We start from the raw sequence: 288,358 nt of genomic DNA, 5'->3' as shown, positions 1-288,358 counted from the left end.
CACTGTATGTATACTGTGTGTATACTGTGTGTATAGTGTATGTGTATACTGTATGTATACTGTGTGTATACTGTATGTATACTGTGTGTATAGTGTATGTGTATACTGTGTGTATAGTGTATGTGTATACTGTATGTATACTGTGTGTATAGTGTATGTGTATACTGTATGTATACTGTGTGTATAGTGTGTGTATACTGTGTGTATAGTGTATGTGTATACTGTATGTATACTGTGTGTATAGTGTATGTGTATAGTGTGTGTATACTGTGTGTATAGTGTGTGTATAGTGTGTGTATACTGTGTGTATAGTGTGTGTATACTGTGTGTATAGTGTATGTGTATACTGTATGTATACTGTGTGTATACTGTGTGTATACTGTATGTATACTGTGTGTATACTGTATGTATACTGTATGTATACTGTATGTATACTGTATGTATACTGTGTGTATACTGTATGTATACTGTGTGTATAGTGTATGTGTATACTGTATGTATACTGTGTGTATAGTGTGTGTATACTGTGTGTATAGTGTATACTGTGTGTATAGTGTATACTGTGTGTATAGTGTATGTGTATACTGTGTGTATACTGTGTGTATAGTGTATGTGTATACTGTATGTATACTGTGTGTATAGTGTATTGACTGCGGGTGACGTCAGACTCTCCTCCCTCCCTTCCGCATGCGTTACGTCCCTCGGGGCGGGACTTCCACAGGTGGGGGCGCAAATTACATGCCTTGCCCCGGGCGCTGACAACCCACGCTACGCCACTGCCCTAAGCACACAGCTAAAATAACGAAGGAGTGGCTTCACAACAACTCCGTGACTGTTCTTGAATGGCCCAGCCAGAGCCCTGACTTAAACCCAATTGAGCATCTCTGGAGAGACCTAAAAATGGCTGTCCACCAACGTTTACCATCCAACCTGACAGAACTGGAGAGGATCTGCAAGGAGGAATGGCAGAGGATCCCCAAATCCAGGTGTGAAAGACTTGTTGCATCTTTCCCAAAAAGACTCCTGGCTGTATTAGATCAAAAGGGGGCTTCTACTAAATACTGAGCAAAGGGTCTGAATACTTAGGACCATGTGATATTTCAGTTTTTCTTTTTTAATAAATCTGCAACAATGTCAACAATTCTGTGTTTTTCTGTCAGTATGGGGTGCTATGTGTACATTCATGAGGAAGAAGAATGAACTTAAATGATTTTAGCAAATGACTGCAATATAACAAAGAGTGAAAAATTTAAGGGGGTCTGAATACTTTCCGTACCCACTGTGTGTATATATATATATATATATATATATATATATATATACATACATACATACATACATACACACACACACAGCCGGGTCCATAATTATTGGGACAAGGACGCAATTCTAATCTTTTTGGCTCTGTACACTGCCACAATGGATTTGAAATGAAACAAACGAGATGTGCTTTAACTGCAGACTTTCGGCTTTAATATGAGGGTATTTACATAAAAATCAGGTGAACGGTGTAGGAATTACAACAGTTTGTATATGTGCCTCCCACTTTTTAAGGAACCAAAAGTAATGAGAAAGATTAACAGTCATAAATCAAACTTTCACTTTTTAATATTTGGTTGCAAATCCTCTGCAGTCAATTATAGCCTGAAGTCTGGAACGCATAGACATCACCAGACGCTGGGTTTCATCCCTGGTGATGCTCTGCCAGGCCTCTACTGCAACTGTCTTCAGTTCCTGCTTGTTCCTGCTTGTTCTTGGGGCATTTTCCCTTCAGTTTTGTCTTCAGCAAGTGAAGTGCATGCTCAATCGGATTCAGATCAGGTGATTGACTTGGCCATTGCATAACATTCCACTTCTTTCCCTTAAACTCTTTGGTTGCTTTCGCAGTATGCTTCAGGTCATTGTCCATCTGCACTGTGAAGCGGCGTCCAATGAGTTCTGAAGCATTTGGCTGAATATGAGCAGATAATATTGCCCGAAACACTTCAGAATTCATCCTGCTGCTTTTGTCAGCAGTCACATCATCAATAAATTCAAGAGAACCAGTTCCATTGGCAGCCATACATGCCCACGCCATGACACTACCACCACCATGCTTCACTGATGAGGTGGTATGCTTTGGATTATGAGCAGTTCCTTTCCTTCTCCATACTCTTCTCTTCCCATCACTCTGTTACAAGTTGATCTTGGTCTCATTTGTCCATAGGATGTTGTTCCAGAACTGTGAAGGCTTTTTTAGATGTTGTTTGGCAAACTCTAATCTGGCCTTCCTGTTTTTGAGGCTCACCAATGGTTTAAATCTTGTGGTAAACCCTCTATATTCACTCTGGTGAAGTCTTCTCTTGATTGTTGACTTTGACACACATACACCTACCTCCTGGAGAGTGTTCTTGATCTGGCCAACTAATGTGAAGGGTGTTTTCTTCACCAGGGAAAGAATTCTTCAATCATCCACCACAGTTGTTTTCCGTGGTCTTCCGGGTCTTTTGGTGTTGCTGAGCTCACCGGTGCGTTCTTTCTTTTTAAGGATGTTCCAAACAGTTGATTTGGCCACACCTAATGTTTTTGCTATCTCTCTGATGGGTTTGTTTTGTTTTTCAGACTAATGATGGCTTGATTCACTGATAGTGACAGCTCTTTGGATCTCATATTGAGAGTTGACAGCAACATATTCCAAATGCAAATAGCATATTTGAAATGAACTCTGGGCCTTTTATCTGCTCCTTGTAAATGGGATAATGAGGGAATAACACACACCTGGCCATGGAACAGCTGAGCAGCCAATTGTCCCATTACTTTTGGTCCCTTAAAAAGTGGGAGGCACATATACAAACTGTTGTAATTCCTACACCTTTCACCTGATTTGGATGTAAATACCCTCATATTACCCACTTTACCACCGGAGGATTTTGCTGTCTTCCGTCCAGACCACTTTTTGTGCTTCGGCACTGTGCGAATTTAACTGACAATTGTGCGGTCATGCAATGTGGTACCCAAACGAAATTTACGTCCTTTTTTTCCCACAAACAGAGCTTTCTTTTGGTGGTATTTGATCACCTCTGTGCTTTTTATTTTTTGCAATATTAATAAAAAAAGAGCGAAAATTTTGCAAAAAAATGACATTTTCAACTTTGTCTTTTAAAAAATATCCAATATACTCAATTTATGTCATTTTTTTTGGCCAAAATATATTTAGCTACATGTCTTTGACAAAAAAAAATTCAATGAGCGTATTTTTATTGGTTTGCGCAAAAGTTATAGCGTCTACAAACTATGGTGTAAATACTGAAATTTTACGCAGCTTTAATTTCTGACTGCCTATCTCAATTCATGAAGTGCTAAAATGGCAGGGCAGTACAAGACCCCCCCCAAATTACCACTTTTTGGAAAGTAGACATCCTAAGGAATGTTCTGAGAGGCATGTTGAGCTCATTGAATATTTAATTTTTTTGTCACAGGTGTTTGAAAAATGAATAAAAAAAAAAATTTTTTTTTTTTTAACACAAAGTTGTCACTAAAAGATAAATTTCTCACACATGCCATGGGTATATGTGTAATTACACCCCAAAATATATTCTGCTGCTTCTCCTGAGTACAGGGATACCACATATGTGAGACTTTTTGGGAGCCTAGCTGTGTACGGGACCCCAAAAATCAATCTCCATCTTTAGGTTTTCTAATGGCGTAAATTTTTGATTTTACTCCTCACTACCCAACACTGTGACAGGGAAGTGAAGGGGTTAAACTGGGGGAGATCAAGGGGTTAAACCTTTATAGAGGATAGATGGCGGGTGGCCTAAACCTATTCTGGCCTAGCGCAAGCGCAAATTAGGGTCACCAGTGACACTAAATACAGTGATCAGTAGTTATCTGATATACTGTATATATTAGTGCACTGTTTTATATGGAGTGAAGGGGTTAACTGGGGAAGATCAAGCGGTTAAAAGTTTATTAGGGAATAGGTGGCGGGTGCCCTAACCCTATATGGGCTTAGCGCAAGCGCAAATTAGGGTCACTAGTGACACTAAATACAGTGATCAGTATTTACCTATATACTGTATTTAGTGCACAGAGTAATAGGTAGTGAAGGGGTTAACTGGGGCTGATCAAGGGGTAAAAACTTTATTAGGGGATAGGTGGCGGGTACCCTAACCCTATTTGGGCCTAACGCAGGCGCAAACTACGCTCACAAGTGACACTTATACAGTGATCAGTAAAATATCTGTATACCACTGTATATAGTGTTCACTGTGAGGGGTTTGGGGGTGATCAGGGGGTGATCAGAGGTGATGAAGGGGTTAAATGTGCCTATGTGAGGTGTGTCAGTGTAGTGTTGGTGGAAACTCACGTTTTTGGTGTGTCTCTGTCTCTCTCCTGGAACCGAAAGGACTTCAGGAGGGACAGTGACATCACTTCCCCTGTCTGTGTTTACATTACACAGACAGGGGACAGATTGCCATTGGTGGGGACCGATCTACAGACACTGACCAAAAATCATTGGTCAGTATCTGGTGATTGATCGGTTCCCTACCGAATGCCATCGGTATCGGGACCCGCGGCGCGCGGGAGCGCGCTCTGGAGCCGCGATCGCGCATGACGTTAATACTACGTGGCTGAGCGGTATCGTGCCGCACTGCCGCAGTAGTATTACCGCGCGCGGTCCTAAAGTGGTAAAAGCCGAAAGCTACAGTTAAAGCACATCTTGTGTTGATGTCCCAATATTTATGGACCTGTGTGTGTGTGTGTATGTGTATATATATATATATATATATATATATATATATATATATATAATGTGTATGTATATGTATATACAGTGGGGATCGAAAGTTTGGGCACCCCAGGTAAAAATTTGTATTAATGTGCATAAAGAAGCCAAGGAAAGATGGAAAAATTTCCAAAAGGCATCAAATTACAGATTAGACATTCTTATAATATGTCGACAAAAGTTAGATTTTATTTCCATTATTTATACTTTCAAAATAACAGAAAACAAAAAAATGGCATCTGCAAAAGTTTGGGCACCCTGCAGAGTTAATATCTTGTACTGCCCCCTTTGGCAAGTATCACAGCTTGTAAATGCTTTTTGTAGCCAGCCAAGAGTCTTTCAATTCTTGTTTGAGGTATCTTTGCCCATTCTTCCTTACAAAAGTCTTCCAGTTCTTTGAGATTTCTGTGCTGTCTGTCACGCACTGCTCTTTTAAGGTCTATCCATAGATTTTCAATTATGTTGAGGTCAGGAGATTGTGAAGGCAATGGCAAAACCTTCGGTTTACGCCTCTTGATGTAATCCCCCGTGGATTTCTAGGTGTGTTTAGGATCATTATCCATTTGTAGAAGCCTTCCTCTCTTTAACTTCAGCTTTTTCATAGATGGCATCAAGTTACCATCCAAAATTTGCTGAAATTTTATTGAATCCATTTTTCCTTCTACTCGTGAGATGTTCCCTGTGCCACTGGCTGCAATACAACCCCAAAGCATGATTGATCCCCCCCACCCCCCCATGCTTTACAGTTGGGCAGAGGTTCTTTTCATTAAATTCTGTGCCCCTTCTTCTCCAAAAGTACCTTTGCTCATTCCGGCCAAAAATTTTAATCAATTTTAACCTCATCGGTCCACAGAACTTGTTTCCAAAATGCATCAGGCTTGTCTATATGTTCATTTGCAAAATTCAAACGCTGATTTTTGTGGTGATGACGTAGAAGAGGTTTTCTTCTGATGACTCTTCCATGAAGACCATATTTGTACAAGTATCTCTTTATAGTGGAATAGTGTACCACAACTACAGTGTCTGCCAGATCTTTCTGGTGGGATCATGCAGTCAAACGTGGGTTTTGAATTGTTTTTCTCACAATCCTGCGAGCTGTACTGTCTGATATTTTTCTTGGTCTTCCAGATCTTGCTTTAACTTCCACTGTTCCTGATGACTGCCATTTTTTAATTACATTCCGAACAGAGGATATTGACATCTGAAAACGCTTTGCTATCTTCTTATAGCCTTCTCCAGCGTCAACTATTTTCAGTTTCAGTTTTCTAGACAACTGCTTAGATTGTTGGTGCTGATTGTTGGGGCAAGGTCAGATGAGTCTGGGCATTTAAAACCTTTGAGATTGACATCACCTGGTCTTCCCAGATGATGATTGAGAACAATCCATGACACTGGCAGGTCTCAGCCTTGCAAAGGGGGCAGTGCTATAAATTCTGCAGGGTGCCCAAACTTTTGCAGACGCCATTTTTTTGTTTTCTGTAATTTTGAAAGTGTCAATGATGGAAATCTAACTTTTGTTGACATATTATAAGAATAGAGATTTAAATCCCACAGGGGTTAATATAGCGCTTGCTTCTAATTAGTCAGGGGTGAGCAATTCCTTGTTCACACACCTGAATAGTGAACAATCAAGTCAAAAAATAATTTCCTAAGAGTGATAGCAAAAAAAATATATATAAACATATGATAAAGTGCAAAGTGCTAGGTGAAGTTAAATTACATCAATAAATAAAATTAAAATAAAATAGTCAAAATATTAGAAAAGTCCCAATGTGAAATTCCTTTGTGATCTTGTGCAAAGTGTCCTAGTAAGGTTTCTCCAATATTCCAACTGCTGGTATAATCGGCATATCTTGTAACATAAGGGGTGCACACTCACCGGACTTGTTGGGTCTTGAGTACCATATAGTAACAAGACCTTACGAGCTTGTGGCTTCCCAAGCCTGTAGGTAACTGCTGGGCTCTGTGGTTCACTCTGATCCGTGATACTCCTGTGTTTGGAAACCGATCCACCAGGTCCAAATTAAGAGAGGGACAAAAAAGTGCTCCGATAGTGCAGTACCATTAAAAAGTGTTTTATTATAATTTGCTGATAGAATATGTTGTACAAAGTAAAAATCGAGTAAAAACAAGTAAAAACAAATAAACGCCAGCTATGGGTAAATGCCTGGGAATGGAGAGCGGCGACTGCAGGTTTGCGTCCCACCAGGCTACCCGGAAGCGTGCGGAGTGCGTTCCACCTATTAGAAGCAAGCGATATATTAACCCCTGTGGGATTTAAACCTCTATATACTCTAAACTATAGCAGCTGCTTATCAATATTTACCCACTTATTTATTAATATTTTTATACACATCACTAGATACACATTTTATTTATTTAGGCACTCCCTTAAATTAGGCTCTCCAGAGGCGCGAGGGTATACAGGCATACCCCGTTTTACGTACACTCACTTTACGTACACTCGCGAGTACGGACATGCCCCGAGAGTGTACGTAAAGTGCCTCGCAAGTACGGACGTTCCGACATTCCCGCACCGCGCAGCCGCAGTATACCCTGGAGGTGCGAGAGGCCAGGTTCCTGCCCAGAATACGCCCACAGACAGCTCGCCGCGCAGCCGCAGTATACCCTGGAGGTGCGAGAGGCCAGGTTCCTGCCCAGAATACGCCCACAGACAGCTCGCCGCGCAGCCGCAGTATACCCTGGTGTTGCGAGATATGCCCACAGACAGCTTGGAGTTGACCACCAGCCATCCGTGAGTTGCCTGCCAGGTTACATAAGCCGAGCCCATAGAAGCCTTTACCTCCATTACTTGTGCCAATGTTAAGAAGTTGGAAACAGCTGTGTGTATTTGTGGCTCTATGTTCTAAGCTGTGCTATGATAAGGTGACCACTTTTTGAAAATCAAATTCAGGGAGACCCTACTGACTGCACCCAGTTTTTTTTTGGGGGGGGGGGGGTGGGGTAGGTTTGAGCAGAGGGGCTTCTTTAATGGCAGCATGTGAAGTGCACCACGCCAACAGTTGGGTGTGGCCAAACTGGAAGGGGCTTAAATAGGTATAGTTTGATAACACCTAAGCCTACTTTGCTCTGGGATGGGAGTGCAGGCCAAGGTGTGCACTGTGGGTCCCTGTCACAAGCAAGGGCAAGGCAAGCTTACAATTTTTTTTTTTAATACTGTTCTGTATTATGTTTATTTTAGTTATCAATGCATTATTTATATCAGTTATGCCTCTAAATGACTATTGGAATGTAGTACATGCATTGAGAAGTGAAAAAAGGTATTGCTTCACTTTAAGTACATTTTCGTTTTACATACATGCTCCGGTCCCATTGCGTACTTAAAAGTGGGGTATGCCTGTATACTAATTTAGTATATATCTTTTACTTTATATCAGGGGTGGCGAACAAGTTCGACAAAAGGAGCCAACATTTTAAACTGTGAGAGTCAGAGAGCCACACCACGCAGTGACCTGCCAAAACAGACAAACACTCACACAAAAGCATATAACTTTATAACATGGCACAGGTGATGGAATAGGCATGGCACAAGTGATGGAATAGGCATGGCACAAGTGATGGAATAGGCATGGCAAAAGTGAGGGAATAGGCATGGCACAAGTGATGGTACAGGCATGGCACAGATGGTATAGGCATGGCACAGATGGTACAGGCATGGCACAGATGGTATGGCATGGCACAGGTGGTATGGCATGGCACAGATGGTATGGCATGGCACAGATGGTATGGCATGGCACAGGTGGTATGGCATGGCACAGATGGTACAGGCATAGCACAGATGGTATGGCATGGCACAGATGGTACAGGCATGGCACAGATGGTATGGCATGGCACAGATGGTACAGGCATGGCACAGATGGTATGGCATGGCACAGATGGTATGGCACAGATGGTATGGCATGGCACAGATGGTATAATAATGGCACAGGTGATGGAATAAGCATGAGGAGGAGGAGGACTCACTTACCGGGCTGCTGACTGACTGGTTCCAGATGACCTCACGCTGCGCCTGCGGCCTGGTCTGGATCCGGTCTCTGCAGTGCCGACTCCCGCCGAGTCTTGGTCTCCGTCCGCTCCGGTCCTCCTGGTGACTCGCGACGTCTTCTTCTCTCCGCTGCTGTGCACACTATGCTCGGGCGGGAAGGAAGGCGGAAGATGATGTCCTACTGTGATTGGTCCAGGCTGGAGTCTGGACCAATCACAGCCCGGACATCATAAAAGTGGGAGTGTCCCGCTGAAGAGCGCCAATCGTCGCCCCTGCTGGTTTTTGACTCCACCCCCCCATACCCAGGACACAGTACGGCGCCCGCCAATGGGCGAAAATTTTACATTTTTTTTTTTTTAAATCTAACACTGCGCTAGACGAGCCACAGTATACCAAAAGAGGCAAAGAGCCAAAGAGCCGCATTCAGTTCGGCCGGGAGCCGCATGCGGCTCGAGAGCCGCGTGTTCGCCACCCCTGCTTTATATTATAAGAATATCTAATCTGTAATTTGATGCCTTTTGGAGATTTTTCCATCTTTCCTTGGCTTCTTTATGCACATTAATACAAGTTTTTACCTGGGGTGCCCAAACCTTCGGTCCCCACTGTATATATATATATATATATATATATATATATATATATATATATATATATATATATATATATATGTGTATGTATGTATGTGTGTGTGTATATATATATATGCATATATGCATATATGTATGTGTGTATATATGTATGTATGTATATATGTACAGTGCATTGCGAAAGTATTCAGCCCCCTTGAACTTTTTGACCTTTTGCCACATTTCAGGCTTCAAACATGAAGATACAGTGCCTTGCAAAAGTATTTGGCCCCCTTGAACTTTGGGGCCATTTTTCGCCACATTTCAGGCTTCAAACATAAAGATATAAAACTGTAATTTTTTGTGAAGAATCAACAACAAGGGGGACAAAATCATGAAGTGGAACGAAATTTATTGGATATTTCAAACTTTTTAGGATGTTTAAAGCTTGGGAAATCTTTTTGTATCAAAATCCGGCTTTAACCGGTTGCCGACCGCCGCACGACTATATACTGCGGCGGTCAGCCCCGGCCAGGCAGAGTGACGTATCGATACGTCACTCGCCTGTCACTGACTTGCGAGCCTATTGCGGGCGCGCGCCCGCCGCGGCTCGTTCACAGACAAGTCAGTGCGTGTGACCGGCGGACTCGATGTCCGCCAGTCACACTACGATCGCTCCTGTGAAGGGAGAAAGACAGAGCGGCTTGTGTAAACAAGCTGCCTGTCAGTTCTTCCTGTGTAAAAGTGAAGATCTGACCGTTCTACTATGTAGAACTGTTGATCTTTGCTTTTACACCAATAGCAATGTCCCTGCACAGTTAGAATCACGCCCCTAGGACACACTTAACCCCTCCCTGTCCAATAAAGTTAACCCCTTCCCAGAGGCGTCACGAGCCGGGTGCGGGGGGGGGCGGGCTGCACCCGGGTGTCCGCCGGGTGGAGGGTGACACCGCTCTGCCTCTCTTGTCTCTTACTGTGCGGGCCGCCGGGCCGGCATCGCCGCTGCGCCGCCGCCGCATAGACGTACTGTGTCAGACAGACAGTGAGTGTGTCAGTGTCACTCAGTCTGCTGCCAGCCAGTGCCTAGGCTGGACTTCTTTGCTCCGCCTCCTCTGGGCCGGGCCGCGCGTCCTGAGCCTCCCCTCCCTCACTCCCTGCTCTCACGTTCAGGCAGAGCGGGCGGGGGCGGAGCCAGTCGCGGGGACTAGGGAGAGGAGGTGAGTAGTCATGTGCGGGCGGCCAGGCCGGGTGATGTGAAATGAACTTAGTGCAAATAATTGATCTGGTGGCACTGATGCAATTTGTCTGTCCCTTATTAATGCTGCTTTATGCACAGGCTGGCTAGCACAGTGACAGACTCAGTAACCGCAAATTCTTCTCTCTGCATGCAGGCTGCAGCCCTACTTTTGGCAATGGTCTCCACTCCCCAGAAGTCCAGCCTGGACTTGGCCCACCAAAGACAGATTTTCAGTGGGCTCTGCTGCTCTGCACACAGCTCTCTCCACTCCATCCAGCAATGTAGTCAAGTCCCATCCATGTAGTGGCTGCAGCCTGCAGTCCTTTCTCATCAAGAGCAGTTTCACTTTCACAGAGTACAGCTGCCAATGCAGCCAGTTGCACTGCAGTCCTCCTTCATCCCTGGTCTCCCCCAAAATGCTTGTTGCTCCTCCTCTGTTGGAGAAGCTTTCCAGTTCAGCACTGTCTCCACTGCAAAAAGAGAGAAACTGCAACAAGGGGGAAACAGAGCAGGCTAAATAAATATATATATATATATATATATATATATATATATATCTACAGTCTATAAAGTAGTCCAAACAAAAAACACATCAACCAGTCTGGCAGGCTCTCAGGGCTCTTTCACACGGTCCGCCTCCGTAGGCGGATCCGTGCTGCTCAGCGAGGATCGATCCGCCGATCCCCGCTGAGCCGGCGGATGACGGCTCCGTCTCCGCTTGCAGAGCGGAGAGGGAGGTGTCACAGCTCCCGCTGCTCTCTATGGGGGATCGGATGAGAGTGGACCGCCTCTCTGCAATCATCCAATCCGATCCCTGAACGGATGGAAAAATAGGGTTTCCATCCGTCCAGATTTCACGCACAGGATCGGATGCGGATGGCAGCAGGTGTCAGCGGAGGTGTCTCCGATGACATCCGCTGCCCCATAGAGATGCATGGAGGATGCATGATATTGTAATTTAAAGGTCATTTTAATTCTCCTAGTTATTAATGTCGCTATTGCCATTACATTTAGTGTTATATGGGAGCTATGATTTACGAGTTACATTAGTTAAATAAAAACACATTATTAAAAGGGGTTGGGGTGACACCATGAGTTACCGCACCGGGTGACACCAACCCTAGTGACGCCACTGCCCCTTCCCTGCCAGTGTAATTTTTGCAGTAACAGTGCATATGTATAGCACTGATTACTGCAGTAATGTCACTGGTACCCCCAAAAGTGTCAAAAATGTCAGTCAAGGGTCCGATCTGTCCGCCGCAATGTCGCAGTACCGAAAAAAAAATCGCAGATCGCAGCCATTACGCGTTAAAAAAAAAAACACCAAAAATGACAAAAATCTTTCCCTTTGTTAGTAAACGCGATAACTTTTGCGCAAACCAATCAAAATACGCTTTTTGCGATTTTTTTTTTACCAAACATAGGTAGCATAAAACAAATTGGCTGAAAAATGTTAAAAAATTTTGATTTTTACATTTTTTTTTGGGGAATTTCATATAAAAAAATGTGAAAAATATTGCTATTTTTGCAAAATTTACGCTCTTTTTTTGTTTATAGCGCGTGATCAAAAAATCGCACAGGTGATCAAATACCACCAAAATAAAGCTCTGTTTGTGGGAAAAAAAGGACGTCAAATTCGTTTAGGTACAGCGTCGCACGACCGCGCAATTGTCCGTTAAAGTCACGCAGTAAAAAATCGCAAAAAAACCCCTGGTCCTTTAGCAGCCAAATCCTCCGGGGCTTAAGTGGTTAAACTTCTCCACAACAGTATCTCGGACCTGCCTGGTGTGTTTCTTGTTCTTCATGATGCTCTCTGCGCTTTAAACGGACCTCTGAGACTATCACAGTGCAGGTGCATTTATACGGAGACTTGATTACCCACAGGTGGATTCTGTTTATCATCATTAGTCATTTAGGTCAACATTGGATCATTCAGAGATCCTCACTGAACTTCTGGAGAGAGTTTGCTGCACTGAAAGTAAAGGGGCTGAATAATTTTGCACGCCCAATTTTTTCAGTTTTTAATTTGTTAACAAAGTTTGAAATATCCAATAAATTTTGTTCCACTTCATTATTGTGTCCCACTTGTTGTTGATTCTTCACAAAAAATTACAACTTTATGTTTGAAGCCTGAAATGTGGCAAAAGGTCGCAAAGTTCAAGGGGGCCGAATACTTTCGTAAGGCACTGTATTTGATAGGACATTTTTTCATGACAGACTCCATGGCAGCATGCGTAATTGCAGAACAAAAGAAAAGGGTTTCATTGACACAGTCAACCGACAGGATTTGTAACCCAAAATCAACAGAAGATAAAGAAGCAGGCTCTACATAATAATGAGCCATAAATGTACTGATTGGGGACCACAAGACCGCCCTATCAATTAAATTGAGAACCACATGCTGTAAAGCCGGCCAGGATGTAGACACACTCCTGGTTGAGTGAGCGGTCACCATCCCCAAAGGAGGCAAGTCCTCGGCTTTGTGAGCCTGACGGATGGTCTAGACAATCTATGCCAAATCGTCCTGGATGAGGCACATTTTCCTTTGTCCTTTCCAGCAAAAAAAATGAACAGGCGTTCTGAAGCCTGAAGGAAGCTGTAGCTTGTAGATATAACTTCACAATATCTGAGAGATTCCTAGAACCAAATGAAGGCGCTGCTGATAGTCAAACTCAGCATTCCCTGTTTACTAGCCATGCACTTTAACCAACTAAGCCACAGCGCGACCTCTCCCACATCTAAAGGACGCATGTAATACTCAAAGGTTGGCAGAACAATTTCTTGGTTCCCATGAAAGACTGATGTACCCTTGGGAATTGAGTCAAGCATAGGTAACAGCACCGCTCGAACTGGAGGAACGTAAAGAAAAGTTCTGCATGATCAGTGAATCAATCTCTGAGGCTTTTTATGCCGACGTGATAGCCAGGAAAAAAGCAAACATGACAGAGAGGTCTTTAACAGACAGCCCTAGAACACTGCACTCCAAATGCCGAGAAGGAGTTGAGAACAAAAGAGAGACTCCATTTTGAAAACCTCAGTTTACACTGAGGTCTGAGCCTAGTTGCTCCCTTAAATAATTGATGGACAGGAAAAGATGCTTAGACCTGGAAACATCTGTGAAGGTTGATAAAGCTGACACTTGTACTCTGAGGGAGCAGACTGATAGAGCCAGGTCTAAATCCGACTGGAGGAAGCCCAGAATATTTAGAATCTCTAGATCACTACATGAACTGTCAGCAGCAGACATGCATTGCACAAACTTTGATTAAATTCTCCCGTAAACTTTGTTTGTGTTCACTCTCCTAGCATTCAAGACAGAGGAGATGACTCTGGAGGAGCAGCCAAGGACTTCCAATCTCAAGAACCAGACTGTCACACGTAATCGTGCTGGACATGGATGTAAAATTGACAGAAGGTCTGGCCTATGGAGAAGGGGCACTGGGTTCCGGTAGCTAAACAGTGCTAGCAAGTGGAACCATGGTCTAATTGGCCAATAAGGCATCACTGCCACACATCTACTACTTCTGTTCAGAGTCTTCGTAGTATTCGTATATAAACCTGAGGAAGACCAGGACTGGAAGAAATACACAGGACTGCATTTCCAATGATCTATCAGGGCATCTGCGTCTGAAAAGTCTCCACATGTAAAGACCATTCGTTGTCCAATTGGACTCTGGAAAGAAAGTCTGTTAGAATATTCTGTCCAGGGACATAAGCCTCTAAGATGTGGGCTCCATTCTTCAACATAATGGGCTCCACTTCCTGTAATAGAGCACAGGTTGTGAGTCCCCTTTGTCTTTTTTTGTAGGAGACCGCCATAGTGCTGACTAGCCTAAGAGCACTGTCGCTCCCTTCGTTATATGGTGGAAGGCCTGTAGGGTGCAGAAGGCTGCCCGTAGTTTCAGAATGTTCAACACAATCTTGACAGCCCCGTCTAACTTGAGCTATCTCCGACAGGAAGCAAGCCCCCCCCCCCCCATCCTGTATTGGTGGCATTGGACGTGATTGTGAACCAGGAAATGAGGCAATGAAATTGCAAATGAGCCAATTTCTCCATTGCAGCCAGCAGGGGACTCGCTCTCATGACTGAGGTTATGTAGATGACCTGAATCTGCTTCCTGGCTCCCACTGCTGGAGAAACCCCTTCTGGAAGGGCCACCTTCTCCGAAACGCCCACTTGACAATCGGATCCGTAGACACTATAGTATCGATCATTTTAGACACTGAAAGGTGAGCAGGTGGGAAGAAGAATGGGCCAGGGGTATTCTGTTCCAGAACATCGGGATCTAGAGACAAAGCAATGGTAATTTTGATTATATCGAACTGAGCCCCGAGGCACACGAGACTGAGTGGGCTCCAGGTGTCTCTTTTCCAGAATCAGCCGCCAGCTGCATTTGAAGAGCAGTCAAAAGACCTGAGCTCTGGGTTCCAGCAGCTGCCCTCTGTCTTGGGACAGTAGGAGAAGGACATCCAAATAACTATGCAGGGGTATGCTCCTTGCTTTTATAAAGAATATAACATCCAATAAGATCCTGAAAACACACAGGGTGATGTTGAAAACCCGAATGGTTGACATAAGAGCTGGAGATGGTCTTGACCTATGGTGAACCAAAGTAAGCATCTTTAGGTCTATTGAATTGAGCCAGTCACCTGGCTGGACCCCCCCCCCCCCCTATGAATCAGGGACAATGTCTCCATTTTTAACTTCTCCTTTTTGATGAAAATTGTTTTAGGTGCATGAGGTCTATAACCAGCCTCTGAAAGCTGTTCTTCTTTTTCATGACCGTGCGAGTACATGCCCTGAAATCTCTCACATTCTGGGACTGGCAAAGCAGCACTTTGCAACACCAGTGACCTTACGTAATACAAGAGTATATGCTTAATTTTACCTCTGAGTGAGGCAAAATCCGTGGAAACTAATCCAAAATGAGGAGGACTTCTGATGGACCATGCGTGTCCTGAAAAGACCGATTTGAAGTTCCAATAGTCTGAGGGTCAAAATCAGTAGCTTCATGGATACCCAAGGTCAAGCTTTTAGCATAAATTCTAAGAAGATATTTGGCCTCCTCACCAGCTCATCCTAAAATCCTGACCTGGTCTGTAAAAACGTGTAACCCTCGCATGCTCTGCACTTTGTCCTCTAGACTGTGTCATCTTCCCGCCTAGCAGGCAAGACCCGACTTGCCCACTGTGGCCCGGGTTATGGTGCTATCCAGCTTGCCAAAAAAAGAAGCTCCCTCAAATGGATCTTACACTAGACCTGTTAGAGGCAGGATCAGCAAGCCCAGGCCCCAGCCATAGCACTCACTTTGTCATAACTGACGGAAGCATAACCCATGCTACTATGCGGATGATGTCAATTAAGCCTCACCATGGAATCCAACAACAGCTCCTGCTCCTGAACTACTGAGTTTCTGAAAACACTCTTAAATACTGCGTCCACATTCTCCTTACACGTTTTCATCACTTGAGCCAAGGACGACTTTCAGGCCAATCACTGCATCCTCCAAGGAAGAGCGACATGTTTGCTTGCCTCATCAAGGCCTTCTCAGAAGAGAGGTATATCTCGTGACCTTGCTCCACTCATCCAAAATGATGTCCCTTATTTTGGTTAGAAATGGGAAATTAGAACGCTCTCTCTAGAGGTGCTTATAGAGCTTCATCTTGCTTTGCAGGAGACCCTATAGGTTCTACTCATGTAAATGCCCCCTTCATTGCCTTGACCAAAGGCGCCACAAGGGAAAAGTGACTCATCTTCCTCTGTCTCACTGTCTGAGGTCTTCATAGATGGATGGCTTGGTTGGGACGGTTCCAGTTTCTCCTGGCCATCTTTAGTGAGAGAACACGCCATAACTGCTGTTGGACTTTGTGTGTGGCTTGTACCCCACTCTTTAAGGGATTCTTGCACCTTGCGCCTCACCAGAGAGAGATTTAATTTGCTGGAAATCACCATCCCCTTTTCCAACGGCCTGGCTCACACAGAGACTTGCCCTCTGCATCCCCAGCAGGCTTCTTCTTTGGAGCGACTGACATGGTGGCGGATGGGGTGCCTAAAGGAAGATTTAGAGCTTCTGCTATAAAGGCTGGACCATTTTGACGGTGACCAATGATGACTAAATCTGGAAGAATGTTGATGTGGTGACTTAATGAGGTCTTTATCATCTCATGCCATGTAATGTCAATCTGACCTGGAAGGACTAAACCCCCCCCCCCCCAAAAAAAAAAGGTAGAAAGGAAAGGGCTGGCCAGGGAGGGGGGGGGGGGCATTGATACAGCCACCCTGCACAGGTGATTGAATCAATGCAGGATCTCACACAGGCAGCACACAAGGGTGTTAATGGAGAGCATATACCTGTGATGTTTTCACGCAGAATTTAGGGAAACTGCTGCAAGCTGACCACAAAGAAATCCCAGTATCAACAGTACTGACTGCTGATTGAATCTCTCCACTGTAATGATACCACCGCCACCCACAGCAAGCATGCGCTGAGTCCCTGGGCAGGAGTAACCCAGGGATGCCAGGCCAGAAGAGAGAGATACGGCCTGGAACGCAAATGCGCTCCAGCCCCCATAGGCTGGAAGACACTAGAACCATGGAAGAAAACAGACAAACACACAAAAACTGCTGCCATGGAATATGCAATATAAAAGTATACATCACCACACATGGCATCCCCCAGGACCCTGCCTGGATCCAGAAGATGCTGCTGCATGGGCCCAGGGCATTTATGGCCACCAGCTAATAGTTAGGCGCTTAGGCCGTACTGCCGCTTTGCCTGCCAATGGCCACGCTTAAGCTCTTCATGGCACCACATCCATCGCCCTTCTCCACCCCACTAATAGCTGGGGACTGCTGGAGACTCCACATTGTACCAAATCCATTGCCCTTCTCTGCCCTGCTAATAGCTGGGGACTGCTGGAGACTCCACGTGGCACCGAATCCATTGCCCTTCTCCACCCCGCTAATAGCTGGGGACTGCTGGAGACCCAACATTGCACAAAATCCATTGCCCTTCTCCATCCCGCTAATAGCTGGGGACTGCTGGAGACTTCACATTGCACTGAATTCATTGCCCTTCTCCACCCTGTCTGGGGACTGCTGGAGACTCCACACGTCTTCCAGGGCACAGCTTGCCAAACTACCAGGCCTCGATCATGGATACTTTATACAAGGTAAGACTTCCATCATTCTAGTCCTTAGGAGGAAGACAAAAAAGGAAAGCAGCTTCTAGCTCACAGCAAAGATTTATGGGAGTGGGATCCATTAGGGGAGGAGTGGGGAAAGGGTTAACCCATACATATACTGCCATGGAGTCTGTCAGGAAAGGAGGGTTTAGCTTTAAGCTGGCCATACATGAATTGAATTTCGGCTGGTTCCTGATGAATGGCATCCTAAAATTGAAGGTGCCGGGTAGTGTTGAGCGAACACGGACTGTATTATTCGTGTTCGTACCGAATAATTGGATTTTTTTTACCCGAACACGGACACGGACACTTTACTCTATGTTCGGGTAAAAATCCGTGTTCGGTCGTTTTATTTCCGGGTTTTGCATGCTTTGGCGCTCTTTTCATGGCGGGCTTTCAACAGCCAATCAACAATCGTTTAACTGGTGTGCCTTAAGCCATCCCAGCCATGCCTGCAAATGTCTTAGTAGCTGTGATTGGCCGTCTGAAGCATGTGACCAAGTCTTTATAAGTTCGAGGCAGCCGCCGCAGCAGCGTCATTCTGCTGCTTAGCTAAGGGACAGAGCACACATCAATGTGCTGGCTGCTGATTAGGGAAAGATAGGCAGGAAAAAACCATTTGTGTCCGGATAGAATTGAGGGACAGGTCGGAGTGTTTAGGCAGGGCGAGTTGTAGGCATTTTAGGGATAGAGTCTGCTGAATTATAGGGTCAGTGTCTTCTACAAACTACAATCGATATTGCTGTGTGGGGGGTGGGGTGAATCTGCACTCAATCCTGATCTACGATCTCTTCTCAATCCTGTTAGGGACAGAGTCTGCTGAATTTTAGGGAAACTGTGTTCTACAAACTACAATCGATATTGCTGTGTGGTGTGGGATTGGAGATAGGCAGGTGTCAGTGATCCACATCCATTTTTCTGTGTGTGAGCTGCAGTGAACACAATCTTTTTGGGCTGCAGTGAACACAATCTTTTTGGGCTGCAGTGAACACAATCTTTTTGGGCTGCAGTGAACACAATCTTTTTGGGGTGCAGTGAACAAAATCTTTTTGGGGTGCAGTGAACACAATCCTTTTTGGTGTGCAGTGAACACAATCTTTGTGGGGTGCAGTGAACAAAATCCTTTGTGGGGTGCAGTGAACACAATCTTTTTGGGGTGCAGTGAACAAAATCCTTTTTGGGGTGCAGTGAACAACATCCTTTTTGGGGTGCAGTGAACACAATCTTTTTGGGGTGCAGTGAACAAAATCCTTTGTGGGGTGCAGTGAACACAATCTTTTTGGGGTGCAGTGAACACAATCTTTTTGGGGTGGAGTGAACAACATCCTTTTTGGGGTGCAGTGAACAAAATCCTTTTTGGGGTGCAGTGAACAAAATCATTTTTGGGGTGCAGTGAACACAATCTTTTTGGGGTGCAGTGAACACAATCTTTGTGGGGTGCAGTGAACACAATCTTTTTGGGGTGCAGTGAACAACATCCTTTTTGGGGTGCAGTGAACACAATCTTTTTGGGGTGCAGTGAACACAATCTTTGTGGGGTACAGTGAACAGAATCTTTGTGGGGTGCAGTGAACACAATCTTTGGGGGGTACAGTGAACACAATCTTTTTGGGGTGCAGTGAACACAATCTTTGTGGGGTGCAGTGAACACAATCTTTTTGGGGTGGAGTGAACAAAATCATTTTTGGGGTGCAGTGAACAACATCCTTTTTGGGGTGCAGTGATCAAAATCCTTTTTGGGGTGCAGTGAACAAAATCCCTTTTGGGGTGCAGTGAACAAAATCCTTTGTGGGGTGCAGTGAACAGAATCTTTGTGGGGTGCAGTGAACACAATCTTTGGGGGGGTACAGTGAACACAATCTTTTTGGGGTGCAGTGAACACAATCTTTGTGGGGTACAGTGAACAGAATCTTTGTGGGGTGCAGTGAACACAATCTTTGGGGGGTACAGTGAACACAATCTTTTTGGGGTGCAGTGAACACAATCTTTGTGGGGTGCAGTGAACACAATCTTTTTGGGGTGGAGTGAACAAAATCATTTTTGGGGTGCAGTGAACAACATCCTTTTTGGGGTGCAGTGATCAAAATCCTTTTTGGGGTGCAGTGAACACAATCTTTTTGGGGTGCAGTGAACACAATCCTTTGTGGGGTGCAGTGAACAGAATCTTTGTGGGGTGCAGTGAACACAATCTTTGGGGGGGTACAGTGAACACAATCTTTTTGGGGTGCAGTGAACACAATCTTTGTGGGGTACAGTGAACAGAATCTTTGTGGGGTGCAGTGAACACAATCTTTGGGGGGTACAGTGAACACAATCTTTTTGGGGTGCAGTGAACACAATCTTTGGGGGGTACAGTGAACACAATCTTTTTGGGGTGCAGTGAACACAATCTTTGTGGGGTGCAGTGAACACAATCTTTGGGGGGGGTACAGTGAACACAATCTTTTTGGGGTGCAGTGAACAACATCCTTTTAGGGTGCAGTGAACACAATCTTTGTGGGGTGCAGTGAACAACATCCTTTTAGGGTGCAGTGAACACAATCTTTGTGGGGTACAGTGAACAGAATCTTTGTGGGGTGCAGTGAACACAATCTTTGGGGGGTACAGTGAACACAATCTTTGTGAGGTGCAGTGAACACAATCTTTGTGGGGTGCAGTGAACACAATCATTGTGGGGTGCAGTGAACTCAATCTTTGTGGGGTACAGTGAACACAATCTCATACTTCTGAAGATTTGAGGGTGCTGCCTGTTCCATACTCCCCCTACTCCTCATCTAGCCTTTTAGGGGTACAAACAATAGTAATTGGGGCCTAGTGTGGTTGTGTACGTGTGATATACATACACTTTTTTTGGATCATATTTTCTATTCCGCTATTTAATCAAAAACCTTTGGGGATCAGTTAAATTGGGGGATAGTCTGTGTTGGTACGTGTGAGAGAGATCCACCTTTCCAAGTTGTTGGGGTTCATCTCATACTTCTGAAGGTTTGAGGGTGCTGCCTGTTCCATACTCCCCCTACTCCTAGCCTTTTAGGGGTACAAACAATAGTAATTGGGGCCTAGTGTGGTTGTGTACGTGTGATATACATACACTTTTTTTGGATCATATTTTCTATTCCGCTATTTAATCAAAAACCTTTGGGGATCAGTTAAATTGGGGGATAGTCTGTGTTGGTACGTGTGAGAGAGATCCACCTTTCCAAGTTGTTGGGGTTCATCTCATACTTCTGAAGGTTTGAGGGTGCTGCCTGTTCCATACCCCCCCTACTCCTCATCTAGCCTTTTAGGGGTACAAACAATAGTAATTGGGGCCTAGTGTGGTTGTGTACGTGTGATATACATACACTTTTTTTGGATCATATTTTCTATTCCGCTATTTAATCAAAAACCTTTGGGGATCAGTTAAATTGGGGGATAGTCTGTGTTGGTACGTGTGAGAGAGATCCACCTTTCCAAGTTGTTGGGGTTCATCTCATACTTCTGAAGGTTTGAGGGTGCTGCCTGTTCCATACTCCCCCTACTCCTCATCTAGCCTTTTAGGGGTACAAACAATAGTAATTGGGGCCTAGTGTGGTTGTGTACGTGTGATATACATACACTTTTTTTGGATCATATTTTCTATTCCGCTATTTAATCAAAAACCTTTGGGGATCAGTTAAATTGGGGGATAGTCTGTGTTGGTACGTGTGAGAGAGATCCACCTTTCCAAGTTGTTGGGGTTCATCTCATACTTCTGAAGGTTTGAGGGTGCTGCCTGTTCCATACTCCCCCTACTCCTCATCTAGCCTTTTAGGGGTACAAACAATAGTAATTGGGGCCTAGTGTGGTTGTGTACGTGTGATATACATACACTTTTTTTGGATCATATTTTCTATTCCGCTATTTAATCAAAAACCTTTGGGGATCAGTTAAATTGGGGGATAGTCTGTGTTGGTACGTGTGAGAGAGATCCACCTTTCCAAGTTGTTGGGGTTCATCTCATACTTCTGAAGGTTTGAGGGTGCTGCCTGTTCCATACTCCCCCTACTCCTAGCCTTTTAGGGGTACAAACAATAGTAATTGGGGCCCAGTGTGGTTGTGTACGTGTGATATACATACACTTTTTTTGGATCATATTTTCTATTCCGCTATTTAATCAAAAACCTTTGGGGATCAGTTAAATTGGGGGATAGTCTGTGTTGGTACGTGTGAGAGAGATCCACCTTTCCAAGTTGTTGGGGTTCATCTCATACTTCTGAAGGTTTGAGGGTGCTGCCTGTTCCATACTCCCCCTACTCCTAGCCTTTTAGGGGTACAAACAATAGTAATTGGGGCCTAGTGTGGTTGTGTACGTGTGATATACATACACTTTTTTTGGATCATATTTTCTATTCCGCTATTTAATCAAAAACCTTTGGGGATCAGTTAAATTGGGGGATAGTCTGTGTTGGTACGTGTGAGAGAGATCCACCTTTCCAAGTTGTTGGGGTTCATCTCATACTTCTGAAGGTTTGAGGGTGCTGCCTGTTCCATACCCCCCCTACTCCTCATCTAGCCTTTTAGGGGTACAAACAATAGTAATTGGGGCCTAGTGTGGTTGTGTACGTGTGATATACATACACTTTTTTTGGATCATATTTTCTATTCCGCTATTTAATCAAAAGCCTTTGGGGATCAGTTAAATTGGGGGATAGTCTGTGTTGGTACGTGTGAGAGAGATCCACCTTTCCAAGTTGTTGGGGTTCATCTCATACTTCTGAAGGTTTGAGGGTGCTGCCTGTTCCATACTCCCCCTACTCCTCATCTAGCCTTTTAGGGGTACAAACAATAGTAATTGGGGCCCAGTGTGGTTGTGTACGTGTGATATACATACACTTTTTTTGGATCATATTTTCTATTCCGCTATTTAATCAAAAACCTTTGGGGATCAGTTAAATTGGGGGATAGTCTGTGTTGGTACGTGTGAGAGAGATCCACCTTTCCAAGTTGTTGGGGTTCATCTCATACATCTGAAGGTTTGAGGGTGCTGCCTGTTCCATACTCCCCCTACTCCTCATCTAGCCTTTTAGGGGTACAAACAATAGTAATTGGGGCCTAGTGTGGTTGTGTACGTGTGATATACATACACTTTTTTTGGATCATATTTTCTATTCCGCTATTTAATCAAAAACCTTTGGGGATCAGTTAAATTGGGGGATAGTCTGTGTTGGTACGTGTGAGAGAGATCCACCTTTCCAAGTTGTTGGGGTTCATCTCATACTTCTGAAGGTTTGAGGGTGCTGCCTGTTCCATACTCCCCCTACTCCTAGCCTTTTAGGGGTACAAACAATAGTAATTGGGGCCCAGTGTGGTTGTGTACGTGTGATATACATACACTTTTTTTGGATCATATTTTCTATTCCGCTATTTAATCAAAAACCTTTGGGGATCAGTTAAATTGGGGGATAGTCTGTGTTGGTACGTGTGAGAGAGATCCACCTTTCCAAGTTGTTGGGGTTCATCTCATACTTCTGAAGGTTTGAGGGTGCTGCCTGTTCCATACCCCCCCTACTCCTCATCTAGCCTTTTAGGGGTACAAACAATAGTAATTGGGGCCTAGTGTGGTTGTGTACGTGTGATATACATACACTTTTTTTGGATCATATTTTCTATTCCGCTATTTAATCAAAAACCTTTGGGGATCAGTTAAATTGGGGGATAGTCTGTGTTGGTACGTGTGAGAGAGATCCACCTTTCCAAGTTGTTGGGGTTCATCTCATACTTCTGAAGGTTTGAGGGTGCTGCCTGTTCCATACTCCCCCTACTCCTCATCTAGCCTTTTAGGGGTACAAACAATAGTAATTGGGGCCCAGTGTGGTTGTGTACGTGTGATATACATACACTTTTTTTGGATCATATTTTCTATTCCGCTATTTAATCAAAAACCTTTGGGGATCAGTTAAATTGGGGGATAGTCTGTGTTGGTACGTGTGAGAGAGATCCACCTTTCCAAGTTGTTGGGGTTCATCTCATACTTCTGAAGGTTTGAGGGTGCTGCCTGTTCCATACTCCCCCTACTCCTAGCCTTTTAGGGGTACAAACAATAGTAATTGGGGCCTAGTGTGGTTGTGTACGTGTGATATACATACCCTTTTTTTGGATCATATTTTCTATTCCGCTATTTAATCAAAAACCTTTGGGGATCAGTTAAATTGGGGGATAGTCTGTGTTGGTACGTGTGAGAGAGATCCACCTTTCCAAGTTGTTGGGGTTCATCTCATACTTCTGAAGGTTTGAGGGTGCTGCCTGTTCCATACCCCCCCTACTCCTCATCTAGCCTTTTAGGGGTACAAACAATAGTAATTGGGGCCTAGTGTGGTTGTGTACGTGTGATATACATACACTTTTTTTGGATCATATTTTCTATTCCGCTATTTAATCAAAAACCTTTGGGGATCAGTTAAATTGGGGGATAGTCTGTGTTGGTACGTGTGAGAGAGATCCAACTTTCCAAGTTGTTGGGGTTCATCTCATACTTCTGAAGGTTTGAGGGTGCTGCCTGTTCCATACTCCCCCTACTCCTCATCTAGCCTTTTAGGGGTACAAACAATAGTAATTGGGGCCCAGTGTGGTTGTGTACGTGTGATATACATACACTTTTTTTGGATCATATTTTCTATTCCGCTATTTAATCAAAAACCTTTGGGGATCAGTTAAATTGGGGGATAGTCTGTGTTGGTACGTGTGAGAGAGATCCACCTTTCCAAGTTGTTGGGGTTCATCTCATACTTCTGAAGGTTTGAGGGTGCTGCCTGTTCCATACTCCCCCTACTCCTAGCCTTTTAGGGGTACAAACAATAGTAATTGGGGCCTAGTGTGGTTGTGTACGTGTGATATACATACACTTTTTTTGGATCATATTTTCTATTCCGCTATTTAATCAAAAACCTTTGGGGATCAGTTAAATTGGGGGATAGTCTGTGTTGGTACGTGTGAGAGAGATCCACCTTTCCAAGTTGTTGGGGTTCATCTCATACTTCTGAAGGTTTGAGGGTGCTGCCTGTTCCATACCCCCCCTACTCCTCATCTAGCCTTTTAGGGGTACAAACAATAGTAATTGGGGCCTAGTGTGGTTGTGTACGTGTGATATACATACACTTTTTTTGGATCATATTTTCTATTCCGCTATTTAATCAAAAACCTTTGGGGATCAGTTAAATTGGGGGATAGTCTGTGTTGGTACGTGTGAGAGAGATCCACCTTTCCAAGTTGTTGGGGTTCATCTCATACTTCTGAAGGTTTGAGGGTGCTGCCTGTTCCATACTCCCCCTACTCCTCATCTAGCCTTTTAGGGGTACAAACAATAGTAATTGGGGCCTAGTGTGGTTGTGTACGTGTGATATACATACACTTTTTTTGGATCATATTTTCTATTCCGCTATTTAATCAAAAACCTTTGGGGATCAGTTAAATTGGGGGATAGTCTGTGTTGGTACGTGTGAGAGAGATCCACCTTTCCAAGTTGTTGGGGTTCATCTCATACTTCTGAAGGTTTGAGGGTGCTGCCTGTTCCATACTCCCCCTACTCCTCATCTAGCCTTTTAGGGGTACAAACAATAGTAATTGGGGCCTAGTGTGGTTGTGTACGTGTGATATACATACACTTTTTTTGGATCATATTTTCTATTCCGCTATTTAATCAAAAACCTTTGGGGATCAGTTAAATTGGGGGATAGTCTGTGTTGGTACGTGTGAGAGAGATCCACCTTTCCAAGTTGTTGGGGTTCATCTCATACTTCTGAAGGTTTGAGGGTGCTGCCTGTTCCATACTCCCCCTACTCCTCATCTAGCCTTTTAGGGGTACAAACAATAGTAATTGGGGCCTAGTGTGGTTGTGTACGTGTGATATACATACACTTTTTTTGGATCATATTTTCTATTCCGCTATTTAATCAAAAACCTTTGGGGATCAGTTAAATTGGGGGATAGTCTGTGTTGGTACGTGTGAGAGAGATCCACCTTTCCAAGTTGTTGGGGTTCATCTCATACTTCTGAAGGTTTGAGGGTGCTGCCTGTTCCATACCCCCCCTACTCCTCATCTAGCCTTTTAGGGGTACAAACAATAGTAATTGGGGCCTAGTGTGGTTGTGTACGTGTGATATACATACACTTTTTTTGGATCATATTTTCTATTCCGCTATTTAATCAAAAACCTTTGGGGATCAGTTAAATTGGGGGATAGTCTGTGTTGGTACGTGTGAGAGAGATCCACCTTTCCAAGTTTTTGGGGTTCATCTCATACTTCTGAAGATTTGAGGGTGCTGCCTGTTCCATACTCCTCCTCCTACTGCTCAACCATCCTTTTAGGGGTACAAACAATAGTAGTTGGGGCCTAGTGTGGTGGTGTACGTGCGAGATACATACACTTTCTTTTTGATCATATTTTCTATTCCGCTATTCAATTAAAACCTTTGGGGATCAATTCAATTGCGAGATAGTCTGTGTCGGTACGTGTGAGATCCACCTTTCCAAGTTGTTGGGGTTCATCTCATACTTCTGAAGATTTGAGGGTGCTGCCTGTTCCATACTCCTGCTCCTACTGCTCAACCATCCTTTTAGGGGTACAAACAATAGTAATTGGGGCCTAGTGTGGTTGTGTACGTGCGAGATACATACACTTTTTTTGATCATATTTCCTATTCCGCTATTCAATAAAAACCTTTGAGGATCAATTGAATTGCGGGATAGTCTGTGTCGGTACGTGTGAGATCCACCTTTCCAAGTTTTTGGGGTTCATCTCATACTTCTGAAGATTTGAGGGTGCTGCCTGTTCCATACTCCTCCTCCTACTCCTCATCCATCCTTTTAGGGGTACAAACAATAGTAATTTGGGCCTAGTGTGGTTGTGTACGTGCGAGATACATACACTTTTTTTGATCATATTTCCTATTCCGCTATTCAATAAAAACCTTTGAGGATCAATTGAATTGCGGGATAGTCTGTGTCGGTACGTGTGAGATCCACCTTTCCAAGTTTTTGGGGTTCATCTCATACTTCTGAAGATTTGAGGGTGCTGTCTGTTCCATACTCCTCCTACTCCTCATCCATCCTTTTAGGGGTAGAAACAATAGTAATTGGGGCCTAGTGTGGTTTTGTACGTGCGAGATACATACACTTTTTTGGATCATATTTCCTATTCCGCTATTCAATAAAAACCTTTCTAGGGCAAAATCTTAAATTACAGAAATATGAGGAGACCGTCAAATAAGGGCCGTGGCCTGGGTCGTGGTGCTGCTGGTAGAGCTCCTGTTGCAAGGAGAGGACGTGGTCGATCTGTGCCAGCTACACGCACAAGTGAAACACCTTCCTCAAGTGTGAGTAGGCGACAGAACCTGCATCAGTATTTGGTAGGGCATCAAACGCCCCTAGAAGTGATGAGGCCAGAACAAGTTGAGGCGATAGTAGATTGGTTTGCTGCTGACAGTGCCTCCAGTTCCTTCACATTGTCTCCCACCCAGTCTACTGCAGAAAGGTCAGAGTTGGCACCTGCAGCCAATGTCCAACCGTCTTTCACCTCACCCCCTTGCAAATCAGGCCAGCAGTCTGAGCCCCAAGCCATACAGCAGTCTCTTATTCTTTTTGAGGACTCTGTCAGCAGGGTTTCCCAGGGCCATCCACCTAGCCCTGCCCCAGAAGTGGAAGAGATTGAGTGCAGCGATGCCCAACCACTTATTTCTCAAGATGAGTACATGCAAGGATCATCGCAGCACGTCTCCGATGATGACGAAACGCAGGTGCCAACTGCTGCGGCGTTCAGCATTGTGGAGACCGACAAGGAGGGCAGGGGTGAAGACTGGGTGGAAGATGATGTGGAGGACGATGAGGTCCTCGACCCCACATGGAATGAACGTCATGCAGGTGACCTGAGTAGTTTGGAGGAAGAGGCGGTGGTCGCACAGAGCCACCAGCACAGCAGAAGAGGGAGCAGGGTGCAGAAGCGGAGCGGCCGTGCCCTAGACACTACGCCCGCTACTGCCCAACGCAGCAAGGGAACGAGCGCACCAAAGTCAGCTCAAAGGAGTTCTCTAGCGTGGAAGTTCTTTAGAAAATGTGCTGATGACAGGACACGAGTGGTTTGCACCCTGTGCAATCAGAGCTTGAAGCGAGGCATAAACCTTCTCAACCTGAGCACAACCTGCATGATCAGGCATCTAAGTGCAAAGCACGAGCTGCAGTGGAGTACACACCTTCAAAACCAAGAAACGTCTCTGGCTCATCCTGCTTCCTCTTCTGCTGCAGTCTCGGCCGCTCCAGCCACATCTGTAGTGATACCGGCACCTGCCACCCCGCAAACAGACGATCTGTCAGCAACACCACCACCTGGGTCACCAACAACCATCTCCACAATGTCCCGTGGAAGCGTTCAGCTTTCCATCTCCCAAACACTTGAGAGGAAGAGGAAGTACCCCCCTACCCACCCGCGATCCCTGGCCCTGAATGCCAGCATTTCAAAATTATTGGCCTTTGAAATGCTGTCATTCCGTCTGGTGGAGACGCACAGTTTTAAAAACCTTATGTCGGTGGCTGTCCCACAGTACGTCGTGCACAGCCGCCACTACTTTTCCAGGCAAGCCATCCCTTCCCTGCACAACCAAGTGGGGGAAAATATCAGGTGTGCACTGCGCAACGCCATCTGTGCCAAGGTCCACCTAACTACGGATACGTGGACCAGTAAGCACGGTCAGGGGCGTTATATCTCCCTAACGGCACACTGGGTAAATGCAGTGGCGGATGGGCCTGAGGCGGATAGCAATTTGGCGCATGTCCTTCCACCACCGAGGATTGCAGGGCGCTTCAGTTTGCCTCCTGTTCCTAACTCCTCCTACTCCGCTTCCTCATCCTCTACCGCCTCCTCATCCGGACAGCGTAACACCTTCACCACCAACTTCAGCACGGCCAGGGGTAAACGACAGCAGGCAGTTTTACAACTTGCCTGTTTGGGGGACAAACCACACACCGCGCAGGAGTTGTGGAGGAGCATGGAACAGCAGACAAATGAGTGGTTGCTGCCAGCGAGCCTCAAGCCCGGCCTGGTGGTGTGCGATAACGGGCGAAATCTCATAGCAGCTCTGGGCCTAGCCGGTTTGACGCACATCCCTTGCCTGGCGCATGTGCTGAATTTGGTGGTGCAGAGGTTCCTTAAAAACTACCCCGATATGTCAGAGCTGCTGCAGAAAGTGCGGGCCGTTTGTGCGCACTTTCGGCGTTCTCACCCTGCTGCTGCTCGCCTGGCAGCGCTGCAGCGTAACTTCGGCCTTCCCGCTCACCGCCTCATATGTGACGTGCCCACAAGGTGGAACTCCACCTTGCACATGCTGGAAAGACTGTGCGAGCAGCAGCAGGCCATAGTGGAGTTTCAGCTGCAGCACGCACGCGTGAGTCGCTCTGCGGAACAGCACCACTTCACCACCAATAACTGGGCCTCCATGCGAGACCTGTGTGCCTTGTTGCGCTGTTTTGAGTACTCCACCAACATGGCCAGTGGCAATGACGCCGTTCTCAGCTTAACTATCCCACTTCTATGCCTCCTTGAAAAAACAATTCGGGCGATGATGGAAGAGGATGTGGCACAGGATGAGGAGGAGGAGGAGGATGAAGAGGTAACATTTCCAAGGCTTTCAGGGCAGTCATTCGCAAGGGGCTCCGAGGGTGGGTTCCTGCACACGCAAACGCCAGGGACGCAATTGTCCAGCAGGGGCACAGTTCTGGAGGATGAGGAGGATGAGGAGGAGGAGGAGCTGGAGGAGGAGATGGAACCATGTTCACAGCAGGGTGGCACCCAGGCCAGCTCATGGCCATCACTGGTGCGTGGCTGGGGGGATACAGAGGACACGGACCATACACCTCCCACAGAGGACAGCCTTTCGTTGCCTCTGGGCAGCCTGGCACACATGAGCGATTACATGCTGCAGTGTCTCCACAACGACCGCCGAGTTGCCCACATTCTAACTTGTGCTGATTACTGGGTGGCCACGCTGCTGGATCCCCGTTACAAGGACAACGTACCGTCCTTAATTCACTCACTGGAGCGCGATCGCAAGATGCGCGAGTACAAGCGCACGCTGGTAGACGCCATGCTGCTGGCATTCCCATCTGACAGCGGGGCCACAGTGGAAGCACAAGGCAGAGGAGGAGGAGGAGGAGGTCGCCAACGCAACCAGGGCACCGCCAGCACCTCAGAAGGCAGGGTTAGCATGGCCGAAATGTGGAAAAGCTTTGTCAGCACGCCACAACAAACAGCAGCACCAGCAGCTCAGATGGAACGTCTTAGCAGGAGGCAGCATTTTACCAACATGGTGGAGCAGTATGTGTGCACACGCCTACATGTAGTGAATGACGGGTCTGCCCCCTTCAACTTCTGGGTCTCCAAATTGGGCACATGGCCTGAGCTTGCCCTTTACGCCTTGGAGGTGCTGGCGTGCCCTGCAGCCAGTGTATTATCTGAACGGGTATTTAGCACGGCTGGGGGCGTTATAACAGACAAGCGCAGCCGCCTGTCCAGAGACAATGTGGACAAGCTCACGTTCATTAAAATGAACCAGGCATGGATCCCACGGGACTTTTCCGTACCTTATGCAGAATAGCAATGGATACCGACCTTACCCACCCATTGTTCCATTTTTGCTCTTTCTCACTCTTTTGGGGTGTACCCTCATTTAAAATTTTTGAAAAGAAGCAGTGTTGGCTACCTCGTCCTCCTCCTCAGGGCCAGATTAATGTAGGGGCTATTGGAGCTGCAGCTCCAGGCCCCTACCTTTTATATAGGCCCCGGGTTGGCCATATTCACTGTTACCGCTCTTCTGTCACTTGTAAACACAGAAGTCTGGCTTCTATGCTCGCTTCCCCAGGCAGCACCCTCAGAACCTCCCCACACAGCGTGAAGGCCGGACAAGGAGGGACAGTTGGCGATGCATGGATGTGTTTATGGGCTTCAGAGACAGCATCCCATGTTGAATTAGGCATGCATGGCTGCACCCTTCCTCCTCTGGGTGCATGGCAAGGCACGGCCCTTAAGGCCCTTCAAAATCCTCAGCACCAAGCCCATGATGCTGTTAATCCGGCCCTGGTCCTCCTCCACCGCCGCTTCCACCTACACCGCCCATAGGTGTGCGCAGCCTATTGCATTAAGGTGTGCACCCCAAAGTTGAAATACACATGCATGTGTTTGCCAGCAGGGAGAGTAATGTATCGGGGCCATGTACCTGTAGGCAAGGAGAAATAGAGCAGAGCAGGTCCCAGGGAGATCTTTCCCATCTCCTCACTGGCAATGCTATGTGCCCTAGGTGATTAGGGTGTGCCCAGGCACACCCAGCACACCCTGTGCGCACGCCTATGTCACCGCCACATCCACCACCACCTCAACCTCCCTCCTACTCCATATGGGCCTCGTCCTTCAGAGATGAAGAAGAACATTGTTTTATTTTTCTGTTTTTTTTTGTTGTTTTAAGTTATTTCCCTATCCACATTTGTTTGCAGAGCACTTGCCATGCTCTTAATTACGTTTTGCTGCCATTTGCAGCACTCTAGCCCTTTCCTTTGGTGTTTTAGAGCCATTTTAGTGCCTTAAAGTTCGGGTCCCCATTGACTTCAATGGGGTTCGGTGTCCGGGAAAAGTTCGGTAAAAGTCCGGGACACGGACCCGGACTTTTTTTTAAAGTTCGGCCGAACCCGTCGAACACGGACATCTAGGTGTCCGCTCAACCCTAGTGCCGGGTGGAAAACTGCTGGCTAAACAGTGCCTGCATCCAATCAGATGGAACCACTTATCCAAGATTCACACAACATTCACCTAAGAGTCATACATTTTTACAAATGACTTTCTAATATCTTTGCAAACTGTATATTATCTAAGTGAATCCTTATCATTAAGCTGGCCATACACAAAGTGAAATTTGAGCCGTGGATGGCTCTGCTGGCCAAACAGCATCTGCGTCCAATAAAATGCAGCCACTGTTTAAGTATTCTGACAGCCACAGGTGCCAGCTGTCAGAATGCAATAGCCAGCAAGAAAGATTCATCCATCCACAGTATTCTGTTAACAGAAGCAACAGTGCTGCTTACCCACACTATTTACCGATGAAAGTGCTCCCAGGTGCCCGATCCACAGCCGTTTCACTTAATGCATATATAGAAAAATGATCCGCACACCAGTAGTAGCTCTTAAAAAATCTTCACCTTTATTCAAAAACCACAGTACACAACTGCTGGTAAGATCAGTTGACGCATTTCAGCCTATAAACGCATCAACTGATCTTATCAGCAGTTTTGTACTGTGGTTTTTGAATAAAGGTAAAGACTTTTTAAGAGCTACTACTGGTGTGCGGATCATTTTTCTATACATGCACACAGTATACTGTTGTACTGATTAGTGCCTGCGTAGTATTCTGCTCATTAAGCACTTGCCGACCGCAATACATATATATGCACGTTGTGTTTTCCAAGTGGTTTACCGGGATTATGGCTCAAGCTATCAGCCATAACCCCCATATCATTTTTTGCAGCTGGCAGCCAGCTTTCTCCTTAAACCGGTCCAAGCGACTTCTGAAGAAGCTTCAAGAGCTTCTGAAGAAGAGGAACTCATCAAAACGCGTCAGCCCATGGGGGTCTTCATTTTCTGTTGTATCTGCACATGTTGATACATTTGGATGGAACATGCTGAGATTTGTGATGCACTTTTAACTATTGCAATTTTGTGAATATAATACTTACCGTGTTTTTATACAAAAAATTATTTGTCTCAGGATAATGCACTAGGTCGGTGCGCCCTCTGTGTGTTTTGTATGGTTGTAGTATTATAGACTTCCCCAAGTCTTTGAGGGCAGCAAGACTGTGGTTATCTGCTTTCAAGCGTAATGAAGATCTAAGCATACCCTTCTGGAGGGGCCATTTTCCTAAGAGCAGGAGGCATTGTGTTTGGGACTTTGTTCAAAATCAGGGATAGTCCCTCGAAATCAGGGACAGTCCCTCGAAATCAGGGACAGTTGGGAGCTATGAAGTAGTCATCATACATGGGATTTAGCAGAATCAGTGTCACTTCAGCATTAAAGAGATTTGTACAAGCCATTGCAAGTGTCTGAAGACAGGTTTTCTGCTTTATCTGGAGATCCTTTTTTTTAAAAAACATTCCTGGAAAGCAAAGTGGCACAATATACAGATATGGTATGTGTTGATATTCTCAGGCTGGCTTTGTTCTTAGTTTCCTGGGCTGTGTCTCCAGATAGCAGCTGTGAAGTATACATTGTAAAGTTTCCTGCAACTGGGTTTTTCATTTATACAAAGGCTGATGCTTGTTTCCGCCTAATGCCCCTTTACTGACCTTCTCCTCAACCTGTGGAAACACTATTCTCTCCAGGGGAAGCACATTATTTACTAGCCTCTCATGCCCTAAAATGTCAGATTTCCTGAATTCAACTTCCTAACTAACTTGGTAAAATAAATGAATGAAATGTGTAATACCTGACCCATCCCTGAACACTCCAGGCTCTTGTTTGCCACCCAGCCAGCCACCCTACTGCTTAAAGGATGACTCCACTTTTATGGGGGAAAAATATGTATGCCCCCCCCAAAGAAACATAATTTCCTGTTTGTGTGATTGACTCACTGCACTAGTCTACACTAAGATACAAGTCAGACTTCAGGCATCCCCTGCAACAAAAATGTCATTTTGGTGAGGTATTCTCAATTGGAAATCACGTCTAAAGGGATGCAGAGCCTTCAATTTTCCTCATTAGAGCCCTGCAGGTGCAGCAGCTAGTTGATAATTATGAAACCACTCCCATTAGATTCACTTTCTACATGAACACAGACAAACAGAGAGGGATTTCTTAAGAATAACAAAAGGTAGGAATCTGCAAAAAAGGTTGTTCAAATTCTTGCGATGTACATAAATCACCCAAAGGGGAATGTTTTTTTTGTTTTTTTTTTTATGCTGGCCATAGATTTTTGGACGAGAATGTTCGTAGGAATATTCGTACGAAAATTCTTTAATAATTCGATGAATGGACAAATGTCGTTCGAAATGTATCTTTTGCGTGTAATATTTTTAAAATGAATGTAATTTCTGAGCAATAACCAAACACATTTTCTCATCACCACAGTCGAAAGTGGACATGGATTTGACCCCACTAACAATTAAAAAAATCAAACGAATTTTCTTAAAACGAAAATTTCCCAACGAAAACCTAAACATGTATGAACAGCATTACACTATAAAAAAAATGGCGTGAAATTTTTTGTACGAATAATTTTGATTTTTTGTACGAAACTCATAAATTTTTCTCATATTGGAACAGAACAAAAGATTTTTGTTTAATGTGTACCGTTTTCATATGAATTTCGTACAAGAAAAATCAGAAAAGAAAGAATTAGAAAGAAGTAATTAGAAACAATAAACAGCAAACAAAAAAGCCTCTGTCGTACGAAAAATTTTGTACGAATTGTCGGTTTCGATTCACTGTGAAAACAAAGAAGAAAATCGGAAGATCTTTCCCCCGATTTTCTTATAGTGTGTACCTTAGCAGGGGCATATTAGACCTCTGCAGAGAAACCACTGCTTCCACACACAGTGCAAATGTCCTGGTCACACTGCCAAAATGATGTTGAACTCTGATCTCATATATTTTCCGTAAGCTTATATAGCTTCCGCAAGCTTTATTTATTGACCTCTTGGCATTTTACTCTATGAACCATTATATAAGAATGTTCATACCTACCTACACTTATCAACCAGTCTACATGGCAAAATAAATGGGAATTGGTGGGCATAATTGAATTAAATCTTCTTTATGTAGGTCTGATGAAGATATGCAGGGATCCCCTTAAGGGTTGCTCCTCCACCTGGTGGAGAACTTCTGGGTAGCCATATTTAAGGTGAGTGGAGTTGGGGCTTTGGGCTCTTCTACCCAAGAAAAGGTTGAGGAGAGGAAGTGCTGTTGAGTCTGCTCTTGCTCTCCCCATTCAAAGGAGAGTCTGCTTTGGGGTCCAATGCTTGGAGTTACCTTTTGGAGAAAATAGGAATACTTGGCCTGAGTAGGAGAAATTGTGGGTTTTTTTTCCCTTTATTTTCTCCTCCATGGAGAATAGCTCACTATCATCTGGGGTTCTGTTCCAGAAAGAAGAAGAAGGGCTGAGCATTACTCGAGTTGGGGTGGCAAGACACCCCATGCCTCCTGACCATTGCAATGCTATTTAAGTCAAGCCAATGTCTGGACTATGTCTTTGCCAATATATAGACTATTAAGTTTCATTGCCAAACTAAAAAGTTTATTTACAATAACGGTCCCTTTTACAGCCAATACCTGAGGTAAGAAAGTATGCCAACAGTAAGGAGCTGTGACGGTTGTCAGGTAAATGGGCAAATCCGGTGTTTACTTTGGGTGTGAAGACATCACAGAGGTTCTTCATCCTGTAAACAAAAAGTTAAAAGTCAGCCGCTACAACTACTGTATCTGCTGACTTTTAAAAAACACACACTTACCTTTCCCAGGATTCAGCGATGTCTTCACCCAACCCGGCTCCTTGGTGGTCTTGGGGTGCAGGTGTCAGAATCTTAACTTTGGGCAGCCAACTGTGACTCCTTGCAGCTTCACAGTCAGCTGCCCACTGGGACCTGTGACTTATCCCAAGAGCCTCCGGGAGGGGGGGGAGGAGGGGGGATTGCTGTGTTGATCTCACTGATAGTGGGAGCAGGTACCTGTCAAAATCAGCTACCCACTCCCCCTCCAAAAAAAAAAATTCCAAATATTGGAGAGGAGGGAGGAGGAGGACAAGCAGAACTTTTTTCGGTTAGGTTCCGCTTTAAGCATTAAGTACCAAGAGGATGGTATGAGGAGGTCTCAGGCCCACATCTGTGTAGGTTGTAACATTTCTTGGACTGTACTGTCGGTGGCGCCCTGTAATCTATATTCACCACGGTGAGGGCCACGTAAAATCAGGCTGGGAATCGCTCTACATGCAGAGATAAACTCTGCAGGATGACATTATTTAATACAGAGGCAGATAAGGTGAGTACTGGAAGCCTTCCTCTGCCAGCCTTGTTTACAAGTGACAACAGTTATCAGCTGAGCTGTAACTGCTTCTGCAGGTCTGTGCTGATGAAGGTCTGAATGGGAAACGATTAGGCGTCCACCACTTCTTTTTCCCTGGGAATCCAACCAAGCCTTCCATTCTCAGGCCACAAAACAGCCACATGGGCTGCTGTGACAGTAGTTCTGTCAGTGTGTATAGTGTGTATGTCTATATTTTTTTATCTTTTACAGGATAGCAACGCAACTTGTTCTATGATTGAATTCTTCATTAAAAGAGAACTAAGCAGTACTTGCATAGATGCTGACTACACAATTTTCTGCCCATGACTAGTATGACAAACTAGCCTTTTACCCACTGATTATGGCCCAAGGAGGAGACTGGGGATTTTGTCTGCTTCTCCCAGTGCAGTTCAGCCTCTGATCCCATGGAGAAAGCAGATCATTCTCTAATGATGGACAACAAAGTAATGAATTTTGAGAGCGAGGCTTGGATTAACCGATTGCTGACCGCCGCAAGTACATATACTGCGGCGGTTAGCCCCGTGCAGGCAAAGTGACGTATGGGTACGTCACTCGCCTGTGAGCCAATAGGGGGCGAGCTCCGCCGCCGGAGGCACGCTCCCGCCCCCGTTCGTTCACTGTGATCACCACGCGTGTTACCGGCGGACCCGATGTCCGACGGTCACTCGCGATCGTCCGGTACAGAGGTAGAAAGGCAGGCAGCTAACTTAAACAAAGTCGCCTGTCATTCTCCCTTGTGTAAGTTCAGAGATCATACGGTCCTGCTATGTAGGATCGTATATATCTCTGTAGTTACACAAACAGCCACATCCCATAACAGTTAGAAGAACGCCCCTAGGGACACACTTAACCCCTCCTTCTCCAATGAAGTTAACCCCTTCCCTGCCAGTGTCATTTTTACAGTAACAGTGCATATGTATAGCACTGATTACTATAGTAATGTCACTGGTACCCCCAAAAGTGTCAAAAATGTCAGTCAAGGGTCCGATCTGTCTGCCGCAATGTCACAGTCCCAAAAAAATCGCAGATCGCCGCCATTACTCGTTAAAAAAAAAACCAATAAAAATGACAAAAATCTTTCCCTAACTTTTGCGCAAACCAATGAAAATATGCCTATTGCGATTTTTTTTACCAAAAATATGTAGCAGAAAACAAGTTAGCCTAAAATGTTAAAAAATTTTGATTTTTAAATTTTTTTGGGGGGAATTTCATATAAAAAAAATGTGAAAAATATTGTTATTTTTGCAAAATTGACGCTCTTTTTTTGTTTATAGCGCAAAAAGTAAAAATCGCACAGGTGATCAAATACCACCAAAAGAAAGCTCTGTTTGTGGGAAAAAAAAGGACCTCAAATTCGTTTAGGTACAGCGTCGCAGGACCACGCAATTGTCAGTTATAATCACACAGTGCCGAATCGCAAAATAGGGCCTGGTCAGGAAGGGGGTAAAATCTTCCGGGGCTTAAGTGGTTAATTCTCTGAATAAGGGCAATAAACCTTCCCTTCTGGAGTGGATTGAAATGTGTAATATTAATCTTGTACAGGTAATGGTCATAGTTAATATGGTGGCCCTCCTGCAGACTGAGTTGGAGAAGCTCCTCCACTTGGGACAGAAATATTTATCAGCAATCTCCCTCAAGAAATCTATAAAGATAAATTAATTCCATTGCTGGAACATTGTATGAGTTTTGTGTTATGATGACTTGTATAGTGGACAGACACAAGTGAAAGTTGGTTAATGAGATTTGGATAGCCCTGGGTCTTCTTTCTGGGGAACTGGTGCTGAACTGTCTGAGTGGGCACTGACCTGAGTCACCTAGTCTTGTCTATGTGACTTGTTAATAAGTAGAAATGGGTTAAACACCCCCCTGTTCGGTTCCCACCAGAACTCCCGAACAGAGAAAAAGTTCTGACCCGAACGGCGAACCCTTTTAGAGTCTATAAGACCCGAACTTAATAAATCAAAAGTCCCCATTTTGAAGGCTTAAATGCAAGTAATCAGCCATAAAAAAGGGTATGGGGTCCTGGGTACTGCCCTGGGGGACACGTATCAATGCAAAAAAAGTTTTAAAAAGATTGTGTTTATAGGAACAGTGATTTTAATGATGCTTAAAGTGCAACAATAAAAATGAAAAATGCCTTTAAATATAGTGCTGGGGGGGGGGGGGGGGGTCTACTTAGTCTGCCTGTAAAGTGGGGCATCTGTAGCATGTATAGAACATGCTGCAGCAAAAATGAAATTTCTAAAGAAAAAAGAATGCATGAAATTACATTGAAACTGCCGGCAATACAAAAGTTAAAAAAAAACATGGAGTGGTGTCCCCCCCCCCCAATTCCATACCAGACCCTTACCCGAGCACACAGGCCAGGAAAGGGGTGGGGCGAGCTAGTGCTCCCCATCCTGAACCATACCAGGCCACATTCCCCCAACATGGAGGTGTGGCGGTGCTTTGGGGCTCGGCCCCTCCATCCCAAAGCACCTTGTCCCCATGTTGATAAGGACCTCATTCCCACAACCCTAGGCTATGGTTGTGGAGGTCTGCAGGCAGAGGCCTTATCGTAATCTGGAAGCCCCCTTTAAGAAGGAGGACCCCAGATCCCGCCCCCCCTCTATGTGAATGAATAATGAGGTACATACCCCTACCTATTCACCAAAAAAGTGTCAAAAGTAATAAAAACACAGATACGATTTTTGACAATTCTTTTATTAAAAAATAAAAAAACAGTGTCCACCGATGAAGATCTATCATCAATCACGATGCCCACCACCACCACCAGACCTGAAAAAGAAAACATTTGCTCCATTATCAACTGAGGCAAACGCCCAAATGCCTGGCTTCCTGTTTGACAGTTCTTATATAGGTAGGGCGGGGCCACCTGGCAACGTCACCTGGTAGCACCGCCCCCTTGTAACGTCATTGACCCAGCATGCACGGTCTGGGATGTCACAAGGGGGTGGTGCCACCAGGTGATGTCGCCAGGTGGCCCCACCCCTTACCCATATAAGAACTGTCAACTGGCAAGCCAGGCATTCGGTGGTTCACCTTACTAGAGGGTGAAATGATTTTATTTTTTTTCTAGTTCAAGTGGTGACAGTGACGTCGGCGACGTGGTTGGCGATGAATCTACAATGGGGCACACTGTTTTTTTGTTTTGTTTTTTAATAAAGGAATTTTCAAAAACATCCTCAGTGTTTTTATAACTTTTTGACACGTTTTTGGTAAATGGGTAGAGGCAGAGCCCCCCTGTCCCAAAGAACCCCCCCAGGTTGAGTGCATGTGGCCTGGTATGGTTCAGGAGGGGTTCCCCCTCCTTTCCTGGTATGACAGGCTGCACGCTCGGATGAAGGTCTGGTATGGAATGGATTTTGGGGGAACCCCACGCCATTTTTTTTTTTTTTCACTTTTTATTTGCCAGTAATGTTTTTTATTTTTTCAGCTGACAGCAGGGAAGCTGATTGAGAGCTGATGACTCATCCATTGTTAAGGACTCTGCGGCTGGCTTTCTGGCCCACTCGTTAACAACCAGCTATTCACTGCACTCTGATTGGACAAAGCTTTGCATAATCAGATCTTAGAATGCACTGTGAAGCACAGTGCATTGTGGGGTAAACACCCGCTGAATGCCCTGCAAATTCAGGTGTTTACTGATCGGGCGAACAACCATTCGCCCAATTCTATTAATTACCTTACTGTTAATTAGATCACTGTTAGCTGTTAGTTGCTAGCTGTTGATTAGCCTACTGTTTCAGTTTATATTAACTGTTATTTAGAGGTACTGTTAGATGCATTATTGATATTACTGTTTAAAGTCTGTATTGATTATGATATTGTGATCAAGCTCTTATCTCAATTTGTGCGGTATATATTCTGTGTGAATTTACAATAAAGTCAGTTTCAGTTTGCACCTAAGCTAGTGTCATCTAGTTTTTGGGTGCAATTCTCAGCTATAATACCTTGTTCCTGGTTCAAGGATGGAGGAAGCTGTATCTTGGCGGAAGGTGGTCTGTCACAGCTAGTTCATTAGACATTGCAAACATGGTACTGCCAGAAAAGCCAGAGGGTGATAGCATAACATCACACAAGGCACATACTGTACAATGGAACTAGCACAATGAGTGAGAGAGAAGCACTGAACAATGCACCCAGCATAGAGCTAGAGATTATTTGCCTAACGTATAAAATTCAAAATACTAACTACAGCATACAAAGCCATCCACAGCACTGCCCATTGCTACTTCACCAATCTTGTCTTGAAATATCACCCAAATTGTCCACCTGCTATTCCCAGTACTAGGATAATGTCATCCAGTGCCCAGGGCAAAGATGGCAAACTGTGCCCCCCTGGGTGGAGAAGGAAATTGGGCTAATAGTGGCGTTTGTAGAGAATGATGTGTGCTAAAATAGTACCAACAGCTATGGCACACCACAGAGAATTGTAGAGTTTAAAATTGGTGCACAAATATGGGGCTAACAATGGCTAACAGGTAATCGGTGGTGTCCCTAAAAAGAAAAAAAGGGTCTTAGCATTGGTGGTGCAACTGGAAAGAAAAATGTCCCTGCATCAGTGGTGTCATTGGAAGGAAAAATATCTCAGTGCTTGTGGGGTCACTGCAAAAAACAATTGTCACAATTGCATGGTGTTGCTAAGATTAAAAATGGTGCTGCATCAGTCAGTGGGGAAAAATGCCTATGCATCAACTTTGTCTGTCTGATAAGGAGTGATTGGTATCTATGTGATTGGCACCAAGAGCAGAGGCCAGTAGTCCAACTGGCTATATGTAAATAGTCTCCCAGCTGTGGGATATGACTTTCTAGAAATAGTCTCCAAGCTGTGGGATATGACTTTCTATAGTCTCTCTTCTGTGGGACATTAAATAAATACAGTATAGTGTCACCATGCAGCCAGTATGCCTTTGTTTTAAAAAAAAAAGCTAGCAAGCACCAAAATATGTTTTTCACTCACATACACAACAAAATCTATTAAAATTAAAAAAGTGCACCGCTCCAAAAATATATGGGGCAAACATCAAAATGATATGTCTGTATCAATCAGTAACAAAAATATGATCAATCTACTGTGCATATCACAAAGGGTGATTCATCAATTTAAAATCCCAACACCATGAAAGTCCAAATGTATAAAAAGAAACAAATTTAAAAATCTTCTTTTTGACTGCTCCAAAATTTCCCAGTGCCAGTGGTTAGTCTGACAAGAACTGATTGCCATCTACATTAGTGTAATGAACTGGTAGATGGGCTCTGAGGGGTGCATGGAACTAAAGGGATCTAGGGCTGAAAGGAATCTAAGGTCTTGTTCAGATGTGTGGCTATCATTGCTGCCCCACTGAAAAGTGATCCATTGTGGATATGTCACCTCCTCACCGCCTGTTTTAACCCTGAAAATGCTGATTCGCCAGCTCTAACCATGGTTGCAGTGCAGTCCTGTTCATGCCAATCTGCCACAGCAAAAAAAGTTAACATATCACACATTTACAGTTGTTACCATTAAAGTCTTTGTGATCAAAAATGCCTGAGTCTCCTGTGATGATAATGCGGACTGGGCGCCAAACAGACTGTGTGAGAGGGCAAGGCAGCCATGTTGTTCAGAATTCCTAAGTCAGCTATGACATTTTGTAACAATAAGAGACACCTAAAAGCAGTGACCCCCTCTACATAATCTCAGGAAGGCATTTTATAAAGTTAACAAACTTTTAGCTGCATTCTAACACCTTTATCAGTACTTTGGCAGAATTAGCAAAATCTAACACAATCCATATCTCAGTCTCATTCTACTACCCATCATAAACCTTCAGTTTAAGTTTGAAGAATTAGGAAAGCAAGCAGATACCCTATTAGCTAATCACTCATCGTAAATAGTTTAGCTCCAGTAGGTAGCCCATACACTTTGCTGTCTATCTTTTCTTGTAGAGTCAAAACGTCAATGTGTTTCATAACTACTGAGATAATAACAGTACAGCAAGAATAAGGACATATTTCCCTGTACAGTTGTGCTCAAAAATTTTCAAACCCTTGCAGAAATGGTGAAATGTTGGCATTGATATTGAAAATATGATTGATCGTGCCAAAAAACTGTATTTTATTTAAGAATAGTTATCATATGAAGCCATTTATTATAACATAGTTGTTTGGTTGCTTTTTAAATCATAATACCAGATATCCCCCAAATTGCCCTGATCAAAAGGTAATATACCCTGGAATATTTGGCCTTGGTAAAGACACACAAGGTGACACACACAGGTTAAAATGGCAATTAAAGGTTAATTTCCCACATATGTGGCTTTTAAAATTTCAGTTAGTGTCTGTGTATTTATAGTCAATGTGTTTGTTAGCTCTCATGTGGATGCACTGAGCAGGCTAGATACTGAGCCATAGGGAGCAGAAAAGAACTGTCAAAAGACCTGAATAACAAGGTAATGGAACTTTATAAACATACAAAAGAATTTAAAAATACATTGAAAGCCTTAAATATGCCACTCAGTACTGTTTAATCACTTATTAATAAGTGGAAAATGTAGGGATCTATTGATACCAAGCCAAGGTCAGGTAGACCAAAAAAGATTGCAGCCACAACTGCCAGAAGAATTGTTTGGGATCTAAATAAAAACCTACAGGTAACCTCAGGAGAAATACTGCTCTGGAAAAAGATGATGTGGTTGTTTCAATCACACAAGCTGACGATACTTGAAGAAAAATAAGCTGCATGACTGAGTTACCTGAAAGAAGCCTTCACTGTGTCAATGCCACACAAAAAAACCTGGTTATAATATGCCTGACAACACCTTGACATGGCTCCCAGCTTCTGGCACACTGTAATCTCGAGTGAAACCAAAATAGAATAGAATACATAGAATGGAATAAATAGAATTGAATACCATCTCCATGTCAAAGCATGGTGGTGGCTAACCGATGCTTGGTGGGGTGGGGGGTGGGTGGGGGGTGAGCTCTAAAGACACGGGGAATCTTGTGAAAATTGATGGCAAGATAAATGCAGCATGAATCAGAAAAGCTGTGCATGGGATGCTCTTGGACTTTCCAGCACGACAATGACCTTAAGCACAAGGCCAAGTTGATCCTTCAGTGGTTACAGCAGAAAAAGGTGAAGGTTCTGGAGTGGCCATCACAGTCACCTGACTGGCTAATATCATTGAGCCACTCTGTGGAGAGCTCAAAAGTGCGGTTCATGCAACACGACCAAAGACTATCAATAACCTGGAGGCAAGAATTTGGGGCCTGTTCCAGAGATGATGACTTTTACATACAGGAACGAACAAAGGGAAAGCCGCTCAGGTGCAAGTTCAAAGCCTGGTGCAGGTCAGATCCGTCATCCAAACGCAGAAAAGTCCAAAAATTGAGACCGCACTCAAGGTAGTAAGATGAAATCAAATGAACTCCTTTATTCCTCATAAATGAAGCAAACAGACAGTGCACAAACAGACGTGTCGGGTTGACCCGTTTCACGATGCTGTAGATCGCTTACTCATAACCACACACAATCAATTCAAAGGGGCTACTCTCGTACAACCTTAAGGAAAGCCTTTAACAAGGCAGGAGCAGATCGTCTTTATTATATCCCTCCAGGAAATCAACTTCGCCGTAGACGGTGAAGCTGATCACCAAATACTCAGCACATCAACAATTACGTTCAGTGATTACTCGTCACTGGCATTTACTTACAGATCACCATGTTCTAAAGAATTATGTCAGGGAAACCCCAGAACTGGTCTTTCGGAGGGCTACATCACTCCGTGATCATCTGGTCCATAGCCACTACAAAATAGACAGACCCTGATCCACGGGCATCAGGGGCACTTTCCCTTGTGGCAACTGCCCCCGTTGCCCCTGGATATTAGAGGGTTCATCCTATCGACTCCCCAATGGGGAATTGTGGTCACCCCGTTCCCATAGTGAATGTGGGACAAGAGGTGTCATTTACCTTATGATATGTCAGTGCAACTCCTTCTATGTCGGTAAGACAAGACGGGAGTTGCGCCAACGAATAGGAGATCATCTGTACTATTCTTTAGGCGGGAAACTCACAGCAGTGGGACGCCATATTGGTATCCATCATAGATACCATCCAGAAGTGGCAAATTTTCTGGTCCTAGATGCCATACTGGAAGATCCCCGCGGTGGCAATTGGGACAAAAAATTGCTTCAACGCGAGACTCAGTAGATCGAGAGGCTTAACGCCACTATTCCACCAGGCCTGAATGAAGTCATCTCATACAAGCCTTTCCTATGATACTTCAATGAGATTCTCTTCATACATTCTTGGCCTGTTTCCGGCCCCTCACGATTTTATCCGATTGGCCTATTATCACTTAGGTGATAGTCAATACTACTTTCCCCATATAGGCCTGTCTTCTTGCTATCAATATATATATTTTTTTTTCCACCCCCACTTCGGTGTGGACTAATAATATCATGGTAAATATTGGAGGCCTTTTTGTCATAAACGCAGTGCCTTTTTCTTTTCCCTCCCTTTTTTTCTCTATCCCTTTCCCTTCACTTCCTGATCCCCAGTGGATGTTAATATACATCTATGATGTATCCTTTTGGCCTTTGAGTACCTAGATGTAACATTGTGCATTGAAAAAATGTGTATATCGGTATTTCGATATATATGTACATCTAATGTGATTCTTGTTTCATTTTGTATGTATTTATTATTATATACATTATATGTCACTCTATTCGGGGCTTTGCATATATGTTGAATGTCTTATTAACGATTTTTTGTCTTCCCTGTTGACACATAGGCATTATTGGCCGGGAGACTTCAAGCGGGATCAGGTCTTTCCAGCGGGTATGTGTCCCCTGAGCTAGCGGACATCCGCTGGTTACCGCCGGATTTCCGGTGAAGTGTGACGGCGCCTTTGGTGCGCATGCGCACTTCGGTGGGACTGGGCGTATGACGTCGGGGGTGTTTTGATAAGGAATCCGCCACCTTCTAGTTGGACGGCTCTGCTCAATCCATGTCTAAAGGCATTAACAGCAACCAGGGAAGAGACCTTACCGTGAGACTCGTGGTAGACTGTTACAGTCTTATTTAAGTCTCCCTAGGCCACATCAAATTTTTCCTAAGTGGTCCTCTTTATACATAGGCTCTGTGGTGTCCTCGAACCCTCTCTGCATGGTTTAAATACTGCTATACTCAATTTAAGGTGATTTTTTACCTGGATCATTATTTGTCAATGTGTATCTATACACTTTTGCCCCCCCCCCCCCTTCCCCTAATCCCTGTTTCCATTACCTTCTTTTCCCCTTCCTAGATCCCTCCTCCCCTTTCTTCTCCCTTCCCCCCTTTTCCCTCCCCCCCCCCTTCTTTCCCCTTTCTTCCCCCTTCCTTCCCCTTCCCTTGTTCTGCTTATTCCATTCCATTTTTTCTATCCTTCTTTTTATACCTCTATATTTATACATTGACATATTTAATGGCTATACCAATCTTCTAATGTTTTAATCATTATATACTGTGATTAAGGTCTCCCATACTCGCCGGTGAGACATTTTTGATGATCCTGTTTTCTCCGTCTGGCATATTCTGCTCTATGGTGACTCCAGGTAATATGAATATCTCTCCCCATACACATGGCTAAATGTCTCTGATATTGTATGATTGGTTCATGTAAACATTTGTTTGTTCTGTTTTGCTCATTTAAGTCTCGCTTTACTCTATAGAATCGGTTTAAAAATTGTTGTTTCTCCTGAAAAAGCGGCTCAGTCCGTGAAACATGTAGAGAAAAACACCGTGGAGATTTTCCGACTACCCTCCACAGCGTTGTCATTTCTTTAACCATTACCAGTTATTTTGACTGTATGTAACTGCTGGTAATCATTGCTACTATGTATACTTGTTTGCTTTGTTTTTATATTAAATAAAGATATTTCCTTTTATACAATGATATCTTAATTTTATAACCTTCAGATATTGGTACCTCAAAAATCCAGAATGTTCCCCATTCACCCTGTCCCCCCTTCCTATTGAGTACCTCTATAACTGGGGAGTTTGAGGTCTCTCTTATTCCATTACCCCAATTTTTTGATGTGGAAAAAAAGTGATAAAGTGCGCTATCCTAGAATATTGCATGTGATACAAAATATCAAATAACATGTATATGTTGCCTAAAACAAGGTAAAAATTGACCTATATACATATAAACACAAGTCGAATAATGTTGCTGTGAAAAAAAAAAAACACATCCAATCTGTGTGACAGTGAAACATTATATAGAAAAAAAAATAAAAAAAAGTGTCTTTTTCAAATGAAACAACCTATCTTCTTAACCACTTAAGCCCCGGAAGATTTTACCCCCTTCCTGACCAGGGGGTATTTTGCGATTCGGCACTGCGTGACTTTAACGGACAATTGCGCGGTCGTGCGACGCTGTACCTAAACGAATTTGACGTCCTTTTTTTCCCACAAACAGAGCTTTCTTTTGGTGGTATTTGATCACCTGTGCGATTTTTTGATCACGCGCTATAAACAAAAAAAGAGCGTCAATTTTGCAAAAATAACAATATTTTTCACATTTTTTTATATGAAATTCCCCCCAAAAAAAAAGTAAAAATCAAAATTTTTTAAAATTTTCGGCCAATTTGTTTTATGCTACATATGTTTGGTAAAAAAATCGCAAAAAGCGTATTTTGATTGGTTTGCGCAAAAGTTATCGCGTTTACTAACAAAGGGAAAGATTTTTGTCATTTTTGTTGTTTTTTTTAACGCGTAATGGCGGCAATCTGCGATTTTTTTTGCGGTACTGCGACATTGGGGTGGACAGATCGGACCCTTGACTGACATTTGTGACACTTTTGGGGATACCAGTGACATTTCTACAGTAATCAGTGCTATACATATGCACTGTTACTGTAAAAATACACTGGTTGTGAAGGGGTTAACTTTATTTGGGAGGGAGGGGCTGTGTGTATCCCTAGGGGTGTGCTTTCTACTGTGATTGGCTGTGGCTTGAGCTGTAAAGACACTGATCAACTGATCTACATACTAGATCCGTTTGATCAGTGTCTTTACAGCGAGGAGAATGACAGGTGGCTTGTTTACACAAGCTGCCTGACATTCTCCCTCTCCCCCGCCGATCGCCGAGTGACCGGCGGACATCGGGTCCGCTGGTCACACGCGCGGGGGGGTCCGTGACCATGCGGGAGCGGGAGCGCGCCTCCGGGGGCGCGCGCTCGCTCCCTAGACCCTCACAAGCTAGTGACGTAGCCCTACGTCACTTTGCCTGTGAGGGGCTGACTGCCGACGTAGATCGGCGTTAGGCAGTCGGCAAGTGGTTAAAAACATCAGAGAATTTGATAGTAGAGAATAGTCCAGTCCCATGTGTGAGAGAAAAAAGATACCACAACCAGTGGCATAGGGTGAGCCTTATTGAGATAAACTTCTCCAGGTGCTCACAAAACCACCCAAGTGTGGGATAAGATAATGGCCAAAAGCCTGCGGACAAGCAGCAGGATATAAATCAACATTTTGGCTCACGGTGAAATTCCAATATCTCTCATGATCCAGAACCGAGGTGTATAGCAGGGCAACAGGTACTCTCCATAAAGGATGAAAAGATGTACAAAAAAGGAAATGCATTACCTTAAAGCAGGGGTGGGGAACCTTTTTTATGCCTAGGGCCATTTGGATGTTTATAACATCTTTTAGGGGGCCGTACAAAATTATCAACTTAAAAATTAGCCTATTATATTTGGTCAAACATTTAATTAACTCACCCCTAATGTGATGGCTTGATCTGCTTCTCTTTGGTGAGGTGTAGGATGTTAGCTGGTATTGGTGATGTTGCTACTCGCAACTGTTTTTTTCCAGGTTTGCGGTCTGTCTGGAGCGCAGTCAACTCTTTGCGGTGGTAAGTTTTGAAAAGAACTGCTATGCTGTGGGTACTGCTGGCTGGAACTGCTGGCTCAGGCTGGTAATGCTGGCTGGTACTGTTGTGAGTACTGCTGGCTCAGGCTGTTAGTGCTGTCTGGTACTGTTGCGGGTACTGCTGTGAGTACTGCTGGCTCAGGCTGGTAGTGCTGGCTGGTACTGCTGTGGGTTCTGCTGGCGGGAAATGCTGTCTAAAGACTCAGGAGCGGCCCCGCGCTGGAGGAAGATAGAGGCGATGGTTCCTGTATCTCAGTCTCCTCACAGGCGGAGTGCATTTGATATCACTCCACCTGTGACTCATTCTGACTGTCAGAATGGAGCCAGAACTATACAGGAAACGTCAGCTCCGTTCTGACAGCTCAGCTGAGACAGACAGATCAAGCGGCATGGGGGGGGCCTGACCAAATGATTTCGGGGGCCGCATACGGCCCGTGGGCCATAGGTTCCCCACTCCTGCCTTAAAGCAATCTTAATTTATTTATAGACGACTATTACAAAAGACTGCACGCTGTCATTTATGCTAAAGGGGCAATACACAGTATTAAGAACTAGGGGTATGCAGAGTTTTCAACAGGTGGCATTTCATTTGTCTACTTGTTGCAGTGTTTTGTTTTATGATTGTGCCATTTTGTTATGACCTACAGTTAAATATAAAGTCAAAAAGAAATAATGTGCTTTGCCCAGGTGGAAATTCAGGCTGAATATGCTAAAAACGCTCAACTACTTTACTTAGCATAGAATGTAGAGCAGGGTTATGCAAACTGTTGCCCTCCAGCTGTTGCAAAACTGCAAGTCCCATCATGCCTCTGCCTCTGGGACTTGTAGTTATCCAACAGCTGGAGGGCCACAGTTTTCATATCCCTGGTGTAGAGCATAGGGTGACTGAGCGTACATGTGTGAACAGGCACAATTAGAAACAGATGGGAGTCTGCGTAGTCAGGTATAGTCAGGCGTAGTCAGATGAAGGCAAATGAGCAGAAAAATGCTCCAGTGTGAATAGGGATTAAGACTGCATTCAAACTACAGTCAGCACATCCCTGTGATGTTTGTTGAGCCTTTTTTGGGTTGCTGGGTTTGGTAATAAAATCATTTATACTTAATATATGTTTGTTACACACAGTCAAGAAGCCTTGTTGCAAGTTCATTGTAAATAAATAGGAATGGGATTGTATGTGTTGATTGTTCTGCTTTAACTCTATCCATACTGATGTGGTTTGCTAGTAAAATATGGGCACTGTAAGGTATGTTCTTTTAATGAAGCGTAGTTCGGCATGTTGTATTCATCTGGTTGGGGCATAAATGAGTTAATTAAAATCTTGCTTTTTAGTTTAACACCAATTCTAGCCAAATGTGGTTAGATTCGTTTTTATATATCCGTTTTGTTAGTTCTTTTAGTTTTAGATGCCACTTAAAATTTTAATTGAAGACACCTGGTGAATGCAGTACAGCTATGATTTTTTTTTTTTTTTTTTATTACAAAATAATCAACATAATCTATCTTTATGTAATAATAATGCCACAATTTATTAATATTTTTTTCATTTAAAGCCACTTTTTCACACATTTAGGCTTCATGCACACAGCTGTACAGTGTGCAGAGCCTGCGTAATGCCTCCCCTGGGACCTGCTGTCACTGTGTACAGCCACCCATTGAGATGAATGGGAAGAGACAGTGGTGTGCTGGGGTTTTTGTACAGTACTGATATGCACATTGACACTGCTCCAAGCAGAGACAGTGTGCTTTTGGAGCATAGTGCGAACACAGAGGAGTACCCAAAAAGTACTATAAAATATGGGCTATGTGGTATAATTCCCCTATGACTTTAGATAGAATAGGAATGATATATTGAATATTTAGAAGAAAATGGAAATAAAGGATAGATGGGACTCAACGTTTGAGAAGCCAAAGATAATAATGTGGTAACTGTATTAAGTTGTAGTGAATGGTGTATGTAAGAAGAATTAATATGTAATTATTATTATTAACCACTTTACCGCTGCTCACTAGAGCTCTACTGCGGCAAAGTGGCTCGATAACGTCTGGCGACGTAGACCTACGTCGCCAGACATTCCCCCCTCTCGGCGGCGCGCGCACGCCGCAGGAGGCTCGCTCCCGCTGTATTCAGTCACAGCGGGAGTCGGGCCAGGGGAGGAGCAGAGGTGATCACCGCCGCTCTTCCCCGATCGTTGGGGAATCAAGTGTGGAGATCCGTCCGCTTGTGTAAACAAAGCGGGCGGATCTCCTAAGTGACAGGCAGGGTCAGATTGCAGGGTTCAGCATAGCTGAACCTGCGATCTGTCCCTGTGTCACTCAGTCCCCTCCCCCCACACACGTTAGTAAGCACCAGGCATACATTAACCCCTTGATCACCAATAAAAATTAACCCCTTCCCTGCCAGTGTCAATTTTACAGTAACAGTGCATATTTATAGCACTGATTACTGTAGTAATGTCACTGGTACCCCCAAAAGTGTCAAAAATGTCAGTCAAGGGTCCGATCTGCAGATCGCCGCCATTACTCGTTAAAAAAAAAACACCAAAAACGACAGAAATCTTTCCCGTAGTTAGTAGACGCAATAACTTTTGCGCAAACCAATCAAAATACGCTTATTGTGATTTTTTTTACCAAAAATATGTAGCAGAAAACAAATTGGCCTAAAATGATAAAAAATTTTGATTTTTAAATTTTTTTTTGGGGGGGGGGGGGAATTTCATATAAAAAAAATGTGAAAAATATTGTTATTTTTTCAAAATTGTCGCTCTTTTTTTGTTTATAGCGCAAAAAGTAAAAATCGCACAGGTGATCAAATACCACCAAAAGAAAGCTCTGTTTGCGGGGGGAAAAGGACGTTTATTTCGTTTGGGTACGGCGTTGCATGACCGCGCAATTGTCAGTTAAATTCGCACAGTGCCGAATCGCAAAAAGTGGTCCAGGCGTAAAATCCTCCGGTGGTAAAGTGGTTAAATAGTATGTACATGCTTTGATGAAATTATTATTATTAAATAGTATGTACATGCTTTGATGAAATTATTATTATTAAATAGTATGTACATGCTTTGATGAAAAATGTAACAATAAAGAGTTTATAAAAAAAGGAAGGGGAGAATCTGTGCATTCAGGAGCAAACAGCCTTTTTACACAATGCAGAGGATTGACCCCTTAGGTTTAGTGAGTATAAAAAGCATGTTTTACTGCATATACACACTGTTTTTACTGTTGTGGGTTTAGTAACACTTTAAGCTGCACAAAAGCACACCAAGGCCCTTAAGCTGCACAAAGGCACATCAAATCGCATCAGAGCGAAAGGGCCCTTATACAACTCCCAAACTCAACATTTGTTTTATTCTTTCTTTCTTCTATTATTTTCTAGGTATTAAAGAGTCCACTATTTACATAATTCCACAATTTAAAAAAATCCTATACCTTCCACAATCTCCTGCCACCACCCTACACCCCTGCCTCCCTTGTAGTCCCCCTTCTTCAATCCTCAAATTATCCCACACAGACTGATTACTTACAAATATACTGTAAAAGTTACCTTACATAATCATAGGTTGATGACTTATTCTGGGCAGCCGATATTTCTGCTTTACGAAACAGGGGTCCATCGTACTCTTTTTTCACATTTTCCCATTATCTCCCATTTGTCGTTTCAAATGCCAATAAACCCCCCTTAGCTTTTTCCTGGCAGCAGCACAAATTAAAGGGGGGGGGGGTGCTCTGTGATGTAAGAAGAGTGGGGGATTCCTGACTTCTGATGGTGAGGGGGCACTTGACAGCCGATGTAAGGGGGGGTGCTCTGGACATCTAGTCTTACAGATATAACCGGCCTATTGAGAGCAACCATAATGCTGATGTGGCCCCTGATAAAACTGAGTATGGCACCCCTGGTATATTGGTTAAAAAAATTAGCACCAGTGTGGCTTTATGCACATGCTGCATATTTTGATTACGGTCATAATGTCCCTAACACAGAACCTCAGTGGATATTTTGGACATTACTGTGTATATGTGTTACTATCATCTAATGGCGGTGCAAAGCTGCATATGATTGCCCTCATCCATTTATTCTACGAGTGGCTGTACACAGCTCCAGGACATCCTAGGCATCAAAAATAATCAGTGTGTACATAAAGTGATGGAATCCCTTGTTGTCACCAGGGTCACCAAATCTAATATACAATGGTAAATGTGATGTGAATCTCCTAATGGGGGCACAGACTGCAATAAAAAACTAAAAGGTGTTCTCTCTCTACCCTATCTAAAATGAAAACAAGTTTTTGCCTTTAGCAATAATTTAAGCAATTTTCATGACTTGACAGTAGAGGGCGCTTGCACATTAAAATTCATGCTTTAAGAAAGTAAGCTCCCTGTCTTATCTCTGTTCCTTATGTAGGCAACTTTTTTTTTCTCTTTGATGGATTCATCTTGTAATCATCAGGATTCCCTTTTTTATACAACCGGTGTACATATAAATTAAATCTGGGACCACAGCAGCAATACATATAAAACATCATCACTTTATTTACTACATCAAATATTCTCATAAGTGATTCAATAAAAGTGATAAGGCTCCTTTCACACGGTCCGCTGTCTGGTGCGGACCGTTCTCTGCTCAGCGGGGATCGATCCGCCAATCCCCGCTGAGCAGGCGGATGACTGCTCTGTCTCCGCACTGTGTGCAGAGAGGGAGGTGTCAGAACCCCGCTGCTCTCTATGGGGGATCGGATGAGAGCGGACCGCCTGTCTGTTCTCATCCGATCCCCTGGACGGATGGAAAATAGGGTTTCCATATATCCGGATTTCACAGACAGGATCGAATGCGGATGGCAGCGGGTGTCAGCGGACATGTCACCACTGACATCCGTAGCCCCATAGGGATGCATGGAGGATCCAATCAGGTCCACCTAAAAAACTGACAGGCGGATCTGAATGGATCATGCGTGTGAAAGGGGCCTAACTCAAGCATTCACAATGGACTGCTAGAAGAAATTATTCATGCATGTGAAGTGGCTGCAAAAAGGTTGCGAGGGATGAGCAGCTGTGAACTTTTTAAAATAGCAATAAAAAGGTAGCAGAGGATTAGCAACTGTCAAGGAGTTTCTTAAAAATGGAAAACCCAAGTTCCAAATGTATGATCTGCAGCTCTTGATATAAAAGATTGGGGAAAGATCCACGGAGAGGTAACAAGGCACTGGACCATGAATTCCATCTTTGCCTTGAACCTGGCTCCTTGGTGTGGGGTTAATCGCATCCCACACTGGCTGTCAGGCGGCTTGCTTGCATGCATCCTGCTCACCATCACCCAGCCCGCTGTCTCCCCCTGATCTGTGCTGGGACAGTCTGTGGATTCCCCTTCACCTCCTCCACTGTGGTTTAAGACATCTATGTAAGTTTTAGCCAATGCTTAATAAATAAACTTTTAAAATTCATAATCCTTTGCTTTGGTCACTTATTTGCAAATCCAGTTACTTTATTAATCCACAAGCCTCATAGATTAAACAAAAAACGTCCTTTAATTTCCCTGACTGAGCCAAATCCTTCTCCATTTGTGTCTCACCTGTCCCCCCCTCTGACACTGCAGTCCACAGTGGGAGGGTTTTAGTGCTGCCAATCCAGAAAGAAGTGGGCGGGACAGGGTGTGGCCAGGTGATAAGCCACAAACTAGTGAATCAGCAGTGACCAAGGTCATGCCCCCATGTAGCATTTTTATGCAACCAGGCACAATCTATGCTTACGGTATATGAGAGTGACAACTCTGCTCTGAATTAAGGAGCAGTGCAGCACCCCATCACAGGAAGCTGCAATTGGTGGACATTACTATAAAGGCAAAAACAAAGGAGCGCCACTCTAAGTGCAGCATGTATAAAGATCTGTGGATTTATTAAGACAATAGGCAACTTACAGAAAGGAGGATAAAGGAGCCCATGTCAGACCCTCCAGGGGTCAGTACGGCTGTGTCACAGGGAGGGTGTATGGAGGCAGACCCATTTGAGCGGGTGTAGAACAAGGCAGGGGGCTTCCAGCCCGGTGCTCCATAAGACAGCAGGCACAAACCGCCGGGTTCCTGGTCGGGCGTGACGTATACACTGGGGGGCGGAAAGACTGCATGTGGCTGACGCGTTTCAGAGCTGACCATGCCTCCTTTCTCAAAAGGAGTCGTTGGCGGCTCTGAAACATGTTAGCCATGCAGTCTTCCCAACCCAAGTGGTCATTGTAGGTCTCCCACCTATAATGACCACCAATCCGAGGGGGCAATATTCCACTAACCACCAATGTAAGGAGTCACTTCTACGCTAATACTCAAAAATAAGATTGGGGTGCTGGACTCATATTTGTTTTTTATAACACACCAATTGATGGAAGCTTTTATTAAAGCAATATTAAAGCCTTGTTTTTTTGTTTTTTTTAACCACTTGCCGACCGCTGCAAGTACATATAATGCGGCGGTCAGCCCCGTGCAGGCAAAGTGACGTATGGGTACGTCACTCGCCTGCGAGTCAATAGGGGGCGAGCGCGCCCCTCCAGAGGCGCGCTCCCGCCCCCGCTCGCTCACTGTGATCTCCGCACGTGTGACCGGCGGTCCCGATGTCCGCCGGTCACTCGCGATCGTCCGTTACAGAGGGAGAAAGGCTTTGTTTACATTAGCCGCCTGTCATTCTCCCTTGTGTAAGTGCAGAGATCATACGGTCCTGCTATGTAGGATCGTATATCTCTGTAGTTACACAACAAGCCACATCCCTTCACAGTTAGAAGCACGCCCCTAGGGACACACTTAACCCCTCCTTCTCCAATAAAGTTAACCCCTTCTCTGCCAGTGTCATTTTTGACAGTAACAGGGCATATGCATAGCACTGATTACTGTACTAATGTCACTGGTACCCCCAAAAGTGTAAAAAAAAAGGGTCCGATCTGTCCGCCGCAATGTCGCAGTCCCGCAAAAAAAAAAAATCGCAGATCACCGCCATTACTCGTTAAAAAAAAAAACAATAAAAATGACAAAGATCTTTCCCTTAGTTAGTAAACTTTTTACCAAACATATGTAGCAGAAAACAAATTGGCCTAAAATGTTAAAAAATTTTGATTTTTACATTTTTTTTTGGAAGTTTCATATAAAAAAAATTGAAAAATATTGTTATTTTTGCAAAATTGTCGCTCTTTTTTTGTTTATAGCGCATGATCAAAAAATCGCACAGGTGATCAAATACCACCAAAAGAAAGCTCTGTTTGTGGGAAAAAAAGGATGTCAAATTCGTTTAGGTACAGCGTCGCACAACTGCGCAATTGTCCGTTAAAGTCACGCAGTGCCGAATCGCAAAATAGGGCCTGGTCAGGAAGGGGATAAAATCTTCCGGGGCTTAAGTGGTTAATAAACATGTCATACTTACCTCCTCTGTGCAGTTGGTTTTGCACAGGGCAGCCCAGATCCTCCTCTTCTCAGGTCCCACGCTGGCACTCCTGGCTTCTCCCTCCTGCCAGGTGCCCCCACAACAAGCAGCTTGCTGTGGGGACACCCAAGCAGGCACGCTCCCAACCCGCGGCTCTGTGTCACCATTTACACACAGTGCTGTCTAGGCCACGCCCCTCTGTATCCTGACTGGCTCACTGGCTGTGATTGACAATGGCTCCTGCTGCTGCCAAAAGCCAATCAGGAGTGTGAGTCCCCGGAGAGGCAAGGCTCTCGTAGACATCGCTGAATCAAGAGGGGGCTCAGGTGAGTATTCAGGGGTTGGGGGGGCTGCTGCACACAAAAGGTTTTTTATCTTCTTGCATTCCCTGCAAAGTAAAATCAATCATAGCAGTTGTTTAGCTGCTTGATTGCTTTTACAGGCCATGGGAGGGGACATCCCCCCCTCCCGCTGCCCTCCGGTGTTTCTCCCGCCTCGTCTGTGCAATCTTTGCTGGGTTTTTTTGGGTTTTTTTGCTGGAAAGCCTGAGTTTGATTTTTATTTTTTATTTCAGGCTTTCCAGGATAAAGGGAACGTGTCAAAATGAAAAAAAAAATGAACAAAAATGTTTTTTTAACCACTTCTGGACCGCAAGGTTTCCCCCCTAATGACTAGGCCATTTTTTGCAATACAACACTGCACTGCGTTATTTTAACTGACAATTGCGCAACCATGCGACACTGTACCCAAATGGAATTGATGTCCTTTTTTTCCATAAATAGAGATTTATTTTGGTGATATGTGATCACCTCTGCGATTTTTTATTTTTGCGCTATAAACAAAAAAAGAGACAATTCTGAAAAAACACCTACATTTTTTACTTTCTGCTATATAACATTCCCAATAAAAAAAAAATTAAAAATCAAATGCTTTCATAATTTTAGGGCAATTTGTATTCTGCTACATATTTTTGGTAAAAAAAAATCCTAGTAAGTGTATATTGATTGGTTTGAGCAAAAGTTGTCATGTCTACAAACTAGGGGAAAAATTTATGTAATTTTCATTAATTTATTTATTTTTTACTAGTAATGGGCGGCAATCAGTGATTTTGTGAGGGACTGATCGGACCCCTAACTGACATTTTTTACACTTTTTGGGGGGACCAGCTAAAAAATATGCACTGATACTGTACTAATGACACTGGCAGGGAAGGGGTTAACACCAGGGGCGATCAAAGGGTTAAATGTGTCCTTGGGGGATGCTTTCTAACTGCGTGCGGGTTGTATTTTCTGAATAAACACAAAGACCTGTGTTCTTAAATAAGAGGAACACAAGATCCCTGTGTTCATTACTGACAGAACAGCGGTCTGCCGTGTTTACAATGGCAGATCGCCGTGTTGTCTCCATGGAGAGCGATCGCGCCCCCACTAGCGGTCCCACAAAGCAACATACAGTTACGTCGTTTCGCGGGACAGAGCCGACCTGCAGCAGTATATGTACTGCTGGCAGTCGGCAAGGGATTAAGGCGCCCCATCCCATCGTGCAAACACATACGTAGGTCACGCCCGCATATGTAAACAGCAATCAAACCACACATGTGAGGTATCGCCGTGAATGTTAGAGCGAGAACAATAATTTCAGCACTAGACCTCTGTAACTCTAAACTGGTAACTTGTAAAAATGTTTAAAGCATCGCGTATGGACCGACGTTTGGTGTAATTCCACGAGTATTTGCAATTTTAAAGCATGACATGTTAGGTATATATTTCCTTGGTGTAACATCATTTTTCACATTATACAAAAAAATTGGAGTAAATATTGTGTTTTGTTTTTTAATTAACAAAAGTGTTCCCCCCCCCCCCAAAAAATCACGTTTGAAAAATTGATGCGCAAATACCGTGTAACATAAAAAATCTGGGTAATTTTCAAGCAAAAAAAAAGATTTTTACATGTAGGAGAGGAATGCCAGAATTGGTCCAGTATGGAAGTGGTTACATCAAACTCCCATGTACAGGAAATACACTGCTCAAAAAAATTAAAGGGACGCTTTTTAATTAGGGATGATCGAACGGTTCGGGTCGACCATCGGTTCGGCCCGAACATTGGGTGTTCGAGGTTCGGCTGAATTTAGAACTTTTTGCCCAAAAAGTTCGGAATTCGGCAACCAGAACCGCCCAAAATGCAATGCTTCAGGAAATGGGCTTTAAAAGCCTGTGATTGGACCAGAACCATTAGCAAAAGCCAATCGAGGGGGCAGGAGAATGCTAGGAATGTGATTGGAGTGACTAGGGGGTCCCTAGACCAATCATTAGTGAATACACCCCCCAGTATATAAGATCGCCCCCTCCATATTCCTAGTATTGTTATACTGGACATGGAAGAGAATGGAAGCAGTTCTGTTAATTTTACTTTAAAAGTGTCATTTGGCTATTTTTAGTGTGAGGAAAGGGATATCTAGTGTAGTTAGAGTGCTCCTTTACACTTAAGTTAGCTTAAAAAATTGAGTTTCTGTAGGGAAAGTGTTAAGTGTAAGGGGACCGTAGTGTAGTGTAGGGTTAACTGGCAGTGACTGCTATGGCAGGGTGACAAAACCCTTCCATAGCAGGGTGACCGCTATAGAGAAATGATCATTTCTCTGAATTGCTTCGGCACACCCATATGGCTTCTCACCAGCCAAGCATTTTTTATGCTGCAGGGGTTGCCACTGCCAGTGCTTTTTTGAGGACATGTTTGATGTCAGACATGACATCTGAACATGTGTATGGGGGGTATATATAGACATATATGTCTGAATATATACCCCTAGACATATATAGGTGTGATAGTAACAGAAATAAATGCTTGCGCTAATGAAATAATTTACAGTAATATATTTCTGCTACTATCACACCTATATATGTCTAGGGGTATATATTCAGACATATATGTGTATATATACCACTATACACAAGTTCAGATGTTTTGCCTGCCTCAAAAGAACCCCGAAAAATGCCAAAAAAAACGCTAGCGTCAAAAAAAAATGCCCAGGTGTGTTTTTGCTGGCATTTTTTGGGGGGTTTTGGAGGCAGGCAAAACATCTGAACTTGTGCACAGTACCACTATACACAAGTTCAGATTTTTTTCCTGACTGCAAAGAACTCAAAAAAATGCCTTCTATTAAACCGGCAAGGTGTTACAGCAGCGAAGCAAACCCCCTGTCAGAAAGTTTTCTAATACAAACGATCTTTTTTTTTATGGTTCTGGACATGCTACAGAGCTGAAACTTCACATGTACACCTTTTAGACCCCCCAGATCTGAAATCAAAAAATCTCTTTTTTTTTTTTTTTAATTTTTTCAATAATTGGCTTTTTTTATCAAAAATGACAATTTTTAAGAACTTTTTTTGTGTGATTTGTGTCTGGGGGGTCTAAAAGGTGTACCTGTGAAGTTTCAGCTCTGTAGCATGTCCAGAACCAGAAAAAAAAAGGATTGTATGTATTAGAAAACTTTCAGCTCAGGGGGTTAGCTTCTCTCCACACCTTGCCGGTTTCAAAGCAGGCATTTTTTTGGGTTCTTTGCAGTCAGGAAAAACATCTGAACTTGTGTATAGTGGTACTGTGCACAAGTTCAGATGTCTTGCCTGCCTCCAAAACCCCCCAAAAAATGCCAGCAAAAACACACCTGGGCATTTTTTTTTTGACGCTAGCGTTTTTTTGGCATTTTTCTGGGTTCTTTTGAGGCAGGCAAAACATCTGAACTTGTGTATAGTGGTATATATATATACACACATACATATATTTATATACACACCTAGACATATATAGGTGTGATAGTAGCAGAAATATATTACTGTAAATGATTTCATTAGCGCAAGCATATATTTCTGCTACTAACACACCTATATATGTCTAGGTGTGTATATAAATATATGGATGTGTGTATATACACCACTATACACAAGTTCAGATGTTTTGCCTGCCTCAAAAGAACCCCAAAAAATGCCAAAAAAACGCTAGCGTCAAAAAAAAAAAATGCCCAGGTGTGTTTTTGCTGGCATTTTTTGGGGGTTTTTGGAGGCAGGCAAAACATCAGAACTTGTGCACAGTACCACTATACACAAGTTCAGATGTTTTTCCTGACTGCAAAGAACCCAAAAAAATGCCTTCTATTAAACCGGCAAGGTGTTACAGCAGCGGAGCCAACCTCCTGTGCTGAAAGTTTTCTAATACAAACAATCTTTTTTTTCATGGTTCTGGACATGCTACAGAGCTGAAACTTCACATGTACACTTTTTAGACCCCCCAGATACTAAATCCAAAGTAAAAATAAAAAAAATCTCTTTTTTTTTAATTTTTTTCAATTTTTCAATAATTGGCTTTTTTATCAAAAATGACAATTTTTAAGAACTTTTTTTTGTGTGATTTTGTGTCTGGGGGGGTCTAAAAGGTGTACCTGTGAAGTTTCAGCTCTGTAGCATGTCCAGAACCAGAAAAAAAGATCATATAGGTGTTAAAGTTAAAGGAGGGTCCCGACCCACATCCCTGTTCTACTGAAAAATTATCTTTTTTTTTTTCATGATTCTGGACATGCTACAGAGCTGAAACTTCACATGCACACCTTTTAGACCCCCCAGATACTAAATCCAAAGTAAAAATCAAAAAATCTCTTTTTTTTTTTAATTTTTTCAATAATTGGCTTTTTTTTATCAAATATGAAAATTTTTAAGAACTTTTTTTTGTGTGATTAATAGTTAATGGGGCATGACCCAGAACCCTAGGCACTTTTTAGGGGCATTTATTGGGTTTTAGGGCTTACAAATTGTGTTTTTTGATTACCGAAGTTCGGGTCCCATTGATTTCAATGGGGTTCTGAAATCCGAACCGAACTTTTGGGAAATTTGGGTGTTCTGGTCGAACCGAACTTTTCAAAAGTTCGATCATCCTTATTTTTAATCAGAGCATAGCATCAAGTCATTTAAACTCCTGGGATATTAATCAGTTTCAGTTGCTTTGGTGTTAATGAAATTAACAACAGGTGCACTAGATGGGCAACAATGAGATGACCTCCAAAACAGCGTGGTTTTACAGGTGGAGGCCACTCACATATTTTTCCCCTACTCATCTTTTCTGGCTGCTTTTTTGCATTTGGCTAGGGTCAGTGACACTACTGGTAGCATGAGGCTATACCTGGACCCTATAGAGGTTACACAGGCAGTACAACTTCTCCAGGATGGCACATCAATACATGCCATGGCTAGAAGGTTTGCTGTGTCTCCCAGCACAGTCTCAAGAGCATGGAGGAGATTCCAGGAGACCGGCAGTTACTCGAAAGCTGGACAGGGCTGTAGAAGATCCTTAACCCATCAGCTCCTTGATGCAAGAAGGAACAGGATGAGCACCGCCAGAGCCCTACAAAATGACCTCCAGCAGGACACTGGTGTGAATGTCTCTGACCAAACAATCAGAAACAGACTTCACAAAGGGGGGCATGAGGGCCCTACATCTTCTAGTGGGCCCTGTGCTTAATACCTGGCACCATGGAGCTCAATTGGCATTTGCAGGTCAGCCACTGGCACCCTGTGCTTTCTACAGATGAGAGCAGGTTCACCCTGAGCACATGTGACAGACATAAAAGGGTCTGGAGAAGCTGTGGAGAATGTGATGCTGCCTGTAACATAATTCAGCATGAATGTTGGTGGTGGGTCAGTGATCTTCTGGGGAGGCATATCCATGGAGGGACGCACAGACCTCTACAAGCTAGACAATGGCACCCCGACTACCATTAGGTATTGGGATTAAATCCTTGGACCCATTGTCAGACCCTACACTGGTGCAGTGGCTACTGGATTTCTTCTGGTGCACGACAATGCCCGGTGTAACGTTAAAAAACCCTACCTCATGAAAATTCCCTACCCTCGTCATTTCCGGTGCACATACGTCATGGAACAGCTGAGCAGGTAACCACTGCGCATGCTTAGAGCTCCGGAGGGTAGGGAATTTTCACGGGGTAGTGACGTGTAACGTTACACCACATCAGCTGTTGCCGGGGGTACAGTAAATCATCTCCGCTGCAACATTAAATCATCTCCGCTCCTACCCCTGTGACTTCCCTGATCTTGGCTCCTAAATGTAAAAGCGGTGGGTGTATGAAAATATAAATCACGGAGGTCTCGGCTCCGTGATTTATATTTTCATAGACCCGCCGCCACTTTTACATCTAGTAACCGAGATCAGGGAAGTGACAGGGGTAAGAGCGGAGATGATTTTATGTTGCAGCGGAGATGTTTTAATGTACCCCCGGCAACAGCTGATGCGGTGTAACGTTAGAAAACCCTACCCCGTGAAAATTCCCTACCCTCCGGAGCTGTGAGCATGCGCAGTGGGAATGACGTATGTGAAGAGGAAGTGACGAGGGTAGGGAATTTTCACGGGTAGGGTTTTTTCACGGAACACCGGCCGCATGTAGCGAGAGTATGCAGCCAGTTCCTGGAGGATGAAGGAATTGATACCATTGAATGGCCCCCATGCTCACCTAATATAAATCCAATAGAACACCTCTGGGACATTATGTTTCGGTCCATCCAACGCCACCAGCGTGCACTTCAGCCTGTTCAGGAGCACAGTGATGCCCTGCTCCAGATCTGGGAGGAAATACCCCCGGACACCATCATCCATCCATCATCTTATTAGGAGCATGCCCCGATGTTGTCAGGCCATTTTGAGTTGCTGCAATGAATTTTAATGAAAATGAACTAGCCTGCTGCATCATGTTTTCACTTAGATTTTTAGGATGTCTTTGAATTCAGCCCTCTGTAGGTTGATCATTTTCATTCCCATCAAACGATGTGGCATCCTTTTGTTCCTAAAGGCCCGTACACACGTAGCGATTGTCGGCCGTAAATATTCGGCCGCCGAACGATCGGCCGATTGTCGGCTTGTTAGTATGATGCTTCCGACAACCGACAGCGACTTTTCGGCCGAACAGAATCGGGTGTGCAGGCTATAAAATTTATGTTGGCCGTCACCAGAACGGCCGATTGTTCGCCAGTCTGTACAGAATTCGGCCGACAAACAGCAGATTAGCAAGACTGGGCATGCTCAGAGAAGAAAAAAAACACGGAAAGTTAACCATCACATGACATCACTTCTGCAGTCGGCTGTTGTTGGCCGACAAAATTCGTGTGCAGTCTTTAGCACTTTTCAGCCGACAGGACAGCACCGGACAAAAAACGGCCGATCGTTCGGCCGACATACAGTACGTGTGTACGGGGCTTTACATGTTACCCAGTCCATGTCAGTACAGATATCTAGCATTAGGCCTCATCAACACGGGCCCAATGAAAAAATGAGCTGCAAAGCCAGGAAAAAGCAGCTGTAAAAACGTGCTTTTAGAAGCGTTTTGTATTGGCTTAAATGCACATTTAGCAGCCTTTCTCTGACCTCTTCTATTTTCCAACCTCAAATTCAACTACTACTTAAAGCGGAGTTCCAGCCATTTACTCACCTGTCCAACGGTCCAGCGATGTGGCCGCCGGAAGCCTCGATCCTCTCCCTCGGCGCCGGCATCACTGCTGTGGGCACCCGGCTGTTACAGTTTGCGGCTTCACAGCCGGGTACCCACTGCGCATGCGCGAGTCGCGCTGCGCGCCGTGATTGGCCGGCAATCTTCTGGGACCTCTGACGTGTCCCAGAAGATTGCAGGGAGGGAGGGGGAGAGGAGAACTTCCGCTCAGGGCGCCGCGGCGCTCCGAGCGGAAGTGGGAGCGGGTACCTGTCAAAACTAGGTACCCGCTCCCCCCCCCAAAAAAATGACATGCCAAATGTGGCATGTCGGGGGGTCAGGACTCCCTAAAGCGGAAGTTCCACTTTTGGGTGGAACTCCGCTTTAAAAACGTCTGATGTGGCCTAATGCTGTATGCGGTGTTAAGCAGCCTTTAGCAGTGTCAGGCATTTTTACAGCTTAATGCTGTTGCTCCAGAACATGCTGGCCCTGTTTTTTTTGTTTTACAGCTTAAAAATGCTTATGCCACTTACAGCTCCTAAGGCTCCATTCACATATTAGCATTTCGGATCGCTGGCAGAATTGCTGCAACTTTGCTCGGGATCCCGAACCATCGCAAGTTGGGGGACGAGTGTGCGATTCCTGTGACTTACAATGGCACCCCAAACGGTAAAACCGCACAAACAGAATTCGCCGGACGCATGTCACCCAAAAGAAGTACAAGCATTTCTTGTACTCGACAGGCTTCCCACAATTCTGTTTGCGCAATTGTACTGTGATTCATCGGGTGACAAAATCCCGTCGTGTTTGGGGTGCCATTGCAAGTCACGGAATTACATGCGTGTCCTGCGACTTGCAATGGTTCAGGATCGTTGGCAGAATCGCAGCAATTCTGCTCGCAATCCGAAACGCCTATATGTGAATGGAGCCTAAAAGCCTGTGTGCGCGTGAGGCCATAGAATACCATGGAGTGGCGTTTTTAAGCTGCAAAAAAAACGCCTAAAAGCAGCTGTAAAGACGCCCTGTGCGCATGAGGCATTTTCCCATTGAGATTTCATGTGTTTTCCAAGTGTTCCGTTTTTTGTTTTTTTTTTGAGAAGTGTAGTTTGTAGTAAATCAGACACTGCAGTGTGGAAGTGTTACCCTCAATAATGATGGCGGCCGATGATTCTTCGTCGCATCTATAATGGCGTATTTCCCATAGACTGCCCGCCTCCTTTGTATAAATAGCAGGGCGGAGCCTGGCCTCGTTCTCTTTGAGTACAGCCAGAAGGGTGTACACACGCTTCGGACTGACTGCTCCTGGCTCACCGCTGTTCGCTCGGCAAGTCTCACGAATAAGTCGGCCAGGAAGGTGATCAGTCATGGTGAGTGTGGCGGCGACTCTCTCTGCTCCCGGCACTGTGTGTAAATTTTGGCGGGATGGGCCCATAGCCCTGCATAGTGCTCAGTGGGGAGCAGACCCCGTGTATCCGGACCGTTCAATCATTAGTGTGATGTGCGGAGATATGAGGGCCTACTGATAGTACAAGGCTGCTTTTATGTAATGGGTGCATAGAATAGACTGAGGTGCCATTCCCAGGGGCTTAGTGCAGTGTGTGATTCCCTGCATGGGGGTGTACAGGTGATCCTATGCCAGCTATCCTATTCATGTCAATGGGGCAGTCACTGGTCCCAGTTTGGCATGTCCTCGAATACTGACAGTGTGCTTGGGACTGTACAGAGATCAGCCTGGGAGCTGCTGCTGTCTTCCAATAGACATTGATGGGCCCTCCTGTACTTCCCTGTGCAGGTAACAGAACCCTTGCCTGTGTATATGCTGTAGTATGCCTGTGGATGAGGTTACAGCTTGGTGTTGACATGCTGTGCCCCTACAGCATGCTTGTAGGTGTGAATGAACTATAGTTGGGCTTTCATTGCTTAGATACAGACCTGTACATCCATGCAGGGGGCTGTTTGATGTGCTTGTAGAATGAAAAATGTCCATAGAGCCAGCCTGCCAAAATCAATGACTGAGATGGTGCAGCCGCACAGGGTCTAGGGGGTGCAGCCGCACAGGGTCTAGGGGGTGCAGCCGCACAGGGTCTAGGGGGTGCAGCCGCACAGGGTCTAGGGGGTGCAGCCGCACAGGGTCTAGGGGGGGCAGCCGCACAGGGTCTAGGGGGTGCAGCCGCACAGGGTCTAGGGGGTGCAGCCGCACAGGGTCTAGGGGGTGCAGCCGCACAGGGTCTAGGGGGTGCAGCCGCACAGGGTCTAGGGGGGGCAGCCGCACAGGGTCTAGGGGGGGCAGCCGCACAGGGTCTAGGGGGGGCAGCCGCACAGGGTCTAGGGGGGGCAGCCGCACAGGGTCTAGGGGGGGCAGCCGCACAGGGTCTAGGGGGGGCAGCCGCACAGGGTCTAGGGGGGGCAGCCGCACAGGGTCTAGGGGGGGCAGCCGCACAGGGTCTAGGGGGGGCAGCCGCACAGGGTCTAGGGGGGGCAGCCGCACAGGGTCTAGGGGGGGCAGCCGCACAGGGTCTAGGGGGGGCAGCCGCACAGGGTCTAGGGGGGGCAGCCGTACAGGGTCTAGGGGGGGCAGCCGTACAGGGTCTAGGGGGGGCAGCCGTACAGGGTCTAGGGGGGGCAGCCGTACAGGGTCTAGGGGGGGCAGCCGCACAGGGTCTAGGGGGGGCGAGCGGCACAGGGTCTAGGGGGGGCGAGCGGCACAGGGTCTAGGGGGGGCGAGCGGCACAGGGTCTAGGGGGGGCGAGCGGCACAGGGTCTAGGGGGGGCGAGCGGCACAGGGTCTAGGGGGGGCGAGCGGCACAGGGTCTAGGGGGGGCGAGCGGCACAGGGTCTAGGGGGGGCGAGCGGCACAGGGTCTAGGGGGGGCGAGCGGCACAGGGTCTAGGGGGGGCGAGCGGCACAGGGTCTAGGGGGGGCGAGCGGCACAGGGTCTAGGGGGGGCGAGCGGCACAGGGTCTAGGGGGGGCGAGCGGCACAGGGTCTCATGCACAACCCTGTACATAGGTAACTGTTTTCCAGATTGCATGTCTTGCCCTGTATAGATAACATTGGGATGTGTTGGAAGATCTATACTGTTGCTCCAGTCCGTCATTATTTGGCTGGCTGTATTGACTGTCATTCCTCATGCACATAAACACAGCTCCCCACACTGCCTAGCTATGGTAAACATTTCGATATGAGATGCTTGTCTAAGTTAAAGGTCTTGTCTGGGGATATGCAGAGTTTCATCATGGCGTGTATTCGAATCCGGTTGGCAATGAGGATGACATTTTTCAATGAATTACAGTGATTGATTTATACGCTATTCTGAGCTGACCTTGGAAATGTCATGATGGGGTAACCTGTAATTTGCTTAGTTTTGGATCACTTTAACAAGGGTTAATATCCATAGAATGTGTTGTATAGTAAATCTTACTATGATGGCACTTTAGTGTTTAATCTGTTTTCTAGTCTGCGCTGATCTGGCTGTATTGACAACTGTCATTCCCTATGCACATAAACACAGCTCTCCACACAAGTGCATAGCCCCATACATCTGTGTAAACAGACCTGAAGTGCAAATTTGTTTGTGGTTATGCTGCCGCTCTGGAAAGAAATCCAGGGTTGGCCACTTTGTAGAGGGAGTTGATGGACAATGAGTGGGTGACTTTGCCTGCTTTAACCCCCCCTTAAAGTGGGGTTGTGGGCTTTTTCCATATATAACATGTTATACTTGCCTGCCCTGTGAAGATGGTTTTGCAAAGGGCTGCCTGGGTTCCTCTTCTTGGGTCCATTGTTGCTGCTGTTGGTATTTGATCACCTCTGCAATCCCCCCCCCCCCCCCCCCCCCCCGCAATAAACAAAAAAGTGCAACCATTCTGAAAATAAACAATATTTTACTTTCTGCTATAAATTTCCAATAAGCATTTTAGGTCAATATGTATTCTGCTTCAATTTTTATTAAAATAAATCCCAATAAGTGCAGAAGTTATCGCGTTTACGATCTAGGAGAAAGATTTGTCATTTATTTTTACTAGTAATGGTGGCAATCAGCAATTTTTAACAGGATTACGGCAGACAGATCAGACACTTAACTGACACTTTTTTTGGGGGGGGGGACCAGTGACATGACTACAGTAATCTGTGCTAAAAATATGCACTGTTACTGTAATGACACTGGCAGGGAAGGAGTTAACACCTCTTCTATGCTGTTTTGGAGCAGTGGTTAACTGATGGTAAATAGGGGGCCATGACTGGCCCCTGATGGATCCATGGGACCAGGCTTAAGTCAGTATTTGATAGAAGACTGTCAGACTCACCTACTACAGGACAGGAGTTTCCAAACTATGGCCCTCCAGTTCAGGAACTACAATTCCAATCATGCCTGGTCATGTCTGTGAATATCAGTTTTGCAGTGCCTCATGGGATGTGTAGTTCTGCGACAGCTGGAGGGCCGTAGTTTGGAGATCCCTGCTATAGGAGAGTGCAGATATTCAAAGATGTGATTGGAGACTAATGAAACGCTGCAGGTGACAGACGGGGACATGCTCCTGTTTTAAATGCTCTTACTACTGGTGTCTGCAAAGGGCTGTAGGTTGGGCATCATGACTTTAAAGCGTTAGTTGTGATCTTGATATAAATGTAATCAGTATGGGAGCAGACCCTTTAAAATTGAAGGTTTGTAAGTTTGTTAGGCTTTTCCAAAAGTTTCCCAGGAAAATGGGAATGATGCAAGTGTAAGGCTTTGATGCAATAACTTTTGAAGTGCCCCTTGTGTGACCTAAAAGCCATTTATTGGTGTCTTTAACTGACGTGATTTGCAAGAATGGTACTTATGTGAACTTTTCCCACAGGCTTTTAAAGACACAGGCAAGGCACCTGTTGAACCAGAGGTGGCCATCCATCGCATCCGTATTACACTCACCAGCCGCAATGTGAAATCTCTGGAAAAGGGTATGTTTACATTTTACAGAAAAAAATAAGACACCTTAATGTGGTGTGGATATTTGTGTCCGATCACTATAAGCCCTGATGCCTAGCTATGGTAAACATTTCGATATGAGATGCTTGTCTAAATTAAAGGTCTTGTCTGGGGATATGCAGAGTTTCATCATGGCGTGTATTCTAATCCGGTTGGCAATGAGGATGACATTTTTCAATGAATTACAGTGATTGATTTATACGCTATTCTGAGCTGACCTTGGAAATGTCATGATGGGGTAACCTGTAATTTGCTTAGTTTTGTATCACTTTAACAAGGGTTAATATCCATAGAATGTATTGTATAGTAAATCTTACTATGATGGCACTTTAGTGTTTAATCTGTTTTCTAGTCTGCGCTGATCTGATCCGCGGAGCGAAGGAGAAGAATTTGAAGGTGAAGGGACCTGTGCGCATGCCCACCAAGGTAACTGGTATTCTATATATAGGGAATGTATGGTGTGCAAAAGGATTTGCTTTAGAATTTTTATATTGCTGCCTCACTTTAGTGTGGAGTGAGAATCTAATTAGGATGGACTGAAATATGTTAGAAGTTTGAATTCTAGCGTTCATCTGTAAAACAAGTAGGCTTTAACAAAATTGCCACCAGGTGTGGGATACAAGTCTCCTGCCTAAAAATGTGACTTGCCTGCCATCAAATGTTTGCATAGTGCAGTCTGGCATCTTAGAAGTACTGGGAATGGAACTGGGTTTTGCGCTAATGTAACTTGTGCATGAATGGTAGTCTCATCAGTGTCTGACAAGGCAACACAAGATGGGGGGGACCAGAAAGAGGAAAGATGACACAACACTGGTGGGGGATAGTGGATGCAGGTAGCTTGAATAATCATTCAGCGCTGCATGGACTGATCTATTTGCTCCTGCTTGTCAACATAAAGCCCCATAGCACTGAGTGATTTACTGTTCTGAACAGGAATGTTGGGGCTGCGGACAAGCCATACAGTACTGCTTGTACACAGCTAGGGCAGTGTATTAACCAGCAGTTGTGATTGAATGGTGTCAGTTGTCAGAGTAGGCACTGTTGATCAGTGCTGTTGCTCACAATTAGTTTTGTGAGGTTGGCTATTGAGATAGACTGACCATGCTACATGGCAATGGCGGAAGCAGAACTGATTTGACTAGCCAAGTGCACTGTCTCCAGGAGGAAGGCCTAAATTTAGCTAAAATCAAACCTAATTAGCATAAGGGACTTGGTATTATGTGATCCATATGCTGACTTTTAGGAAAATCTTAACCTCTTTCCTACCCCTCTGTATTGGAAGATTTTGGCATCCATTTTAATACAACTAAAGGACTGTCGGCAGCTTTCAAGCTTTTCTAGTCGGATCCGCCATTCATGGAAGCTGTACTACAACTTGCCTTGCACTAAGCTGATAAAATACTGCATGCATACTTTTTGTGTATCATGCCTGTACACCCCACAACAGTGGTGTGGATTGGTAATAAGGCTTTTTCCCTTGTGGTAGGACTGATGGAAAAGCTGTGTAACGCAGTGGGATGCTGGGACAAAATGGATAGAGCTAAATCTTCAAATGCATTTGGTGTGGACCAGCCCGGATTTTGAATTTTCAGGAAGTGCAATATAAAGTCCATTTCAATATTTAAATGGCAATCTGCAAATAAACATACTAAATACAATACATATTAGTCCTGGTAAACAGGTTAGTTTTCAGTCAACTAGTATGGCCTGATCCTTGTTTAAATGGTAGAATAGTTGTGATGGAACCATCCACCAACCAGCTTGAGTGCTTCCGTCAGTATAAAGTTTGCTCCTGTCTTGACATTATAGCTGACCATCAGACTAGCAGACATTATCTTGAATGTGAACTGGAACTGCTTATTAAAAACTCGCACAATTAATTGAACACCAGGTCAAATGAGCCTGATCACATTACTGTATATCTCCTATAAACTTTAAGCTAATGAAGCAACTAGCCACCTAGGTGACTCAATTTCCCACCTAGACTGTCCGGCAACAAAGTACATTACATATTAGTGTAAACCAAGATGAACAAACAATAGGTAATGGGAATCCACACCTAGGCAATGCTTTAATCGGGAATCGCAGACTGTCAGACTCCTATATCCCTGAATACACAATGGGAGTGGGAGAGACCTACTTGATAAACAGACTATGGCAGGAGACCCCCAGCACCAGGTTGCCTTAGCTGATTATATTCGCATCTGCAGCTGAGTATGTCTAAACAGTCATTGCTGGTTTGGGCCTAGAGACTCCAAATGTTTATATGGGTCCTCCAGGTTCCCAGAGTCTGTTTTAGGGAGACATGGACTTGAATCAGAAATGAGCACTCCAAGGGTTTCCAAGGCACACTGAAAGTAGTGGTCTCTTAAAAGCCAGGACTCATAGACAAAGGGCCACCCTGTAGTCCCCTCCAAAAGCCCCTTTTTTGGTCAGTCAAGTCAAAGTTGAACTGATGCTTTACTGTATGAAACTGCAAGCAGACTTCTATATGCAGAAGTTTTCCAGTGTCTCCAATAAAATGGCTCTATCTGTTGCCTTGCTGGTTTCTCCAGCTTTATAAACTGAGCTGCGCATGCTCAACTTGCAGCACTGTGCCAGTCTCTAAATGCCTGGATCGCCTCCTGCCCATGCACAGTAGTGATGTCATCCCCCTCAAGACCAGCACTCAGAAGATGGCAATGTGGGTCCATTGGGCAGGTGAGTATTTTAAGCCTTTAGCTCCCACTTTAAGTTTAAGTATTACATTTTCATCCAAAAGCCAAGGCCATCCTAAGCGTGACTTTTTTTTTTTCTTCATGTGGCTTGATGCATGTTTAAAGTCGGCATGAGAGGACAGTCACCATAGCCTTTGTAAATAACAAGCAGGGAGAATGTTTTTTGCTTTTTCAGGGACTCATTAGATGGCTGACTGAGGAACTGGTGCATTTTGCTCAACTTAGTGTAACTTGCTGCCCCCTAAAATGTGAATATAGATATCCAGTGGGGCTAAAAATTCATGTTCAGATTCTAAGATCACTTTAGGAAGCTTAGCATAAGTTGGCTGTGCTACAATAAGGCTTTGGGTAAAAGCAGTTTGTCCACACTGATCTAAAATCTATTTTATACTAAACCACAATGGACTGCAAAAGCTTTTCTCATTTTAGAAGTCTTACCATTAGCAAGTCTCAATCCTCAGATCTTTGTATTTATGAATTTGGATTGCTTGGATTCTGTGAATGTCTGGGTTTAATGTATGAGGCTGTTGGGCTGGTAATGTAGTAGTCTGCTAATGAACTTGTATACACTTAAAGCAATAAAGCGATTGTAAAGGCTGTTAAAGTAACCTATATTAACATGTATTGCACCAAACGCCATCTTCTGTGGTACCCCACTGGCACTTTAGTCTCCTGTCTCCCCCTATAGAATGCTGCTTGCTCTTGGAGCACATGCGGACTTGCTCCTAAGCCAGGCTGTGCATCCATACAGTGGTGATCGGCCTGCTCCCTAACATGATTTGACTGACAGCAACAGGAGCCAATGGCTCCCATTTCTCAGTGGAGCTTATGAGGAGAAATGGAAAGGAACTGAAGCCAGGCACAGCACTGGATTGATACAGGACTTGTATTGGGGGGGGGGGGGCAAAAGGGGTGCTGCTATTAAAGTTTTTTTTAAACCTTAATGCAGAGAATGTGTTAAACTAAACTGAAAGGCTAAAAATTTTAGTTTTGGATAGGGTAGAGGGGGATTGGAACACCTATTGCGGTAGGTTTTTATTGCAATCTGTGCCCTCATTAGGGAGATTCATCTTTTTCCGGTTTACTGTTATTGAAAGTGAGCATACAAGAATCAGACATTTTGGGTTGTCTCCGGAAAAGTAAGTGGGAATCTTTTTGTAGATGTGAGTTTTGAGGTCTCTTTGACCCAAGATCTCACATTAAGAGGACCTGTCCTGCTTATTTCTATTACAAGGGATGTGATCAACCCTTAAAGAAAAAAACAATTTAAAGTGCCCTGTCCCTCCAAGCTTGCATGCTGAAGCAAACGAATACGCAAGTCGCGCCCACATATGTAAACAGTGTTCAAACCACACATGAGGTATTACTGCGATTGTTGGAGCAAGAATTTTAGCCCTAGACCACCTAACTCTAAATTTGTAACCTGTAGAAATTTTAAAAGCATCACCTATTGAGACTTTTTAAGTACCATTGTTGTCATTGCACGGGTGTGCGCTTTTTTTTTTTTTGAAGCATGACATGGGTATCAATTTACTCGGCATAACATTCTTTCACATTGCGAACTTGGGCTAACTTTACTGTTTAATTCAAGAGTGTATTTTTGCCCCAAAAAATTGTAAGACTGCTGTGCATATGGTGACATTAGTATCGCAACTATCTCCTTCTCTAGAGCAGGGGTCTTCAAACTATGGCTTTCCATTTCAGGAACTACAATTCCCATCATGCCTAGTCATGTATGTGAATGTCAGTTTTTACAATGCCTCATGGGATGTGTAGTTCCGCAACAGCTGGAGGGCTGCAGTTTGAGGATCCCTGCTATACGGTCTCTGCTAAATTAGTTTGGGGGTTCTAAGTTTTTTTTTTTTTTTTTTTTTTTCCTAGCAAAAAATACTGATTTTAACTTGTAAACGAGTGTTAGAAATAGGCCTGGTCCTTAGGTGGTTAAGGTAAAACCTTTTTTATCTTCCAAAATGTTTTGATATTGAGCAACTTGAAAAAAACTGTACAGGTATTTGTCTGTGGTTCACATCTATTTTACATAGAGACCATTGGTTTTTCATACCAAGTTGTGGGATATCCAAATTTTTAGTTGTCTTGGAAAATCTTCAGATGATAACTGAACTAAATTATTTTCGCATTAAGATTTTCTCTGGGTCAAAGTTAAGGGAAATCTCTCCCTGACGGGGCACAGCAACTTGAATGACAGGGTCTAATAACCTATCCCTACTTCATCCAAAGCTAAACTGTTTACATTATTGGCCCAAAATTACTGGGCTGTGTATTTGGGTATAAATATTCTGGAGTAGATTTTCACATGAAGTATATTTATTGAGAAGAGTCCAGTTGATGCCATGATTTGCAGAGAATCTTTATACAGCAATAAAATGAAACCTCAAGCTTATGGTGGATAATCTTCGTTTTAAAAGTGTACATTTTTGTTTTTTTTAGACTCTGCGCATTACTACAAGAAAAACCCCTTGTGGTGAGGGTTCCAAGACATGGGATAGATTCCAGATGAGGATCCACAAGCGCCTTATTGATCTACACAGTCCCTCTGAGATTGTGAAGCAGATTACTTCCATCAGCATCGAACCTGGTGTAGAAGTTGAAGTGACCATTGCTGATGCATAAATGCCACCTTTGAATAAAAGTGACCACCATATTCCAGTTTCTTGAGTTTGTGACATAGTAGTGTATAGTTGTGTATATGTAGTCTTGTGACCATTTCATTGTGCTACTTTATCTATGCCTTTTTTAGAGGTGTAAAAAATCAATAGGCTAATTTGCTTAGACTTGACCATTACTACAACAGTGACCTCTGCTGTATTTACCTTTTTACAGAGAGCTGGCCTCGCTACGTGGCTGGAAATGGTTTAGTGCTGGTTCACACTATTGTGATGCGACAACACTGCGAATATACTGCATGTTCCCCCATCGCATCTGCAGTTCACACTGCCATATGTGATATACTGGGGGTGTCTATTCAAAGTTAACGACACCCCTAGATCGTATCACAGTGCAATCTGACAGTTCGCACAGAAATCGGATTGCACTGGGGTGAACCACCATGCAATTTCTGCTGCGGACCAAAAAAAGGGTCCTGTGCATGTTCACTGCGATTCCAGTGCAAATTCAGCCATACAAACTGTATAGCTGAACATGCACAGACATCGCATGTGATTTTAGGAGCAGTATGCTCTGAATCGTATGCGATGTCTGATTGCAGTAATGTGAACCGGCACTTACACAGCATCCAGCTTTTCACCAAATATTTTAAACAGATTGGGAGGAGCTACAATCTGTCAGGCTTACTGTTGTGTTCATTACTGAATACAGAATTGAGATGAATTCTAATGCAATTTGATCAAACATCAGTGAACCTGTGAGATTTCCTTAAGTAGAGCATGTTATGGAGAAGAGCTAAGCTGAAAATATCTGCTGTCACAAACTTATTACAGAAGACATGACTAAAATGTACTTGGTGACTTCTGGTATGTAAACAGAGCTGCACATGTATAGCTGTTACCTCAATGGCACTGTCCCTGTATGCATAGGAGTGAGCCCTGGTTCACGCCAGTTCAAGTTGACAGGTAAAATTGCATAACCAGTCACACCCATTGCTAGAAATGGAACAGTTCAAATCGTTGACTTAGTGGAACTTTACACACACTAAAAAGTGCACCAAAGAAAAGTTCACTACATTAGTGAGTTGTCTTTAGGCTGATACGTCTTCAAAGCAAAGCTGAGGCATCTTCAAATATGTGCACAGCGAGTTTTTTTTTTTGGCATGTGCAGCCTGATGAGTTTTCAGCATGCAAGATTTGACAAATTTCTTAATTATGCCTGGATGTTAAACTGTCATCGCGATACAGCAGCTGTCATTTTCAGTGCGAACCCGGCAGTGTTCATCCTTGATCAGACCTATGTTGCTTCTTCCCCAACTTGCTCATTTACACACTGCCTGCCCAGTCTGCCCCCTTTCCTGCACACAGCTTGGTTCCTCTCCCTTCCAGCTGCTTGCCTGTTTCTCTCAACCTTATTTCCTGATGGCCTACTCAGTTCCTGATCGCAGCTGGTCACACTGACCCCCCCCCCCCCCCCAAAACAAATTACTTCAATGATGCACTAATCGGAGGGCAGGGTGATGGACTGATTTGTGCAAACACCTCGGACCTATCCCTTTACTTTTGTGTAAACACCTTGGACCTAGTCCTTTACTGAGGTCAGGACAAAAGGCTGAGGAAGGCAGGTTGGGGGAAGAGGAACAGCATACAAGGATGAGCACTGCCAGTATTGCACTAAAAATCACAGCTGCTGGTCACTTGCTGCAACAGGAGAGACGATTTAGAGTTGTGTATTGATGTGGCAGCCATGTGAATGGGACACTGTGGGGGCCAAGATTTAAATTCAAAAGTTTTGGTAGGCAAGCAGATTTCTCTACTGGAGGATTATTTTGCTGTCAAAGGCAGCTGCAAAAATGTTTGAATTTCAATTTTTATTGTTGGTGTGGTCTCCAATTTTTTTTTTTGGTACAATGGGGACTTTAGGTACATAAGCTTTAGCCAGAATATACGTTGATGGGTAAGCCAAGCAGAGAAGCAAACTTTAATCTTACAGCGAGTACAATAAGTACTCAACACTACCATTTTTCCCAGGTAAATTTATTTCTAAAGGTGCTATTGATATGAAATGTTCACCACATTTTAACAATCAGTCCAAACAAAAAAGTTCCGAAATTAAGTTGTGTAATAAAATGGAATGACATGGGGAAGAAGTATTTAACACATGAAAAAAGGTGTAAAGACACCAGCTGAAATCTCTCAGTGAAATGAGAACTATATACATAAAACTATTTTTAAAAATGGAAAACAGAAAATTGGCGTGTGTATGTATTCACCCCCTTTGTTATGAAACCCATAAGCTCTGGTGCAAACAATTACCTTCAGAAGTCACATAATAAGTGAAATGATGTCCACCTGTGTGCAATCTAAGTGTCACATGATCTGTCATTACATACATATACACACCTTTTTTGAAAGGCCCCAGAGGCTACAACACCTAAGCATGAGACACCACGAACCAAACACTGCCATGAAGACCAAGTAAGGGACAATGTTGGAACAAGTCCGGTTTAGGTTATAAAAATAAAAACTATCCAAATCTTTGCTGTTCTCCAGGAGCACCATCAAATCTATCATAACCAAATGGAAAGAACATGGCACAACAGCAAACCTGCCAAGAGATGGCCACCTACCAAAACTTCACGGACTGGGCAAGAAGGGCATTAATCAGAGGCAGCACAGAGACCTAAGGTAACCCTGGAGGAGCTGCAGAGTTCCACAGCAGACTGGAGTATCTACATAGGATGACAATAAGTCGGATGCTCCATAGAGCTGGGCTTTATGTCAGAGTGACCAGAAGAAAGCCATTACTTTCAGCAAAAAACAAATTGCATGTTTTGAGTTTGCGAAAAGGCATGCCGGAGACTCCCAAAATGTATGGAGGAAGGTGCTCTGCTCTGATGAAACTAAAATGGAACTTTTCGGCCATCAAAGAAAATGCTATGTCTGGCGCAAACCCAACACATCACCCGAAGAACACCATCCCCACAGTGAAACGTGGTGGCAGCATCATGGGCTGGAGAGAGTACTGGTACTAATGGCAGATCCACCACAGGCCTGGAAACCTTGCTACATATGAAGAAACGCTTTGGTGTGAATGGAGGAAAACTGTACTGATTAAATGAAAAATTGGATGTTATGTTCACGTATCATAAAAATGGTTTAGCCTGCACCTTCAGCTTTTGTTGTCCGAAAAGTCAGAAAGCACTATACTTATGTTTAGAAAATCGGCAGATCATTTGTCACATGAAATTCTACTTTTGATACTTCCGATCATGTGCTTGTTCTTTAACATCCCCCCCATTTGCAATCTTCACTTAAAATCTGATGCAACCAACTGGAAATTTAGCATTTGAAGGGGTTGTAGAGGTTCAGATTTTTTAAATAAAAATAACAAACATGTTATACTTACCTGCTCTATGCAAGGGTTTTGCACAGAGCAGCCCCGATCCTCCTCTTCTGGGGTGCCCTGCCTGCACTCTTCTCCTTCATCAGATGCCCCCACGAAGAGCCGCTTTCCATGGGGGCATCGGTGTGGGCGCTTCCAAGTCCCGCTGCTGCATCTATTGACACAGACAGCGGGACTAGACCCCTGCTCCCGTGTCCCTGGATTTGATTGACAGAAGCGGGAGCCAATGGCTCCTGATGCTATCAGTCTATCCAATGAGGACAGAGACAGCGGCTGGAGTCACGGGACTCGTGGACATCGCTGGAATGGATGGGCTTAGGTAAGAAAAAGGGGGGGGGGGGGGGCTCTGGGGGAAGCTGCAAAAAAGAAGGTTTTTAATGCATAAAATGCATTCGGGTGAAAAACCTTGAGACTTTACAATCCCTTTAATATCCAAATAAGATGGGCCATTGTTTTTAGTATTTACAAACCAGGGACAGATTTTTTTAAAACTAGAAAGACTTAACTGAGAAAAAACTTGGAGCTGTTTCCAGTAGCAAACAGGTCTCACCTTAAATTTAATAAACATTTAGGCCCCTTTCACACATCTGTTGACGGGTGAAAAACAGATATCAATGCATTCCTATGGAAAAATGGATGTCAATGGATGATCATTTATTTACATCCGTTTTCATCCGCTTCCCTCAACATCGTTTTTTTTTTTAACGGATAAAAGCCCTATTTTCGTTTGTTAAAAAAATGGATCGGATGAAAAACGGATGACAACATATAAAAAACTGATGACAATAAAACATGACCGAACTGATGAAATGAATGGTCCGTATGTGTGAAAGGGGCCTAAGGGTCCTTTCACAAGGGTGTTCTTCCTGGTGGACTCCACTTTGCTCAGCGGGGGATCAATCCGCTTATCCCCACTGAACAGGCAGATGACAGGTTCATCTCTGCTCACTGTGCTGAGACAGACCTGTCAGAGTCCCGCTCTCCTCTATGGGAGATCGGATGCAAATGGACCGCCTGTCCGTTTTCATCCGATCCTATTCGAGCCGATCCTCCAGACGGATGGAAAATAGGGTTACCATCCATCTGGATTTCACGGATCGGATCGGATAGAAGGGAGTGTCAGCAGACATGTCACCGCTGACATCCGCTGCATCCGATCAGGTCTGCCTTTAAAACTGACAGGTGGACCTGATCGGAAAGCCAGTGTGAAAGGGGCCTTACACTGGTTGGTTTCTATAGGCAACTCATTCACTTTTATTCTAAAAAGTTTTTTTTTTCATAGTTTTATTGCACAGGCTTGCCAATCAGGATTGGCTGTCAGTTTTTTAAGCAGACCTAATCGGAAGCTCCATGCAAATCAATGTGCATCCATTTACATTTGCCCACTTCTAAGTCTCTCCAGGTCTGGAAAAAAAAAACGAAAAGGACTGCATCCTTTGGCCTCATTTACACTGGGCTTTCAGCCCATGTGCATGGGATCCCAGTATGTTGGTATGGGCATTGAACAGCCTGTAAAATGTTTTGAGAAGACTGCTTGCCTTCCGGCCATTCATCCCAGTGTGTACACTGGTCTAAACGTATGTACAGCTTGGTGCCCTGTCCAGTTGCAGCAGCTGGTAGTGGGGCTGGATAATGCCTTCCGCCTGCCCCAAAATGCTGGGATCGCATGCACCAGGGCTAAATGCCCAATGTGCATAAGGCCTGTACCATTTTTCTGTATCTGAGCCCCGGTTCACACTTCTGCGTGTGCGGGGTTCGCATGTAATGTCGGAGCGCACTGCTCCGACATTACATGCGATCAGCTGTGCGGTGCGAGTTTAGCCATACAGTTTGTATGGCTAAATTCGCATCGCACCCGCAGCAAACACGCACAGGAGGCATTTTTGCTGCCGCATCAGGATCGGATCGCACAGCGGTTCACACTTGTGCGATCCGATCCTGTGCGAACTGCACGATCGCACTGCGATATGCGATCAAACTGGGGGTGTCATTAAGATTACATTGACACCCCCAGCGTATCGCATATGGCAGTGTGAACTGCCGGGGGTGCGTGTGCGATGCGGGAACAGGCTGCGAATTCGCAGCTTTCCCGCATCGCATAAATGTGAACCGAGCCTAAATGTGATGGAATACTGATAGCCAGATGTAAATGGATGCAACAGCCACCACCAGTCTGCAAACAATTGCTGTGAAAATGCAGACAAAAACGTGCAGCCATGTTAAAGACCCTTAAAAGCAATAGTATTGCCTGCTTTGTGATTTTTACCTACAGGTAAGCCTATAATAAGGCACCGTTTAGGTCGGGGATATTTAGAAAACAACAAGAGAAGGGCGCACCGACCTTGTGCATTACCACTTAAAAGTTTATTAAAATCAAAGAAGGGTAGCATCAATACAGTAAACCCCCCTCCATTGCGGGGGTTACGTTCCGGACCCAGCCACGAAAAAAAGGAAAATCCGCAAAATAGAAAAACCCTATTAAAATGCATTGTAGGCATGTTTTCTTTACTGTCACTGTACGTGTAAAAGCATTTTAACTGCTTGCCGACCGCCGCACGACTATTTACTGCGGCGGTCAGCCCCTCACAGGCAGAGCGATGTAGTAATACGTCTCTAGTCTACGAGGGTCTAGGGAGCGAGCGAGCGAGATTTTTACATTTTTTTGGGGGGAATTTCGTATAAAAAAATGTGAAAAATATTGTTATTTTTGAAAAATTGACGCTCTTTTTTTGTTTATAGCGCAAAAAGTAAAAATTGTACAGGTGATCAAATACCACCAAAAGAAAGCTCTGTTTGTAGGAAAAAAAGGACGTCAAATTAGTTTAGGTAAAGCGTCGCACAACGGCGCAATTGTCCGTTAAAGTCATGCAGTGCCGAATCGCAAAAAAAAACCCCGGTCGGAATGGGGGTAAAATCTTCCGGGGGTTAAGTGGTTAAGGTCTTTAAACACACTTTTAAAACAATAGAAACTCATTTAAACACATAAAAGATACTGAGAGACATAGCAAGAGCTATGGAAAACACAAAAATATTTCATTTTTAATGATTTATATAGTAAAATAACATTACAAAAAAAAGCCCCAATATACCGGGACCGCAAAAACTGATACGCGATGGAGCGGGGCTTTACTGTATACTCACAAACGTAGCAAATGAACAAGCATATAGGAAATGGGCACCGCTCGCTTCCAGGACACTTCTCTATTGCTGGATAGCGTGATGTCGTCCTCAAAACCTGATGTGGCTTACGCGTTTTCGAGGGAGGACTGGGTGGCGATTTTGGCTCTGAGGAAGAGGGAGGGTCCTCCCTCGAAACATGTAAGCCACATCAGATTTGAGGACGCTATCCAGCAGCAGAGAAGTGTCCTGGAAGCGAGCGGTGCCCATTTCCTATATACTTGTTCATATGCTACGTTTGTGAGTATATTGTATGCTACCCTTCTTTGATTTTAATAAACTCTTAAGTGGTAATGCACAAGGTCAGTGCGCCCTTCTCTTGTTGTTTTCTTGTAGTGCCTTTTGGATACCCTTGGTCCTAAGGGGGGCAGCAAGACCACTTCATTTGTGTCATAAAACCGCCTAGAAGATTCACCTTCCCGCATACCACTTGAGCGCAGGAGAGATATTGTTGTTTTTAGGGGATATTTACCCTGAGTGCAGCAAGTGACATCACAGGTGCATGTGTTGTGAAGGTACAGCATACCTTGCCAGAACTTCAGAGCTTCATGCTGGAACCGAGGCCCGTCGCGGCACATTCACAGGAGTGACGTCATCGCGCTCCAGCCAATCACACAGCCAGAGCATGCGAACCCTGAAGAAAGAAGAGGGGAAGATGTCAGCCTTCTTAGTGGTGACAACACGCTGCTGGGGAGCTTCGTTCTAAGGCAAGTTTTTCATAATGTGCTAGTATGCGCTGCACACTAGCACATTATGCCATTGTCTTACAGGTGTTTTTTTTTTTTTTTTCTTTTAAACCAGCCATGGTTTACAACTGCTTTAAAGAAATGGCTTGCAGAATCTTTGTCTGCTGAAGGGGAATTACTTACTACCTTCCAGAGAAGCTATTACACAACACTTTTCTCTACACTATAATGGAGGCTCATACACAATGTTAAATTGTAGTGACACACACAAAAAAAACATTTTACTGAATGTTACTGCAGTGCATGGTAACACATAAAAGAGTGTAGGGCATTGCCAAAGCACCTAGGCAGCACAGCACTTGTGTCATAGCACACAGCAATGTACAGATGTGTACCAACTATACATCATGGTTCACATTGTTTTAAAAAATATCCATTAAAATATCACATTGTAACATTATATTGCCAGTTACCGTACCACACTGTATAACTGTGTTGCAGTGTGGTATTGTTCATTGTTCACATGGGGTGCACTAAAGCATACACCCATAGAGGAACATATTTACCTGCACAGGGATGCAGGTAAATGCCCATGCAGGCAGTCCCATTCATGTCATTTGGGACACAGCAGCTTCACCCAACCACGCTGCTCCCAATCTGTCATGGCTCTGAAAACGTACTATCTACAGTCAGGGCTGTGCACCTGCACTTCCCTGGCTGTCATGGAACACCTGTGCATCCAAGCAGGATTCTCCATGGTTGTCCACCTAGGTTCACACATATGCAGTTCAGGAAATGCAGCGATCCCTGTGCGTTTCCCGCACCACATTGCAATCCCACTGTTTGTGATTTGCTGCAGATGTCATTACAATGGTAACGACGTCCCAAATGCATCGCAAACACGGTGCGGTTTACCTGCACCGGATTGCATCACAAAACAACCATGCGATCCTGTTGCAGTGTGATTTGAGCCCATCAAAATGAGCCTTTAAGTGCTCTCTAGTGCACTTATACAATATGGCATATATACAATGTGTTGTCGTGTACCACAGTAACAGATAAAATGCTCTGTACAATTTTATATGCACTCACATCCTGTTCAAAATAAATGAGCCACCTAATGTACCGCACCTCAATGCACAACTGTATTCTGCGTTGCAATGTGACTAAACCCTTAGGCTCCGTTTCCACTGCCACGGCTACGAAGTTGTGCTACTTCTAGCGCGACTTTGTAGCGAAAGTAAACTGCGGCTTTCAGTGCGACTTGTCCCTCATTATAGAGGGAAGTCGCACTGAAGCCGGCTCAAAAGTAGTGCACAAACTACTTTTGAAGTCGCCGCAACTGAAGTCGCGGCAGTGGAAACGGGCCGAATTGAAATCAATGGCTTTTGACTTGCTGTGCGACTTGACATGTCGCACTAGTGGAAACCGGCACTTAGGGCCCATTGACACCTATGCAAATTACTGCATGTCAACGCAGCTACGTCTGTGTTTTAACCGGTTGCCGACCGCCGCACGACTATATACTGCGGCGGTCAGCCCCGGCCAGGCAGAGTGACGTATCGGTACGTCACTCGCCTGTCACTGACTTGCGAGCCTATAGCGAGCGGGCGCGCGCCCGCCGGGGCGCGCGCCCGCCGCGGCTCGTTCACAGGCAAGTCAGTGCGTGTGACCGGCGGACTCGATGTCCGCCGGCCACACTACGATCGCTCCTGTGAAGGGAGAAAGACAGAGCAGCTTGTGTAAACAAGCTGCCTGTCAGTTCTCCCTGTGTAAAAGTAAAGATCTGACCGTTCTACTATGTAGAACGGTTGATCTTTGCTTTTACACCAATAGCAATGTCCCTACACAGTAGAAAGCACGCCCCTAGGACACACTTAACCCCTCCCTTCCCAATAAAGTTAACCCCTTCCCTGCCAGTGTCATTTTTGCAGTAACAGTGCATATGTATAGCACTGATTACTGCAGTAATGTCACTGGTAACCCCAAAAGTGTCAAAAATGTCAGTCAAGGGTCCGATCTGTCCGCCGCAATGTCGCAGTACCGAAAAAAAAATCGCAGATCGCCGCCATTACGCGTTAAAAAAAAAAAACACCAAAAATGACAAAAATCTTTCTCTTTGTTAGTAAACGCGATAACTTTTGCGCAAACCAATCAAAATACGCTTTTTGCGATTTTTTTTACCAAACATAGGTAGCATAAAACAAATTGGCCGAAAAATGTTAAAAAATTTTGATTTTTACTTTTTTTTTTGGGGAATTTCATATAAAAAAATGTGAAAAATATTGTTATTTTTGCAAAATTTACGCTCTTTTTTTGTTTATAGCGCGTGATCAAAAAATCGCACAGGTGATCAAATACCACCAAAAGAAAGCTCTGTTTGTGGGAAAAAAAGGACGTCAAATTCGTTTAGGTACAGCGTCGCACGACCGCGCAATTGTCCGTTAAAGTCACGCAGTAAAAAATCGCAAAAAAACCCCTGGTCCTTTAGCAGCCAAATCCTCCGGGGCTTAAGTGGTTAAAGGATAAGTTCCCCTTTCATAACATGTTACATGTTACACCCATATTCAGGGAACAAACCCCCCCCCCCCCGGTCCTCACTGTGATAGCTACCTGACTCTTCTCCCTCCCCGCTAGCTGTCACAATTTTTTAAAAATGTGGCCTCTCTCACCCGGCTGCATCACTTATTGACAGGGCTACGTGCATTTGAAACGACAAGGTTCAGCAGCCTTTGGATACACACAGATATGCTGACAGATCTACAGGAGACCTGCATGTCACCAGCGATCTGATGATCTCTGGTGCAATGCTTTGCAGGCTCCAAAAAAAAAATAATAATAAATGCACATTTTTTTTCCAATAAGTGAACTTATCTTTTATATGTTTCTAGATCACATCTGTGTGATGCCACATGACTTGATTTGACATTTGTTGTTACATTTTTTTGATGCATCAACGTGCATAATAAGGCCTTTTGATGACAATGGCAGTGCAAGATAATTTAAGATTATTGTTAGCACACATAAAGTGAGCTTGGAAGGAGAAAACAAATATTTCAATGCAAAGACAAGTCTAAATCATGTGTGGCTACACATATACCTTCTGTGTGCTATAGAGGCCAGTAGAATTAGTGGAGGCTGATGAGATCAGGTGGGTAGCAGATGATATGAAGGCGGCAGCAGCTGCTGCTCACCACTCCTTCTCTGCTTGTGTTGCTGACTCTATACTTTGTGTGGTGGGTTTCTGTTGGTCCAGATAATGGAAGAGTGCTGTAGCTTTGTATCTGTCACCTGTATCCCCTAAAACTGGAATTTGCTTACCTTGCCAAAATATTCCTTTCTCCTATAGTATTTAGCTTTTTTTTTTATTTTTATCGTCATACTTGTTAAAATGTAGGGGGAGGCATATGGAACCCAATTGTGAACCAGAGAGTGGATGTAAGGTGGTGCCCTGCATTACATCAGTATGATGCTGGAACTGTTCTGCTTGTTTGCTATTCTATATTCTGAAATGTGGAATCCTATCATCTGGAAGCTAATGAACTCCTAGTGGTGTGTGTAATTACACAATGGAGCTATGGTATCTGCATATACAAGAAGTGGTGTGTCTATTCGCAATGGCACATTGTGACCTAGCCATAGGGTCATGATCACATAAGTGTGCTATTTTGTGTGTTCATACTTTTAATGCCTAACTTTGTGGTGCATTCTGATTTTTCAGCAGGTGCAATGGACATCAGAGATGAGCGTTCCATGCTGACTGCAGAAGTGAGTTCTCTGCTGGATCCAGGGCTATGCAGTGCTGTAGGTGACACACTTGTATCTGACTCTTCAGTGTTGGTAAGTAAGACCGTAAACCTTCTTTAAGAAAATATAAGGACTGTATTGTGGTTAGGTATAATTTGATAAAAATAACATGGCTGAAGATTTGATGCCTCATACACCTACTCGTTTATCTTTTTTCTTCACTGCTCAGCTGGCTAAAAGTATTCCAATTAGTTGATCTAATCTACTGCAAGCTCCCTGCTTTTGCTTAAAAAAAAAAAAAAAAAAAATTCATGGCCCATTTACTGTAAATTAGATGTTTCTGTGTTCCCACTGCATATACAGTCCAAAATCCAAAATATCTAATGGGCATTGTTCACACCATTGTAGTGCAGCGTGTATTTTTATTTTTTTAAACACAAACGCATAAAAAATTGCACATCAGTGACGAGCAAAGTGACTTCAAAGGAAATGCAAATGCAAACAAAGTCATAAAATTGCCTAGGGAAAAACTCCCTGTAAACCTGCATAAACAGTATATAAACACGCATCCTTTGCAGGAATGGGATTCTGCACATTTTTGGGTGTTATGAGCACTGCTGACTGTCGTTTTGTTTTCCGTATAATTAGCATTTTCCATTCGTTTACTGTAGCTGCTGAAGGTTTACATAAGTAGATTTCTATATTGCAATTATGTGAGAGTAAGGAGGGGAAGGGGGTCCATGTCCTGACCTTTCGACCAGTATCCTTGCTGCCCCATGAGGAAGCTTGAGTGTCTTATATTGGGGAAAAAAAATATTTCAGGATTTATTCACAAATTTATCTTAGGAGCTAGCCATTCTGTGTGAAGATCCAGAACAATTGAAGAATTGTGTGCACCCTAGACTCCAAGGATATGACTAAAGCTGGCCAGACACCACAATTTGGTCGTAGAATGGTGGACTTTACTTGGAATTTAACCTTTTTTTTTTTTTTTTTTATCGGTGAGTACCGATACTTTGTAGTGCAATTTGCGTCAATAAAAAAAAAAGTGTGCAAATCGCACTGCATAGAAGTGTGTGGGTATCTAGTGGACAGTTTAGACCTCACAAAATTCAGCAGGAGCAGCGCAGTTCCAGTAGGTAGGTAGAGACATGTTTTTAAAGTAGCAATCATTTATTGGAAAACTGAACAGACTGATGCCATTAGGTAAACTGATCACAAGCTCATGCAGGGAGATGGTAGTGTGCCAGTGCAGCATTGTGACTCATGGGTCCCATAGATGGCTCTGCTGAGCCTGGTGGAGTGTACGGGTGCCTCTAATCCTGGGGATGGGCGGCAAGCGCAAAGGATGCCAGATCGATGAACGGAACCGTCAATGGCTGGCGCACCTGGAAATGACAGCTGCAGTCAGGAGCGGGCGGAAGTGCTCCACTAGGGAGACAGTACTGTGCAGCCAACCAACGAGGCAGAGCCAAATGATCTGTGATTTGTCAGCTTGCCGCCCGCCTCCAGGAGCTCCTTGGTTAGAGGCAGCTGTTCACTCCACCAGGCTCAGCAGAGTATGCCTTGGAACCCATAAATCAGTGCCTCACTGGCACACTACCATCTCCCTGCATGGGCTTGTGATTGATTTACCTAATGTCATCAGTCTATTCAGTTTTCAGCACCATAAAGTATTGGGAGAATCCGGGCGAGTATCGATACTCAATCAAATGCCTGATACTGGTATCAGTGCATCCCTACTTTTTTTTAAATAATTTTCAATTTTTTTTTTTTTCCTCCTTTTAAAGAATGAACAAACTTCACATCCACTGAAGGTGTACTTGAGAATCAGACCTTTTTCAAAAACCGAGCTTGCAAACCATGAATCCCAGGTTGGTTTTTACAATCTTGTTTATACAGTATTGCATTACTGGTGCCCTAATGCTTGTATCTGTTCTGTACCTGCGAGGAAATATTACTGCTTTAGTTATTGCCTCCCTTCCCACTAACATTTGTTATATTGATTATAGAGGGTTAGTCACCCTAAACTCCTGATAAAACAATATATATTCTAGTGTAGCTGTGATATGTCAGTTAGCCTGTCACATCTTTCCAGGTGTGTTCTGTTGAGTCTGGGAGGAAATTCTTTGCATAGAAACTCACTGAGCATGTGCAGAGTTGCCACCACAGCTGCAAAATCCCTAGCTTAATTGGGGACAAGAACAGAAGGTGGAGATGGGAGAACAGCAGGATCAACCAGGTTTCCTGTATGCTACAAAAAAACCTATCTCAGTGACTGAGTATGAACAGCATGTAATACAGCATTTATTGATTGTGGCTTTTTTTGTGTGGGTTTAATGACCCTATAACTCAAAGTACCTTCTATTGTTTCTCAGTCCCCTCTAAATCTCCAAATTACTCCTTTAGATGGACATTTTTCTTTGTGTTAAACTTGCGGTGTGCAATCTCAGCACGTAAACATCAGCCACTCAGTAATGCATGTGTGGGCATTAAAGCCCACCCTTTTGCTGCTTCACATCTGTCGGGCACTCGTAAAGGGTTTCAGTAGTAGATTTGTATAGATTATTTTTGAAAAACAAATCTCATTTAATGTCCCTTAATATACTCTGTCCTAATGCTAAAATTCTAAATGATTATAATATGGGAATTGGCAAGGGTACCATCTAGGTTTTTGCCTCCAGAGGAGTTGGAAGCTGACCCATCTTCTAAGTGGGTTATTTTCCATTATCATCAGAGGGCTGATTCTTTCTGGGCTTCCTGTATGGGGAGAGCAGTCTTCAATCTTACTAACTTGTTTGAGTTGAGTAAAACTGGGCCCATGGTGGTATGGTTAGTTACCAGTATGGTCTGCATGTACAAAACACAGCAAAGTGTATATTTCCATGAATAATTCTTTATTTGTGTTATCTTTCCTCCATTTCTTTTAAGGATTGTGTGACTGTTGAAAACTCAGAATTGGTTTCTCTTAGTGCTCCTAAAGACTCCTCTACAATGAAAAACTGTGAAAGGGGAATTGGACAATCGGTGCACAAGTTTACTTTCACCAAGGTTATTTCATTCTGAATTTTTTCTTGCGTTGGTCCTCTTACTTGCATTGTAGATGTTTACTGTTTTGAATTATACAGATATTTGGACCAGAGACAACACAAGCAGAGTTTTTTGATGGAACAATGAAAGATCTAGTGAATTCTTTCACCCAAGGGCAGAATGGGATTGTGTTCACGTATGGAGTCACCAATGCTGGGAAGACATTTACAATACAAGGTATGAAGTGTGCGTCCCCCCCCCCCCCCCCCAACTGAGTGTCTTTCAGTATCGAAGTCACTAGATAAGTGACTTTCTGTACATGGTAAAGGTTAAAAAAATACAATTTTGGCCCTTTTCTCACAGGTTAGATCTGCTCAGCGGACTCTGCTTGCCCAACTGGGATTGCTCAGTTGATCCCTGCTAAGCAGGTGGATGAGAGGTCCGACTCTGCTCACTGTGTGGAGATGGACCTGTCAGTCCAGCTCTCCTCTATGGGGATATTGGATGAAAACTGGTAGCATGACTGGTTTCATCCGATTGGACCCCCTGGACGGATGACAAACGTATTGCCATCCATCTGTTTTCAGCGGGTCTTGTCAGATTGGATGTCAGCTGACATCCGCCTCCCCATAGAGGTGAATGGGTGGCCTGATCGGGTTTGCCTAAAAAACGGACGGGCGGACCTAATCGGTCCGATCGTGTATGAGGCCACTTTATAATAAACACTTAAGGGGAACTTTGTAGGATAAAATAATGAACTCATTGGCATGACCTCCTGATGTGAGATGTAGAATTTTTCACGGATTCCATCTTCTAGATGTACTGCGCAGGTTTTTTCAGTATGAGATGACATTTTATTAGAAAAAAAAAACAAAAACTAAATACTTTACCCCCCCCCCCCCCTTACCACTTTAAAGAAGCCCTGTGTTCCCTCACTTGGCTGTACAAACTGCTTGTTGATTAAATGGTAGAAAAACAGTGTTTTGGTGCTTGGCATCAAACAAAAATTTAAATCTCCCATAGCTGCACTCAAACGCATAATACCAGTGCTGAACCAAAATTTAAAAAGAATGCAAATATTGCACTGTTAGGTTCCATTCACACGGGCTTTCCGATCCGGTCTGCCTGTCAGTTTTCCAGGTGGACCTGATCAGATGCTCCATGTACCTCTATGGAGCAGCGTATGTCCGCTGGCACCCGCTGCTATCCAATCGTGGAAACCCTATTTTCCATCGGTCTGGAAGACCGGATGAAAACAGACAGGCGGTCTGTTTTCATCCGAGCTCCCATAGAGAACGGGGCTCCGACAGCTCCTTCTCTGCACACAGATCGATGGAGAGGTTTTCATTTCTGTTTTAGAATTAGACTGCCCTGCAAAATATAGCTTTGTGTCTTTATTTACTGCATGCTGACAGGTGAGCAACACAACAGTGTGGCATTTATTTCACCTTATACCTATAACTTTAGATACAGAAATGCCACTTTGAACAAGTTCTCTTGCATGCCAAAGGTAAATTCTAGTAGACTTTGCTTCAAGACTTGGCTTTAGAAAGGTCCTTGGTGAGTTCTTTTGGATAAGATAAATGTAGCACCCTCCTAGACAGGTGCTAGTGAGAGTATCGTTTTTGGCTCTGTCTGCCTATCAGAGGAGCAGCAGGGAAATCTATATTGCTTTCTACCTAACAGAGAGCAGGATCTGCGAGTTAGGTCTGCTCAGTGTTATTCATTGGGTTTAGATCATGTTTTCACCCTGGTCCAATAGGGAGGCATGTTGGACCTGACCAATAAGTACACAGGCCTTGATACAGTCCCAATGATTGGTAGAGACTGGATGTCTGAGTGCATTGTTGGATACTGTATTAAAGCCAGGAGCACAGGTCTTTGGCTGGTGAGCAGAGTCCCAGGGGAAGGGTGGCGGCTGCCTCCTCCTCTGTAGCAGTGGCACGTTTTCACAGGCTGTTGGCCTGGGGACCAGAGGAAAGGAACTGAACCCAGAGGTCCAGGAGAACTGTCTGGAGGGGTAGAGACACTGGAGACCCTCAAGACAGTATCCTGAGTACAGGGGATCATGTCTAGGGGCCTGACCTGAGGTGGGGGGCACCCAGGTGTAGGATAGTCAGAGGATGGGTGTCAGTCTGTGGAGTGATAGGAGATACTAGGCAGGTATCCCAAAGATGATCTTAACAAAGTCATCTGTACAGAGACTTAACCTAAATTCATCTAGTGGCAAGGTGAATCTGCAGTCAGGCTGCATCTTCAGACAGAAGTCCTCATTGATTGTAAGTAGTTCAATTTGGAGTATCCCATTCTTCCCTCTCCCCCATCCCCATTTAAAATAAAACACCAAAACTACATACCCCTGGATTGATCATTGACTGAGCCCAGAAGTAAAGTGTTAATCTGTGACTGCTAGTGTTGCTAACGGTAACCCAGGGGGACCCGAGCAGTGCTACATAAAGGTTGAATATGTCAAAGGTGATGTGGCTTTTTGGTAACTGTACAATTAACTTACAGTAACTGTTTTTATATTTCCCAAAATGTCTTTAAGACCACACCTGAGATCCCAGCTCCTCTCACCAGACACAGGAAACGCCTCAATCTTCAGACTTTAAAAGGAGGCTTCTTCTCACAGATCCCCCAGTTTGGCAGGGACACTATGAAACTGGGGGAGGCTAGCATCTTTCAGGGCTGTCCTGAAAGGCTGGTATCTCCCTTTACTTTTTCATTTTGGTGTTGGGTCCCACAAGCATCTACTCGGTACAGGTAGGGGATGTTCTGGCTCCTTCTCCCCTTTCAATGCTCAGAGAACCTATACTGCCTGATAAACTAGCCCTGTTTTTGGTTTTCAGAGCTTGGTCCTGCTTGCTGCACCCCCTGGCCCCTGCTTGCTGCACCCCTGGTGCCATGTTTCTGGTGGCTGAAGGCGCATCCCATGCCATATCTGGTCATTCTGGAGGGGGCAAGACATTTGGTTCAGGTGTGCAGTGTCTGTTCCAGCCACAAAGACACAGGAGGAAGGAACCCTGCTGGTACCTATTTATGGTTCTGGCTTGGCGTAACCGCGTTTCAGGACTCTAGAGCAGGCATTTTAAGGCACCCTTTTTGCTGCAGGCTCTGCAGAATGGAGGAAGCTGAAACCTTGGCAATGACTAGGTCAGTCATTGGTACTAACAAAGCCCAGGTAGGGATTCAGTGGTGGTCTCGAGCTTCTTGTATAGTTTCCCCCCTGGTGGCTGGGCACTTGAATTAGTAATGTCTTCGTCAGTGCCAATTTGAAAGTATGGTGCTTGAGGATCAGTGTCTCAGCTGGGGCTTGTTTTTGGTTTTAGACAAATTCCTCTGATAAAGAACAGGTCACTGGGAAAAGGAAGTACCCCTCATGCAAAGTCAAACTTGGAGATTCTTGGAAAATTCCACTTTGTAAGGGCTGTTTTGCTTTCCTTGTTAAAGTGGATCTTCAGCTTTTTTGCAATGACTTGGTCTCCTCAGAGAAAAACAAACACTGCCATTTTCAATCTTTTCGCACTATGCTATGGTGTATTCTGGCCCCTCAAGCTTCTAGTTTTTTCGAATAGTCCCCCATCCTTCAGTCTTCTGCAATTAGTGCAGAGCCTGGGGGATCTTTTAACACATGGAAGGTGAAAAATTCCTATCTCTCTGAAACTGATGGAGGAACATACTGAGGGGTTTTCAGCCTTAGATACAAATTACCCCTTGAAGAGGTGGATGGTCGTCTTAAAGCAGGGCATTTTATGCTAGGCATTGAAAAGAAGATCTGTCCTTCGACAACCGTATGTACTTGGGTCTAGACAAGCCTTAAGGGGTTATGTGTTTCTAGTTCATCCTTACCTTATTTCTGACATTGTGAAAAAGGAATAGCCGGACCCAGTAAACCGAACCTCAAAAGCGGATAACAGGAGATTCTGGTTTTGAGGAAAACTCAGCAGCCATATAAAATAAAATGCCCAAGTTAGACGCACCCTTTTCCTACGTGTCCAAAAATATGGATGTATCTTTTTGAGGACATGGGAAACCAAGGTGGCGATGGACAGGAGAATGGATCTGCTGCTTAAAATATCTTGGCAGTCTATTATGGGGAATCTGAAATCTACTATGGAACTATCTGCATTGCTAGAAACCTTGAATGACTTAATCAGTTTAAAAGCGCATACTATTGCAGGTATGTGCAAAAAGAAATCTTGTAATTTTGACTTTTCCAAAGGCTGTAAAATGTATAGCAGATTCCTCAGCCAAATCATTCAAATGTCAGCCAGATCAGCTTGTTTACCAATTCTGCCTTGTGGCTGAATATTTGGCCTGGAGATTTGGCTGTTAACCACTTAAGCCCCGGAGGATTTTCCTGCTCAAAGACCAGGGCCTATTTTGCCATTCAGCAGTGCGTGAATTTAAGACAATTGCGCGGTCGTGCAAAGAGGGCTTTCTTTTGGTGGTATTTGATCACCTGTGCGATTTTAATTTTTTGCACTATAAACAAAAAAAGCGTCAATTTTGAAAAAATAACTTTCACATTTATATGAAATTCCCCAAAAAAATTTAAAAATCTAAATTTTTTTTTAAACATTTTAGGCCAATTTGTTTTCTGCTACATATTTTTGGTAAAAAAATAAAAATCGCAATAAGCGTATTTTGATTGGTTTGCGCAAATATTATTGCGTTTACTAACTACGGGAAAGATTTGTCATTTTTTATTTATTTTTTTTTTAACTACTAATGGCGGCAATCTGGGGGTTTTTTTTTTGCGGGACCGCGACATTGCGGCGGATAGATCGGACCCCTGACTAACATTTTTGACACTTTTGGGGGTACCAGTGACATTACTACAGTAATCAGTGCTATACATATGCACGGTTACTGTAAAAATGACACTGGCAGGGAAGGGGTTAACTTTATTAGTGATCAAGGGGTTAAGTGTGTCCCTAGGGGTGTGATTCTAACTGTAAAGGGGCGTGGCTAGTGATGTAACCACAGAGACATACGATCCTACATAGCAGGATCGTATGATCTCTGCAGTTACACCAGGGAGAATGACAGGTGGCTTTGTTTATATCAGCCGCCTGCCTTTCTCCCTCTCCAGTGGGAGATCGCGAGTGACTGCAGGCTCCTGGGTGAGCAACGCAGTACTACGTCGCTTTGCCCAGGAGGGGCTGACTGCCGCAGTAAATATACTGTGGGCGGTCGGCAAGTGGTCAATGTACAATTTTGAAGTTACCGTATAACTTTTTTCAGGTGCCCTTCTTTTTGGCCTAAAATTAGAATTCATTCTGGAATGTACGGAAGACTAACCTTTTCTGGTGACAAGTACAGGCATCTAGACTCTTCCCCCGCCCGCAAGGAGCTCAATAGCAGGAGGATAGAACGCAGAGCAGGAAGAGGACTTGTACATCGCAAGCCAAAGAACAAAGTGGAAGTCCTTTTCCATCCTCCTGTACAGTCTGAGAAGTCTCAGTGGGTTTTCTCTCCCAGTAGGAGGAAGATTGCAAGGGTTTCTTGCACAATAAAAAATGTGTTTGAGTATTTTCTCCAGAGGATACAACCAAATTTGTGGAATCTCCTCCTCCTGAAGATATTTTGGTGAGGGATTTTCCAGAAAATATAGTCAAGTCTCTGCCAATGAAGACCCTAATCCCAGGAATGAATACTTTCAGAAGGTGGTTATATTAGTGCCTCCAGAAATGGAGCAGCAGGGTTTCTACTCCCATTGTGTTTTTCGTGGGATACCTTAGGGTAAAGTTCCACCTAATCCTCAGTTTGGGACCACTGAGCAAAGCGGTCCAAAAAAAAAAAACTGGATTTTTTTCGATAAGGAATCTTTGTGCAAGGTTGCTACATAGCATCAACTGACCTAAAGGATCCCTACCTCCACATCCCCCTTTGAACTCTGAACTTCATGAGACTAGTGTTGAGATCGGAGGATCAGGTATTAAATCTACAATTCAGAGCTCCTACCGTTTTTGCTTTTAATTTTCTCTAGTGTTTTCAAAGGTAATGACAGAAAGCCTAGCACCTCTGCGAAAGAGGGGTTGCATTGATTCCTTGTCTCAACACCACTTCAGTGAAGTTGGGCTTGACTGGATTTTGATTATTTAAAAGTTCAAATTGAATATACCTGCCCAGGAGGTTCCTTTTTTTTTTTTTTTTCTAGGATACTTGATCATCTCTGTAACTTTTTTTTTTTTTTTTTTTTCCAAGGAACAAGAGAATTTGCAGGTATCCATGGCAATGCTTCAATCCAATGGTTCTCCTTACTTCATCTGGCAGTTCAAACGGTTTTAGCATCTTCCTGTTTTAGCATCTTCCTGTCAGACGTGATTTCAGGGGCCTTTGAATTACCTGGAGGAAGCCAAATTATAAGCTTCAGCTTGGTTTCTGTATAACTGCTTAGACATGCTTTTGGAGCTTCTATTTTCCATTTTTGCAGGGTGGTGATTAGAGCCATTTATGTTAAAATGTGGAAGATGTACAACTCCTAGTGTGATTCTTCTGGTTGTCAGATCGATCTGTTATTTTGAAATTTTTTACAAGCGCATATAGACAAAGGTCTGGCAGTCAGCACCCATAGATGTAAATGGCCGCATAAGGAGATTTCCTCTGGAAGAATCCATTTCAACAGAGCCCTTGATGCTATGGCTTTTTTGGTCTCTAGTCTGATCCAGACCGGTTACAAATAAGGTCTTTCTAAATTTGAATCAGTCAGTTGCCCTGCAGGCTCTGTTGTTCTCAACTCCTGTTCTCCTGATCCAATAACAGGCCAGGTTTTCAAGATTAATTAAATGCATCACAGGTGATATAATTTGCTGCTCAGTGATTGCAGTATTCTAGCCTTCATCTCCCCAAGGTAATACTTAAAATCTGGCTGGTTGGAGTTGAGAACCACTGCCCTAAGTAGAAAGTCTGAAGATTGATGTATTTCCTTTGTCTGGTGGCAGAAACTACCAGTATGTTGTGTGTGTTTTTTTTTTTTTTTTTTTTTTTAATTACTTTTGGGCCTCATGCACACTGGGTGTTTCTGTTTTATCTCCTGAATTCCTTTACCACTGGCAAGAAAAAGCAGCTGAAACGTGCCTTAAGCCAAACCTAGCATGTGTGTTTTAAGCATTTGAACAGGTATGGAATCATCTGGCCAGAATAAGTCTCCACTGGTCTCCCCACTGGCTCTGAGAGGCTTCTCATAGGGCATTGGGGGAAACCCAATCGGGGACACATTCAGGCTTGTAACTACCCCAGAAGGCAGATTCTGCTGCAAAGGATTCTGGGAGTGGGTATTCTGAGGGGAGTGCGTGACTGAGCATCTTTGGCGGGAAGCAGAGTCCCAGGAGGTAGAGGACGGCTGTCTCTCCTTTTGTCAGAGGAAGTGGATGTCTCGGGTGCTGCCTGAGAATCCAGAATTGATCTGAGGGGGATCCGGTGTGCCGAGAACCAGCGGAAAGTGAGAGGGGTCTAGTCCCAGGAAAGCCTACACAGGTCGTGAGTACTGAGGATTGCCCCTGGGGGTCTGCCTAGCGTCAGTGAGGACCACTCCCGAGAAGGTTCTAGGATCCAAGTATCAGCTAGCTGTAAAGGGGGTACCTGGTCAGAGGACCCTGAAGTGATAGAGGGGGTACCTAGGTTGGGGACCTTGAAGTGTAAAAGGGGGCGCCTGCAGTTTGGGTCCTGAAGAGTCAGAGCACAGTGTGTAGTGCATCAGTTAAGAGTTGCAGCCATACAGGAACTCGCAACAAGCTACCTCAAGCCAGTGCAAGGCAGGAGAAGTTGAGTATTCTATAGTCCTGGATCTTTTGGACTTAAGTCGGAGTTTCAGCACAGCTTTCAGAGATACAGTGCGTTCAAAGTGCCAGTAAGCGTTGGCTAGCGGCGGCTGGCATCAAGACAGCGCTAACGGGCATTTTTACTGTAAAGTCCCAGAATTATACATAGTCGAGCCAAAGGAGTATCCCACTCATTCCCTTCTCCCATCCCCTAAAAATACAATAAAACAATCAAAGATGTCGGAGTTGTCCATGTCTCAGTTCTCACACCCAGGGTCGCAGCTCACATGGGCTGGAGTGGTAACCGGTAAAAATGGCAGACCCACAACCGGCCCAATGCCTGGAAAACCTGCTACATGGGGAATAAGTGCGTTTTCCAGCCTGTAAATTCCACTTCTTGTATGTCTAAACCCCTATGGGTGCATGGACACATAGGCTAACCTAGAGGTGCTTTTACAGACTGCGAAGAAAGTAAACTCCTGTAAAAGAGGGGTTTTTTTAAGCCCTATGTGCTTGAACCCTTATACAGAAACAAACTTTTTTGCCTCTGCAGGAACGCCAAAAGACGGTGGTATACTTCCTCGTTCACTTGATGTGATTTTTGGTCATATCAGAGGTCGACAGTACCCCAAGATGACTCTAAAGCCCTATCTTGGTAATGATGTCATGAAGCTAGACCCTACACAAGTCAAGCAGGAGGAAGCCACAAAAGCAGCTCTCCTTTCCAGCCTGAAAGAGGTTAGTGGCAAACTAAAACAATAAATGAAATTTGAAAACGAAGTTGTCCACTAGATGGCATTATTAGTCTTAATGTAAGCTCAGAAATTGTGTGCTACAGTAACTGTTCCCTTGTACTAGTGAAAGAAAAGGCCAATGGGGTATAGGGTAAAGGTGGATGTGTGAATGTAAATGTATACAGATGTAACACCGAAATAAGCAGCCAATTTAGTAGTGTAACCACATACTCAGTAAAATGGATAGAGGAAGAATTGGCGCTAAATTTCTCAATGGGAAGAATGATAATATCAATAAAATATCAAATGTAGAATGTTGACGCTGATATCGCAATGAGTGAAGACTCAATGTAATAAATATTCAATGTGTTGGAAATAATGTAAATGCTAAAATGAATAATAAATGTGGAAAATCTCCCAAAGTAAACGAAGAGTAGCAGAGAATCAGATGGTATACATAGTGGACATCATCATCGTATAACATAGAGCAATATTCTTAGTGTTGTGTAAAAATGGCATCAAATGAATAAAAAACTTGATAAATGTGCAAATAACACCAAGTGCTGATAATATACTGACATAAAAATGGATAACAAAATAATGGAATTCATTCATACATAATGCAAAAGGCAGTAAAGTGCTTAGGTGCTATCTTTATAATTTAATAAATACTTTTACATACTACACTGTGAGATCCCTCTAATTATTGTCCCTGAATGAGCAAATGCTGTAGGAGTACCCGATTTTATTACTACCCCCTAAGAGGCGGCTCAGTACCACACTACTGATGGTGCATCCCCAAGGAGAGCGGGACCCCCCCCCCCCCCCCCAACCCCCCCACCGATCCCAGTAAAGCCCCAGCTGTGGAGAAAGACCTGGTGCTCCAATCTGTTGATACTTCTCACTAAAACGCTCATTTGAGTGTTAATGGAGGTGAACGGCCCTTACACTTGGTTAAGGATTAGCTCACTTTGGTAACACTGTTTCCACCAACTACATTGGGGAATCACAAGAGTCCCTTGATTATTGAAGAATCACAAGAGTCAGTTTTTTTTCCTTTTGAAGCACGTTGCTTGCAGCACCTTTTTTGCCCATGGACATTATCTTATCAATTATTATACTTGCCTTTATTCTAGTGTATTCGTTTTTTTACAATTTATCACGCACCTAAGCACTTTACTGCCTTTTGCATTATGTATGCATGAATGCCATTATTTATTCATCTATTTATTTATCATGTCAGTATATTATCAGCACTTTGGTGTTATTTGCACATTTATCATGTGTGGTTTTTTTTTTTTTTTTTTTTTTATTTGATGGTGTTTTACACAATACTAAGAATATTTTATTCATTTTACATTATTTCCAACACATTGAATATTTATTACATTGAGTCTTCACTCATTGAGATATCAGCGTCAACATTCTACATTTGATATTTTTATTGATATCATTCTGCCCATTGAGAAATTTAGCGCCAATTCTTCCTCCTATCCACTGTTCTCTCGTACTACTGTCAGCATAAATATTACAAATGTGATACTTGCCATACGTGTTGTTGTTGTTTTTTTTTTTTTTTTTTTTTTTTTTTTTTTTTTTTTTCTTTTCATCAAAGACTGGAACAGAGCAAAGAGCCCATTACCAACACTTTCTCAGTATGGTGGTGAAAAGTTTCATTTGATCATATATTTGTGAATATTTTTTAACTGTTGGTCAAGCATTGCCCATTCCTCCCTTCCTTTCTTACTGACACCAAGAATGCTTGCTGTAACATTTACTTTGTGTTGTATATAAGGAAGATTATACAGCCCCATATGCTAAAGACGCCAATACTAAATGTGCATTTTTGCATTGCTGTTTTTTAATAACTTATTGTAGGATGGTATGAAGACGGTTTCAAGTTCAGGAAGTCTTTGTAATTTGGCATCTAGTAACGGAACTTCACCTGTAAAAGGTAAATTTAAACCATGGCTGCTGGTTATTACAGCTTCCTATTGGATGGTAATGTGATCTGTTTTTGTATGCATTTAATAGGGTTGCACCGATACTAAGCTGCAAACAGATACTACTCTAATACCTGAAACAGGATACCTTTGCAGTGCAGTTTGAGCCCATACAAAATCGTATGCGATTTGAATAGGAATGCGGTGAGATTCCTGTCTGAATCGCATGGTTTCCCCACCGCTCCTGTGTGAACCCAGGCTGAAGTCACGGACAAACTTGGGTTCTCATGAGCAGTGGGGGAAACTGCATGCAATTCAGACAGGAATTGTGCCGCATTTCTGTTTAAATCGCATGCTATTCTCGGCAGTGTGATTTGAGCCCATTTATTTTGTATGTGCTCATATCGCACCACAAAGGTATCGGTACTCTGTGTCAGTACTTGACTAAACCTTACTCGTACTTGCCGGTAAAACTGTTTTGTTGCAACCCTAGTGTTTTTTGTTCTAAATTTCAAGTTAATTTGCTGTACACCCTTTGACTTCTAAAAAAAAAAAAAAAAATAGTTCTGGTCTTGACAGCTAGCATCTTTTAAAATTTGAGATTTTTGTTTAATGAATGGGCATGCTTACATGTTTTAAAGAATGTGGTCTTCAATGCAGGGTACAATAAAGTTGCTGTTTTTTCATTTCTTTCTAGATGAAGGGGAAAATCTTCATCAGTTCTCTGCATGGGTATCATTCTTTGAAATCTACAATGAGTATGTATATGACTTGCTAGATCAGTTCCCCACATCAAAAAACCAAAAGAGGCCAGCCTTGAAAATATGCGATGACCAAGCTGGAATCTCTTATGTAAAAGGTAATCCTAACTTTTTTTTTTTTCTTTAAAGTTGAATATATGAATGAGAAATGGTCAATTGCAATGTGTATAATGCAATGGGAGCCTATAATTGTTTGGCATATTAAAATGCGTTTAGTCAGATTTTACAGTGTTCATATTTTTGTAAAATTAGAATAGCATATAAAATCGTTAAGTATCAGCTCTTGTGTTTTTTTTTTTTTAATCCTCCCCTTCCACTGTCCCCAAGCCATTTATTGACAGAGCCTCGGGGGAACTCTGCACATTCCCAGTTTGTGGTGTATTGGGTGCATGTGATTGGCACAGGGCCAATCGGCATTGTCCAGACAGGGTCAGGGGTCCTGCATCTTGTAGGAGTAGAATGAAAAACTCCTACAAGCTTTAACCAGGAACTGATAGAAGTTAAGACTTCTCATCTAAACTGCTGATGAGAAAAGGTATTTAGCAGTTAAGTTATTAAAATAATTGCATTTCCATGTTGTGTACTGTGGGAGACCAGATATAGTGAATGCATGGTCCTAGGTTTAGTAACACTTTGATGTGTGTTTTTTATTTATGTTTTTATTTACTTTTTTTTATTATTTTTTAGATCTAAAGTGGCTCAATATCACCAGTACAGAGGAGGCATGTAAGATACTGCAAATTGGGAACAAAAATCGAAGCTTGGCATCTACTAAAATGAACCAGCAGTCTAGTAGAAGGTAAAATTTGTTTAGTTTTCCTTCTCAGTAATTTAACATTTAAATATAGCGTGTATTCCTTCCTATCACCTTAAGGTACTTGTAATAAGTGCTCTAGAAATATAAATAAACCTGCGCTTAGGAATGGACGTATTGTGTTCCCACAATATGTAATATGCCTACAATAAGAGTTGCTGCGTATCTCCAAAACCGACGTGAATAATTGTGAAAATGTATATACAAGTGTGGGCTGCTGCTAACAAAGGTAAATCCCTTGAACAGTCTAGTAATATATGGATGTATAATTTATCAGCGTATAATTGTATGTATAATTGTATTGTATGCATGTATAATTTATCATTATGTAAAAAATAAGTGACCAGTGCTTAAAAGTAATAAATGGTCTCTAAAGTTTAATATGGATGTGCTCCCAAAAAAAAAAAAAAAAGTTTACTTCACCTGGATAAATGTATACAAAATCATCCAAATTTATGTGTTAATACAATACCATGTGAAATCGTGATATTTTCTAATGTGCAAAAGAAGCCATAAAAAAAAAATACATATACATAAAGTGCCAAGTGAGAAAAAGTCCTTCTAGACTGCAATGACTATATGCAGTACTTTTTTACATAAGGGAGCAGCTCTTAAATAATTACTAGACTTGTAATAAGTGGCTTAAAGGTAAAACCTTTGCATTGTGATTGCTGACATGGCTGGCTACCTTCTGGAAATACTGGTTGGTTTAGGACCTCAGTACTTGAGTAACTGACTGGAATTGCGTACGCAGCATCTGAAGTCCAGAAACCCTCTTTGCACTATTGGGGCTTTTTTTTTTTTTTTTTTTTTTTTCATTCTATAATGGTGTACTTTTAAGGGGAAACGGGGGTTGCAGTTTCTGACTGCTCATAAGTATTGGTCATATGGATTCTCTGGGTCTTTACGTTGAGTAAACTCTTACTAGGTTATCAACTTTGAAAGATGTTATGATTTTCCTAATCTACTTGTCTCAAGTGGAGCACTCCTTTAAAAAAAGTAACCGCATCACTTTTTGGGAAAGCTTTACTTTTAAAGCAGTTGTCAACTTGCGAGATGCAGGGGCTCTGAAATGTGTATTGTTTTGTATGGGCATCCATATTTGTGTTGCCCTGGTGCTACACTTGCTGTGGACAATTCAGGAGGCTTTGTGTCTGAGGTGGTAAAGTATTGAGCTTCCCTGCGGGCATATCCTTGCACTTTCTATCAGTTTGGTTTAAAGGGGTTTACTGCAGACCGCTGCATCGGTGGTGGATACCGCGATCAGCGTTCTTAAAGCTACAGTACTCAAAATTGCACTATGGAGTCCCAAACTTGAATTTCCCCCTCAGACCCACTTTGCCTGACTCCTGGACAGTCTGGATTGCAGTCGCTGGCAGCGATTTCAGCTGCCCTGGAAAGCCTGGTGACTAAAGTTGTTGATTTAGTCATAAAAAAGGTTGATGGCCATAAATGGCCACCCTTCTCCATCTGTGGAGGTGTACTCTGATTCAGAGGCTGATGTGGTTGCCCCGGATGCTCCCTTTCCTGAGGGGTCGCTTTCCTCGCAGTCAGATGGTGAAGAGGACCTGTCTTCAGCTGCAGTGCGGGATTGCACTTGGTGGAATCCCCGCTTAGTTCAGTGAGGAATACTTTAAAATTAGCTGAGCCAATGCTGGCAGGTATGCGGGAGACTTTTGGCCCCCAGAAGTCTCCAAAAGCTGACAGGGTTTTCCCTTGTCCCGACAATTTTCATCATTTTGTGAATCACCAATGGCAGTGCGTTAAGCATGTGTTAGTGGTGCCAAAACTCTTAAACGCTGGTTTCCTTTTGCTGAAAAGGCTTCCAACCATTTGACGGTGCAACCTAAAGTGAACCATCCTGTTTCCAGATTAAACCAATCCAAATATACTCTTGTGCCTGTGGAGGATTCCCCAATTTTTACGGATCCAGTGGACAGGCGGGTAAAATCCCTTTCCTGCCATCTTCACGTGCTGGTGGGTTCCATTTTTGAAACCGGTTTTTGTCTGTGCTAGTCTCAGACAGTGACTGGATGGATTAGGGGTTTGCGGGAGTCTTTGGAGCACGAGACTGTTCCTCTGGAACTGTTGGATCAGGTGATCCAGGCTCTGGTGTTCCTGTGTGATCTGCATGCGGCTCCCCTGGTGGCCAGGGTCTCGGCCGTGGGCATTGTTTAAGACTCATGGTCTGGTTGAAGAGCTGGTTGGCTGACCAAGCTTTAAAGCCTTAGCTGACCTCCCCTTTCTGGGAAACCGGTTGTTTGGCGACTCATTGGATGAGTTGATCAAGGGCCTGACTGGTGGGAAGAGTACTCTTCATCAATCCTCCAAGGGTAAGACACCCCGTACTAAGCAGGGTCCCTCCTTTTCTGCTCAAAGTTTTTTTTGTGCCTCTGGGGCGCAAGAAAAAGGTAAGCCGTTCAGAACTTCTGGAGGTGTTAAGAAACCCTGGGGCAAGTCCAAGGTCGGTCAGTCCGGTGCTGCAGACAAGCCCTCTTCAGCATGAAGGGGCGCCCTCAAATGCCTTAGGGGTGAGGGGTTGTCTGTGCTTCTTTCAGGAACCCTTGACTGCCTTCATTCAGGATGAATGTGTTCGCAAACTGGTTTATTATTGGTGCAAGATAGAATTCTGGTCCCGACCAGGGGACAGGTTTTTTTCAGTTAAATCTTCACCGGTCTCTGGAGCGTTTGAAGGATCTGCGGGAGGCTGTGCAAGATCTCCTAGGCTCAAGGGGTGATTGTGCCAGTTCCCCAACAGGAACACTCAAGGTTTCAAACCTGTTCACCAGAAAGGAGGGCAAGGTGCGTGCAATCCTGGACATCAGGGCTCTGAACCGCTTTGTGCAATGCAGAAATTCCGAATGGAGTCAATTTGGTCGGTGGTGGCATCTTTGAATTGGGCATTTTCGGACTTCCATCGATCTCCTAGATGCGTATCTCCATGTCACCATATTTGAGGAACATCAGTGATACCCCTGCTTCGCCGTGGAAGAGGAGCCCTTTCTATTCGTGGCATTACTCTTTGGTCTAGCCTCAGCTCCCAGAGTTTTTACCAAGGTCCTAGCCCCTGTGCTAGCCTTGTTGTGTCGACGAGGTATCTGGATGATCTCTTGTTGCGAGCAGTTTCCCATTCAGATCTCCATCACAATTCGGACCCTTCAGGACTTAGGATGGACAATCAATGTCGCCAAATCTGCCCTGACTGTCTGTGCGGGTCACCTATATGGGGCTAAGCCTCGACTCTGCTCTGGCGAGTGTCTTCTTCCCTTGGACAAAGTTCAGAAGTTGCAAAGGGCGGTCCAATTGCTTATGGAGGGAGATCAGTTCTCCTTGCGGGCTTGCATGAGGGCCCTTGGTCTGATGGTCTCAACCTTTGAAGCAGTCCCGTTTGCTCAGTCTCACACGAAACAGCTGCAGAAAGATTCTGTCACAATGGAACAGAGATACTCTATCATTGGACCAGAAGATTCGGTTGAGCCATCTCAGGAAGTCGGCTCTCTTGGTGGATCCAGTCACTTGTCCTGGGCCATGGCAAGTCCTTCCTGCCGGTGTTTTTGATGGTGGTCACCACGGACGCCAGCCTATTAGGCTGGGGTGGAGTGCTGGGGAAGCTCTGTGCTCAGGGGACTTGGGTGTCAGTCTTCCTTGCCGATCAATATTCTGGAGCTGAGAGCGATCAAGCTCTGCCTGCTTCACTGGATGAGTCGGCTACACGGCTCTCTGGTTCGAGTCCAGTCAGTCAATGCCACGGCCGTGGCTTGCATCAATCAAGGGGGCACCAGGAGTGCCCTGGCGGCCAAAGAGGTGGCCGAGTTTCTGGTATGGGCAGAACACAATGGTTTGACTCTTTCAGCAGTCCACATCCCGAGTGTGGAGAATTGGCAAGCGGATTACCTGAGTCATCAGGTGTTGGATCAGGGGTAGTGGTCCCTGCATCCGGAGGTGTTTCATCTTCTGTGACTGGTGGGGGACCCCAGAAGTGGATCTCTTTGCTTCTCGCCTCAACAGGAAAGTTCAGAGGTTTGTGGTCAGGTCTAGGGATCCTCTGGCCGATGCGACAGACTCTCTTGTGGCTCCTTGGAGTCAGTACCGCCTGATCTATGCCTTCCCTCCGCTCCTTCTCCTGCCAAGGTTTCTTCGCAGGGTGGCAAAGGAAAGCATTCCGGTTCTGGTGGCACCAGACCGGCCTCGTGGTCTTGGTACACAGTTGGTAAAAATGGTCGTGGATCCTCCGTTGGCGTCTCTTTGCGGGAAGATCTATCTCGAGGACCGATCTTCCATCCTGCTTTATGGTCGCCGGCTTTAACGGCTTGACTGATTTGGTGATTCCTACCCTTTAAGGCCAGGAAGTCGTCCTCTAGGAAGATCTATTATCGTACGTGGAAATCGTACATTTCTTGGTGTGAATCGCTGCAGCTGCACCCTCGCTTGTTTTCTATAGCTAGGGTTTTGACCTTTTTACAAAATGTTTAGCAGCGCTTGGCATTTGGGTACATCAAGGGCCAGGTTTCAGCCTTGGCTATTTACTTCCAATGTCTGTTGGCTACTCAGTTTGATTCGCACCTTCATTCAGGGGGTGCATCTACCACCGTGGGATCTTAATCTGGTTTTGTCTGTTCTTCAAAAGCCTCCTTTTGATAAGGGAGATTTCTCTGCTTTTTGTCGCAGAAGGTTGCCTTCCTAGTGGCTATCATTTATGCCCGCAGAGTCTGAGTTGGCGGCGTTGTCCTGTCTGCCTTATATGGTGTTCCACAGGGATAAAGTGGTCCTCTGTTCTAATCCGTCCTTTCTTCCTAAGGTGGTGTCGGATTTTCACCTGAATGAAGACATTGTGTTGCCTTTATGTCCTAAGCCTAAACCTCACAAGGAAGTTGCTTTTGCACTCTGGATGTGGTTCGGGCGCTAAGGGTTTATCTGACGGTTACTGAGTCCTTCAGGAAGTCAGACTTTGTCCTTCCGGATGGTCATCGCAAAGGTTTGGCTGCGTCCACAACGACCATTTCGACATTGATCAGGCAGAAGGTTGTTCAGGCTTATTCGATCAAGGGTCAGGTTCCTCCTTTCCCTGTTGAGGTGCATTCTACTAGAGCGCTGAGTGCCTTTTGGGCTTTTCACCATGAGGCCTCTGTTGTGTATAAGTTTGTAAGGCAGTGACTTGGTCATCTGTGCACACCTTTTACCAAATTTTACAAGGTGGATTTGTTGGCTTCTTCGGATGCCTCCTTTTGGCCGCAAGGTTTTGCAGGCTGCTGTTTCGTAAGAGAATGTTTGTTTGTACTTCTCTTTGGGGTCTTTTATCTGGGTGAGCTCCGTGTTGCCCGGTTGGCTACGTTTTAGCCTTTTGGAGCTGTTACTGTCTGGTTGTGTTTTCCCACCACTTATGCCTATACTGCTTTGGGACGTTCCACCCAGCTCATGGTGATGAGGCTGTATCTGTCGATGGACATAGGAGAAAAAACATTTACGGTAAGATCTTACGAAAATCTTTTTTTTTTTTTTTTTTTTTTTTTTTTTTAGGGTAACTTTATTGTACACAAGCACTGTACATGGCATTTATGCAAACGTAACATAAGTCAATACAGAATAAAAATGGATTGAGCTAACCATGCTCAAGTATCCTAACACCACAAGGTGAAAATTGTCCATTACTTGTGGAACATGAATTGAGGGATCAAATATCAGACATTTCTACAGGTACAAGATTAATATTTAATTGACTTGATGATGTACTCTGCTATAAAAAAATTAAAAGAAACACTTTAAATTAGTGTAGATTACTCAAACGTCAATATATCAGAGTTGTGTTTTTTTTTTTTTTTTTTTTGTATCCTATAGTTCTTCTGATGTAACTAAAATTTGTCAGTTTTTTTTTTTTTTTTCCCACCTCTTCTAGCACTGCTGTCAAGGGCTGATGGCAGAGTAGCCATCAAGTTGGCACATGCAACTGTAGTGCGGTCTTTGAGCACACATGTAAAGGTAGCTACATTTGGGCTCCAGAGAAGACCACCCCCCCCATGCAGTGTAGTAGCCACCCTACAGATGGAAGGGTAGTTTGCAAGAGATTACAATCCATTTCTAGTGGTGGCCATCTTGCCTAAGGGCAGATGAATCTTGTAGCATTTACTTCCTGGAATCCCATCGCCTTTAGGTCGGTCAGGCAGGCAGGAGGGTGTGCTCAGCTCAGAACCTCTTCTCCCCCCGAAGACTCCTGGGATGAATGACATTATATGCCTAGACCATGAAGTAATGTACAATGTTTTAAACAGGTAAATTATTTACTTTCCTCTTATTTACTAATGCGAACAGCATAAGGATAAATAAAATAGTGCTGATCGAGAGAGTAAATTAAAGCACCAAAACAAACCCGTTTTTCTACTAGTAACTACTAGGCAAATTGCAGCATAACCACCATTGTTTTAGTTTGCGCTCCAAATGCTTTCGATTTTTAAAGATTCCCTTTTTTTAATTTGTTTTTATAAAAGATAAACATGGCCATAAAGAAAACAAAATTGCCATTAATTGTGCATCAGCGGTAAAATCGAAAAATTGTTTTAAGTACTCAAATTGCTTCTCTTATCGAAGCATTCATCTTTTGGTTTTTGTTTTCCAGCCACAGTATATTTACAATCCGGCTCCTAAAATTAGGCAATGGTGATGATCCCAGTGTTCTTGGAGCGTCAGAGTAAGTGCAATTTCATACAATTGTGCTTTAGACTTGTGCAGGGTAAACTATGACCAATGATCTTTAGGGCTTTTAAACCAAAAGTTGCACCCTAAAGAATTCAAATGGCCCAGAGAGCAGGCAGGCCCAATTATAACCTATTGTAATGTTTGGTTTTTTTTTGCCCCTTGTGCAGAATGTCACTTTGTGACTTGGCTGGATCTGAGCGCTGCAATAAAACACTAACGGTTGGAGACAGATTGAAAGAAGCAGGAAACATCAATAATTCTCTGCTCATCCTTGGAAAATGTATTGCAGCTCTGAAACACAGTCAGAACCCCAAGTAAGTTCATGCCTCTTAGCAGCATCAAGAAATTTGAAGATGTTTTAACTTTTTTTTGCCATTGAAAGCTTGCCTAAAGTGAATACCACCCTCCACCTTCCTGTCCCACAAAGAATGCATTTGTTACAATTGGAGGTCAGGCTAGTTTCCAAGTTCCTCCTGTCTGGCAACCCAGATAGAGTAGACCACATCTTCTCACTACCTGGTTTCAAGCTTTTCTGCTTGTTGACTTTGTGCTGGGGATCCGCTACAACTAAACAATACCCAACCTGTCGGTTTTTGGCACTGATAACATTTTGGGCTCTGCTGTGCCCAGCTGAGAAACGGCTTATTTTCTAGGTCTAGTCATGTTGAGCGCTGGTGGTTGATGGCTCTGGCTGGCCTCTGGAAGAGGCTTCCAGAAATAGTAGGAAGGTCAGCTACTGGGATGACTATTTTTCAGACCTCAGCCAATCCCTGGAAGGTAAGTTCAGAAGGTATGGCTGGGGAGAAGATAAATGTTTGGGAAAATCGGTTCAGAGCTCTCTCCTGGGGTCTTGCCCCAGGAGGCAGCCTAGGTGTGTAGGTGAGGGGCAGGCCAGTAAAGCTGCAATAACAGTATTTGAAATACAGAGGCAGTTCACAAGTAACCCAGTAGGAAGCCAGCCTTACTGGGGACACTCGCACTTCCAAAGAAAGTTCATAGTGGTGATTAAATACCACCAAAAGAGAGCTCTAATTATAGGAAAAAAATTATATATGTTTTACTTGGGTGCAGTGTCGCACGACTGGTCCAAATGTAATGCGGTGCCATATTGCAAAAATGGCCTGGTCATGAAGGGAGGTAAATCTTCCCGAGGTCAAGGGGTTAAGAAAATTTGCTGGAAGACAATACCTGAACTGGTATGCAAACCTTTCACTGAAGTGTTACCAGGGGAGCTGGTTGGGGACTGCCTCTGGATATTGTGAGTGGGACCTTTCACCTATAGCTCCAGGTGTGCAAGTGCTTTGAGCGTGAGGTGCCAGAGGGTTACTACAAGGTCTGTGACTGACCATAAAGTCTCAGGGTAACTAGCTATCTCTTTATTCAGCATAATATATGGCCCAATACTGCTGAAACAGAATTTTTCATGGATTCTCTCCTCCCAACACCTGCATATGTTGAGTATCCTGCACCCTCATTCCTCCTTTCTGTCTATATTCAAGATCTGAAATGAAACTTCAATAGACACCCCTAGACTGAGCCTGAATTTTGTCAATGTGCTGACAATTGGTAATCGTGGCTGGTAGCTTCTGAACCGTTAAGGGAGACTTGGTTATTTCCAGCAGCCCCTTTGGGCAGTTGGTGCTACAATGGTGTAATTAATGGTCTTTTGTAGCTTTTTATAATGGGCAGTCTGCATGGAAATGGTTTTGCCCATAGGGGTAAACTGTAAACACATAAAGGCATATAATATTCTTGATTATGGTGTGTTTTGAGCAGTTTACAACTGTCCTGTCAGTAAGGCTATGCAAGACCATCACAAGCTATTGGTAATGACTTAAAATGTGGTCGAAGAAATCAATATGGGTCTAGTCAGCTGACTATTTAAAATGAATAATGGTGTAGCATGCATTTTCTTCATGTTGATAAATCTTAAGCTATGCTCTTGATGCTAAAAACATGCATGCATCAAACCACCTATGGGGAAGTTTAAAAGATGTAGAGCAAGGAAGATGCTTTCTTGTATTCCTAAACTAGATAACTTTGGAAGATTGTGGATAGGCATACTGAGGTTGGACTGGCTTATGCTGGCTTTTTTTTTTTTTTTTTTTTTTTTTTTTTTTTTTTTTTTTTTTACTGTAAAAAGCTAAAATATTTGGGACATGCTGACCCTTCTAAAATTCTATACATATTTTGATTATCTGCCCGAAGGCAGCATTCTCTGTAACCTATTTTTTTTTTCTCCTCCACGCCTTTAGAAAAGCAAGCTATGTTCCTTTCAGGGAAAGCAAGCTTACCCGGCTATTCCAGCCCTTCTTTTCTGGCAAGGGGAAGGCTTGTATGATTGTCAACATCAATCAGTGCGCCTCTACATATGACGAAACCCTGCATGTTATGAAGTTTTCTGCTGTTGCTAAACAAGTAAGTATTTTGGTGGAGTGTGTGTGTATATTTATTTGTGGCCCCATTGGGGAGATTTACCCTCCTTTGTCCTGTTCTATGTCCTGTACCTTGTTTGAAAGTGAATTAAAGAAAATTCCAAATTGAGGAGTCCCCAGAAAAGTAATATCAGAGGAAATCTCCAATGGGTACACATTTTGATCTGGGGTACACATTTTGATATGGGGGGTCCCCCCAAGAGTCCCTTTAATTTGCAGGGATTTCTTATTTCCTGTTTTGGCTGTGGGATAGTTGAAGGTAAATCTTTGCAATAGGAAACCGAATGCAGAAAAAACCCTGATAGAGTAAGGAAGGGTTTAACCCCTATCTAAAATGACAAAAAAATGTTTTGTCTATTGTGCCAAGATAAATAGGAATGAGAATCCAATTCTTGACATTTGTAAATCCGACTATGGCAAACCATTTTATTTGGTGGTTTAGAAATTGCTTGACAGTTCAGCAACCTCAGTAGGGTATATTGGCTTTTTTTCTCCTGCAGATCTAACTTCACAGATCTAAATTCAGAGAAAACAGCACTACTTCTCATTGAAGATGCATGCCATAAGCTTGCAACCTGTACATTGTTGCAGTGGCTAAAGCAAGTGAATGTTTCACCTGGCTCGCTCAATATGGTTCTGCTGGGTAAACCAAGCATTACCATTTAGAAAGAATAGTAGGGGGGTCATCTGAGGTCATGGAACTGAAATCTTTAAATTAGGATAGCAAAGTAGTTGAAAGGGGGAAATATGCTTTTCTCCGACCTGCAATACACTCCTCCGATTTTTAAAAGTTGCATTATTGTGGGTGGATCTTTATTGGGTCCTCATCAAGACTGCAGATTCATTTTTTGTTTCTTAGAATTATGCAACTCAAGAACAATGTTGGCCATTATCAACCTTTTCTTTTTAATTAAAGGTTGTTCAGGTAATTCAGCCCAGAAACTTTGATTTCATTGCTCCGAGAATAGTTGGAAAAGATGGCAAAGTCATCACAGACGATGCTGATGTATCTATTGAAGACCTTCTTTCTGAAGATGAGGCTGAAGAGATGGATGTGACTGTTATGAGTCCAGAGGTAAGTGGATGGTCTAACAAGCCATTTTATGTCAGACAACTTGGCATTAACTATACCCCCTGGAAGTCATAGTACAATCTTAAAATTGCTGATATGAATATCCACCATATCTGGGAAGCTTAAAGGTGGCACCTAGAACCCAAGTGGTTAAGGCACCTAATAATCTAGCTTTTCTAAACCAGGTCTTAAAAACCACTGGAGAGTCTGCAGGTGCTTTCAGTCACATCTGTTTCTATTGAGCTTATTATATGTAAAATGCTGTAGATGGGTTATATAAAAGGTCCTTTCGCATGCAGGTTCTTCGTTCACTACAGCAGAGAATCATAGCTGATCTTGAATTGGGAGCAGAATGGAATTTAATGGCTGTCCATTTTCTAATATCACGCCTGTTCATGTTTTGTCTAAATTTTGACAGCATGATGGTTCTATGGTTGATCGAGTTGTTGTGGTGTTTTTTTTTTTTTTTTTTTCTCCGTTTTTTTTCCCAGAACTGGATGGCCCCAGTGGTAGGGAGATGTAAACTGATAAGTCTGTTTGTTTTATTGTTTTACACCCATCTGACCCTAGACCTGCATGGAGTTATCGTTCAGGTCCACCTATAAACTGGCAGGAAGACTTGACCAGAAAGCTGGTCTGAAAGGGGCCTTACAGTTTTGCAGTGTCAGATCAATAAACTAAATTCAGATTACTATCATCTATGGTTATCTAAAGGTGTCTTCTTTCAGTCTGATCCTCTCCAATTTAATTTTAGTTCATACCTGTTATCTTAACGTACTTGACAATTGGTTAGACAAAATGTGAAGTTGGCTATTGAGTGGACCTATAGACAGGGTTCTTGGCATGCTATTTTTAGAGTGGTTGCCTTACACCTTTTTCTCCTGTTGAGATCAAATATGATTGCAATTGATCTAAAAAAAAAATCTGATTTTGGTCTCAATGATAGGATTTAAACTGTTGGTATTTAATTTTGCTAAATATTTTATGTTGTCCTTACCGTTCAATGTCCAATAGGATCTTTTGAGAAAGATTGAAGAGTTGAAGGAAAAGCTAATAACTGAAAGGCAAAACAAACTACTTTTGGAACTGCAGATCAGAAAGGAGATGGGGGAAGCCATGTATCAGCAGATGGTTCATCTTGATGAGACTTGGAGGTATTTGATCCAAATGTGACTTTGGAAAGAGAAAAACTGAAAAGTTGTTAAATTTTAATGTATGGCAATGTAGCTGTAAAGTTAGTAGTGTTTCTGTAATCCTGGAATGAGCGCTTTATACTTGCCCTGATTTATGCCTTATTACGGCTGTGTAACCCTGTAAATGTAGTTTTTTTTTTTTTTTTTTTTTTTTTTCCCATCAAATTTAGCGATGGTCCCATTGGTATGTTTGATAGCGGATAGGTTAAAAAAAAAAATTCCCTTTTGTAACTGGGATTTTGTATTTTGGTACTAATTTTTAATGCTAGTAAAAGGTTTGAAGACTTTAAAGAAACCACTGAGGAGCAACTAGAAAGCAGACTAGAAATATACAAAAAAGCCATAAAGAATCACGCATACCGTCAAGCAATGGAAGACTTGGAGGAGAATTATGTGCCATATGAAGAATTCCAGGCTGAACAGGAGAAAGTGGAGGTCAGTGCATACATTTCCTGCTTTCTTGATATTGAAAAGGGTGGACAGTTGGAGGTTGTGATTGGTTAGCACACGATTGTGAATTTAAGTTAAAACAGCTTTACCATACTCGTACGCATCCCAAGGTAAACTGCCTCTAAATTTTTTTTTTTTTTTTTGTAACACAACCCTTTTGTATCCTATTAAATTTTACACTCTCATGACATTGCAACATCTCTTACAGTTACCAGCAAATGTTCATGTAGGTTGAGTGTTGGGCCTGGGCCTATGCACTTCAAGTGGATTTTGCATTCCCATACAAATCTCGGAGAATGCAAAACCTGCTTGAAAATGTGTTGGTCAACTGCAGGTCCTATGAGTCTGTCAACCTTAATTTTGAGCGATCTCGTAAGATTCTTAAACTGGTGCCATCGACCCTAGCACAGAGCTCTTTGACTGAGGGGGTTATGTGGTTTCTGCAATCCCCAAATGGCATACCAAAACATTCCTAAAGTTGATTTTGCTGCAGATGCTTTACATCTAACATTACATTATCCCTACAGGAGAGGGATCAAAAGATAGAAGAACTTGAGATTGCACTTGGTCTGAAGAAACAGTATGACTATGAAGTCACTACAGGTATATACACTTTCTTTTTTTAAGAAGGCGTTCTAGGATGGAATATATTTACCTAAAACAAATTGTACTTTATTTGTCATCCAGGACAGCCCATGAGACCTAGGGCTTCTCCTACCAGGACAGGAAACACGTGATCCCCACCAGCTAAAATGCGGTCCTCCAGTCCTACCCCTTCAGTATTAGTGTTTCCTTCGGACAGGGGGTAACATGTTTCCTGGAACCCGGTTCTTTCCCAAGTCTCCAAAGGACAGACCAGGAGACCCAAAGAATCTTCTGTTTATAAATTCTCCTGCCCAGGCGATACCTCATACCTTCAGGTTGGTAGGTGGCTGCTTCTCTCCTGTCCCCAGTGCCTGGGGAAGGCCAGGACCACTGGCGACATCCGGGAAAGCAGGAGGGAGCCTCTGTCCAATCCCTCATGGTGCCATCTTTGCTGGCAGTGTGGCTGGCCGTGCAGGAGAAGAGCGCTGGGCATTTCAAAAAGGGATTTCCTGCATAAGCTTCGGTGTGCAGGGTGGACGGGGTGGAGCTTCTGTGTTCCTCCCTGGCCCAAGGAAATGGCATAGGTCACGTCCGGTCGCGGGTGACATCAGCGGGCACCAGAGACGTTGGTTCCAGTCTCCTTAAAGCGCAAATAGGAGATGGCTGGTGTCTTACACCCAGCAGAGGCTATGGATAAGAGCAGGATGGATTCCTTTTGCATTAACTGCCCAGGCAGTGGATGCAGGCTCTGGAACCAGCACCTCTCAGGTATGCCTGGGGACTCTTCCCTCTTGCACATCCTGTGGGGTTTTCTCTCCATCATAGCTGTATGGGGCTTGGTGAAAGGGCACTCTTCCTCTCTCCTGCACTGTGGTGTTGTGACGGGAGTCACTTTGGGCATGGGGGTTGTGGACCCCAAATTCCTTTAGAGAGGTCAGGGGCACCATGCCCAGCCTTATGGGGCTCTCTTATGTTTAAGTCACCCTGCATCTGTTATGGATGCAGGGTGACCAGGAGGGTGGTGAACACTGAAAATATGGTTTGGACTACTACAAATGGGACAGTCATATTCAGGAATAATGTCTTCCTTGCAATATGACGATTTTATTCCCTGTACAGTATGAGATCTCTGACCATGAAGTCCATCTCCTAATATGGTCATTCCAGGAAGTTCAATGAGGAGACGGGCTGGCTAACAATGTTGCTTTTTGTCTGAGGTGGCTGTCCATTCACCTTTTGTCAGGTGTGCTAATGACCTCACCTGTTGTCTGCTAAGGGATGTATTGACACTCAGAGTAATGTGTATTGAGGGCTCGTTGGGGAACCATTGTTCTGTGTCTCACTATTGTGTACATTGATTGCCCCCTGGGGCTTCTGTCTCCTTGCACATGGCAGTCCTTCTGGTCAAGCTATCTGACCAATCACTGCTGACTCATTTTCAAGCCCTCATTTGCATGGCTGGAGAGGACCTTATGGGGAACTGCAGGTACTGTGCAATTGACCAATGGGAAAGCGGTTGTTGGGGGAAGGATGTTCCAAATTCTGTATAAAAGTGTGCTGTGTTCTTCCAATAAAGGGTCTTCCTGTTTGAACTTGCATACAGCCTGCCTGGTGTGTGTTCTAATGGATTCCGGATGGCACATAGCTGTAGTTGGGATCCCGGATCCTTGGTTGACCGAACCTTCAGACGTTGCGATCTGCAAGCTGACTCACTAGAAACAGAGGAGTGTCAGGAGAGTGGACAGAGCGAGCAAGGGTCTCGTCACATTGGTTGGCAGCGGTGGGATTTGCTCTCCAGTTATCGGGACACTCCAAACCACCAGAGTCAATGACCAGCTATGCAGCATGCAGGAGAACCACGCTGAAAGACTTACTTGAGAGCCGCGGAGGGACCGGTGGGACAAAGAACAAGGCCACCCTGATCAGTGAGCTAGCCGAGATGGATCAGAGGGATGGTGATGCAGGACCCCGGTCAGTTGACTTGTTTCAGCAACGAGTTCGGGAGCGGTTGGCATTATATGGTGCTAACCCATCAGAGACCGCCATACAGAATGCCATTAGAGAAATCCAGCTGCAGGATGAGCGACGAGAGAGAACGAGAGCGGCAACATGAGCAGAGAATGGCAGAAATACGGCAATCGGAGAAAACGCCAAAAGATGCAGCGTCCCTATATGAGGAGGAGTTTCGCTGGAGGTTGCAGCAACACTTGGTCCAACAGGATGGGCCTGGATCAGAGGAAGCCATATTGGACTGGAGAGATTTCACTCGAAAGGAAATGTGGTATGAGGCTTTAGAGGATGTGCAGTGGAGGCGGAGAGAGAACCTTCCCAGCGAAGAACAGCGGTTCCAGGTATATGTTGCCCTGCGGTTACCTTTCCTAGGACAGCAACCCCGGGATGAGTGGGTGACGGAGCTGAGGAACCTGATTTGGAAGGAGTTGTGGCTGGATGAAGCTTACCGGGCACTAAAGTGGTACGCCATCAGCTACGACCACTGGATGGCTGATTACAATATGCCGGAAGGTGAGGACTATAGTGGCCCGGGCTTGCTGTGGAGGGCCTTTGAGGAGAGGGACTTTGAATGTCCAGCAGAGTTTCGGCGCTGGGAAATCCAGGACACCAGGGAAGCCCTACTTGGTCTCCCCAAAGCGGATGACTTGGGGTCAGACCTGATTCATCTGGTCGGAAAGGAGTGGGAACTGGAGCAGGACTACCCACGCCTGCTCTGCTCCATTCCACCCCAATCTACCCTGCAAGCAGAGCCGCAGTCCTGGGGGGCATATCCAGACCCACAACCCTTCAGTTGGAGAGACCATACAGACTGGTGGTACTGTGAAGACCCACCGATGGCAGGTGGAGATGGGACCGAGGTCTCTCTACCGGCCCTACAGGGAGGCTGGGCAGCTGGCCCAGGTCCCCAGCTACAGCAGGAGTTACAGGGAGCTGAAGGTGTTGTCCTTCCTTCCAGGCAGCAGTGTACCTTCCAGGGAGAGGAGACAACTAATCGTTCTCCCCAACCACAGGTAGACAACAGCCCTGACCCCAATGGTACAGATGGGACCGCGGTCTCTGCACCAGACCTACAGGGATGCTGGACGGCCGGTCCAGATCCCCCAACCTGCCCCGCAGGAATACCAGGAGGAGGAGGTAGGCGATCCCTCCTCTCTACAGCAGACCCCCAACCAGGTCCTGGGGGTAGTATTTGTCAACCCAGCAGAAGAGCTGGCAACAGGGCAGAGTGTTACCGACCTCTGCCCAGCACCCGCAAAAGCTACAGTCTTCAGGGACCCCAGGGATGCTGGGCAGTCGGCCCAGATCCCCAAAAGCATGAGGAAGTGAGCCCCACCACCCTGTCTTCTCTCCAGTGGCTGAAAGGACTCCCAGGAGAAGGGCCAGTCCACACTTATCCACAGCAGCGGGGATGTTCTACAAGAGTGGCAGAGGTTGGCTGGGTGAGTGATGTTCTGTCCTGGACAATTTGTTTGGGATACTTTGTGGGTGCAGACATTGGAGGACTGGAACTATGGACTAACTTCGAAGTAAACCCAGTTAGGGTCTCCTTCTGTGTTAGTCTCCTGCCGAAAGGGGAGAAATGTGACAGGAGTCACTTTGGGCATGGGGGTTGTGGACCCCAAATTCCTTTAGAGAGGTCGGGGGGCACCATGCCCAGCCTTATGGGGCTCTCATGTTTAAGTCACCCTGCATCTGTTATGGATGCAGGGTGACCAGGAGGGTGGTGAACACTGAAAATATGGTTTGGACTACTACAAATGGGACAGTCCTATTCAGGAATAATGTCTTCCTTGCAATATGACAATTTTATTCCCTGTACAGTATGAGATCTCTGACCATGAAGTCCATCTCCTAATATGGTCATTCCAGGAAGTTCAATGAGGAGACGGGCTGGCTAACAATGTTGCTTTTTGTCTGAGGTGGCTGTCCATTCACCTTTTGTCAGGTGTGCTAATGACCTCACCTGTTGTCTGCTAAGGGATGTATTGACACTCAGAGTAATGTGTATTGAGGGCTTGTTAGGGAACCATTGTTCTGTGTCTTGACTATTGTGTACATTGATTGCCCCCTGGGGCTTCTGTCTCCTTGCACATGGCTGTCCTTCTGGTCAAGCTATCTGACCAATCACTGCTGACTCATTTTCAAGCCCTCATTTGCATGGCTGGAGAGGACCTTATGGGGAACTGCAGGTACTGTGCAATTGACCAATGGGAAAGTGGTTGTTGGGGGAAGGATGTTCCAAATTCTGTATAAGTGTGCTGTGTTCTTCCAATAAAGGGTCTTCCTGTTTGAACTTGCATACAGCCTGCCTGGTGTGTGTTCTAATGGATTCCGGACGGCACATAGCTGTAGTTCGGATCCCGGATCCTTGGTTGACCGAACCTTCAGACGTTGCGATCTGCAAGCTGACTCACTAGAAACAGATGAGTGTCGGGAGAGCGGAAAGAGCGAGACAGGGTCTCGTCACAGGTGTGTTTGGAGATTTGAGTGGCTTATTCTCAAACTAGGTTTCATCATTTATATTTTTTGCAGACCAAGGTCCCGGCGCAACCACCCAAAAGGAAGTGTGCCATTTGTGGGGCAAAACTGAGCTCCTAGTGGAGGCTACCTTTGATAACGTCACAGGAAGTGACAATGTGCCAGTATTGGAACGCATGGCGAGATGCAACCGAGCAGTGGAACGTAAGCCGGAACACTCCGCTCGCCACTCTGCATGCATGTCAGCGGTTGTTTGGAATTTTGGAGCCATTTTTTTCATAACCCCATGTGGAAAATAAAATTTTAAAACGTACTATACCATTTGGAGCATTTATTTCTTGCATAACCCTGGCCCCAAACCCCGAGGAGTGAAACCAAGTGAGGAATCTAACCTGCACCCCACTAGGGGCGGCACAGAGAACCCCTTATTACAGGCCTGGAAGGCCTCCAAGCGTGTCTGGTCTTAGTGCAATACAGCACATAAAACCCACTACCTCTGGTAAGTGATCCACTTTTTACCATACGCCACTGGAAAAAGGAACCCACGCCACCAAAGTCGCGAACTGTTGGAATATTGAGCACAAAGTACCTGCACTTTGATTTAGATCCTGGCAAAGACTGTTTTACTTGTCACATTGTTGGACTTTTTTGCACTATTAATTGCACTATTTGTCATATACTATATATTTCTACAATTACAAGTTAATTATTTACTATTAATTTTATCATATATGCAATTTGTATTCACTGATTATTTATATCCATCTATATTTATTTAAATATTTACACACTTGTATATCATATTAGGCTATTGGCAAGCTCTGAAGATAGTCTTTGGCTATTTTCTGATATATTCACTACACTCCTACAGCTGCTGCTACTTGACACATAATTTAATTTGTTTGTTAATTTGTAAATTTTGAGAACAGCATTTATACCTAGGCGCGGGGAGATACACTATATGTTTAGTGTCGTCTTTTTTTCTACACTATGCCAGGACAATTGCCTGGTTGTCCAATCATGTCCTACATAGGATTTAGCTCTAGTCCTTCAGGCCTTGGTGACTGTTCCTTTCAAGACCCTGAAGGATTTTTCAGAAAAATTACTCACTGAAAACTGCGTTCCTGATTGCAGTTACGTCAGCTCGCAGAGTTAGCAAATTGCAGGCCCTCTCAATTAGAGAGACTTTACTCACAATTTTTGATGGGAGTAGTGTTAAAAAACCGATCCAGGGTTTTTGCCAAAGGTAGCCACTCCCTTTCATAGATTACAGGATATTGTGCTACCAAGCTTTTGTAACTCTCCAAAAAAATGACAGAAAAGGATTTTAATTTTTTGGATGTCAGAGGTCTTATTTACCTAGAGGTTACCAAGAGCTTTAGGAATTCTGAAGCCTTATTTTTTATTTTTTGGAAAACACAAGGGTAATGAATCCTCTAAAGCCACCGTAGCCAGGTGGATAAAGCAGGCAATGAGTTAGGAATGTTACTCCGCCCTTGTCAACGTGCATTTTACAAAAGCCTTGTCCTCGTCCTGGGCTGAAAGGGCTGGCGCCTCATTGGAAAAGATATGTAAGGCAGCCACCTGGTTTAATTTTTTGACCTTTGTTAAAAACATTATTGCCTGGACCTCCTCTCTTCCCAGGAGCAGGCGTTTGGTCAAAAGGTGCTCCAAGCAGTAGTCCCTCCCTAAACTGGTAAGTTCTGGCTCATTGTCTCATGGGCTGTCCTGGAAGACGACTTGAGAAAAGCTAAGTTAGACTTATCGGTAACTCCTTTTTCTGAGAGTCTTCCAGGACAGCTGGATTCCTACCCAGTGAGGTCTTGTATTATGCATATGTTTTACAGGAATGTCCTACAGTTCTCGCAACAATACTGAAGTAGTAGGACTGCCTTTTATCTGGTGGGGTGAACATGTTTCATGTCCTGGTAGGAGGAGCCCTAGGTCTCATGGGCTGTCCTGGAAAACTTTGAAAAGGAGTTACAAAAAAGTAAAAAAAGTAGACTTGCTGTTTTACATAACTCTCAACTCTGAATCCTTGACTTGTCTTTCTCCACGCCTCATAGATCCTTCACCTTGTAGCCTGCTGGGAGTTTTGCAACCCTCTGATTAGACATGTGCTGTTTGTTTTTGTTGTTGTAATTCGGATAAATCAGAATTTCCTAATAACGAATTTAAACTAATCTGAAATAACGAACGGAAATTTAAACAAAATTCAAATCTAATTCGAATTGTAAATCTATTTTCTAAAAAAAAAATACAAAAAAAAAGTATAAAATAATAAAGCAATAGAATAAAAATAAATGGATAAAGAATAGAATATCATTTAAAAGATACAATTGATAATGACAGTCTTCTAAATTTGAATAGAAAAACAATACAATAGGATAGAATATAAAGAAAGGTGTTTATATCTTTCCATTTCTTTTCTGTTCTGTATTTATATATTCTCTTTTCTGTTCTAATTTTTTTTTTTTTTTTTTTTTTTTTATTTCTATTCAAATTCATTCTATTTGAAATTTTGAATTTTTTTTTTTAAGATGGTTATGTTCTAACTACTAACTTCCAAAATTCGAATTTGAATTGAATGACGTTGAATAGAAAAGATTGGAATGGAATACAAAATGGAACAGAAAAATGCAATAGAATATAACAGTTATGCCCCATCAACACCTGTCAGTGTACCATTGCCCCATGCATAGCTGCTGTGGTGTGCCACAGTTGCCACATGCAATGGAACCTAACCATCTTCAGAATTTCGTGTGTGTTACCATTCAAAAGTTTGGGGTCACTACTTTTTTTTTTTTTTGACACATTTTAAATTAATCAGAAATAAAGTCTAGACATTTTTAATGCGGTAAATGACTATTCTAGCTCAGAACGGCTGATTTTTAATGGAATATCTACATGGGTATATAGAGGCCAATTTCCAGCTATCATCACTCCTGTGTTCTAATGGTACATTGTGTTAGCTAATTCGTGTTTAAATGGCTAATTGATGATTACAAAACCCTTGTGCAATTATGTTAGCACAGTTGAAAACTGTTGTGCTAATTAGAGAAGCTTTAAAACTGGCCTTCCTTTGAGCTAGTTGAGTATCTGAAGCATCAGCGTTTGTGGGTTCGATTAAACACTCAAAATTGCCAGAAAAAACGTTCTTCTGAAACTCGACAGTCTATACTTGTTCTGAGAAATGAAAGCTATTCCATGTGAGAAATTGCCAAGACACTATTTCCTACAACGGTGTGTACTATTCCCTTCAGAGAACAGCACAAATGGCCTCTAACCAGGATAGAAAGAGAAGCAGGAGGCCCGGTGCACAATTAAACAAGAGGACAAGTACATTAGAGTCTCTAGTTTGAGAAATAGAAACCTCACAGGTCCTCAACTGGCAGCTTCATTAAATGGTACCCGCAAAACGCCAGTCAACATCCACAGTGAAGAGGCGACTCCGGGATGCTTGCCTTCAAGGCAGAGTGACAAAGTTCGGAACAATAACTAAACATATGATCTCCGCCACGATACAATATGGGGTGTATATTGTTGGATTATGAAGCTATTAATGCTCAGTACTACAGGTATCTGTGACGGCGTTCTATGGTGAATGGGGATATAACCTTGTTTAGTGTACAGGCATTCGGACTTTGTTCTGGCCTGCACATTGATACATTATGTGGAACTTATGTGAATTCATATCATATAGGATATTGGGTGCTATTTTGCATCTTCTCCCGATGGTTTGTTCTGATAAACCTAAAGGCAATACACAAAAACTCCTGTCACGAATGCTATTGTACTTATAAATTTTCACTAGCATAGTATAATGATGCCAAAAATCGTGCTTTCTTGGGATATGTATCCTGTATGTTTAATCTGCTATGAAGACTAGTTGTAAATATTCTGTGTTATTTTGTGCTTGCACTGTTCAGGATCTCCTATTGTAAAGCTGAAGACTCTTCGGGCAGGATTAGAGATTTAAATAGGAAGCAAAAAGATTACTGCGCTAACTAAGAAGTGAAAAAGCAGCTGGCACCAATCACTAGACAAAAACAGTGACTAATATAACAACAAATAGAAAAAAATGTGCAGCGCTGATAATTAATGATGTATAAACAAATACAGAAGAGTCCACACATAGAAGTCCATCAAAAAAATCCCAAGTGGATGATTGAGCTGAAATAAATCCAAAAGAAAGTATTGTGATCTTAATGTGCAGCAAATCCCAACACTGAAGATAAAGTGAATTGCGCTCACCAGATGGATGGGACCCAGATACCATATAGCATAAGGGTCAAACAGACTAATGGAGATGTTTGAAGACTGTCCCAGCTGGATTCACCGATCTCCGAGATTTCCATATGGAGCAGTAACGAATATGAACACTCCAGAGCTCAACTCCAACACGGTTGTAGATAAAACCAAAAAAGGGGGACAGACATAGTGTAATACTGCTGGGTTCAAATTTATTAAAAATAAAGCCGATACACTTACAAACATCCATGAATGATATGCATGTCAGGTATACATAGCAGGGCTGACTGTAGTCCTCTTAACGCGTTTCAGCATAGATGCCTTTCTCAAAAGATAATGCCAGCCTTCAACTACCTACTACATATAGAATAATGGATGGTTTGCTCCACCTGAGGAAAATCAACTCTGGGGACCGCATGGAAGCGTGTAATGGCGCCGGCGTGTGCTCCAAGCCTCGCTCTGATGGCCCGCCAATAGCGTAACGTCACTTCCGGGATTCGGCGGAAGTGACGTTGTTGGAACACACCGGAAGGCAAGCTTGTGGTTCAAGACTCCCATTTCGTGATATATTTCTTATGGTGACATCCGGAATAAACAGGAAGTGACGATCAGAAGACCGAGTAATCATATATGTCTATATTATCACATTAAAGACCAAAAGAATACACCACTAATAGAATCTGTGGTGACTTTCGACTCAGGGGGACAAAAATGGGTCAGAATAGATTCAATATTAAGTTAAAAAATATATATTAAAATATTATGTAAAATATGTACATGAAATAGCCAATTAAAGGCGTATAACCTATAAAATCATACACAGTTACATAACAATTAATAAAATGCAGTATAAAAGGTTAATAAGATATATTAAAACCACATAAAATTAAAAAATATATCTAAAATCGAGGAGGAGGAAAGGTATTCGAACACTAAAATTAGGGAATAAATATGAGTGTACAAATCAAGCTGTGTTGATAAAAGCATTTATGTCCCACTCAATATTGAAGAAGGGTATTATACCCGAAACGCGTAGGGTCCTGTGCTCTGTTCTCCACCAGCTGTACCTAGGAGTCTTCTGTGCTGAGGATGGTCTGTTCTTGCATGCAATTTTATATCTTGATGTATATCCAGTCATCTTCTGTTTGGAATATGCATTTATTGTATAATTAATTTTTTCTATGTATAAATAAAATGTGACCTTTTTTTAATACTTTTGCGTATACTTTTTTCAGTGTTTAGTGGCATTTATAGTCCCAAACAATTGGGGGTATCCTCCTTGTCTCTACTTACCGGGATGATGGCCACCAACACTGGGTACTAGGTGATACAATCCAATGTCCTCCTTAAGTGGCAAAGAAAAAGCCATGTCCGAGACTGGCCAATAAAAAGAAAAGATTAAGCTGGGCAAAAGAACAGATATTGGACGGAGGAAGATTGGGAAAAGTGTTATGGACAGACGAATCTAAGTTTGGGGTGTTTGGATCACACAGAAGAACATTTGTAAGATGCAGAACAAGTGAACAGATGCTGGGGTAGTTCCTGACGCCATCTGTCAAGCATGGTGCAGCTAATGTGATGGTCTGGGGCTACTTTGGTGCTGGTAAAGTGGGAGATTTGTAAAAGGGATCTTGAATAAAGAAGGCTATCACTCCATTTTGCAATGTCATGCCATACCCTGTGGACAGCGCTTGATTGGAGCCAATTTCCTCCTACAACAGGACAATGACCCAAAGCACACCTCCAAACTGTGCAAGAACTATTTAGGGAAGAAGCAGTCAGCTGGTATTCTGTCTAGAATGGGAGTGTCCAGCGCCATCACCAGATCTCAACCCTATTGAGCTGTTGTGGGAGCAGCTTGACCGTATGGTATGTAAGTGCCCAAGTCCATCCAAATTGTAGGAGGTGCTTCAGGAAGTGTAGGGTGAAGCTTCTTCAGATTACCTCAACAAATTGACAGCTAGAATGTCAAAGGTCTGCAAGGCTGTAATTGCTGCAAATGGAGAATTCTTTGAAAGCAAAGTTTAAAGGACAAAAGTATTTTTAAATAAAAATCATTATTTGTAACCTTTGTCAATGTCTTGACTATATTTTCTATTCATTTATTTTCTATTCATTTTGCAATTGGGTTGATGAATAAAAGTGCGTTTTGTGTGTGTGTGTGTGTGTGTGTGTGTGTGTGTGTGTATATAATGTATATAATCGAATTTGAATACGTTTTTCTAATTCGAAATACAGATTTCGATAATTTTTGCAAATTCTAATATGAAACTAATTTAACTAAACAAGTTTATTTAAATACCGGCACTAAGCAAATTTTTTCATCCTGCACATGTCTAGCTTTGAGAACAAAGTCTGAGACGCACATGCAACGTAGACCTCCACCTTAATTTCTATAGAAAGAACATCCACCATTGTTTCAAATTGGAGACACTGGGTTGAAACAGGTGTCCAACCAGGCTATTAACATTTTCAGAGCGTAATGGTAGCCTATATTATTATGATGAGCTTCCTTAAAGTACCTCTGTCATGGGAAAGTAGGAAGCTGACATTGCTACCCTCTACTCCTGAAATGCTAACTGCCGAGGTCTAAAGCTGATGCTTTGGCTACAATTTCTTAATTGCTGACCTAGTACAGAAACGAGGGAACAGTTATCACTTGCTGTCTGCCGTGTTTGGGTCAAGTATTGAAAGCCAAGCAATTAGAAAGGAAAGCTCAGAAATGACTACCTCCACGATTGTCACATGATGGGGCCCTTTTTAATGGTACAGTTTTTTAATATAGATTTTTCATGTTGTGTTTTTACATTTAACGGCCACATTGCGCGTGTGTGTGTGTGTTGTGTTTTTTTTTTTTTTCCCCCGCTCTTGACTTTAAAATGGACAATTTGTTTTCCAGAATAAAATCTTGCAGCATAAGTGCACCAATCCTCTTCCTAAATGTTTGCCCCTTCCCCTGTGTCTAGTGCACTCAGCAAAACAATGTTAGTCTTCTGTTCTTGTTAATTTTAAAACTGTGCGGTCTGTCATTACAATTTTCTGGGCATTTACTGCATTGGAATCATGACCTTGCACATAGAGAAGCTACATACTTGTATTGGCCTCTGAGAGAAGCTCTGCTTTTACATTTGTATTTGAGGAGATTGTTAGTGCCATTTCCTGGTGGCGGAGGAATTCTGAGATGCTTTAAGATATTTAATGGGAAATATTCCTTGCACACTGCACTTGTCAACACAAGCTAAGATTTTGCATTAAATCTTTATTTTAGGTTAGCATTATTTTTGCGATTAAACTCTGCTTGGAGGAGTGTATTGCACTTTAGGTGACCATTTTAATATCCTCATTGACCGATTTGTTTGCCCTTCTTCAGAAAAGGATTCCATGTCTGGAGCCATTGAAGCATTAACCAAACGTGGGCAAGAAAAAGAAAAGGTAAAACATCCATCTACATTTAACTCAAGAAGTAGTGTGCTAAGTACCTTTTTTTTGAGATGATTATACTGGACAACAGGTTTTGATCACTGAACAATTTTTTTTTTTTTTTTTATTGTATCTTTAAAGATTTTTGGCTAATCTCAACAATAACCTGTAATTTGACCTTTCACATACTGTTCTATACAAATCCTCTGTATTTGTATTACCTGTTGGCTATGCTGCGCACTTGAAGGAGACCTACAATAAGACATACAAAAACATGGAACTGTTAGCACAATTGGTACACCAAGTACAACTAGAATACTTGTGGAGATCTAACAGTAGCTCTGCTGCTTGGAATGCAGCTCCGATATTTCAAGTACTGTTACATATGCGAACGGGAGTGCCACACTAGAGTTGCAGTATAATAAAAAGAAATGGCCACTTCAAAATGTTAGTTTCTGTATAGAAAAACATGGTATAAAAGCCAATTCATCTAACCAAGCTACTTTTGCCCCCACCTCACATAAAACTCAGACTAATGAAAAATTGCATGAAAGCAATAAAAGGTGGAGGTGAAGGGGGTTTTTTTTTTTTTTTTTTTTTTTTTTTTCGACCAATGTTTCCAAGAATTAATGCCAAGATGCTCTTATGGAGCATTTTCTAGCAGCTGCTCTAGAGGCTAACACCTTTTTTGGGACTAATCTGGTATTCAGATTAACTGGGCTAAATTTATGATGTTCCCACTGCACCCATCAGCTCACCATCCTGCTATTGGCGCCCCCTTAAAAAGGCTTCCTAATTAAAATGCCTAGATGTTGAGATCCATAGGGATCTCTCCTGCTATATAATCAATCTTTTGCTGACAAGTCAAACTTGCTTGAAGTTGTCGTAGGACATCAAATCGGGGGGACTGTTCTGTCCTCTGTTCTGTTCATCTGTTCATCAAGGTGTAGCAAGTAAGAAATCAAAATAAACTTTTTAAGGAGCAAGTCAAACATGCGCCGCCACCGGAGTGGTGAAGAATTGAATGTTACTCCCATTGATCACTCTCAGGCGAGCCAGATAAGCCATAGAATATACGATCCCAGCCTTTCTCTCCTCTTCCTCTTGACTTCAGTAAATGTGGCTCTGTGCGTCTGCAATTCCACTGAGAAGTCAGGGAATCGATAGTCACATTTTCATAGCGGATTTGCCCCTTTTGCCTAGATTTTTTTTTTGGACCAGATCCCAGTCTTTACAGTTAAGCATTCTGGCCAACAGAGGCTATGGAGCTGCACCAGGCAAGGGAGGCTGTGCAGGCACCCTGTGTGCGGTTTTACAGCAAATGCAGTAGAGAAGTTTGCATCTGGAAGAAAGTCCATACTCATTAGAGCCAGTGTCGGTTCTGGGTCTAAGTCGGTGATTTCAGTGGGCAAAATTCCACCTTGTGACGTCAGAAGCAGCAGTGCCACTGGTCCACTGGTTGATGTAGCTGGATGGCTTCACCCCTTGCCTATAAAAGAACTGTCAAAGCCAAAGATTGGGCATGCCAAGAGGAGAAGTATTCCTTCTTTTTTTTTTTTTTTTATTTTAATTTTAACTTTTTTCTATTTCTCGGGTCTGGCGGGCATCGTGATTTGACTATGAATTTACATCGAGGGACATTCCTTCTTTTTTTTTTTTTTTTTTTTTTGGTGAAGGAGTAGGGGTATGATGTACCTGCTACCCATTCAAATGGGGGGGGGGGGGGCGTGATAAGCCCCCAACAACCACAGCTCAGGGTTGTTGGGAAGAGGCCCTTGTCCCCTTACACATGGGGATAAGGTGCTTGGAGGGTGCTTTTCGATAGCTTATCAATGTCAAGTGGCTTGATCTGTTAATGGGACCAGTGGAAATTTCTGGAACAGTCAAGTATGTCGGTGAGAATTTTCTTGGCAACTACAGAGCACCAAACTACATACCGCTGGTTAACAAACCTTATTACAACATACTAGACCATGAAGTGCAACATGTCGCTGAATAATCTTCTGCATTCGCACTTTGATATTTCCTGAGAATCTGGGTGCAGTCAGGGGCAGGCATGGTGAAAGTTTGACCAGGACATTGCAACAATGGAAATTGCTGGATACTGGAGTGAGATGCACCTGACCAAGGAAAATCGGCAGCAAAACACTTTCAGACCTGTTTGAACTCGTGCAGTGTCAGAAACATTATGCAAAAAAAAAAGTTTATTTCTCAAGATTCCAATGTGGTTTATTCTGAAGTTATACCGTGCTTGTAACCAGTTTGAAGGGCTCTAATTGCCACAATCCTTCAGGAAGATAAACTTGAGAATTTGTTGTCCAGTGTGATGTATTTTTCTACACTTAGGCACAGTACATACCATTGCCTTATAAAGAGAAAATGTCTTCTTTTGACAGATTATTCTTGGTCTGAAGTTGCAATTACAGAATAATAAAGATGAAAATGATTTACACATGAGAAGACTGGCTGAAGAAAATGAAATGTTAAAGCAGCACCTGAAAATAAAGGTAAACTACAGTGTATATTCAATGCATTTAACTTGTTTGTTCTCATGAGTTAAAGCTGAGCTCCACCCAAAAGGGGATGTTCCGCTTGAAGGACTCGTTCCCTGCTCCTCTTGCACAATTGGCACTTTTGAGGAGAGGGGGGCAGCAGGTACCCGATTTTGACAGGTCCCTACTTCCCTCTTCCTTTTCGAGTGCTGCGGCAATCGGGAAGAAAAGCAAAGGGAGGTTCCATGACGGCACAACCGGGCTCTGCAAAGAAGGTATTTTGCATTATAATTTTAGGAAAACGTGCACACACAGTACTGGTCAGGGACCTAAAACAGAGAATTAACGTAATTAATGCATGTGACTTTCCAACAACTTTGTTACCTGTTGGAATCTGGAGCAGTGGTCCTCAACCCTGGTCCTCAGGGCCCACTAACAGGCCAGGTTTGCAAGATAACTGAAATACATCCCAGGTGATATAATTTGCTGCTCAGTGATTGCAGTACTCTAGTCTGCATCTCCCCAAGGTAATACTTAAAATCTGGCCTGTTAGTGGGCCCTGAGGACCGGAGTTGAGGACCACTGACCTGGAGGATGTTGAGCCTGAAAATATATTTTTGCTGAAGAGTATCACAGAAGAGCTGGCTGGACATGTCCTCTGGATATTAGATTAAATTTGGCCCACCAAGCCACCTGGAGGGCCTAGTCTGATCCTCAGAGGTAAGGGGGCATTACAAATGTTTGCATTTTGTGGATTAAAAATTGACAAATGGTGTCTCTACATACCCCACAATTGGCAGTTGCCAACATTTTTTGTTAAGCAACTAACTTTGACCCTGAATATAACACTGTTCAGAGATTTCCATCACTTGCGTGCTCTAGAGAGGAGCATTTTGGCAGAAAATGCCCGATGTGTCTAAACATGCCTAAACGCTATGTGCATTTCAGTGCTGAAAGTTTGTTCACTCCATTGGCAAGATTAATTCATTCTGGCCAATGAAATGAAGAAACGTCCAAAAGCTTGACACTCCTAAACATGGCTTTAAGCTGGGTTTTTTTTACGCTTTTATCCTGTCATTTAAGTTGTACTCATTACTGGAGGTGAACCTAACAACAAGTTGCAATCAGAACCTTCATTCCTAGTGACCAGCTATAACTGGTCATGAATCTCAGAGTGGACTAATGTACTAAAATCTGGTTGTTCTGAGTTACATAGTTGCACAGTAATTGAGGTTGAATTAAGACCATAGTTCAACCTGTGTCGGTGGGTGTGGATGTATTCATTTCCCATACCCATGAATGTTTTGATCTTGGAGATGTATGTCCAAGAGTCTTTTAAAAGTAGCCATACTCCCCTCAGTTACTACCATTTGTGAAAGTGAGTTCCACAATCTTATTGCCTTTACTGTAAAAAAAAAACCCTTGCATAGCCTGAGGTTAAATCGCTTCTCCTCTAATTGCATTGAATGGCCTCGTGTCCTCTTGCACTCCTTGCAACTGAATATTTTTTATTTATTTTTTTTCTATGCTGAGATCCCCTTTGATGTATTTGTAAATCGGTATCATGTTCCCTCTCAGGCATCTCTTCTCCAGGGAGAATAAATTGAGCACTTGTAAACACTACTCATAATTTACGTCCTCCAATCCCCTAATTGGCTTAGTTGCCCTTCTTTGGACTCTTTCCAGTTCCAGCAAATCCATTAAGGATTGGCGACCAGAACTGGACAGAATACTCCAGGTGTGGCCGGACCAGAGTTATAAAGTAGTAGGATTATAGATATATCCCCTTATGCATGCCAATATTCTGCCGGCTTTGGCAGCTGCAACTTGACATTGCATGCTATTGCTTGTTCTATCTTCAACTAAGACTCACTAAGACTTCCAGATCTTTCTCCATTCTTGATTCCCCCAGAGGTTCCCCCAACGCGTTTTTTTGTTTAGTCCCCCAAGTGCAATACCTTACACTTCTCCACATTAAACCTCATTTTCCGCGTAGTTGCCCGCTCTATTATTTTGTTCAGGTCATTCTGTAAGATTTCTGCATCATGATGTAAAGTTATTGCCCTGCTTAATTTTGTCATCTGCAAAAGCTGAGATTGAGCTAATGAGCCCGTCCTCAATGCTATTTATGAATAAATTGAACAAAACTGGTCCCAGGACTGAGCCTTGGGGTACGTGTTATTTATTACCACCCTTTGGACACGCCCCTTTAACCAGTTTTCTATCCATGCGCAAACCTTGTGGTCTAAGCCAGCAGATCTTATTTTGTAAATTAATACTTTGTGGGGACTGTATGAAATGCCTTAGCAAATTCCAGATACACCACATCCACAGGTCTCCCCCCATCTAGCTCATCTCGTAGAATGTTAAGATTGGTCTGACAAGAACGCCCTTTTGTAAACCCATGCAGATTACTGCTGATACTGTTGACTTTAGCAAATTCTTGGATATAGTCCCTTATCCTTTCAGTAATTTGACATACTATTGACGTCAGGCTGACCTGCCTCTAATTTCCCGGGATATACCTCTGCCCTTTTTTGAATATTGGTATCACGTTAGCTTTCCTCCAGTCACCTGGTACAGTTCCTGTCAAAATACTATCTGCAAAGATCCGGAACAGTGGTCTAGATATAACCTTACTGAGTTCTTTGAGTACTCTCGGATGCACGCCATCCGGTCCTGGTGATTTGTGTTACGTTATCAAGACTTTTCATGATTTCACCCTCTGTTAGCCATAGCGGCATGTCATGTGAAGTAATGCTAACCATACAGTAATGGTCTGTATACCCCTCCTTTTCCTGTGTAAAGACTTGAGGAGAAGAAAGCATTTAGCACAGTTGCTGTCTATGTATCCTCTGTAACCCTCTTCCCATCATTGTTAATTGTGTGCAACATGCTCTGTTCGTGTTTTTTTGCTATTGATATATTTAAAGAATTTCTTAAGAGTTCCTTTTACTTTCCTCGGCCATGTCTCTGTCGATTTTGGCCTTCATGATTTTGTATTTACATTTCTTATTCGATTACTTGTATTGATGGAAAGCCGATAAAGTCCCCTCCGATTTTATATCTCCTTAAAGGCCATTTTTTCCCGCAAATACGTTTTTTTTACATTACGGTTTAGCCACCCTGGTTTTAGCCTTGGCTCTTCTACATTGGTTTCCCATAGGAATGCACTGTGAGATGCTATTGTTTAATACGTTCCTGTGGTCAGTGTTCCTAGGGTTTGGTCCCAGTTTATTTTCTTTATCATTGAGCACAGTTTGGGAAAGTTTGCCCTTCTGAAGTTTAGGGTTCTTATATTCCCCCTCTTGCCTTGCTATCTTGTGATTTTTTTTTTACGTTAAATGTGATCATCCTGTGATCGCTAGAACCCAAGTTGTCCTGGACTCCTACATCTGATATCAGATCTGGGTTATTTAGTAATTGATCTAGCACTGTATTCTTTCTAGTAGGCGAATCCACCAATTGGGCAAGTAGTTGTCCTGTAAGATATTCATGAAGAGACAGACCTTTGAGTGTGCAGTCCCCTCTTCCCAGTCGATGTCGGGATAATTGAAGTCCCCCAATATGATGACTGGCCCCAGCTTTGCCGCGTTACCCAACACTAAAAGAAATTCCAGCTCAACCTCCTCCCTTTGGTTGGGTGGCCTATAACGTACCCCCACTATTACTTTCCCCTTTACGTCTTCCCTATGGAGTTCTACCCACACAGGTTCTAACCCCGTACTCATCCCTTAATGTCACTCCTCTCTAACACCCTTACATTATTTTTGACAGAGACATACCCCTCCCCCTTTTCCTTCCCTGTCCTTCCAATAGAGTATTTTCGGTTACTGCAGTATAAACCATTTTTTGCAGTGCTTGATATTAAAATTATGTAAATGGGGTGTGGTTGACACAGAAGATTTGTACAATAGTAGTAACATTTTGTGGTAGTCTTTAGTCTCATTGAAGACTACAATAAAGTAAACCCTTCCTTGCATTTTGCAGGAACAGGAGGTTCGGGGTCTCCAGAACCTAGCAGAACGAGCCATTCAGCTAGAGGCTTCTGTGACAGAACTTCAGACTCAGCTGGATGAAAGCAGGAAGCTTGTGTCATCAGATGTATTTGAACCGAAGCCTAAGAAAAGCCTGTTTTCTAATATTAGAAAAACCATGACCGGCACTCCAAAAAAGGGTAAACTTTTGGAAACCAATGCAGAAACCACAGGCCTAACCAGGAAAAAAAATTTGTCTCATAAATGACAAAAACCAGACACTCTTCACGTTGGTGTATTTGTTTAGTGTAAATGTATTGTTTGTTCCTATTTATTTAAATAAAACTCTTTTTAAAATGTTTGTATATCACAATTTTAATAAATGACTTGTCTTAAGTAACTAATTACTATTGTCTGAAATGTTTTATTGAGATGGCAATTTGATATTTTGAGGTGCTGCCTACAACACCTATGGTTTTCTATGCCAAAAGAAAACCAGAGCAGGGGTGGTTTTATTTTTTCAGTGAGTTCATTGTGGGTATGAGCTGTCAGTGTGTGTGTTTCATGCAGGCAGTAATTGTTAAAACATCATCTTTGTGACAAAAATCATTTTGCTAGGTCATCTCCATTTTGGTTGGGCAACTTTGAGGAAGCCATCACTGGTAACAGGTGAACCGGTGTGGGTTTCCAAGGCCAGTGTGTCTACAACACAACCCATGACTTAAAGAAAGCCAAAATTGGTTTTCCTGGAATTTGCATGTGGCATGTTTTCTATCGTCAAATCACAGCATCATGTTAATTTCTCAAAAATGTTTTTTAAAAAAATCCTATTAATCCTTCAAGTTGTCTGTCCAAACCATCCTGAAATTTTGCAACCTTGTTTAGTTGACAGGACTGGGCAGACTTCACATCAGAATGACTTCTCTCCCTGGCAAGGTCCAGGAGAGGTAGATGACTTATCTTTTATTGGATTTGAGGAATGAACTCTTAAGTTCCTCTCTAGACTTCTACTTTTGCATTTCCAAGGCCAAGCCTTACAGACCTGGAAAAGATGTTTCTTATGTCGAGAGAGTTCTGCTGTGTCTGTTTTTGAAAAATACCTCTTAATTGCCCCATCAAGGGTACTACCAAAAAGCCTCTGGTCATGTAGAATGTAAACTCTTGGAGAAGGAATCAACCAATCAGTGATGAAGCCACAAAGCCCTTCTGATCCTTGTAGAAATAAGCATAACCATGGAGGAGGTGTGAACCAGATAAAGCAAAGTTTTTTTTTTTTTTTTTTTTTTTTTTTTTTTTTTTTTTTTTTTTTTTTTTTTTTTTTTTTTTGTGAGAGTCTGACTTGGCATTAGATTTTAGGCAATACTCAATACTGTCAACCCATTTCCTCAGTACTGGGTCCCCAGGATAAAATCTTTTAGGAATAATTGTGCCATCACACTGGAAGAGGCTGAACCTGGATATGTGCTGTAGGAGTTCATCCATCCAAGAAGTCGGTCTTCAATCTCAGGACAGAAAAAGCACACTGGCTGCAGGAAATCTTTATAGCTACACAATGGGTCTGTCTTAAGGGATTGGGGGTAGATGTCAAACCCTATCCCTCAAACATAAAGTGCCTGGAAATGAAAGTATTCAATACCACAGTGTAAAAACTGACCATTTGATCTGATGTAGAAAACTGGACTCACCCCCCCCCCCCCTTTTTTTGAGCAAGACAGCTGTGGTGAAATGTGTCAAGGTTGGCTTTTGGTGGAGATGCTGACGATTATAAACGCAGAGCGAAGTTTTTTAGTGTGGCTTACATTTTGCTTTTATACTTTGAGTGGTGATGGGCTGTGGTAGCCAGAACCCAGGTTGTCTGTGTCAGATGAAAGGGGCAAGTCTGGAGTGGAGACATGGGTTTGGTATGTTTTTTTTTTTTGTTTTAATTAACAAGTTTTTTGTTTTTACAGCATCTCATATAATCAGTAGGCAAAGATATGCTTCATACCATAAGCTTCTAATTTTCAAATATAATATTCAAGGTAAAAATTACAATAGAAACCACACATTATATACATTAAAGGGAAAAATAAAAAAAATTCCATAAGAGCAAAATCACTCTTGGGTTTGTATAACAAAAATGATGGATTACATATGACTTGATTGAACAACACAAATGTTAACACTTGAATGCTTTTAGAATGTATCTATCATACCTGCATAGTAGAAACAGACGTGTGTTTAAAGTGAATCTTGGCCTATGAACTAAGCCAATCACTATGCTATTCTTTATATATAGTCTAAAATGTTTAGCCACAGTTCCATCTTGGCTACCACCATTATGCATATCTAATGGATTCCCTTCTTGACACATTTAATAAGAAATTGCAATAATGGTATCCATAGACATTAGATGGCGATCCAGATGTTTTTTACTGGGGAAAATCTTTGATACACACAACACTGAGGTCATGAAGTGAGACTAGGGATTGGAGATGATCTTGTGTTTTAACAGCTTATCTCCCATTCTCTATCTGCATAGATTATACAGAAACAATTGAGTACTGTCCATACTTTTTTTTTTTTTTTTTTTTTTTTGGCTCTAACAGTTTCAGGAAAAACTTTTGGGGTATATCCCCCCTTCAAGGTCCCCAGGAGTGAGTACTGCTGGAACCCTGAAGGGGGACATACCCCAAATGAACATGTCCTGAAAAATTGTACCATGGACAGTACTCAATTATTTGTTGCAAGTGCACTAGTATGGCTACAATCACCTCAAGCATAGAGCATACACAAACAGTTGGCTGAAGTTAATATTTGTGTTTAGTGCTATGGGTTAAGAGTGCCATAGAGAGAAGGTATCCAACCAGCTAAATTTTTTTACTTGTCACACTTTTATTCAATAGACCACAGCTGTGTCCCTGGTAATATTATGGAAAGCCTAGATAAACACCATTGGTATGGTATGTATTTGCAGCACTACTACTGGAGTACTGCAGCAAGCCTTACATAGAATTTGCAAAGGCTACATTTAGAAGTGGAAGCCTACCCAAAGTGTTTGTTTTGGATAGTGTGTGGAAGGGTTAAATAAAACTCCTCGTTTGCATTTTTATTGTGTCCCTGTTTGAGAAACTTCAAATATCCTTCTGGTCCATGGGTCACCAGTAGATAATTTTTGTGCCTACCACTGAACTCCCACCAATCTAGCATATTGCCTGACCATCCCAGAACTGCCTGATCTATGGACATGCTGACTGGGGTCTATACTTGGATGGATTGTCCACCTCTTATGCTTTATTCCTTTGCTGTAACACATTCTGACCTGGAAGATGCAAGACCTTTTTTTATATATACTTCCCACTTTGAATACAAGCTCTTCCTGCCACTAATGTCACATTTTTTTTTTTAAATCCACCAATACAGTAATGGGTCTGACACATAACATTCTAAAGATATTGGCAAATTAATAAGATGGAGCCGATCTTAAAAAAAAAAAAAAAAAAATAAAGGTATCAGATTTATAATGGTCATGCCAATGATTGACAAATTCATGCTGCAACTTTTTTTTTTACTATATCACAGCAGCCCTTGTAGTCACACAGAGGCCTCTTGGGGGGGGGTTGTGTAATTTATACATCACTATGGAGTCAAGAGTTGATGTGCATTTCAGTGTAAGCAATAATCAGAAATGCGTGATTGGTGAGTTTGTTACTTCAGTGTTGAAGGCAATTGGGGATTATTTCATATCACCTCCAAGTAATTCAAGCTGTAAAACTGCCCCAGGTATTCATCAAGCAATTCATTACTACTTCAACGTCAAAACACTGTGGATATATTGTAGCTTCGTTTTTTTTGTTAAACAATTTAAAATACATGTTTATATTGTCTTTCTTGTAGCATGCAGCAATAAAATGACCGGATACTGCATACATGTTAGGTCATATCTGAGCAGTTCAAACTTTTCCGATCTAAAAATTACTAAAAGTTATATTTGATATGTAGGTTTTACACTTATTTATTTTAATACCAGTGATATGTCCTTGGGGTTATTTACTAAAGACAAACTGTGCATTTGGCACTCTACAAGGGAATTTGCTGCAGAGCATAGGTGAAATTCTGCCGACTTCAATCATCCAATCGTGTGTAAGCAAAATGTTTTTTTTTCCCTTTTCATGTGATTGGATATTCTTTGCAAAGTAATTCTTCCATTTGATCCTGCCAAAACTCCAGTGTTCTTGTCTCTTCCTGTGCACATTATTAGTAAAAATAAAGAAAACCCATTTCTCCACCCCATCTCAAGACTAGTAAGCCACAATACATTTTTCCCACTTGCTTTGATGATGTATATTATGTTCTTCCTTTTATGTTAAAAATGTTCTTTGGAGCTACCCCTTTGTGAATATGCCTTACTGTGGATATAACTCAGGGCTAAGGCAGCTGAATTTTATAATAGTACTGGCATGCCCTATCTACTTCCAGCATTGCACAAAAGCAACTCCTACCTTCTTCTTGACAACGTCTTCCCCCTGTGGAGACGCCAGCAGTACTCTTGCAATAGGGATCTAGTTGCCACATCTAGTTTTGAAAATATCCCATCAACAGCCCTCCTTGTGTATTTATCCCCAATCTACTACTCTGCCTAATCTTATTAGCAGCTGCCCTTACCCTAAATCTTCTGCCCTGCCTGCTTTAACCTTTACCCCCACTGACAGCCCCCAAGGAACAGAGTTTGGTGCCAACTAGGGAGTTGAATTTAAAGAGGCACTTATGACAAATAATACCCGTGAGATCTTCTCATCTCTAATAGGAAAAGTTCAGAGCAAGAATGAGAAAGCAGGAGCACATTAAAACCTATAGACATATGGGCAAATGTTTTCCTTGCATAAGCCTTTGTTAATATTCAGCACAGTTTGAATTTCTGCAGCTTAAAAGGTGGGATTGTGTGTTAGAAAAAAAAAAATTATGTAATAGAAAATAAACATGCTTCATTGCACAATCGCAGTGTTGCGTTTACTGCTCTACAGGAATAATTTATGTACATTCAAACAAGCTGGTGTGTTTATCGGGGTCAGAAAAAAAATGTCACATGAATGCCTTTTAAAGAGAAGAAAGATGACCACCTCTGTGACCAAGCCCCGGTGAGCGGGCGAAACATGTCAGCAGGATGGGGCTGAGGCCACATTATCTACATACTAATGCACTGGGTTGGTGAGTGACATCCTTTCTTCTCTTTAAAAATGCCCTTCTACCTCTGGAAGGCGCACTGATGTCCGCTCCCTTCACTGCAACTGGCGGGGAGATCTCTGTCTCAGATTAGAGAGGCACTGCAAGTTTCATTTGGATCACATGAATGCCTGTATTGGCCTACACCAGGTGGAGCTCTGTCTATTTTGTGAGATCTAATAGCTGTATCTCATTAATAAACTCACAGTTTTTTCCATGTTGTGCAGGTAAACAGTGCACTTTAAGAAGTGCACCACTTTCATTAATTAAATACCAGAAGATGCTGAATAGATAGATATACAAGTCTTTTGTGCACGTTTTCATAGCTTGCAAGAGTCTGATGCCATGATTAATGTACACTGCTGGCCATTGTTATTCAGTATGTTCAGGTTTCCCAGCTGTATAGACCAAAGAGAAAGGGAATAACCTGCTCAGTCAGTTCTGGAACATCATAGTAATCTTGATCCATCTATGTCCATGATCCAATACATGATCTAGGGTTGCTGTTGATACTGGCTCTCTGTGGCTGTATAGAAGTCATCTAGAACACTTTGTAAGTAATCAAATGTGGGTCTTTCTTCAGCTTTTTCTTTCCAGCACTGTTTCATAATATCATATAACTCCTCTGGGCAGTTGTCCATCCGTGGCATCCGGTAACCACGCTGCAGTGCCGACATCACGTCTGCATTGCTCATTCCTAAGAAATAATGGAAAATGTCAAACTCTCCAAGTAACTGAATCATGGCTTTATTGCACTCTATGAATTTATTGCATCCTACGAAAATAGGAATTGGACACCTTTTTCTTTTCATCCATTTTAGAAATAATGGGGTGCGGTTACCCTTTAAATTTTTATCCATCTTACAAATAAAGGGATACTGTCAACTTTTTTCCTTTTTACTCATCCTAAAAATATAATGGGATATGGTCAATCTTTTTATTTTCACTCACCCTACAAATAATGGGATATGGACACATTTTTATTTTAATGCGCCCTATAAATAATGGGATACTGTCACCATTTTCTTTTCACTCATCGTTTAATCCTATGAAAACTACAAACCTTAATCATTTGTTAAATATTTGCACAATGTTTCACAAACTTGGCCTTTCAAGGTGAGTATATGATGAGAAAATACATTTAAATTCCTAAAGTGGTTGTAAAGGTTAGAGATTTTTTTACCCTAATGCATTCTCCACATTGAAGGGTAAGTCCAAGCAAAATTTAACGGACTCTAAACCTGCTCTCTGCCACATTCTAAATCTAGTCTATCTAACCCTGTATAGCAAAAGTTGCTGTACTTACCTATTTTGCAGCCAATCCGGTCTGGTTTCCAGCTGCGGAAGCTGTGTGCCGGAGAGGACCGACAACGGCTGTGAAATGGATGGGAAGTGATGTCACCCATAGACTTACTATGGGGCTTCCGTTGTCGGCTGCCTCTCCTGCACCCGCCTCCACACTGAAGCGGTTGCTGACAGCTGATGCTGGGACTGGAACAGCTGGGCTGAAATAAAGGTAAATATATAGCGATTTTTGCTTTACAGGAGTAAATAGATTAGGTTTAGAATGTGGCAGAGAGCAGGTTTAATGTACATTAGGTTTTGCCTGAACTTCTGTCCTAGTAGCAGTATCGCCCCCCTCACCTCATAAATACTTACCGAGTCCTCACTCCATCCAGTGCTGTGCCTGTCTGTAGCGGCTCGCTCTTCTCTCCCTGCATTTACAGGACAGAGAGATGGCAGAAATGGCCACTGGCCAGGGGCGTAACTACAGGGGTTGCAGGGGTTGCAATCGCTACCGGGCCCCATGCTCCAGGGGGCCCGGTAGCAAACCAGTGGGTGAACTTCCAGGATCTCAAAGGTTACACTTGCGACCGGGCACTGGCATTGCACCACTGTGGGGAGGCCCCAAGATTGCAGGAAGGGGGCCCACTGCAGAACTTGTGAAAGGATCCTGCTGCGGGGCCATGCAACGAGAGTAAAGAGCCCCAGGATCAGTGGGAAGAGCCCTGGGCTTGAAGGGAAGGGCCCCGGCCAGGGGTCTGGGGGGCCCTTCATGGTTTCTTGCATCGGGGCCCTGAAGATTCTAGTTACGCCTCTGCCACTGGCTACTGCTGCCGTCAATCAAATCCTGTTAGCATGAGGGCGGGGCCGAGCTGCACTCTATGTATCAATGGACCCACACAGCCTGGCTTGGGAGCGAGCCTGCACATGCACCCCCATAGGAAACGGTATCTTATAGTGGTGCATGGAGAAGAGGAGGAGCCAACAGTGGCGGCAGGGGACTTGAGAAGAGGAGGTTCAGGCTAGCTCTGTGCAATACCATTACACAGAGCAGGTAAGTATACCATCTTTTTTATTTTAGGAAAAAAAATTACTTTACAACAACTTTACCTTTTCCTGTCAAAGCCAAGCTTTACTCTACACCCAGCCACCTTCCTGCCGTCACTGTTGTTCATTGCCCCTGTGAGGGGCAAACCTGATCTTTACAGAAAACATCAAGATGTGCTTCAAAGTGAACCTGCTTTTATCTCTGGATCTTTTGATTGTTCTGGTATGCCTTTTTTAACTATGTACAGTATATGGTGTTTTTTTCACCAGTTTAAATGCCAGGTTTATGACATATTTACTTTAAGCCTGGGTTCACACATATGCGATGCGGGAACCGGCGTGATTCTAGTGCGGGTTCCCTCATCGCATCTCCCTCGCAGGCAGTTCACACTGCCCTCTGCGAACCGCTGCGGGTGTCAATACAAAGTTAACCACTTAAGCCATGGATGATTTGGCGGCTCAAAGACAAGGGCCTATTTTGCGATTCGGCACTGCGTGACTTTAACTGACAATTGCGCGGTCGTGCGATGCTGTACCCAAATGAAATTGATGTCCTTTTTTCCCCACAAACAGAGCTTTCTTTTGGTGGTATTTGATCTCCTGTGCGATTTTTACTTTTTGTGCTATAAACAAAAAAAGAGCGTAAATTTTGAAAAAAATAACAATATTTTTCAAATTATTTTTAGATGAAATTCCCCCCCCCCCCAATTTTAGGGCAAATTGTTTTCTGCTACATATTTTGGGTAAAAAAAATCACAATAAGCGTATTTTGACTGGTTTGTGCAAAAGTTATTGCGTTTACTAACTAAGGGAAAGATTTATGTCATTTTTATTGTTTTTTTTTTTTAACCACTTGCCGACTGCCTAACGACAATTTACATCGGCAGTCAGCCCCTCACAGGCAAAGCGATGTAGGTCTACGTCGCTAGCCTGTGAGGCTCTGGGGAGCAAGCGAGCGCGCGCCACTGGAGGCGCGCTCCCGGACCCTCCCGCGCGTGTGCCCGCCGGGCACTCACGAGCGTCCGTTAGAGCGGGAGAAAGGCAGGCGGCTAATGTAAACAAAGTCGCCTGTCATTCTCCCCTGTGTAAGAATGGACTACTATGTAGGACCGTTGATCTCTGTTCTTACACAAGTAGCCACATCCAATCACAGTAAGAATCACGCCCCTAGGCACACACTTAACCCCTCCCTCTCAAATAAAGTTAACTCCTTCCCTGCCAGTGTCATTTTTACAGTAACAGTGCATATGTATAGCACTGATTACTGTAGTAATGTCACTGGTAACCCTAAAAGTGTCAAAAATGTCAGTCAAGGGTCCGATCTGTCCGCCGCAATGTCACAGTCCCGCAAAAAAAAATCGCAGATCGCTGCCATTACTCGTTAAAAAAAAAACACAAAAATGACAAAAATCTTTCCCTTAGTTAGTAAACGCAATAACTTTTGTGCGCAAACCAATCAAAATACGCTTTTTGCAATTTTTTTTTTTACCAAACATATGTAGCATAAAACAAATTGGCCTAAAATGTTAAAAAATTTTGATTTTTACATTTTTTTTGGGGAATTTCATATAAAAAAATGTGAAAAATATTGTTATTTTTGCAAAATTGACGCTTTTTTTTGTTTATAGCGCATGATCAAAAAATTGCACAGGTGATCAAATACCACCAAAAGAAAGCTCTGTTTGTGGGAAAAAAAGACGTCAAATTCGTTTAGGTACAGCGTCGCATGACCACGCAATTGTCCGTTAAAGTCACACAGTGCCGAATCGTAAAATAGGCCCTGGACAGGAAGGGGGTAAAATTTTCTGGGGCTTAAGTGGTTAACTAGTAATGGCGGCGATCTGCGATTTTTTTTTTTGTGGGACTGCGACATTGCGGCGGACAGATCAGACCCTTGACTGACATTTTTGACACTTTTGGGGGTACCAGTGACATTACTACAGTAATCAGTGCTATACATATGCACTTACTGTAAAAATGACACTGGCAGGAAAGGGGTTAACTTTATTGGTGATCAGTGGGTTAAATGTATCCCTAGGTGCGTGATTCTAACTGTGGGGGGGCGTGGCTAGTGATGTAACCACAGAGACATACAATCCTACATAGCAGGATCGTGTAGTCTCTGCAGTAACATCATGGAGAATGACAGGCGGCTTTGTTTACATCAGCCGCCTGCCTTTCTCCCTCTCCAGCGGGAGATCGCGAGTGACCGGCAGACATTAGAGCCACCGGTCACTCGCGCGGGGATGTCAGGGAACAAGCGGGAGCGTGTTTGCCCCTAGAGGCTCGTGTGCGAGTGACGTACCGATACGTCACTTTGCCCAGGAGGGCTGACCGCCGCAGTATATAGTCGTGCGGTGGTCGGCAAGGGGTTAATGACACCCCCAGAGCCATACAACTGTATGGCTGAATTCGCATTTGCACAGACATTGCATGTGATCTGCACAACAATGCGGTAAGAATCACATGCAATGTTTGACATCGCAAATGTGTGAACCCAGGATTAAGTTTCTTCTATAATTGTCCGTATTGTCCTTCAATAAAATACAACCTTTTGTTTTTCAACTGTCATTTTCCAGTGCAGATTTGTATTCACCTGGCTCTTCTGGCAGAAACAATTCCAAATACCGTGGAAAGGTGGCAAAGCCTGTTCAAACCAGGTTCAAATTTTCATTCTGTAACATTCTCTTAAAAATTAAATTTTGAATCTGATTGCTCTGAGACATTTGTGGCAGATATAGCCCATTGTCTAGTCTTAATATTACATTTTTATGTATTTTAAATACTATTTATTAGTATGAATTGTAAGTTCATGGACAGCCATCCTAATCTATTTTATAGTGGAACTTTAGGCAGAAAAGTAAGTCCTGCTAGATTACTTCAGGCTGGCCCCTTTAGGCTGGGTTCACACAGGCGCAGCTTCAAAGTCGCCCGACTCTCGCCCCATGCAGTGCGACTGCGGGGGGGCTTGCATTCGACTTCTCTAATAGAAGTCAATGCAAGTCGCCCCCAAAGTAGTGCAGGAACCTTTTTCTAAGCCGGAGCGACTTGAGTCGCTCCGATTAGAACGGTTCCATTGCACTGAATGGAGCGCGACTTGTCAGGTGGCTAAGTCGCCTGACAAGTTGCCCCAGTGTGAACCGGGACTTAGGAGGTATAGCTATATAAAACATTAAAAACAAGTTCCTATACTGTTTAAAATCCAGTAATACATGGTTTTACCCTGCGCAGTTGCTCTCTCATTTTTAGGCATTTTTAGGCAGTGTTGAGTTTGTAGAGGACGATTTGCTGACAGCTTTAAAGTGGAATTAAACCCTGCATTCCTTTACAGACAAGGAAGCTGCTTCTGTATTAACCCCTTCCCTGCCAGTGTCATTATTACAGTAACAGTGCATATTTTTAGCACTGATTACTGTAGTAATGTCACTGGTGTCCCCCAAAAGTGTCAAAAATGTCAGTTAGGGGTCCGATCTGTCCACCACAATGTTGCAGTCCTGCTAAAAATCGCTGATCGCCTCCATTACTAGTAAAAAAAAAATAAAAAATTATATAAAACTTTCCCCTAGTTTGTAGATGAGATAACTTTTGCGCAAACCAATCAAAATACACTTATTGGGATTTTTTTTTTACCAAAAATATGTGGCAAAATACAATTTGGCCAAAAATTATGAAAAAATGTGATTTTTACATTTTTTTATTTGGAATGTTACTGTATATAGCAGAAAGTGAAAAAAATATATTTTTTTCAGAATTGTCGGTCTTTTTTTGTTTATAGCGCAAAAAAATTAAAAATTGCACAGGTGATCAAATACCACAAAAAGAAAGCTCTATTTGTGGGGAAAAAAGGACATAAATTAACCTCAGGCAACGTGGGGTGTTCTTTACTGTGAGGGCTACAAGATTGTGGAATTCTCTACCACAAGAGGTGGTTTCTGCGGGTAGTATGGTGGCTTTCAAAAGACTCTTAGACGTACATCTTAAGGATCAGGACATTCAGGGCAATGTGAGATGATTACAGCCACACACACCTACACAGGTTGAACTGGATGGACTGTTGTCTTTATTCAACCTCATCTACTATGTAACTATGTAATTTTTTTTTGGGTACAGCGTCGTACGACCGTGCGATTGTCCATTGCAGTAATGCAGTGCCGAATCACAAAAAAGGGCCTGGTCATTAAGAGGGTAAAACCATCCGGTCCACAAGTGGTTAAATAAGTACGTGTGCTAGGAAACAACGTGATTTTCTGAACTGGCTACTTCAAAAAGCAGTTAACAAAGAGGTGTTGCCAGAGTAAACAGCGCTTGCTGCCAGGCCTGCCATAGTTACCATTATCTGGAACCTACAGCAAGGACAAGGAAGGAGTCTGGGCTTGTGGATGGAGCAGCAAATAAAATCTTTACCGCTAAAACAAAGGCATGGCAGTGTGCCCTTGTTATGTTCTCTGGATGCAATGATTTCTCTAAGTAACAGATGCGGTTGTGGGAGTGTTCTTCAGAATACCTGGATAGGGGATCTTCCCATATGTGATTATCTCAGACAGGAGTACGCCAAAGGACCACACATCTGATTTAATTGTAAAGGATCCAAAGTTGATGGCCTCCGGAGCTGTCCATTTAATGGGGAACTTTGCACCTAAAAATTAAAAATGTAATGTTACACTTCTTTTCTTATTTCACTGATCTGTAATAAATGTAAAAAGTTATTTTGAAGTCTGCAAGTAATGAACAGAATGAATGGTTTGGGATAATAAGGGGATTCGTACATATGTATTTTGCATGGGTTGCAGTGGGTTAGAACATTACTATTATTATGTAGAATATATATGCCTTTGTGAATGACAGCGAGCATGTGCATGCATCTAAAGTATTCATTATCAGCTGCAGATACATTCCAGCATGCTGGGAAATGTCTGAGCTGATCACATGATTGTTCTGCTTGCTTTTATAGAAGGGAGTATTGCCTCGTACACACGCAACGATTGTTGGCCGACCGATCGGCCGTCTTTTGTCCAGTGTTGTTGTGTTGGTTGAAATGTGCTCTAGACTGCACACGAATTTTATCGGCCAACAAAAACCAACTTCAGAAGTGATGTCATATTCTGGTTTACTTTTCGTGTGTTTTTTCTTCTCTGTTCTCACATTTTTGTCTGCCGAAATCTGTACTGACTGAAGAACAATCGGCCGTTCTGTTGACGGACAACAAAAATTTTATAGCATGCACACCAGATTTTGTTCGGCCGAAAAGTCGCAGTCGGTTGTCGGAAGCATCATACTAACAAGCCGACAATCGGCCGATCGGACGTTGGCCGAAAATTCACGGCCAACAATCGTTGCGTGTGTACGAGGCATTAGGGATTTAATCAGTGCACACTCAGAGAAAGGCACCTACAATGTGCAACATGTAGACCTTTCCTCTACCAAGAGAACTGAATGTCTATGGGCAAGATACATTTAGACAAAGGTCACTTTTACAAACATAGCAAAAGACAGAAACTATACCTTCTTGTGCTGTGTATTCATTATCTTCAATGATTCGAGCCAGACCAAAGTCAGCAATTTTACACGTTAGAGAATCGGAGACTAGTACATTGGCCGCCCTGAGATCCCGGTGGATGTAGTTCTTTCTTTCTATGTAAGCCATTCCTTCTGCAATCTGTAAAAGATTAATCAATTGATTGAACTGAGTACTGAGGCTGAACTTAAAGCTTAACCCCAAATGTAGCAGGTCAGTCTATCCTGCACTCTTATCTCTAGCAGATGCAGCAGACCATTTAATGGCAGTAATGGCACTGCACCAATCAATGTAGAGACAAAGCCAACACTATAGTTGAAGATAATCACATCAAGCAATAAAAGTAAAGGACAAAAATATCAATGCTTTTAGGATGTGCAAGACCACCTTTTCAAGGTATGTTTGTCTCCAATTTTGATTCCAAGAAATATTTTTTATGGGTAAGCCATGCTTATGCCTCCAAGGGCCCAGCTTACCCATATGAATAAATAGGGCCATGGCAGGCATGTGCTTTGCGGGGATGCTTTTGCAGGAAAGGTTGTTCAGCACCGAAAAGGGATGCACAATGAAGAATGTTGGATCAAGGAGAAAGGCATTTGTCCAGGTGGATTGCACTCAGGGGGTTACATAGTTACATAGTTTGTGAGGTTGAAAAAAGACATCAGTCCATCCAGTTCAACCTATGATGTTTGTGTGTGTTTGCTGTTAACTGTACATTGTATACCCCTGTATGTTGTGGTCTTTAAGGTGCCCATCTAATAGTTTTTTTAAACTTTCGATGCTCCCTGCTGATACCACTGCTTGTGGAAGAGAATTCCACATCCTTACTGCTCTAATAGTGAAGAACCCCCTACGTATTTTAAGGGTAAACCGTTTTTCCTCTAGTTTTAGTGAGTGGCCACGTGTCTTATTGTATTTCCTTTCTCTGAAAAGTTTGTTCATTATGCTTGGGTCCTCACCAATACAGTATTTGTACATTGATATCATATCCCCCCTCAATCGTCTCTTCTCCAGAGAGAATAAGTTCAGTGCTTGTAGTCTTTCCTCATAGCCGATGCCCTCCATTCCCCTAATTATTTTTGTTGCCCTTCTCTGGACTCTCTCCAGTTCCAGCACATCCTTCCTGAGGACCGATGCCCAGAACTGGACAGCATACTCCAGATGTGGCCGGACCAGAGTCTTGTAGAGTGGGAGAATAATCTCTTTATTTCTGGAGTGAATCCCCTATTTTATACATGCCAGTATTTTGTTGGCTTTATCGAATATTGGGGGTTATTGAATAAAGGACAATTGTACAATTGTTTTTTTTAAACCTTTATTGCAGGATGCATCAGGGTTTGCAAATTATAAAAACCAGCACTGTCTGAAAGATTTTCTTGGCAACTTCTATAAACAGACTAATGAAGCTGTCTAGGAGAGGCAGGGGGTATCACTCCCCTATGTGTCATTTAAGTCTATATTTAGCAAAACAGATAATTAATGGTGCCTGCAGAAAGAGCTCACCACCCTCTGGCTGCAGATGGTAAATATGTAACCATTCCAATGCAATATGTTATATTCATGTGATTTTTTTTTTTTTTTTTTTTTTTTTTTTTACTTTTAGCAATGAGCATGATTAAAAAATTTAAACCCAACATTTCATATTCCTGATATGTGCCTGCTGTACCATGTACTTGTATGAAAAAGTATCCTATTCTCTCTGTATTGCTTCACCTGCTCCCCAGCCTGCTCTCCTCCAATGTTCTGAAAACCCCCACACAGTTATTCACTGGGGAGACCAGTGTGATTCTGTTTCTACTCCCCTAGCTCTCTGAGCTCCTTATGCAGCTGAGAACAGAAAATATGTGATCACTTAACAAAAAAAGGGGGGGGGAGGTATTTATAATGCTTTCATATCTATATACACAAATGTTTTGTCTTTCATTTCTAATTCCAGATCTATATAATACATTTAGCATGAAACAGCTCCTGTGCGTTGTCACTGTCAGTCACTGCTGCTCTCTCTCCTTGTGCAGGGTGACTGCTCATGTATTCACTTACCCATGTTGTTTTCTGCAGACAGGAGCTTTTTGTGTATTGTGCAAACCAATGCACAATATATAGATCTATGGGCAGTAGTGAACCATAGTGCAGGTATGTTCCTACTTTATAGATATGGGTATTAGGGTGCCATTCAAAATATATAGTACATATACTCTTGCCTTGTGGCGTTGTTTAGATCAAGATGTGCCCACTGGGAGCACTGTTTGGACTGTATGTAGCATCAGATGTGTTCTGGCAGTGGTACGTGGACTTCCCATTCTGTTTCCAGAACAAAATCGAGTCAGGCTGAGAGCTTCTCAGCCATTCACAGAAAGCTTTCCATTATATGAATTAATACGGCTTGCTCTGATTGGCTGAGGTGGATTGGTGGGCGGATGATGTAATGATCTCCACTTAGGTCAATCAGAGGAAGCCTTGTATTAATTTGTAAAATACAAAGCTTCCTGTGAATGGCTGAGCAATGCTCAACCTGACTCAAATTTGTTCTGGCAGCTGACAGGAAGTCTTTGTACCATTGCCGAAGCTCAGCACTGTATGCTGTATATAGCTGATTCTACATACAGTGATACAGCACACACAGCAGGCGCATCTTTTAGTAAAAGAAAATAATTTGTTTAGACCAGCTTGGTCCAAACTATTTAAAGTCAGAGTAAACCTGGAGTTCAGCTTTAACATTACAGTGTGGTATTTCCCTGTCAGTATGTGAGAAAACAGAAACCCGAGCTAAAACTACCTTCGCATGTTTGTTGTCTGTTCTGTTTGATGAGCCGGTAAAACAAGTTTATGACTAAAATCAAGAAACTTTGCCAAAAATGCAAAGGTCACGGATCCGTGACAAGCACAACAATCTGTGCACCAGAGTAAACCTATTACAGTAAAAGCCGTCGGCTCTTTTGAATGTGCATTTTTTTTTTTCAAAATTATGTTTATTGATATTTACAATGCCAATACAAATAAAAGCCATGTATACAAATCTCTTAACCACTTGCCGACCGCCGCAAGTACATTTACTACGGCGGTTAGCCCCTCCTGGGCAAAGTGACGTATATATACGTCACTCGCCCGCGAGCCAATAGGGGGCGAGCGAGCGCGCGCCGCTGGAGGCGCGCTCCCGCCCCCGCTCGTTCCCTGACATGTCCGCGCTGGTGACCGGCGGACCCGATCACTCGCAATCGTCCGCTGCAGAGGGAGAAAGGCAGGCGGCTGATGTAAACAAAGCCGCCTGTCATTCTCCCCTGTGTAACTGCAGAGATCATACAATCCTGCTATGTGGGTTCGTATGTCTCTGTGGTTACATGAAAAACCATGCCCTTTACAGTTAGAAGTACGCCCCTAGGGACACATTTAACCCCTGCATCTCCAATAAAGTTAACCCCTTACCTGCCAGTGTAATTTTTTCAGTAACAGTGCATACTGTATGTATAGCACTGATTACTGTAGTAATGTCACTGGTACCCCCAAAAATGTCAGTCAAGGGTCCGATCTGTCTGCCGCAATGTCGCAGTCCCGCAAAAAAAATCGCCGCCATTACTCGTTAAAAAAGAAAACACCAAAAATGACAGAAATCTTTCCCTTAGTTAGTAAACACAATAACTTTTGCACAAACCAATCAATATATGCTTATTGCGATTTTTTTTTACCAAACATATGTAGCAGAAAGCAAATTGGCCTAAAATGTTAAAAAATTTTGATTTTTACATTTTTTTGGGGGGGAATTTCATATAAAAAAATGTGAAAAATATTATTTTTTCAAAATTGTCGCTCTTTTTTTGTTTATAGCGCAAAAAGTAAAAATCGCACAGGTGATCAAATACCACCAAAAGAAAGCCCTGTTTGTGGGGAAAAGGGATGTCAATTTCATTTGGGTACAGTGTCGCACGACCGCGCAATTGTCCGTTAAAGTCACGCAGTGCCGAATCGCAAAATACCCCCTGGTCTTTCAGCAGCCAAATCCTCCGGGGCTTAAATGGTTAATAATGTACAATAATGGTACACAGTACAAGTTTTTTTTTTCGTTCAACCCACTGTACTAACCATCTGAAGTTAGTAAAGCGATCTCCTCTGCTGAGCTGTTGTGTTTTGACAGGGGGCATGGCCCCCCAGCCAGAACAGCACAATCAGTGTTCTTTGCCATTGGCTGAGAGCGCTGATCCGGAGTCATCGGTTGTTGGTTTTCCAGCATGCACGTCCAACAGAAGTCACATCTGACAGGCCAACAAACACACGGTTCCAATGTCGGCCGTTTTTTTTTAACTGGCAAATTTCTCCTTAAGGTAACAGTATTCATAAATCCCATACAGATAAGAACCAGAAACAAAGGTTAAAAAATAAAACAGGAGGGGGAATCAAAGTAGGGGGAGTGAGAAAGAGCAGAGATTATGGAGGAGGGGAATGAGGAGCAAGTGGAGAAGAAGAGTGAAGCTCCTAGGAACATTAGTGTAGAAGCAGTGATAAAAAGGTACATTTATTGTTTAGGAAGTTCATGAGTATAAATACAAAAAGAAGGCAAGCAAGATTATCTTCTGTATGAACCTTCCTCCCTGTGTTTGACCACTGAAGTTTCCAAAGCCCAAGTATGGTAGAAGAGCATCATTACAGCCTACATTGCACTATATGTGCTGCGGTACCCTCTTCATAAAGCGGAAGATGGGGAGAGAGAGGGGGAAAAAAGAAAGAAAAAAAATAGTGGGGAGTAAGAGTTTAGGAGGAAAAGAAAGGTAATCTATAAATGTAGATTGGTAAGGCTTGGAAGGGGGGGGGGGGATTCCCTGCCGGTAAGTACCCCCCTCACACCAATCCCCTCTGCAGGTGGGTTAAGCATGTAGTAGATTCAAGAGATACTATTACGTGCAAGTATTGGGTTGCGAGTTGCTCATAGTAAGATGAGTAAGTATTTGTTGATTTGAAGTGAAGCCAACAAGCCCATGTGGACAAGTAGTTAGTCAGCCAATCTTGAGAGCAATGGATCGGTTCTTCCATTGTTAAAATCCTACCTAAACGGAGAAGCCATTCTGTCATCATTGCAATTTGGGTAGCTTTCCAATGCTCATGTATGCATGTTCTGGCTGTGTTGACCATTTGCATGGCTAGAGATTTAAACTAATGTCTCTGGGAAAGAGAGGTGTGATGGAGTAAGTATTGGGCTGGAGTGAAATCTAAGGTAAGGGTATTTGAATGTGATGTTGTGTCCTACATATCAATAGACCATATGTAGCTTGAATATTAAAAAAAAAACTTCTGAGTTATAGATGAGATCTGGAAATGAGTGCCCTAGGTCACTTGAATGTGGCCTGGGAACCCAGACTAGGGGAAGATTATGGACCACACCAGTGACCTGGTCCCTCACCCCCATTTTGCTTTTCCCTCCTAATATAATCCCCCCCCTTTTTTTTCTTCTTCTTCTGCTCTTCCTGCTTAGTCTTTAATCCCCCTCCACCCTCTGAACTATTCTTTCTGTATCTAGAGATGATTCAAACATCAGTCTTTTTACACTGGCCCATGACCTCTTTCCACAGTCCCCATTTGACTGTATATTTTCCAGTGGCTTTATGCTGAGTCAGCACAGCCCCTGGAGCTACCATTTACCTGCTAGGTACTGTATGCCTATTTTTTTTTTATAGTAACTGGTCTTCCAATTCTTGTAGCTATTACCTTGTTCTATATACAGTATTGTTGATCAAAAGTATTTTTATTTCTGTTAACCCTACTTCACTTGTCTGTGCATTACCAAATGTGCTACATTGTTTGTGGTTTCATCCATATATGTGAACTGTATATCTCATTTTTTTGGACTGTGTGTCTTTTCTCTGTTCGGAATGCAATTTTGTACTATTGTGAAATATCAATAAAGCTCTTATGGAAAAAAAAAAGCCTGAAAAAAGAAAACACCTAAGGACAGGTGAAATATATTAATTATTTTGTTTTTGGGCTTAGGTATAGGTTTAAGTGTAAGTCCAGTCAAAACTCTTTTTTACTTAGTGGCAAAGGATTACAACCTATGTCTGGTTTTTAATGCTATCTGGGACTCCTTTACAACCCTCCCCTCACTAAACTAGAACAAAAGTTTTGGGTGGGTGTCCAGTGCGTTCCTATACCTTTAAGGAGGTGTAGGCTCCCTCTAGGCATACCTGCACTCAACCAACCATTATTATATACGTGCTCCAACTTAGGAGGCTCTCAAAATTTATAGATTAGGACTGCAGTACACTGGGGTGCTGTGAAGTTGCCTGCAGCTTATGCATATATTTACAAATGTGTGCAAACTAAACCCCTGGTTTTAACATAAACTGTTAGACAGGACAATTCGGTTTGTTGCAGGATGGCTGGAAATTTTTCATTGTTGTTTTTTGAGATGGACGTACACTTAAAGGGAAAAATGAAAAAGGAACAATTTAGCATTCAGGCCCAGTGGCCATTTTTGACAACTTACAACTATTTTTCTAAGCTAAATGTGAGTATATACAAATGTTCTTCAGCTGGTTTTGCACAAGGTCTTTGTTACTTCCTCTTGGCACGCTCTGTTGAAATATGTTGAAAATACTCCACCTCGTAGTTCCCTTTCTCAATACTGGTTTAAAAGTAAGACGTGATGTATAAAATATAGCAGACCTCCAGCTCAATGTGTGAAAAATAACAGTGGTATCCTTAAGAAGAATCAGAATTAATGTATAAATATTTTTTTGTTTTTAAAGTGGATGACATTGCCATAGAGAACATCTGCCTGGGGTACCTGCAGCCTGGCACCTATGTGCAATTTTAATTTTTCTAAACTTTCTTATTGCTAAATGCGCTTTTGGTAACAACCTATCTGAATAACAACAGGTGTATTTTTTTTTTTACTTATTTTTTTTTTTTCTGCCCGTGGCGTGTGAAACACACTCAAAAGACTTACACCCGGTGCATAAAAAAGTGCACACACGCAAACGTGAGAAACACAAAAAGTGCACAGGGTGTGCAAAATGGTCTTCCCTCCGAAGAGGTAGGACCCTAACCTCGATCCCCCGGGGCGCAAGACTCCTGACAGGGATTTAAGGTACTTCCTATGGTTTGTCTGGCCGAAACCAGACAAACCCCGTTCTCCAGGGGGACTGCCGGAACAGCCCACCCCAAGTACTAGGTGGGGCTCCCCTGAAGGGAGACCCCATGAGAGAGGGCGAACTAAGCCAGAAGGCCATATCCACCCCCTCCCAAGACTCAAAGCTGGGCCCGAGGACCCACACCCTCCAAGTCGTGCAGGAAAAAGAGTGATAGTGCAGTGACACAACAACAAAGAAATAAAAACACACAAACAAAAAGGTGGGGGAAGGGGAAGTGGGGTAAGTGCTATGGTGCCATGTGAGGTACCAAGGCAGGCCTTCCGGCCGGAATAAAAAGTTCCTCTGGTCCGAGCCAAAAGGCCTGTCCCAAGAGGCAGGTGCGAAAAAGGTGTGTATGGTGCAGTGACCAAGGTGCCGAAAAACTCAAGGCGAGCTGCCCCTCCCCAGTGAGAATTAAGGCACCCCTGGGCTGCCACCCCAGGGGCACGTACACCACAGGCTTTTTCGGTCTCAGCCCCCAACAGGTGTATTTTTGTCTGTAAATGTCTATGTTATGGTTTATTCCTTCAATTTCTGTGCTTGGCATTAAATGTGCAGTTACCTGTGTTTCTACACAATCACTTGTGCACTGTTTTGTGTGACAGGCTTCAAAGAACACTATGCCCAGGTTTGAAAGGGCACAACTGAATATAATGGAAATCCTAAAGTTGACTATTGAGGCACTTCTGGTGACGTTTTAAGTCATGCTTCAAATTTCCCAAGTGTGCAATATTTGTAATGTGCCAATACTACTTGAGTACAGACACCTAAAAGTTACAGCAAGTACCTTTGATGTTCTCCAAAATCTAGTCTCATTGTTTAAAAAAAACTAAATAAAGTCCCCTTCACTGACCAATAATTTTGCTCCCGAAGGTTTGTAGATGACAGTAAAGAGCAGGGTTGAACTTGAGAAAGTGTTGACTGCACTTAAAGTGGAGTTCCAGCCTCAAAAACCCCTTTGGGCCATCCGCTTGCTGACATTCACCTGTAAAAGAAATGGATAGTCCAGATTTTTTTTTTGTTTACTTACCTTGTTATTGAAGAAAATATACTTACCTTTCTTCCACTTCCTCCCTCTGCGGCCGCGCAGTCTCTTCCTGCTTGCATTGACTCCTGGGAGCTGAACGTCATCGCTCCCAGGAATCAATGCTCCTGCACCGGCCCCGCTCGTCAGTTCCAGTGCAGGCGCGTCATTCCCGTCTAAACAGCTTCTGGGCATGCCGCGCCTGCACTGGAACCGACGAGCGGGGCCAGTGCAGGGCATTCTGGGACCGAAGAGGACACCGAAGAGGACGCGCTGGCTTCAGCTGCCCACACCTGAGATGGCAGCGCTGGACAAGACATTTTCAAGGCAAGTATTTCTTCTAAAAGGTAAGTGCAACCTTGGACAGTTCAGAGGCTATCCATTATGAAATGCACTAGCCCTGACTGTCCCGGGGGTATCTAAAAAACGTTTCCGAGGCCAGAACTCCACTTTAAAGTGGAACTTTGCGCAAACAGATACAGTGCCTTGCGAAAGTATTCGGCCCCCTTGAAATTTTGCCACATTTCAGGCTTCAAACATAAAGATATAAAACTGTAATTTTTTGTAAAGAATCAACAACAAGTGGGACTCAATCATGAAGTGGAACAAAATTTATTGGATATTTCAAACTTTGTTAACAAATAAAAAACTGAAAAATTGGGCGTTACAAAATTATTCAGCCCCTTTACTTTCAGTGCAGCAAACTCTCTCCAGAAGTTCAGTGAGGATCTCTGAATGATCCAATGTTGACCTAAATGACTAATGATGATAAATAGAATCCACCTGTGTGTAATCAAGTCTCCATATAAATGCACCTGCACTGTGATAGCCTCAGAGGTCTGTTTAAAGCGCAGAGAGAATCATGAAGAACAAGGAACACACCAGGCAGATCCGAGATACTGTTGTGGAGAAGTTTAAAGCCGGATTTGGATACAAAAAGATTTCCCAAGCTTTAAACATGCCAAGGAGCACTGTGCAAGCGATAATATTGAAATGGAAGGAGTTTCAGACCACTGCAAATCTACGAAGACCTGACCGTCCCTCTAAACTTTCAGCTCATACAAGGAGAAGACTGACCAGAGATGCAGCCAAGAGGCCCATGATCACTCTGGATGAACTGCAGAGATCTACAGCTGAGGTGGGAGACTCTGTCCATAGGACAACAATCAGTCGTATACTGCACAAATCTGGCCTTTATGGAAGAGTGGCAAGAAGAAAGCCATTTCTTAAAGATATCCATAAAAAGTGTCATTTAAAGTTTGCCACAAGCCACCTGGGAGACACACCAAACATGTGGAAGAAGGTGCTCTGGTCAGATGAAACCAAAATCGAACTTTTTGGCAACAATGCAAAACGTTATGTTTGGCGTAAAAGCAACACAGCTCATCACCCTGAACACACCATCCCCACTGTCAAACATGGTGGTGGCAGCATCATGGTTTGGGCCTGCTTTTCTTCAGCAGGGACAGGGAAGATGGTTAAAATTGATGGGAAGATGGATGGAGCCAAATACAGGACCATTCTGGAAGAAAACCTGATGGAATCTGCAAAAGACCTGAGACTGGGACGGAGATTTGTCTTCCAACAAGACAATAATCCAAAACATAAAGCAAAATATACAATGGAATGGTTCACAAATAAACATATCCAGGTGTTAGAATGGCCAAGTCAAAGTTCAGACCTCAATCCAATCGAGAATCTGTGGAAAGAACTGAAATCTGCTGTTCACAAACGCTCTCCATCCAACCTCACTGAGCTCGAGCTGTTTTGCAAGGAGGAATGGGCAAAAATTTCAGTCTCTCGATGTGCAAAACTGATAGAGACATACCCCAAGCGACTTACAGCTGTAATCGCAGAAAAAGGTGGCGCTACAAAGTATTAACTTAAGGGGGCTGAATAATTTTGCACGCCCAATTTTTCAGTTTTTTATTTGTTAAAAAAGTTTGAAATATACAATAAATTTCGTTCCACTTCATGATTGTGTCCCACTTGTTGTTGATTCTTCACACAAAATTACAGTTTTATATCTTTATGTTTGAACCCTGAAATGTGGCAAAAGGTCAAAAAGTTCAAGGGGGCCGAATACTTTCGCAAGGCACTGTAGATACACAAATCACATATATATATATGTTTACATATGTAATCTGCACACGTCTGTTAGTTAGAATGATTACTCTGCTCTTTCCTGGTTTACCATTACTTTTTTCTCGGTATGCTCCCTAATAATTGGACCAGCCTTTCTCAACCAGGGTTTCTGTGGAACCCAGGGGTTTCTCCAGAGGTTGCTAGGGATTCCTTAGGAAGAAAGCAGTGACAGATTATTCTTCTGCCTATACTGGCCACCAATATAACGGGTCACTTCTACAATGACCACCAAGGTCACTACAATTTTTATTTTCTGAGTTTATTTGGTGACCATAAATATAATTTGTTTCATTTCATGATTATTGAGGAAAATTTTAAAACTTAGATTGGGAAATGTTAAGGACACCCCATTCTTTTTTTTTTTTTTATTAAAAAACTCTCTACAACTCACTGATCACTGCAGCATGGCATGTAGGTATAACACTTTTTGTGGGGGGTCTCTTATACCTGAGGCTATTACAAGGCCAGAAAGCTGAATTGGGGTATAAGCATACTTCCCAACTTTTTGCGATATAAATGAGAGACACCTATTAGCAAAAGTATGTAGGCATAGGACACCCCCCCTTGCCACGCTCCCTTAAAGGGGAATTATACAAATAAATGATTGCGAGTGCTTTTTTAAAGCACTACTATTCCTTTATACTGGCTTTTGAAATTTATCAATGCAGACATTTAGAAACTGGATGAATGGTTTATCACTGTGAAACACTTTTTAAAAGGCAAATAGTGCATTTTATATAAATTTATATAGATCAGTCCAAAACAAAGGACAAATGTGGAAGAAAGAGGGACAGAGGGACATTGTTCCAAATCAGGGAAAAGTTGGGGGCTATGGTATACATGTACCTCCCTTGCTGTGCAGCATATAGTATATGAGATGCATAAATCAAAAGACTGACTGATGAGAATTACAGCTGCTAGAGCAAGTAAAATAATAAACCCTTATGTAATTCAACTATGTAATTGTCTGCCTGAAGTTTCAGTATAAGCAGAACTTTTATCTGATATTCTTTGCAAGACTTGAGATGTCTTCTCTTGGTATGGGGGGGATGATGAGCGCTAAGGGGATAACACATCTGATAGGTGGACCGAAAAAAAGAGGGGGGGGGGGGATAAATATTAATGAATAATATATTTTAAAAAAATTAGAAAATAATTAAAAATAGTTCTGAATAAAGGTCAGTGTTACAATATGGTTGAAGTTCAATGTAGTAAGAGGTTCAAATACATGGAGTGGATAATGCTGGTGCCAAATCACACTGGATGCACAGAGAGAGTTACAAGCCAGCTTGCAGAGTTTGAAGCAGCTCTGTGTAAATCTTTACCCCCCCCCCCCCCCATCTTGGTATGATATCTCACCTTGCAAGAAGATTAACCAGAGTCCTCCAGTTCATGGAGCACAAACATCACACCTATAGAGTGTCCTAGGACTCAGGTCATACATACAAACATAGTGAAAAACGTGGCTCAAACCATTGTTCCCAAAATAGTGACCAGTGACTGCCCATGGGTATTACCACAAAGCCAATTGTCACCGGCCACAAGTCAAATATTTCCTCAGGAAGAGTGCCTTATACACACCCAGGCAAAAATTCTAAGTTTGCAGTCTGTGGGCCACATAACGTTTTTGAATTGCCATTAAATCATTAACAGTCATGTAATTATTAACCTAGATTAATGTCATAAAAACCTTTCAGTATAGTTTCCGCTTTTTTAACTCTAGCTAGGTTACTTTTCTCCATTTTAACAGCTCTGTGTTTCATTTCGGTTTGCATACTTTTCCACTTCCTACTTTTACAAGACATAATAACTAGTCTATTGTCTAACAGTATTTTACATATAAACACAAATATATCTTCATGGGCACCATAAACAGTATGGTCACAAGCATGTACAATGATCCATTGAATGGGAAGTCAGGCAACGGCTATTCCTTTGTATCAAAGTTCTGAGTAAAATGTTGGATGTTCGCCAAAAGACTGAAGCTCACATTTGCATCCTCAGAGACATTTCTAGACTCTAGTCACTTCTCTAAATAGACATATGTGTTGTCTTTACTGTAAACAGTTTCCTGTGCCACAAACAATGCAATCCATCTGATGGCAATCAAGTCAGTGATGCCTTCCTCTACCGAGGGAGTCTCCATAATGTAAAACAAAGAGCCAGGGAATGCAGCTGTGAGATGGTGACATGGCCCCATGAGAGTGGCCAGATATGAAGACTGCTCCTGGAAAATCTTAATCTTATCTTAGAAAGATAAACTTTAGGCAGATAATAGACTCACTTCAGCTCTGTAATAAAAAGTATTTTTAATGCAAAGAATCTAAGTAGCTAAATTTGGATTGGTATTAATTTTTGCTCAACCCCTGTACAACAAAGCCATCAATCATTTGTGATAAAGTGCTCATGTACTAGCAAGAGACATGTTGATAGGCGGAGAGAGCAGAGTGTCAGAGGGATGAGCTCTTCAGTTTACTGCTTCTTCTTTCACTGTCCAGTCACTGACCGGGGAGGGACAAGACCTGTAAATGTTACGCAGGCCATACATGGAAAGAAATTAGCTCAATTCCCCATTAACACAGACCGCGTTGACAGGGGACCCCTCTTGCTGAGCCATTGTATTCTGCCGACGGGGCAGCCACCCCCCCAAGGAGAAGACAGTGATTATTGCTAGCGGCTATACCAGCCGCTAGCGATAATCGCATGTAAAATCCGGCAGACTGGTTGCACCCAAATTCATTGATCGGTCAGCTTGATACATTTAGCCTGCCCATACATGGTTTGAATCTCAGCTGACTCCTGCTGAACCAGTCAAGGTTCTAACCATCTATGGCAAGCCTTAGTGAGGAGAGCCCCAGGTGGATGATTTATATTGGTTGGAGCTACTTACTGGAAACTGAACCACTCGCCCTGTCTACAACTTTTCCAGCCTGAACCGACCCCCTATAATTAAGGGGTCCGCTCACTCCGGTAAGCATTTTTGTGCACACCGGGTGGTCCTGTGTCTTGGTGGAGGTATTGAAGACCTAAGAATTGCCTTTGAGAGATCCCTTCAGAGACTATTTATTTAGGATGGTGTTATTGGATTTAATAATTTGCTTTATGGTTCCACACACCAGCAATTGATTGGATTCTTATTTTGCACATTGCACTTTATATTCCACTAATTTCTTACAGGATCTTTACTCTTTATTATTGATTTTAGTATGCAATTGAATATTTATTTATACATTGCACTGGATAAGAGCACTTTAACTTTACATATTTAATATATTTATTCACCATATTCATATGCACATCTGGCTTCTAGCCTATATTGTTTATCATAAGGTTTGATATTTGCACTTTATTTTAGTGCACTTGCTAATCACACTTCTTATGATTTGAGGAATTTTTTGCATAGTGTATGAAATTGGTTGAGCGCAGCTTTATTATATATCACTATATAATTTTTTATCACTTAGTGAACTGCAGCAGAGAAAAATCAGGTCTCCTGCCCAACCAGACAGGACTGTGCAGGCAGAGCTGTGTAAACCTCAAGATTAGATAGACAGAAATACAAATGCTTTTGCAGGTAAATAGTTATTCTATGTGTGTGATTTACTGTCTGTTATTTAGAGATTCTTACCACCCAAAGCTAGGATTTTTAAAATAAGCAGCTGCTGACAGTCTTGACTTTATATTTTTCTCAGGGATTCTAAAAATTCTAACAAGCACAATAGGTTCACCCATAAAGGTGGTTGTTGGGGGGTGACAGGGAACCTCTGTAAGGGGCATGAGATTGAGGGAGCCCCAGTAAAAAGGGGGTGAGGTGGGTATTGGAAGGGTGAGGTAGGAAGACTCTTTAAGGAGTGGGGAGGGCTGTGTAAGGGGGGTGAGGTGGGTGGTGGGGGTTCTCCAAGTAGGTGGCAACTGGCGAGGTGGGTGGCAGGCAGTCTCTATGAGGGGGTGGCAGCCAGGATTTATGAGGGGTGCTGACAGTGCTCCCCCTACAGTGCTTTACTTTTTCCGAGCTCCTTCTTTTCTTGCTTTTTGTGAGTTTGTCCACCCATGGAGCCTTTACTATTAGTATAGTGTGTTGTGTAAATCTAATGCCACTGACTCAAGCAGAGCAGTGACAGAATAGGAGGCGATGCTGCTCAGCGGCGGCTGAAAGTCTCCTGAGTCTGTGCTCCACAGCTGTGGTGTCGGGCAGAGCACCTGCTGAAGATGTTGCTTGGTTGCTCAGAAGCAGTCAGCAACTCCCACACACTAAAATTCCCCATGTCTAAGAGTTTTAATGGGGCTGTGAACGTGATGGATGTCTATTGTGTGGGGGAGTGGAGATAGCTGTGCAGCGCTTAATGTGTCCCCTGGGCAGAGTGACACATTTGAGGTGAAAGAGATAGAATAGGACAGGATTAAGAAATAGAGAGGAAGAAGTGGGGAGAATGGGCCCACACAATGCAGAATCCTCAAGTGGTAAAATGGAAGTCTGATTTTTTATATTTTTAAAGGGTACAGTACATGTGTGCTTTGCTTCCTTCCTATTATCATGCCACAATGTTTATTGGTGCTATAAAATACAACTGTGATATTTTTTATAGTTTCTTTTTACTCAGTGATCAGCATCATAAAATTCTTATTAATAAGTGTTAATCTTTATTAATCATTATGGTCCCTGGCTACTAAGAATTTTTTAGGTCTTTTGACTTTAATCAGCGATAAGATAGGAATCCGAAGCTGAACTCCAAGAAATTAGCCACTTTTTAAACCATTTTAAGACCAGTCCTTTTTCTGACATTTGTTGTATACATGCAAAAATCAGTATTTTTTGCTAGAAACATTATATATATATATTTTTTTTGCAGAGACTCTAGAGAATAAAATGGCGGTTGTTGCAATATTTTATGCCACACTATATTTGCACAGCAGTCTTTTAAACACAATTTTTTTGGATTAAATACACTTTAATGACTTAAAAAAAAAAAAACCCACTAAAGTTAGCCCAATTTTTTTCGTAAATAGATACCTAACATGTCATGCTTTAAAATTGCGCATGCTTGCAAACTAAGGTGCTTAAAAATCTTTATAGGCAAGGAGGCCCTGTGCTAGAAATATTGCTCTCGCTCTTACGATCGCAGCGACACCTCACATGTGTGGTTTGAGCACAGTTTACATATGCAAGCCTAACTTATGTATGCACTCTGCATGCGAGCATGGAAGGATGAGGAGCTTTACTTTTTTTTTTTTTTTTTTTCTTATTTATTTAACTTTTTATTTTTTACACTGTCCCTTTATTTATTGAACTTTTTTTATCAATTTTTCTCCTATTTTCTCCTATTACAAGGAATGTAAGTACACCCTTGTAATAGAAAAAGCATGACAGGTCCTCTCTATTGAGAGATTTGGGGTCAAAAAGACCCCAAATCTCTCATTTACCTTTAAAAAAAAATAAAATAATAATTTTGACTTTAAGAAAAATAAAAAAATCTTGTCTATCTGCCCAAGGCCCGGAAGTGACATCAGAGGTCGCTTTTGTCATCCTAAGGGCATAGAGCTGAGTGGGGGCTATCTTGCCCTCAAGCAACTTCCTGCCTAGCCATCGGCCGCATCGGATCAGTTCCGGTTGACCAACGGCTCTATTAAGCTCTGAAACAACTGGGAAGCTGCGGGAGGGGGCACCTCTCCCCACGTTATAAAAGTGATCTCGCAGTGAACTCGCTGCTGGGACCACTTTTATCTGAAAGCCGGCCGCCTAAGGGAAAAAATAATACCAGGGTTATGGCAACTAGCTGCTTCCATAACAAAGGTATTTAATGTCAAAATCATGATGTACATTCCCAGTTTTCGGCAAGTGTAATGCTCTGGATTATTTGGAGGTTAAATCGTTTGTTACCCCAATACTTCATATTTCTGATATGTGTTTGCTGTACCATGTACTTGTTTGAGAAACTATCCTGTTCTCTTTGTATTGCTTCCTTTGTGTAAAACCCCTGGTGTTCATACCAGTTATTTTGCTTTCCTAGTAAAAACTGACCACACTAAAGAGGAGAACACACTGTGGTCAGTTCTCTAGCTCTGCTGGGAACTCTACCTGCTCTCCTACAATAATCAGACTTGTCCTAAAATGCCCCCGCATTACAGCCATTCACCGGGAAGCTCAAGTGTACTGCTTCTTATCCTTCCCCCCAGCTCTTATGCAGCTGAGAAGAGAGGGAAGGTGATCATTTATAAAAAAAAGGGGGAACAAGGTATTTATATCTATACAGAAATGTTTTGCCTTTCATTTCTATTTTAAACTGAATGAGTTGTTTTACAAGCTGATTGTTTACAATCACTTTAAGTCCAGCGAGGTGCTTGCTACTTCATTGGACTTATATCTTTGATTTACAATTTTTCGTTTTATTGAGCACTGGGAGCATAGCTATTGCTATACTTCCGGCACTCCAGCATGGGATCGTCTACGCCCAGCTTCCACAGCATCATATGCAGTCACTGTGCTCTTCTCCCCCCTTCTCCTGCTAATCATAGAGCCCTTTGTATTATATAAACCTATTCACAAAATACAAAGCCTTCTTCGAATGTGCAGCAGGGGGAGGGGTGGTCAGAGATGCTGTGTATGAGAAAGCAATGTCTCTCCTGTCAGAGCGCTGGAAGTTTAGCCATAGCTGTACTCCTGGTGTGCAGAAAAACTGTCAGATTTAAATTAAAGAGACAGGTTCATGCGGTGGTATGCACCTCGTTGAACTTAACCCATAGTAAGCCAGCAGATGTTATAAAGTGGATGAATTCCTGAAATTCAGCTTTAAATGTATTTTAAAAAAGGCCTAATGTACTATAGATAGCTGCAATATGTACACATAAGTGAGAGCACAAGTGTGCATTGTGTAACTTGCTGTTTATCTTCTCACGGCATGAAAAATCATACGCCAGGGCACTATGAAATTCCATCTGGGCACCTGGGGAGTTTTTTTTATTCTCAGCTGGACTCCATTTAGAGCTATCTATAGGAGTTACCCACTGTGATTCCAGAAGGATTTCCACTTATGTTTTAAGGCCCCCACACTGCTATAATGGCAGCCATTTGTTCTGGTGAGATTGCAATTCCCTCGATGGTGGTGGTTCATTCGTCTGGACACTATTGCTTTACACCTTTAAAGTGGTTGTAAACTCTCCGTCAAAACTTCTGCTCATTGCAATCCTAATTTTTAAAGCTATTGATCGCTGCCTGTCATAATTTCCTTACTTATTTAATCTTCTTGCAATCTGTCTTGCAATGTTTGATAATGTCAGCGGCGCATGCGCTTCCCGTCCTTAGATTCACGGCATGCTCTGTGTGCTGTCTCCCCATTGACATCATGCTGTGTATGTGAGTTCCGCTCTCAGCGGCATGGCTTAGAACACTCGCGATATTGGCGGTCATTCCCTGCTCCCTGCTTCTCCCCAGGTGACTGTGTGATGAGATTTTGGCAGGGGAAACAAGGAAGAGCGGAAGTTACGTCCACAGGGGCGGCAGAAAACATTACTCAAGATGGCGCAGCCAGGGGCGTAACTACAGGGGTTGCAGGGGTTGCAATTGCAACCGGGCTCCATGCTCCAGGAGGCCTGTGTGGCTCCCCTGTACACCTGGATAGGGGGGGCGGCGGGAGCAGCATGTAGATAAATCACTGTCCTCCTTTTTCCTCCTGTAGCTGCAGGAGGAAAATAGAGGAGATTGGCTCTTCTGTATGCTGCCCCCACCACTCCTCCTATCCAGTTCACTTGTGTTCTGCTGTCTCTGGGCCCCTGTGTCCTTCCCTGGTCCCCCCTGCGCCCCCCCCCCCCACTGTGCTCCCTCCCCTCTCCTGCCGGCTGCTGCAGGGGATGTGTCACAATAGAGACCCAGGAAGGGGTCGGTAAATATGTAATTTACCAGCTCCTTCCTTTTCTGAACGGACAGAGTCATAGTAAGTCACATTGTAAAAAAATAAAATAAAATGATAAAAAAATAATGCAAAAAAATAAAAACTACTGACTCCAGTGGGTGAACTTCCAGGACCGCAAAGGTCACACTTGCATCTGGGCCCTGGCATTCCACCACAGTGGGGAGGCCCCAAGATGGCAGGAAGGGGGCCCGCTGCAGAACTTGTCTAAGGGTCCTGTTGTGGGACCGTAATAAAGGGCCCTGCAACAAGAATAAAGGGCCCCAGGATCAGTGGGAAGAGCCCCAGGCTTGAAGAGAAGGGCCCCGGTCAGGGGTCCGGAGGGCCCTTCACGGTTTCTTGCACCGGGGCCCAGAAGGTTCTAGTTATGCCTCTGGGCACAGCCTAATCCCGGAAGACGATTTTTTTTTCAAACTACTAAAAATAGCAAGTTAGAGGCGTTTTTACATACATTACACTGTGCAATGATTGAAAATATTTTTTATAACGACTATACATAAAAAATGTGAAACGGAATGCAGAGTTTACTTTCTCTTTAATTTCACTGCAATGGTCGCATCACAATTATACTTTTTATCCTTTTTTGCATTTGGATGATTTTTTGTTGCTATATGTACCTAAATATGGACTATTTGCACACATGACTGTCACTTTAATTTAAATATTAGACACTTTATATAGCCTTTTTCACTCAATGTGATCAGGTTTTTGCTAGTTCATGTTAATGTGCATGGATCTTCTATTTTTATAATTGCTCTAATAAATATTTTTTGTTTCGTTATTTTTTGGCGCTGCGCTTTACATTTATACTTCAGGGCAGATTCTAATATGATTGATGGCTGTGTCAAACTTTTTCGTTCTGACATTTTAAATCATGGGGCTTTCTGTATATGAGGAGCAGTAGAGGGTATTATTTGGAAATACTGCTTCTGCATTACAAAAAGATAAGCAAATTAGTTCCCATAGTCTTAACAAAAGGCAATTCATATACTGTACAGCTGTTCCTGCAATAAAAGCTGAAGCCCTGAGTATGTGGATGTGGGCTGTGATCACTGCAACACCCAAAGGTTGAATTTTATTTCTGAAAACATGTGATATCTATCTATATATCTATCTATCATCTATCTATCTGTCCATCCATTCATCCATCTACACCCACCCACTTGGAGGTGTGCATTATATACATACGTTTTTCTTCTTGCTAAATAGTACTCCTCAGCACTTGCATGCTGATAATTCATCTAAACCTAAAAACATTAATTTTTTATATTACAGCTTAACAGTCCTTCGATGTGCTGTTTATTTTCTTCAGGTTTTATTCCCTTTATTTTCACTTTGGGATTGTGCCAACAACACACTTCCTGCTCTACAGTGACAACTGTTATTTATTTTACTGTGTGCATGGACGAGCAAAGTTGTCACCTTAGGACACGAAGTGTGTTAGTACTACAGAACACTCCCCCTTTCCTTACAGTGCATCCGGAACGTATTCACATCGCTTCACTTTTTCCACATTTAGTTATGTTACAGCCTTATTCCAAAATTGATTAAATTCATTATTTTCCTTCTACAAACAATACCCCATAATGATAACTATGGTTTAAAATCTTTGCACATTTATCAAAAATAAAAAACTAAAAAAATCACACATACATACCGGTAAGTATTCACAGCTTTTGCCATGGCAAAAGGTGCATCCTGTTTCCACTGATTATCCTTGAGATGTTTCTACAACTTGATTGGAGTCTATCTGTGGTAAATGCAGTTGATTGGACATGATTTGGAAAGGCACACACCTGTCTATATAAGATCCCACAGTTAACAGTGCATGTCACAGCACAAACCAAGTCAAGAAGTCCAAAAAATTGTCTGTAGACAGGATTGTATCAAGGCATAGGTCTGGGGAAGTGTACAGAAAAAATTCTGCAGGATTGAAGGTCCAAATGAGCACAGTGGCCTCCATCATCTAGAAATGGAAGAAGTTTGGAACCACCAGGACTCTTCCTAGAGCTGGCCGCCTGGCCAAACTGATCAATTGGGGGAGAAGGGCCTTAGTCAGGGAGTTGACCAAGAACCCGATGGTCACTCTGACAGAGCTCCAGCCTTTCTCTGTGGTGAGAGGAGAACCTTCCAGAAGAACAACCATCTCTGCAGAACTCCACCAATCAGGCCCATATGGTTGATTTGCCAGACGGAAGCCACTCCTCTGTAAAAGGCACATGACAGCCGGCCTGGAGTTTGGCAAAAGACAGTTTAAGGACTCTCAGACCATGAGGAACAAAATTCTCTGGTCTGATGAAACAAAGATTGAACTCTTTGGCCTAAATGGCAAGCCTCATGTCTGAAGGAAACCAGGCACTGCTCATCGCCTGGCCAATACCATCCCTACATGGAAGCATGGTAGTGAGAGCATCATGGTGTGGGGATGTTTTTCAGAGGCAGGACCTGGGAGACTAGTCAGGATCAAGGGGAAGATGAATGTAGCAATGTACAGAGACATCCTTGGGGACATCCTGCTCCAGATCGCTTTGGACCTTAGACTGGGGCGAAGGTTCATCTTCCAACAGGACAAGGACCCTAAGCACACAACCAAGATAACAAAGGAGTGGTTATGGGACAACTCTGTGAATGTCCTTAAGTGGCTCAGCCAGAACCCAGACTTGAACCCGAATGAACATCTCTGGAGAGATCTGAAAATGGCTGTGCACCGACCCTCCCCATCCAACCTGATGAAGCTTGAGAAGTCCTGCAAAGAAGAATGGGAGAAACTGCCCAAAAATAGGTGTGCCAAGCTTGTAGCATCATATTTAAAAAGACTTGAGGCTGTAATTGGTGCCAAAGGTGCTTCAACAAAGTATTGAGCTAAAGCTGTGATACTTATGTACATGTGATTTTTTTTTTTTCATTTTTTTATTTATTAATAAATTTGCAAAGATTTCAAACAAACTTCTTTCATGTTGTCATTATAGGGTATTGTTTGTAGAATTTTGGGGAAAATAATGAATTTAATCCATTTTGGAATTAGGCCGTAACATAACAAAAAGTGGAAAAAGTGAAGTGCTGTTAATACTTTCCGGATGTACTCTATCTCTATAACATAGGAAAGAAGTGTTCTATAATCCACAGAGAGGACTCATACAGGGCTGATAATAATGTTTCAGATTTCATGCACTACAAAAATATTTTTTTTGCTGTTATCCAAAAGGGAGTAAGTAAAAAATGTTAGGGTTTACACACATTTTAAAGCAAGCCATAACTGATGCAATTGCTCGATGTCCCCATCAACACAGATAGTGTTGATGGGGGAACACCTTCCGCTGTGCTATTGTGTTCTGCTGACAGGAAGCATTCCCTGCTGACAGAACACAATGATTACTGCCATACCTGCCAACAGTAATCACATGAAAAAAATCTGACAGGCTGGTTGTACTGAAGTCGATCGATGGATGAACTTCAGTAAAACCAGCCTTACCACAGATGGGCCAAGATTCAGTCCATCTATGACTGGCTTTACACATACATCTCTAATAAAGAGATGCCCACTAGATGGATTCATTACAGATCTGTATAACAAACACGATAATCAAAATATGGAAGAGTAAGTTAATAAAATTTAAAAGTAATAACAAAAAGCCTGTTGTTTACAGAGTTCAGTAGATAAACCTCAAATATACGCACAGTTGAATGACTAAGGCCCCGTTCACACTGGGGCGACGCTACTTCCTGGGGCGACCTCCGAGGTCGTGGCGCGCTGCTCGCACCGCGACCTCGGAGCGGCCGGCACGGACTTCATAACATTGAAGTCTATGCAGGTCGCTCCGGGTCGCCCCAAAGAAGCTCCGGACCCTTTTTCTAAGTCGGAGCGACTTGTGTTGCTCCCATTAGAATGGGTCCATAGCTTCTCAATGCAAGGCGACCTACGGTGACCTGTCAGGCGACCAGGTCGCCTGACAGGTCGCTCCAGTGTGAACGGGGGCTTATCCCCTCTACCAAAAACAACAGTAAACAACATACATAGTAATAAGTAAATGAAACAACTATGATTTCCAGTATAAAGAAGCTATGTGGTGTCAAGAATTATGACTTTGCACAGATTCCATGTAGCTTTTTGTAAAGGTATCAGAGATTTGAGCAAAATTTGCCAAAACTAAAAATATCTTGCTATTGAGTACTTGGCAACAGCAGCCCATATGTATAACATAACAGCAGTTTCTGCTTTGTCCCTGTTTGCTCTACAACATTCAGATTTTCTAGTGTGACAGAGTTGCATTAAATATTCAGACTTAAATTAAAGCACAGCAAAGCACCAATATATTTCTATCTTCCGATTTTAAATACAGCATCCTGTGCGATTTACATGCGTGTGAATAATAACACTTAAAATAATGTGGTTAGTTTGTAATAACTAGAAAAAAGAGAAGTGTCTTTGTTGCTAGTTATTTTCTTAGTGCTGGCTTATTTATAAAAAATGACCATAAACCCAAAGCGTTTGTTTCATTTCTTTCGCCCGCCTTCTATAATTTGGCCTCATGGCTACAAATTGCGTCCATGAAGCTAAAACATATAGACATCATTCAGTACTTGCACTAGATTAAGTTGCATCTTTTACCTGAGCAGAAAAGTCAATCAGCTTGGGAAGGATAACTCTGGTACCTTCATCGCTCTTCAGAAAATCTAGAAGGCTCCCTATTAACCAAGAGAGTGGATATATACTTAAATAGGGAAACCATTATTAGAAACTTAGGTATGCATAGATACTGTGAAAATGTATCATTTAAACAACCCTGTTGCTTAACCAAATTTCCCCATAAAGGATGCCTGTAAGGCAGAAAGTATGTAGTAATCTCTCATGCTACCTATACTGCTCGACTGAAAATAAATAGTTGGTAAAGGTTCTTCTAAAACTGACTCATCCAAGAATGTCAATCTTCTGTGTCCCACGCAGTACTCAATGGTTCCTCCCACCAACTCCTATGTCACTATTGGACACAATGGTGATGCAGGGGTCAGTGGGAGGAACCAGTGGATGCTGCAGGGAAAATAAGGCTGGCCATACACTATACAATTTTCTTATTCAATTTCCTTTTGTCAGGGTCCGGACTGGTAGCAGGAGCGATGCAGGGAGTGGATCCGCTGTGTCAGTGAGGGATTGGCGTGGACCGTACCGGAGGATCGGTTCTAAGTAGTTACTGGTTTTCACCAGAGCCCGCCGCAAGGCGGGATTGGCTTGCTGCGGCGGTAACTACCAGGTCGTGTCCTCTGGTAGCGGCTCAACCTCACCGACTGCTGATATAGGCGTAGTACAAAAGGGACAGGCAGAGGCGTAGTCAGACGTAGCAAAGGTCAGGGCAGGCAGCACAGGTTCAGAGGCGATAGTCGTTAGCAAAGGGTTCGGCAACAGGCAAAGGATTACACAAATAACGCTTTCACTAAGGCAACAAGGCAACAAAGATCCGGCAATGGCTGGAAGGGGCAGGTCACTTATATAGGAAACAGGAAACAGGTCACAGGAAACAGGTCACAGGAAACGGGTCACAGGAAACAGGAAACAGGTCACAGGTCACAGGAAACAGGAAACAGGTCACAGGAAACAGGAAGGGAGGTTTGGACCAGGCACCAATTACTGGTGAACAGGCCCCTTAAATTTCAAACGACCTGCGCGCGCGCGCCCTATGGTGCAGGGGCGCGCGCTCCGGGAACCATGTGAGCGGGGAGCAGAGGAGGGAGCCGGAGCGGGCACAGGTGAGTGGATCTGGAACGAACGCTGCGAGCGCTCCGGTCCAGAAGCAGGGACCGGAGCACTCAGCGTTACAGTACCCCCCCCCCTTTGGTCTCCCCCTCTTTTTGGTACCCAGAAACCTGAGGATGAGGTTACGGTCCAAGATATTCTCCTCTGGCTCCCAGGATCTCTCTTCAGGACCGCAGCCCTCCCAGTCCACCAAAAAAAATCTTCTCCCCCTGACCAATTTAGAGGCCAATATCTCCTGAACGGAGAAGACATCCGAGGTACCGGATACAGGCGTGGGAGGAAGATTCTTAGGGGAAAAGCGATTAAAGACCGCAGGCTTGAGGAGGGAGACATGAAAACAGTTGGGAATTTTAAGGGAGGGAGGGAGATGGAGTTGGTAACACACAGGATTGATCCTCTTCTTGACCTTGTAGGGTCCCAAATAACGAGGACCAAGCTTGTAACTAGGAACCCTGAAGCGGACGTACTTGGAGGAGAGCCAAACTCTGTCCCCAGGAACCAGGACAGGAGGAGACCGACGTTTCTTGTCCGCTTGGATTTTCATGCGGGATGAGGCCTGTAAGAGGGACAGGCGCGTCTCACGCCAGATGGCAGAAAAGTCTTGTACCAGGTCATCCACTGCAGGTACACCAGAGGAGGAGGATAACGGCAGAGGAGGCAGAGGATGACGACCGTAAACCACGAAGAAGGGAGACTTGTTGGTGGCGAAAGAGTCTTTGTGGTTATAGGAGAACTCCGCCCACGGGAGGAGGTTGACCCAATCGTCTTGACGGGAGGAAACGAAGTGGCGAAGGTAGTCGCCCAAGATTTGATTGACCCGCTCTACTTGTCCGTTGGTTTGGGGGTGGTATGAAGAAGAGAAATCCAGCTTGATTTTAAGCCGTCCACAGAGAGCCCTCCAGAACTTGGACACAAACTGGACTCCTCTATCGGAGACAATATGTGAAGGCAGGCCGTGTAACCGGAAGATGTGTCGGAGGAAATGCTTGGCCAACTGAGGTGCGGATGGTAAGGCTGGCAACGGGATGAAGTGCGCCATCTTCGAGAAGCGATCTACGACGACCCAAATTATTGTTTTTCCGTGAGATGGTGGTAGGTCCGTAACAAAGTCCATCGCGATATTGGACCAAGGGGTCTCTGGTATGGGAAGTGGCTGGAGAAAGCCGGCGGGTCTTTGGCGAGGGGTTTTGTCTCTGGCACATACAGAGCAGGACTGTACAAATTCAGAGATGTCCTTCTCCAAGGATGGCCACCAATATCTCCTGGAGATAAGTTGTAGAGTCTTTCGGACGCCAGGATGTCCTGCGAGAAGAGAAGAATGTCCCCACTTAAGAACCTTTAGGCGAAGACGGGGAGAAACATAGGTCTTTCCGGGAGGGAGGTTACGCAAGTCTATAGGTGCCACGGTGACCAGACATTCCGGGGGCACAATGTGCTGTGGCTTGACTTCCTCTCCTGTGACATCAGACGAACGAGAGAGGGCATCGGCCCTGAGGTTCTTGCTCGCTGGACGAAAGTGGATCCGGAAGTTAAATCTGGCAAAAAATAGAGACCAGCGAGCTTGGCGGGGATTTAGTCTCTGAGCAGACTGGAGGTAAGATAAATTTTTATGATCCGTGTAGATGTTCACGGGATGTACCGATCCTTCCAGTAAATGCCGCCACTCTTCCAAGGCCAGCTTGATGGCGAGTAATGCCCCATACACACGTGCAGATTATCTGCAGACTTTTGTCTGCAGACTTACCTTTTCTATGTAGTGCAAGGGCCTGCCGGATTGCATACAAATTGAAAGTGTTTAGGTTTGACCTCATATTATATGGTTTTGGTAAGTCTGCAGACAAAAGTCTGCAGATAATCTGCATGTGTGTATGGGGCATAATTCTCTATCCCCAATAGAATAATTTCTTTCAGCGGGAGAGAAAGTCTTAGAGAAAAACCCGCAAGTAACCGACTTGCCTCTCGTAGTCTTTTGCATGAGCAAAGCACCAGCACCAACAGAGGAAGCGTCTACTTCCAGGTAGAACGGCTTAGTAGGATCCGGTCTGGACAGAACTGGGGCGGTGGCAAAGGCAGACTTAAGAGCGCTGAAGGCCTTCTCGGCCTGGGGCGGCCAAGATTTCGGGTTAGCCCTCTTCTTGGTTAGGGCTACAATTGGTGCCACAAGGGTGGAGTAATGCGGGATGAACTGTCTATAATAGTTTGCGAATCCGAGGAATCGCTGGATGGCCTTAAGGCCAGAGGGACGAGGCCAGTCCAGGATGGCAGACAGTTTGGCAGGATCCATTTGTAGTCCCTTGGCAGAAATGATGTAGCCCAGGAAGGGAAGGCTGGTACGGTCGAACAAACACTTTTCAAATTTAGCGTAGAGACGGTTCTTTCTGAGACGGGAGAGTACTAAGCGGACATGAGCACGGTGTTGATCCAAGCTAGTAGAGAAGATGAGGATGTCATCCAAATAGACCACGACACAGGTATAGAGCAGGTCTCGGAAAATGTCGTTAACGAACTCCTGGAAGACCGCTGGAGCGTTACAGAGCCCGAAAGGCATGACTAAGTACTCAAAATGCCCGTCTCGGGTGTTAAAAGCCGTCTTCCACTCGTCACCCTCTCGGATGCGAATAAGGTTATAGGCCCCTCTGAGATCCAACTTGGTGAAGTACTTGGCGCCTTGTAACCGGTCAAAGAGTTCCGTAATCAGGGGAAGAGGGTAACGGTTCTTTACAGTAATGCTGTTGAGACCCCGAAAGTCTATGCAAGGCCTAAGGGTACCGTCCTTCTTCGCAACAAAGAAGAATCCTGCTCCGGCAGGAGAAGAGGATTTCCTGATAAACCCTCTCTGCAGGTTCTCCTGGATATACTCTGACATGGCTAGAGTCTCTGGAGGGGAGAGAGGATAGATTCTTCCCCTAGGCGGCGTAGTGCCAGGTTGCAAGTCAATGGGGCAGTCATATGGCCTATGTGGAGGCAACACCTCCGCCTGTTTCTTGCAAAAAACATCTGGAAAATCCGCATATGGTTCAGGCAGACCGGGAGGAGGAGAAATAACAGGTGCAGACTTGACTCGTACCGACTTGAGACATCTGCCGAAACAAGCCGAACCCCAGCTTCGAACCTCTCCGGAGGTCCAATCCAGAACGGGACAATGGCGCTGGAGCCAGGGCAGACCCAAGAGGAGTTCTGAGGTGCAATGGGGTAACACAAAAAACTCCAATCGCTCAGAATGCAGGACTCCGATGTCCATCTGGAGGGGTTCTGTACGGAACTGCACCATACCGTCGAGTCTCTCTCCATTAACTGTGGAGATGAAGATGGGCTTCAGTAAACGAACCACAGGGATGTGGAACTTGTTCACCAGCGAGGCGTCGATGAAGTTACCGGCTGAACCGGAAACAGGTCACAGGAAACGGGTCACAGGAAACAGGTCACAGGTCACAGGAAACAGGAAACAGGTCACAGGAAACAGGAAGGGAGGTTTGGACCAGGCACCAATTACTGGTGAACAGGCCCCTTAAATTTCAAACGACCTGCGCGCGCGCGCCCTATGGTGCAGGGGCGCGCGCTCCGGGAACCATGTGAGCGGGGAGCGGAGGAGGGAACCGGAGCGGGCACAGGTGAGTGGATCTGGAACGAACGCTGCGAGCGCTCCGGTCCAGAAGCAGGGAGCGGAGCGCTCAGCGTTACACCTTTAGATTTACCTTAAACTATGTAGTGCAAGGGACTGCCTGATTGCATACAAATCGAAAGTTTTTAGGTTTGACCCTATATTACATGGTTTTGGTAAATCTAAAGGAAAGTTGAACAAGAAAATTGTATAGTGTATGGCCAGCCTAAGAGATTAACATTTCAAAAAGTTTTGGTTTTGGAAGAAACTTCACCTGGCTATTAATTGAACAGTGAAGTAAACATATATTTTCTGTTTCAAGGCACTTTCCTACAGGGTCATTTTCAAGTAATAATACCAAAAATGTAAATAGCATTGTTTAATGCATTATGTATCTTACCAGGCAAATGTGTTTGTATTTCTGTTGTATTAAATGTGACAATTTCCAGATACGCTATTACAAATACTGTACTAAATTCAGCTTACAAAGTATTGTAGCTCACAAACCTCAGGGCCTCTGGGGTAAGCAAAGCCAAGAAGTAGCTGTACCCTCAGTAGACCACTTAAGAGAAAAGGAAAATGGCATGAAGAGACACACAAACTATATGTACCTCAGGTCATACCTACATAAACTGTGCTGGTAGGGGCTGGTGGGAGCCTTTGTCCAAGCTGATGGCTGGTTGGTCATAAGTTCAAGTAATTATGTCCAACCATGCAGAAAAAGTTCTAAAATAGTGCAGGTATCATTCAGATAATTTATTAAAACTTTAAATTCCATAAGGCAAAGAAAAACAAAGAGAAAAAATACTAGCACCCTGTGTAGGATGCAACGTTTGATATCAAAAACCTCCTGGCTCCATCCTACACATTTCGTCTAAGGATGTCCTTTCAGACAAAACTTGTTGGTAGTTTCCCTGCATCCTTTTTTGATTCCAGGGTTGAAATAAATTATCTGGAAGTCTAAGCCATCAGTGTGGATGGACACCCTCAACAGCTCCAGTGGCATCAAAGAACACTGAGATCCTATAGGTGGTTATCTTGAATCAAGAGAGATATTGTCCATTAAGTGCTTAAATTGGACCTCTGCTAAAGTATTTAGAGTATTTTTTTTTAGCTCTATATATATATATATATATATATATATATATATATATATTAGCGATTTACTTTTGAGGATATACATTTATCTACACATACTTTAAACCATGCACGATATTAGACATACCTTTGGCCATGTATTCAGTAATGATATAAATGGGTTCCTGCTTTGTGACCACAGCATAAAGTCTGACCAGTTTATCATGCTGGAGAGTCTTCATCAGATTTGCCTCTTGCATAAAGGCTTCCACTGACATGGTCCCAGGTTTTAACGTTTTCACTGCTATCTTTGTATTATTGTTATAGAAACCTAAAATGGATGATTAGTAAAGTGTCACATAAGGTTTTGATGTGAATGAATTAACAAAAAGTAATTACTTGAGCTTAAAAGCAATACAACTTTAGAATTAATTCAATGAGCTAGGCCACAAGTGCATGTCAAATCCTTTTGATCATTACAGCAGCCTATAGAGTTCTTTTCAGGTGGATCAAATTCAGCAGCACCTTCAGCACTGCACTTTAGGAAACTATGTGCCTCTTCCCCACCCCCTTACCTCCAGACCCAATTATACCATACCAAAATGTATTGTATTGCAACCTATGTTTTGACCTCAGGGGGTTGATTTACAACAACTGGGAAGTTCAATATCTAGGCCAGCCCTGCATAGAAGCCAATCAGCTTCCAATTTATTTATTTTTTTGTCAAAGTTTAATAAAACAAGCTGAAATTAGAAGCCAATTGGCTACCATGCACATCTGCGCCAGATTTTGCACTCTTCAGTTTTAGTAAATAAACCCCCAAGTGTCTTTTTGCCACCTGCCTACATGTCAGGTAACCCAGGGTGACCTGAACTAGTTGTGCAGCATTAGCCTGTAAAATAGAGATGTAACAATCATATTATAAGATTGTATGTAGATATATATTTGTTTAAACAAGTTCTGAATTCAAGCAAAAAAAAAAAAAACATTATTTATAAGTACAGGGTATTAGAACCACCAATGGCCTTACAAATCTAACTACACAAAGGCATAGGAAGCCTATTATCCCTATTAGGCATATTAAAATAGCCAGCAGGAACAAGTTCTATTCTGAGATGTTTCCAGCTAGGTACAGCGCTTTTGACTATTTTAATAAAGTAAGAATATTATTTTTATTGTGTGTGTGGTATTCCTAAAGCTGGTACAATTGATTTATTTGGTGGAGAAGAGCCGCGTCAGCACCTGAGATGCGATCGTGGTGTGCAGAGCCTGATCTCACTTGGTGCACCATGTGAAATAATTAATAATACAGGCATTGCCAGGCATTGCTTGGCGTGTACTTTTAATAAACAGAGAAAAGCCGTGATCCTCAGGATCACGACTGATCTCTGATGAGTTACGGTTTAGGTAGCTGAGATGAAGAGCAGAGAACATGTTCTTCGCTTCTCATCAAAGTACATGACCGTTCTGTCACAAACGGCCAATTTAGAAAAGTTACTCTGAAATATCTCCATTTCAGATTCTCCAGCTCAGAGGTGGAGAATCAGGGAGAGAAGCTGGTGCAATTAGAGGAAGAAGACTTCTTTCTTCCTATAAATCACCACCAGTGGGTTCAAAATTAATATTAAAATATATATACCTATATATATATAAATGTATATATTGTATGTATGTATGTGTGTGTGTGTATATATATATATATATATACACACACATATATATACATATACACACACACACACACACACACATATATATATATATATATATATATATATATACATACATACAGGGCCGGACTGGCGTATCGGGATACCGGGATATTTCCCGGTGGGCCGCCGGCCCTGGGGCCGCTTTGATAGGGCCGCCCGCAGAGCGCCGCTTTAAATATTGCCGGCTGCTTTAAGGATTCCATTGGGTGCCGCTTTAAGGATTCCATTGGGGCCGCTCGCCGCTGATTGGCCGCTCGCGGCGCTCCTCGCCGATTGGCCGGCGGCCGCTGACGCTGTGCAGCCAGGCTGCGTGCACTGCCCCGGCCCCCTCTGCGCTCCCGCTGTGCCTGTGAGCGGCATGACGTCACGGCGGGGCGGCTGGCCGGCTGCGCCTGCGCGGTGGACGGCGGTGCTGCTGGCTCTGGCTGCCTGGTGCATCTTTTCAACTGGAGTCTGGCGCCGACGATCCCTCCCAGTCTCCCACACTGCACTCACGCCAGCATGTGATCGCCTGGTGGTAAGTAGTATATCATCATGCTGCCAATTAATGGGGGCAATGCTGTGCGCTCTGCAATGAATGGGGGCAATGCTGTGCGCTCTGCAATGAATGGGGGCAATGCTGTGCGCTCTGCAATGAATGGGGGCAAGCCTGTGGCGCTCTGCAATGAATGGGGCAAGCCTGTGGCGCTCTGCAATGAATGGGTTGGGGGCAATGCTGTGGCGCTCTGCAATGAATGGGGGCAATGCTGTGCGCTCTGCAATGAATGGGGGCAATGCTGTGGCGCTCTGCAATGAATGGGGGCAATGCTGTGGCGCTCTGCAATGAATGGGGGCAATGCTGTGGCGCTCTGCAATGAATGGGGGCAATGCTGTGGCACTCTGCAATGAATGGGGGCAAGGCTGTGGCGCTCTGCAATGAATGGGGGCAAGGCTGTGGCGCTCTGCAATGAATGGGGACAATGCTGTGCGCTCTGCAATGAATGGGGGCAATGCTGTGGCGCTCTGCAATGAATGGGGGCAATGCTGTGGCGCTCTGCAATGAATGGGGGCAATGCTGTGGCGCTCTGCAATGAATGGGGGCAAGGCTGTGGCGCTCTGCAATGAATGGGGGCAAGGCTGTGGCGCTCTGCAATGAATGGGGGCAATGCTGTGGCACTCTGCAATGAATGGGGGCAATGCTGTGGTCACTGTGCATTGAAAGGGTGGCACGCTGGTCACTGTGCATTGAAAGGGTGGCACGCTGGTCTCTCTGCATTGAAAGGGGGGCACACAGCGCTGGTCACTGTGCATTGAAAGGGGAGCATGCTGGTCACTGTGCATTGAAAGCCTGGCACGCTGGTCTCACTGCATTGAAAGGGGGCACGCTGGTCTCTCTGCATTGAAAGGGGGGCACGCTGGTCACTGTGAATTGAAAGGGGGGCACGCTGGTCACTGTGCCTTGAAAGGGGGGCACGCTGGTCACTGTGCCTTGAAAGGGGGGCACGCTGGTCACTGTGCCTTGAAAGGGGGGCACGCTGGTCACTGTGCATTGAAAGGGGGGCACGCTGGTCACTGTGCATTGAAAGGGTGGCATGCTGGTCTCACGACGCAATGCTATGGGGCTGGTATGTAATTTTTTCCGGGGCTGGTATGTAATTTTTTCCAGGGCTGGTTTTCATACCCAGTCCGGCCCTGCATACATACATATCAGTACATACAGTATATATATATATATATATATATATATATATAGATATACAGTGGGTACGGAAAGTATTCAGACCCCCTTAAATTTTTCACTCTTTGTTATATTGCATCCATTTGCTAAAATCATTTAAGTTCATTCTTCTTCCTCATGAATGTACACATAGCACCCCATACTGACAGAAAAACACAGAATTGTTGACATTGTTGCAGATTTATTAAAAATGAAAAACTGAAATATCACATGGTCCTAAGTATTCAGACCCTTTGCTCAGTATTTAGTAGAAGCCCCCTTTTGATCTAATACAGCCAGGAGTCTTTTTGGGAAAGATGCAACAAGTCTTTCACACCTGGATTTGGGGATCCTCTGCCATTCCTCCTTGCAGATCCTCTCCAGTTCTGTCAGGTTGGATGGTAAACGTTGGTGGACAGCCATTTTTAGGTCTCTCCAGAGATGCTCAATTGGGTTTAAGTCAGGGCTCTGGCTGGGCCATTCAAGAACAGTCACGGAGTTGTTGTGAAGCCACTCCTTTGTTATTTTAGCTGTGTGCTTAGGGTCATTGTCTTGTTGGAAGGTAAACCTTCGGCCCAGTCTGAGGTCCAAAGCACTCTGGAGAAGGTTTTTGTCCAGGATATCCCTGTACTTGGCCGCATTCATCTTTCCCTCGATTGCAACCAGTCGTCCTGTCCCTGCAGCTGAAAAACACCCCCACAGCATGATGCTGCCACCACCATGCTTCACTGTTGGGACTGTATTGGACAGGTGATGAGAAGTGCCTGGTTTTCTCCACACATACCGCTTAGAATTAAGGCCAAAAAGTTCTATTTTGGTCTCATCAGACCAGAGAATCTTATTTCTCACCATCTTGGAGTCCTTCAGGTGTTTTTTTAGCAAACTCCATGCTGGCTTTCATGTGTCTTACACTGAGGAGAGGCTTTCGTCGGGCCACTCTGCCATAAAGCCCCGACTGGTGGAGGGCTGCAGTGATGGTTGACTTTCTACAACTTTCTCCCATCTCCTGACTGCATCTCTGGAGCTCAGCCACAGTGATCTTTGGGTTCTTCTTTACCTCTCTCACCAAGGCTCTTCTCCCCCGATAGCTCAGTTTGGCCGGACGGCCAGCTCTAGGAAGGGTTCTGGTCGTCCCAAACGTCTTCCATTTGAGGATTATGGAGGCCACTGTGCTCTTAGGAACCTTAAGTGCAGCAGAAATCTTTTTGTAACCTTGGCCAGATCTGTGCCTTGCCACAATTCTGTCTCTGAGCTCTTCAGGCAGTTCCTTTGACCTCATGATTCTCATTTGCTCTGACATGCATTGTGATCTGGAAGGTCTTATATAGACAGGTGTGTGGCTTTCCTAATCAAGTCCAATCAGTATAATCAAACACAGCTGGACTCAAATGAAGGTGTAGAACCATCTCAAGGATGATCAGAAGAAATGGAAAGCACCTGAGTTAAATATATGAGTGTCACAGCAAAGGGTCTGAATACTTAGGACCATGTGATATTTCAGTTTTTCTTTTTTAATAAATCTGCAACAATGTCAACAATTTTGTGTTTTTCTGTCAGTATGGGGTGCTATGTGTACATTCATGAGGAAGAAGAATGAACTTAAATGATTTTAGCAAATGGCTGCAATATAACAGAGTGAAAAATTTAAGGGGGTCTGAATACTTTCCGTACCCACTGTATATATATATATATACACCAGCACATACAATGTATATATATATATATATATATATATATTGTATGTACTGGTGTGTATATATATATATATATATATATACTGTATGTACTGGGTGTGTGTATATATGTGTGTGTGTTTATATATATATATATATATATATATACTATATATATATATATATATATATATATATATATATATATATATATATATATATATATATATATACATATATACTGTATGTATATGTGTATATATACTGTATATGTGTGTGTGTATATGTACATTTCATGTGTCAGAACATGTCATTACGAGTTCTTTTAAACTTTGGTTTCACTTTTTAAACTTAGCGGCGCTGTAATCTCACAATATCTCGTGAGATTACAGGCAGTCCACCACATTTTACATGGATCTCGGCCGTTTTCAAAGGAAAAACTTCTCCTCTGATCACCCTGTGAGAAGTGAAGTTCTCGGCTTCCTAAACTGGGTGCCAGAGGAGATAATTTTTCTCTGAGAACTGCCGAGAAGTGAACTGAGAGAAAACTTCTCAGTTTATTAAACGTACACCTAAATCATTGTTTAATGAATAATATTTTGTTGTCATGTCAGTACTGAGAACCAAAAGCATTTATAGGCTCTTGTCAATAATACAGCATTGTAAATTCAAACAGACAATAAAAAAAAAAAATATATATATATGTACTTGTACAATCTGACTTGTTTCCATAACACACTGCTAATGTGTTACCATAACTACAAAACGCTTCCTATAAAGAATACAATAATTGGCTGTTGACATATGAGAGGAAACACAATGAAATCCACATATGGCATCATTATCCCCAATTTCTACATTCATTTGGACAGACTAATCTCTCAAATAGAACATCAAGCTTTTTATTGTCAACAAGAGGAAACATCTTGAAATTCATGCTTCTAGCTGTTGAAAAAACTGCCCGTGTCATTTCCTGGGTTGTGAATGTGCATCGGCCTTTGGCCTTTTACATTCTAAAACTATCTATGGTAGCTATGGGAAAACATACCAACCTAAACATTTAATATCCATTCATAAATTTGCCCTTTTTCTGTTACAATATGTACAAATATTTTTACATATTGCCCATTATCATTAACAATCCTATACAATGGGCAGGATTTTTTTTTTTTAAATAATGAATACATGTACAATGTTTTCACAAATTTACAATTGCAGGGATCATTGTGTCTACATTGTAACAGCAGCTTATAGCAGGATGCTAAAGAAAGAACTCACTCACTAGGAAACACAAGAAGGAATGCAAACCGATTACAAAAGTGGACCTCTATTCTTATTTTAAAGCAAACCTGTGCTTTGTTTTAAGATTATGAATAATGTATTCATAACTTCACTGGCAGGTAATTTCAGCAGAGACATACTATATTTTTCACAAGAGCAGAATGTGTATTAAACGCATAAGGCCCCTTTGACATGGACAGACCGATCCGGGTCTGCCTGTCATTTTTTATAGGCAGACCAGATTGGACCAACCATTGCTCTCTATGGAGCACCGGATGTCAATGGACATGTGTCCATTGATGCCTGCTGTCATCCGATCTAGTCCTGTCCGCTAAAAATTGACGGATGGAGATCCGTTACCCACCCATCTTGCAGATCCGATCGGGTGACAGTCGGATGGAAACGGACAGGCGGTCCATTTATATCTGACCGCCCATGCAGAGTGGATACGGACCTGTCATCCGCCTGCTCAGAGGGGATCAATGGACAGATTCATCACTGAGCAGGTGGATCTGCTGCTAGTATCAGCCCATCTGAAAGGGGCCTAACACAAACACGTAGACTGTTGTAGCCATAGCTACAAAGCCCCCATCAGCTGTAGGACTACACCTTGTCCTTCTCCTGCCATTAAGGGCTTGTTCACAGCACTTCAGTTGAGCTGCGTTGATCTGCATAGCCAACCCTGGCAACCCTAAAAAGTACCCCTATAATTTGATGGGGAGGCTGCCCTAGAGTCACAATGGTTATCATATTTTGGATGCAAGATAAATAATTTGTCTACATGCTCACCCATCCAAACTTCCCCAAATTGGCCAGCTCCAAGTTTCTTCAACATTTTGATTGATTCTCTTGGAATTTCCCAGGCATCTTTATCCCAGGGTTTCTGTGGCTTGGCAGAATAGCATGGTTTGTCAAGTTTCCTACACAGTCCATCTGCTTGTTCTATTAAAATGAGAAATATAAACCAAGAATATGTGTAAGATTAAAAAATATATACAACAAAATAACAATATCAAACAACAACAGTACACTAATAATACAATGATGTCACTGGTCCTGTTGAGGTCACCATAGACCAAGGAGAAAAGATTACAATACTTAGCATAGATGTTTGGTTTTGTTTCATATTGCAATGGACTAATGAAGAATCTGTAGCTGGAGTTTAAAGAAAGTCATTATAACTTACAATAAAAACAAACAAGCCATGTTAGTCTATGATTGGCTTATATAGATAGCAAAAAGGTTTCCAGCAAGGTAAGAATTGAACAGAAGTATTTGTTACTTTATGACCAGAAGTTAGTAATTAATAACAAGAAGTCAGTTACCAACTAAGGTGAAAGTAAGTCATGAAGGTTATGCTTTGTTGACTTGAATATACTGTAAGACCTTTCTTCAGAGCGCCAATGCGCACACACACAATATTATATGCAACACATATCTTTATATACACACAGGCACTTGTGCTCTATAAAAAATATTAAAAATTATAATTGAAAAGTCTAGTGCAGCATTTCTCAACCAGGGTGTCGAGTCACTCTGGTGTGACATATCTGCTCACCAGGAATGCCATGCTGCATCTGGTGTGTTCTCATTGCTATGGTGCGTGTTGGCCAAGCACCAGCAGCATGGAAATCCATGATGCTAATCCAGGGTGGGTGGCAATTAGGACAGCTCTAGCATTGAGAAGGGGGTTGAAATCTGCCTCAATTTATCCTCCCACCCACTGCCATGCTAAGCTGTGGTAGAGATTGGGAGGTTGACTCTCTTCTAAGAAAGGAGGGGGTATCTTAGGGCTCTGATAGGGCTCTGATAAGAAAGGTGGAGGAGAAGCAGGGCGGACTGAAGACTCTGATGTGAAAGGGGTGGATAGACTGAGGACTCTGATGTGAAAGGGGGGGATAGACTGAGGACTCTGATGTGAAGGGGGGAGGGGGCATGAGAACTCTGATGTGAAAGGGAATGGGGAATGAGGAATCTGATGTAAAGAGGAAGAGGCTTCTAATGTAATAAGGGACCCCGTTCTACATTGCATATTCTTAAATTGTGCCACGAATGAAAAAGGTTGAGAAACACTTGTCCAGAATCATGCCGGTTACACTTCTTACCATTATAAAACTGTATTTTATTATTGTAGTAATTCACACATGTATCAACACAGATTCAATCATAGAATAGACTACTTACTCTGGTAATGCTGGATCATGTCACTAATACATGGGAAAGTAATTCTAGGAGATATATAAAAACCACCATTGTCAAGAGTTCTGATTTTGTAGTGTTTGATGACATCGCCAGTCTTGGGATCAAAATCTCTTATTGATAATGAGTAGCTGCCTGCAAATGGGGGGAAAAAAAGAAAAATATATGTAAAGACCTACAAGAATTAATAAATAAATGCCACTAATAATATGTAAAGTACATAATCTTTCTGGCTACAGTAAACCCCCGCTCTAACGCAGTTCAGTTTTAACGGTCCCGGTATATTGCGTTTTTTTCTGTAATGTTATTTTACTAATTAAATCATTGAAAATTAATTATTTTTGTGTTTTCCATAGCTCTTGCTCTGTCTCTCAGTATCTTAAAGTATTAATTTAGTGTTTAAATGAGTTTCTATTGTTTTAAAAGTGTGTTTAAAGACCTTAAAATGCTTTTAAAAGTACAGTGACAGTTAAAAAAAACATGCCTACAGTGTATTGTAATAGGGTTTTTCTATTTTGCGGATTTTCACTTTTCGCGGGTGGATCCGGAACGTAACCCCCGCAATGGAGGGGGGTTTACTGTAAATCCGATTTTTATTTAGAGATGTCCATCAGGTAAATGTCCTATAGTTTGGCTCCATTAACTTAAGATGTACTGTATATCAGTCTAAACTAGTATTAAAACCTGGCAAGTGTGAGATAAAACCAGACATTTTGACCATGAATGTTTGTGCAGTAAAAAAAATGGTTGCAACAGATATGTTCTGAGTGGTAAAAGTAAAACATCGACCAAACGACTTGGAACACTTACCTGACTTAAATTTGTGGCTGATATAATTTGGCTAATTTTCAAATCGATTTTTGCCAGAATTTTCTACCAATTCATATTGTGTTAAAAAATGTGTACAAAATAACTGTATCAATTATCTGTGATACTTTCCATTCCCAAAAGTAAGTAAATATGCTTGTATCTTCATAATCCCTTCAACCAGTTATTTCAGACACATTCCTTCTATCCCTAAAATGTGCAATCTAGGCAGACTTATGCCTCGTACACACGTACCGATCGTCAGCCGACCGATCGGCCGTCTTTTGTCCAGGGCTGTCCTGTCCGCTGAAAAGTGCAAAAGACTGCACATGAATTTTGTCCGCCGACTGCAGAAGTGATGTCATGTGATGGTTAACTTTTCCCTGTGTTTTTTCTTCTCTGAGCATGCCCAGTCTTGCAAATCTGCTGATTGTCGGCCGAATTCTGTACTGACTGGCGAACAATCAGCCGTTCTGGTGTTGGCCAACAAAAATTTTAATGCTTGCATGACAGATTCTGTTCGGCCGAAAATGCGCTGTCGGCTGTCGGAAGCATCATACTAACAAGCCTACGAATATTTGCGGCCGACAATCGGTACGTGTGTACGGGGCTTAAGCAGCACTGCTACTGATATGTGAATATTAACTTTTGGTGAAGGCTAGATTCACACTGCTTCATGTGCAGTTCATTAGCTTTTATGTGTGTTAACAGCAATGTTATTAACCCCTTTGTGCCTAAGGATAAAACAAATCGAAATGCCTAAGCACAATTTTGCAACTGACACGTGTTAGTAAACTGTACATATCATCACAACTACTTTGTGCATCCAGGTGGATTATAATGTGTTTTTTTCAGGACAAATTGGGCTCTCATTTGGTGGTAAACGGTAATAGATCTCTCCTGATTTTTTTTAGTAACAAAATCATTTTTGTAAAATGTAGCTGTATATTTATTGCTACTACCATAACCTACCACCAAAGAACAGCCCTAAAATAAATTCTCCTGATCCTGATGATTGCAGCGATACCACATATGTGTATGGTAATTGTTGTTTGTACCTGTAGTACAGCCCAAAAACAATAGTGTGCTGACACTGACACTGAGGCCCCGTTCACATAGGGGCGATCCGAATTCGGGGAGCGACCTCCGAGGTCGCAGTGCGAGCAGCGCACCGCGACCTCGGAGCGGCCGCCATGGACTTCATAACATTGAAGTCTATGGCGGTCGCATCCGGGTCGCCCCAAAGAAGCTCCGGACCCTTTTTCTAAGTCGGAGCGACTTGTGTCGCTCCTATTAGAACGGGTCCGCAGCTTCCCTATGGAAGGCGACCTACGGCGACCTGTGAGGCGACCAGGTCGCCTCACAGGTCGCCTTAGTGTGAACGGGGGCTCATACTAATTTAAAAAAAAAAATATATATATATATATATATATAAACAAAAAAATACTGATCCTGACCTTGGCCCAAACAGTAACCCTGGCATTGACCTAGATCAAACCTTGATCTAGGTATTTTTTTAATTGTATTTTTTATTTTAATTTACACACACTTTTTTTTCTGTGCAAGGAGAGATATAGGCTGGCCATAGATTATACAATTTTCTTATTCAATTTCCTTTAGATTTACCTTCAACTATGTAGTGCAAGGGCCTGCCTGATTGCATATGAATTGAAAGTGTTTAGGTTTGATCTCATATTATATGGTTTTGGTAAATCTAAAGAAAATCTATAGAAGAAAGTTGTATAATGTATGGCCAGTCTAAGCTTCTCTCGCCTCCATTCATAGAGAAAAAAAACATGGGGGCCAGCTTCACAGTGACTGATCACTGTGATAGCCAATCAGAGGCTATCACAGTAATCAGGTGACCCGGAATTTGGAGATCCTGGTCCTGATCCTTAGTACATGGCCTGGAGCTTCTGCTAAGACCCCGGTCTCTGTGCTGGAAGCGCACCGTGCAGCACACTCTTAGCACAAAGGGAGATATGCAAATATGCAGCCCCATGCAGCAATGGGGCTGCATATTTGCATACAGTTGGCGTCATGCGGTTAAAACAGTGAATGGGAGCTGTTTTACCAATGCCCACCCAGAAGGTAATGCAGAACATATGTTGGTGCATCAAAAAAACAGAATGTGCAGATCAACATATTACTTAGATGTGAACTAGCACCATTTAAAACCATGAATATTCTATGTACATTAATTAATATATGTTAAAATGCAAAGGTGTGAATAGACTCTTAAAGTCAACCGCAAAGCCTTGAACCTCTAACTATTACTACTATCCCTAGCCACTGATGGGTACTTCTTAATATGCAGGCTGTAAATGACAGGCAACAAAGGCAAAATTATTCGAAATCCTACCAAATCCAAGAGACTTGAAATTCGTTAGGAAAATAAGCTCCCCTAAGACAAAGGCAGCAGGCAGGGTGTCTTCTAAATTCTAAAATTAAAACCATTAGCGAACTGAGTGTGTTTAATTCTATATTAATAGAAAACTGTATTTTTTTCCTTGGTAAATTGCCTAGCCTATGTAATAGACTGTAAAATATCTTCATTATTCCCGTGTTTTACTTCTGGTTGATATCTAAATAACTAAGACTAATAAAAACTAAAAAAATGTGACTGCTGGCTTAGGATAAAGAAATGAAAAATATATCAAACCTTTCAGAGTTTCACTCTCTCTGATCAGGAAAGCACCAGGATTATTTCCAGGAGCCAACAGCTGCCTTTCTGCATCCTTTCTTGTAATGTCTTTGAAAAACCATCTGAAAAATGAATAGTATAATTTAGTACCCATTGTTTTAGCTCCCTTTTTAACTGATCACTTAGGCTCGATTCACACCTGAGCGTATCGTTTTCAGGCGTTTTTTGGGCGTTTTTTGCAGGTGTTTGGAGGAAGGCATTGACATCTAACAAAAATGCCTGTAATATGCCTAATAAGAAGCTCATGTACTTTTTTGAGTTTCAGGCGTTTTGCTTCAAGTGATAAAACGCTCATATGTGAACAGGGGCCTTTGAAATAAACAGGATTTTGCTTGTTGGGCGTTTTGAGACTTCAGAGATGAGCTTTTTACGAGCTGAAAAACACTCAGGTGTGAACAGGGCCTAAAATACACATGAAAACTTACTCTTCTGTCTCTAGTGTATTAACTTTGGCTACATAGTTGCTTGGGATGAATCCTTCTTTCTTTGTGGACAACGATTTGGCTTTCCACCACTCTCCATGTCTGTAGAAAAGACTCAGATTAGTGAAATCAAGACACTATCACATAGCAATTCGGCAACATATCCTATTTAAAAATGGTGTATACATAAAGTTTTACATGATACATATGTTACTATAAAACATAAAAAAAAAAAATTAAAAAAAAGAATACAGTATTGATAAATAAAAAAAAAATTACCCTACTGCCTGACCCTGTCCATCTACACTGTCTCTATGATTGATCAGTAAGAGGTGGGCACAAAAATATAAAAAAGTGCAGCACTAAATAACTAAACATGAGAAACATAAATCAAACACATAAAAGCAAAAAAAACAGAAATATTGTGCAGTGTCCAATCAATGGAATCCAAATGTAATAGTTCAAATAGTAATGCCAAATAGATAGTAATGCAAATGAAGCACATTTAATAAGAGTAAAGTCCCATCCACATAAGCCCATGTTAAAAAGTACAAAGGGAGCACCACTTCTGTGCACCTTCACCATCCACTAAAAGTATGCATATGAGATGGGATTGACTTCCAAGCTATAAGAAGTCAAAATATGCCTATATCACAAAAAGGCATGTAGCTCCACAGCAGCATGGGGTCAATGTGCTCCAATATCACTCACTTCAAAGTCATGTGCGTGGCTAGCTCAGGGTTGTGTTTTGAGGGTGGATCCCCACATGCTGGTTGTGTTAGAAGGTGGATCCTAACATTCTGCTTGTGTAAAGTACAATTGTCACCCCTTTTTTTTTTTACGTAAACCATCAAACAACCTTAGGTAAGTTTGACCTGGGCAATGCAAAACACTGAATCCGGGCAATAAAGCCTAGTACACACTGCTAGTTTTTTTTTTTTTTCAACCCAGTGGGCTGAACAAAAAAAAAAAACCTGACAGCTCAGGTCAGAGCCGGTGTACGAACAATATGGTGTTAGTATAGTGATCTCCCCTGCTTTTCTATTGTGTTCTGTCAGAACTCTCCGGTGATCAAGAGCTCCGGAGATCGGTTATGCTCCTTCAACAGAAACCAGCCGAATGGCTTCTGTTGGATTGGCTGCAGTATACGTAGCCGAATGTTGGTCGGTTTCTATTGAACCAGCCAATGCTGTCCAACATTTAATCCGTGTGTATGAGGCTTAAGAGGTTGAAGTTTAAGAGGTGGGCAGCTCTGCTGCAATCACCCTACTCCCCACAGCAGCTGTTTCTCCTTTTCAAGAACAATGTGCTCCAAGTTTCTGGATGGGCAATACAAGGAGCCCTGGAGACCAATACTCTCAATGTAGCACAAAACAAAGGAATCTGTAACATTTCATGCTGTATAGAGGGGGAGGGGGGAACTATTCTACATGTAAAAAATCATTTTTTTAAAGTGCCTATGATACTTTTATTATTACAACATATCCTAGTTATATATACGTCAACAATGTAATGCACGTTAATCTAAAATTAAAGGAGTACTCCAATAAAATTTGAATATGAAGCCTTGAAATGCAAACAGGGAAAATAGGCTGCCTATTCACAGGTTTTTTATTTTTTATCTAGGTACATCTCAATGCTACCTTCATAAATATAGTTAATTCAAGGCTTACAGTACGATTTAACATTACCTAGATATATAACAAACCTTTATTATATATCTTCCCTGTGTTTTGTTTTCTCAATTCAAAAATTACCTGCAGCTTCATTGAATTCGACCCAGACTGGCTCCAGTGTGTTTTCTGATGTTTGTATCCCAACAATATGCAGAACAATGTGAATGATTCTCTGTTCTCCCTACATGACTTTAGTACATGTTGAGGGGTTAAATTAGCAACCATCGACTTAAATAGGTCACGGACTCACATAGCAAGATGTCATAACTTACCAAATATTTGACAATATGAGGGGTTTTTAACAACAGGCAACTCCATTATGTGGGGAGACAGGCAAGAATTCTGGACTTTCTAAGAAAAGTCTACTGTCCCCAAATGTTATTAAAACAGTGAATGTAAGCTGCTCTACCAATGCCCACCCAAAAGGTAAACACCAGCTTTGGAAAACTTTATTAATTTAGAAAATAAGTTTAGAAACATGATATTATATATTTATCAAAAAATGAGCATCACTTACTCTTCAATTACTTTCAGTTTTTCACCCTTCTTGAAGGTCAAGTCATCTTGGTGGATGCCTTGATATGGGTATAAAGCTATAACAATATTTCCAGACTCCTCCGGTTCTACCACAATAATCCAAAAAAGAGAAAATTATGTAACATACAGAATCTGTAAATATAGTAATGCATTTATCTTTCAGACTAAAGGTATACCTGCTTGTGGAAATCTTTGTCCAGGCAGAAGGGATCCAGCGTTTGATGGCTACAAGATCAATTTTTTTATGATTAATAAGATACAAAGCACAAAGATTCATATTTTACACAACACAAAGCTGGTAGCTAATTTCTTCACCATGAATTGAAGATGGACACAAGCAATTTACAAATAACACTGAAAACTGATTGTGCTATTCAGTCTTAGGAATATGAATTATTTAAATTCTGCTGGTGGTCAAAACTAATACACATTATGGTTAATATGGTATTAAGGTTTAGAGTGTTGACTGAAACAAAATACTCCAAACTATGTCTGGTTAAACAAGAGCAATCAGTACCCTTAGATTTAAGATAACACCGAGCCAACCAATGAATAAACCCATTCAGGGTGAAACGCATTAGGGAGGTGTAGCTTAGGGTGGGGACTGTCTCACAAGTTGGCTACAGTGATAAAATAACTTTTATGGAGTGTGGTGGTTTGGTACTTTATTCTTGCTATATTGGCTGAGCAGGATGAGCTGTTTGTTAACCAGCACCCAGAACTCTGGAGGAATTGAGAAACAAGTTTGGGACTTGGAGAGGTGCAATTTCCATTAGGGCTTAGTGGAAAAGTCTGTTGAAGGATAGGTTTTCCTGGCTTATATTATTCCTTGAACATAGGGTAAGCCTAGGTATTTTCTGTATGTGGATATCTGCAGGCCAAAATATATTTTAATAAAAACTTGAACTCAGACAAACCTATACTCTGTCAATGATGACGTCTCCTTTGGAAGATACTAAAAGCTTTAGTTTTGTGCAGTACTATATATGAAGTACCCAGAAGAGGGTGCAATTTTAACCAGTTGCCGACCGCTTACGTTATATTTATGGCAGCAAGCTGGCTCATACAGGCAAAGCGACGTAGGGATATGTCGCTCGCCTAGGAGGAGCTAGGGGGTGAGTGTGCGCCGCCGACGGCACGCTCCCGCCCCAGATCGTCAGCGGGGAAGCCGATGCTAGTGTCAGGCGGCTCCGATGGCCGCCTGACACCTGCGATTGCTCCTTGCTGAGAGAGAAGGACTGACAGCTGTTGTAAACACAACCGCGCAATTGTCCGTTAAATCAACACAGTGCCAAATCGCAAAATAGGGCCTGGTCAGGAAGAGGGCAAATCCTTCTGGTCTTAAAGTGGTTAAGCCACCTCCAGAAAAGGGAATCCCCTAAATAAACCACGGTAGTCGTGCTATTGTATATATTCCTAGGTAGGTGCTAGAGAGAAAGTATAGTTTTGAGTCCTGTCTACTTACCAGCAGGACTGCAGATAAATCTTTATTGTTCTCTTCTTACCAGAGAGCAGGATCTGTTAGTGAGGTCTGCTCATTGTGCTCAGGTGCAACTCGTTCTGCCTGCAGAGTGTTTTACACTGGTCATGGAGGGAGGCATATTGGACAGTTGGAGGAAACCTGACAAATAAGTGCACAGGCTTTTGATACAGCCCTGTTGGTTTGGCAGAGGGAAAGTGCCTTGGTGCATGCAGGGATACTGTATAAAAGCCAGGAGCACATGTGCTTGGGGACTTTTGGCTGGATAGCGGAGTCCCGGAGGGAGGGGGCGGCTGCCTCCTCCTCTGTAGAGGGGTCGTGAGGCCTACGGTGGTCGACCTGAAGGCCTAGAGAATGCCAGTGAGGAGCTGAACCCAGAGTTCCTGTGAAGCTGACTGAAAGGGGAGACACTGGAGAATCTGATTCTGCAGTACAATGAGTACAGATCTGTGTTAAGGGGACTGACCTGAGAGGGGCCACCCTTGCATCTAGAAGAGTCAGTGGACGGGTGTCAGTAAAGGTGATGCTAGTGAGTGTCCCGAAGATAATGTAGATCATCAAGTCTATTGCTGGAGATAAAATAGCAAGGAGACTTAACCCTTTCCATACATGTTGCAGTATAGATTATGCAGTACAGATGTTTCCACAAGCAACCTGGTGAGGCCAAGTGAGAGTTGTCCTTATCAATTGTGAATAGTTACAGTTGGAGTATCCCAGTATTACCTTCTCCCATCCAAGTTCCAAAATAAACACTAAAAACCAATACCCCTGGACTGTTTATTGTGTGTCGAGCCATTGAGAGTAAGGATGAATGTATGAACTGTACCTCAAATGACTGTGTGCTGGCAATCAGAGGAGGCCTGAGAAGTAATCTTACAGAAGGCCCTACGGGGACAGTGCTACAGGTTCATTACTGCTTTAAGTCAACCAAGGGAGTCAGACTGTCCACAAACTCCTAGATACATTTTAGATGGCACCTCTTAATTCTACTTAGCTTCACAAAGTATAATAGAGCAGTTTTTTTATCCAAAAAAATATTTCACAAACCTGGTCAGTTCAAACAAAAATTAAATATAAAAAAGATTTCCTATGTGAAAAGTACTTGCTAGATATACAGCTATATACTGTAAATAGCTAAGGGATCTAATAATAGGTTGAAATGTGTTTTTTACTGACATTCATTTTAAAAATACATATTATTACAAAACAGTATTTTATGAAATATTTGCAATGATGACATGCATGCAAATACAAATGGGATAATAACATGCATTGGAGTTACTTGGATTGATCAAATTAAAGTTGTGATTTTAGAGAAATAAATTACTTCTAGTATTATTGCCTAAGTGAGCCCCGACATGGTCAAGTAATAATTTAATTCTCTTTCTAATAGTAGATGCCCATTTATGACATGGATATCTGAACTTTATGAAACAAATATTTTTATTGAAATGTATTCCAGATAACCAAATCATTTATTTATTTATTCAGATCAATGCATGTAATTCTAATTAGAAAATGTATTTTCTATCATCATCTCTTTGCTTCATCACTGAGTTTTGACACTTTGACTGGGTTTCTTTTTTTGCCTTGGTTAACCAGTGCAGAAATATCTCAGATAATTTAGTTACTGATAGATCTTTATGCTGCTACTAAGACAAAGGCGTATATATATATATATATATATATATATATATATATATATATATATATATACAGTATAACAAAAAAATCACCCTAGAATTTACAGAAAGTACACGCAATAGGGGAGATTTACTAAAACTAGAGCACTCAGAATATTGTGCAGCTATGCATGGTAGCCAATCAGCTTCTAACTTTAGCTTGGTAAATTAGGCTTAGACAATAAGTCCCCGTTCACACCAACTTTTCATGCATTTTGACAGTTGAATATCGCATGACGAGTTGCATCCTTTTGTCAGCAACGGAACCATTCATATCAGTGCAACTCCAACTTTGCAGTGCCGCACAGATTTGAAAATAAGGTTCCTGCACTTTTTTTTGCGATTTCAGGTGCAGCTTGCATAGACAACTGTGCATTAAGTGGTACAGATGTCAGCAAAGTAGCACCAAAAAGTCATGCCGACCTGCTACTTTGATATCCTGCTACTTCAAGTGAAGTATCACGATTTCAAAGTAGCATCAATGTGAACCAGGGCCGAAACCTGGAAGCTGATTGGTTTCTATGCAGAGCTGCACCAGACTTTGCACTCTCCAGTTTTAGAAACCACCCCCCCCCCACAATTTCTTCCTGAGATCAATAGCGATAGTTGCATTGTAAAGAAGCCCCTATCTCCCTGCAAACAAAATATTCCTTGCGTAAAGTTAAATATTTTGCAGACTGGACTTACAATATCCTATTTGCCAAGAAGTTGCAATTGGGTTCAACTGTATCTTTGGTCCCAACCTGCAGAGTGCAGCCCCAGTCCAATACCTTGGTCCCAAAGGTAGCCTGCAGTGTTCCTGCAGAGTGGGCTTCCTGCAGAATGGTTGTGAGGCTCCAGCAGGACCGCACACTGGAAACCTTTGGATCATAGTCAGAGGTAAGTAATATGGGATAGTGTAAGGAGTAACGGCGCCTCCCTGTACAATATAATACTGTGTGGTGTAGAGCTGCCTTCAATTTAAGCACAATGTAACTTAAATAAGAAATAGAAGGTGTAGTGAGGTGCTACATCATCAGGACGTGTCACACTTCCTGATATCTGGGCGAAATGCATTGAGGGTCAAGTACATCACTTCTGGTTTGTGGCTGTTCGGAGCGTGGAATGCAAGCGGAACTTAGCACAGCAGTTTCTGCTTTATCTGCATGATTTATATGCTCTCAGTAAATGCCATCCGACGCACACTTTTAAATGTGAGTTTTCACCCTTTATCTCTGCTATTTTATTTAATAAAACTTACTGCACCATGAGATATTCTCCCTGCATGTTTTGAGATCCTATGGATAGATGTCCCCTTGAGCCAAATACATAGGAGACATTATTGGATAGATGTACCCCTGAGTCTCAACCTAGGAGGAGGTGGCCGCTATAAAGACAAAGAAGTTCTACAGGCACTGTAGGTCCTCAGAGGCCTGAGTGCTTCCGGTAAGTGGCCAATACTTACTGGGTGGAGGAGCAGATATTCAACTTATCACTGAACCTCACCAGGGGAAGAAGCACATCACAAGATGTGATATCACCCCACCTGATATTTTGTGGACACTTCCATTTATTTATTTTTGTGTCATTATCAACAAAATATTTATTTGTTCAGCACCTACTTCTTGGTCATTTTACCTAAGAATATTTATATATATGATTTTATATAGATTTTTTTGTTACACTGAGCACTTTACCTTGTAGTCCCATTTCGCATACCTATTTAGGTGTACGTTTAGTAAACTGAGATAAGCCGAGATCTGGATGATCACGGCTTGTCTCAGAGCATTGCCGGTTTAAATTACTGAGAAGAGTAGTGGAGAACATAGTCTTCTCTTCTCATCTCAGTACACAAACGGCTTGCATTCACTACACCAGAAATGGCCAGTTTAGTAACACATGATGTCACCTTATCACTGTGCTTCTCTTTGAAGATCTCCTCTTCCTGCTTCTCCAGCTCAGAGGTGGAGAATCAGGGGGAGAAGCTGTGTGATTAGAGGAAGAAGACTTCTTTCTTCCTATATATCAGCACCAGTGGGTTCAAAATGAATGTATATATTGTATGTATGTATGTATGTGTGTTTGTGGGTGTATGTATGTGTGTGTATATATATATATATATAGTTTGTATATATACAGTGTATATATATATATATATATATATATATATATATACTGGTGTATGTGTGTGTATATATATATATATATATATTGTGTGTACTGGTGTGTATATATATTGTGACAGGAAGTCAGGTAAATCTGTGGATGTTGTCACAGACAGGAGATACATTTCCACCTGGTTTAGAAAATTCACCAATTACTATAGGGTGTCGGCTGCAGAGGTAAGGACGTTAATTACCTCATCCTGAACAGCTGAAGTCTTTCAATGTCCTTACACCTTTCTGGCTACCTCTGCAGGTTCTGGAAGGATTCCGGCCTTATTGTTGGGATCTACCCAGCTGCCTGATTGAAAGCTGGCTCCACCTCTCAGCACGTGGCTGAGAGTCATAGCTAGCTGTGACCACGTCTCCCTAGTCCAGGGCTCCAGTGAGTGCTGGTGGAGCAGAACATCTGACAGTCACCTCTCTCCGATCCATGCAGACCAAAATCTGAGCAATCAGCGATCATGTAATCACTCAGGTCTTGGGCTTAGACTTGATGTGGGGCAGCTGCAGCATCACACCAATGCTGCAGCATACAGATTATTATGTTTGTTTCTTTTTTTAGTAAGTTGTTGTAAACCCTTATATATACCTAATGAAGTGACTACCCTCAGGTAATACACAGAGATTAAACAAATCCTCCTACATAAATTGTACCTGTTTATTTGCAGTCTTCTCTTCTTTACACCCTTTCAAAGTCCATTTATGAAGCTTGTCTGAACTTTGATAAAGGGGGTGGAGATCTGAAATTACACACTGCAGAGCTCAATGAGGAGAGCCCTGACAGCTGATTGGAGGAAAGGGACACCCCCTTCACACAGCACACAGGAACAGAGCTGCTCCATCCCTTGTTACCTTTTTTCTCTTGGTGTCAGGAAAACTCGCCAGAAGTGGCTCATGCAGATAGCAGAGGAATGGAGCAGCAGACAGAAAAAAACACTCAGTGCTCTGTATTGAGAAAAGCACACGCTATAGAAGGATATGCTATGCTCATATTGTCTGGGGTTTACAACCACTTTAACTTGAAACTTCTCCTTTAAAATGAAAAAGTAATATAGTGCCTAAGACTAGGTGCCCTAATGTGACATTGTTTTGTTTGTCATTTGTACTCCATCAGCAACTGCTTTCATTATGGAGGGCTTAATTTCTCAACTCACTCACCAGTAAAGGCCCGTACACATGATAAAAAAATCAGAAGTAAAATTTCGCCGACAAATGATCTGCCGATTTTCGGATTGTTAGTATAGTGCTTTCGACAGCCGATTACGAATTTTCATATGACAAAAACTGGATGTGCAGGCTATAAAAGTTTTATCGTAAGTGAACACAACGTCCGATTTTCGTTTAATTAGTACAGTTTTCGTTCGAAAAAAATCATAAGAGCCAGACTAGGCATGCTCGGAAACGAAAGAATACATACAAAACAATTCAACACATGACATCACTTCTGAAGTTGAATTCTGTCGTACGGGTATGAAAGTAACCTCTTCACTTTCCATATGAGACTAACATGCAACAAAAAATGAAAGAAAATTTGTCCGATAATCTGATCGTGTGTATGAGGCTTAACTGTAAGTGTCTGTTGATACTTGTGTTGCAGTACACACTGAAATAAGTTTCTTGATGCATTGATAAACGTTGATGTACCTATGTTTCTGCGTGCGATTAAAACATTCTATTCCCACTGCCAAATGTCAAAAAAGCCGGCACACGAATGCTTCTTCTTTATGCAATTTATTCCCGTACTTTCAGCAGTTACAACATGACAAATGCTAACTTGTTTTGGCAGTAGCCTTACTCATAGCATGAGTAAGCTTACTATGAGTAAGGCTATGGCCGAAACGCGTTATCATTTGTCATGTTGTAACTGCTGAAAGTACTGGAATAAATTGCATAAAGAAGAAGCATTCGTGTGCCGGCTTTTTTGACAATTAGAAGTGGTTTAGACGTTTTAGCCTGAGCTCTGACACTCAGCTCTGTATCCATTTCACTATGCGGTAGAGCTAGGGTGAGTCCTTACATACTATTGCCACTGCACACGTTCCTGCAAGGTGGCTGTAGATGTTAACATGACTGTCGCATGTCTGATAAAGGGGTCCTGCGAGTCTCGGAAACGTTGCATCTGTTTTAATGATGCAATTGCTGAATGAAAGCTTTGGACCTGCTCTGGAGAGCAGTGGTGGGCTGGTAACATTCTCTTAAGCTGGCCATGCACTAGCGGAAAAATCGTTCAAACTCATTTTCTAAAAACGAAAAACGGCCGTGAGAGCAGACGATCATGCCATAATGTAATCACCGAATTTGGAACGATAAATCGTTCAATGGACATAAATGAATCAGTTTTTCGTTCATTTTGTCACATATGCCTAGTGCAAACAGTTTGGGCGAGAAACACATTAACCTTTCAATTTATCGTTCGTTCGGCAGAATTTTCCAAACTGTTCCTGCACTTGTAAATGGCCTGGTGGCAGGGGAAGGAGGAGGGGGGCAGAACTTCTGGCTGAGTTTGCTGCAGCAAAGTCAGCTGGAAGTAGGAGCAGGTACCTGTCAAAACCCCCCCGAAAGGTGCTAAATGTGGCAGGGAAGGTAAGAGGAGGCAAACAAATGGAGCTTCCCTTTTTGGGTGGAGCTCCGCTTAAACCACACACCCACCATCCTCCTGTCTAATGAGTGTGACTTGCTGGTCAATGCTCTTAGGCAGCTCTTTTAGTTTTAGCCCCTGTTCTCACCAGTGCAACTTGTCATGCGAATTGACAGGTCCAAATCGCATGACAAGTCGCACCCTATTGTCAGCAATGGAACTGTTCAAATAGTTTGCGGTGCCACACAGATTTGAAAAAGAAGTTCCTGCACTATTTTTGGCGATTTCAAGTACGACTTGCATAGACATCTGTGCATGAAATCGCACAGATGTCAGCCAAGTTGCACCTGAAGTCGCACTGACATGCAGCTTTGAAATCGTGCAATTTTAAGTGAAGTCACACGATTTCAAAGTCGGTTTCAGTGTGAATGGGGACTTAGATAGAATTGGGGAAAGGTTCACTTTATGTTTTTACCACCCTTTCTAATTTATAGAAGGGTATTGCTGCACTTAATTCATCAAACTATCATAAGGTTTTTAAAAGGGCCCTTTTTGTTCTGTAATGCTTATACATGTGACCAACACATAACAAAGTGTACAAAGTATTTATTTTTTATAGAACAGATTATGGTTTTAGTAACTAAAGAATGTCACGTTTGTTGGGCAAAAATGTATATACAGTATATCTTTTTTTTTTTTTTTTTATAGAAATAAACATGGAACAAGCCGTGTGTAGTGCTGGTATGTCATGCCTTTTATTGTCTAACATATTAATAAAAGATGCACTAGGGAAATAATTTATCAGGTGATGATGACCAACACATCCCTGAAAACAGAAGTCCACTTAGCCAGTACCTTGTACAGATTTTTGATCCAAGCCTTTCTAACGATAGCTGTGAAGGGAAAGGCACAGGAAACGCAGACTAATGCCTCGTACACACGCAACGATTATCGGCCGACCGATCGGCCGACTTTTGTCCAGAGTTGTGTTTTGTTGGTTGGAATGTGCCTAGACTGCACACAAATTTTCTCGGCCAACAAAAATCTACTTCAGAAGTGATGTCATGTGATGGTTTACTTTCCGTGTGTTTTTTCATCTCTGAGTATGCCCAGTCTTGCTCATCAGATTTTTGTCTGCCGAAATCTGTACTGACTGACGGAGAATCGGCCGTTGTGGTGACGGCCAACAAAAATTTTATAGCCTGCACACCAGATTTTTTTTCGGACGAAAAGTCGCAGTTGGTTGTCGGAAGCATCATACTAACAAGCCGAAAATCGGCCGATCGGACGTTGGCCGAAAATTCCCAGCCAATAATCGATGCGTGTGTACGAGGCATTAGGTACTGCATATGACAAATATCCACTGATGATATTATCACTCTACTTTCTTTAGTATACAGTAACTCATTTTATGTAAGGGAAAGAATGGTTTAAAAGCCATATTTTGTTCTGGAAAAAGGCATTATTAAATCTTGAGAAGGACAGACAGCTAGCATTTTAAGAGGCCATCCTCTGTATTCTTCCTCTGACTTACACTGTGCTTTAATGAACGTGGATTGCAGTATGGAACCTCTAAATGAGGTGGTCCTTACACAAATTTGGGATATATATTGACAGCTAATGGTCTGATCTCGGATGATGCATGCTTGCTGGTTTGAAGGATGTGAAACTATTTTTCACAAAATCCTTCCGTTTTAATAAAATATCTAAATTTGTGTACATTAGCTTTAGGTGAAAAAGTTTTAAGGGTATTTAAGAAGCATTAGGTTTCTGGAAGAAGACATCATGCTTTCGTAATAGATTATTGCAAAGCAAATGGAAAATATTCTGTACATACTTCCTCCGTGAGCCAAAAAAAGGTTCCTCTTTTGTGCTGGGAAATGCCTCACATATACTAAAAATATTTTTTGCAAAGACAGTGTTTTTTTAAATAGAAAATACAGATTTTAGGGATTTAACTGCTGCCATTGGCCATACATGTCCACGTTTTCTCAAGGAGAACACATATATTAAAAGTGCATGTATTTAAAATAAAAAAAAAAAAAGCTCATGCAGTACTTTTCTATTTTGCATCTGACAACTCTGCCCCTGCTGCACTGAATTTTACGTGTATCAGCCTTGCCCAGTTCTCTCCTGCTGGACTACAGAACACCTCCCTCGTATGTTAGGAAGAAGGAGAAGTGTTCTGCATTTCAGCAGGACTGACGACATTGGCCGGATTTCAGTGCAGCATAGAAAGAGATAAAACATGGAGAAAATGTGCAAGTGTTGGAGAGAATTATTTTAATATGGTAAGGGGTTAATCTTTAACACCCTATCTCCCATGCTTTAATTCTATTGCCTATTTATTATTTACTATAATAAAGTAATTTCAATTATTTTCTTTGTCTTTTATTTAGATACATTTATTATTGAGCTCTTGTTCCTCATTTTTTTGTGTCTTGGCTTACCTTATATCTTTCTAAGAAAACATTCTGGCAACTGGTCCTCAATAATAAAAAAATATACACTAAGAACATATGGGCAGCCTTTATCATCTAGACCAGTCTTTCTCAACCAATTTTCAGTCAAGGCCCCTTTTAAAATTATAGACAATCTCGAGGCACCCCATTCTAAAATGTAAAAAGATATTCTAATCATTTTACATAATGCACCAACATCCACACGTAGGACACCCAACATTAGAGGTGATTTATTCTTCCAAAGCAAATACACCTTTTGCACACTGGTACTGACTAGTATTCCAGTGTTTCTCTTCACCCTCAATTTCTCTTAATCAGTCAGCTAATGTGATCCCAGTGTTGAGGGGCAGGGGTGGATTAAACAAGGATGCTGTGGAGGCAACAGACATCCTGCATATCAACTGATGACATCATTGGTTGTTATGATGCTGGTGTCTCGTCATAATGGTGCATAATGAAAACCTGTGGCTTTGTGTAACTAAAGGACAGGATTGATCCACCTGCTGGCTTGTATACAATTTTTGATACATTTTCCGGCATTTTGCCAAGGCACCCCTGAAGAAACCTCCAGACACCCCAGGATGACCCCTGGTTGAAAAAGGCAGATCTAGACAACGAGACATGGGACTGCCCATGGCAAGCTCTGACACCTTTTGCCCAACTGTGATTCATGTTAAATTTTGTGTACAGTTCAATATGATTGGTTCCCAACTATCTGATCACCACATCATCTATGACGCAGTGGTCACATGGCTTTGTTTATAAACAGCCAATGACAGCTACTAACGTATTTCTGAACTCGCTCACTGTCCACATACTACATGCACAGCTTTTGATGATTGGGTGCCTGCTTAAAACTCATTTAAAACCTAACAGTGTATAAAATACAAGTCAAACTGTAGTAGTCCTACTACCAGCCCTTCATAATAGAAACATGTGTCAAAACTCTACAGTTAAACCACATTCTCAGCAGAGACCATAACAGCGCTGTATAGCCCAGGAACCACACCCGCTTTCCATTATACATTGTCTGTTTTTCTGGTCATATGAAGTGTTTACCAGAAGATTACTAAAAAGGAACACTGCACACTGAGCTGAGTTGCAAATTCTATTTTTCACTGTAAATGTCTGTTTGGCATTATTCTCAAGAGAAAATGTACTTCCTTATTAGTATCATGTAACCTGGTTAGCATGTCTCCGTTACCATGTATACCCATCTCTTTCCTTCCTTAGCACACAAAAGGTTGGTAATCACAATAACAGTGTAAAAAAAGGTACAGCTGACATCATTAATAATACTATGCTTTCTGTGATTAGACAAGGTGTCTAAGGCAGATCTTTTAATTTTAAAGTATTTAAAAAATCCAAAATGTTTCCTTCTTTTTCATCTGTTAAGAGCAAGAACTTAGTCGATCCCCTGTCAGTTGTGTTTTTTTTGTTTGCTGTCTGTAATAAAGTGGGAAATTTCTCTTAATTTCCTGTTCCACAGACACAACCAAAAGTAAAAGGAAATCTCTCCAATTTGAGGGGGTAGAGAGCTGTCATGGGAATAGTTGTCCCCATTCGAAGTTTGCCCCTCTATTCCTTTTTCAGTGACAACTGCAATTTTTGGATTTTCTAAGACCTTCTGTCCTGGTGACAATGGAGAGGGTGACTCTCCTCAGTGGAGCTCAAGACAGCTACAAAAAAAAACACAACTTTAACACACCATTTTTGGCACAGGCTTTTTTGGTTCTAATAATTTGGTGGATTGTAAATAGAAACCATAGCTTTGACTATTAATTTTTCATCAATGAAAACTGTATAATAAATGTGATAAAAGTATCACAGCCAAAAAATGTGGTGCTGCCTTCCTCCCATTCCCCTTCAAACCTCCACTTCCTGGCCTAACTTTCCCTACATGGTTGGAAAAAAAAAACAGAGGAGTCCAATCAGAGAGATTGTCCAACTTGAATTATGGCAGTTGACTTGTTTCCTCTCTTTTGTATATTCTAATAATTACCAGTACAGCCTGTTTTCTGACTAAGATGCACTGAGATGCTGGTTATCATGTGCCATATCGTATTATACCATGTTTTCCCGAAAATAAGCCCTACCTGAAAATAAGACCTAGTATGATTTTCGGGGAGGGTTGCAATATATAAGCCCTACCTCAAAAATAAGCCCTAGCAAAGTCCTTGTAAAAATATATAATCAATTTTGTAAAAAGGTTATATAATGTCCAGTGTGTCTCCTTTTGTAAATTTATTGTCGAAAATACCTTATTTACAGCGCCACTGGGCGCTCACATGACCCCCAGAAATCTCCTCTCCTCCCGGCTGACGTTAGCGGCCCCTCCCTTTGCAGTGCTCAGAGCAGGGCTGACATCAGCGGGGATCTTGGCTCTTCCGTCGGCACTGCTCTGAGTAGAAAAGAAGAGCTATGGCGAATCACATGGGCGCCCAGTGGCCCTATAAATAAGGGATTTTCGACAATAAAGTTACAAAAGGAGACTCACTGGACATTATATAATCTTTTTATAAAGTTACAAAAGGAGATACACTGGACATTAAATAATCTTTTTACAAAACGAATTACATATTTTTACGATGACTTTAACTAAGGGGTACAGGGGGAGAGGGGGGAGAGAAGACAGAGGACATAGATAGGACATCCCCTGAAAATAAGCCCTAGTGTGTTTTTTGTAGCCAAAATTAATATAAGACCTGGTCTTATTTTCGGGCAAACACAGGTACAGTTTTTGAATCTCGCTTAGGACTGTATGCTCACTGAAAAATAAAGCATTGAAAAAAATTGTGTGCGAACATCTCTGCCACCAAACTTTCCACTTTAAAAACAACACTACACTTCAAACTTCAACCAAAAATGAATACTTCATATTATACAGATAGTAGTATGAGGGGTAAGAGGGAATTTTTAACAGCACAAAGAAATGACTTATATAAATGACTGCTGATGTCATCACGTATTTGGAGTACAGTGGCATATAGGAGGGGGTCACTCATGACATTTCATGACATACAGTATCTCACAAAAGGGAGTAAACCCTTCACATTTTTGTAAATATTTTATCATAACTTTTCATGTGACAACACTAAAGAAATTACACTTTGCTACAATGTAAAGTAGTGAGTGTACGGCTTGTATAACAGTATACATTTGTTGTCCCCTCAAAATAACTCAACACACAGCCATTAATGTCCAAACTGCTGGCAACAAAAGTGAGTACACCCCTAAGTGGAAATGTCCAAATTGGGCCTAAAGTGTCAATATTTTGTGTGACCACCATTATTTTATAGCACTGCCTTAACCCTCTTGGGCATGGAGTTCATCAGAGCTTCACAGGTTGTCACTGGAGTCCTCTTCCACTCATTCCTGGCTACATCATGAAGCGGGTGATGGAGATGGTGATAGAGACCTTGCGCTCCTCCACCTTCCGTTTGAGGATGCCTCACAGATGCTCAATAGGGTTTAGGTCTGGAGACATGCTTGGCTAGTCCATCACCTTTACCCTCGGCTTTTTTAGCAAGGCAGTGGTTGTCTGGGAGGTGTGTTTGGGGTCGTTATCATGTTGGAATACTGCCCTGCATCCCAGTCTCCGAAGGGAGGGGACCATGCTTTGCTTCAGTATGTCACAGTACATGTTGGCATTCATGGTTCCCTCAATGAACTGTAGCTCTCCAGTGCCAACAGCGCCCATGCAGCCCAAGACCATGACACTCCCATCACCATGCTTGACTGTAGGCAAAACACACTTGTCTTTGTACTCCTCCCCTGGTTGCCGCCACACACGCCTGACACAATCTGAACCAAATAAGTTTATCTTGGTCTCATCAGACCACAGGACATGGTTTCAGTAATCCATGTTCTTAGTATGCTTGTCTTCTGCAAACTGTTTGCGGGCTTTCTTGTGCATCATTTTTAGAAGAAGTTTCCTTCTGGGACGACAGCCATGCAGGCCAATTTGATGCAGTGTGTGACGTATGGTCTGAGCACTGACAGACTGACCCCCCACCCCTTTAATCTCTGCAGCAATGCCGGTAGCACTCGTACGTCTATTTCCCAAAGACAACTTTTGGATATGACGCTGAGCACGTGCACTCAACTTCTTTGGTCGACCATGGCAAGGCCTTTTCTGAGTGGAACCGCTGTATGGTCTTGGCCACTATGCTGCAGCTCAGTTTCAGGGTCTTGGAAATCTTCTTATAGCCTATGCCATCTTTATGTAGAGCAACAATTTTTTTTTCAGATCCTCAGAGAGTTTTTTGCCATGAGATGCCACGTTGAACTTCCAGTGACCAGTATGAGAGAGCGAGAGCGATAACAACACATTTAACACACCTGTTTCCCATTCACACCTGAGATCTTGCAACACTAACGAGTCACATGACACCAGTGAGGGTAAAATGGCTAATTGGGCCAACTTTGGACATTTTCACTTAGGGGTGTACTCACTTTTGTTGCCAGAGGTTTAGACATTAATGGCTGTGTGTTGAGTTATTTTGAGGGGTCAGAAAATTTACACTGTTATACAAGCTGTACACTCACTACTTTACACTGTAGCAAAGTGTAATTTCTTCAGTGTTGTCATATGAAAAGATATAATAAAATATTTACAAAAAATGTGAGGGGTGTACTCACTTTTGTGAGATACTGTAAGTCTTTATGTTTATATTAAATGAAACCTTTAATTTCAACTAAATCACTTAACAGAAACGTTTTCATTTGTTGAAACTGAAAAAGCTGTATATTTTTATCAAGCAGTAGTACCATTACTATAAAAGAAAAAAAAAGTCTGCTTTCTTTGTTCTTTATTACAGGCAATTGACAGTCAAGTTAAGATATTTTTAGGTTTTTAAGTATGGGAATATAGTATAAAAGTCCCCAGGCAGGCACTGACTCGGACAACTAATTAGACTTACAAGATTGGCTTAGAACTATAGTATATACAGGCTCCATATATTCCAGCAAAATGTGTGGCCCTAACACTAATGCCTAACCTACCATCATGACTGCAGACATTTTAGTTAGTATAGATAATAGGGAATCAGTGTCATGCTGTATATTCTGCACCCCTGTATTTTTCCCTGCGTCCCTGCAAGTAGGTGGCTGGTGGATTATTTACAACAAGGTATGATAAGAACCTTGTATCATGCCACCTTAGTGCTACTTCAAAAATATTTCTCACTTTGCTTCATGACCTGATCAGTATTGTATACAGGTTGATTCATTAACCACTTAAGCCCCGGAAGATTTTACCCCCTTCCTGACCAGGGCCTATTTTGCGATTCGGCACTGCGTGACTTTAGCGGACAATTGCGCGGTCATGCGACGCTGTACCTAAATAAATTTGACGTCCTTTTTTTTTCCACAAACAGAGCTTTCTTTTGGTGGTATTTGATCACCTGTGCGATTTTTTGATCATGCGCTATAAATAAAAAAAAGAGCGTCAATTTTGCAAAAATAACAATATTTTTCACATTTTTTTATATGAAATTCCCAAAAAAAAATGTAAAAATCTAAATTGTTTAACATTTTAGGCCAATTTGTTTTATGCTACATATGTTTGGTAAAAAAAAAATTGCAAAAAGCGTATTTTGATTGGTTTGCACAAAAGTTATTGCGTTTACTAACTAAGGGAAAGATTTTTGTCATTTTTGTTGTTTTTTTTTAAACGAGTAATGGCGGCGATCTGCGATTTTTTTTGCGGGACTGCGACTTTGCGGCAGACAGATCGGACCCTTGACTGACTTTTTTGACACTTTTGGGGTTACCAGTGACATTACTGCAGTAATCAGTGCTATACATATGCACTGTTACTGTAAAAATAACACTGGCAGTGAACGAGTTAACTTTATTGGAGAGGGAGGGGTTAAGTGTGTCCCTAGGGGTGTGTTTCTAACTGTGATTGGCTGTGGCTACTAGTGTAAGAACAGTGATCAACGGTCCTACATAGCAGAACCGTTTGATCTCCATTCTTACACAGGGAAGAATGACAGGCGGCTTTGTTTACATTAGCCGCTGCCTTTCTTCCGGTGTAACGGAAGATCGCGAGTGCCCGGCGGACATAGGGTCCGCCGGGCACACGCGCGGGGGGGGGGGTCCGTGACCGCGCGGGAGTGGGAGCGGGCCTCCGCCGAAGCGGGCTCGCTCGCTCCCTGGACCCTCACAGGCTAGCGACGTAGACCTACGTCGCTTTGCCTGTGAGGGGCTGACTGCCGACGTAAATCGTCGTGCGGCGGTCGGCAAGCGGTTAAAGGCTAACAATGCTGTATTTTACGGAAGAAATGTTTTTGTTGGCTAAGTTTTAATCACAAATTTCCATGAACGTAGCAGCATCAAACCCAAGTGACAGTTTATATTATCTTTGAGATTTGGTCATAAGTACTGGATAAACATATAGATCAAGCTGCCTAGACTGCAATTGTCCCATCCACTAGCACCTCAAACCTTAAACTGCATCAGGGATCATGTAAAACTCAAAAGATATCAGATGTTTAGTCTCATATTATTTTTGCATTTGTTTCTGCCTGGACCAAGACAAAAAATACAATTTGAAAAGTAGGAATATACTTAACATAAAGGACTCAGTCATAAGCTCACTGGAGGCAGTTACCATAGGCCAGAGAATGGCTCTTTTGGTGTTGTTGAACTTACAACTTTTGAATGCAAGCACAAAAACAGCTTCGGAGCCAGAGGCTGATTATTATTACCCCAGGAAGAGATTGGATTGGTGTAAGGGGAAAAAAAAAGAAGGTGTGGAGCAAGCCATGCTAAGGTAGGTTTTCTGCCCTTGGCTATCTACTTACTGGCCTTTGCTGTTTATTGGACGTTGGATCTGGTACATAAATAGTTCGTTCAGGGTTACGTACGGGATAGTGCTTCGTATCGTTGCTCTTTCCAAATTCAGAACGTTGGTTTTTCGATTTTGATTTGATGCATCCCATATTTTCTGTATGAACACAAGAACATAGGTGCAAAATTAATGTACCTGCTGTAAGTACTATAGCGAATAGTACATTTTTTATCTTTATATACCCAAACTTAGGTAGAATGGAACAAAGTTCAATATTGTAACTCCTAAATACCCTAGTTTATACTAGCCTTTAAAATTAAAGTCTTTTATTATAGAAACACATTACCCCTATAAGGCATAATGCATCTTAATTACAAAAAAATATTAAACAGCAATAACAACAGATCACGTTCTAGCTGATAATAGTAACAGATCCAGCTTGTAATAGTAACAGGATAAAAACAACTTAAAGAGGCATCTGATTAGTTGCTAAGTGAAAACCTTTTTGCAGGTGTCTAAAAATGGGCTTTACTTCTGTACAAGCAATCTTGTACGGCGATCTGCGATTTTTTTTGCGGGACTGCGACATTGCGGCGGACAGATCGGACCCTTGACTGACATTTTTTTACACTTTTGGGGGTACCAGTGACATTACTACAGTAATCAGTGCTATACATATGCACTGTTACTGTAAAAATGACACTGGCAGGGAAGGGGTTAACTTTATTGGGGAAGGAGGGGTTAAGTGTGTCCCTAGGGGCATGCTTCTTACTGTGCAGGGATGTGGCTTTTCATGTAACAGCAGAGATCTACGATCCTACATAGCAGGACCATATGATCTCTGCTGTTACACAGGGAAGAATGACAGGCGGCTTTCTTTACATTAGCCACCTGCCTTTCTCCCTCTGTAACTGACGATCGCGAGTGACCGGCGGACATCGGGTCCGCCCGGGCACTCGCGTGGAGGTGTCCGTGAACGAGCGGGGGCGGGAGCGCGCCTCCGGCGATGCACGCTCGCCCCTTATTGGCTCACAGGCTAGTGACGTACCGGTACATCACTTTGCCTGCACGGGGCTGACCGCCGCAGTATATGTACTTGCGGCGGTCGGCAAGCGGTTAATGACTTGTTATACTGTATATCTTCTTTTATAGCAGATTCAATTTGTATCATTTTTTTCTTTCTCTTTTTTATTGTTAGATGTTAAATGAACAGTCTCATGAAAAATATTACATGGGACAGCAAGCAGCTATTTTTAACTCTAAATATAAATTGACACACAGACAGCTTGTTTGGATAACTAAATTGGCTACGGCCTTTATTTATTGGTTTTAAATTATTAACTTGTTAAACCATACATCAATTTATTTATTAAAATTTCAACAACAATAAATAATAAATTCACAACACAACCAGTTTTAAAGCTCGGGTTATATTTAACCATGTATAACTTTCCAACTAAAGTCTCCCTTTTATTAAAAGGTGACCGACCACATAAACAAGGCCGCAACATTTTCCTGGGCTGGCGGGTCGCCCTGCTCCGGCTTTCCTTCTGAGGCGACTGGCATCCCGCTACTGTGCATCCCCTTTTTATAGCCTGCCCCGGTCTTCTAGAACTTTTGGTCACCTGACCCCGCGAGCAGCTTCCTTAGCCAATCAGCACAAAGCTCCCCTCACACTGCTTCCCGCCTATTTGCGGGGAGGGGTAGCCTTGAAACTGATTGCTGCTGCTGCCGTCCCATGGGGAAAAGGGGTCCTTGAAACCCCTTTCCGCTTTTCCTTCACATTCTCTTAACTGTATGTAGTACTTATAACAACATTCCTTTCTTTATGTAATGCATATATTTATAGTTTCTTTACATGCGATGAAGCTGTCTAAAGAAAGTGATAAAGGTTGGGACAACCTATAAAAATGAATTTATTTGATTGATTTGATGATGAATTAAATATGACATTCACATTCCACATAGAACACCCAAACATTCAGCTGATAATACTAATATGACATATAATTCATTTAATCTGCTTCATCATGTAAAAAATATAAGTATAGTTCTACCTTGCTGATCATTAACACAATTGGCTACTCCAATAAGCATGTGTAAAATGTTAGAAGTATGTTATAATAACAAGACTATATTCACACCAGATTCATGCATATAATACACATTACTGCATGTACAATTTCCATTGATTTTTCCATACTGAGGTCCCCCACTGAACTGGAGTAGAGGCACATAATAGAGGAGAGGTCAGTTGAGCAACACTACAGGACATTACGTTTTTCCTAAATACGGTAATACTCAGCACTGACTCACAGTGAATCCAACTTTCAGTCTTTAGTTGCTTTTTTATTGTAGGTGTGCATATGACTGGGTAATAAATATAAAGTTCTGTCAGTTTTCGTTAAAGATTCAAGGTGTTAACTTGAAGAAACATAATAGCAATGTGGGCTAAAAAAAAACTAATAACAATTGTCTGTATGTCCCTCAAACTGGACAAGAAGGGATGCCTAGTTCAAACTGCTGGTACCAATAGACATCAGCTATGAAACCCAGTCTGCCTGAAATCAGCAGTAAAGTGCAATCATCATCTTATGTACCATTAGAATTTATAAAAAAAAGTTTACCCCTAATAGATTCATCATCCAACCAATCAAAGAGTACAAAAAACATTTTTTTATTGGAAAATACAATATTGAACAGTAAAACAAATTATACAATGTTGGCTGCAAGTACCAGGAAGATATGATGATGCCTCAAGACACATGCACAGTAGCATTCCCTGCAACCTCCTGAGATACTTCACGTGGGTTTTAGGAGACAAGACAAGTGACACATTGTTCTTGCTTAGATGAGAACCCAGGGAGTGTAAGGAGAATTAAAAAAAAATAAAAATGATTTAAAGAAATAATAAAAAAAAGCAACTTGTGATTTTGAGAGCGGAGGGGCTAGGGATGAGATGGTGAAAAGTGGCTAGTGAGAGTAAAATTCTAATTGGATTTACTCAGATAACATCTACATGTATATTCTTTAGCCCTGTAAGCAATTAGAATTTTTTTTAATTTTTTTTATAAATAGGGTCAGGATAGGTATTACAGGAAAGTCACTTTATTAAGTTCACTAATAAATATCAATATAAAAATAATATATATTATAATAAAAATATTACTAGAAAAGTGGAGAAGGGTTAATCCATGTTATGTTGTCATAGTGAACTCACTTCCTGTCCCAGTGATATTCTGTGCATTAGGGTGGGACAGGAAGTAGGAGAAATATCTCCAGTGGCGATAAAAAAAGGTTTAATCCTATCCTATTTAACCTAAACTTAAATATTGACGTAGCTGGAGTTGGCATTTATTGGACATTATAGCATCACATCTTGTGTACTAAAACACATTAAAAAAATAATATTTTTGACATGAATTGCATTTTTCTAAGCTACAAATAAAGTGAATTCATTCAGAACAGTATTTAACCAGAATTTAGCTACCGATTTACCATTTCAAAGCAAGGAAACAAAAGTGCTGAGGACTGCTCAAAATATGTCTGCCCCTAAAAACCAAAATAGTATAAAGTGTTTCCTATTTTACATATACTACTTTTGTGAATTGTAGGGTACCACATAAATAAAGACTTACTATAGTACACTTTTAGAACTTAATAAAACCCAGGTTTTACATGCTGAAATTACTTACAGCCTAGGAGGTCCTAAGACTTGCAGCGATCTCTTAAACAGCCACTTGATACATATTTCAAGATCTTTAAAGGGAAGCTTTGAAATATTTTGTCAAGCCTCTTGTTTTTACCATATTTTGCTCATGCAAATGTTTCATGAAGAAAATATTTTCAATTCCCTTTTCTGCTTTTCTGACTAGATAAGGTTGACAGCACTGAAACAGGAAGTTTTGCTCTCGACGTGAGCAGATTATACATAGGAGGGTAACCATTAAAAAAAAAATTATTTTAGCTCTTAAAGGGTTCCAGTCGTTTGGTGACTGCATGGGAGTTTGTCTACTTCTTATATTAGTATACAAAAATATTCACATCAGTCCCTGGCCCAAAACATCGCAGTCCTGCAGATTAAAAACAAACACACACTTACATACTGGGGTAAATGTAGCTATCAAACTATATACATAATCAAATACATGATTGGCACAGATAAGGCAGCCTCTTAGGTTTTAAAGGATTTCCAACCATTTTGTACGGGAATGCAACCTCTATGCCTGCAATCCTGGGCGACCAACTGATATAGTTTTCTGCAAATGATTTCCATCTGAACTTCCGCGACATCAAGTGTTACCATGCTACAATATAATACTTGCTCCCACATAACAAATTTGCCTTAGATTTCACATTTTGTTGTTATGGCCTTTAGGCTTATTTACGGGTAATTCTACCCAAAGCAGATATTTCATTTTTTGTAGATATGGAGAGTGGCACCATGGTTTCTTATGTCTGCAGGGACTCCAATGGTAATATTTCTTTGCTTGCTTACTCATTTTTTATTATGGGGATGTACCATCACCCTTACTTGTATTTTTTTTATTTAACTTTTACTATGAGGCGTGCAATGCAAAGAGTGGGAACTCCCGGAGGCGGTTGGGTTTCAACGTAGATGGAACCAGAGCAAGTAAGCATGGCAGGATTGCCTTTATAGCTGGAGTTCCCAAGAGATAGAAGACAGTGGGTGCACATCAATCTCCACCAATAAGCAAAATATTATTATTGGCTGGAATGGTCCTTTCATAAAGCAGTGCAAATTGTGATGAGCAAAGTAACTCACAGCAGCCAATTACATCTTACTTAACTACCAGATTGTCAGGCTGGACCTGATTTTGGAAATCTTTCCACTTTTTTAATGAAACATTAGCTTTCCAGAAATGGAGACTATTTATAAAGACAACGGCGATTGATTTACTAAAGGAAAAAAGACTGTGCACTTTGGAAATGCAGTTGCATTCATTTTCCCCAAAGCTTAGTGAATGCAGTGAAGCTCTGCCAAATTCCATTATCCAATCATGTGCAAGCTGTTTTTCTTTCTGCTTATTTTCCTTGCACCTGATTGGGTATTCTTTACAAAGTTAAACTTCACTGCATTCATTAATCGCCTCCCATCCGCCATATAGACAAATGACGGCGGGCGGGATGCTCTCTTGTTCTAGGACAACATCATATGACATTGCCCAGTTTCATCTCAATCACGCACCCGCAGGGGCGCACAGCGGCCGTTCGCGAAAGCACTGTGTCCCTGGGACACGGCATGACCCCGAACCTCGGTAAACAGCCAATGACCTGGCTCTTTACCCATGTGATCAGCTGTGTTCAATCACAGCTGATCACATGTAAACAAGGAGATGTTGTTTATCGGCTCTCCTCGCCTCACACTGACAGAGCATGAGGAGATGAGAGCCAATCAGCGGCTTCTCCACACAAAGGAGACCTGTACAGATAATCACGGCACTGATCATCAGTGCCTTGATTATCAGTGCAGCCCCAACAGTGCCCATCAGTGATGCCAATCTGTGCCCATCAATGACACCAGTAAGTGCCCATCAGTGATGCCATTTTGTGCCCACCAGTGAGGCCAATCTGAACCCATCAGTGATGACAATCAGTGCTGCGTTTCAGTGCCCTTCAGTGCCTGCTCATCAGTGCTGCCCATCAGTGCCACCCATCAGTGCCACCTATTAGTGCCCATCAGTGTCACCTATCAGTGCCTATCAGTGTCGCCTGTCATTGCTGCATATTAGTGCCTCCTCATCAGTGTCCTTCAGTGCCCATTAGTGCTGCTCCATCAGTGCCCATCAGTGCAGCCTATCAGTGACCATCAATGCAGCCTATCAGTGACCATCAATGCAGCCTCATCAGCACACATCAGTAAAGGAGAAAAATTACTTATTTACAAAATGTTCTGACTAAGAACTTTTTTTTTCTCCAAATTTTTAGTTTTTTTTCATTTTTTTCTTTTTTTTGCAAAAAAAGGAGTGATTAAATACCACCAAAATAAATTTCTATTTGTGGGGAAAAAATGATAAAAAATTATGGGTATAGTGTTGCATTACCGCGCACTTGTCACTCAAACTGTGACAGTGCTGAAAGTTGAAAATTGGTCTGGGCAGGGAAGGGATGAAAATGCCCTGTAGGCAAATGGTTAAGCTCCAGGGAAAATTAGTACAACTGCACTCACACAGTTCACAGTCTATTTGTCTTTAGAAAATCAACCCCACGCGACCTTTCCCATTCAGGGTCTGTGTATAGCCCACCACCTGAAAACTTTAAACTGATCTCTCCTGTGATCCTTTGAAGCTACTGTGATATCACTGCTCTGTGCTCTGACACCAGCTGAAACAGCCGGGTATTTTGATGACAACTGAGAAGAATGGAGGTGTGGGAGAATGCTGAAGAGCTGAGAATAAGGCTGGCCACAGACAGTCCAAAGTTCACATGTTGAATGAGAGAAAATGAATTGAATTCCATAACCACATTAAAAGTGTGGATAGAGGAATCTCCACTGCTGGCTATTGTATTCAGGCAACTCTGCACCCATGGCTTACACAGACCCTGTCACCTTGACCTTAATATTGACCTTAAAAATCAAGGGGTCTCTTTTAACCACTGGAGGATTTTGCTGTCTTACGTCCAGGCCAATTTTTGCGATTCAGCGCTGTGCGACTTTAACTGACAATTGTGCGGTCGTGCGACACTGTACCCATACGAAATTTACGTCCTTTTTTTCCCCACAAACAGAGCTTTCTTTTGGTGGTATTTGTTTACCTTTGCGATTTTTACTTTTTGCGCGATAAACAAAAAAAGAGCGTTTATTTTGAAAAAATAACAATATTTTTAACATTTTTTATATGAAATTCCCCCCCCCCCCCCCCCAAAAATGTAAAAATCTAAATTTTTTAAAATTTTTGGCCAATTTGTTTTCTGCTATGTTTGGTAAAAAAAAATCACAATAAGCGTATTTTGATTGGTTTGCACAAAAGTTATTATTATTTACTAACTAAGGGAAAGATTTCTGTCATTTTTGGTGGGTTTTTTTAACGCGTAATGGCGGCGATCTGCGATTTTTTTTGCGGGACTGCGACATTGCGGCGGACAGATCGGACCCTTGACTGACATTTTTGACACTTTTGGGGGTACCAGTGACATTTCTATAGTAATCAGTGCTATAAATATGCACTGTTACTGTAAAAATGACACTGGCAGAGAAGGGGTTAATTTTATTGGAGAGGGAGGGGTTAATGTATGCCTGGTGCTTACTAACGTGTGTGGGGGCAGGTGACTGTGTGACACAAGGACAGATCGCATGTTCAGCTATGCTGAACACTGCAATCTGTCACTCCTTGTCACTTAGGAGATCCGCCCGCTCTGTTTACACAAGTGGGCGGATCTCCAAACTGGATTCCCCGACGATCGGGGAAGAGCAGCAGCGATCGCCGCCGCTCCTCCCCTGGCCTGACTCCCGCTGTGACTGAAAACAGGGGCAGGAGTCCAGCGACGTAGGTCTACGTCGCTGGACGGTATCGAGCCACTTTGCCGCAGTACGGTCAACGTGACCGGTCGGCAAGTGGTTAATGTGAACATATAGTTAACTTTTAGTGGGAAGATTTTGACTTATTACTGCAGTTGTTACCTAGTTTGAGAATGCAATGCCTAATATGATCTATACATTTAACAAGCTGGCCCTTCCATGTTTCAGTTACTGTGCTAAATATGACGTTATAGACATTATAGCGATCTCTCAGTGACTCAGTACAATTACGCTGCTCCCCCAGTCATCTCTTTCTCTCTTGAATCTTAGCAGAGTGAACACAAACAAAGTTTACGGGGGAATCTGGTCAAAATCTGTGCAATACATGTCTGCTGCTGACAAATCATGTACTGATCTGGAAGTTCTAAATATTCTAGGCTTACTCCAGTCGAAATTAGATCTGGTTCCATTGATTCACTCGTTCAGAGTACGAATGTGTTAGCTTTATTGGCCTTTAGGTCTAGGCATCTTTTCCTGTCCAACAATTCTTCAAGGGAGCAACTAGGTTCAGACCTCAGAGTAAGCGGAGGTTTTCCAAATGGAATCTCCCTCTTGTTCTAAACTCCCTCTCGGGAATTAGAGTGGAGTGTTCTAGGGCTGTCTCCGTTAAAGGCCTCTCTGTCATGTTTCCTTTCTCCTGGCTATCACATCAGAATAAAAAGCCTCAGAGATTGATTCACTGGTCATGGAGAACTTTTCTTAAGGTTCCCGTTTGAACAGTGCTTTTACCTATGCTTGACTCAATTCCCAAGGGTACATCAGTCTTTCATGGGAACCAATAAATTGTTCTGCCAACCTTTGGAGTACTAACTGGCATTCTTTAGACCTGGATGAGGTTGCCCTGTGGCTTAGTTGGTAAAGCGCATGTCTAGTAAACAGGGAATCCTGAGTTTGACTCTCAGCAGTGCCTTTTTTTGGTTCTAGGAATCTCTCAGATATTGTGAAGTTATATCTACAAGCTAGAGCTTCCTTCAGGCTTCAGAACGCCTTTTCATTCTTTTTGCCGGAAAGGACTAAGGGAAACATGCCTCATCTAGGACGATTGTGGCATGGATTGTCTGGGCTATCCGACAGGCTCACAGAGCCGAGGGCTTGGCTCCTTTGGGGATGGTGACCGCTCACTCGACCAGGAGTATGCCCACATCCTGGGCAGCTTTGCAGCATAAGGTTCCCAGAGTAGTCGATAGGGCGACATTGTGGTCCCCGATCAATTCATTTATGGCTCATTATTACGTAGAGCCGACCTCTTTATCTTCTGTTAATTTTTGGTTTACAAATCCTGTCTGTTCACTGTTTAAAAAAAAAAAGACACTTTTCTTTTGTTCTGCAATTGCCCAACCAGGTGTGTGTGGCTAGTTATTTCCCCATATGTATGCTGCCATGGAGTCTGTCAAAAAACAGAAAATTTCCTATCAAATATTTACCATAATTTTCCTTTCCTGATGGACTCCATGGCAGGAGGAGTTAACTCCCAGAGTCATGAGTAGGCTAGTTACGGAACGCAGCCTCTGGCTCAGAGCAAAGATTTATGGTAGTAGAGTCCTATAGGGGAGGAATGAAGGCAGGGTTAACCCATACGCATGCTGCCATGGAGTCCATCAGTAAAGGAAAATTATGGTAAGTATTTATTAGGAAATTTTCATTTTTTTTTTTTTTTAAAAATGTATTTTACTTAACTTTTTTTTTCATTGCATAGCAGACATAAAGTCCCCTATATGATCAGTTTTAGATGACAGGTTCTCTTTAACCACTTAAGCCCCGGAGGATTTGGCTGCTAAACGACCAGGGGGTATTTTGCGATTCGGCACTGCGTGACTTTAACAGACAATTGTGCGGTCGTGCGACGCTGTACCTAAATGAATTTGACGTCCTTTTTTTCCCCACAAACAGAGCTTTCTTTTGGTGGTATTTGATCACCTGTGCGACTTTTTGATCACGCGCTATAAACAAAAAAAGAGCGTCAATTTTGCAAAAATAACAATATTTTTCACATTTTTTTATATGAAATTCCCCAAAAAAAATATGTAAAAATCAAAATTTTTTAACATTTTCGGCCAATTTGTTTTATGCTACCTATGTTTGGTAAAAAAAATTGCAAAAAGCGTATTTTTATTGGTTTGCGCAAAAGTTATCACGTTTACTAACAAAGGGAAAGATTTTTGTCATTTTTTTTTTTTTTTTTTTTTAACCCGTAATGGCGGCGATCTGCGATTTTTTTTGCGGTACTGCGACATTGCGGCGGACAGATCGGACCCTTGACTGACATTTTTGACACTTTTGGGGTTACCAGTGACATTTCTACAGTAATCAGTGCTATACATATGCACTGTTACTGTAAAAATACACTGGTAGTGAAGGGGTTAACTTTATTTGAGAGGGAGGGGCTGTGTGTGTCCCTAGGGGCGTGATTCTTACTGTGATTGGCTGTCTGTTGAGCTGTAGGGACACTGATCAACGGTTCTACATTGTAGAACCGTGTGATCAGTGTTTTTACACCGAGGAGAATGACAGGCAGCTTGTTTACACAAGCCGCCTGACTTTCTCCCTCTCCCCCGCCGATCGCCGAGTGACCGGCGGACATCGGGAGCGGGAGCGTGCCTCTGCGGGAGCGCGCCTCCGCGGGCGCGCGCTCGCTCCCCAGAGCCTCACAGGCTAGCGACGTAGACCTACGTCGCTCTGCCTGTGAGGGGCTGACTGCCGCAGTAAATATACTGTGAGCAGTCGGCAAGCGGTTAATGAGACATCAGGGTCTAAAAGACCCTGCATATCTCCCCTGTGCATTGCAAAACATCCTTTCCCGGCTAAGTGAGCCGGGGACACAGAAGTGACATCAGAGACGTGGTTTTCTGGGTCACAACAAGAAGGGGAGGAGAGCAGACCTGTGTCCACTCTTCTTCTTCCCCTCCACCCACTGGCACTCGCGATGGAGCTCCCGTCGTGCAGCGGTGGGAGGAGGGGGGATGCCAGTTCCGGGGGTGTGTGCGAGCAATCAGGCTGTCAGGTGAATGTTCTCATCTAACAGGCAGGAGTCTGCCTGTCAGTTTCACACACAATCCTAGTGGCTGCAGCCATCGGATTGTGTGTTAAACCCCCCTCTGTCAGGTCTATATGACATACAGACCTGGCAGCAAAAGGGTTAAAGTGGTTGTAAACCCTTACATATACCCAGTGAAGTGACTGGCCTGAGATGATACACAAAGATGAAACAAACCCTCCTACATAAGTTGTACCTGTTTACCTGCAGCTGTCTTTACTCTACATCTATTAAAATTGCAGAATGTGCACAGGATCTCTCTGCTCTGAAAAGAAGGGGGTGGGGAGCTGAAGTTACATCAGTGAAGAGAGCTCTAAAAGCTCATTGGATGGAAGGGACATCCCCTTCACACATCACACAGGAAACAAGATGAGGCTGTCACAGGATGTGCCCTCCCCTGTCACCATTTTTTACTTGGTGTCAGGAAAACTCATCAAAAGTGACTCATGCCTCTAGCAGAGGAACTAGGCAGCAGACAGAAATGACACTTGGTGCTCTGGACAAGCACACTATAAAGAAATATGCTTTGTTCATATTTCATGTCTTATGATGCATTCTTTAATATCAAACAGGCTACAATACAGGGTCCCATAGAAAGCAGTCAGATAAGTCAGCTTTTATAAGTTTGAAAAGAACAAGAGAAATGATTTCCATAGTGCTTGCACCATGATGTTAAAGGGGAATTTCTAAAGAAGAGGAACCTGTTTGTGGGCACTTATGTCGGTCAGCAGTGGTTTCTTTCATTCTATCTTTGTTATCCTGGGAACCTAGAATTTTGCTCTGTATGTTTTCTTTTCACTGTATACTACAGTTCTGACTTCAAATTTATTTTGATTTCAAGAAGTTTGTAAAGATTGCAATGCACAGCACAGGAAAAACCCAAATAGGTGCAAATAATCGAGGGACATGTGCTTTGCTTGCAAATGGCTCCATATCAGCTGATTACCAATGATATGGGGCGTGGTACCATCCTGTTTGGTAACAGTCCTCCCCCCAAACCTCCCGAAAAGCTATTTACTAATTTTCCTGTTTGATTTGGAAACCCTCTTCCAGTGAAACTGTACTTTGCCAACACCAGGTAATAGACTTACTTTAAATCGGTATAAAACCCAAAAGAAAACATGTATTATACTGTAGCTTACCAATTCTTAGATGTAATGGCAGAATAATTTTTTTCACCTGGTGATCTAGCATGAAGCTTTAAATTATATGTGTAAAAACTTTATCTCGAAAGGAATAAAAAAAGCCCCCCCCCCCCCCCCCCCCAGACTGACACAATGTTACTGTCCAGAATAGAGGCACTGTAATACAGGCGGTGTGTTACTGGCCAGATCACCAGGAAAAAACTGAAGGAATAAAGCCTAAAAAAAAAATTTGTTAAATTTTTGATTTTGGCTTAAATACTGCTTTGGGGCTTTGTTCACATCTAGGTGTTTTTGGGCGATTTTCTGCTCTAAGCTTCACCTCTAAAAATGCCCAACAAGACAAATCCCATTCATTTCAATGGCCCCCTGTTCACATCTGAGCATTTTGTCCCCTTAACCACTTAAGCCCCGGAAGATTTTACCCCCTTCTTGACCAGGGCCTATTTTGCGATTCGGCACTGCGTGACTTTAACGGACAATTGCGCGGTCGTGCGACGCTATACCTAAACTAATTTGACGTCCTTTTTTTCCCACAAACAGAGCTTTCTTTTGGTGGTATTTGATCACCTGTGCGACTTTTTGATCATGCGCTATAAACAAAAAAAGAGCGTCAATTTTGCAAAAATAACAATATTTTTCACATTTTTTTATATGAAATTCCCCCCCAAAAAAATGTAAAAATCAAAATTAACATTTTAGGCCAATTTGTTTTATGCTACATATTTTTGGTAAAAAAAATTGCATTTTGATTGGTTTGCGCAAAAGTTATTGCGTTTACTAACTAAGGGAAAGATTTTTGTAATTTTTGTTGTTTTAACGCGTAATGGTGACGATCTGCAATTATTTTTGCGGGACTGCGACATTGCGGCGGACAGATCGGACCCTTGACTGACATTTTTGACACTTTTGGGGTTACCAGTGACATTACTACAGTAATCAGTGCTATACATATGCACTGTTACTGTAAAATGACACTGGCAGTGAAGGGGTTAACTTTTTTTGAGAGGGAGGGGTTGTGTGTGTCCCTAGGGGCGTGTTTCTAACTGTGATTGGATGTGGCTTGAGGTGTAGGAACAGAGATCAACGGTCCTACATAGCAGAACCGTATGATCACTATTCTTACACAGGGAAGAATGACAGGCGGCTTGTTTACATCAGCCGCCTGCCTTTCTCCCGCTCTAACGGACGATCGTGAGTCCGTTAGAGCGGGACCGCGGGTCCGCCGGGCACACACGCGGGGGGGGGGGTCCGTGACCGAGCGGGAGCACGCCTCCGGCGGCGCGCACTCGCTCCCCAGAGCCTCACAGGCTAGTGACGTACCCATACGTCACTTTGCCTGTGAGGGGCTGACCGCTGCAGTATATGTACTTGCGGCGGTCGGCAAGTGGTTAAATACTGCTTTGAGGCTTCGTTCACATCTAGGTGTTTTTGGGGCGATTTTCTGCTCTAAGCTTCACCTCTAAAAATGCCCAACAAGACAAATCCCATTCATTTCAATGGCCCCTGTTCACATCTGAGCGTTTTGTCGCCTTAAGCAAAATGCCTATTGCTCAAAAAAGTACATGAGCTCCTTTTTTGGCAGACTACAGGCATTTTTATTTTTTTCTAATTGGTCACTTGTCAACCTTAAAACACCTGCACAAAAACGTTGCAAAAACTCTTGTAAAAAGCCAGAAAAAAGGCCTGTAAAAAAAGCAATGCATAGATGGGAACAGAGCCTAAAGAAAGGAGTTAACATTCCCTGTGTTCTTCTATAGGCCTGATTTGCCACCCAATACCTTTTTAGATCTGCATTGAAAGGATTTGTTAAATATGAACTCTGAGCAGATAAAATAAATCCATATTTACGCACACATTTATGCAGTTCTGTTTTATGAATACCTCATCAAAGCTGCGTTTCCACCTTTCATTTTTTTATCAATTTGTTTTCCATGAAAACACGTCAATGCGCAATGACACATATTAATGCATCTACAGTGATATGCTGTGTAAATAGCATTGCATGTCATGTTAAAATGTATGGCAAGGTGCATAAAATGGCTTTTGATTAATTTCCGTTGATTTCAAACAATTCAAAAATGTACATATTGTTACACAGAAGCTGTCTAAGTACCTGGATGTGGCCTGGTATTAGCCTCCTGCATTCTGTACAGCAGAGCAACAACTGGAAAAAGAGAGAAGCACCCCCTGACCCAATCAGTTTTACTGCATTGCCCATGTTCTAACAAGAAGCATGCCCATCGGAGGAGAGCGCAGATTGACAGAGAGATGAGCACATCAAACTGATGCTTCTCCTTTCAATCTCCAGGTAAAGGCTTGGGGAGGGACAAGACCTGTATGTGATATTTAACAACCCAGAAAAGTCAGGTCTCCTACCCTGACAGACCGGGCTGTGCTGTGTGACAGAGCTGTATAAATCTGAGGACTAGATGGATAGAAATACAACTCTTTAACCACTTACCGCCCGCCCGCCGTCATATGACGGCGGGACGGTGCGGCTATTATCCTGGGCGGACGTCATATGACGTCCGCCCATTCAAGCACGGCAGGCGCGCGATCGCGGGCGCGCCGCCGTGCACTGCCGGTGTCGGTGTGTCCCCGGGACACAGCCGGTCACCGGCAGGGGGGAAACAGCCAATAGGCATGGCTGTTTCCCACGTGATCGGCTGTGTTCCAATGACACAGCCGATCACAATGGAGGCGGCCGGGAGATGACCGCGCATGCGCGATCGGGAGCGCGCAGCGCGGTCATGTCGGTGGCACTGTGTTCCGTAGGAACACAGCTGTCACCGGCGGTAGTAAACAGTCACTGATAGTGACTGTTTACTATGTGATCGGCTGTGAATCCATTCACAGCCGATCACAAAATGTAAACACAGAGCAGTAACTCACTGTTACTAGCTCTTCTCTCCTCATACAGTTTCCAGTATGAGGGGAGAAGAGCTAGAAATAGTGAGTTACTGCTCTGTACACATGTACAAAGTAAAATCACACTAAAATCACAGTAATAAAGGTCCCCCCACACAGTCCTCAGCCCCCCCCAATGTCACCTGTCACCCAACAGTCACCTCATCAGTGCCCAGAAATTGACACCCATAACGTTCACATGTGAGCGCAGCGATCGCGGGCAAAATCACCGCGATTCTGCCCGCGATCCGGAAATCATTGCAAATTGCGGGACGCCTGTGCGTTGCCCGTGATTTGCAATAGCACCCCAAACGCTGTGCGATGTTGCCGCCATTTCCGCCTGCCGAATCGCAGTAACATCGCGCAAACATCGCATGACGCCCAAAAAAGTACAAGAGTTTCTTTGGGGCGTCATGCGTTGTTTGCGTGATGTTACCGCGATTCGGCAGGCGGAAATCGCAGCAACATCGCACAGCGGGCAACGCACAGGCGTCCCGCCATTTGCAATGATTTCTGGATCACGGGCAGAATCGCAGTGATTCTGCCCGTGATCGCTACGCTCACATGTGAATGTAGCCTAAAGTTCACCGGTCACCAGAGACTGCCATCAGTACCGCCGTGCACCATCGCCCGTCACCTGTCACCCATCAGTGACCATCGCCCCGTCACCTGTCACCCCATCAATCACCGTCACCTGTCACCCCATCAGTCATCGTCATCTGTCACCCCATCAGTCATCGTAACCTGTCACCCCATCAGTCATCGTCACCTGTCACCCCATCAGTCACCGTCATCTGTCACCCTATCAATCATCGTCACTTGACACCCCATCAGTGATCGTCACTTGTCACCCCATCAATCATCGTCACATGTCACCCGGTCAGTGATTGTCATCTGTCACCTCATCAATCATCGTCACCTGTCACCTCATCAATCATCATCACCTGTCACCCCATCAGTCATCATCACCTGTCACCCCATCCGTCATCGTCACCTGTCACCCCATCAGTCATCGTCACCTGTCACCCCATCAGTCATCGTCACCTGTTTGCCATATACATGCAATCACTTACTGACCGCCTAACGACTATATGCGTCGGCCATTAAAAGCTAAATACTGGGGTTATGGCAGAAGATAGCCCCCATAACCCCGGTATTTTTTGAAACGGCGGGCGGTCGGCTTTCAGATAAGGGTGGTCCCAGTGGCGGATTCGCCGCCGAATTACCCTTACGGTGCAGGGGAAGAGGTGCCCCCCCCCCTCCTGCCGCGTCCCAGACGTTTTCCCAGCTTACCGGACCCGCCGGCAGCGGGGAAAACTATCCGGTCCCGGATCCTCAGAGACAGGAAGTCGAGTGAGGGCAAGATGGCCCTCACTCAACTCTATGGTCTTGGAGGACCGGAGCTACGTCAAAAGACGTTGCCTAGCAACCGGTTTAAAGGGCCGCTTTTTTTTTTTGCTTTTTTTTTTTTCCTCTTTCAACAATTTTTTTTTTTTTTTTTCTTTTTTAGTGTAGTTGTGAGGTGTGAGGTCTTTTTGACCCCAGATCTCACAATAAAGAGGACCTGTCATGCCTATTTCTATTACAAGGGATGTTTACATTCCTTGTAATAGGAATAAAAATTATCAAAACATTTTTTTTTTTAAACTGTGTAAAAATAAAAAAATAATAAATAAAATAAATAGGAAAAAAAAAAAAAAAAAAAATTAAAGCGCCCTGTCCCCGTTAGCTCGCGCGCAGAAGCAAACGCATACGCAAGTCCCGCCCACATATGTAAACGGTGTTCAAACCATACATGTGAGGTATCGCCGCGATCGTTAGAGCGAGAGCAATAATTTAAGCCCTAGACCTCTTCTGTAACTCTAAGCTAGTAACCTGCAGAAATTTTTAAAATGTTGCCTATGGGGATTTTTAAGTACCAATGTTTGGCGCCATTCTGTGAGCATGCGCAATTTTGAAGCATGACATGTTGGGTATCTAATTACTCGGCGTAACATTATCGTTCACATTATGGAAAAAAAATTTGCTAAATTTACTGGTTTCTTATTTTTTAGATCAAAAAAGTGATTTTTTTTCCAAAAAATCGCATTTGGAAGACTGCTGCGCAAATATGGTGTGATAAAAAATATTGCAACAATCTCCATTTTATTCTCTAGGGTCTCTGCTAAAAAAAAATATATAATGTTTGGGGGTTCCAAGTAGTTTTCTAGCAAAAAAATGATTTTAGCTTGTAAACACCAAGTGTCAAAAATAGGCCCAGTCTTAAAGTGGATAAATGGACAACTTTGTGTAAAGCGCTACTTGGATGTTAGGCCTATGTATGTGGCCAGGCTGTGAAAAAGTGTTACACATGTGGTATCGCCATACTCAGGAGGAATAGCAGAATGTATTTTGGGGTGCAATTTTTGCTATGTACATGCTATGTGTTAGAAATATTGCATAAATGGACAGCTTTGTGTAAAAAAAAATGTGTTTTCATTTTCTTTCCACATTTTCCAAAAACTTGTGGAAAAAAATGACATATTCAAAAGACTCATTATGCCTCAAAAATTATACGTTGGGGTGTTTGCTTTCCAAAATGGGGTCGTTTTATAGGGGTTTCCATTGTCCTGGTGCTCCAGGGCCTTCAAAAGTACGATAGGTTGTCAGGAAATTATATGTGAAATTTGTGCTCCTAGAATGCCGGACGGTGCTGGTTGGATGTTAGGCCTCTGTATGTGGCCAGGCTGTGAAAAAGTCTCACACATGTGGTATCGCCATACTCAGAAGGAGTAGTAGAATGTGTTTTGGGGTGTAGTTGCAAGTATACATGTGCTGTGTGAGAGAAATAACCTGTTAATACGGCAATTTGTAAAAAAAAATAAAAAAAAAAAAAAAAATCTTCATTTTGCAAAGCATTGTGGGAAAAAATGACAACTTCAAAAAACTCACCATGCCCCTTATTAAATACCTTGGAATGTCTACTTTCCAAAAAGGGGTCATTTGGGGGGTATTTGTACTTTCCTGACTTTTTAGTGTCTCAAGAAATGAGATAGGCCTTCAGTACATCAGGTGTGATCAAGTGTGATCAATTTTCAATGATTCGCACCATAGCTTGTGGACTCTATAACTTTCACAAAGACCAAATAATATACACTTACTTGGGTTATTTTTACCAAAGATAAGTAGCAGTATAAATTTTGGCCAAAATTTGTGAAGAAAAATTACTAATTTGCAAAATTTTATGACAGAAACAAAGAAAAATGCGTTTTTTCACAATATTTTCAGTCTTTTTTTATTTATAGCACAAAAAATAAAAAACCCAGTAGTGATTAAATACCATCAAAAGAAAGCTCTATTTGTGTGAAAAAAAGGACACAATTTTTGAATGGGTACAGTGTTGCATGACTGAGTAATTCTTAGTCAAAGTGTGAGAGCGCTGAAAGCTGAAAATCGGTCTGGGCAGGAAGGGGGTGAAAGTGCACTGTAGGTAAGTGGTTAAACTTGTTGTAAACCTCAGACATGAAATATAAACAAAGCATATCCCTCTATACTAGTGTGTAATTGTCTCAATTAATGTGATTGTAAAGTCTTTTGTTTTCTTTTTTTTAAATAAAAAATCATGTTATATTTACCTCCTCTGTGCAGTTGGTTTTGCACAGAGCAGCCCAGATCCTCCTCTTCTCGGGTCCCTCGTTCCTGCTCCTGGCCCCTCCCTTCTATCGAGTGCCCCCACAGCAAGCAGCTTGCTATCGGGGCACACAAGCTGAGCTGCATGCTGTCCATTCAGACATGGAGGTGCTGTTCGGCCCTGCCCCCTCTCTCTCCCGATTAGCTAACTGACTTTAATTTACAACAGCGGGATCCAATGGCACCGCTGCTGTGTCTCAGACAAACTGGAGGGAGAGTTCTGGATGGCCGAAGTAAGTATTAGGGGGTGCTGGGGTGGCTTCTACACACAGAAGGCTTTTTATCTTAATGTATAGAATGCATTAAGATAAAAAAAAAAACCTTCTGCCTTCAAAACTCCTTTAACCACTTGCCGACCGCCGCAAGTACATATACTGCGGCTGTCAGCCCCTCACAGGCACGGACTCCCCCGCGCGTGTGACCGGCGGACCCGATGTCCGCCGGTCACTCAGCGATCATCAGGGGAGAGGGAGAAAGGCAGGCGGCTAGTGTAAACAAGCCGCCTGTTATTCTCCCCTGTGTAGAAACAATGATCATACGGTTCTACTATGTAGGACCGTTGATCATTGTTCCTACAGCTCAAGCCACAGCCAATCACAGTTAGAATCACGCCCCTAGGGACACACATAGCCCCTCTCTCTCAAATAAAGTTAACCCCTTCACTGCCAGTGTAATTTTACAGTAACAGTGCATATATATAGCACTGATTACTGTAGGAATGTCACTGGTAACCCCAAAAGTGTCAAAAATGTCAGTCAAGGGTCTGATCTATCCGCCCCAATGTCGCAGTACCGCAAAAAATCGCACAGGTGATCAAATACCACCAAAAGAAAGCTCTGTTTGTGGGAAAAAAAGGATGTCAAATTCGTTTAGGTACAGCGTCGCACGACCGTGAAAATTGTCCAAATTGTTAAAGTCACGCAGTGCTGAATTGCAAAATACCCCCTGGTCTTTCAGCAGCCAAATCCTCCGGGGCTTAAGTAGTTAAGAGTGCTAAGTGTCATTTCTATCTGCTGCTTCCTTCCTCTGCTATAAGAATTAGTCACTTCTGACATGTTTTCCTGACACCAAAAGAAAAATGGTAACGGGGAGGGACATCCAGCTGATTGACAGCCTCAGCTCTGTTCCTATGTGCCGTGTGGAACCGGGGGGGGGGGGGGGGGGGAGTTTCATCACTCCAATCATTTCTCAGAGCTCTCCCCTCTGAGCCCTGCAGAGTGTGATTTCAGTTCTCCGCCCCCTTTTTTTAAACTCTCATACAAGCTTTAAAAAAAATGGCTGTAGAGGAGAGAAGACTGCAGATAAACAGGTACAACATTTTTGGATTTGGATTTATCTCTGTGTATCACCTGAGGCCAGTTACTTCACTGGGTATATTTGGGGATTTACAACCACTTTAATGCCTCTTTCACACAGACTTTCCGATCAGGTCTGCCTGTCAGTTTTTCAGGCAGACCTGATGGGATGCTCCATGCACCTCTATGGGGCAGCAGATGTCAGCGGTGACATCTTCGCTGACACCTGCTGCTATCCGATCCGATCCTGTCCGTGAAATCCGGATGGATGAAAACCCTATTTTCCATCCGTCCGGGGGATCGGATCGGATGAAAACGGACAGGCGGTCTGTTTTCATCCGATCTACCATAGAGGAGAGCAGGGTTTTGACAGGTCTGTCTCTGCAAAGTAAGCAGAGACAGAGCTGTCGTCTGCCTACTCAGCGGGGATCGGCGGATTGATCCCTGCTGAGCAAAACCAAGTTCGCCGGGCAGAAAGCCTGTGTGAAAAGTCCCTAAGTAAAACAGCAACCTTATATGTATTTCATCTTTGTATTAGGCTGTTAGCCTGGAGTGCAGCCATATATATACTGGTTTGCTTTAACACAGCTTGTCTGGCCCATTGAGTGATAACTGCTGAGAGTTGGGATTACGGATAGTTTTACTAATAATTCAGACTTTCCAGTGTGTGTTCTTCTCACTGCACTTTCGCAAGTGTAAAATGACCCACCAACTGAAGTTCAGACACAAAGTGATATTGGCTGTGACTGCCTATTGTTTCAAAGTTTACACAGTACATGGGACTCTCCACATAATAAGTGACATTTGAAACTTCTGAAACTGGTGAAACCTGTTCTGAGACAGCTCAGGCAAGAGAAAGCTAATGAATTGTTGTCACACGAGATGCAGTGAAAGCTGACAATGAGATCTGATGCCTAGTGGTTAGTGCTTCGGCCTTGCAGCACTGGGATCCGTGGAATCCTGACCAGGACACTAGGTGCATGGAGTCTGCAGCTTCTCCCTGTGCTTGTGTGGGTTTCCTCCCACATCCCAAAGACATGCTGGTGGTTTAACTGGCTTCTGTCTACAATCAGACTAGTGTGCTCAAGATGGCTGCCTAACCTTCTATCTGCCCGATATGATAAGCAATTTTAGTGCCCAGAAAGAAAAGTACTCTAGAAATAGAATGTAATTAATTAAAAATTATTAATCTAATCAGGAAAGAAAAAATGCTAAGCAAAATGATGCAGAATTTCACTGTGGTGTTCATGTTCTCAGTTACAAACAGTTGGCAATGTAAAACCTAACCTACTGCAGAGGGACCCTATATCATAAACAGATATTCCAGAATTATTGGACAATGTTTCTATATTTTTGTCAATAGTAAAAACCTTTCAACTATGTACAACATCACTAAAAGGCCACATATGAACAGATACAATGTACACTATATTACCTGCGTTTACACACACATAAACTTTAATGGCATCCCAGTCTTAGTCCGTAGGGTTCAATATTGAGTTGGCCCACCCTTTGCAGCTATAACAGCTTCAACTCTTCTGGCAAGGCTGTCCATAAGGCTTAAGAGTTTATCTTTGGGAATGTTAGACCATTCTTCCAGAAGCACATTTGTGAGGTCAGGCACTGATGTTGTAGAGAAGGCCTGGCTTGCAGCCTGCACTCTAATTCATTCCACAAGTGTTCTATCAGGTTGAGGTCAGGATTCTGTGCAGACCAGTCAAGTTCCTACACCCTAAACTTGCTGATTCCTGTTTTTATAGACCTTTCTTTGTGCACTGGTTCAAATGATTTGGTGGAGGGAGGATTATGGTGTGGGGTTGTTTTTCAGGGGTTGGGCTTGACCCCTTAGTTCCAGTAAAGGGAACATTTAAGGCATCAGCATACCAAGACATTTTGGACTACTTTATGCTTCTATCTTTGTAGGAACTGTTTGGAGTTCCTGTTCCTGACTGGCCTGGACAGAGTCCTGACCTCAACCTGATAGAACACCTTTGGGAGGAATTAGAGCGCAGACTGCAAGCCAAGGCGAAGTTCTGTCCAACATCAGTGCCTGACCTCACAAATGCGCTTCTGGAAGAGTGGACAAACATTCCCATTGACACACTCCTAAACCTTGTGGACAGCCTTCCCAGAAGAAATAAAGTGATTATAGCTGAAAAGGGTGGGCCAACTCAATATTGAACCCTACAGACTAAGTTTGGGATGCCATCAAAGTTTATGTACTTGCAAAGGCAGGCATCCCAATACTTAGTTAATACAGTGTATTTCCAGTATAGAGGCTAGGCCAGTGATGGCGAACTTTGGCACCCCAGATGTTTTGGAACTACATTTCCCATGATGCTCATGCACTATGCAGTGTGGATTAGCATCATGGGAAATGTAGTTCCAAAACATCTGAGGTGCCAAGGTTCGCCATCACTGGGCTAGGCTGACTTCAGTGTGGCAGTATAAGCAAAAGGCTAGGTAAAAATCGGAACTTAAGCCATTGATTTAACTGTTTAAAAAACAGTTACATTCCCAACAGCCAGGGATAGAACTGTCACATGGGTTTGGCTGTCAAATCTGAAATCATCAAATGGCTGGTGCCATAACTGATCACATGCAATATCATGGCAGTTGGAGATCGAACAGAGACCACAATGGCAGCTTCCTTGGCTGAAAACGATAGGAGGATTTTGTTCCGCTTTAATGTAGGGTCACAGTTATTTCTAGATTGTAAGCTCTAACGAGCAGGGCCCTCTAGTTCCTCCTGTTTTGAACTGTATTGTAACTGTATTGTCTTCCCTCACAAACTGTTGGCGCTATATAAATCCTGTATAATAATAATAATGTGCCTCATACATATAAGCTGCATTAGAGCCAGTGCTTGATTTATATTACTGTTCTTCTCAAGGCCAACTATCTACTAATGTCACACTGCTACCCCCATCAGCTGGCTAGGCCTCGTACCATACTGTCAGAACCAGACATCATAGCCACACATGGGGATTAGGGAAAAAGAGGCTGAAACAGACCATTTGTCCCCTTGGTATCAGTACATCTGAGGTGTATTTTACAAAGTGCCAACACAAGGATAACAATCTTTCCTTGCAGACACATGGGTGTAATTTTTAAATCTCACTGGACTGGTTGAAAATTAGTCACCTTTTTTTGTAATCCTAGTGTGTTAGCTTTGTGAATTAAGACTGAAACTAAGGGTCCTTTCACACGGTCTTTCCGCCCGTTGGACTCCGTTTTGCTCAGCGTGGGATCGATCCGCCGATCTCCGCTTAGCAGGCGGGTGACTGCTCTGTCTCCGCTTAAGGGCCATACACACTATAAGATTTTCTGAAGACTTTTTCCTTCAGATTTACCTTTTCTATGTAGTGCAAGGGCCTGCCTGATTGCATACAAATTGAAAGTGTTTAGGTTTGACCTCCTATTATATGGTTTTGGTAAGTCTGAAGGAAAAAATCTAAAGAAAATTGTATAGTGTGTATGGCCTATTACTGTGCTGGGACAGACCTGCCAAAGCCCTGCTCTCCTCTATGGGAGATCGGATGAAAACGGACCGCCTGTCCGTTTTCATCCAATACCATCTGATCCGATCCTTCAGATGGATGGAAAATAGGGTTTCCATCCGTCTGGATTTAACCGACAGGATCGGATCAGGTAGCAGCGGGTGTCAGCGGACATGTCACGGATGACATCTGCTGCTCCATAGAGCTGCATGGAGCATCCGATCAGGTCCGCCTAAAAAACTGACAAGCGGACCTGATCGGAAAGCCTGTGTGAAAGGGGCCTAGAAGAGGAGAGTTGATGAAGTTTGGGGTTGTTAAAAAAAAAAACATCTTTACTCACCCCTATGCTGCAGCATCAGTGTGTTGCTGCAGCTGTCCCCTGTCATCTCTACGACCGAGAACTGAGAGATCATTCAACCATTGAACACTCATTTCTTGGTTGGCTCTGAGCAGGGGTCTGGAGAGGGGGATGGCGCAGCTGGCATCGGTTCTCAGCCAATCGCTGAGAACCAGAGCTAGGTGTCAATCAGGGCTCTGGGTGGATGAAGATCCTTCCAGAGCCTGGAGCAGCTCCGTGACATTAGACGTAAGCAGGCTTTAGCCAGCTGTCGTCTGATTCTGGGTCAGAGCACAAGTAAGTGCACTCCTGTGACCTACGAGAAGTTTTGCCAACAAAGCTTTGGTCATACTTCTCTTTTCATGGATTTCCTATTCTTCTTGCAGTTTGGTTCTAGAGGTACACACCTGGTCATGTGTGAGTGGTGTGTGTCGGCCATGGCCTGTGTTAGCTATGCAGAAATTTGGCCCTGCTTATAACTGCAAGCATTCTTTATTTGCAAAGTTCACAAACTTCTAGATCCTTCAGTCATAGTAATGGCACTCACTGTAATGTGTGGCTATTAAAATGTCTGCACTTTTAGAAATGTCTCTCCTCTATACTGGATATATAATGGACATACAGCAGCAGAGTGATTAGGTCATCCCAGTATTCAAAATTTTAGTAATAAGCAGTTTCATTGTCAAAAGTGAAGGAGCCCATATTAGCCCAAAGTGCTAATGATACTGTTATAACAACAAATACAACCTTTATAGCAAAAGGACAAAAAGCAGCAAGTCTATATGATGTCTCAGTAATACAATGTTTGCATTTTGTAAAAGCAAGGAAATACATCCAAGCTGCCGGGGAAGATATCTCCTGGCACAGCCACTTATAAGCACAATAGCTAAATATTCAGAGACCAAATATATCCTTTATCAGTCACAAAACACGTCATTTTAAATGTCATTGGCTGCACAGCCTGAGAGCCTTCTAGTTCAGTAATACAGAGACTGGATAGACATGTTTAATAAAAAAAAAGTGCAAACAGGACAGCACCAGCAACAGAAACCAATCAGAATCCATCATGTACTGGTCTAACTTCGTCAGATTATATTCTGATTGGTTATTATGTGTACGTGCACTTAAGCCGGTCATGCATGAATCGGAATTTGTCCGGTTCACCAGGGACTGGCTGAATTTCGATCCATTTATGGGCAGGCGGATTGTGCTAATCTATTGATTGACTTGTGTACAACCAGCTTGTTGGAAATTTTCTCTCGATTAGCATTGCTGGCTATAGCCGGCCGTACTGATCACTGTAATCTGATGGCAAGGAACTCTCCCTGCTGTTAGAATACAAGGAGGGATTCCCCCATTCACGTTGAGTGTGTGGATGGGGGAATCAAGTAGTTTTCTTTTGTTCAACCCATTGGATGAATGAAAAAATTAAAATGGGAGCTTCCTGCCATAATTCTTAACTCCAGTCAACCTTGAAATTATTGGATAATCCTGCCCAACCTTGCATGTTTCAGCACCTCCCATTGCATTTTCCATAATTTAAGAAATGTACAAGCTGACAAAGCATAGCAGTACTCCTTTTTCATGGCCTCAACCAGAATTTAGACTCAAACACAGCTAACCCATCAATGAAGAAAATATAAGAAAGTGGTTTAACTTCCTAATATCTACCTAAAATATAACTTATAAGTGGACCGACACGTTAATTCGTTCTCAAAATTCAGTACATTATTAATACAATTTGAAATGTTAAATAAATTTCATATCATGAAGTTATGCAATTTTAAAATTGTTAAAATGAATCTGAACTAAAAAAACAAAAACAAAGATAGAGTCTGGAGAAACACTCTGAAGGATACCAGATTAAAGCGGAGTTCCGGCCTCAAATATCTTTTTAACTAAAAATACCCCTATAATACTAATCCATCGCCCTTTACAGAACCGCTATTCTCATACTTGCAAGGTGTACAGTATTGGAAATCTTACTTTTAAAAATGCTGTCTGGGCGCGGCCATCTTAGATGTGGGCATCTTAAGCCGCAGTGTAATCTGCTGTGTCCTTCTTCCTGATTCCAGGGAGTGTTCTGGGAGTTCTTCCTGATTCCAGCCTCCTGGGAGTGATGACAAACAGCTCCCAGGATGCAATGCAAAGGCGGAAGTGATGTCGGTGGCCGTGGCCACAGAGAGGGGAGAAGGAGGAAGTACAATCAAAAATTCCCTGAAAATAAGGTAAGGGACCCCCAAAAAAACTGAAAATGCCCAATTGTTCATGAGCATAGCGAGCACTCCAGGAATCAGTAAAGTTGCAAAATAGACCAGAACTCCTCTTTAAGGAAGGATGGAAGAGGGTCCAGTGGTTGGTGGTATCATGAGTCTGCATCTCCCTCATTATGAAGCACCCAGAGGATATCAGAAGGTGGCAGCTGATGATCCTAAGGCCTATGAGTATTGACCTATGTCCTGTGCGCCAGAGATTGTATGCAGTTTCCCAACTTTATACAGGAGCAGGTCTTAGCATTTTGACTTTGTGGAAGTACTCTGCCAGGATAGTGACAATAGTCCTCAGGTACCTCAGCTAATTTGGGGTATCCCATGCTTCCCTCAGCAATAAAAAAGCTAACAAAATACCACTAGAATGTTCATTTGAGCCAGTGACAGAGAAGAAAATACTGTGTGCCTGGCTGCGTGTGCAATAATTGAGGAAACAGGACCATTCAAATCCAGTGGCTCTTACCAGGGTGCACTACACGTTTTGTTTGTTTGAAATGTAATGTGGCCAGGTAAATGGAAATTTTTATGCAACAATATAATTCTTGAGTATGGTGTGACTTGTACAAAGAACCCCTCCCGAATTTAGCTATTTTTTCTATCACACTTCTTGATCCTCATGCTCAATTAATTGTAACATATACAGTGCAGAAACAGCAAAGAGATATTTTGGGGAGTTTCCTATGTAGAGAAAATATATTATTGCCATTACCTGAACAAAACAAGACTGCCCCGGACAGCTGGCTGAATTAAGAGAAGAGGATTAATAATCATAAATGGCTGTTTGGACCAGTTTACCAGGCAAAGCTAAGTTTTGTGGAAATTTTGCTAGCAGAATACAAATTATTGAATCCTTTTAAATAGTCCTTTTTACATGCAGATATGGTCCAGTTATCTGGTTGATAGCTTAACATAGGTATTAAAATGCATCAACCTAAAAGGATTGATCCACCCAAAACGTATCTTTTTTTTCTGTAGACACGTGAGAGTTATATCACTCGATATCTTATATCTCTTAAGGACCTAGGTGGTAAGATATGTGCAGTGGATCACGCCTCCTGCAGCTCATAGGAGAGAGTGAAACACTGCCTAATGGATATCATTTTTATTTAGGTGAACAAGACCACCCAATACTTCAAAGCACATCTACTCTCCCTTCCCCCCAAAGATGTAATATATTGCAGGTTACCAGTCCTTAGATGGTATGGCTGCATTTGTTTTCTTTTTCTTTCAAGTGAAGATTAATATGGAATCTCTGTGTTCCATGATGTACAATAAAGAAAACTGGATTTTTTTGTACGTACCTGTAAAATCCATGTGTTGGAGTACGTCACAGGACAAAGAGATGCCACATGAATCGTCACTTGATGCGCTATGTGCCGTGATGTATGATAAAGAAATGCAATTTAGGGTTTAACTTTAACTTTTTTTTTTAACAAAGGCACTTAAACATTAAAAAAAAAGTCTCGTATTCCTGGAATATAAATCCTGAGAATATTTAGTAATCATTTATTACATTAGTTATGATGTTTCCAAACCTGTTATTACTCAATTAGGTGGTAACTGTGACAGCAGAAATAGAACAAAATACCAGCAAATAAACCAGAATGTTATTAGCTGTATTATGATAGCTTTATGTCATGCTGTTTATACTTTACTAGAATCTATATTATATAGGTGGTCCCCAGGTTACAAACAAGATAGGGTCTGTAGGTTTGTTCTTAAGTTGAAATTTTATGTAAGTTGGAACTCCAAGTGTAACTCCAGCCAAATATTTTTTTTAATTTTTTTTTTTTGAGAGCACAAGGAAGGGTTAAAACCCCTGTAACATTTGTTTTGCTCTGTGTGCCCCTGTTCAGAAGAGGTCACCTCACTTTCTGCCACTGTGACAATTGGATTTTGAAAATTTTGGATTGTTGTGGAAACAAGGATTGGTGATAAAGCTTCAGTGGAGACACCTTTTTCCCATGATAACTCATAAAGGAGAGAATTTGATACTTCAGATTTGATACAACTTCAGATTTGAAGATCCACCCTTCAGATTTAATACAAGAAATAGTCAGAGACTGCAGACATGGTACAGGAGATGGTCAGAGACTGCAGACATGATAGAAGAAATGGTCAGATGCTGTAAACATGCTATAGGAGTTGTTGGAGACTGGAGACATCCTTCAGTTGACAGCCATAGACTGGAAACATATTACTTGAAACTGCTAGAAATCACTACTATACCAAGGCAATAAGGAAACACAGATTAGTGCGGCCCTTTGCACGAAAAGCAACAAAGGGCAGCATGAAGCCCCTGGGCGACAGTTTGGGCACCAGGGATCTAGACTCAAGGAGAGAAACTTATCTTAGACACTCCTATACAGTGGGTTTTCACATTTTCTTAGGATAGGAATGCTGAGTCATAAACAAGCATGTAGATAAGTAGGTCTGTCCTGATGGGTGACATACTTGTTCTGGGTTAGCGATCTGGAAAACGCTAAAGCCAGTGGATCAGCATGCTAATTTGGTAATTTGGCAACTAGCAATTTCAGAATGTCACCAATGAATGCTCAAATGAATCTCATGTAAAGTTTCCTTAAAAAAACAAATATGTTTATTTAACAACATAGTACAAAGTACAACTACACAGCACCATTTATAACTGCGCACACTCGTTGCTCTTTACAGCACATTATCAGATATTGCGGGTTGTCTGAAATCAGATAGGCACACATAACGAGATATATTTGAAGAGTGCTATGAGCTCCATTTTACAATTCTACACAAGAGGTGAAGTACGGTGCAGAAGTTCCCCAATTTTAATTTCTGTTTTGTTAGTTCAACTCTTCTCTGCTTGGGGAAACCAGTGTTTTAATTTGCACAGGTATATTTTAAAACATAAATGATTACCTATATGTTCATCAGGAATTAGAATTTTTATATGAAATACAGTTTACAAGGTATATATAAAAATCTAAATTTCCCTATTCATTTTTGTTTCATTTTCCCATAGAACATGAAATTTAAGATAATGAAACTTTTCCAGGAAGTCTGAAAAGGAGAATTTATGTGTGTGTTGCATCACTTTAGACTTTACCCTTCCTTGTGTCAGCAGCCATGAGATTTCAATAAATTGCTGTCTGTGTCCTTGTTGGGGAGATTAACCTTCTCTATTCGTCCTTTATTGATTACTATCACTGGGAAAGTACGTGATGGGAAAGCCAAAATGTTACAGAAAAGGAGGTGAGGGAGTTCTTCTAATGGGAATTCTTGTTCCAGTAACCACTGTCTAAGAAAGGATTTATCCCAACTTTGAAGAGATTTCCACTTACTCCCTGTTGTGTCCCCAGACAGAATTTGAGGTAAAATCTCCCCTGAGGGTTAAAGACACAAGAAAATGAACACACTAATCTATCCTAAACTAAAAAATCAAACAAATCAGCTATAAACCCGATTCAACCACTTAAGGACCGCCCCACACACATGTACTGTGGCAGGGCGGCCCTTACACGCAAAATCAGAGTACCCATAAGAAAACCACACAAGCATAGGGAGAACATACAAACTCCATGCAGATAGTGTCCTGGCCAAGATTAACCACTTGCCGACTGCCTAACGACAATTTACAGCGGCGGTCAGCCCCTCACAGGCAAAGCAACGTAGATCTAGGGAGCGAGCGCGCGCCGCCGGAGGCTATGTAGGACAGTTGATCTCTGTTCTTACACCTCAAGCCACATCCAATCACAGTTAGAAGCACGCCCCTAGGGACACACTTAACCCCTCCCTCTCAAAAAAAGTTAACCCCTTCACTGCCAGTGACATTTTTACAATAACAGTGCATATGTATAGCACTGATTACTGTAGTAATGTCACTGGTAACCCCAAAAGTGTCAAAAATGTCAGTCAAGGGTCCGATCTGTCCGCCGTAATGTCGCAATCCCGCAAAAAAAATCGCAGAACGCCACCATTACTCGTTAAATAAAACAACAACAAAAATGACAAAAATCTTTCCCTTAGTTAGTAAACGCAATAACTTTTGCGAAATACGCTTTTTGTGATTTTTTTTTACCAAACATATGTAGCATAAAACAAATTAGCCTAAAATGTTAAAACATTTAAATTTTTAAATTTTTTGGGGGGGGAATTTCATATAAAAAAATTTGAAAAATATTGTTATTTTTGCAAAATTGACGCTCTTTTTTTGTTTATAGCGCATGATCAAAAAATCATACAGGTGATCAAATACCACCAAAAGAAAGCTCTGTTTCTGGGAAAAAAGGACGTCAAATTCGTTTAGGTACAGCGTCGCATGACCGCGCAATTGTCCGTTAAAGTCACGCAGCGCCGAATCGCAAAATAGGCCCTGGTCAGGAAGGGGGTCAAATCTTCCGGGGCTTAAGTGGTTAAGGGCCAAGGATCCTATTGCTGCAAGGCACAGGTGCTAACCACTAAGCCCACTAGCACCTCTAAGTGCTAACCACTCGCCTACCTGTTGTCAGTTTGTTTCCGTTTTTAACAGAAAAAAAGCACAGTTGCAATTATTACTGCTCACATACAAGAAAGCTGCCTTTGGCTTGCTTGCTATCTGGAATGGCTAAATGCTAGTGAACTTTGTCTTAGATACCTGCAAGAAAACCGCAGTTTTATTTTAAATCGTATACACGTGGCATATACAAGCAGCTTACATGAGAACGCTTTTCCTGCTTTTCTTATGCCATGAGAATGCATTTCTCCTGCAAAATAATTTGCATTTCTCTCTATTCAGTTCAGAGATGTATACAGTCCAATATACAGATAATCTCAAGGATGGAACCACTTTCTCTGTTATAGTTATAGACTGTAGAACAGCCACAACAGTGTTCTCTATTCATCCCCAGCCCACAGACTATATAGTGAAGCTGCAGCAGCAGAGTCATGAGGTTATCTCTCTGCTCGCTCTTTCCTCATGTTAGCATTCTCCATACCAGCACATTTACATGCAACTGTTTTTTGCTCCCAGTGGTCCCCCTTCCAGCCTGATTACTGCTGTACAGGGAATTGCTGATAAGAAGCAAAATTCTGCTACTTACACTGGTTACATTTTCAAAAGAAAAATTGAATCATTTAATAAATACAGAGTTGCATTATAAAAGTTCAGCTTAAGACCCCGTTCAGACAGGGGTGACGCTACTTGCTGGGGTGACCTGTGAGGTCGCGGTGCACAGGGTGCGGGGCGACCTCGGCGCGACATGCACGGACTTCATATCATTGAAGTCAATGCAGGTCGCCTCCAGGTCGCCCCAAAGTAGTACAGGACCCTTTTTCTAAGTCGGAGCGACTTGTGTCGCTCCTATTAGAACGGGTCCTGTGCTAATCTATGGCGGGCGACCCACCGCGACTTGTCAGGTGACCAAGTGAGAATAGTGCTAGTGTAAATGGGGACTTAGAGTAGAACCAAATGCAAAGCATTTATTTTCTTTTTGGATAGAGTAAGGGGGGTTTATATCCCCTAACAGTTGTTTTAAAGTTTTATTTTTTGTTTTTTTGTCGTCTGTGATCCATTGGCGAGATCTTTTTCCACTTCCTGTCCCATAGCCAAACTAGGAAGTGAGATGAAATCTCTCCAAAGTGAGGGAATCCATGGCTGTCACTAAGATCACCAGTATTAGTGTCCTAATTGGAAGAATTCACCTCTATTCGTGATCTGTGACAAGCCAAAATTTGGTATTATCTTTTATTTGAACTTTAAATGAGAAAGGTGAACAGGACAAATAGAGAGGGTGAATCTCCCTAATGGGAGCACAGACAGCAATAAAAACTTGTCAGGGGTTCTGCTCCAAAATGAAAAAAAAAAAAAGTTTTTCCTTTAGTTACAGTATACTTTAATAGTAGGTCATAGCCTATAGCTGTCATAGAGTATAGTATAAATGTTTCCTTTTTTAAATAGTAGAAATTAATTGGCATATATCATTTCATGTGTTTTTGCAGCACTTCTGAATTAAATTGTTACTGATTCAATGCTGCATACAATTTTCCAGCTAACAGAAGCTCCTATGTCTTATACTGTAGGTTCATGGATTTGCTTATCTGGGCAAAGGTAGCTCAGGGAAATTCCTATGTTTAACTGTTGCCAACTTTGCATGTACTTTCCCGCTATTGCAGTAGGTACATTTCTTAAAAGGTAACTGTCACTAATGCCAATGGGTGTAGTAACAGGTAACATTAGAGGAATTGCTTCTTGATTACATTATAGGGTTCATTTAATAACAATAAGCAGCAAAGATGGACAGTGAACTGAAGAAGTCAGTGTGATGTTAGCTTTTATCAGTTTAGCACAATCAAATATTGTTGCATATCTTTGGTCCATACTTCTTTTCAAATAGAGCTCTGCTTGGCTACCTGTAATGAGTTTGGAAATGTGCTTGCCACATAAATGTGGCATATAACTTTACTGACCCCAGAGACTGGTAATATCTTTTTCCATATATTAAGGTAGGCAGGGGGGAGCTGAAAGGACCCAGACTAATAATTATTGGCATAATATTCAGTTGAAGCAGAGATGGATAGAACACCTGCTGCCAACAAAATATGTAAAATTGAATAGACATTATAAACTGTATGTAGGTACTGTGCAAACACAGGTGACCTATGCCATAAAATGATAAGCCAAGTGTTAACAATGACATATTACAAGTTTGCACAGAAAAAAATACTCTCTTCCTATTACAGTGATATTGCAGAACAGACACTGAGGGCCTTATTAACTAAGAATAAGGAGAAAAAATACTACATTTAATTACTCCCAATTAAAACAATTGAAACCTCAACTAGGTGAACATGTGAATGGAAAGTGAGTACAAAGAGGCGAATATGCATTAGTGAAGTCCAAATCGGCATAGTTACGGTTCCATAACTGGCTATTGCCAACAAGTTTCCTATATGAAACTGCACTGCAGTATTTAGCTATGATCATATGTGTGCATGTATGCCAATAAATATGGGGTGCGCTCTACCTCGTGTGTGGCTATTTATTTATATCACAATTATTGTGCATAGTTTGTTTTCTTCTTTTGCTAACGAATGCTGTTCTGAAGGATTTTTACAATGTAATGTCTGTTATTCCATGAGGTTACATGCATTAATCATTTACAGTTACATATCTGTTATATGTTATTTATTTTTCATTAATTTTTAGGAGACTATAGAGTTCTAATTATCTATGTTCATTCTTTAATCATACTAAACTATTATGTAAGTCTAATTGTACTCAGCACATTGGCTTAGTGGTCTGCGCTCATAAACAAAAAGACCCTAGGTCATGAGTTCAAATCCCAGCCATGCTAACACCCTGTGTGTGTTTGATTAGTTTATTTACGCACAATAATATTTTTGCTAAATAACATACCATTACATGGAATTGAGCATGCAAATTATGGAAACAACCATGCTGATGTGGCAGTGGCAATTAGGTGTTTGCCTATTTTCAGCATACTCTGCTGTTTAATATTTAAGCAGGTGACACCATGCTTGGGCTTTGAACCTATGGTCTGAGTCTTGCTAAGTAGGAGTGCTACCCACTATGCCATTGAGAGGAGCACACTCATGCTTAGAATATACTGTAGTACCATTATTAACAAATGAACATAGATCAAGAGAATTTATATTCCCCATAATTACGAATGCAAGATCATTGCTAAATCGTCAAAAATTAGTAGATGTGACTTGTTTTGCTTCCGTTGCTGATATCTATATTATTATCATTGATGTAAGAGTTATATCTCTATTGTCAGACTTTTTTTTATGTCTAATTCGTATTTTGAGTGTTGAGTTATATTTACAGTATATATGTTCATTCTGTAATCATGGTACTTCTTTATATTTTTTATATTCTAGGTATATTTGTACTCAGCACAGTGGCTTAACTCTTAGCTAGCAGCACCTAGGTCATGAGTTCTATTCCCACCTCTCTAGAATTGCAATGGCAAATGCACATGTGCTTTGGCGAATGCATAAGTGCCATCAGCGAGAGATAAATTGTATCAAGCTGATGGCAAATATGCTTTCGCCTACGCACATATCCATTCGCCATTAAAAATGTAGGGTGGTGATAGGTATCATAGGTGGGATTTGAAGCTATGACCTGACCGTTGATAAGTCAGAGCACTAACCACTAAGCAACTTTGTTGATTAGTTTTATACCTTGAATATATAGTAGATATAAGCATAAACATAACATATATCATAACTAGAAGTCAACATTCTAATAAAATTCTATTTAGACATTAACAATTATTTATCATATAATTGAGACCTAAGAGCCTGGTTTGGATTGGGGGGACCCCCCACGCTGATTTTTTTTTCCAATCAAATTTGTGTTGTTACACCTACTTTTGGCAGGAAGCACAACTCCACTCCACAAAGCTACGTACAGTTCCCTGGACACAATTAAGAGCTACCGCCAACTTTCTGGGAGCACACACCACCTATCCGATCACTCTGTATCCAATCAGGCAGGCCCTGGCACTACATAATTGATGGAAGATCTAAAGGAGATTGTACATTCAGATTGTATAGTGTATGCTGAACTTTACAGTACCCAGGACACGCTTCTCCTGTTTTCAATACTACTGCTTTATCCATATAGGCGGTTACCTGAGCTCTCATTTCCTGCACTCTCCAAATGAACAGATCTATGCAAGATACATTTCAGACAAAACAAAAATGTCTGTATTTAGTGAGGCCAGTGATCAATAATTAATTGTATTGGAAAAGCGTGCACCTAGCTAGGGGTGGTTGGGATCAGCTGAAAGAAGCGAGGGCAGCCACAGGTGTGTGCTAATGAGGTCAGCTGATGAATTCCTTCCTGTGTCTTATGGTGGCCATACCCTATACAAAGAATTGCAGAAAATAGGTAATTTGGACAGTTCATTCACTTTTCATATAGTGCATGACCAGATACACTCAGCTGCCAGGGAAAACTGGTAAAATGTGACCAGAGATGACTCATCTGTGGCATTTTCTGTGAAGGGTGAACTTTTGATTGGGTGACTTGTGAACATCACCAGGATGAGACAACCAAAAATAAGACGGGTGTATGGGGTGGTGAAAATTGCTAGCTAAGTTACATGTGCGTAGGGTTCATTATGACTATACAGGATTTGATTTTAGCCAACAGTTTGAGAAGCACTTGCTAAAATGCATACACACATTCCACACTGTATTTACAGGAACATGTACAAATGCAGGGAGTCTACTGTGCATAGAATCAGGAAGTGATGTGTGTTCTGAGGATCGCAAAACACAAAATTCCAACACTACATCCCCCTAAGACAGTGATGGCGAACCTTGGCACCCCAGATGTTTTGGAACTACATTTCCCATGATGCTCAACTACACTGCAGAGTGCATGAACATAATGGGAAATGTAGTTCCAAAACATCTGGGGTGCCAAGGTTCGCCTTCACTGCCCTAAGACATCTCCCACACTTACCTTGCAAATCAGCAACATCTCATGATAAAAAAGTGATCTTACTATGTTAACTTGCTGACAGCTCCAAGCAGCATGAACACTTGCAAGTGTGTCCGAACATCCTTCCACACACGAGGATGCATTTCCAGGCCAGGAGCCGGGCCGGGCTGGGCAACCAGTTGTGTGCCATTGCAAAAATATGTTCAATATGCCAATTTCACTAAATAATTATTTCAAAAATGGTGTTTATGGGGTGGGCAACTGGTGATTAGAGAAAATGAATACTTAACCACTTGCCGACCGCCGCACGACTATCTACGTCGGCGGTCAGCCCCTCACAGGCAAACTAACGTAGGGCTACGTTGCTTGCTTGTGAGGGTCTAGGGAGCGAGCGCGCGCCCCCGGAGGCGCGCTCCCGCTCCCGCGTGGTCACGGACCCCCCCGCGCGTGTGACCAGGGGACCCGATGTCCGCCGGCCACTCGGCGATCGGCGGGGGAGAGGGAGAATGTCAGGCAGCTTGTGTAAACAAGCTGCCTGTCATTCTCCTCGCTGCAAAGACACTGATCACATGGATCTACTATGTAGATCCGTTGATCAGTGTCCTTACAGCTGAAGCCACAGCCAATCACAGTAGAAAGCACGCCCCTAGGGACACACACAGCCCCTCCCTCCCAAATAAAGTTAACCCCTTCACTACCAGTGTATTTTTACAGTAACAGTGCATATATATAGCACTGATTACTGTAGAAATGTCACTGGTAACCCCAAAAGTGTCAAAAATGTCAGTCAAGGGTCCGATCTGTCCGCCGCAATGTCGCAGTACCGCAAAAAAAATCGCAGATCGCCGCCATTACGCGTTAAAAAAAAAAAACAACAAAAATGACAAAAATCTTTCCCTTTGTTAGTAAACGCGATAACTTTTGCCCAAACCAATCAAAATACGCTTTTTGCGATTTTCTTTACCAAACATAGGTAGCATAAAACAAATTGGCCGAAAATGTTAAAAAATTTTGATTTTTACATTTTTTTTGGGGGAATTTCATATAAAAAAATGTGAAAAATATTGTTATTTTTGCAAAATTGACTCTTTTTTTGTTTATAGCGCGTGATCAAAAATCGCACAGGTGATCAAATACCACCAAAAGAAAGCTCTGTTTGTGGGAAAAAAAGGACGCCAAATTCGTTTAGGTACAGCGTCGCACGACCGCGCAATTGTCCGTTAAAGTCACGCAGTGCCGAATCGCAAAATACCCCCTGGTCGGAATGGGGGTAAAATCTTCCGGGGCTTAAGTGGTTAATTTGACATGTTCAATAGTTTACCTAGACCATAGTAAAAACTATTGGAACCTGAAAATCAGCATTGGAGCTGTTAAAAGTTTGCTCTTTTAGTTTTGGATCTATACTTTCTCTATTTAATGACTTGCATGTGTGCAAAAAAAAAATTGTAGCAAAGTAGATTTAATAGAGATTGGAAGGCGTGTTAACAAGACATTCCACTTCTAAAATATTTTATTAAACCTCAAAAAAAAAAAAAAACAAACAAATTCAAAACCGATTCTACCTTTTATTTGGACAAAAGGAACACCATTTTGTTCAATCAGTTACTTTGCCCAAAAAATTGGTTGGCATTTAATGCTGCAACATTTTTCACAGCACTTTACAATATGGTCAGAAGGACCCTGCTCTAAAGAGCTTACAATCTAAAAGAGAAAAACTTAAATTGGACAAACCCTAAGACCCCATTCACACTACCGCAACTTGTCAGGCGACTGATCAGCCTGACAAGTCGCGGTCCATTGTGTGCTACGGGAACCGTTCTAATGGGAGCGACTCAAGTTGCTCCGACTTGGAAAAAGGGTCCTGTACTACTTCGGGGCGACATCGGAGCGACTTGCATAGACATTTATTATATGAAGTCCATGCAAGTCGCGCCGAAGTCGCGGTGCACGCGACTTCACAGGTCGTCCCCAAAGTCGTGTCACATTAGTGTGAACCAGCACTCAATTTCATAGTGTACAGCAGGGACAAAAATAAGATGAGCACTAACCAGGTCAAACATAACATAACATCTCTCCCCACCCCACCCCCATCAAAAGTATAAGGGCAGAATTAAACAAACGAAACAGACAAGATAAGAAATTTGCCAAAATAAAAGTCAGCGCAATATCTACACCCCTCCAAATTCACACACATACATTTCTGGTTATGGTTAGCAGCAAGCTTCATTTTTATAAAATAATTTAGGAAACTAGATTAACATAAGTAGTTGTCTAACACGTGGGATTTGTATGTAACAATCAAAAGAGAAGGATCAGCTGATGCTCACAAACAAGAAACGTATTGGTCCCACTGGACAAAGACACACAAAAATCCACTTTTGAGGGCCAAAATGCAAAACAATTACAGCAAACAGACAAAACATTCATCAAACCACACCCAGTGTGGGTCATTATGCACACTATCGCACCCTGCCTGCAAATAATCTGGCCTCTTCTCAGGCAAAGCAACCCACACTAGTGCAGACCTTTATACAATATAAATTGGATTAATAGCACACCTACACCCACCCAGTAAAGGACATGTATGCTTCATGTATGCCTCAAGTACTCACATCTGTTTATCAGGAACACACACTCTTGGCAAATTAAAGAATGCATCAGCTATATAAGCATATGTATCTGTGCAGTGTATAATGGAAAAGATTAAATGTCCAAGTCTCTGGCCATGATCAGTGATACCAAAAACAAAACAATTCAAGTTGTAATTTGTTTGGCATGTGGAGGGTACAAACAGGAAATGTAAACTTTGTGAGGGCTGCTTCATACAAATTGTTGACAAGCACATTCGTCATCAGCATCCAACTTTTAAATATGGTTGCAGGATCACACCATACTTATAAATCCATATCTGACCAAAAAAAAAACTGTTAAAGCATTGGTGGAAAATTCACACTCGCTTTATTTACAATGTAATTTCTTTGGTCTCTTGGTCTGCGGGCCTAGGGCTCCTCTACCAGTCAAACATTTCTGGGCTTCCTGTGATCTAGTGCAATGCATAGGCCTACATACAAGAGCAGGCATTCCATTTGTGAAGGCTGTGTAGATAAAAAGGGTCCTCTGAGATGTTGGTTCTCTTTATTACTAGATGGGGTGTGTAGAGTGTGGGCCTTGACTATTCCAACTGTCACATTGACTTGGGCACTGCTCACTTTTAGGACAAGTGAGAAGCAGGAGAAATTATTGACCTGATTTGTATGAATGGCAGGTCATGGTTCTGCATTTCCTAAAGGGTCAGAGCTGGAAGTCACACTACCAGTGACTTTAAGGCACTTCTGAGGTACAAGAAGTCTGAGACTTGTGACACCAAAATTGCTCAGGCACAGTGTCTGGAAGGGACAAGCCACTCAGTCCATAGGTTGGTTTCTTCTGGTTTCAGTTGTGTTCAACTTGAAAAACTTTATACAAGACTAATTTTATTATTACGATATTAAACATAATTTCTCCATAATTCTCCTTCTCTTTTGGTAATTCAGGCTATTCCATTGTTCACTTAGTCTCTTTAAGGGTGGTTGCTCCTAGCCTATGTTCCCAGGTGACCTTAGCTTTTGCCTCTAGGTGGTACTCACAAGAAATGACACAGTCCTTGTTTCTTACCCATTTAACAGGGACCTCTCCCCAGGGACAAAATTATTTTGCCTAAACTCCATTCTCCTGACTAGATATAGGCTAAACTCACTAAACTCATGGGCCTAAAAGGACAAGTCCATTACCCAGAAACCAAAAGGCAGGTCTTCCCTTTCAGGCATTCTAGCACCCCATTACCTTTAATGTCCAAATGGGCAGAGGACACCTTCACTCTGTGGTTGGCCGATACTGATACATGTAGTAAGCTTATCCTATTTCCTCTGAACACTGGGCATGAAGTGAAAGCCTTGTTTGCTGTGTGACCACATTTGGATATTATGATACATTTTAAAGCATGGCAAATGCTACTCTACCACTGCATCTAACATCCAAAAACTGTCCATGCCCAGATGCCTTTTAGTGACTTACTACCCATAGTTATTAACAGCATGAGTTAGAGGAGCATACTGCATATACACCATAGAAGGAATTCTGATCCTTTAACTTCCTATTCTTGAGCTGACATTATGTTCACACAAAGGGAACTACAAAAACCACACTCTCAACCCAGCAGTACCTGAAAATTCTCATTGCAGGATGTTAAAGTAAAGGGTTGTGTGTGGCAAACAGTTCTATCAGATTGTAAAAACAGAATCTAACGAGGGCTTAGTATAGAACTGAAACCGTCATTTAAACTTTGGTAAATTCTAGGACTCTAACATGTAATGTTCAGGTGGACAGCAGGCTTTAAGCACTCCAGAACCATGAGAATTATACATGTGATGCATAGGACAGCAACAAGAATTGGGAAGGAGAAGAATCAGTTTATACAACTGGTTGTGTAAAGGTTCAGAATATAAACACAAAAATAACCTTAGGAACAGAGGACAAAAAACGGGAGATTAGAAAAAACTGAATTTCAAGATGAATCTGAATAATTCTAGGTCTACCAAACAACTACAACAGTATTTTAATTTTCAATAATTTTTATTAAGGTTTTGTGAAAACGCAACAACTCATAAAATGAATGAATTGTGAGAATGGATAAATAGCTGACCTAGCAATGCAGGCATAAAATAATTTGATTTGTTGGTGAAAAGGATCAAAAACATGACCTGGAACATCCTAAATAAGGGTTCCTTTTTTAAGAGGAACTCAAATCCCAGTAACAAAGTGAAACAAAATCAGAGAGGGGTACAGAAGAAGCTTTTTTAGCTACTAAAGGTAATAGCAGGCATCTTGTGATGTTTAAAATAGAGTTCAGGTTCATATTAAAGTGATTGTAAATGTTTGTTTTTGTTTTTTAAATAACAAACATGCCTATACTTACCTGCTCTGTGCAATGGTTTTGCACAGAGCAGCCCTGATCCTTTTCTTCTGCGGTCACCCGCTGACGCTCCAAGCCCCTCCTTCACCGGATGCCCCCACAGAAAGCCGCTTTCCATGAGGGCACCTGTGCAAGCTTGCTCCCAAGTCCCGCTGCTGAATCCATGTACACAGACAGCGGGACTCAGCCCTGCCCCCCTCGCTCCTGCGTCACAGATTCTAATTGACAGAAGCAGGAGCCAATGGCTCTTGCTGCTATCAATCTGTCCAATGAGTAGAGGGACAGCGGCTGGAGCTGCTGCACTCGTGCATGTCGCTGGATTGGTTCGGCTTTAGGTAAGAAAAAGAGGGGGTTGGGGGGGAGCTGCAGCACAGAAAGTTTTTCACCTTAATGCATAGAATGCATTAAGGTGTAAAACCCTAAAGCTTTACAACCACTTTAAGCTTCCAAAGCCTATAAACTCTAAAAGAAGAAATACCATTTTTAGATTGAACATCAACATGCTGGAACAGAAAGCAGGGTGACACACTGAAACTTTGTAGCTGATACTATAGAAGGGCCATAGGTGAATGTGGCAATACAATCAAGCATTTTACTCTGTGTAGAGCTTAAAGAGTAACTACACTTTTGATGAGGGAAAAACAATCCCCTCTGGGTGATCTATGTACATTGCAAGGATTTTAACTAACTTTGTTACTCTGAAGAAATAGCTGTTTGTTTGTCTGTGTCCATCTGCAAAATGAATCTGTATTGGAGTGACTTTATAATTATCAGTCAGCTGCTGCACTTGCAGGGTTCTAATGCGGAAAGTAGCAGGGTCTGCATTGCTTTAGATGTGATTTCACTTTGGGAGTATCTCACCACAAATTACATTTTTGTTGCAAGGGATGCTCAAAATCTGACTTGTATCTTATTGCAGACTTATGGAAAAATAAGTGAGCCAATCACTCAAGCAGGAAATGACATATCTGGGGGGCGTTCTGTACACCATATGTGTGCAGAATGCCTCCAAGTAGCCATATTGCATTACATTTTACAGAAAATTACGGCACTGCAGATTGAAAAGGAAAGGTAATTTTAATATCATTCAATCACAATATGACTTATGTCGCAATTGTATACGCTATAATATTTTTTTTATTTGATTTTTTTTCCACAAAAATGTTACCCTTTAACAAGTAATTGAACATGGGATTATTTCCCATAGGATTATCCAAATGTCTAATCACTTCTCTCTTAATCAAAGTGAATGAGGAGAGCGCAAAAGCTGGCCTGAAAATGAACATTAAGAAAACTAAGATCATGGCAATCGACCCAATCACTTAATGGCGAATAGAAGGAGAAAAAATGGAAACAGTGACAGATCTTATCTTCCTAGGCTCCAAGATCACAGCAGATGTTGACTGTAGCTTGCTTCTTGGGAGGAAAGCAATGGCAAACCTTGACATTATAAAAAGCAGAGACATCACCCTACCGACAAAGTGCTGTATAGTTAAAGTTATGGTATTCCCATTATTAACCTATGGCTGTGAAAGTTGGACCATAAGGAAGGCTGAACACAGAAGAATTGATCCTTTTGAACTATGGTGTTGAAGAAGACCCTTGAAAGTCCCTTGGACGGCAAGAAGATCAAACCAGTCAATCTTGAAGGAAATCAACCCTGAATATTCACTGGAAGGACAGATCCTTAGGCTAAAACTTGAATACTTTGGCCACCTAATGCGAAGAGAGGACTCATTGGAAAATACCCTGATGCTGGGAAACATGGAAGGAAAAAGGAGAAGAGGATGACAGAAAACAAGATGGATAGATAGCATCATCAAAACAATAAACATGAAGTTAAAGCAAGCTTCAGTAGGCAGTGGAGGACAGAAAAAGCGGGCGTGCTATGGTCCATGAGGTCATGAAGAGTCAAACTTGACTAAATGACTGAACAACAACAAATCACTTCTCCTGGTGCAAAATTTTAAGCAGAAATGGGAAGATCATAAAACATGCACAGAATAATGGATCTGAATGAAAGATGACCAGAGGTAATTTGATGAGGGTTATTTGATTCCCTGTGATCAGATTCTCACGTGTGCAAAGATTACATATGGAAATCATCACAAATACAGTTCACCTAGACCTGTGGTCTTTAAACTGTGGCCTGGATCCACGAATATCTTGCTTTTTTCAGACCCTTGGGGCACTCTTCCTTCCAAAGCTGCTGTTAGAAATTGCGGGGCCCCGTACAGACTACCTGGCAGGGCCCCCCCAAGAAAATATTAAAGATATATTTAGCTAAAATTACAACAAAATCACTATTATCAGACACAAATATAACATAACTCGCATTATTCCTGCTAAATCTAAAAACAAAAACTATGTTAAATAAAAAAGAAGATGAGATGAGAAAAATATACAGGCTGGGCAGTTGGAGCTCAGTGATCAGAGAGACAGAGAGAGAGAAACAAAGTTACAATTTACAAATAAACTCCTGAGCAGAGATAAGTGCTGGGAGGGGGGGGGGGCCCACACAAGGGAGGGGGATTAGTGAGGGACGACTGTCTCTTTCTCAGCAGATAAAAGCTGATAGCAGGGAGAGGGACAGATCAGATTCAGGTGCTGGAGGAAGATTTCTGTATTTGTTGTCCATCACTAATCCCCCTCTCTGTGTGGGCCCCCCTGTCTGCTCGGGCCCCCTACAAGAGGGCTGGTGGTCCCCCCCTATCAGCGGCCCTGCTTCCTTCCACTGATACATAGCACTATGCCTCCTACTGGCACCAACAATGAAGCCCTATTATTTCCACTGACAGCAACAGTGAGGCATAATTCCTCCCACTGACACCAATGATGGGGCACTATTCCTCCGACTGACACCAATGATGGGGCATTTATCCACTGACATCAGTGATGGGGCACTGTTCTTTCCACTAACAACAATGATGGGGAACTACTCCTCTCACTGACACCAATGGTGCGGCACTATTGCTGCCACTGACACCAATGATGGGGCACTCTTCCTCCAACTGACGTTAGTGATGGGGCACTATTCTTTCCACTAACACCAATGGCGGGGCACTATTCTTTCCACTAACACCAATGGCGGGGCACTATTCCTCCCACTGACACCAACAATGGGACACTAACCCTAAGAGGTCAAATGCAGCTCAGAAGGAAGTCAGAAGCACTTGTGATAGAACCTTCAAGTGTCTTAAATTGATCAAAAATGTAAGTTGAAAATATGATAGCAAACAATATTTTCCCATCTGCACATTCCTTTAAGTTGTTATTTATAATAGTTGGTTTAAAGGGTAGTTCACCCCAAATAAATATTGTAGCTATAGGTAAAGTCTGGTGGGCTCAACCAGCCTTTGGCTTCTAACCTGGTTAGACTCTACCCTGCCAAAACACCCGCCTCTGTCCCTGTCGACCTGGATGTGTTGGGTATTCCTGCTCACCTACCGCATTCCCTATAAAATCAAATAAAAAATCAAACAGGGAGAGTTGGCCGTGCAGGAACTCAAAAGCAGATACTGTATCTTACTAATAGAGTTCCAGGAGAATATGAAAAACTGCCCATTTATATAACTCTCCAGCATCTACCAAAAACAGAAATATCAGTTTGGGGTGGCCTGACCTTTTATAACCCTCATAAATAAAAACATAAAGGCTTGCATAGGTTATGTTGTTCAATAATTCCGAGAGAAAGGTCCTGCCGCATCTCGCATGGTCTTTGCATACTAAACCCCTAAAGGCCCTTTTCGCACAAGCAGTACATATGTGCAATAATGTAGTGCATGTAGGATGTTTAGAAATTGTGCCATTTAAATTGTTAGTAACATTATGCTATGTGCAATGTATTTGTCCTCTTTGTACACGGAAGAAAATCTGTGCATGTTGCATATCAGATTGCTGTGAAGGAAATATGTTAACTGATCTAAACTCCTGTAATCTGATGTAAATTTACTAATATTGATTTGTTTTAATGCATGCAACCATATATCCACTAAAGTATATAAACGCCTTATTACAGTATCTACTTTTAGAAGCTAGAATTTTCAGAAGTCTGAAACAAGATCTAGGTATTTCTTCATTATGTCAGTAGAAGTTTCTTTAAAATGCTTCCACATGCTAAGCAAAACTACTTATGCATTTAAATTATAACTGCATGATTCACTAGAAACCTTTTTATTGCTATCAGTTAAAGTCACCCTAATCAATATCCTTATTCATACACATCCACTACTTCATGGTCCTGTCATCTATTTTTCATGAAATCCTTTCTTACTGTGTTTTTCTGCCTCCTTGTAACGTCCTCCACAAATTTCTGAGCATTTCAACAAGCAATGCATGTTAGTTGTGGTCATGTGTATTCCTCTAGGTAGGCACATTAGAAATGACATAGTCTGTAGTCAATAGTGTATCTCAGGAGCAAGCAAGGGGGGGGGTTACATTCCTATGTGGTACCATGGAGAACAAACGTAGCCACCCTCTAACAGGAAGTCAGTTCACAGTAGCAAAAAAAAAAATGGAATTTTGGGAATCTGGAAAAGGAATCATGCACACTGGAAGTTTGGCTATCTCTCAAAGGCTCCATGTACACGGGACACTGGAAATGGCCGTTTAGGAGCAGTTGGGCGTTTTTTTCAGAAGCCCCTGAACCCATCTACATTTTATCTTATCTGTCCATGTACACCAGGTCGTTTACAGTCATTTGCAGGCAGTTGCGTTCAGGGACTGTTTTTAGAACGCAATTATTTGCGTTCGAACGTGTGTTTGCCGGCGTTTCAAACGCACAACCGCGTCCGAACGTGTCTGAACGCGATGACCCACGTTCAGCGTTCGCGTTTTTCCATTTTAAAGGGGAATCATTTTTTTGACCTCTAGGAACGCTTCTAAGAGCAAACGCCGCTAAACGCGGGTACAAACGCGACCGAACGGACGTTTCAAACGTCCTAAAAATTCCAGCATTCAAAGGGACTTTTAACAACGTCCCGTGTACATGGAGCCTAAAGCCCCGTACACACGCAACGATTATCGGCCGGCCGATCGGCCGACTTTTGTACAGTGTGGTGTTTTGTTGGTTGGAATGTGCCTAGACTGCACACGAATTTTCTTGTCCAACAAAAATCTACTTCAGAAGTGATGTCATGTGTTGGTTTGCTTTCTTTGTGTTCTTTCTTCTCTGAGCATACCTAGTCTTGCTCATCAGATTTTTCCTTGTCGAAATCTGTACTGACTGCACGAAAATCGGCCGTGTTTTCATGGCGGACAAACATTTTATAGTCTGCACACCAGATTTTTTTCGGCCGAAAAGTCGGAGTCGGTTTTTCGGAAGCATCATACTAACAAGCCGAAAATCGGCAGATCGGACGTTGGTCGAAAATTCCCTGCCGATTTTCGACGCGTGTGTACGGGGCTTTAGACTCCTTTCCTTCTGGCAGCAGCATTTTGGCAGAAGCTTGACGCTTGTTAACGTGTGTAACGCATATAGGCACATCAAGCGCTTGGGCGTTAATTCATTTAATTGGCCAGAATAAAAATATATTCTGGCCATTGAAGTTAATGAACGCTCAAGAGCTAAATGCGCCCAGTATTAATTCGCATTTATATAAATTTACATGCATTTACACATGTTTACAGATGTCAACCATTTTTTCTTCCAAAACGCTGCTGCTCCTGCATGCGCTGGTACAGTGGGGGTTTTTTCTGCCTCTAAATGCCTATGTGTACATGGACACAAAGACTAGAGCGTTTAGAGGCAGAAAAAATAACGCCAGACGCCCCTACCAGCCGCATCAAAAATGGACAGTGTGCAGGAAGAATCAAGAATACATACTAGAATAGAATCTTCTTATTTTTAAGCCAGGGATTAATGTCACTTTAAATCCTGGTTCACACTGATGCAAATTTTTTTATGCGGATCAGACGCAATCTGAAAGACATAGATTTGCATGTCATCTGAAAATACATTGTTTTCCAACAAGGGCGTTCACATTGATGAGGTGCGATTTTTATCCAGTTAGAAAAAGGGTCCTGTGCGACCCTTCTGTTCACTAATAATCACATAGGATACAATTCATAGCCAGTGTTGCATAGAATTGATTGGAAGGCAGTTTTGCGTAGAAGTGGCTAGAAGACAGATTTGCATAGAAATGGATGGATGGCATTTCTAGCATATGAAGGCAGACTGAAAATCACAGCAGTACTAAATTTGCATTGAAAAAAAGTGTATTCACAATCGCATCCCTGAATCATATCCTGGACCGCTGAGCAACTACCTCTAACCACTTGCCGACCAGCCGCTGTACTTATAGTGCGGCAGGTCAGCTCTGTCCCACAAAAGGACGTACCTGTACGTTGCTTCGTGAAACAGCCAGTTGGGGCGTGGGCACCGCTGGATGCGCGCGCACGTGCTGATTGGCAACAGGGGGAGCCAATCAGTGGGTCCGGCGGACGCAATGTCCGCCGGGCACCCGCGATCACTCCCCGTGGAGACAGAACGGCGGTCTGCTGATGTAAACACGGCAGACCGCCGTTCTGTCAGTGATAAACAAAGGGATCCTGTGTTTCTCCTATTTAAGAACACAGGTTTCTGTGTTCATCCAGCAAGTCCATCCCCCACACAGTTAGAAAGCATCCCCTGGGGACACATTTAACCCTTTGATCGCCCCTGGTATTAAGCCCTTCCCTGCCAGTGTCATTAGTACAGTAACAGTGCATATTTTTAGCACTGATTACTGTAGTAATGTCACTGGTCCCCCCAAAAGTGTCAAAAATGTCAGTTAAGTGTCCGATCTGTCTGTCGCAATGTTGCAGTCCCGCTAAAATTCGCTGATCGTCGCCATTACTAGTAAAAAATAAGTAAATAAAAATGACATAAATCTTTCCCCTAGTTTGTAGATGCGATAACATTTGCACAAACCATTCAGGCCTAAAATGATGAAAAAATTCGATTTTTTCATTTTTTTTATTGGGAATGTTAAATAGCAGAAAGTGAAAAATATTGTTTTTTTTTTTTTCAGAATTGTCGCTCTTTTATTGTTTATAGCACAAAAAATAAAAAATCGCACAAGCGATCAAATACCACCAAAAGAAAGCTCTATTTGTGGGGGAAAAAAGGACATAATTTTTTTTGGGTAGATCATCGCACGACTGTGCAATTGTCAGTTAAAGAAACGCAGTGCTGTATCGCAAAAAATGGCCTGGTCATCAAGGGGGTAAAACCTTCCGGTCCAGAAGTGGTTAAAAATCGCACTAAAAACTGTCAATTATGACACCGCATATTTGTGAACCCAGGCAGGTAAAGCATATTTCAAGGTGTCTGCTGCCTGCTAGACTGGATTTATTAGTTCTCGAATTGCACATTTGTTTGTCTAGCACTGTTGAGTATTACCATTCTTGAACAAAGGGCTAATTTCAGGTGTAGGTCTGTGTGCTTAGGCACCTTCCAAACATGACAGTAAAATTATCCTCGCAGTCATCTTAGCCCTCATTCACATCTGGGACCTTCACAATACATTTCCCTAAAGGCCCACACAAACGGTCAGAAAATCGTACGAATAATACCACTTTCGACGCAATCGTATGATAATCTGATCGTTAGTATAGAACTGATCACGACAGATCATCCGATATTATCCAATGGGACAAGCACAACATTTTTCTCGTATGATACCAAATCGTGCGATTTTCATTTAATCAGTACAGTTGTCGTTCAAAAATAGAATACAAATACACTACAACACATCACATCACTTCTGAATTTTTATTCTGTCGTACATTTTTGAAATTTTTGTAAACTCTTTATGATTAATATAAGGATGCAAAAAACAAAATCGGAGGATCAATCGTCCGATAATCTCATCGTCGTGTATACCAGGCATTTGGCACCATGTTCACTGGCATTTTGTCACGTTGCAAATCCCAACGGCAGGAATTTACTGATTCCTGCTGCTGCGATTGGCAGCTGCGCAGTTATTTGTGCCTGTTCTCAAGGCCAGTGATCAGATGTGGTGCCTTGGGGTGTGCTCAAAACATAACATCTGTGTACATGCACTACTTTACACTAATAGGGATGCAAAGCTGTGTACAGCCGCCTTTACCCATCATGTCTAAAAAACTGCTATACACAGCACCAGCAAATTCAAGGTCTGGTAATCTGCACGAGCAAATGTACCCATGTGTATGTAGCCCAACACAATTTAGTGTACAGCCGTGGCAATAAGTTTTGAGACTGACACAAATATTAATTTTCACAAAGTCTGCTGCTGCTTATGTTTTTAGATTTTTTTGTCAGATGTTACTATGATATACTGAAGTACAGTGGCGGCCGGCCCATAGGGGGCGCAGGGGCGCCGCCCCCCCCCCCCCCCCCCCCGAAAAAAGAAAAAGAAAAAAAAAAGATTTAAAAAAAAAAAAAAAAATTTTGCCCACAAGGGGCGCCCGTCTCATTGGTGCCTATGGGGGTGGGGTTTTCCACCCGCAGAGGCGCCGATAGACGGCCTTCTGGGGCGTAACTGTAGCGCAGAGCTCTGCGCTCCACCACCCCTCTTTCGGCGTCCGCCGCATTGGTGCCGATGGGGGGTGGGGTTTTCCACCAGCAGAGGCGCCAATTGGCGGCCTTCTGGGGCGTAACTGTAGCGCAGAAAAATGCGCTACACCACCCCCTTTTGTGATGTCTTGGATCATGATTGGTCCAGACTCCAGCCTGGATCAATCATGATTCAGGACATCCATGGTGACCTCGTTGGGGGCGGTGCCGGTGCGTGCATCAGTCACTCACCGTCACCGCCCGGTCACTTTCCCTCCGCAGCCCGCGAAGAAGAGGAGTAGCGAGGAGGGGAGAAGCCGCCGCCAGGAGCCGAGCAGAAGAGGACGGACATCAGAGTCGCGAGGAGGGGAGAAGCCGCCGCCGGGAGCCGAGCCGTCGCCAGGTAAGTGCCTATTCCACCACCTGCGCCATGCCTGTGCCATGCCTATTCCACCACCTGCGCCATGCCTGTGCCATGCCTATTCCACCACCTGCGCCATGCCTGTGCCATGCCTATTCCACCACCTGCGCCATGCCTGTACCATCTGTGCCATGCCTATTCCACCACCTGCGCCATGCCTGTGCCATGCCTATTCCACCACCTGCGCCATGCCTGTACCATCTGTGCCATGCCTATTCCATCACCTGTGCCAAGCCTGTGCCATGCCTATTCCACCACCTGTGCCATGCCTGTACCATCTGTGCCATGCCTATTCCACCACCTGCGCCATGCCTGTGCCATGCCTATTCCACCACCTGCGCCATGCCTGTACCATCTGTGCCATGCCTATTACATCACCTGTGCCATGCCTGTGCCATGCCTATTCCACCACCTGCGCCATGGCTGTACCATCTGTGCCATGCCTATTCCACCACCTGTGCCATGACCTTACCATCACCTGTGCCATGACCTTACCATCACCTGTGCCATGCCTGTACCATCTGCGGCATGCCTATTCCATCACCTGTGCCATGCCTATTCCATCACCTGTGCCATGCCTATTCAATCACCTGCGCCATGCCTGTACCATCTGTGCCATGCCTATTCCACCACCTGTGCCATGACCTTACCATCACCTGTGCCATGCCTATTCCATCACCTGTGCCATGCCTGTAACATCTGTGCCATGCCTATTCCATCACCTGCGCCATGCCTGTACCATCTGCGGCATGCCTATTCCACCACCTGTGCCATGCCTGTACCATCTGTGCCATGCCTATTCCACCACCTGCGCCATGCCTGTGCCATGCCTATTCCACCACCTGCGCCATGCCTGTACCATCTGTGCCATGCCTATTCCATCACCTGTGCCATGCCTATTCCACCACCTGCGCCATGCCTGTACCATCTGTGCCATGCCTATTCCATCACCTGTGCCATGCCTATTCCACCACCTGCGCCATGCCTGTACCATCTGTGCCATGCCTATTCCACCACCTGTGCCATGACCTTACCATCACCTGTGCCATGCCTGTACCATCTGTGCCATGCCTATTCCACCACCTGCGCCATGCCTATTCCACCACCTGTGCCATGGCCTTACCATCACCTGTGCCATGCCTATTCCATCACCTGCCCCATGCCTGTACCATCTGTGCCATGCCTATTCCACCACCTGTGCCATGACCTTACCATCACCTGTGCCATGCCTGTACCATCTGTGCCATGCCTATTCCACCACCTGCGCCATGCCTATTCCACCACCTGTGCCATGACCTTACCATCACCTGTGCCATGCCTATTCCATCACCTGCGCCATGCCTGTACCATCTGTGCCATGCCTATTCCACCACCTGTGCCATGACCTTACCATCACCTGTGCCATGCCTATTCCATCACCTGTGTCATGCCTATTCCACCACCTGTGCCATGACCTTACCATCACCTGTGCCATGCCTATTCCATCACCTGTGCCATGCCTATTCCATCACCTGCGCCATGCCTGTACCATCTGTGCCATGCCAATTCCACCACCTGTGCCATGACCTTACCATCACCTGTGCCATGCCTATTCCATCACCTGTGCCATGCCTGTACCATCTGTTCCATGCCTATTCCATCACCTGCGCCATGCCTGTACCATCTGTGCCATGCCTATTCCACCACCTGTGCCATGACCTTACCATCACCTGTGCCATGCCTATTCCATCACCTGTGCCATGCCTGTACCATCTGTTCCATGCCTATTCCATCACCTGCGCCATGCCTGTACCATCTGTGCCATGCCTATTCCACCACCTGTGCCATGCCTGTACCATCTGTGCCATGCCTATTCCATCACCTGTGCCATGCCTATACCATCTGTGCCATGCCTATTCCACCACCTGCGCCATGCCTGTGCCATGCCTATTCCACCACCTGCGCCATGCCTGTACCATCTGTGCCATGCCTATTCCACCACCTGTGCCATGCCTGTACCATCTGTGCCATGCCTATTCCATCACCTGTGCCATGCCTATACCATCTGTGCCATGCCTATTCCATCACCTGTGCCATGCCTGTACCATCTGTGCCCTGCCTGTACCATCACCTGTGCCATGCCTGTACCATCACCTGTGCCATGCCTGTACCATCTGTGCCATGCCTATTCCATCACCTGTGCCATGCCTATACCATCTGTGCCATGCCTATTCCATCACCTGTGCCATGCCTGTACCATCACCTGTGCAATGCCTGTACCATCACCTGTGCAATGCCTATTTCATCACCTGTGCCATGCCTGTACCATCACCTGTGCCATGCCTGTACCATCTGTGCCATGCCTATTCCATCACCTGTGCCATGCCTATACCATCTGTGCCATGCCTATTCCATCACCTGTGCCATGCCTATACCATCACCTGTGCAATGCCTATTCCATCACCTGCGCCATGCCTATACCATCACCTGTGCCATGCCTATACCATCACCTGTGCCATGCCTATTCTACCACCTGTTCAATGCCTATACCATCTGTGCCATGCCTATTCCATCACCTGTGCCATGCCTGTACCATCTGTGCCATGCCTATACCATCACATGTGCCATGCCTGTACCATGACCTCAAAGTCATGCAATTTTTTTACCTTGTTTTTTGCCGCGAAGCAATACCTATTACATTTTTGTTTTTGCGCCCCCCCAAAAATTTTGAGCACCAGCCGCCACTGCTGAAGTATAATTACAAGCATTTCCTAAGTGTCAAAGGCTTTTTATTGATAATTACATAAGGTTTTTTGCAAAAAGTCAATATTTGCAGTGTTGACCCTTCTTTTTCAAGACCTCTGCAATTCGCCCTGGCATCCTGTCAATCAACTTCTGGGCCACATCCTGATTGATGGCAGCCCATTCTTGCATAATCAATGCTTGGAGTTTGTCAGAATTTGTGGGGGTTTTTTGTTCACCCGCCTCTTGAGGATTGACCATAAATTTTCAATGGAATTAGAGCCGGTTCACACTGGGGCGACTTGTCAGGCGACCTGGTCGCCTGACAAGTCGCCTGCCATAGATTAGCATAGGACCCGTTCTAATAGGAGCAACACAAGTCGCTCCGACTTAGAAAAAGGGTCCTGTACTACTTTGGGGCGACCTGGAGCGATCTGCATTGACTTCAATGATATGAAGTCCGTGCATGTCGCTCCGAGGTCGCGGTGCGCGCTGTGCACCGCGACTTCACAGGTCGCCCCGACTTAGCTATGGCTTTTGCCATATGGCAAGGTGCTCCATCATGCTGGGAAAGAAATTGTTCATCATCAAACTGTTCTTGGATGGTTGGGAGAAGTTGCTCTCGGAGGATGTTATTGTACCATTCTTTATTCATGGCGTTGTTTTTAGGCAAAATTGTGAGTGAGCCCTCTCCCTTGGTTAGGAAGCAACCTCACACATGAATGGTTCCAGGATGCTTTACTGTTGGCATGACACTGGACTGATGGTAGCGTTTACCTTTTCTTCTCCAGACAAGGTTTTTTCCGGATGCCCCAAACAATTGGAAAGGGGTTTCATCAGAAAAAATGACTTTACCCCAGTCCTAAGCAGTCCAATCCCTTTTACAGAATATCAGTCTTTCCCTGCTGTTTTTTCTGAAGTGAAGTGGCTTCTTTGCTGCTCTTCTTGACACCAGGCAATCCTCCAAAAGTATTTGCCTCACTACATGCAGATGCACTCACACCTGCCTGCTGCCATTTCTGAGCAAGTTCTGCTCTGGCGATGCCTCAATCCCACAGCTGAATCAACTCTAGGTGACGGTCCTGGCGCTTGCTGGAGTTTCTTGGGCACCCTGAAGCCTTCTTCACAAATGCAGTGGAAATGTTTTTTTTTTAGGGAATTAAGTTATTTTCACGGCAAGGAGGGACTTTGCAAATTAAGTGCAATTCATCTGATCATGCTTCATAATATTAATATTATATATATAATATTATTATAATATTTGCAAATTGCCATTATAAAAGCTGAGGCAGCAGACTTTGTGAAAATTAATATTTGTGTCATTCTCAAAACTTTTGGCCACGGCTCTAGTACTTCACATTCACCCAGCCTCTCTCTCACTGCTTTTCCAGTGTGGCCCTTATTTTTATGGTTCCTACTCTGTTATTATAGTGGAACGTTAGTCAGAAAATTAAAGTATAACTAAAGGCAAAACTCGTTTTGGATAGGATGGAGATGGATGAGAACATCTGTCAGTTTTTATTGCTATCTGTGCCCCTGTTAGGGAGATTCGCCCTCTCTATTTGTCCTGTTTACTATTATAAATGAAAGTATAAGTAAAAGAAAACCCCAAAGTTTGGGTTGTTTCCAGAAAAGTAATAAAGGGGAAATCTTCCAATGGGGACACTAGTTCTGGTGACCTTTGGGTCCCAAAGGAGTTCCCTTAATTTGCAGGAATTTCCTCCCACTCCCTGTTAGGCTATGGGACAGGAAGTGAAGGGAAATCTCCCCTATGGGACACAGATGGCGATAAAAAATCTGGCATGGGGTTATTTCTCTCCCTTGCTCTATCCAAAAGGAAAAAAAAAGTTTTTCCTATAGTTCTACTTTAAGTTCTTCCAAATAAGCATCGGCACTGTTAAAAGTCCAGTACTACACTGTCTCACCCTGCTCTGCACATGCTCAGTGGCTCTTTTTTTTTTTTTCACCACTGAGCGGAATTTGTAGATGCAAATCTACTGTCAGCCTAAAGGTTTACTCTATTTTAGGGGCTCTGGGCTTCTGCAAAATGGCACCCTCCAGCAAGAAGACACATGAACACTACAGGAGGCAATTTACAGCACCCACTAAATTTTGTAGAATAAATATTGTGTAATGTTATTGAACAAAGTAAAGTTTCAATTTGAACCATATTTGTAAGCACCCCCCCCCCCCCCAAAAAAAAGACAATTCTGTTGAGATCTCTCCTCAAATGAGCTGCAAATCACTGACTACTGTTCAGCCTACCCTGTCTTTTGTACCTCAAGTAGACCCACTACCCTGGGAACACAGGGCATTATTATTACATAGAAATGTTGAACACATGCACACCCTTTTTCTTTTTTCCTGTCAGAAGGTTGGAAGGTTGAACAGCACTTTTCAACATAAGTGGCCAGAGATTACATCAGTTGACGTGCGTAGCAGGAAATGAGTCAATCTATGGCAGCACGCTTAGTGACCACACACAGATGCTGGGCTCTGCAATGGCCAACAGCACTGCACGGCAATGGAAAAAAATAGCCTCTGACTAGAGCACAGATAATATATCATGGCTTATTCTAAACAATCTATGCATTATAATGACAGAAGGAGAGGATATACATGGCTTGATTTGCTAAAACTGGAGTATGCAAAATCTGGTACAGCTCTGCAGGGTAACCAATCAGCTTTCAGGTTTTATTGTTAAAGCTTAGGTGAACAAGCTGAAGTTAGAAGCTGATTGGCTACCATGCAGAGCTTCACCATATTTTGCACTCTCTAGTTTTAGTAAATCCTCCCCACAATGTCCATAATGAATTTAAATTGACCTGCAAACTTTAGAAAGCAGAAAATAGCTGTTATCAACCACCGTCCCAACTGTAATTAAAGTGACACTTAACTCTAAATTCTGTTTCCTGCTGTGATCCAACTTCTTGTTAGAGGGTGGCTAGGTTCGTTCCACTATACAGTATGTAGGAATGTACTGTAGCCACCCTCTCTTGGCCACTCCTGAGATGAACTAGGGACGATGGAATATGGGATTTTTAATGTACATAAAGTCAGGTCCATAAATATTGGGACATCAACACAATTCTAAACTTTTTGGCTCAATACACCACCACAATGGATTTGAAATGAAACAAACAAGATGTGCTTTAACTGCAGACTTTGAGCTTTAATTTGAGGGTATTTACATCCAAATCAGGTGAACGGTGTAGGAATTACAACAGTTTGTATATGTGCCTCCCACTTTTTAAGGGACCAAAAGTAATGGGACAATTGGCTGCTCAGCTGTTCCATGGCCAACTGCGTATTATTCCCTCATTATCCCATTTACAAGGATCAGATAAAAGGTCCAGAGTTAATTTCAAGTGTGCTATTTGCATTTGGAATCTGTTGCTATCAACTCTCAATATGAGATCCAAAGAGCTGTCACTATCAGTGAAGCAAGCCATCATTAGGCTGAAAAAACAAAACATCAGAGAGATAGCAAAAACATTAGGTGTGGCTAAATCAACTGTTTGGAACATCCTTAAAAAGAAAGAACGCACCGGTGAGCTCAACAACACCAAAAGACCCAGACCCAGAAGACCACGGAAAACTGTGGTGGATGACCGAAGAATTCTTTCCCTGGTGAAGAAAACGCCCTTCACAACAGTTGGCCAGATCAAGAACACTCTCCAGGAGGTAGGTGTATGTGTGTCAAAGTCAACAATCAAGAGAAGACTTCACCAGAGTGAATACAGAGGGTTCACCACAAGATGTAAACCATTGGTGAGTCTCAAAAACAGGAAAGTCAGATTAGAGTTTGCCAAACAAATCTAAAAAAGCCTTCACAGTTCTAGAACAACATCCTATGGACAGATGAGACCAAGATTAACTTGTACCAGAGTGATGGAAAGAGAAGAGTATGGAGAAGGAAAGGAACTGCTCATGATCCAAAGCATACCACCTCATCAGTGAAGCATGGTGGTGGTAGTGTCATGGCATGGACATGTATGGCTGCCAATGGAACTGGTTCTCTTGTATTTATTGATGATGTGACTGCTGAAAAAAGCAGCAGGATGGATTCTGAAGTGTTTTGGGCAATAGTATCTGCTCATATTCAGCCAAATTTTTTCAGATCTCATTGGAGCAGATGAACAATGACCCGAAGCATACTGCGAAAGCAACCAAAGAGTTTTTTAAGGGAAAGAAGTGGAATGTTATGCAATGGCCAAGTCAATCACCTGACCTGAATCCGATTGAGCATGCATTTCACTTGCTGAAGACAAAACTGAAGGGAAAATGCCCCAAGAACAAGCAGGAACTGAAGACAGTTGCAGTAGAGTCCTGGCAGAGCATCACCAGGGATGAAACCCAGCGTCTGGTGATGTCTATGCGTTCCAGACTTCAGGCTGTAATTGACTGCAAAGGATTTGCAACCAAGTATTAAAAAGTGAAAGTTTGATTTATAATTGTTAATCTGTCCCATTACTTTTGGTCACTTAAAAAGTGGGAGGCACATATACAAACTGTTGTAATTCCTACACCGTTCACCTGATTTGGATGTAAATACCCTCAAATTAAAGCTGAAAGTCTGCAGTTAAAGCACATCTTGTTTGTTTCATTTCAAATCCATTGTGGTGGTGTATAGAGCCAAAAAGATTAGAATTGCGTTGATGTCCCAATATTTATGGAGCTGTCTGTATACAGTATTTGTAAGCACCTAAAGTGCATGTTCTTAGATGCAGATTTTTTAGATTCTGTGTTATAGATCCGAAAGCAACACTTGTTTACGCATGAATGGCTCCATTGAAAACAATGTAGCTGTGTTCAGATCTGTAGTTCAAAAACACTTGTAAATGCATTTTTTATGGGCGCGTAAATGAATCCTGAAAGTACAAGTGTGCATGCTGTGTGCCTGAACCCTGATATCATTTATTATACAGTGAGGTTGATATTGTACATTTGCCCACTGACAAAGAAATGATGATCAGTCTAAAATTTTAATGGTAGGTTAGAGACAGAATAACAACAAAAATATCCTGAAAAATGCATTTCAAAAAAAGTTATAAATTGATTTGCATTTTAACACCATCCTCACCATCAAACATGGAGGTGGAAACATTATGCTTTGGGGGGGGGGGGGGGTTCTGCTTAGAGGACAGGCATCAGGGGCATCAAAGGGACGATGGACAGGGCCATGTACCGTCAAATCTTGGGTTAGAACCTCCTTCTCTCAGCCAGGGTATTGAAAATGGGTCGTGGATGGGAATTCCAGCTTGACAATGACCCAAAACACATAAACAGGGCAACAAAGGAGTGGCTCAAGAAGAATCACATTAAGGTCCTGGAATGGCCTAGCCAGTCTCCAGACCTTAATCCTATAGAAAATATGTGGAGGGAGCTGAAGGTTTCGAGTTACCAAACGTCAGCCTCGAAACCTTAATGACTTGGAGAGGATCTGCAAAGAGGAGTGGGATAAAATCCCTCCTGAGATGTGTGCAAACCTGGTGGCCAACTACAAAAAATGTCTGAACTCTGTGATTGCCAACAAGAGTTTTGCCACCAAGTACCAAGTCATGTTTTGCGAAGGGGTCGCATACTTATTTCACTCATTAAAATGCAAATACATTTTTATAGCTTTTTTCAAATACATTTTTCTGGATATTTTTGTTCTTATTCTGTCTCTTACTGTTAAAATAAACCTACCATTAAACTATAGACCAATCCTTTCTTTGTCAGTGGGAAAATGTACAAAACCAGCAGGGGATCAAATACTTTTTTTCCCTCGCAGTAGGTTGATTTAGCCTGTATAAAGCATAATATGGCCTGATTTATTCTGTATATACCATATTATAGCCTGATTTAGCCTGTATATAACATATTATATTCTCCTGCTCCTGTTGAGCACAGATCAGTGCAAATGAATAGGGCGCAGTGCTTTGTTCTTCTTTTGAACAACTATGTACAAAAGATGAATACACTGTAGGTATAAGCCAGCTATAATCACATCTGGCCTTATCTAATCCTCAAAAAAAAAAATGAACGATACTCACTCCACTGGAGAGTGTACACAGGAAAATGTACATACCTTACTAAAACAAAATCATTAACTGAGTTTATTCTAAAATATGAGATTGTGTAAAGATGGTGTTGATTTTATAAGACTTCTGATTAAATTTCTAACTTGGTAATCCCACTCTATCTATGTTTTTTCCCCCACAACTGTTGGCTACTTGAATCAATGGGGGTGGGTGGAGCTAGGAACACCAACAATTCCTTAGGTAGTTTTCCCACACTGTGTATTGACACCACCAACTATACAAGACGGATAGGTTATCTTTATAGCGTTACAATACCATGAAAAAATGCAGTAGGACAGGTAAAATAGCAGCTCGTGTACACTCACGAATCACGAGTGTGGTTTTCAGTCGTAATTTTGAGTCATTTCTGATAAAAAAAAATATATACACAGATATATACATATATATATATATATAAAACACAAACTGGCTACTTTACTGGCTTACTATAATGTGAAAGCAGCGTTTATGAGAACCTCTCACAAAACAAATGCATGGACATGTAGCAATTCAGCATTCAGACAACGTAACACGCTTTTTTTTGGGGAAAAGCATGACTTTGTCTATGTTAAAGTATAACTAAAGTCACAACTTTTTTTTAATTAGGATAGAATGGGAAGGGATTAGAACCCCTGTCAGTTTTTATTGCTGTCTGTACCCCCATCATGGAGATTCACCCGCTCTATTTGTCCTGTTTACCATTATCATTGAAAGTGAAAGTAAAAGAAAATCCCAAATTGTGGGTTGTCCTCAGTAATAGAGGGGAAATCCTCCAATAGGGAAATCCTCCAATAGGGAAACTAGTTCTGGTGACCTGGTGGGAATTCCTTTAATTTGCAGGGATTTCCTCTCACTTCCTGTTTGGCTATGGGACATGCAGTGAAGGGAAATCTTTGCAATGGGACACAGCTGGTGAAAAATATCTTACAGGGGTTATAACCCTCCCTTACTCTATCAAAAAGGAAAAAAAAAAAAAAGTTTTGCCTTTAGTTCTACTTTAACCACTTTACCTCCGCCCACAGTAATATTACTGCGGCAGAGTGGCTCGTTATCGTCTGACGACGTAGTACTACGTCGTCAGACACTCCCCCTTCTGGGCGGCGCTTGCGCGCCGCCGGAGGCTCGCTCCCGCTGTTTTCGGTCACAGCGGGAGTCGGGCCAGGGGAAGAGCAGCGGCGATCGCCGCCGCTCATCCCCGATCGTCGGGGATCTAGTGTGGAGATCCGCCCGCCTGTGTAAACACAAGCGGGCGGATCTCCCAAGTGACAGGGAGTGACAGATCGGAGTGTTCAGCATAGCTGGACATCCGATCTGTCCTTCTGTCACATAGTCACCTCCCCCCCCACACGTCAGTAAGCACCAGGCATACATTAACCCCTCCCTCTCCAATAAAATTAACCCCTTCCCTGCCAGTGTCATTTTTACAGTAACAGTGCATATTTATAGCACTGATTACTGCAGTAATGTCACTGGTACCCCCAAAAGTGTCAAAAATGGCAGTCAAGGGTCCGATCTGTATGTCGCAGTACCGCAAAAAAAATCGCAGATCGCCGCCATTACGCGTTAAAAAAAAACACCAAAAATGACAGAAATCATTCCCTTTGTTAGTAAACGCAATAACTTTTGCGCAAACCAATCAAAATACGCTTATTGTGATTTTTTTTACCAAACATGGGTAGCAGAAAACAAATTAGCCAAAAATGTAAAAAAAATTGGTTTTTACATCATTTTTGGGGGGAATTTCATATAAAAAAATGTTAAAAATATTGTTATTTTTTCAAAATAAACGCTATTTTTTTGTTTATAGCGCAAAAAGTAAAAATCGCACAGGTGATCAAATACCACCAAAAGAAAGCTCTGTTTGTGGGAAAAAAAGGACTTGAATTTCGTTTGGGTACGGCGTCGCACGACCGCGCAATTGTCAGTTAAAGTCGCACAGCGCCGAATCGCAAAAAGTGGCCTGGACGTAAGACAGCAAAATCCTCCGGTGGTAAAGTGGTTAATGATAACATAAGAATGAATTCATGGAGCTCCTGTGATTAATTATCCTCTGCAAATTTCAGCCACATTGAACATGAAATACCAAACGCATATTTTAGTCTATTCCATAACAACAATGTCACATTCTCTTAGTTCTATTAAGGGTTTAAAGTCCAGGGATCCTCAAACTATGGCCCTCCAGCTGTTGCGGAAGTACACATCCCATGAGGCATTGCATACTTGCCAACGGTCCCATTTTTGCAGGGACAGTCCCAGCACATAGGAGCCTGTCCCAGGTAATTTACATTGTCCCGGCAAGTGCCGTCAATCGGGCTGTCCATAAATGCCCCGTTACGGGCAGCCGGTGCCCGTTAAAAAAAATGGTTGTGGGCTGACATTGTAACTGCGCATGCGCCAACCCGACGCCTGCCGTGCTCAGGAAAGCTCGTACAAGCTCGGGCGGGCGCAAGCGCAGTTACGTAATGGCGCCGCCTGGCGCCATTAAAACCTAATTATACCAGATAGTATAATTAGGTTTTATCGTACTTATTTACACCTTGCACTTTATTTGTATTTACATATTACATTTTTTGTATGGTCACACCTGAGCACATTTGACACTTTAGAATTGCAAGGAATTGTGAGGAGAATTTTAAACTTTAGGCAGAAGTAGTGCAGCTGAATGGGAGAATTATTCCAATTCTGCTACTTTGGCCTCAAGTTTAAAATTCCCTTTTTAATTTTCTGTAATTCTCTCTATAATCTGATAAGTAGGCGGGGATTAATTATGCGGAGTGGGCAGGGCTTCAGGGAAGTGGGTGTGGTAAGTAATTGATAGCTTTACTGCAAAGTGTCCCTGGAACTTTTTTTCAAATGTTGGCAACTATGGCATTGTAAAACTCTGACATTCACAGACATGACTAGGCATGATGGGAATTGTAGTTCCTCAACAACTGGAGGGCCATAGTTTGAAGACCCTTGGTTTAAACCATATTCTTTTGTTAGAAGTTTTGGAAAAACCACCTTGTGCACAGTTGCTTTTTATTTGTCAAACATGCTTTTCATTAGTGAAACAGAAGATTCCACAAAGACTGCATTCATCCATAAACTGGCAGATAGGCATGTTGTCACTATATTATTTTTGATCAAATGTATTGCACCAAATGCTCCCATATAACATAGCCCTTAAATAAGTACTAAGTACAAAAGTCCAACATTTTTTGGAGCATTTTTGGACAATCTGTATAAACCAATAAAACAGAAGCCAATAACTGTCTACTTCAAAAAATTTTAGGAACATCAACAAATATTATCTTCATCGCTGCATCCTCTGGGTTCCTGTGCGCCGCTTATTTGAGCTTCCCATGCACTGAACACTTCCATGGCTGCCTTTTCATATTGAACCAGGAAGTATCATAGGATTCTTTGTTTCCCCAGAGAATGCAAGTAAGGGTAGCTCCATGGGTCCCTGGAAGACAGTGAAGCCACCCACATACCAGCTCAACTATGAAGACAAGGGGGGGGCGTGGCCGGGATGTGAGACTGCACGGACGCTCTGGGCTCTAGCTCCGCTCCTGCCTTCATCCTTTCTACACCATCGACATCCTTCCCTTGCATTTAAACCCCCACAAAACTCACCCTGGGGACCAGGAGGAAGGGTGGCACGCCGCGGATTCCTCCGTTTTCACCGGGGAAGCTGCGGTCCGCCAAGTCATCCCGGAGCTCCTCTCGGCCTTCGGGTCCCGCGGCGGCCATCTTGGACACGAGGTCTCCTCCGGCGAAGATGTCTGCTAGTGCTCAGCCCGCTCGGGACCCCGGCGGCCCCCCGGATCCTTCCCCGGCTGACATCCTGGAGGCGATAAAGGCGTGCAAAGACACCCTTACCGCAAAAATGGACTACCTTGCTACGGACATTAGCTTGATCCGTCATGACCTGGATAAGTTCCGCTCCCGCGTGACGGAGGCGGAGGAGAGGATCTCTCACCTGGAGGACTCCACTCGGGCCGACTCTACGGAACTCCGTGCCCTTCAGATCCGGGTTAGGGCACTGCAGGACAAAGCGGTGGATACGGAGAACCGCCTCCGTCGCAACAATGTCCGCATCTTGGGCCTTCCAGAGCGGGCGGAGGGTGCTAAACCGGCGGAATTTGCTGAATCGTTCCTGCCTTCACTGCTGGGCCTTCCCGCCATGCCGCCGACGTTCGTGGTGGAGCGGGCGCACAGGGTCCCCCCGACTCCCCCAGTGCCGGGCGCCCCTCCGAGGCCTTTCCTCCTCCGCCTCCTCAATTACAGACACCGGGACCAGATCCTTGCTGCAGCCAGGGCCAAGCAGGAGGTCTGCTACGAGAATGCCAAGCTGATGTTCTTCCCTGACTACTCGCCCGAGGTCCAGAGCAAACGGCGCCAGTTCACCGACATCAGGAAGAGACTCTGGGACAAGGGCCTGAAGTACAGCCTCCTCTACCCCAGTCGCCTGCGAGTCATTGATGGAGACCGCGCTCGGTTTTTTGATTCCCCTGAGGCGGCTTCTGCCTGGCTGGATGTTCGTTGATCTGGATGTTCGCTCGGCTGCCCGTGGACCTCCTGAACTGTCGCAAGTATTGTACTTCCCTGTCCCCCCTGCAGCCGGGCGCCTCTCCTGTGCTCCCCCCCCCCCCTTGTTGTCTTCCTTTTTCTTTGCATGGACCGCTCTATTGCTGACTTTGCCTCCTCGGACTGGCCTGTTTGTTTGGTCCCCATCTTACCACCGTGTTGCCCTTCCCCCCCTGCTCTCTCCACACCTGGATGGATGTCCCTATTCACTGGAGTTATCCCTCTCCTAGTGCTGCTGATTTCCTTTTACCTGCTAAGTTTTTCTCTGTGCTGGTTGGACTGAGATTTCCTGGCCCAGAAGGGAGTCTGGGCCTCCTCACTTTTTGTTCTCTCCCCGCATTGCTAAGACTGCTCGGCAGGCTGCACCGTTAGCGGCCTGCGAAAATTTTTTTTTCTGTTTGGTTCTTGGGTCAAGATCGTCCCCCTGCCTCCCCTGCGTTTTATGGGGTGTCCGGGGTACGATAGGGTGAGCCGTTCCGGCTCTGGAAAACGGGCTGTATGCTTCACTGTGTATTTCTGTTTTTTCTTTTTTTTCTTTTTGTTACATGTGTGTTTTGTTGTTTGGTGCATTACTCTCTGTTACGCTGCTACTCACCAGCTGTGTCTGCTAGCCTGCGGGCTGGCTGGCCCTCTCATGCCTATTGTACCTAATTATGGCGTCACTTAAGCCCTCTACCTTCTCAATCCTCTCATGGAACGTCCGCGGCCTGAATAACAAATTTAAGCGGGCGCAGTTATTTCAATATGTTAAGTCCCACAATCCCTCTATCCTGGTGCTACAAGAGACACATCTGGTGGGTGGCAGATTGCAGGCCCTCAAGAAACCCTGGGTCCAGCGGGCCTTCCATGCATCTTATTCCTCTTATGCCAGGGGAGTGTCGGTGCTGGTGCGTAAGACCCTGCCCCACGAGGTTGAGGCCGTCCATACGGACCCCTTGGGCAGGTTTGTCGTGCTGGTACTCATCCTATGGAGGCAGCGCTACGTTGTGGTGGGGGTCTATGTGCCCCCACCTTTTAAGACCGAAGTCCTTTACACTGTGCTTGAAAAGGTGTCTCTTTACGCCCCAGCCAAACTGTTAATTGTTGGAGATTTCAATGCCATCCTCTCCCCCGATCTGGACAGGCCGGTTCCGCCCAAGGTGTTCTCCAGCGACCTCCTTGATTGGGCGGAGGCGGCGGGGGTCCGGGAGACCTGGCGATGGAAACATCCTGAGCGGAGGGAATACTCCTGTTTCTCCGCTACGCACAAGACCTCCTCCAGGATCGACCTTGCCTTTGCTGGCCCGTCTGTCCTGTTGGATGTGGAGGGGGTGGCATATCTCCCGAGTGGTATGTCCGATCATAGTCCCTTGCTGGTCACGCTGCGCTCTGGGTTGACCCGCGATGGATCTATGTGGCGCTTAGGCGCACACTGGATAGACCAGCCGGATGTCTCGCGACAGGCCCCTCCGGTGCTGCGGGAGTATTGGGACATTAATGCTGGCACGACCTCCCCTGCTGTGGTGTGGGATGCGTTCAAGGCATTTACTAGGGGTCATTATATTTCTTCAATCAAGGCGGTACGCACACAGTTGGCCGCTGACACGGTGGTGCTGGAGACGGCGGCGGAGGAAGCTTCTGTCCGCTATGGGCAGGACCCCTCGGCAGTGAACTTTGAGGGGCTTCAGGCGTCCCGTCGGGACCTCCAGCTTCACCTCTCGGAGCTCACCAGGCTATCCCTGTACCACTCACGGCAATGTTGTTTTGAACAGGGGGACCGGAATGGTCGCATGTTAGCTCAACTCTCTCAGCAAGACAATCCACTGACACTGGTGCCCGAGCTCATCTCCTCGACAGGGGAGGTCCTCACCTCTCCCGAGGCGATTCTGTCGGAATTCAGGGATTTTTATTCCCATTTGTACACTACCACCCTCCCGCCGGGCCTCCTCCCGGAGGACCTGTACCCCCTTCTAGATCCGATTGCTTTGGGTTGGTTGTCTAATCATGAACGATCCGGTCTGGTCCGGCCGATCACGGAGGAGGAGGTGAGAGTGGTGATCCGCTCTATTCCCAGGGGGAAGGCTCCGGGCCCGGATGGGCTTCCGATCGAATTTTATCGGGCTCATCTGGACCTGCTGGCCCCACTGCTGGCCGCCCTGTTTAATGACTGTCTGGCGGAGGGGGCTCTCCCCCCCTCCATGGCGCAGGCCCATATAATTCTGATTCACAAATTTCCTAAAGATCCAAAATTGTGCGCCTCCTATCGGCCGATTGCTCTACTTAACAAAGACCTAAAAATTCTCACGAAGATACTGGCGGCTAGGCTACAACCCCTGCTCCCCTCCGTTGTCGACCAGGACCAGACGGGCTTCATGGCTCACAGGTCCACGGACATTAACCTCCGCAGGCTCTTTACAAATTTACAGGCCAATCACACCAACTCTGGCTCCAGAGTCGTCGCCTCTCTCGACATTGAGAAGGCGTTCGACTCAGTGGAGTGGCTCTTCCTATGGGAAGTACTTCGGAGAATGGGTTTCCCGCTTTTATTTATACGCTGGCTACAAACCATCTATGCCTCCCCCGGAGCCGCCATTCGTCTCGGGGGAAGGCTGTCCTCAGTGTTTCAGTTGTCCCGGGGCACGCGGCAGGGCTGCCCTCTCTCCCCGGCCCTTTTTGCCATAGCCATGGAGCCCGTGGCGGAGGCCCTTCGGATCTCCCCACATGTTAAGGGCCTGAAGGTGGCGTGGTTGGAGGAGAGGGTAGCTCTGTACGCTGACGACCTACTCTTATTACTTAACGATGCTGGACCGTCTCTCGGGGGTGCCCTCAGGATCCTGAATGCCTTCTCCGAGGTGACGGGACTCAAGGTTAACTGGTCCAAATCCCTACTGCTGGCAATCGATCCCGGGGCCAGGAGTGGGTGTGTGTCTGATGTCTCTCTCCAGTGGGTTGACAGCTTCACTTATCTTGGGGTGCGGGTCTCGCGGGACCCTGCTGATTTTATCACCCTGAACCTGGATCCGGCTGTAGCTGCAATTAGGGCCAAGCTGAAGGCGTGGGAGAACCTCCCTCTTTCCCTGTTAGGCAAGATCAATTTGATAAAAATGAAAATCCTACCTAAACTGACATATTTGTTCCGCCACTCTCCGCAGTGGATCCCGAAGTCCTTTTTCACTGCCTTGAACAAGATGTTCTCCAGTTTCTTTTGGGGCCCCCGCCCCCCCAGATATAAATTTGCCACCCTTATGCGCCCTCTCTCCCAGGGGGGACTGGCTTTCCCCGATTGTCACAAATATTTCTTGGCCCCTCAGCTGGTCACGGCTGTCTGGTGGCTGGCTCCGGAGGCTTCTAATTCCGCAGTGGTGGTGGAGGCCGCGGTGCTGGGTTCCACGGAGGCATTGTCCCTTCTCTTGTTTCGTGGGCCTCAGGCCCCCTACGGGTTGACTACCTCCATGCGCACGACGCTTCGGGCGTGGCGCCAGGGGCTCCTGTTGGAGTCTTACCCGAGCACCGCGTCCTCCCCGAGCGCCCCTCTGTGGAGGAACCCCTCCCTGCCCCACTTGTACAATCTCCCTGACCCGGTGCGATGGACTAAGTATAACATAAAGAGGGTCTCGGACCTCACGCCTGACTTGACTCTTCCGTCCTTCACATGTCTTGTTACAGACCGCAATATCCCCCCCTCGCACTTCTTCCACTATCTGCAGTTGTCCCACGCCTTCAGGGCCCAGTTTCCCCCTGAGAGTTCCCAGCTGGTGCAGCCGGATCTAGAGCGGGTCCTACGTTACGACTGCTCCTCTCGAGCGGTCTCGGTGCTACATCGCCATCTCCTCCGGGTCACCTCTCCGGAACTCTTGGGCCTCCACTCTCGCTGGGCCCGGGATGTCCCGGACTTGGACTCGGAGGACTGGTTGCATATTTGGGATTCCCCGTTCAGGATTCTGGTCTCCATGCGTGACCGTCTGGTCCAGTTTAAAATTGTGCACAGGGCCTACCTCACCCCGCATCGCATGCACCGAATCTATCCTACACAGTCCCCGGAGTGTTGGCGCTGTGGGGGTGTTCCGGGAGATTTTTTTCACGTTTTTTGGACCTGTCCGAGACTTTCAGCCTATTGGTCTCGTATTTTTTCCGTGTCTTCTGCACTTCTGCAGATGGACCTGGAGCCCTCCCCCCGGCTTGGCCTCCTGGGGCTGTTGGATGACCTGGTGCCCAGGGTAGCGGACCGCACCCTCTTGGGCCTCCTACTTTTCTATGCCCGGAAAAACATTGCTTTGCATTGGCGTAGGCAGGCTCCCCCCACGCTCCAGCACTGGAGAGATCTTGTGGATGGGGTTATCCCTCTATACCGGGACACCTATGCTCATAGGGGCTGCCCCAAAAAACATGACCGCGTCTGGCTGCGGTGGCTGGAGGGCTCCTCGGCCGCCCTGCTGGCATGCCCGGAGTGAGCTTGAACTCTCGGGCCTGCCACCCCGCTCTTCAATGGTTTGCTACCTCCGCATGGGGGTGTGTTTTTTCCCTCTTTTTCTTTGGATATGCTGGTTGTGAACGCTGTATACCTACGCAATAGTATTGTGAATGGCAGTGTTGTGTTTTACCTTTTCTGTGCCATGTAATTGACTGAATGCACCTATGTTGATTTTGTTTTATTGTATTGTGTTGTTGGTTTTCTCTGTTTTATACCAATAAAAAGATTTTCAAAAAAAAAAAAACTATGAAGACAAGATTTTGAAGAAGAAGCAGCAGCATACCAGATATGTACTGAGGTAAGCTGTTGTAATCACTTTCTACAGTGCCTTGAAAAAGTATTCATACCCCTTAAAATCTTCAACATTTTGCCATGTTATAACCAAAAACGTAAACGTATTTGACTGGGACTTTATGTGATAGACCAACACAAAGTGGCACATAATTGTGAAGTGGAAGGAAAATAATAAATGGTTTTCAAATTTTTTTACAAATAAATATCTGAAAAGTGTGGCGTGCATTTGTATTCAGCCCCCTTTACTCTGATACCCCTAACTAAAATCTAATGCAACCAATTGCATTCAGAAGTCACCTAATTAGTAAAAAGAGTCCACCTGTGTGTAATTTAATCTCAGTATAAGTACAGCTGTTCCGTGAAGCTGTTCTGAAGAGAATCTTAATGAACAAACAGTATCACGAAGGCCAAGGAACACACCAGATAGGTCAGGGATAAAGTTGTGGAGTTTATAGTTTAGTTTAAAGTAGGGTTAGGCTATAAAATAATATCCAAAGCTTTGAACATCTCACAGAGCACTGTTCAATCCATCATCCGAAAATGGAAAGAGTACAGCACAACTGAAAACCTACCAAGACATGGCCGTCCACCTAAACTGACAGGTCGGGCAAGGAGAGCATTACTCAGAGAAGCAGCCAGGAGGCCTATGGAAATTCTGGAGGAGCTGCAGAGATCCACAGCTCAGGTGTCCACAGGACAACTATTAGTCCTGCACTCCACAAATCTGGCCTTTATGGAAGAGTGGCAAGAAGAAACCCGTAGTTGAAAGAAAGTCATAAGAAGTCCTATTTGCAGTTTGCGAGAAGCCATGTAGGGGAAACAGCAAACATGTGGATGAAGGTGCTTTGGTCAGATAAGACCAAAACTAAAATGTTTGGCCTAAAAGCAAGATGCTATATGTGGCGGAAAACTAAGGCTGGCCATACACTATACAATTTTCTTATTCAATTTCCTTTAGATTTACCTTAAACTATGTAGTGCAAGGGCATGCCTGATTGAATACAAATTGAAAGTGTTTAGGTTTGACCCTATATTACATGGTTTTGGTAAATCTAAAGGAAAGTTGAACAAGAAAATTGTATAGTGTATGGCCAGCCTAACACTGCACATCACCCTGAACACACCATCCCCACAGCAGTGAAACATGGTGGGGGTGGCATCATGTTGTGGGGATGCTATTCTTCAGCAGGGACAGGGAAGCTGGTCAGAGTTGATGGGAAGAAGGATGGAGCCAAATACAGGGCAATCTTAGAAGAAATCCTGTTAGGCTGGGTTCACACCTAATACAGATGCGGCTCACAGCAGGGGTCCGGTGCATTCCTGTTCTTAGTTTTAGGGATGAATCAGGCCCAAACTTTTGCCCGAATTCAGACCTAAAACAGAGCCAAAGATGCACAGAACCACTGTGCAATTCACTCCGCAGTTGCCACGGAGAAGTGTGAACTGGCTCCATTGAGAGCAGGGCACACTCTCCTGTCATGCGAATTGAATGTGGAGAAATCCGCATCCAATTCGCACTAGTGTGAACCCAGCCTTAGAGTCTGTAAGAGTCTGTGACTACAGCAGAGGTTCAACTTCCAACAGGACAGCAACTCTAAACACACAGCCAGAGCTACAATATATAAGTACCTGAAATAATAATAATAATAATACAATGGAATGGTTTAGATCAAAGCATATTCATGTGCTAGAATGGCCCAGTTACAGTCCAGACCTAAATCCAATTGAGAATCTGTGGCAAGACTTGAAAATTGTTCACAGACGCTCTCCTTTCAATCTTACAGATCTTGAGCTATTTTGCAAAGAATGGGTAAAAATGTCACTCTCTAGATGTACAAAGCTGGTAGAGACATATCCTAAAAGACTTGCAACTGTAATTGCAGTGAAAGGTGGTTCTACAAAGTGTTGACTCAGGGGGGGCTGAATACAAATGCAAGCCACAGTTTTCACATATTTAATTGTAAAAAAAATTTGAAAAACCATTTATAATTTTCCTTCCACTTCACAATTAAATGCCACTTTGTGTTGGTCTATCACATAGAATCCCAATCAAATACATTTAGGTTTTTGGCTGTAACATGACAAAATGTAGAAAATTTCAAGGAGTATGAATACTTTTTTAAAGGCACTGTTTAGGGTTTAATATCAAAGTGACTGTTAAAAAAAAAGAAAAAAAAATAGAAATAAAAGCACCAGCAAAACAATTTTACTTCTGCATTTTACACACAAACAGCAGGAAGTTAGATCTCAAGAAACACTTTCGGAAGCATAATCTACCCTGCATATTTTTATTACACTTATTGTTGTATTTTTAAATTGAATTTGTTTTGTCCCATGTAATCATCACAGAATTAAATAGCTTAATGTAGCACAACTAAAAACCTATAGACCAACCTTTCTCAAAGAGTGTCCTGTGGTACCCCAGGGTTCCGTAGTACCTAGAGGTTGCTAGAGGTTTCTGGAGCAATATTTGCCTCTAAAGCTGAGGATACACGGATCAATTTTTTTCGATCAGCCAGCAGACTGGTTGAGAAAAACTGAATGGATTCCCCCATCCACACAAGTAAGGTGGATAGAGGAATCCTCCATGCTGTATTATAGAATCCTGATAGCAGGGACTCCTCTGCTGTCAGAATACATTGATCTGTACTGCAGCCGTTTGGCTGCAGCTCTGATCGAAAAAAACATTTCCAGCAATCCTGTTTGTTAGAAGTCGATCATTAGATTGACTTCTCATGAATGGGAACAGCCAGAGATGGATCAAAATTTCCACTCACCTATAACCGGCATTAGATAATTAACCACTGACAACAATGGTTTTCTAAGGGGGGTTTCTACCCAATGACCACCAATGGAAAGATCACTCTTCCCAGTGACCATTACACTAATGTAGATGTAGGTATATTAATGATTAGTAAGCGTTTCCTGAGACTGGGAAGTTATTTCAGGGGTTCCTCTAGAAGCTGCTAGAAGTTCTTTGAAAAATGAGCAATTTCTGCCTCCCAGATAAGAAACCACTGAGAACAGTCATCTTGTATTCTGCCAAATGACCACTTGTAACCATCACACTAATGTACCATGAACTGTACATATAGTCTTTACTAACAGGGGTTCCCTGAGACCCGAAAGTTATTTCAAGGGTTCCTCTGGCTGCCATAGACTTATCCAGCTCACATACTGACCAGATGAGACCTAACCTAGCTAAATGTGAAATGCTGACTTTAAGCTCAACTCTAATTTCAATATTACAAGACGCAAGACAATTTCCATTTGAATATTATAAAGGCTCATTTACAAGGCTCTAAATAAAATGTATTTACAAGCCTTTTTTTTTTTTTTTCATTTACATACCCGAATGCAGTTACGTTTTCAATAGAAACAAAACAAGCACGGTGTTCAGATCCATAACACAAAATCCAAAAATCTGCACCTGAGAACATACGCATACATGTATGCCAGATGTAGGTGTTAGAAAAAAAAAGGAACAACTGTACTCATATATTTACTGATCATTACGTAGGAAATTTTTTGTGAAAAAAAAACATGCGTAAGAAGATCAGTAACAATTTTACACCCATCTGAATGTAGCCTTACAATCCAAATCAGTAAGACAGAAAAGCACATGGGAAAGTTGACGGTTTTACCTTCAACTCATATTAAACCTTGTTTTGTGTCAACAAGAAAATGCCTGGGACTTTTATGAGCACCTTCAACAGGTGCACCTAAATACTGTACACATATAAAAGCAGAAAGGAAAACTGATTAGTGGTACTCACTCTATTTCTGCTGCTTACAGAGTCCCCTCAGCTGCCGGGAGTAGCCAGGATAAAGCAAACCAAGGTGTGGATGAGTACACGTCCCACAGCAGTCCGGAAAATTGAATTCTTGCTGGATTTAAACAACAATAGGAGATAGGAATGCAGCAAGAACACAAGCTGCTTCCCCTGAGCCGGTCACTAGAAGGAACTTCAACTATCTGACTGGGGCTGGCTAGATTTTTTTTAGCCTTTACTTCCTGGTGTGTATCTATTTGCTGGATTTGCATAGAGTTTTTACAGGCTAGAGGGCAATAATTTCTTAAGCAAATGGAAATTGTGTGATGGTGCAATGGGAAAGTTGCACTGTTCTGGGTTGGACAGCTTATCTGCTATTACATACAATCTAGCTCTAAGCTCAAATCAGTAATGTATTAAATTCAGTTGGGGTGATTCAGACCATTTCTAACAAATTACTGGTTATGTGCATGCTGTCTTCATGAAGAGCGTGCAATGCTTTTATTAACAATATTGATACATTCACCAAATACAGGTAGGTTAGAGTAGAGACAATATTATCGCCCCCCAGAATTGATGGATATACCAAATCGGAGTACAGGAAGACCTCTTCCATGTTGGGGTTAATTATTTGGACTTATTCTTCAGTGATACAGTAAACATGTAATTAAATAAATAATAATAAATGATGCCGTTTAACCACTTGCCGACCAGTCACGTTGACTTTACTGCGGCAAAGAGGTTAGTTATCGTCCAGCGACGTAGACCTACGTCGCTGGACTCCTCCCCTTGTGGGCGGCGCGCGTGTGCCGCCGGAGGCTCGCTCCCGCTGTATTCAGTCACAGCGGGAGTCGGGCCAGGGGAGGAGAGGCGGTGATCACCGCCGCTCTTCCCCGATCGTCGGGGAATCGAGTGTGGAGATCCGCCCGCTTGTGCAAACAGAGCGGGCGGATCTCCTAAGTGACAGACAGGGTCAGATTCAGAGATGTATAGTAACTAAGTAGAACTACTTCACTACTGTACTTAAGTACCGAAAGGCGGTATCTGTACTTTCCTACAGTAGAATTTTTTTCTCCTACTTCTACTTTTACTTCACTACATTTTTTCGATGATTTCAATACTTCTACTCCGATATTTTTTTTTTGTGCTGCATAGTTACTCGTTAGTATTATAAAAATTACCACTGCCAGAACAGTAGATGGCAGGTTTCATGAAGTTCAAAACGTGTATTATCAGCGCATACGAAAATAAATGCTACTGTATGTAATAAAAGCTGCATTTGAAATAATAAATAACAATATGATGTTCAAACTTTTGACTTCTTTCTAACTACATAATACAGTACTTGTACTTTTACTTTCAGTACTTGAGTAGCAATTTTTTTTTCAAAACTACTGGTACTTTTACTTTCAGTACTTGTGTAGCAAAATTAAAAAAAAAAAACTACTTGCAATACTTAAGTACAAAAAAATGTTGAATAATTTAGTACTTCTACTCAAGTCACTTTTTGATCGAGCACTTCCACTTCTACTCAAGTCACTTTTTGATCGAGCACTTGTACTTTTACTCAAGTATGGGTTTCGAGTACTTTATACAACTCTGGTCAGATTGCAGGGTTCAGCATAGCTGAACCTGCGATTTGTCCCTGTGTCACTCAGTCACCTCCCCCCACACACGTTAGTAAACACCAGGCATACATTAACCCCTTGATCACCAATAAAAATCAACCCCTTCCCTGCCAGTGTCATTTTTACAGTAACAGTGCTTATTTATAGCACTGATTACTGTAGTAATGTCACTGGTACCCCCAAAAGTGTCAAAAATGTCAGTCAAGGGTCCGATCTGTCCGCCGCAATGTCGCAGTCCCGCAAAAAAATCGCAGAATGCCGCCATTACTCGTTAAAAAAAAAAACACCAAAAATGACAGAAATCTTTCCCTTAGTTAGTAAACGCAATAACTTTTGCGCAAACCAATCAAAATACGCTTATTGCGATTTTTTTTACCAAAAATATGTAGCAGAAAACAAATTGGCCTAAAATGATAAAAAAATTTTGATTTTTACATTTTTTTGGGGGGGAATTTCATATAAAAAAATGTGAAAAATATTGTTATTTTTTCAAAATTGTCGCTCTTTTTTTGTTTATAGCGCAAAAAGTAAAAATCGCACAGGTGATCAAATATCACCAAAAGAAAGCTCTGTTTGTGGGGAAAAAAAGGACGTCATTTTCGTTTGGGTACGGCGTTGCATGACCACGCAATTGTCAGTTAAAGTCGCACAGTGGCGAATCCCAAAAAGTGGCCTGGACGTAAGACAGCAAAATCCTCCGGTGGTAAAGTGGTTAATACATGATAAATAACTAAAATATATGATTTTAGGTATATTATAGAAAATTACTTAGAAATGTTTAAAATGGTTCTAAAGGCAGAAGGTTTTTTACCTTAAAGGAGAAGTACAAAAGAGGCTTGTTTGGTTGTACTTCTCTTATGGATCACAGGAGTGAAGTTAGTTTTGCACTCCTGTGACTCGTTTTCAGCAGACAGCGGGCTGAAGTCCATTGTCTGCTGACGTCACAGAGCCGGTCCAGGCTCAAGCAAGATCGCGATTATGCATAAGGGATCCGTCCACATGCCTGGACCGGTGTTCCGTGAAAAAACCCTACCCGTGAAAATTCCCTACGCTCGTCACTTCCTGTGCACATACGTCATTAAACAGCTGAGCCGCTTCCCACTGCGCATGCTCACAGCTGCGGACGGTAGGGAATTTTCATGGGGTAGTGTTTTTTAACATTACACCGCATCAGCTGTTGCCGCGCATACATTATATCATCTCCGCTCCAACATTAAATCATCTCCGCTCCAACCCCTGAGACTTCCCTGATTTCGGCTCAAAAATGTAAAAGCGGTGGTGGGTCTATGAAAATTTAAATCACGGAGCCGAGATCATGTGGGACACCGCACCTGCTGATGAATGACGCGCGCCCGCATGGAAGTCTCAGGGGTTGGAGCGGAGATGATTTAATGTATGGCGTGGCAACAGCTGATGCGGTGTAACGTTAAAAAACACTACCCCGTGAAAATTCCCTACCCGCCGCAGCTGTGAGCATGCGCAGTGGGAAGCGGCTCAGCTGTTTAATGACGTATGTGCACAGGTAGTGACGAGGGTAGGGAATTTTCATGGGGTAGAGTCTTTTTTAACATTACACCGGCACCCAGCTCAGCCTCTCAGAGAGACGTTGAGAGCCTGAGCCGCCCTCTACGCCCCCTCCACAGCTCAGCACTCCAGTGAGCGAGGAGGGGGGCGAAGTAGAGAGTGGTGACTGCCAGACACAAGCTCTCTACTCAGGTAGTTGTGAGAACTGAGAGATCGGCGGTATTAGATTGCTCGGTTCTCAGTGTCAGAGCCGGCAGGAGACAGATGCAGCATCATGCTGCATCCACCTAGGTAAGTATGATTCTAAAGAATACTTCTCTTTTAATGCATTCTCTGCTTCTTCAGAGTGCAGCTCCCCCCACAGCAACTCCCCCTTATCTGAACTCGATCCAGCACTGTACCCGAGATCAGTGGCTCTCTCCGACCTCTCCCTCATCATAGATTTAGAGACAGCAGTGGGAGCCAATAGCCAATAACAGCCAGGGAAGAGGAAGCAGGAAGCAGGGCCAAGCTCAGGATCAAGCCCACACAAGTGCCCTCATAGCAAGGAGTGGGAGTGCTGGTGGGGGGCCTGAGAAAAGGAAGATTAGGGCTGCTCTGTGCAATGGTAAGTATGTTTGTTATAAAAAATATATATATACAGTATATAAAAAAATATATATATACACTGAACAAAATTATAAACGCAACAATTTTGTTTTTGCCCCCTTTTTTCATGAGCTGAACTCAAAGATCTAAGACTTTTTCTATGTACACAAAAGGCTTATTTCTCTCAAATATTGTTCACAAACCTGACTAAATCTGTGTTAGTGAGCACTTCTCCTTTCCCAAGATAATCCATCCACCTCACAGGTGTGGCATATCAAAATGCTGATTAGACAGCATGATTATTGCACAGGTGTAATATAAAGATGTTAACCGCGCTAAAGGAAAAGTACAGTGAAACAGCAGCAACTTCTAGTGTGACCACACCCTGTAGAATATTGTAATAATAAGTTGCGCTATGATATGATCAATGGAGATGTAAAGTCCATACAGTCCAAACATAAAGAAAAGATGTAATCCGGAACCAGGAACCCCAAAGGGTATAAGCTTACCAGATTGAGGTAAGATAAAGGCGGTTTCCTTGGATAAACTTGTCACCTTGATAGTAGATCCAGGTCCACGTGAACAGTTAGCTCAATGGTCACAGGATCATGGAAGTAAAGGTAAAAGCGCAATAGCGTAAAACCTTACAAACTAATTTGATTAAACACCCCAGTGTTCGTGAAAAATGAATACTATTGTGTAAAACAATAAACCTCCACCAATAAAATTGTTCACTGATGACAGTGAGTAAAAAACATGCAAAAATTGAAATAATGATGGGTACCCCTTACCAAAGGTGATAGAGGTATAAACCAAATATAAAACGTGTTGTAGCTGAAGTCGCCTCTTACCAGACAACTTTAAACGGAAGGCAAAAAAGTGTGAGATTTGCGTGTTGAACCACCACCTTTATGGCTAGATTGGCCTCTTACCATATGGAATAAGGATTATAGCAAAACGTGCAGATCACAATTCAGTGTGAACCCAGAGCCAATGATGAAATAAACCAATAGGGGTCGCCTCTTACCAGATACAGGTAATGTTAAGCCTGTATGGTGATCCAGCATCCAAGGACCCGACTCTCAAACTGGGGTGCTGATTTCCTCAAATGGCGGAGGTATTGTCTTCTCTCCACAGCAGGCGTCAGTCGCGCTCTCTTGTAGTCCGCACCGGCTCTTCCCCGCCCGTGACACCCGCACCGTGTCGCCTTCGTAGGTTTGAGAGTTTGAGAGTCGGGTCCTTGGATGCTGGATCACCATACAGGCTTAACATTACCTGTATCTGGTAAGAGGCGACCCCTATTGGTTTATTTCATCATTGGCTCTGGGTTCACACTGAATTGTGATCTGCACGTTTTGCTATAATCCTTATTCCATATGGTAAGAGGCCAATCTAGCCATAAAGGTGGTGGTTCAACACGCAAATCTCACACTTTTTTGCCTTCCGTTTAAAGTTGTCCGGTAAGAGGCGACTTCAGCTACAACACGTTTTATATTTGGTTTATACCTCTACCACCTTTGGTAAGGGGTACCCATCATTATTTCAATTTTTGCATGTTTTTTACTCACTGTCATCAGTGAACAATTTTATTGGTGGAGGTTTATTCTTTTACACAATAGTATTCATTTTTCACGAACACTGGGGTGTTTAATCAAATTAGTTTGTAAGGTTTTACGCTATTGCGCTTTTACCTTTACTTCCATGATCCTGTGACTATTGAGCTAACTGTTCACGTGGACCTGGATCTACTATCAAGGTGACAAGTTTATCCAAGGAAACCGCCTTTATCTTACCTCAATCTGGTAAGCTTATACCCTTTGGGGTTCCTGGTTCCGGATTACATCTTTTCTTTATGTTTGGACTGTATGGACTTTACATCTCCATTGATCATATCATAGCGCGACTTATTATTACAATATTGCACAGGTGTGCCTTAGGCTGGCCACAATAAAATCCATTCTAAAATGTGCAATTTTACTGCATTAGGGGGCGTGGGGGGTCTGAAAACCAGTCAGTATCTGCTGTGACCACCATTTGCCTCACGCAGTGCAACACATCCCCTTCGCATAGAGTTGATCAGGTTGTTAATTGTGGCCTGTGGAATGTTGGTCCACTCCTCTTCAATGGCTGTGCGAAGTTGCTGGATATTGGCAGGACCTGAAACACGCTGTGGTATACGCCGATCCAGAGCGTCCCAAACATGCTCAATTGGTGCCATGTCCAGTGAGTATGCTGGCCATGCAAGAACTGGGATGTTTTCAGCTTCCAGGAATTGTGTATGGATCCTTGCAACATGGGGTCGTACATTACCATGCGGCAACATGAGGTGATGGTCGTGGATGAATGGCACAACAGTGGGCCTCAGGATCTCGCCACGGTATCTCTGTGCATTAAAAATGCCATTAATAAAATGCTCCTGTGTTCGTTGTCCATAACATACGCCTGCCCATACCACAACCCCACCGCCACCATGTGCCACTCAATCCACAGTGTTGACATCAGCAAACCGCTCACCCACATGACGCCATACACACTGTCTGCCAACTGCCCTGTACAGTGAAAACCGGTATTCATCCGTGAAGAGAACACCTCTCTAAAGTGCCAGATGCCATCAAATTTGAGCATTGAGCATGTGACTCAAGTCAGTTACGATGACGAACTGCAGTCAGACCCTGATGAGGACCACGAGCAGGCAGATGAGCTTTCCGCACATGGGTCACATTTTAGGTTAATAGCTCTGATCAGGGGCTTGTTAGCCACTAATCAGAGCTATTGGCTTGTTCAGCAGAGTCTGCTGAACACAGTTCTGATATGAGTTCACTGAAGTGACCATGAGATTATAGCAGAGGAAGAATGTAGGTCCATACGGTGCACGGACCTGGCCAGCTGGAAGCAGTGCTGTAGGTCCATACGCCGTATGGACCTGGCAGTGAAAGGGTTAAGGCTAAGTATATTTTGTGAAAATACAGAAAAATACCTATTTATTCTTTAAGAAATTGGGTGTACTTACTGCATACCTTTCAAAAGTAACTCTACTTTTGTTGAGAACAAAACATTCCCCTCTGGGTGATCTATGTACATTGCAAGGACTATAACTACCTTTGTGCAGATTCCTACCTTTTGTTATTCTGAAAAAATCATTGTTTGTTCCTCTGTGCCCCTGTGCTGAGTGGGTCTAATGGGAGTTGTTTCATAATTATCAACCAGCTGTACACCTGCAGAGCACTAATGAGTGTAAGAAATTACCATGCCCAGTAAAATATACAGTGCATTGCGAAAGTATTCTGCCCCCTTGAACTTTTCGACCTTTTGCCACATTTCAGGCTTCAGACATAAAGATATAAAACTGTAATTTTTTGTGAGGAATCAACAACAAGTGGGACACAATCATGAAGTGGAACGAAATGTATTGGATATTTCAAACTTTTTTAACAAATAAAAAACTGAAAAATTGGGCGTGCAAAATTTTTCAGCCATTCAGTTAATACTTTGTAGCATTGCAGCATTGCGCCAAATTGCAGAGTGCCAGCCACAGCATTGCCCCCAATTGCAGAGTGCCAGCCACAGCATTGCCCCAAATTGCAGAGTGCCAGCCACAGCATTGCCTCAAATTGCAGAGTGCCAGCCACAGCAATGCCCCAAATTGCAGAGTGCCAGCCACAGCATTGCCCCCAATTGCAAAGTGCCAGCCACAGCATTGCCCCAAATTGCAGAGTGCCAGCCACAGCATTGCCCCCAATTGCAGAGTGCCAGCCACAGCATTGCCCCCAATTGCAGAGTGCCAGCCACCGCATTGCCGCAAATTGCAGAGTGCCAGCCCCAGCATTGCCCCAAATTGCAGAGTGCCAGCCACAGCATTGCCCCCAATTGCAGAGTGTCAGCCACAGCATTGCCCCCAATTGCAGAGTGCCAGCCACAGCATTGCCCCCAATTGCAGAGTGCCAGCCACAGCATTGCCCCCAATTGCAGAGTGCCAGCCACAGCATTGCCCCCAATTGCAGAGTGCCAGCCACAGCATTGCCCCCAATTGCAGAGTGCCAGCCACAGCATTGCCCCAAATTGCAGAGTGCCAGCCACAGCATTGCCCCCAATTGCAGAGTGCCAGCCACAGCATTGCCCCCAATTGCAGAGTGCCCGCGATCCCCCCGCGAGACCCATGCACTTACCTCACGGACGGTCTCGCAGTCGCAGCTTCTCTTCAGTCCCCGGCTCCCCACATCTCCGAGTCCTCAGTCCTCCCGCGGCGCCTCCTCCTCGTCCAATGGCACGGTGTTTGCCTTTCGTCCAATCAGGAAGCGGGAGGACCCGCTCCCTGATTGGCCAGGAGGAGGATCCGTGTGACAATAGCGAATTCTCATTCGCTATTGTCACAGAATGGGCGGGTCGGGGTGCACTGCTCCGCCCCCCGGCCGCCACGTCTGCCCGAGCGCGGGACATTCAATTGTACTGCGCATCCTTAGACGCGTAGAGGGATTCAGCCGGTTCTGCGAACTTGCAGAAAGTTAGCAATCGGTTCTATGGAACCGGTGCGAACCGGCTGAATCCCACCACTGATTCCATTGTAGATATTGCTTTATGTTTTGGATCATTGTCTTGTTGGAAGACAAATCTCCATCCCAGTCTCAAGTCTTTTGCAGACTCCATCAGGTTTTCTTCCAGAATGGTCCTGTATTTGGCTCCATGCATCTTCCCATCAATTTTAACCATCTTCCCTGTCCCTGCTGAAGAAAAGCAGGCCCAAACCATGATGCTGCCACCACCATGTTTGACAGTGGGGATGGTGTGTTCAGGGTGATGAGCTGTGTTGCTTTTACGCCAAACATAACGTTTTGCATTGTTGCCAAAAAGTTCGATTTTGGTTTCATCTGACCAGAGCACCTTCTTCCACATGTTTGGTGTGTCTCCCAGGTGGCTTGTGGCAAACTTTAAACAACACTTTTTATGGATATCTTTAAGAAATGGCTTTCTTCTTGCCACTCTTCCATAAAGGCCAGATTTGTGCAATATACGACTGATTGTTGTCCTATGGTCAGAGTCTCCCACCTCAGCTGTAGATCTCTGCAGTTCATCCAGAGTGATCATGGGCCTATTGGCTGCATCGCTGATCAGTCTTCTCCTTGTATGAGCTGAAAGTTTAGAGGGACGGCCAGGTCTTCGTAGATTTGCAGTGGTCTGATACTCCTTCCAATTCAATATTATCACTTGCACACTGCTCCTTGGCATGTTTAAAGCTTGGGAAATCTTTTTGTATCCAAATCCAGCTTTAAACTTCTACACAACAGTATCTCGGACCTGCCTGGTGTGTTCCTTGTTCTTCATGATGCTCTCTGCGCTTTAAACAGACCTCTGAGACTATCACAGTGCAGGTGCATTTATACGGAGACTTGATTACACACAGGTGGATTATATTTCTCATCATTAGCCATTTAGGTCAACATTGGATCATTCAGAGATCCTCACTGAACTTCTGGAGAGAGTTTGCTGCACTGAAAGTAAAGGGGCTGAATAATTTTGCACTCCCAATTTTTCAGTTTTTTATTCGTTAACAAAGTTTGAAATATCCAATAAATTTAGTTCCACTTCATAATGGTGTCCCACTTGTTGTTAATTCTTCACAAAAAAATTACAGTTTTATATCTTTATGTTTGAAGCGTGAAATGGGGCAAAACGTCGAAAAGTTGAAGGGGGCTGAATACTTTCACAATGCACTGCATATTTACAGGAAAATTATGTACTTAAAAGAGAAGTATGGGTTTTAATCTTTTCCCCCAATTATACTTACCTTGGTGGATGCAGCACCAGTCCGATGCTGCAGCTGTCCCCCGGCGCCTCTACACTGAGAACAGAGCGATTGAACACCGCTGATCACTCGGTTCTGACAGCTGTCCGAGCAGAGAGCTGCTGCCTGACTGACGCTCTGCCTCCTCCCCGCTCACTGAAGCGCTGAGCTGTGGAGGGGTGCGAGCGGCTGGCTCAGGTTCTCAGCGGCTCGCTGAGAGGCTGAGCCAGGTGTCGGTCCAGGCACCTGGCGGATCCCGACTTCAATTGTCGCAATGACGTGGTGCCTGGACTGACATCCGGGACATATGTGACTTCAGTCAGCTCTCTGCTTATAATGGGTCACAGGAAAGCAAATCGAATTGCACTCCAGTGATCCATAGGAGAAGTACAGCCAAATGAGCTTTGACTATACTTCCCCTTTAATATATTTTATGGTATTATGCTGAGACATGGGCCTGGTTTGTACTGACAGGACTGTCACCTGTCTCTCAAAAGACAAAAGTTTCTGCTTGGTGCTCTCAATAGCCAAATTATATGCATGTAAATTAAGTTTACCCTTTGTCTTAGGAAGGTTGTGGAATATAGGTGGGGTCCTTTTCCAGACTTCTCGGCACCATAGCTCATGTGGCTTTGGGATGCAAAGTGGCTGACTTTTTATATCAGGAGATAGGCTAACGAACTTGTAAATACTGAAAGCCAGGTTCAGATGCCATAACTCTATTGACATTGGTTAAGCATCATAGCCAAGTAGACTTGAGTTCATCCAGTCACGTTCTTGAGAAAGATTTGATTGTAACGTTTTAACCAATCAGAGTTTGCTCAATAAAGGGTGAATGGAGGGAACTTGTATAAGAAGAGCCAAAGACTGGACTTAGGGGAAAGCGGGACTAGGAACCTGACGGTGAGCTTGACACAGGAGTAGTTGGTAAACCTTGACTGAAGGCCAAAGAAGACAGGGAGACACCCTGACAAGAGCTGGACTTGTGGGAGACTTGACTGGGAGACCTTGCCGAGGGGGACCTTGACTGCAGACTTGAAGGACAGACCTGACTTGAGGAGTGGTATATTGGATGTGTTTGCTAGCTAGTACTCCAGTTGATGATTAAATATTGTTGAGTTTAAAAGGCATTTGTCTTCTTAGGTGCAGGGGTTGTATTATTTGCTAGCGTTGGGTGCTGCTGTTAATGTTTTGTAATGTTTATATCTTTAAAGTCTTGATTTAAGTAATATTTCCTTGTCCGTGACAAAGCGGCTCGAATTAATCCTTTGTACAATATAACCTTTTTGCCTACAGTGTGTGTTGTGTGTTTCATTGCTGACTTACCCCTAAAAAGCCTGTATATTCATTTGTGTTATCAACCCCCCCCCCCCCCCCATTTTCTTACATGAGGAATTCTGCAGGTCCTGCATCACTTTTGAAGCGTTCCTATTCGGAGTATCTCACCAAAAATTAGATTTTTGTTGCAGTGGATCCCTGAAACCTGACTTGCATCTTAGTGCAGACTTCTGGGAAAATCAGTGAGCCAATCACACAAGCAGGAAATGATGTGTCTGGGGTGTGGTCAGTACACATTCTGTACAGAACACCTCCAGGTAGCCACATTGCATTGCATTTTACAGAAAATTACAGCGGCTGCAGATTGAAAAGGAAAGGTATTTTTCAATAGCATTTAATTACAATATGATTTGTGTCGCAATTGTATATGCTATATTATTTTTTATTTTTTATCTACTATTTTTTTCCCCACTAAAGTGGAGTTACCTTTTGACAATACCCCAAATACAAGTCACAAACACAGTTTGTTTGCCTGCACCTGGTTGCATGCTACACCGGGAGAGGGCAACTTCATAGTACCATGCAATTCAGTTGCTGTATGATTTGTAAAGTAGTACATGCACCACTTTTGGTGCAGTCCAGTGCAATTTCAGCCCATTCAGACAAATGGCCTCAAATCACACTGCACCCAGATTGCATGTGAATTGCACAGGAACGCACAACGCATTTCTGCGTGATTCATGGTATGAGTCGAACCAAAGGGCAAAGTATTGGCTACCTGCAAGTACTGTATATTTTGAGTTTTTTTGTAGTATTTACCTAAAAGTAAAAAAAAATGTTTTTATTTTTTTTTTTATAATTTTTATTTTAACGTTCACGTTTTACAGGCTTGTCAGCCCATATTTTTATTATAAGGTTAAATATAGAGGCTGGTAGATTAACCATTAGCGGGAATGCTCAATGGCCACTGCTATTACTCTTATCAACTGTTCAGATAAGACATAAGCCATACAGAAAGTGCATTGTTTTCAATAGGTTGGCTAGTATTCAGGGGTTATTTACAAAGAGAGTAGAGAATGTTTACTTTGTGGTACTAAATCTGTATTCACTGTAATCATCCAATCATGGGTAACTAAATTTTTTTTTTTTTTTTAGTTCCTTTGCATAGGATTGGGTGTGGGCAAAGCTTTACCTTACTCAACAAGCTTGGTAAATATTTACTGTGTATAGTGAACTTTCTCTACACTTTGCAAAAAAATCAAAAAACTGCGGTGATGGTAAGAACAGTGATCACATTACCTAAGGGGAAAAAGGATAATAAATGTACAAACAATATAATTGTTAAAGCCCTGTTTATATTCATATGTGGCTGTTGATGTGCCCTACCCATAAAAGGGGGAAAAATATCTGCGTTTAGTATTACTTTAAGGGTGTAAAATGCATGTAGTTCTGGTAGCAGCAAAACATGTACTCCAAACACTATGGCTATATCTATGTATCTGTAAAAAAAAAAAAAAAAAGAAAGAAAACAAGAAAAAGGAGAAAGATGTGTATTTCCAGTAATCGCGACAGACACGGAAAGAACAATCCTTTTTTTTGCTTGACTAACAAAATCCACCACATTACATTTTAAAGTGTTCCTAAGTAAATAGTAAAAAAGCCGATTCTAACAACCTTTACTGCTAAAGATTTTAGTAAACACTATAGCTGTTTGCATTTCTTAGATTATTTGGATTCTTGGAAATCCAGTACTAGTACAGTACTAGAACTTCAGTATTAATACCTGTGGCCTGGCAAAGACTACAGTGTAACAGATTTTAATCATACCAACAGGAATCCTGTGCTAAAAGTGCCAATAATAAATAAAAAATGAGCAGCAATCACCAATACCTATACACTCAGTATGAAAACGCATACAAATAGTAAATCCATGCTGCACTATCAAAACATATACTGTAGCAATATATACTGTATAAAGTGCATGTCAAAAAGTGAATAAATAATTAAAAAAACAAGTGCAATAATAGACACATAAACAATAGTGAAAAAACATCAAACACATATAATGCTGTAAATAAATATCATAAAAATGTAAACAGTTCATGAATACAGTGCTTTGAAAAAGTATTCACACCCCTTGCAATTTTCCTCATTTTGTCATGTTACAACCAAAAATGTAAATGTATTTTATTGGGATTTTATGTAATAGACCAACAAGAAGTGGCACATAATCGTGAAGTGGAAGTAGAATGGTAAATGGTTTTCAAAATGTATTACAAATAAATATCTGAACAGTGTGGCGTGCATTTGTATTCAGCCCCCTTTACTCTGATACCCCTAACTAAAATCTAGTGGAACCAATTGCCTTCAGAAGTCACCTAATTAGTAAATAGAGTCCACCTGTGTGTATACGACATATGTAGGCGGCGCATGGGAACATGATGAAATAATCCAGGGAGGATGCAGATAAGATGAACGATGAATAAAAGCTTAGTTTATTGTTTGAAAAAGAACCACAGTGTACATACCACCTCGAGCCCAGAGTCAGACAGGGCCACTGTCCGAGATGGAGACCGGATGGCCAGTTGCCAATCGCCGCTGTTTACTGGGGATGCAGAGAAACCTCGCCGGAGCCAGCCGGTGCGAGGATAAGCCATTACTGCGACGCTCAGAGCACTAGTGTGGTATCCGGAAGAGAGCCGCTCGCCTTGCAGGAACCAGGGTGGAACGCAAGGATCCTCCGTTGCCGTGACTACGCGTTTCATGCGCATATGCTTTATCAAGTCACAGGGAAGGCGGCAACAGAGGTATTTAAAGCCAAAGGAGGGCGGGAATTGAATAATACTGGGAGGACTTAATAAGTTCTTTCAACCCGTCCTTGCCTCACTCCCGACTTAGAAAGGAAGATTAGACATGCACAATTTCTCTAAATATATAATTGATAAACAAAATAATATCTTTATGCAAAAATGCTAAAAAATAAAAGTAAAAAATAATCAATAAAATAATAATAATAAATAATAATAAAAAATATATATATATATATATATATATATATATGTGTGTATATATACTTTTGTATAAATTCCATGAATCAGCATGAAAAATATTTATATATACACA

The 288,358-nt window shown here is 43.0% G+C and overlaps 3 protein-coding genes across 3 annotated transcripts; 2 read left to right on the top strand and 1 right to left on the bottom strand.

Moving 5' to 3' along the window:
- The first annotated feature begins 63,820 nt into the window (after positions 1 to 63,820).
- Positions 63,821 to 72,946, top strand: RPS20 (ribosomal protein S20). The gene is made up of 4 exons (XM_082259325.1): positions 63,821 to 63,968; positions 67,440 to 67,539; positions 67,920 to 67,993; positions 72,733 to 72,946. The coding sequence occupies exons 1-4, from the start codon at positions 63,966 to 63,968 to the stop codon at positions 72,913 to 72,915; spliced, it is 360 nt and encodes a 119-aa protein (XP_082115451.1). The 5' UTR covers positions 63,821 to 63,965; the 3' UTR covers positions 72,916 to 72,946.
- A 10,954-nt stretch (positions 72,947 to 83,900) lies between these two features.
- LOC309556383 (kinesin-like protein KIF20A) lies at positions 83,901 to 130,296 on the top strand (the record flags this gene model as incomplete). The annotated part of the gene is made up of 18 exons (XM_082258846.1): positions 83,901 to 84,017; positions 85,715 to 85,798; positions 86,856 to 86,975; positions 87,053 to 87,191; positions 95,274 to 95,458; positions 97,333 to 97,408; positions 98,095 to 98,256; positions 98,846 to 98,957; positions 105,583 to 105,654; positions 105,830 to 105,976; positions 107,918 to 108,080; positions 109,014 to 109,172; positions 110,184 to 110,323; positions 110,632 to 110,797; positions 111,340 to 111,415; positions 123,510 to 123,571; positions 125,956 to 126,066; positions 130,042 to 130,296. Exons 1-18 carry the CDS (start codon positions 83,907 to 83,909, stop codon positions 130,294 to 130,296), a joined length of 2,340 nt encoding a protein of 779 aa, XP_082114972.1. The 5' UTR covers positions 83,901 to 83,906.
- A 5,281-nt stretch (positions 130,297 to 135,577) lies between these two features.
- On the bottom strand, positions 135,578 to 274,728 carry LYN (LYN proto-oncogene, Src family tyrosine kinase). The gene is made up of 13 exons (XM_082257491.1): positions 274,442 to 274,728; positions 203,561 to 203,699; positions 186,578 to 186,627; positions 186,382 to 186,487; positions 184,192 to 184,290; positions 183,725 to 183,828; positions 180,241 to 180,390; positions 178,846 to 178,998; positions 171,843 to 172,025; positions 165,877 to 165,953; positions 143,064 to 143,217; positions 142,066 to 142,197; positions 135,578 to 135,927 (listed from the first exon to the last, which is right to left on the bottom strand). The coding sequence occupies exons 2-13, from the start codon at positions 203,692 to 203,694 to the stop codon at positions 135,725 to 135,727; spliced, it is 1,545 nt and encodes a 514-aa protein (XP_082113617.1). The 5' UTR covers positions 203,695 to 203,699; positions 274,442 to 274,728; the 3' UTR covers positions 135,578 to 135,724.
- Between the last annotated feature and the right edge of the window lie 13,630 nt (positions 274,729 to 288,358).

The sequence above is a fragment of the Pelophylax lessonae genome (assembly GCF_965119305.1).
Source record: "Pelophylax lessonae genome assembly, chromosome: 5".
NCBI lineage: Eukaryota > Metazoa > Chordata > Amphibia > Anura > Ranidae > Pelophylax > Pelophylax lessonae.
Note: the sequence above shows the minus strand (reverse complement) of the source record. Positions and strands in the feature narration are given on the sequence as shown.

Excerpts from the sequence above, each read along its gene's own strand:
- RPS20 (XM_082259325.1), top strand. Across the intron at positions 67,540-67,919 it reads TGTGAAATCTCTGGAAAAGG|TCTGCGCTGATCTGATCCGC; the intron begins GTATGTTTACAT and ends TCTGTTTTCTAG. Across the intron at positions 67,994-72,732 it reads CTGTGCGCATGCCCACCAAG|ACTCTGCGCATTACTACAAG; the intron begins GTAACTGGTATT and ends TGTTTTTTTTAG.
- LYN (XM_082257491.1), bottom strand. The coding sequence starts at position 203,694 with ATGGGATGCATCAAATCAAAATCGAAAAACCAACGTTCTGAATTTGGA. Across the intron at positions 184,291-186,381 it reads AAACTGAAAGTAATTGAAGA|ACATGGAGAGTGGTGGAAAG; the intron begins GTAAGTGATGCT and ends TCTTTTCTACAG. Across the intron at positions 180,391-183,724 it reads AGAGAGTGAAACTCTGAAAG|GCAGCTACTCATTATCAATA; the intron begins GTTTGATATATT and ends CCCCATTTGCAG.